Source organism: Pelodiscus sinensis, chromosome Z, assembly GCF_052426305.1.
Source record: "Pelodiscus sinensis isolate ZL-2025 chromosome Z, ASM5242630v1, whole genome shotgun sequence".
Taxonomy (NCBI): Eukaryota; Metazoa; Chordata; order Testudines; family Trionychidae; genus Pelodiscus; species Pelodiscus sinensis.
This window is the reverse complement of record NC_143085.1, coordinates 7646412-7934769: the sequence shown is the minus strand read 5'-3', so window position 1 is coordinate 7934769 and position 288358 is coordinate 7646412. Positions and strand designations below refer to the sequence as shown.

At 48.5% G+C, this 288358-nt stretch overlaps 2 protein-coding genes across 2 annotated transcripts in view; both read left to right on the top strand.

The window, feature by feature from the left end:
- Nucleotides 1–116754: 116754 nt before the first annotated feature.
- Nucleotides 116755–270885, top strand: SRRM4 (serine/arginine repetitive matrix 4). Its single transcript, XM_089775217.1, has 13 exons — nucleotides 116755–117366; nucleotides 213783–213929; nucleotides 229635–229721; nucleotides 232487–232558; nucleotides 236159–236185; nucleotides 239527–239577; nucleotides 244190–244294; nucleotides 245747–245909; nucleotides 258060–258397; nucleotides 262254–262475; nucleotides 262859–262969; nucleotides 267702–267839; nucleotides 267982–270885. The coding sequence occupies exons 1-13, from the start codon at nucleotides 117056–117058 to the stop codon at nucleotides 268250–268252; spliced, it is 2043 nt and encodes a 680-aa protein (XP_089631343.1). The 5' UTR covers nucleotides 116755–117055; the 3' UTR covers nucleotides 268253–270885.
- Nucleotides 270886–285884: 14999 nt separating this feature from the next.
- The window catches only part of HSPB8 (heat shock protein family B (small) member 8), a 14557-nt gene continuing 12083 nt past the window's right edge, over nucleotides 285885–288358 (top strand). The window contains exon 1 of the mRNA XM_006134168.5: nucleotides 285885–286807. Within this exon, the coding sequence (XP_006134230.2) occupies nucleotides 286420–286807 (388 nt within the window). The 5' untranslated portion in view covers nucleotides 285885–286419. The remainder of the gene's footprint in view (nucleotides 286808–288358) is intronic.

The window sequence follows — 288358 nt, the reverse complement described above, 5'->3', positions numbered from 1 at the left end:
GCATTTTTGCGCAAGAAAGTTTACAGTAGAAAGGCAGAACAGAGGGCTTTTTGTGGTGTAGGTAACCCTCTTTCTATGAGGAATAGCTCCTTTTTGCACAAGAGTTCTTGAGCAAAAAGGTGCGTGTGAATGGGAAACGGGTTTCTTGCACAAAAAGAGCCTATCAGAAAAAGCACAGGTGCTCAGATGGCCATTCTGTGAATGGCCATTGGAGCTTTCTTGCACAAGAGCATGCACGGCAGTGAGGACGCTCTCTTGCACAAAAGCACATGGCAGTGTGGATGTGGTCTTGCGCAAGAAGTTTTTGCAGAAGATCTTTTCTGCAAAATGCTTCTTGCGCAAAAAGCCTGCAGTGTAGACATAGCCTGAGGGAGCCATGTCTCCAGACACAGAGTCCCTCGCTCAAACCATTACAATGCATGGGGATTAGACTTCCTATAAAGGGATAAAGGCCCCTACACTTCTAAAGTGAGGCCTCTGAAAAAATGAGCCAGAGAGATGACCGGTTAAGAACTTCTTTCCAGATTTCTGGTACTTCTTGCTCCTGCATGGGACCAGAAATATCATGAGAAAACCCTTCTAGTGCTCAGCCTTGCTATTTTTGCTGGACACTGGAAATTTATAGGAGGTGAGAAAGGAAACCTTTCCTGAAGGTTGCAGAGTGACAATAGGGATCTCCTCCAGCAGCTTCTCTGGTACCACAGCTAAAGCAGCCTATATACTCTGGTGCAGGGTGTTTGTAATGTGAATGGTTGGGGACAGAACTGTAGGACTGACATAGTGACAGATCCTATTCTTCATCTTCCGCCTACTGTCACCTCACTAGGCAGCCTCAGTGATGCCACGCAGATAACCTTTGCATAACTGGGTCTCGGGCAACGCTGGGTGTTCGTGACTCCCTCCCAAATCTGGCTTCTCTATTGTGCAACACAGCCATCTGCTTTTCCATTGCTAAGAAGAACCTTTCTCTACAGAGGCAGCAGGAGAATTTTTGTGCTATATTTTTGGCGGGCAATTAAAAATTAAGTCAAACTTTTCTTTGACTTGTAGATTTTAAGAAAACATTGTGATCATCTAGTCTCACCATAAATAAATGCCAGAGAACCTCCCCCAGGCATTCCTGCATCAGGCCCCTAACTTCCAGCTGAGCTAGAATTTTTTTGGTGGGGGGGGGGGAGGAAGGGAAGATACTAAATCTTGATTTTTAAACTTGACAAGTGCTGGGTTCAGAGTTGGTTTGTCACTTCTTTCAATGCAACAAGGGAAGTCTCAGGGCTTCAGGATTTTGGTGCAGCAAATCCAGTGGTCGTCCTGACAAGTCCATTTCTCTCCATTAACTAACCAGTGTCACTTTAGAACTCGCCGTGTTCCCTAGGGATGAAATTCATCCGGTCGCAGAGGTTCAGTGCAAGGTGGAAGTCTCACTTAAATCCTGAATCTCCAGTGGGATTTAAGCAGTACATGGCCTTTTGCCAGATCTCTGCACAGGGGTGAATGTCATCCTTGAGTATAAGTATCAGAGGGGTAGCCATGTTAGTCTGTAGCCTCAAAAACAATGAGTCCTTAGTCTATAAGGGGCCACAGGGCTCCTTGTTGTTTTATCCTTGAATATAGTTTCTTGTTTCCAGCAATTGGTCACTTAGGAGCTTTTCAAGAGTTAACAGGGCTCTGTGCAGAATATTTGGTTTTGGAAGCTAGATAGCTAACACAAGACCTTTAATATAAACCCGGTGCTTATGACAAAATCCTCAGTGACTGGTTTTATGGGCCATTATGGGGAACTAACTACAGCATTTTAAATCACAGTCAAGATCAGTGAGTGACAGAGAGACATTTGTAGTGTCCTGTTGTAATCGTGTCCTTGCATCACACCTATCCATTATAGGAGTGTCTCAAGCACATTACAACAGACAACACTTCAACTAGAACCCTGAGGATCTCTTTGCTGAGCTGTCTAAGGTGAGCCAATGGGCTACAGGAGGCAGCCTTTGGCTCTTGGTGAGGACAGTTTGCCATGCCGATTGCAGATTTTTTTTTTTTAAATATAAGCAGATATGCCCCATTCAGCAATCATTTAGAAATTAAGTATAGCCAGATATTACTGGTTGCAGGCACCCTTATTTCTCCTAATACAACTTTCTCTTTTCTCTGCAGAGAGATTGGCTCCAGGAGGGGAAAGCTGTTAGCAGGCTTGGACACAATCTAGCACAAATAAAAGCACCATAAAATGCCCCTCTCTTTTGATGCTGGAGAAACGGAGTTGTAGATTTCCGAAGATTCTGTTGTGTGTGTGCATGGTGAGTGTATGTCTACACGCAGAGCTGGCCCAAGCTATGGGCTGACTGGGCTACCGCCTGAGTTGCCCCATTGTAGGGGGCACCATGTGGGGCTGCCGGATTGGGCAGGGGTGGCGCTGCGCATGCACCGCACTGCCGGGGGCGGTGCCGCGCTCTTGGGGCCTGGGGCTCATAAATGGCTCAGACCAGCCCTGTTTATACAGCAACATTATTTCAAAATAACTAGCTTTATTTCTAAATAACTCAGTCCGTGTAGACGCAGCAGGTAGTTATTCCAAAATAATGTCGAAATACTGTCAAGCTGGAGGACTTCTTACTCCGACTCCTGTACCCCTCATTGTTTGAGGAGTAAGGGAAGTCGGAGGAAGAGCGCTCTATTTCGAAATTAGTGCTGTGTAGACGCTCCCAATTTCAATTTCAAAATAAGCTATGCCATTGACTTAGCTCAGTTTGTGTATCTTATTCTGAGTTAAGCCCTGCTGTGTAGACACACCCTCTGATTCACTCCAGCAAACTCAGTCCCAGTAGAGCTGGCACCAAAAGCTGTTAATGTCATATTGGTGCTGGGAAGTAGCAGTGAAATGGATTTGTGCATCTCATATTGGTCCTACAGCATGTGTTTCTGCTGCATGGCCCCTCACATGTTATGCATACACATAAGCACAGCAACACAGGGATCTGAACCCCAGAACTCTGGATCTAAAGCCATGAGCCTCTCTGACTTGGCTAAAAGCGTAGTTTTTGAAAAGCCCATAAGTGACTAAGGATTTGTCTACACATCCAGCACTGCAGCTGTGCCACTGCATCATATCTGGTGAGCACACTTTCTGCCAATGAGAAAGCTTTCCTGTTGGCTTAGTAGCAGCTATTGCCTCTTGCAGAAGTGGTACAATTCTTTTTGAATCCCCTCTGGTGCTTTTGTCAGTAAGCTACAGAGCTTGGGGATGGTTTATTCATTATTTATATAAATTATGTGTGCATCTACATTGCAGGGTTTAACTTGAAATAAGCTACACAAACTGAGCTATGTCAATTGTGTAGCTTATGTCAAAATAACCTATTTCAAACTTGAGAGTGTCTACACAGCACTTATTTTGAAATGGAGCACACCTCCTCCGACTTCCTTTGCCCCTCGTACAATGACAGTTACATGAGTCGGAGTAAGAAGTCCTCCAACTTGACAGTATTTCGACATTATTTCGAAATAACTGCCTGCTGTGTAGATGCAGACTATGTTATTTCAGAATAGTGCTAGTTATTTTGAAATAATGTTGCAGTGTAGACGTACCGAATGTTGATATAAGCAGCAGTGTAAACATAGCCTAAATTTCATTCTCAGAAGGGGATGTAAATCTCATTGACACTTCCAGTGAGACTTCAGAACATCGGTCAGTTTGGGAAAATGTACCTAGGTTCCCCTAGTCTTGAAAATGTTACCCACAGGCTGTAGTGGAATGAAACCTTTGTGTGGCCTGGATATAGAGGGAACAGAGCAACACTGCTCTGTGTTACCTGTGTCAGCTGCTAGCCCTGTGTTCTGATAATGCTTTACTTTGTCACATTTAAATGACTCCTCTGCCAGGAGAATGGAGCCTCTTGGCATCCAGGTTCTATAAGTTATCACTGAAACTGGATATATCCTGGTTGGAATTGTCAGCAGGATGGTGGCTAAGGATAAAGAGGGCTGGAGAACTGAAGCATCCTTCTCCTGCTAAAGATGATCCCTTCGAGTTAGGGTTGAAGCATTATGAGTAAGGCAATGTAGAGAGCCTTCCTCGCCCAGGAAGTCACTGGGCTAAACAGGATTTCAGTCCGCAGGACTGTCAGTTATAGCAGCTTCCACACGGCTGAGTTCACAAAGATTGAAAAGGTGCCTGGAATCCCTGAGATAGCCATACACTGGGGTTCTCAGATGTGTGTTTTAAAGTTGTGTCAACTTAATACATATTTATGTTGCACCAGCACCTGCAGGTCACAGCCAAATGGGGATCCACTGGGACAGGTGTTGAATTAACATCTAGTAAATGGCAATCCATCCCGTCCCACCCGCCACCCCCCAAAAAAGTGTTTACAGTCTAAAACCAAGTTATACCAGGGAGATGAGACAAGCATCCGGGGCAGGATGGGGTGGAAGGGAAGACATTACAAGACATGGTCAATTCTTTATTAGATATTTTCCATGTATAAAAGGACAAGGCAATCTCTCCTGTGCCCACGGCTACTGTCCCATCCCTCCCCTTGTCAAGCTGTTTTTGGGTTGCAGTTTTCCTGCCAAAGGCATTACAGGAGAGGTGGATCTGAAGGAAGAGTAGGCAGTGGTTTATGGGTTCCCATTGGCAGCTTGTGGATTTAAACTGGGCGTGTTTCACGGGTAATAAACGGCCAAGAGCATGAAAAGGTTTGTGAGAGAAGTAGAGACACTGGAGATCAAGGAAGCAGATGACCTTCTGATAAAGTATAGCTAGAGGGTTGGGAGGGGCAAAACAGTGGAGGGCTTTAAAAACAATGCCTCAGCGTGGCAGTACTGCTAAACAAGTACCTCGCCCATAATTATTTGGACAAGTGAAAGCCACCAGGTTTTTTATGGCATATAGGGCATCTAACCAGCTGTGTACAGAATTGCTCCTCTGAAGCCCTGATAACAGAGGTGTGTTGATCAAAACAATGCCAAAGCCTCTTTGAAATTCAGCAGATGTTTGTCTGGAAGTTTCATGAAGTACATATGAGTCCTGACCTGCAATGTTCTGATCTGGAGCTGGTGCTAAACTTTCCCAGAAGTTAGGGTGGTTTGGCTAGGTTATGGGGTTTGAATAAGGCTCACTACAGAGGAGGAGTTGGGTCATAAGATCCTAGGGCTAGAAGAGATCTCAGGAGACCATCGAGTCCCCCCCAAGGCAGGACCAACCCCAACTCAATCATTCCAGCCAGGGCTTTGTCAAGCCAGGACTTAAACACCTCTAGGGATGGAGATTCCACCTCCTCCCTAGGGAACCCAGCCCAGTGCTTCACTCCCCTCCTAGGGAAATAGTTTTTCCTAATGTCCAACCTAGACCTCCCCCACTGTAACTCAAGACCATTGCTCCTTGTTCTGCCATCCATCACCCCTGAGAACAGCCTCTCTCCATCCTCTTTGGAACCTCCCTTCAGGTAGTTGAAGGCTGCTATCAAATCCCCCCTCACTCTTCTCTTCTGTAGACTAAATAAGCCCAATTCCCTCAGCTTCTCCTCATAAATCACCAGCACATGGGAGTTGGTATATATGTGCATCTGCTTCTGGGAATTGAAAGGGTTATTTTGTGTGTGTGTGTGTGTGTGTGTGTGTGTGTGTTGCTTTTTTTTTTTTTTTTTTTTTTTTTTTAATGAACCAGGCCAAATTGTGCCACCTCATTGGCTTAGTTACAAGAGTTTCACATGGCTGTATCAAACACTGCAGTTCCAATCAAATCAAATGTTCCTGATGCAGCACTTTCTGTACAAAGCTCTGAAAGACCTTTGTCAAAGGCATGAGAGATGAGGTTAAGGAAACAAGATGAAACTTTTGAAACGGGCTATTGGTTTCTGTTATACCGTGTGTTTTACAGTTTGCTCATCACTGTAGTACCTGTGAGCTAGGTTCTGCATGTTTCATTGGGTCCCCTACATGACATGCCCCAGGTCTGATATTTTTCAGAGATGCTGAGGACCCATATTCTGTTTTCACTGGAGTTGGAGGTACTCTGGTGCTATGAAAATCAAGTGTTTGAAGTTGGACACCCAAACTAGTGGCCACTTCTGAAAATGTTGGTTAGAGGGGCCTAATAAATGTCTCAGGAAGAAGTTTGGATTGAGATTTCAAAAGGAACCCAAGCAGGGCTGAGGACAGACTTAGCTTGGCCCTAGGCAATGTATGTGTGTGGTCTTGGCACTGGAATTCCTGGAAGGGGCAAGGCGAGGGCATAGCTTCCCCCAGTACTGCATGGGGTAGCAGCTGGGCGCCCTTTTAAATTGCCAGGCCCTGGGGAAACATCCCCCACAATTGGGCCCTGAATCCAAGGCTACATCTGCATGAGAAAGTGGCTCTGATTTTCTTGTAGACATAGATCTCCCTATCTCATAGAACTAGAAGGGACCCTGAGAGGCCATGGAGTCTAGTCCCCTGCCCTCACAGCAGGACCCAGCACCATCCCTGACAGATTTGCCCCAAGATCCCTAAACAGCTCCCTCAAGGATTGAACTCACAACCCTGGCTTTAACAGGCCAGCGCTCAAACCACTGAGCTATCCCTCCCCCGCTGTAAAGGACTGCCTCCATCAAAACTGGCCACCCAAGGCTTGAGCCTGGCATGGTGGCAGCCTAGGTTGCTCCCCCACCACACACACACACTCACTACACCAGTGGCAGGAGCCCGAGTGGTCCAGCAGCCTCTGCCCTGCCTTGCTGTGCCACCCTCCCCCAGCTCATTGTGCCCTGATTCTCCATTTCGCTGGTTTAACTGGCTCTGCTTTATGATAGCCCCTTTTGGTTAAAACAGGGCCACTTTCTCTTGTCGCCAAAGGAGATATTCACCCAAATCCCATTGCAAACTGGTGGAGCTTGGGATAGTGCTTTGGCTATCTTCAATGATGGGGGATAAGGGGGGGGGGTACATGCTGGAGCTTCATTCACTAAAAAAAACAAAGCAAGAGCACGTCACTGACATAGGGACACAGAAACTGTTCTGCATAAGCCTGTTTGCAGTCAGATACCTGCAGCTTGCCTGGATTAGCTGACTCGGTCCCCTGGGACTCCCCCTGGGCAGCTGTACAATTACAGTGAGATGTTTGGGGTGCAGGCTGGAGCCTAGTCTCGGGGACCTAGCCACGCTGCAATGTCATAACCCCGCAGCCCAAGTCAGCCGACGCAGCCCAGCCCAGAGTGTTTGATTGCAGTGTAGACATACCCCTAAGCTGGGGAGTCGACAGCCTCACTGGGCCCCTGGGTAAAATCCAGGAGGGGGCCTGGCTCCGTACTCCCAGGAGGGAAGGGCTTCCAGCAGAAGGGGACCATCGCACCCCCCCCCCCCCAGCTCTCAGCACCATCTGAAGTGCACAGCACCCTATACCCCCACAGCCAGCTCTTAGCACTGCCACAACTGCCACAGTAGCAGCAGCTGGGAGCCCCAGGTCCTTTTGAATTGCCAGTCCCCGGGGCAATTGCTCACTTGCCCTTCCTGTCACCACACCTGCCCCTAAGTATTTGTGCTTTCAGATGCTGATGACATCTGCAAATTGAACTGTCCACAACAATTCCTTTCCTTTTCTTTTAAACAAACTTGGAGCCCTTCAGCCAGGTGACTCCATATTGTCCTAGTACCACTTGACAGGAATTCTTTACCACGTAGAATCCATTATGAGTGTCCGTCACGTAGAATTTTGCCTTTCATTTTTATAAAGATATTCTTGGTGGGGGGAGGGGGGGTGTTCTTCTCTGCTTCAAAGCAAGTGGAATTTCTGCATTCTTCCAAACCAACAACAATCAAAGGGCTTCCCCACCGTGCAGCAAGCCCAAGCGGACTGATTTGCAGATCTCTGCTTTATTGCTATGCTACTGTGTGGAAAAAAACAGCACATCAATAAAGCAAGCTTTTGTGGTGTCTAAAGAGAAACACTGGGAGTTTAGGGAAGGACATCACAGCTTGTGGGGGGTGGGGTAGGAGGGAGAAAGCTAGGAGTATGAATAAATGAATCCGTGTTATCTACCAACTACAAGAGGCAGTAAAATGCTAGGGGATCTGTGGAATTTATTTACCAGTTTTTAATATCAAAGGCTAGTGCGGAAATGAAGGAGGCAGAGTGGGAGGGGAGATGCTGGGAGTTCCTCATTCAAATTCTCATCGGCCTCATTGCTCTGAGAAAACACGGGCAAACTCAGATCAGTCACTTTTTTTTATTTACCCTAAGCATAACATCCTCTCCTGGTAATATGCCTTTGGCTCCCACGTCTGCCTATGCACTTGGAAGGGGACTGGTTTGGCATAGTCATGCTCAGACATTTCTTAGAGGGATTGTGGCCCTGTTACCAACTGCTGACTGCAAACAGTTGGCCTTTGTGGACTAGAGCAAGCCTTGGTCAGCACTGCTGTCAGCAGACTTGGGACAGATCTATACTTACTGAGACATCAGTGCTGCAGCAATCAAGGCCTTAGGGTTGATTTACTGGGTCTAGAAAAGGCCCGCAAAATAGATCACCGATTGTTCTCTCATTGTCTTTGGTACTACAGTGAAACAAGAAGCATAAGGGGAGTCAATGAGAAAGTTTCTCCCATCTCCACCCCAACACACACACACACACACACACACACACACACACACACACAGTGGGAATCCTGTGGCAACTTCACCTAAGGTGGGTTGACTCTGGCTATGCTTCTCATGTAGCTGGAGCTGTGTACCTTAGGTCAATGTTGCCTCTTAGTGTCGACCTGTCTTGCGTTCCTCATCCTTGCGTTGACTTCATTGGAGTACACAAAACTACACTGGTTGTAAGATGTGTGCCTATAAGAATTCCTAATGGGAACAAATTCTTTCAATGTTTCTTTTAGAACAGGTTTTATCTGTTTCTGAAAGTCAGCCAGTCACAGTTGGTTCGTCCATAGGGCAAGGTGAGCAAGGTGGTTGCCTTGGGTCCCATGCTTTCAAGAACTTGCACTGCCTGGCACCTGCCCACCCGGCCACTCACTGGCTTCCCTAGCTGGGAGCTGCCTGGCTGAGTGGTGCAGCCACCACAGTGTGCTGCCTTAGGTTCCACAAACTCTTTAGCCAGGCCTGATTAACCGTTCTGGCTGACCCACCTTTGATTTCCCTCTCCCCGCTTTGGCAGCCTGTTACATAACAGTACTCAGCTTGCCGCTGATGTCCCGAAGTTTGTCTCTTTGATCTAAGTAGATCCAGAACTCATGCCCATCAAACTATCCCTCTGCTTCAGAGCACAGAAATAGAATACCTTTGTCCTGTAATGTGATCAAGAGGGTAGAATTTCTAGTCTGCTTCCATTGCAAGTTATTATTGTATGATGAAATGATACTTGACATATGAGCTTAATTGCAAGAAAAATGGCAAATTTTGTGCTCTGGAATTTCAATTAGTTTGTACCCTCCTCTTACCTCTGGGTAAACATGAATCATATAGGATGTCATTTGATACTGTATTTGATAATGTCATATGTGTGTGACACTGCATCTGTGTGCTAAGGGTTTATCTGTGTGTGGTAGCGTCTGCAGATGTCCGAGAATGCACACATATGTGTTCAGGGATATTTATGTCTCTGATTGCATATGATTATGGCCGTATGGGTCTGCAGCCTTATTGCATATATTTGTGTGTGGCATGCAGATGTGACAAATGGCTGGTGTGTTTGGACAGGTTTGTGCTTTTAGTAGCAGAGCTAGCTCATTCTAATTTCCTGGGGGTTTAGACTTGTTCCAGTTGGGAGTTCTCCCTTCCATGCTAGAGAGAATGAGACATCAAAGTTTGGATCTGGATCCAGAGACTTTCTCTACACTTCGTGTTTTAGTTAGGAGCCATCTATTAGAAGTTAACACTTGCCTGTATTATATGACCATGTGTGTGCTTGCTTGTGTGTATTCATAGATGCGCTGTGAGCATATGTACATATGGCCAATGTTAATGGGAGATGCCTGTATCTGTGGGAATGCAGATGAGCTGGTTTAAAATGAGAACCCCGGTAAACCCAAACTCAAAGTGAAAGTGAATCCAACCTTTTGGGAAGCTTGGAAAAAGTCAGACAGGATGGGAGAAGTGATGTGCATTGTGATGTTAGCAAAGGAGATGCCCACTCCTCCCAAAGCCGGAATGGAACACTGCCAGATACATACGTGGAGTCAGCCAAGCTCCGAACTAGCCAGTGAGGCAGCTTCAGAGGAGGATACACGCCATCAACCCAAGGGGATGTGCACCACCTCAGTAATTAATGCAGTGGCTGTAATTTGACCTAACACAGGTTGACTTAATTTTTTAATGTAGGTCAGTGGTTCTCAAACTTTTTGTCCCGTGGCCCACCTGGCTCAATGCAAACCTTTCCATGGGCCACCAGTTGCTAATGGAAACTTGTTGTTAGTTACATAATTACGCCTGAGCCATTTTGCTAGTGCTGCAGCTAGGAAGAATGAGTACATGTAAATTATTAAACAGACTAAACATTTAAACTTACTCATGTTAGTGTACCAAGCTTCATTTTAAATGAAATAAAATATTAATTTATGTCCAACACAAAAGGTTTCAATGTTTTCTTTATTTATGGCAGAGGTGGGGATCTTTTTTTGAGTCGGGGATCATTGACCCACAGAAAAATCAGTTGGGGAACCACACAAGTGAGAAGCAAAAAAAAATCTCCAAAACCTCCCAGCCCCCAACTGAGACACCTCACTCCTCTGATGCTCCAGCCCCATGGGGTGAGGTGAAGGGACAGAGAGGACTGAGGTTCAGGGTTTCCCATAGGCCAGATTCACTTTTCTGGGCTTCTGGAGCTAGTGGATTTTGTGGACCCCCTTAGGCTTTTGGATGGGGACAAATTGAGGGGTTCAGTGTGCAGGACAGGGCTGCCAGTGAGTAGGATGGGGTGGGGGTGCAGGATCTGGGTGGGAGGCGGGTGAGGGTGGGAGGTCTGGGTGGGAGGTAGGGTGCAGAAGCAGCCTGGGAGTAGGGTGTCTGGCTGGGAGGAGGGAGCAAGAGCAAGGGAGGGTGCAGTATGTGGCCAGGAGGGAGGATGCAGGAGCAACACTGGATGCAGGAACAGGGTGAGGAAGGTGTCTGGCCAGGGGGAAGGAGCAGGAGCAAGGGAGGGTGTAGAAGCAAGCCAGGGGTACAGGGTCTTCTTGGCAGGGGAGTTAGTGAGCAAGGGGGATTGGAGTGCGGGGGGGTCTGGGCATGCGGGGGGGATGCTTACCTGGTTTCATGACCCCATTGCTCCCATTGGCTGACCAATAGGAGCTGGGGGAAAGCCTCTGGACAGCTTGACACTGCGCTGCCATTCCCCCAGTGGGTTGGGGAATGGGGAGAGCTCAGCCCCTCCTCCCCCATGCAGTAGAGAGCCCACAGAAATTCCCTGACACAGTCTCGGGGCTGCACCCCTCTCTTTTACGGCAGATCCCAACGATTCATCTTTCGGGCTTGGGTTTCCCTGCATGTTTCAGTTCCATGTACTTTGGGGGCTTGTTATTGCTGCAGACGCAAAGGGGACAAGGACTTCCCAGGGCTGAAGGAGGCGCTTCCAAGACTGCGTATCAGGTGGGGACTCCGTCATCTCCCCATGAAGTGCTCTGTCCTCTTCAGGAGGGAGGCCCTTCACCTCTCCACGGGGTGCACATCACCCCTAGGGGACCCTCCTCTGCCTCCCCAAAGGTGTCTGCTTCTCCCCAGTTACTGACGTTGCTCGCCTGCTTCCCAAGTGCCTTTACACTGCGATGAAAAACACCACCAAAGAGCAGAGGGACAGTCCTCCTCAGTTTTCCTGTCTTCCCTGAGGCCTGCGCCCTGCTACTCCTGGGTGAAGGAGGGTGCCTGGACACAGGTAACATTAAAAGACCAGCGGCATGTTACCTGTGGATGCCTGGCATGCACAGCAGCAGGCTGCCTGCAAAGTCACTCATCAGGGGAGCAGTGAGTGATCGGGCACCACCACCCTCCTCATCCTCTTGCAGGGTAAGTGTGGCAGCAGAACTGCCCGGGGGGGTGCGGGGTGGGAGGCGATGTTTGAAGAAAGCCACGACCTTCCCTGTCAAGTCACTCTGCCTCTCTCTGTGAACTGCTCCGGCAGGGAAGGTCGGGGCTTTCTTCACTCCACCCCCTCCCACACTGTCCAAACTGGAAGCCGGACCTGGTGCTCTGACCTCCCGGCTGTGTGGTGACTGTGAGGTTGCAGTGACAGTGTGCGATCCCTGCTGCGTGGGAGGCGGCTGAGCTTGAGCCGTGGACCACCTGGGAGGCGGCCACGGATCACTAGTGGTCCATGGACTGCACTTTGAGAATCCCTGGTGTAGACATTAACTAGTCTAAAAAAACTAGTCTAAAAAACAACCAAAAGTGTTATGTCTTGGCCAACAGGCATGGCCCAGGGAGACCAGACAAAAGACTTCCTTTATTCTCCCTCCATGGAGATGAATCATGCAACTGAATTCTTCCCATCAGCTGAGCTTGCAGCTTAGAGCTGAAAGGGTGGTGGGGAGAATAAAACCTGGTATCAACATGAAACTGGATTCCATTGCTGTCTGGTCTCAGGGAGGTGTGGGGGCAAGGTTTCTAGGCATAAACAAGGGATCCCCAGCTACTTAGGCTAAATTAGCCCTAATGAACATACAGAGCTTGCTGATTATAAACACTTTTATTACCTATACACAAATGAGTTTCAAGCTTATAGTCACTTGCTTTAACCTTGTCAATAACTTTTTTGTTTTCTTTTGCTATTAATAAATCAGTAGATTGTCTATACACATTGTCTTTGGTGTGAGATCTAAGGTGCAATTGACCTGGAGAAAGTGACCAGCCCTTTGGGATTAGGAGTAACCTGAATATTGGTGTGATGCTGCGTGTAAGAGACCATCTAGAGGGTGACCATATTTCATGGAATCATAGAATCATAGAATACTAGGACTGGAAGGGACCTTGAGAGGTCACCAAGTCCAGTCCCCTGCCCTCATGGCAGGACCAAATACTGTCTAGACCATCCCTGATAGACTTTTATCTAACCTACTCTTAAATATCTCCACAGATGGGGATTCCACAACCTCCCTGGGCAATTTATTCCAGTGTTTCACCACCCTGACAGTTAGAAACTTTTTCCTAATGTCCAACCTAAACCTCCCTTGTTGCAGTTTAAGCCCATTGCTCCTTTTCCTGTCCTCAGAGGCCAAGATGAACACGTTTTCTCCCTCCTCCTTATGACACCCTTTTAGATACTTGAAAACGGCTATCATGTCCCCCCTCAATCTTCTCTTTTCCAAACCAAACAAGCCCAATTTTCCTGTGGTGAATACGGGACACATGGTAAAATGACCTGAATTCATGTGAATTCAATGGCAATCAGTCGGAATGACACAGTAGCTTCCCACAACATGCTATAAAAATTCCAGTGACAGAAGAGGGACATAGGGCGGGGAGTTACAGAAGGGAGGGGGAAGCTCGGGTGTAGATGTAGGATGACGTCTATCCTGGGGATAGGGGACAAGCCAGCTCCATTTGGCAAGCCCAGGGTGAGAGTGCCACCTCCGCCCTCTGATTCACTCAACAAGCCAGCCAGCCTGTCTCTGTTGCAGTGGGGGAGAGGCGCAACGAAAAATAATAACTCTGCGTCAAGGGGCTCAAAAAGTTTGAAAACAGCTTAGGATGCCAAGAGGGAGTAGCCAGGGGGCTGTGTGCCAAGAGACCTCCCCTGTGATCCCTGTTCCCTGAGGGGGTAACACCAGGGACTGAGCCTGCAGCTCCTGCCTTTAGACTCACAGGGGGTTCAGCATCAGCACCCATTTACCCCCCCCCCCCCGCAAGGACTTGTGGATCCCCATTGAGAACCCTTGGTCCGGCTATCACATGGGGATGGCAGACACACCCGTCCACCTCCCACAGGGCTGCTGTTCTTACCTGTCATTGCCTCTTCCTGCCTCGCTCCCCAGCTCGAAACCAACAGGGGCTCTCACTGACTGACCACTGCCTGCCCTCACTCACCTGCCAGCCGCAAATAAGATGCACTTGGGGTCGCGCTGACTTCTGACAGACCAGTTGGAGAGTTGAAAATATGGGACAATTTGTCCTGTTTTTTTTAAAGGCAGGACTCCTGCAAAAGGGCTTAAATACAGGACTGTCCCTTTAAAAAGGAAACTGATGGTCATGTGAACTATCGATCACAAGTCCGTTTACCTGGCTGGCAAGATAGCTCTGGGTACCCAAGAGGGCTGTCTATGATTCTCCATGTTAAGGCTGCTAGAGCACTCGAAGAGTTTACACTTTATGGCTGTTGGTGAGATCACTCACAGCCAGTTTGGGGTTTGTGTCCTGCTGCTTCCTAGCAGCGTGCCCTGAGGATGGTTCTCTCCTTCTTTCTTAAGCTCCTGCAGGACAGCTTGGCTTTCATGTCTGGCAATCAGGAAGTGTATGAGATGCCAAGAACGACCTAAGCTGACGCGAATTTAGCATAGTTACTTGGGGGCCAGCACAAGGGAGGCTTATAGGGACACAGGAACTGCTGCACCAGGCGAGACCAATGTATTTTGCACGGAGTTCCCTAATGAAATGTTTCAAAGGAAGGAGTGTGATTAAGAGCCCTCGCCCACTGGGCAATTTTGGGCATGAACATACCCCTGAAGGAAGTTTCTTAACAGTAGGTATTTAGTGGCTGGTTTAATCTGGAAGCATGAGGGTTGCGTGTACATTTTTATATATGGCCTTTTTAACTTCACTGAGAACCCCATTTTCCTCTGTCACAAGAAAAGGTAAATGGGAGCATTTGACTAAATTTCCATACCATTCATTATTTTATATACTTCTGTCATCTCCCCTCTAAACTGTCTCCTCCCTAAACTAATTTTCTAAATCTTTCCTAGAAGGAGAGCTTTTCTATTCCTCTAATTATTTTGGATGTCTTCTATCTGCCTTTCTCTCTCCTCTGTATCTTTATTGAGATGGGGGAGCCAGAACTGAATACATTATTCAAGGTGTGGGTGTACCGTCCCTTTATATAATGGCATTATCATATTTTCAATACTATTCTCTATTCTTTTCTCAATGCAGCCTAAAAGATTTGCCGGGATTTTTTTTATTTTTTTTTAACTGATGCTCTGCATTGAGCCCAGGCTTTTGCAGAGCTGTCCAGGGTGACTCCTAGGTCTCGTTCCCTGGTGGTTACTGTTATTGTAGAAACCAGCAATGTATTCAGATCATTAAAATTATTCCTTCCAAAGCACACAAACTCACGCTTATTGCCTGGCACATTCAATTTCATCTGCCTTTGTGTTGCTTATTTGCTGGCTTTGTTAGACTCGCCTTGGCTTCCTTATGTCTCCTCTAGCCTTGACAAACCTACATTATTGTGAAGTCTTCAAATTTTGCCATTTCACCCTTCAGCCTTCCCCAAGAATCTCCTCATGAACACCGTTCCTAGTAGGGGGCTATGGGACCCGTCAACATTAACCCCTTCTTTCCATGCTGAAACTTGAATGATTCGTTGTATCACTTTGATTTTCAGTCATGCATCTTACTCCCTTTGTCTTTATCCCAGCCTGCCTTGTGGTCCTCTGTGTTGGCTTTGTGAGTCCACTAGCTTATCAGAAATCTCACTGCAGAGTTTTGGTTCTTGCTCCAAAATTCAGGGGTTTTCCCTCTAAAAATCTGTCAATGTCCTCATACTGCTGGCAGCATGCTGAGGTGCTGTCATGGGGGCATTTTTAAACACAGCTCTGTCCCAGCACTGCTGGTACTTGTAGCCAATGATTTGAGTTTATTGTTTATTTATTGTGTGATGTTATAATTAAGTAACATGTTATGTTCTATATCCTTTTTGGGCACACAGAAAAATCACTTGGGGCCATACACAAATAAGAAAAAAAAAAGAGACATACCTCAACTATTCTCACTTAACTTGGGGTGCTGGGGCTCTGCCTTGAGGGAACACTGAAGGAAGGCACTTTTCTTCCTGAGGGAGGGAGCCAGATCTGTCCAGTGGGCCATAGGTTCTCCCTGTTCTATATAATCGTTCCCCACCCGTGTTCTATATAATCATTGTATGCTAAATAGAGTTAAGTTGTATAGACGTATAAGACTGATCATTATAGAGTGAATAATTCTGTATTGGTTCTATAAGCAGGGTTGAAATGCAAGGCCTGTAGGCCTGTAAGATTTTAGCTTAGCTAGTTTAAGCCTTGGAAATAAGAAATGCTTACATAAGTAAGTGACAGTAGAATAACATGGTACCCTCAGATCATGGAAAAAGATGTACCAATGGGAGCTACTGTGGAAAAATTAACAGTCAATGTAATTTTTTTGCTTACAAGATACTTTTTCTAACACACGCAGAGTGCAGAAATGCTAATGAGGTACAGAAAGAATTACATTATAGAAGAGGATGCTCAGGGTGGGAAATTTGAGCCCCTTATAGGAAGTGCCAGCAGGAAGCATCCCTCCATGAGAGACCCACCAGATTCTAAGACTATTGGTAAGGATGTGAATGTAACTATATTTTAACTTGTGCATAGGTCTTTATAGAATATCTATACACTGGAGAAATCAAAATTTATAAAATAGACTAGAGCTTGTGAATGTGTGTGCAATCACTGCCCTTGGACTTTGCTAGGGTTGCCAATGCTGAGTGAAGTTATACTGGGAGATTTTTTTCCCCCCCAACATGTCATTTTCTTACAATCTCCAGGTTTGCTCTCTATAATCACTGAGAGATTGATGCCAATTCCAGGAAACTCCGGGCCAATCCTGGCAGGCTGGAACCCAAAGCACAGAGGTGAGTTCACTCTGTTGAGCTTGAAAATTGTAGTGACCATAGCCGAACCCTCCACGGCGTAATACTGCATTGCAGAATTCACCTTACATAAAACAAAAGGCGACATGCTGGAAGTGGCATGCAACTTGGACAGAATGATGAACAGGCCTATGTGCAGTGATGGGTGACATCTGGTTGGGAAATAGATATGTGATGAGAACAGGACACAGTCGTGACAGGTGGTGGGGTCCTGGGGGAAAGAATGGCAGGACTGGCAGCTTTCAGCCGCTTTGTCTGAGGTGCCAGCCACGGTACCGATAGCTGGAGTCTGCTGCTTCTAGGGGCTCGTGCATCAGGACTGTACCAGCCACTTCATATTACTACCACCGCTATAGAAGCATGTCAGGCTCTTGTGTGCGAGCAGGAGTTGAGTTAATGGGACCACTAGTGGTCTTCCTCTTACTTCACTAGTGGAAACAGGCCTGTTGCCATGATGGTGCTTTCACCCTCGTCCTTGAGACTACTTCCTTAGCTCAATAGCTGTTTGAGAGGGACTTTATCCAAAGGCATTTTGGAAATCCCTGTAAACTCTGTCTCCTAGTCTGTATAATTCTAGGGGTATGTCTACACTACAAAGTTAATTCGAACTAACAGACGTTAGTTCAAATTAACTTTGATAGGTGCTACACAGGCAAACCACTAGTTAGAACTTAATTCGAACTAGTGGAGTGCTTAATTCGAACTAGGTAAACCTCATTCTACGAGGACTAAGCCTAGTTCGAATTAACTAGTTCGAATTAAGGGCTGTGTAGCCACTTAATTCGAACTAGTGGGAGGCTAGCCCTCCCCAGCTTGCCCTGGTGGCCACTCTGGGCACCACCAGGGAAACTCGTCTGCCCCCCTCCCAGCCCCGGAGCCCTTAAAGGGGCACAGGCTGGTTACGATGCCCGTGCCAGGTGCAAGCCTGCCTGCACCCAGCCAGCAGACCCTGCACCTGGCACGGCATGAACCAGCCACCCACTGCCACCCAGCCCTCCACCTCTTCCTGGGACCAGGCTGGTGGCTCCCGGGAGCCTGCCCAGGTCTGCAAGAGGCAGGCGCCCGCCTGGTCTAGTGTGGAGATCGTGGACCTCATCCACGACTTCTGAACTAGGCACAGGAAAGTGGCTGTCTAGGGCAGAATAGCTGCCAGCCTGGCCACCCAGGAGCAGGTTTGCATGAAAATCAAGGTGGTCCAGTGAGACCCCCGACCCTGAGCCCTGAGCTTAGAATGGCCATACTGGGTCAGACCAAAGGTCCATCTAGCCCAGTAGCCTGTCTGCCGACAGCAGCCAACACTAGGTGCCCTGGAGGGGATGGACCGAAGACAATGACGAAGCCATTTGTCTCGTGCCATCCCTCTCCAGCCTTCCACAAACAGAGGCCAGGGATACCATTTCTACCCCCTGGCTAATACCACTCCATGGACCCAACCTCCATGACTTTATCTCACTTCTCTTTAAACTCTGTTTTAGTTCTAACCTTCACAGCCTCCTGCAGCAAGGAGTTCCACAGGTTGACTATTTGCTTTGTGAAGAAGAACTTTCTGTTATTAGTTTGAAGCCTGCTGTCCATTCATGTCATTTGGTGTCCTCTAGTCCTTCTATTATGGGAAGTAATGAAGAACTTTTCTTTATGCACCCTCTCCACACCACTTTTATAGACCTCTATCCTATACCCCCTCAGTCTCCTCTTTTCTAAGCTGAGAAGTCCCAGTCTCTTAAGCCTGTCTTCATATGGAACCTGTTCCAAACCCCTCATCATTTTAGTTGCCCTCCCCTCTTCCACCCGCTCTCTTCCCCTCTCCCACCTCCTTTTCCCAGTCTCCCCGAGTTTTGTTCAATAAAGAGAGTTTCTATTTTTGAACACACGTGTCCTTTATTTTGTACATCAGGAAGGGGGGCTAGGGAAGGGTAAGTGGAAGGAGGTGAGGGAGGAATGGGGTACGAGCCCCCGATGGGGAGGACTGGGGTGGCTCTGTGGGCTCCTCGGGGTGGAAGCTCTCCTGCAGCTCCCTGATTGACCTCCCTCCCTGGATGGCAGCCTGTGGCAAGTGCAGCCGGGCTGATGGCCGAGTGCTGTGATGTGCTGAGTGAGGGCACTCAGGGCACTCCAAGCCAGGACTGCTTTTGCTGTCCCTCATCAAGTTAGACAAGCAAGCGGGGAACCCTGAGAACTGTCTGTCCGGGGTGGGGGTCGGGTCCATTTAAGCACAGCCCTTGCCTAGCCTGAGACAGCAATTCCACGCTCTAAGTCATAATCTGATGCCCTGCCGGCACTGCTTCCGGCCATCCTTAAGCCCGGTTCAGGGTCCACTCAATGTGGACATGCTAGTTCGAATTAGCAAAACGCTAATTCAATCTAGTTTTTAGGTCTAGATGCGCTAGTTCGAATTAGCTTAGTTCGAATTAACTAATTCAAATTAAGTTAGTTCGAATTAGTGCTGTAGTGTAGACATACCCTAGTAGACTAGAGAGGCACCGGATTTCTGGTATGGAAGCTGACCTGGCTCTCTCCTATCAGCTCAGTGTCTTAAACCCGTTACAATGTGTTTGTGTGTGTGTGTGTGTGTGCGCGCATGCACTTCATGCACTAGTATCAGGGAGCTTTTCCCTAGCAGTACCCATGGGAGCAGCTCCACCCTTCACTGAACTGCTAGTGCTGCAACGTGAGGGTATAAAGGGCAGAGTAACCCTGCCCTCCTTCATTTCCATTATGCTCTCTGGTCAGAGTATTATTGTTTCTTGGGGACTATTTATCTAGACTGGGGTGGGCAATAATTTGGTGGGGGCCATGCCAAGATTTTGGAAAGTGGCCAAGGGTGGCACTTTTCTGTGGAGGGTCTGCAGGGTCTAGGTTGGAGGCTGGGTGCAGAAGGGCGCACAGGGTAGGGACTGGGATGTAGGAGACAGTGTGAGGTCTGAGAGGGAGTCTGGGTGAAGGAGGGAGTTGTGACTTGAGTGAGGGCAGGGATTGGGATGTAGGGTTGGGAGAGTGTTTAGGTGGAGGAGAGGATTCTGGCCTGGGGAAGGTATAGGAGGGATACAGGATCTGGGAGGGAGTTGTGACCAGAGGCAGGGGGTGCAGAGGGTTTGGATGTTGACCTGGGGGAAGGAGTTGAGATGCAGGAGGGGCAGGGATGCCAGAGACAGGCTGTGGCTGGGAGGCACTTACCTAAGTGTCTCCCGACCAGCAGCCCTGCAGCACTCCCAAGGCAGGCTGGGATTCCTGCCTGCTGCAGTCTCAGATGCTTAAAACTGAAAGCTGCTCCCTCCATGTGGCTCTCAGATCCGGGATGGGGAGACGCTTGTGCTGTCCCTGTTCCTTAGGCCAATGTCTCAGCTCCTATGGCTGGTTGTTTCTGACCAATAGGAGCTGACAGATTAGCTGAGGTCAGTTCCTATTGGCTGGTTGTTTCCAGCCAATAGGAGCTGAGAAGTGGGCTGGGAGCAGGGAGCTCACATGGACCAGCCCCGTGCTTAAAACAGCAATTACTGTGTACCTGAGGGTCTGCGGCCCTGATCCAGTGGCTTGACGGGCTGGATCCAGCCTGTGAGAGAGATCTTGCACCGCCCTGATCTAGAGGCTCTGGCTTTTATCACTCAATGCTTAAGGATTTCTGATTTGGCTTGTCTCATTTTAAATTTTGTGTGGCGCTAACTAATTATATTTAGAGTTCGTCTTTTAGCAGGGGCTTCAGACTGTGGCCAGTACTGGGAGGCCCTAGGCCCAGGGCCTTCGGTTTCAAGCCTTGAAAAAGTCTGAGTCCACTGGTGACCCTCATTCATGCTGTCTAAGTTCCCTGCTTGAGGGTCATGTCAGGGACAGCTGCACCACCTTCACGGCTTCAACAGCAGGCAGGAATCACAGGGTGGAGCGCCCTCATAGAGGCAGCCCTGACAATAGTGCTGGAATCTCTTTGGTCAGCGAAGGGAAGCTCCACAGCCCCACCAGAAGAGCAGAGCAAGAGCAAGAGCTGATCCCCATCACTGGGACTTTGAGGCTCATGGTTCTGAAGAGTCCTAGCCTCGGAAGCATGCAAAAAAAAATCGGTATCCAGGATTCCCGCACAGAAGGGCAGTCTGGTGCCGATGCCAGGGCCACACTGCCCAGCAACCACAGCCTGCTCATGCTCTGATCTCGTTGCTGCTTCCCTGGGCTCTTTCCTACCTTTCTGTCCTATTGTCTGGGCCGCCTCTGCTCCCCAAGGCTACTTCCCCTTTCAGAGTCCACAGTGCAGGGTTCACGCTATGCCTGACCTTCCTCCTTGTACTGAGCCGCCTCCCTGCCCCTCTAGGGAGAGACAGCTCAGCTCCTTCTTGCAGCCCTCCTACTACCACCAAATGCCTCTTTCTCTTTATACGCCTGTCCCGGCTCTGCCGCCAGCCATTTGACCTTGCTGGTCCCTGGCTGCCCTTCAGCTGCAGTTAATAGGCTGACTTGGGGTTTGGGCCTTGTGTGTTGAGGGCTCCCCATCATGTGCTCCAACATGCGATGAGAGAAAACTCAGCGTGCACCTCTCGTGCGACGAATGTATGCAACATGTCTCGGCCAACAGTTATGAAAGCTAATTAACTCCCTCTGCTCATCTCCTGAACCAGTTTCCAGGCACTGACATGGATGCACTGGGTCACTACAAGGCCTTCATGAAAGATGGGGACGATGTGAGTTGTCAACCAGTTTCATACAGACAAGTATCGTTTGTTTGAGTCCCAGTCACGCTGGATGTAAAATCTGGCCCAATGAGTCTGGTGACGAGATGATGAGGCCTTTTTTTGTGGCTCAGCCTGTTCTAGAGCGGGGATGGCAGTTAATGGAAAATTGGCATGGCTCTGAGTGTGACCTGTGCACAACTTCCAATCTTTCACATAACCCCTCAAACCTAGCTCCGGAGCCCAGCAGCTTTCTCATTAAACATGCCTCTGTTAGCATGAAACTGGTGTCATTTAAACTTACGTGCTTGAAAAGTTGCTCTGATTGAACGCGAATGGGACGCTTTTTGTGCTGTGAGGCTGTCCTCTTGCAGGTGTATGTGACTTCCACCTCCTTGCAAATACAAGTGCTCTAGAGAGGGGTTCAGAAGTGAATTCTTCTCCAACCTCTTGCCGTGAGTGGTGGAGCTGGGAAGAGAACCCAGGAGTCCTGGCATCTGGTCTATTGCTCAGTCTACTCTCTCAGAATTCCCAGAAAAACTTTGCCTCTTCTGCTCTTCTGATTTTTTTCGGAAGAGCAGACGTGCTTTTTTGGCATCTCTGTAAACTTCGTTTTATGAAGAAGAAAGTATGATCCGAAAAAGGGTTTTATTCCCAACATTTGGACCAGTGTAGATGGGCCAAACATTGGAAAAGCCTCTTCCAAAAAAAGAAATGGAAAAGGCTACACAATTTGCAGTTCGCAATTTGCGTAGCTTTTTCTGTAAGAACAGCGTAATGTAGACATAGCCTGAAAGGTTTTTCCTAGGCAGGGAAAGAAGGTACAACCCATCAGTTTGCTCTCTCTGTCCCCTCCACAGGCAGCAGAAATCAATTTCTTTGCTTTTTAAGGAGGGGTGCTTAACAGGCAATCAACAGTGCCACAAAAGACTTTCTAAGACAGTGTGTGAGGATTGGCACAATTGTCCTATTAGGGCGAGAGCACGTCTGGCTCTTTCACGAGGTGGTATTGACAGGCAGCCGGGACGTTTTGCTGAGCTGGATTGTGAGAGATTGTGCAGCTGGAGTTGTTTCCAACAGACAAAGAAGAGGGCACAAAGGTCCCGTTATAAAAGTGGAGTGAGGGAGAAGCTTATTGCTGCTATATTTGTGTGTGAGCGGCAACTGAATAGAGGAGCAGAGCTGAATGCAGAGAGACTGACAAGACCAGGGTTTTCAGCAGGGTTGCCAGGGGCAGGGTGATGCCCTTGCAAGCGGAACTGTTATTTACACCCTGGGGAGGGGGGGCACAGTCTGCCAGGATCACAGCCCTGCCTTCCCAAGAGGAGGAAGCAATGTCTCTGAGTTCAGACCATCCAGGCTGCTGTTGTGTTTTGAAGCACGTCATGTCATGAGTACAGCTGGCTGGACGTGTTTTTCCCTTCCCGTGAGACGACTTTAAGATTTCAGAAATGTTCCCATTCCTCCACAGGGTGAAAGCAAGGCCTTTCGAAACCTCTCATGAAAAATGAGAGAGACACCACCCGTGGCTAGCCAAACAGTCCCGTGGCTAAAGCTCTCATCTTGTCTGCAGTTGATGCAGATTCAGGTCCCTGCTTGGAAGCAGGTAGAGCAGCGTCTATGAACCTGGGTTTTCTATCTCCCAGGAGAGGCCATAATCACCAGGCTAATGGACCACAGCAGGAGGGACTAAAAGGAGGTGTCTTTCTCTGGCTCTGAGCATAAATCCCCTCTGGAATTTGCAATGCTTTTCGATGGAAATTTTTATTGAATCTGGTACCTTCTGTGAGACGGTTGGGTTTTGGCAGATTGGCATTTTCCGATGAGAACATGATTGATTGGAAAGCAGGGGTTCCAAGGCAGAATCTCCAGTTAGGATCTTGGAATATTGACCTGATCCTGAGTCAGTAACATGTTATGTACAATTAGTGTTTTCTTGTAAATTTGCCTCCACAAAAAGAAAAAACAGCACCCTGACCAGCTCCAGCCATGAGTGCTATAATGTCCTCTTTCCAGATCCACAGCCTGGCATCTTCTGTCTGGTGGCAGGCATTGCACTAGGCAGCAACCTATCACCAGACCAAACCCTAGACATGACATGGCTCTCTCTCCTAGGCAGCTTACCTCCACGCTGGACAGATCCACTTGGTCAGTCTTTGCCTAGCTTGTCTTGTCCACAAAGTCTCCTTGAGCTGTTGTTGCAGTCGCTCGGTAATTCTCTAATGAGGCTGAATAGGCGTGGAGAAGAGACTGCCACTTGCACCTGACCTCTGCTGACCCCTTGACTTCTGGCTGCCACTGGAGTTCTCAGGCTGCGGCAGAAAGCAATAGCTTTGTTTTGTCATGTTGGCATTTTGTACCTGGGGATCTGTGCAAGGCAGTGATACTGGAGATGGGGGAGAGAGGGCATTGGAAGGATTTGTAGACCCTGGGAAATGAGACGAGTGCACTTAATGACCTTCAGAGGGACAAAAAGAATACTCTCTCCGGCTGTCCACTAGCGCGTAAAGGTGGCAGTGGGGAGGTTGCAAGTTTCAGACTCTTGCACGCGTTTTTAGTCCCATCGGTCTCCAGATCTTATTCCGTTATAATTTAGCTTGGTTTAATGGGCACTTAAATTGGCCACAAATGAGAAAGCGCTGCAGCTGCAAGTGTGTGCAAACATATATAAAATTACAGCATTTCACATTTCATTAGTGCCTCTTAATGGGCAGTGTCTACTCCTGAAACGTTCTTTTTGTTCTATGGGGGCCAGAAGCAGTTGTGCTAACAATTAATACTGCAAAGTGTTTAGTAGAATCCTGGCTGCTTCTTTTCTGGACCGTGGTGTGGCGGCTGAAGGAGGGGAATAAATGAGTCCTGCTTCCGCTATTCCGGCTGATTCAAATGCTGGCTGCTGCCACCAGTAAGAGCATGGGAAGAACAAGCTTAAGGCTGGATGGCACAGAGCAAGCAAGAAAGTGTGTGTTTTGGCAACTGGCCTTGCTGCAACATTAGCCGATAGGTGACTAGGCTTTTTCTGTCTCAGAGATTTTAAAAAGGCCCCTCTGTACAGCGAGGCTGTGATGTTGCCACAGTGGAGCATTGCTGGGAGCTCTTACACACAGATTCATGGGGTGTTTAGGTACCCATGGGAGTTAGAGCCTTTTGAATGAGTGTCTGTATTAATGGGGGGCAGGAAATCTCTCAGTCTAAGGACAGTGTTAACCCCTGAGACCAGGCATAGACCTGGTAGCTGTGGTGTTTGGTGTAAGCTACAGTGTCTAGCAGGATGCTGCTGGTCCATCCGCCCAGAAGGAATGATCAATAACCTGTTATGTCTCCCCTCCTCCTCTGAGGTGAGAGTGACCAAATCAACAGATTTGGGAGATTAACTCCCCCCCCCCCAAAAAAAGCAAGAGGGAGAGAAAACAGGAAGGCTACATCTATACTGCAGCTTTTTGTCAGCAAAGACAATGCAAATGAAGCGCTCGTTATCATTTGTCACGCTGTCATTTTGCAAAATGACGCTAGTTATTTCGAAATACTATTGCAATGTAGAGGTACCCTCAGAGATGCCCACTGGCCTGAGATGAGGTCTGCACGGGACGGAAGTGATGGACCCTTGCTTCAATTGTTTGCAAGCTGGTATGATCTGATATGTTTAGAGGAACAGAATGCCATGCACCAGGCTCGGCCCCTCTGAAACCAGAGCAGAAATTTCAGGGACCAATTTGGCCCAGCTCCTGCGTGCTGAGCAGCTGGTCCTTGTGTAACAAAGGCCTGACTCGTGGGATTTCAGTAGACATTATTTATTGTCCCCAGTCACATGACCTGGCTCAAGGTTCTGAAAGCCATTCCCACGTGCGTGTGCGTGTGTGCGTGCGCGTGCACGCGTATGTGTACTTCTCATGGCTACTGTTATCCATGTAGGCATTCAAGTGCTGATCCAAGCCTCTAAGGCAGGAGTTTCCAGGCAGGCACTTTGCACACTGGGTGTATACTGGGCACTGATCTCTTTTGGAAATCTGTCCTGAGATGTTGGGTACTGAGCAGTTTTGGCACCTTGATAAAGGCCAGGTTTGCAAAATGGAAGTTGAGTTGAGCTCTTCAGAAAGTGGAATTTCTATCTGATGGGACATTCCAATAGTGGGATAGTTTGTTTCCATCCTAAAAGAGGACCAAAAAACCCAAAAGAGTCAACATACTGAATTTTCACGAAATGGGAAAGTTCAGAGGAACTTTGGTCATTTCCAAGTCTAGCATGACAGATTTTTTGAAGAAAATGTGCTATTTCAGAATGTCAACTTCACGATTAAATATTTTGAGTCCCAGTGATGATTTGAATTGACTTTTGAAGTTGGGGTCATTTTTTAATTGGACTGGAAACTTTGTCAAAATCAACATTTTTTTCCTGTGAAGAAAAAAAAGATTTTAACAGTTTGGTCAAAATGTCAACTGGCTATAGAAAGTGGAGCTCTCTTTGGAAAAGTGGGTCCTGATTCTGAATGTTGAGCACCTGAAAAATCTGGCTCTAACAAGGTCTTGTGAATCCTGAGCACAAAGGCCAAAGACTGAGGTGAAAACAAAGCATTCTCATAGTCTTTACATTGCAAAGATGCTTCCTCCAAAGGAAAAGGATTTCTGCACACAGAACATGGACCAAGGAGTGAAAATTCCAGCAGAAATGGACCTGATTAATGTGGTCCTGTGAGAATCAATGAAATAATAATGAAAACTAGTTAAAGGTAAGAGTATCTTAAACTGACTGGTGGCAATAGTGGAGTGACTGTGGTAGGTCTGTGGTCTTTGGCCAAGGCTACATTAAAAAACTATTTCGAAATTACTAAATTTGACTTAAGAACTCACAATTTAATGCATTCAAACTAGTATATCCTCATTACAGGGAATCATCTAAATTAGTCTAATGCAGGCAGGCTCCATTAATGTGGACAGAATACCTCAGTCTCAGAACCCCCCCCAGAAACATTCTGGGGAGCTGCAGGAGGTTTTCCAGAGGCCAGCTAGTTCAAATTAGTAGCACCAGAGTTTCCACGCTATCGTTATTTCAGAATCAGCATTATTCCTCATGAAAAGCAGGAGTACAGAGTTCGAAATAACGGGCTTGGTAGTGTGGACGTACCGCTTACTAATTTGAACTTGGAGTTATTTTGGAATAAGGTCCTCGTGTAGACCAGGGCTTATTTGCATTATGTCTGTGTTCCATGTAGTTCTTCTCCATTGCAAACCGGATGCGTAAGTGTAAATGAGCAGAAATCAGCTTTTTGTTTGTGTCGCAACTGGAATGGATGCCACTCTTCACCAAGGGAGGTTGTGATGGGAATTCTCTGTCTTTCTCCCCCTCTTTCCAGGCCTTCTGTTCCCAGATACGCTGAGTCCCCCTCCCCCGACCACTGCTAACCCGTCTGATGGCAACAGGAATTCCTTGAGTGCTGAACTTCTTCCTGTGTTTCCTCTCTCTCAAGTACTTTATCTTGACACCTCTCAACTTGTAATGCATTTACCCTCACAGCTTCTCTGTGCCTCCCATAGATGTTAAGTGACTTGCCCAAGGTCAGGAAGAGTAGGAAGAGGAGGAATTTGATCATTCTTCTTCTCTCAGTCATATCTTCAATTTAATACTGTATGTCTCCACGCACCATCCTGGGGTGCCTAAGCTGTGTTGCTTTGGTTATCCTGAGGAATGCATGAATTTTTTAAAAACTGGAGATCATTTTTCTCCCCTTGAATTCAAACAACCAAAGTTGTAGACCAGGGTGCAACTTTGTGAATGAATTATCCATAGCAAGCAAAATGGCACACAAGGCCCTGATGTTTGCAATCCTTATTTATACAAGGAGTTCCCCTGGTTTCAAGTTCTACTCACTGAGAGTAAGAAGAGTAGCTATTGCACTTTACAATTAGTCTGAGTTTTCGCTCCAAAGCCACTGGGTTTTGTGACCTGCTGCACTGGGATTCTCAGCCATTGCTAAAATCTTGCTTTGGTGCACCGTGGAGTTGGCTCTGCCTCGAGACCTTGGTGCAGGATACAGAAGAGAGTTGTCATATTGTTGTGCAGTTTCCAAGAGATGCTATTGATTTGCTATCAGAAGCTATCCTACGATACAGTATTATTGTGCCTGTATTACTTATACCTCCGATAAATTCCACAGGCAATTCCACAGGAACCTTTTTCCATACTGACTGCTGAGGAGTGTCAGCTGCACACTAGTTAAAATTGGTCATGTGATTCCCAGAAGTGGCTGCATTTCAACTGGAGGTGCAATTCCTCTCTGCCACTCTACCAATCCTTTATACGGAAAGAATGGACTCATAGTAAGGCACTGTATGGGTTATCCCGAAGCTGGGTTTTCTTCCTATTTCAGTCACAATCTATGTGTGCCCCATGCAGAAGGGGTGGAGGTGATAGAATTGCCAGGCCCGTTGGCAAGATGGGGGGGAGGGGCAGCGCTGCACTCCTGGAAGAGGCGGAGCCTCAGGTGGAAGAGGCGGGACTGGGAGCAGCCAGCTCTCAGTGTCCCTCTGTGCAGTGCTCCAGCGGTGACTTAAAGGGCCCAAGGCTCTGTCCACTGCTGCTGCCGTGGTAGCAGTGGTGGTGGCTGGGAGGCCCAGGCCCTTCTGAGCAACTTCCCCCTTAGCTCTCCCTGTTGGCAGGCTTGGTCCCACAGTCCAATCCTGGAATGGGTCTGTGCCTCAGTTTCCCCAGCTGTAAAATGGGGAGACTGAGTCCTTTGAGCACAGGAGTGGCCTGTGTTAAGAGCTGATCCAAAAAGCTGCACTGTATAATAACCAGAAATGTTACTGGCCCTACCAGACCTGAGCTCTGTGGTTTATTTGTGGGTGCCCATCTGCTGATAAATTAATCTGTTAACAAGCTGCGCACAAGGAGCACTTTCCCATTCGTAGAGCAATTCTATGACAGTCATAGGGGACAACTGGGTGTCATTTTTTAAAGGGGGAATCCATGCCTGATGTAGATCTAGGTACCAGCCTTATCTAAGCACTCCTCCACCCCCTTGATACAAGGTGTCTTGGAAGTGTACTGAGACCATGGCCAGAGTACACTGAGCTCCTGCTGGTGTAGGGCTAAGGCTGATCTAATCATGCTGGGGTTAGAACCAGGGAAAATCAGCGCCAGGGTGAGGAAACTGCAGAACGTTGCCCTGAAGCTCCTGCCAGCAGCCAGTCCTTATTAGCAGCTACTATGGAGTGAGCCCACAGAGCCTGTCTCCCCTGAGTTTAATATGTGAAAGTGTTTGTGGGTGCACCTGATAGCTCTGATGAAGAACAGGTCCCCAGTGGAAAGCCAAGCACAATGAGTTCCTCCATTCTGAGCTGATTGAGGTCATGCTGCTTGCTGGTGCACTCGGAAGTGGGTTCTTCTTCTTCTCTACGTTGGTTTCCTGCCTTGCTGCGCCAGGCTTCCCTTTTTGGAATGCTCGGGGTGAGTTCTCATGAGATACGGAGCCCCGGGGAGGGGGGGGGGAGAGGGGCATGTGCTGCCCCAGTGCAGTTCTCCTGCCTGCAAACCTCTTCAGAGCACCTCAGGCCTGACCTGTCTGAACTCTTTCTAGCCATGCACGCACCTCCAATGCAGCTTCATGGTTGTGCTGTAGTCCCGGTGTGTCAGACCTCTTCTCTTGACCTCCCTTTCGCCCATCGGACATCACCCTGCTTTCCAAATACCAGACCTCCTATGTCTCTGTTTTTGCCTTGGTGAGTCACAAATGTCTACTGTTACTCCAGTTCTGAGCTTCTGCTGAGCGCAGCCCTGTCCTTGCCAGGCTGGATTTGATGCTTGGCTGTCACGGCTGTCAGATGTGGGCACTCCTCTGGCCCTTGTCACTGCAGTGCTGTGCGCCCCTGGCTGAGACTCTGGAACTCGCTCCATTTGTGACTTTCATTTAATGCACTTTGCCATCTAGGCTGGCAGCACACTGCGGTGTTGCCCCTAGAGCACATGTGCAGAAACATCCACGTCCCTGCTGGCTTGGCATTCAGGGAGATGAACAACAGTTGATTTTGAGTGTCACATGGTGCAATGAGCCTTGAAGAACAGGATCTTGAAAATCTCTCATCTGTTCTGCTCATGGAAAGATGAAAGGAAACCCATTCACTCTGTCCTCCCTCCTCCCCTCCCCAGGGAAATATGGCTTAATTAACGAACCCTCCCTAGCCCTCTCAAAGTGGGCATACCAGAAGTTCCCTGTGCCAATCTATAGAGGAACCTGATTTCCCGCTTCCATCCCCAAATGTGTGTGTATGCTTGCTGGATAAATGAAAGATGAATTTGAAATGGGCTGCACTGTCCTTCCTCTGGCAGGAAGAGCTCTCCCTCTTTAGATCTCTCTAGCCTCCAGAAACCAAGGGACAAATCTGCAAGAGAAGAATGCATGTTGGTGACAATGCTGAGTCTGTGATCACGCTCGACTCTTCCAATCCTACGCAGGCACAGATCTCTGGAAGAACATTCTCTTCCTCCTGAACTGACCCCTGGAGGACGAGTCCTCTTCCCCTCCCCAGCGAGCCAACGGGTTTATTTGGAGTGGGAGCAGTGCCTGCCCTGCCGTGAAACAGTCAGGGCTGCCTGGTTGCTGGCAGGAGTCCGTCATTACAAAGCAGGTTAAAAGCATGCAACACCAGGACTGTAGATAAGTGAGGGAGCCCAAGCTTTGTCAGAACACAGCAATGCCTCCAGTGCAAATCATGAAGCTTTTTATAAAGAAAGTGCTTTTGCAGCAGATGCCTATTTAATGCTTAAAGCGACTCTGTTGAGAGCCTTTATTTTACAGTAGTTTTCTTCCTCTCTATTATACATAATGGGCTTTTAGAACCTGCCACTTCTTTCCCTTCACTTATTCCTCAGCCGCTTAGCCAGCATGGATTCCTTTTGGCTGCTGCTTGTGGTTGAGTCTTGCTGGCTTTCATCTCCCTGCTATCTGAAGCCTTACTGGAGGTTCACCAAAAGGAACGTGAGCAAGGGAAGGCATGTAGGAACAACAGATGGAATGGCTTGAAGGATCAATTCACCCTGGGACAGATTCTGTGGTGGTGCTGTCTGGATCCGGGAGTAAAGTCTACATCATATTGCATCCTTTAAATTCTGGGCTTGCACGGCTACTGGCACTAGTGAGAGCAGTCTCAGGGCCTATTTTAGTTAGGGCAACACTCCCCACACTTCCTCATATCCCTGACACTTCCTGAACTCAGCTGGACCCACCTTTGAGACATTTCTTCTGTGAGGGGTTATTCCCAGAGGTCAGCCCTGCCAAGAGTGGAGATAGAATTGGCAGCTCTATGCACCAAAGCTTACAAAATTTCCTCTGCTTTGATTGCTCCATAATGAGCAGACATTGTAAAGAACTGAAGCCTGAGCTGAGCTGGACTGATTGAGTTGTATGTGTGAGATAAGGGGGAACTGTATCCATTAAGGTATGTAGGTGAGAAAAGGTTAAACGATTTTCATTAACCAGCCCAGATTTTTCACATGGATTCACTTCAAATCCACTACTTGTGCCAAAGAAAGCAGAGTTGAGGCTTCTTCTGGGTTTGCAAGTTTTATTAAACAAGCGAAGCAAATAAAAAGTTACAGAAAGAAAAACAGATTCACAATGGGTGAAGAGAACAGCATGTGTGGAATTTATCGACCTTAGTGATCAAAGTCAGTGAATGCAATGCCTGGTAATGAAGGCACTATAATCTCACTTCATGCTATTCTAGGAAGACCATTTCCAGATCCATAATAAAGACACTTTTAAAGGTTAGCTGAGTTTACAGCAACCATTCACTCTGAGCACCATTGTCCATTATCAACATTTTTTCTAAAAGTAGAAATCCATAACTTCAGAAACAATTATTTTGTTGTGTCAAACAATTTTCCCATGCATTAACATGCGAGTGCATGAAAATGTCTGATTCCATTGAAATCAGCAGGAGTCGTCTCATGACTTCAATGAACATTGGATTCAGCTCTGAATGAATTTAAAACAAGTTTAGAAATGCACCTATTAAGTATAACAGGCACTTTGTTAATTATCTTTTATTCTGTCTCTTTGCTCTTATGTATTAACCAAAATCAGAGCTTGGCAAACTCTCTCTAGCACTAAAATCCTGTAGGCAAATTGATATTTTTCTCTCAGTTGATTTGGTACCATCTCAGCTCATGAGCAGTGAAGTGTTTAACTCTTTCTTCTGTGCTTCTTGCTACAGGGTTCTTACATTTCACCCTGTACACAGGTGCCAGTTCTCCGTTTAAGCAAGACACTAAGTTAAAAGCATGCTTAATATAGATAGGGTTTGGGGTTGTTTTTTTTTTGCACATTGTGTGAGATGAACTTTGAAATCTGAACACATTGATTTTTGTAAAGTGTTTCTCAGTGGCTACTGTGCTGTGAAACTCCCTGCACACCTGTAAACATACAGCTCAATAGCTACAGTGCTTTCCCCGCAGATATGCTTTCTGTAGCAGCCCACCAGCATAAAGAGGTCAGAAGTATGCCACAAAGACAAGAGGAAAACTCCCTCCACAGAGAGGCAGAGTAGAGCTGTGACAAGAGATCTGAGCTGATCCCCTCTCCTGCCCCATTTTAGGGCATGGGAGGGAGGTGTCAAAGGTTGTGGGGAGGGAGGCTATAGGGCGGAGCATTATGGAGAATTCACATAGGGTTGCCAGGTGTCTGGTTTTGACCCCCCCTCCCTCTCCAGCCAGCCCTGCTCCCCCGGACCCCCTCCCAGCCAGCCTCACTCCCCGTCAGCTAGTTCCTCACCGGATAGCCCTACTCCCCGCAATCCCTGCCTGGCCACCCCTAGCTGGGTTCTCCCCCTCTCCCCAACCTCCCACCGGCCAGCCCCGCTCCCCTGGCCAATTCCGCTCTCCCCAACCCCCTCCCAGCCAGCCCTGTTTCCCACTGGCCGGTGCCCTCCCCCACCCTGCAATCTCCCCTGGCCAGCCTCGCTTCCCCCAACCTCCTCCTAGCCAACCCCACTCCCCTCCCGGACAGTCCCTCATCCTCCATCTCAGATCAAGTGTGTCCAGTATTTTTTTGAATCCATCTGGTAACCCTAGACTCACAGGCAGCTCTAGATGCCACTGGTTAGCACGGTCTTTTTCTGCTAATCAACAAGTCACTGGAGCAGCCAGAATCCTGAGAGCACCTCAGCCTCCTTCCCTCCTCCCCCCTTGTACATTGCCTCCTGCAGACACTCCACAGAATTTCAACCTTTAGGAGAAATGGCTGTTGAACTAGCTCACTCCTTAAAATGCCACCAGACTATTCCTAGCCAACCGTGTCTTTAGCTAGGTGAGCAAGGGCTCAGCGGCCTTATATGGCTGCCAAAGAATCTCTGTTGCTTTAAAGCCTCCAGTACAAAGAGCAGCAAACAGACTGTCCCTTGAAAGGAGATCCCCCCAGGAGAATAGCACGGCAGCATGGCTAAGCCCAAGTGTTCAAAAATCAAGAGGTTATTTGAATGCCAGTTGAGTTTGCATTTGCCTTCTGGGTAGGGAGCTGTTTGGGTCACGTTTTAAAGCTTCTCTCTCAGCATCTAGTAACCTAATGAAAGCTGGGATTCTCACATAGTTGTGAGACTTCAGGAGCCATGACTTTAAGAACAACCCCTGCCCCCGAAATATCATGAGACTGGGCAACACTCAAGCCAATGACCAGTGTTCCTGGATCTCTCACTGTAACCAGAGACACTTCTGTCCACGGCCAGGGAGGGACTGAGATGAGCGGCCTTTACTTTATTAGCCACTAATTGCTTTTAACACATCTGATTTGCCATACTGATGTGATTAGAGGCTGCTAGTTGCTGGCTAGAGGAAGCATTGAATGCAGGGGGAAGCTGAGGCCCAATCCCTTTCATAACTGTGCTAACCACCTTAGGTATGGTGACCATATTTTCGGAACCAAAATTAGGGACTTACCCCCTGACCTCCATTAGCCATGCCTCTGGAGGTAACACTCTCGGGGTCAAGATGGACACATGACCAGAAGTAAAAGGTGTCATGTGACCCTCTTTAAGAACTTTTCCCACCTTCTTCCTACCAATAGGGATGGGTTTAGCCCCCACCGAACCCCCCTCATGCAACTATCCTGCAATTGCATTAACCCAATTTGTGTCATATTAATGCAGGAGAGCTAATTTTGGTGCTAATTTTACTGCAGTCCCTGCACCAGCTTTCACTCCCGTTAGGAGGAGCACAGCATGGGGGGCGGGGAGCCCCCACTCCCTAGATCCAGCTTGCAGAGCATGGCTGTACGAGCTGGTCCGTGCATTGACACTGCCCCAGAAGAGCGGGAAGGGGAGGGAGGAGAAAGGGCTGTGCAGAGAGTGCACTGGCAGAGCCCGAACGTTCCCTGCTCTGCAGCGCTCCAGCCGAGCTCTGTGCGATCCCTGCCAGGACTCCGGTGGCAGCTCCCAGGAGCGGCTCACTGGCTCTGACCAGTGCTCCTTCCCATCCGGCAGCAGCGGCGGCCGCCTGTGGATGGAGGAGGCCAGGCTGGAGGCGCACGGTGGAGGCAGTCCCACAGCGGGAGGGAACAGCCACAGAGGGGAACGGACGGGGGACTATGCCGGACAGTGACGCGTGCTGCAGGGGAGCCTGGCACTCAGAACACTGGGTGCCCGCGCAAAGCACCAAGGGAGCCGCTTATGTGCTTGGTGGAGGCGGGGCTTTGCTGCTGCGCCGCGCTAGCACTGAGTGTCTGCGAGGGTGTCCCAGAGAGGGGGGGAAATGGTTGTGCTGTTTGTAGCTGGATCCCAATGGGTTTTCTGGGACATTTGCCACCTTGATTGGGACTCTGGGACTAAACCCTTAAATCTGGGACTGTCCTGGAAAAAAAGGGATGTATGGTCACCATAACCTTAGGGCAACTTTGTGTGCTATAGACCATGTTTCAGTGCAGAAGCTTTTACAGCCTCTGTAGTCCAGATCCTCTACTAGTGTAAACAGCAGGCAGTACACTGATTTTAAACCAGTTGAGGACTGGGCCTGGTGGGTGTGTTTGTTCTTCCCCTGGAAAGCTTTCCCTTCCCTTTCCCTTTCCTGCATCCACCTCCCACCCGCTCCTCCAGCTACGTTTGACCTTTAATAAGTACCATTTTTGTAAAAGAAATGGTTGTGAGTTATTGCCGAGTGGCCCCTGGGCACTAGCTACCTACCAAGCCTGTGCTCCACAGGAGCTTGTAAGGGAAAATTACATTTTGATCTACATTCCCCCTTCTCCACGCTCGGTTTCAGAGCTTTAGAGACAAAAGGCAGAAAAGAATGTATTCTCTCTCTCCCCTTCTACCATGCACTGTTTTATCCCTCCCACTTTTCCAAGGATGAGAATCGGTGCTCTCACTTATCTGTTGTTATACCCTTTCATGTCCCTGTTCCTAAACACCAGGGGTACGTCTACACTACATGCCTCTGTCGGCAGAGGCATGTAGATTTGTTTGTTCAGCAAAGGTAAATGAAGCCGCGATTTAAATGATCGCGGCTTCATTTACATTTACATGGCTGCCGCGCTGAGCCGACAAACAGCTGATCAGCTGTTTGTCGGCTCGCGCGCTAGTCTGGACGTTCCCCCTGTCGACATCAAAGCCCTTTGTCGGCAGCCCCGGTAAACCTCATTCCACGAGGAATAACGGGACTGCCGACAAAGGGCTTTGATGTCGACAGGGGGAATGTCCAGACTAGCGGCGAGCCGACAAACAGCTGATCAGCTGTTTGTCGGCTCAGCGCGGCAGCCATGTAAATGTAAATGAAGCCGCGATCATTTAAATCGCGGCTTCATTTGCCTTTGCTGATCTGTCTAATCTACATGCCTCTGCCGACAGAGGCATGTAGTCTAGACACAGCCCACGGGAGGGCAGCTTTCACAGATGAGGACTGAGAAAGCCCTTTTGTTCTGGCAGAATGGAAAAAGCCATTGGCTGGATCTGATCTAGCATTAACTCTGCTTTCTTTGTGGGGAAAGATGGAGTGGCACGAAGAGTGAACAGGACACCAGGTGGGGATGCATGTGCTTGTGTTTGCACCCTCCTGGGCATCTGGCATTGGCCACTGTCAGCAGACAGGATACTGGGTTAGATAGACTGTTGGTCTGACCCAATCTGGCCGTTCTTATGTTCTTACCACCCTGATTAGAGCATGCGGGTACTTCCCACTGCTCCACTCCCACACCCATGTCAGTGGGAGGATGCCTGCCACTCACAATGCCCGAGTGTCTTTGTCAGACTTGCTGCACAGCTGGCATCTGGGTCAATGCAGGGCCACTGCAGAGAGCTCAAAGAGAAATGGTGATGCTGGGCACAAAATGTGCTGCTGTTCTAAAGCCGCGGGGAGCAGAATTTTTTCACACATGCAATTATTGCTAATGTTTCCCTACAGAAACCTGTTTGCCCTGCATGCCCCTGCCACCTCCCTTACTCTCAAGATGGAGCAAATCAGCTATTACTGCCATGGGGAACCACCAGAAAGGAGTCAGCCTCTCTCTGCGGCATTCCAAAGCCTGTTGACGCGAGAAGCCCCCTCCCCTGACAGTGATGCATTTGATTTCCAGGGCTTCTGTCTTCCCTGTTGTGTTTTAGCCATCTCAGCAGAGCCCCCATTGCTGACATAGGGGATTACATTATGACTATTTGTTAGGTTTCTCTGCTGTTAGTCAGAGTGGCCTTCATTTAAGACACTTAATGATTAACTAACGAGCTGTAGTCTTCATGAGAGAGCAGTGTGTGTGTGTCCCCTAACAGTCTGCATGCACTGGGCACACCATAGCACGCAGCAGGGGCCTTACAGAATTAAAGGTATAATACACAGAAAAGAGCGTCTCAGTTGCTTTGCTGCATGCACCCACATAGGATGTGCTTCGAGTGCATCAGGAGTTCTAATGATCTTGCCATGGACTGCTGCCTTCTGCCCATTAAGTCCTTTTCTTCTTATTTTTTCATAACAGGCGTTGTCCTTTCCCTCCCCTCTCCTCAGCTGGGCAATACTGAATATGAGTGACAGCAGGAATGGCTTCAAATGAATGTGGCTCTTCCTTCACACCTGGTGTAGCAATGTGCCTCCTCTCCTCTCCTCGCCTCTCCAGACTTACCAGGCCAGATCCAGACCACAACTCTTCTGGACAGCCACTCTTGGAATGTGTGCCGCATGTCTGGTTTTCGCAGCTAGATCGGGGTGGGCAAAATCAGGGCCCATATCCGGCCCACCCAGCTGATTAGCAGAGGTGCAGACTTACAGCTGGCAGTGTGTGTTCCACTGCCCTCCCTCATCCTGCTCTGTCCTCCTTCCCAGCTGTTCCCAGGATTCTCCTGCTAGCTGTGCAGAGTGCAGGGGAGATGTGGAGGGGAGAGCTGAAGTCAGGGTGTCCCCCAGACCCTGTACTCCATCTCTGCAGAGTAGAGGGTTAGGAGAGGCAGACACACAGCGGAGCTGCTGCAGTCTGAAGCATGGATGGTAAGTGACTCGGGGAGTTTCTAAGATATCAGTGCTTGTGCGCTCTCTCTCTCTCTCTCTCTCTTCCCATGTCCCCCTGCCATACTCCATCTCTGCAGAGCAGGGAACGGGGAGACAACAGAGCAGGACAGCTTTCCCTGTCTTGAAGAGACAGAGCGAGGTTTCTTTCAGAAACTCAATGCTAGCCAGCACACACTTTCTGTCTCACTGTCACACACACCCCATCTGTGCCACACACTCACACTGCTACACACACTCTCCCAGCCTTTGTGCCACACATGCTCACTCTATGTCACACAAGTCTGTCTCTCACACACAGAGGCTGTGTCTAGACTGGCCAGTTTTTCCGGAAAATCAGCCGCTTTTCCGGAAAAACTTGCCAGCTGTCTACACTGGCCCCTTGAATTTCCGCAAAAGCACTGACTTCCTACTGTAAGAAATCAGTGCTTCTTGCGGAAATACTATGCTGCTCCCTTCAGGCAAAAGTTCCTTTTGTGCAAAACTTTTGCGCAAAAGGGTCAGTGTAGACAGCTCAGATTTGTTTTGTGCAAAAGCGCGTCTAGATTGGCCACGTATGCTTTTCTGCAAAAAGTGCTTTTGCAGAAAAGTGTCCATGCCAATCTAGATGCTGTTTTCTGCAAATGCTTTTAACGGAAAGCTTTTCCATTAAAAGCATTTCCGGAAAATCATGCCAGTCTAGACGTAGCCAGAGTGTCTTTTTCACTCTCTCTCTCTGTAGCCCATAGCCCCATCCCTTCTGCCCAAGGCCCCGCCCCCTTCCTGAGGAAGGAGCCTGAAACCAGCTCATGACCAGGTACCAAAGTTCATTAAGTGGACCCCTCCATGAAAATTATTGTCCACCCCAGGCTAGCTGTTCCCCTGGGTGTCAGTTCTAGTCCTTAGCAAGGCTATTAAGTCTCGGCCTTTAACCCCAGAAAATTGATGGATGGGGGTACCCTTGCTTGTGATATATACACCTAGACTTACAAGAGTCTCTGCAGCCTTCAAGGTAGACTGCACTTCTGCACTTGAGACTTGTCACTTATTTATTGCCCAGCTTGCTGTGGGGTTGGGGAGGGGAGGACACTCACTGCCTCTGCCTTTCCCAGGTGTTTGCACATCCCTGAGGCCACCTGTTTAAGACATTGAACTATTTTGCTGCATGAAGCAATCTCTCATCACCACCCACAAACCATCCACCAGAACTGGCAGCTCTTCATTTATTCCCCTTTTTCTTCAGCAGCCGGCACCTCTTATCCTTTCCCCAGTGTCTTCCTTACTGCAGTATAGGAGGCTGCTTTCTGCCTGCTAGAGTTTTATCCGCAGCAATTCTATTGCACCCTTCGGGAAAGGATCTCAAAGCACCACACGATCAAAAGCTCACTGAACTGATCCTCACAGCAACTCCTGTTTGATAGCCAGAAGTTTGAGCTATGTTTTCCAAGAGTTGTGTTTTCCAGGAGTCACACAGACTTTCCGGGGTGTGTGGAGGGGTACTGCACATTTTGATTCGGTCCCGTTGTGGAACGCTTCATGAACTGGTAAACAAATGCTCAGAGAAAATGACCTAAACTCAGTGGAGGAGGATTATTCAAATTGACCAGATGTCATAAATGAGCTACTTAAATGTGGGCCAGATACTCCTCACACTTAATCCAGTGTAAAGCAGGATCAGCTCCATTGAGATTGGAACATTTATATCATCCTGGGCAATTTCAGCTTAGATAGTAAACTCTTCAAGGCAGGGACTGTCTTTTACTATGTGGCTACGTCTACACTGGCATGATTTTCCGGAAATGCTTTTAACGGAAAAGTTAGATGAAACTCAGGTCTGAGCCAGGCTGGCAGTTCTTATCTTCCTAAGTGCTGCTATGATAGAGACCAGATGGCTAAGGTCTGGGCCCAGTTCCTGCTCTGCTACAGACTTCTGGTGTGACCTTGGGTGAGTCACTTAACTTCTCTGCTCCCGTTCCTCATCCAAGAGTCATGGGGAGAATCTGAGCACTCCACAGCCTGGACTGTTTATCCTGTGGCTATGGAGGGCCTTTTCAGTACATGTCTTGGTTAGTGATATGGCTAATGCAAGGAACAGCAGTGAGCTGAGAACCAAGTCTAGGATGGTTGAAAACAAGCTACCGGTCCAAGACCTACCTCTCATTCTCTCTCCCCTCCTTTAGTGGCAGCAAGATGGTCTGAGAACTTACTCTCACTGGCCAGAAGGGGTCACCAGAGAGTCACCAACTCTCCTTCCCCCACTAGTGGAAGTCTCAATGTCAGGGCAGCTTGGTCTGTTCTGCACCAGATACTTCTCTCTTGTCATCCATGATAAAGCTCGTGTTGGCTTGCTTGGGAGCAGGATCTGACGCTGCATCTGCAGTGCTCCAAGGTGCAAGGAGAAGGCTCAGGAAGAGCACACAGGCTGGTTCAGGAGAACCTGCCCGTCGTCAGGTGCTGAAATAGAACAAGAGGGGTAGGTCCTGCAGAGATGACAGATGAAGCCTTCACTCACACTGTCTGACTGTGTTAGAAACTGTTCATCTGGGACAGCGGTAGAGAAATCCCGCCCCAGAGTTTCACTACAGCCAGGAACGGAGTTTGGGCTTGACTGAGGACCAATAACCAAGGCACAACTTGATCTCTTCGGGTATGTCTACACTACCCTCCTATTTCGAAATAGGAGGGTAATGTAGGCATACCGCAATTGCAAATGAAGCCCGGGATTTGAATTTCCCGGGCTTCATTTGCATAAGCGGGGAGCCGCCATTTTTAAATCCCCGCTGGTTCGAACCCCGTGCAGCGCGGCTACACGCTGCACGAACTAGGTAGTTCGAACTAGGCTTCCTAGTTCGAACTACAGTTACTCCTCGTTACTAGGCTTCCTAGTTCGTGCCGCGTGTAGCCACGTGGCACGGGGTTCGAACGAGCGGGGATTTAAAAATGGCGGCTCCCCGCTTATGCAAATGAAGCCCGGGAAATTCAAATCCCGGGCTTCATTTGCAAGTGCGGTATGCCTACATTACCCTCCTAGTTCGAACTAGTGGGGTAGTGTAGACATACCCTTCTTTCTCTGTGATAGATGAGGCCACTGCCCCATGGTCCTGCAAATCTTGCCTCCAGGATGGCAACTGTTGTAATACCTACAGCTTGATGGAAACCTCAGGCAAGTCTCTGCCCCATTTCTGCCTCAGTTTCCCCATCTATAAAGTGGGAGAGGAGGGAGTAAGACAGTGAAGCATGTCGTCCCTACTGAGGAAAATCACCGGAGAAGTGCTCTTGGTGATGGGACTATTGGCTACGGACAGACAGGTAAAGCAGATGAATATTTCTCTGACTAGAAAAGGAGCACAATGTAAATTATGGCTGTGCCCCTCCACCACAGGCAGCAGCTCTTTGGGGTGCTGCTTTGTGAGTTTGGATGGAATCGGAAGCATGTGGGGCCTATTGGGTTACAGGCTGTTTTGGGGGGCTGTTTCTAAGCTGTCTAAGGAAGTTAGTATTAAAGGGATATCCTGACACTGGAAGTTAGGACACTGCAAACACCAACAGATTCTCCCAGTGAAAGGGGCGTCTCTGGAAATCCCAGCCTTTCTTGCTGAGCTGAGGCACCAGTTCCTCTTTCTTTCAGCCAAGGCCAGAGGGGTGGGTGAGGCCTGGCCAGAGCATGGTGGTTCTCTTCCTGTCCCTCTCTGGTCTCTGCCTTTTAAGGGGTGAGATGGTGGATTCTTTGTGCGTGGCTCAAGAAAAATGAAGACCTGGCAGCAGAGGAAAAGTGCACACTCTGTTCCCTTGCCCCAACTCCTGATTGACTAACCCCTGTCTGAAGGGTGCACAGGTCAGGGACAGGCCTGCAAGCATCGTCATCTGTGTCTTCCTGCAGGGTCTGGATGAGCTGTTGTGCTTTCCAGCAGCAAAGGCATGAGGCTGGGAGTCAGCAAAGGAGGGATCTAATCCCAGCTGCACACTGTGTGACCTTGGGCAGGTCCAGGGTGCTGCTTCTCGCCTCAGTTTCCCTGTCTGGAAATGGAGGGTGACAGTGCAGCTCACCTGCCCTCTTGCAAGTTTTCCAGGGGACCAGGCGATGTAAGTGCTAACTGCTAACATTTTTTAATGTTCCCAGTGAAATCAGACACTCTTGCTACACTGGTCATGATGGGTCCCCTGGTGCTTCTCAGCAGCGCGGGCATGTAAGTGCTGTTGTCCTGCTCATATTCCAGCCTGGGTAACTCCACTCTGCCAGATTAAAATGATCTCCCCAGTCAGACGTGGACATGGTGTTTGTGTTGTAGGCAGTGACAGTGTGTGGTGGCATGGAGGTGCCTGCACTTCGTTAGGCAGGGAAGTTTTGCAAAGCTCTCTGGAGTCCCAAGGGGCAGACGATGCTACAGAAACTAAGGGAGCATGATCACGGAGAGCAAAGAGCATTGGCTTGGAGGCATCAGCTCAGGAGAGTGAGTGGACTAAAGCTGTCACAACAGACAGGTCAGGGGGTTGGGGTTGGGGCTTGAGCCACTCTGCGCTGTTCACCTCTGTGATCTCAGGGCTGCTTCTGTCCCTGCTGCAGGGTAGAACAGCTCCAGGGGCTACCCCCGCCATGTGCCCCAGCAGACTGAACTGTCCCTGTCCAGTGCACAGCTGGCCACACCAAGTCCCTGCCTGCTCCGGAGGCCCTTGAGCCAGGGCAGGCCTGTATGCAGGAATTTCTGGGGAGGGCGGGTTATAAATGTGGACTGCAAGGGTGTGAATGCACCCATTATAGCCCCCCCGCCAAGTAAGCGGGGAAATCACCCCCAGCCTTTCCCACTGGCTAGCCAGTGGTGCTGCTCTTGCCTTCCCCTGGATGGCCAGGGCATGCTTAGTTCAGAGACCATGGGGAGGTACTTTTGCACTCTTCATGATCCTCCTGCATACGGGCCTGCAGGGGATAACTTGTACATGGGTGGGGCGACTCTATCAGTTCTGAGGCAGTGCAAAGGAAAGCCCAGCCTCGAGGTGAATTTCCCTCTCCTGGGTGTTTAAATCTCCTCCTCCCAACACCCCTTGGAAAGAACTCTGGACTTCATGGCTGGCATCATCCCACATCCCCTTGCCAGCCTCCAGAAGCAGTTGGAGCAGATTCTGCACCATGCACACAGCTCCTCAGTGCCTCTAGCAGGCCCTGCATGAACCTACTCAGAAGCAGAATGAGGCCTTCTTGGAAAATCTGCCTGTTTGGCTCTGGGTCTGCGGGTGGCTTGGCTCATCCACAAAGCCTCCAAGGTGACAAGCTGCTCTTCCCTCTGCCAGGCTGGCAGTCAGGCAGGTGGGATGTCAGGACTGATTAGGCCATGTGGTGCTGACAGAGATCAACATGCCGCTCCCCTCTGCACCTGGGAGCAGCAGCACTGCCACATGCCTGATCTCATCAGCATCTTCCTCTCCCCAGGGCCATCTTTCTGCCGGCTATGGAAGAGCTGCGAGAGCACCGTCCCTGGAGCACCTCAGAGAGCGACTCTGTGCCCAGACATTGCTGCACGCCTTCCTGCCGGGAGTGGGGCTGGGCCACACCCCGCATTCTGCCCCGCCTGATTCTGGGAGAAGCAGCTCCTGGCTGCAAGAAAAGCACAATAACCTTTGCAAACTCTCCTGCCAACGGGCTACGGTGGGGGGCCATGTACTCCAAACAGTGCAGCCCTCTGGCTATTGTGGCAGCTCGGGGCCACTTTTGGGCTGTGTGTGTGTCCGTGTGTGTGTGTGTGTGTGTGTGTGTGTGTGTGTGTGTGTGTGTAAGTTTGACTCAGACACATCCCTGCCCTGTATTCATTTGTCTGAACTGGTATCAAGGCTATAAGCCAGATATCCAGGGGATGGCTGTGGAGGGACTGTTGCCCTCTAAGGGTATGTCTACACTACAGTGTTATTTGGAAATAATTAATTAAAAATAGCTTATTTTGAAATAATGCGTCTACACACAAAATGCATTTTGAAATAGCGCGTCCACACTGTGTGGATGCTGAATTGCATTTAAGGCCGGACAGATGCAGGTCTGGCAGGGCATCAGGTCAGGAGTCACTTTGTGTGGCTGCTGCCTGAGGCTATCTGAGGCCTGTGCTTAAAGGGATCCCCCAGGACAGCCGGTTCTCAGCTTACCCTGCTTGCTTGCCAACCTCGCCGAGGGACAGCAAAGCATTTTGTCTTTCGTGCTCTGCTTGCCCTCACTCAGGACACCACAGCACTCTGCAACATGGAGCCAGACCTGCTCCTGGGCACTCTGGAGCTTCTCATGGACACGTTGCTGTGAGCCTGGCTGCACTTGCTGCAGGCTGCCATCCGAGAGATCCATTGGGGGGCTGTCAGTACCCAGGAGACCCTGCGGGAGAGCTTCCACCCTGAGGAGCACTAAGAGCCTCCCTGGTCTGGCCCACTGGGGGCTTGTGCCTCATTCCTCCCTCACATCCTTCCACTTGCCCCTCCCTAACCCCCCTTCCCGCTGTACAATAAAAGACACGTATGTTCATTACAACAAAGCCTCTTTATTGAACAAAACTGGGGTGGGGGGTGGGAAATGAAACTGAGGTGAGACTGTAGAAAGAAGGTGGAAGAGGGAAGGAGAGAGGGTGGGAGAGGGGAGGGGGAAACCTGGGAGGAGGGAGCTATCAGGGGGAGGCAAGGGGAGGAAGTGGGAGGAGAAGCTCAGGGCTCAGGGTTGGGGGTCTTGCCGGCCCAACTGTCTCCCAGAACCATGAGTGTGGGGGCCTTGGCATCCCTGGGAGTGTGGGGAGGAAGAAGCGGGAGGGGGAGAAGGAGTGGTAGGAGGAGCAGTAGCTGGGAAGGCAGCAAGCCGTGCCCCAGGGTTGATGACCACCTGGGGGGCACAGACCATACTGCCCCCCAGGATGAAGTCCACGGAATCAAAATAGGGGCAAGGGTCTGGGTCTTCCCCTGGTTGGGAGCTGCCCCCTGTGGCCCTGGCATAGGCCGACAGCCGCTCCTTTATTTTCATGAGAACCTGCTCCTGGGTTTGCATGTGGCCTTTGGTGGCCAGGCTGGCAGCCTCTATTTAGTGCAGAGATCATGGATAGTGGAGGCATCCCCCCAAACTTGAATTAGGTCCCTGATCTCCGCACTGGACCAGGCAGGCGCCTGTCTTTTCTGTCTTGTCTTTTCCAGCCCCTGGCAGGCTCCTGGGAGCTGGCAGACTGGTCCTGGGGAGCAGTAGAGGGCTGGCTGGCAGTGGCTGCCTGGCTCATGCTGGGGCCACTGGGTCGGGGCAGTGACAGGTGGCTCTGGGCTGGCAGGCTTGGAGCTAGCACAGGCATTGTGGCCAGAGTCTACCCCTTTAAGGGCTCTGGAGAGGGAGGGAGGAAAAGGAGTTTTTTTGGTTGTGCCCAGAGTGGACACCAGGGCCCTGGGAAGGGCTGGAGGCCCCCTAATAGCAGTTTTGAAATTGGCGCTATTCCTCATGGAATGAGGTTTACCAATTTCAAAATAAGCCCTCCGCTATTTCGATTTAATTTTGAAATAGCGGTTTGGCTGTGTAGACGCTGGTAAAGTTATTTCGAAATAACTTTGCTGTGTAGACATACCCTAACAGACAAACAGCAGATTCCAGGTGGAACTTATATATTGCATGACTTCCTATTGGGGATAGATGATGTGTAGTTTCATTCGGGGGTGACCTCTCTTGGGGGTGGAGCTTATACGAGGAGCTAGCCACTTGCTGTGGGCTGGCAGGGGGTGGATGCAGATAAAAGGGCGTGTTCTTTCACCCAGAAAAAAGTTAAACTCCACACCTGAAAATAAGTGCCCAAGCCTTTTTTTCTTGGCATCTGCTCAAATGTGCCACTTTTTACAAAGGACACCCACGTAGCTAAGGCTAGGGGGTAAAGCAAAAGGATCCTCTATCAGGTTCCAAGAATAAGAGCAAATTCAGGTTAGATTCACAGCAGCTGTTGACTGCTGTAGTTCCATTCACTTCAGCTCACACCAGCTGAGGGTCTGGCCTAACCTGGCTCCCCAGGGGTGAAAGTAACATATATTTCTTACAAGTGCTGCCCTCTTGTCAGCTCTTTGAATAGCTCCCTGCTGGCTTTCGCTGCAGCTCAGCCAGCTCTTGCAGGAGCTGCGCATCAGAGTGCACCCGCTTACTGTCACCTCCTGCTGCTCCCAAAGACCCAAAAATGGCAGAAAGCCCTGTTCCCTGTTAGCAGCATCCTGCGAGACGAAGAGACCTTAGGCCGTGTGTCCCAGTGCTGAGATCGTGTGTGAATCGGGGCGCCTTTAGAGAGAACTGGAGAAGCTTCGTTTGAGGAGGATGTAGTGCTGTCATTGCTAATTAATAGGTTTGCATGGACATCTCTATCGCTGCTCTGAGCATGTCCTGAAACATGCGGCGTACCTCGCAGCCTCCACTCTGATTGGTATGCTCAGTGCGTTGGCAGTGCCTTTGCCGTTCCCCGGTGAAGCCTGTGGGTGAAAAGCATTAGCACAGCCTTCACCTGACAGCAACTCCTGGCTGGAAATAGCGTGAGGGGATGTAAGAGAATCAAAGCGAGAGCCTCCAAATGGGCTCCCTTTGAAATAATGTCCCTGCCAATCAAGGAAAAGTTGGTGGTAGGCTCTCAGGGATTTTGATATGAGTGAGAAGAGTCACCTGCCAAGCAAAACTGCAATAATAGCACAGCCGGGGGCTTTGGTGCTTCCAGCTGTGGAGTAGTAAAAATGAAATGCTCCTAGGCCAAGTGGTGTCTGGCAATATTTTCCCAGCCTGTTGGGGCTCTGTGCTTTGACCTTCCATATCTAGTTCCTTTAAGCACCTCTCTACAGTTGTGTCTCTGCAATGCCAACAGGCAGTTCTGACTCAGGCTGGGGTTGTCTCACAGGCAGGAGCCTCAGTTGGTACTCGAGTGGGAGAACTGCCAGGAAAGCTCAGGTGAAGAAGGGCTGATATTGCTTTCTTCTTCTGACTCTGTGCTGGAGAATTCCTTTGGGGGCCATTATTCATGGTGGGCCAAGATCGTCAGATAATGTCAATTGGTCTAGATCTATTGATTTTTGTGGAGTTACACCCATTTCCCTGGCTCAGGGTCTGGCTCCATAGCTCTTAAATTAACTGTAAAACTGAGGTCTTGAAGAGTTGTTGCCATTAAAAATCCCATGCAGGAGCAGGGAATATTGCACCTGGACATGCACCATTGATTATGCCTTTGTTTGGCCTGTATACCGCCCCTCTAGATGTCTAAGGATACTTCTGGCAGCTATGGCAATTTCCTGTCACTTCCTGGACAAACCTTACTTAAATTTACTCCAGTTTCTTAGCAGTTCATTGTATTAAAAAAGGCAAACATTTATGTGTCCTTGTGGGATTGTTTGTAACATCTCAAGTGGGAAGTGTGGAGGAGAGCCCTGAGCAGTATCTCCTCTTGGGAGTTTTCTGAACTTCTAAAGCCATGGTGTCTAACATACTAGCCACATGTGGCTATTTGTCTGGTTGAGTGTGGCTAGTTGGCTTGGTTGGATACCATGGTTCTAAAGACTAGTTGAAATCGTGAGCTGGCCCAGAATCCACTTACAGTTCAGTGGGTTTCCCAGAAAATGTCAAAGGGCCAATGTGCCCATTCCAGTTATGCCTTGTGGCACTTTATCTGGAGAAGGTGCCTTTTGTCTGCTGAGCGCCAGTTAAATGAGGACAAGATCAGAGGCTGAAACTGCATGAAGGAGGGATTCTCGGGTCCCTGGGGCATTAGTTCTGAGCCAAGGTGGGTAGAAACTTATAACCACAGAAATACTCTTTGAGAAGGTGTGAAGGACTGACTTCTACCAGAGTCCTTGTTGGAGCTGAGGTGATCTTTTGTAAGATTATTAGCATGGACGTGGGCTCATTTAGAGTATATCTACACTACACAGTTAATTTGAACTAACAGCCGTTAGTTCAAATTAACTTTAATAGGGGCTATACATGCAAACCGCTAGTTTGAATTTAAATCGAACTAGCGGAGCGCTTAATTCGAACTAGTGGAATGCTTAATTCGAACTAGGTAAACCTCATTCTACGAGGACTAACGCCTAGTTCGAATTAAGCAGTTCAAATTATGGGCTGTGTAGCCACTTAATTCGAACTAGTGGGAGGCTAGCCCTCCCCAGCTTTCCCTGGTGGCCACTCTGGGCCAAACCAGCGAAACTCTTCTGCCCCCCTCCCATCTCGCAGCCCTTAAAGGGTCACGGTCTGGCTATAGTGCTTCTGCCAGTTGCAAGCCTGCCAGCACCCCGCCAGCAGACCCTGCACCTGGCACGGCATGAGCCAGTCACCCATTGCCACCCAGCCCTCCGCCTCTTCCCGGGACCAAGCTGGCAGCTCCCAGGAGCCTGCCCGGGGCCGCAAGAGGCAGGCGCCCGCCTGGTCTAGTGCGGAGATCGTGGACCTCATTGAGGTTTGGGGGGAGGCCTCCAACATCCCCAATCTCTGCACTAGCCACAGGAACGCAGCCTTCTACAGCTGCATGGCTGCCAGCCTGGCCACCAGGGGCCACATGAAGACCCGGGAGCAGGTCTGCTGCAATATCAAGGCCCTGCAGCAGGCCTACTCCAGGGCCTCCCAGCCAGGGGCCAACCCGGAGGCCTGCCCTCATTAGGAGGCCTTGGACCGCATCCTGGGGGCTCAAGCAATCAATGCCCCGGGTGGTGATTGACCCTGGGGCAGAGGGACCCATCCCTGACACAGAGGAGGAGGAGGAGGATGCCGAGAGCCAGGAGCCCGCAGGGAGCCTGCCCAGGATCTAGGACCCCCGAGGCATCCCACAGAGCACATTGCCTGTGTCATCTGAGGCTGGGAAAGACTCTACATGTGAGTGCCATCATGCTCCCCTTATGGGTAGAGGGGGAGTGGGGGAAGAGGGATCCCAGGGACCGTGCGCCTGGGCCTTGCCCACCATGGAGCAGCAGCTGGGTGTCATGCAGGGGCCCTGGCCTGTTCCCCAGACGCCGACCTCGCCTTGCAGAGGGGGGCTGGATTTCACCCACTGTGTCCCCAGGGAGAACTGACCACTGCTCTTGTTTTACCACAGCCGCAGCATCTGGGACTGCAGGGCGCACCACTCCGCCTGTAACAGCCACCTGCACCCGGGCCAGCAGGCGCACCTGCAACCTGGAGGACTACCAGCAGCGGCACCTGCGGCTACTGGAGCACCAGCTCCGTACCTAGGACCACTGGGTCCTGGAGGATCTGCGGCTGCAGCAGCAGAGCTTGGAGGCACTGGAGGAGCAGGGCTGTGCCCTCAGAGGCCACTTCCAGACCTTGGTCGACAGGTTCCTGCCTCCTCCTGCTCCAGCCCCTGCGGCCGCCCCAGCTCTCGCTCCTCCTCCCACTCCTACTCTCCCTCCCTCTTCCTCCACACACCCCATCCCTCCTTCCCCACCCTCCACAGCCACTCCCCCCTGCTGCCCCTGCATCCACAGTGCTGCAAGATGGGAGAGCCAGCAGGAACTCCAACCCTGAGCTTTCCCTTCCCTTCCTCCGTTTCCTTCCCCTTCCAGCTCCCTCCTCCCAGGTTTCTCCATCCCCTCTCCTACCCTTATTCCTCCCTCCCCCACCCCAGTTATGTACAATAAAGAGACATTTTTGTTGGCGAAACAGGTGTGTTTATTTTACATTAGGAAGGGGGGTTAAGGAGGGGAAACAGGAAGAAGGGGAGGGTGCAAGAAGACCCCAGTGGGGCATGCAGGGACAGTTCAGTCCTCCTCCACCTGGAAGCTCTCCTGCAGGGCTTCCTGGATCTGGACAGCCCCCCGCTGGGCCTCCCGGAGGGCGACAGTTTGGGGCTGCATGTACTGGCCAGCCATGTGGTCAGCTTCAGCCATCCAGGCTGGCAGGAAAGCCTCCCCCTTCCGCTCACATAAATTGTGCAGCACACAACATGTTGCCACCATGGGAGGGATATTGTGCTCGGCGAGGTCGAGGTGGGTGAGGAGGCATCTAAATAGGGCTTTCAATCATCCGAAGGCTCCCTCGACCACAATGAGCCTGGCATTGGAGGCCTGCCAGGAGGGGTTGAGGTTCCCCATGTACAGCTTCATCAGCCAGGGCTGTAGGGGGTAGGCCACGTCCCCCACCAGGCACATGGGCCTGCCCACGTCCTTGACCCTGATGTGGCGGTCGGGGAAGAAGGTCCCGGGCTGCAGCCTCTGGCACATGGAGAAGTTCCAGAACACCCTGGTGTTGTGTGCCTTGCCGGACCAGCCCACATTAATGTCCGTGAACTGGCCCCAGTGGTCATACACGGCCTGCGTGTAGTATGGCCTGGACAGACCGAACTGTCTGGTGCGGGTCACTTTCGCCTCCTTCTCCCCCGCCCATTTTCCCTGGGGCGGCCCATCCCCTCCTTGCAGCCCCCCTCCTTCCCAGCCCAGTGGCCAGTGGGTGCCGTACCTGCATGAGCACTGCTCCGACGGTGGATCTCCCCACGCTGAACTGTTTCCCGATAGATCGGTAGCTGTCCGGCGTGGAGAGCTTCCACAGGGCGATGGCCACACGCTTCTGGAGGGGAAAGACGGGCCTCATGTGAGTGTCCCATCACCGCAGAGCAGGGGCAAGCCACTCGCAGAGCTCCAGGAAGGTGTCCTTCTTCATCCTGAAGTTCTTGATCCACTGTTGGTCTCCCCAGCGCTCCAGGATGATGCGGTCCCACCAGTCGTTGCTGGTGTCCAGACACCAGATGCGGCAGGGCATGTTGGCATCCGGGCACTGCTGCCATTCCTCCACGACCCCCAGGGAGGCCAGGGGGAGAGGCAGGGGGCTAACGTGCACCAGATGGTGCAAGGCAGCCTCCAGCCATTCCTGGCAGGCTTGCATCAGCAAGTCCAAAAACTGGAGCAGCATGCCCAGGGCGAGCTCTGGCTCTATGGTGCCAGTTGCAGCGACGTCCCCAATTGGAACCACCAACACAGGCAGGCAGAGAGAAAAAAGCTTTGCTGTCCCTCGGCGAGGTTGGCAAGCAAACAAAAAAGCTGAGAACCGGCTGTCCAGGGGGGTCCCTTTAAGCACGAGCCTCAGATAGCCTCAGACAGCAGCCACACAAAGCAACTACTGACCTGATGCCCTGCCGGAATCGGTTTCAGCTGCCCTTAAATGTGACCCAGCGTCCAATCAGTGTGGACACGCTAGTTGGAATTAGCAAAACGCTAATTTGAATTAGTCTTTGGGTCTAGATGCGCTAGTTCGAATTAGCTTAGTTCGAATTAACTAATTCGAATTAAGTTAGTTCGAATTAGTGCTGTAGTGTAGACATACCTTAGAGAGGAATAACACTTTCACTTGAAGAATAAACGTGCTTGCTTAGGAAAAGCTGTGTGGTACCTTTGTGTCTGTGAGCAATAAGGCTGTGGATAGCCTCTGGGGAGAATGCAAAGCAGGGCTGCTCAGCCAGTCTGGCTGCTGGAGAATTCACCGTTCAAGCAGTCAGCTAAACAGCCTGGAAAAACCTTGGGCAGGAGGGGAGGAAATGTGACTCCGAACCAAGAGGGGTAACGGCAAGAGCCAGAAGCGGCACTTGCTAGACCATGGACAGAGAAACCAGTTGCCCTGCTCTGTGACAACACTGCAGAGACGGGATCCATTGATGTGTAGCGCAGCATGGAGCATACTGTGAGACTTGTGCACTGTGTATTCTTGTAGGCGATGTCTACACTACGAGTTTTCTCTGCAAGATCGGTATACCTCCTTTCTTGGGGCATAAGGATCTTGTAGAAAAAGGGGTGTTTGTGCAAAATGAAAATGTCCACCCTGCTTGTTTTTGGCGCAAAAACCCCTAGCACAAAAACAGATCAGCAGAAAATATGCAAATGAGATTGTGACTCATGCAAATGAGTCCCCCCTTAGCATATTTTATGCTGCAAAAACTCATAGTGTGGACATAGCCTGGGAGGCTGCTCAAATGTAACCCAGGACAGAATTTAGCCTTCTGTGTGAAGGGGTCATTCCAATTATGAGCACAGTGAGGCTGCACCAGTGTAGGAGACAGATACCTTTAAATATCAGAGAGTGACACTATAAAATGGCTTTGGGCAGACAGAGCAGTGTAACCAATCAAAGCCTCAAAAGAAGGTGTTTGGAGGCAGGCTGGGATCATCTAGCAGCAATCCGGTTAAACCCCCATGTTCTCATATCCAGAGAACACACAAATATTATCAGACGGAATGACCTTAACTGTAGCTTCAGAGAAGGTTGAAACAAGAGTGAGGCAAAGTAAATTCTCCCTGAAGTCACTGGGGCTGCAAGGGGTGTTACCAGCATAGAATCCAGCACAGAACTTGTATCATTCCTCTGGCCCCGCACTTTTCTTTTTCAGGAAACTCATTAATTTCTCCCCTATTTATGCAATGAGTTCTGCCTGTGTGATTAATCTAAATGCGTGTAATTGCTGCATTAGTGTGTTCACAAATCCAGGAGCATGTAAAGTATGAGCAAATGCCCAGAAACAGAAGTAGATGCAAAGCACCTAAAGCACTCCATGGAGTGATGGAGTTTTAAAGTTCAGGACCTTGGATAAAACCTTTTTTTGACAAAATTCCAAAAGTGATTATTAAAATATTCAGTGATAAATTGGCTCTAAGAATAAACTATTGAGAAAGCAAGAGGCTTCTGATTAGCTTTCTCGCTAACAGAACAGAAAGCCACTTGAATTATTAGTTGTACATTGAGGGCGGGGGGGATTCATCTTGCAATTGTGCGGCTTGCACAGTATAATACAGTGTTTCTTAAACTTTTTAAGATTGAGGAACACCAAACAATAATTTTTTCTATGAGGAGCACCAAGGATTTTTTTTTGAGAAAAAAATTAAGAGGTCAGGGAAAAATTATTGAGCAAAAAAAAAAAGAAAAAAAGAAAAAATAGAGTCAAGGGGAAAGTTATTGAGGGAAAAAAGATCACCTGCCCCTTTAAGGGAGGCCATTTTGAACTCTTGTTCACCGCAGCACAACTGCGACTGCCTTACATAGGAACATAAGAACGGCTGTACTGGGTCAGACCAAAGGTCCATTCAGCCCAATAGCCTGTCTGCCAACAGTGGCCAGCACTATATAGCCTTTTATAGACCTAATCTCCATGAAATTATCTAGCTTCTCTTTAAACTCTGTTATAGTCCTAGCCTTCACAGCCTCCTCTGGCAAGGAGTTCCACAGGTTGACTACACACTGTGTGAAGAAGAACTTTCTTTTATTAGTCCTAAACCTGCTTCCCATTAATTTCATTTGGGCTGTGTCTACATTGGCACCCTTTTCCAGAAAAGGGATGCTAATGAGACAAGTCAGAATTGCAAATGCCACGGGGGATTTAAATATCCCCTGCGGCATTTGCATGAACATGGCTGCCACTTTTTTCTGGCTCGGGGCTTTGCCGGAGAAAAGCGCCAATCTAGACGGGATCTTTTGGAAAATAAAGCCTTTTCCAGAAGATCCCTTATTCCTCTTAAAATCAGGAATAAGGGATGTTCCGGAAAAGGCTTTATTTTCCGAAAGATCCCGTCTAGACTGGCGCTTTTCTTCACCAAAGCCCCGAGCCGGAAAAAAGCGGCAGCCATGTTCATGCAAATGCCGCGGGGGATATTTAAATCCCCCGCGGCATTTGCAATTCTGACTTGTCTCATTAGCATCCCTTTTCCAGAAAAAGGTGCCAATGTAGACACACCCTTGGTGTCCTCTAGTTCTTCTATTATGGGAACTAATAAATAATTTTTCTTTATTCACCCTCTCCATACCACTCATGATTGTATATACCTCTATCATATCCCCCCTCAGTCTCCTCTTTTCTAAACTGAAAAGTCCCAGTCGCTTTAACCTCTCTTCATATGGGACCCGTTCCAAACCCCTAATCATTTTAGTTGCCCTTTTCTGAACCCTTTCCAAGGCCAAAATATCTTTTTCGAGGTGAGGAGACCACATCTGTACACAGTATTCAAGATGTGGGCGTACCATAGTTTTATACAGGGGCAGGAAGATATTCTGGGTCTTATTTTGTATCCCTTTCTTAATAATTCCTAGCATCCTATTTGCCTTTTTGACCGCCGCTGCACACCGTGTAGAATTTTTCAGAAATCTATCCACGATAACTCCTGATTTGTTGTAGCCAAATTAGCTCCCATCATACTGTATGTATAGTTGGGGTTATTTTTCCTGATGTGCATTACTTTACACTTATCCACATTAAATTTCAGTTGCCATTTTGTTGCCTTGCAGCACACTAGTGTCCCATGGAACACAGTTTAAGAAACCCTGGTGCAAATGGCTTAACCTTGCAAAGTGCCCCCACCTCTTCCATATGGAGACTGATCCCTTTGCAGTGTTGTCCTAAGCATCCCAAAGGTCCTGGAATGGGATTTCATAAGTGTAGGGGAAAGGCACAATATCCCTGAGTCCCAGGAGTAGAAGTTTCCAAAGGGAGGAAGGACAGAGCCAGCTCTTTTATGCAATATGGCTTTCATTTGCATTTAGTCATTTTCAAAGGTTTTGCTCCAAAATTAATGAACAGCAAGAGGAGTAAGAGTTTCTGCAAAGAACGCTTCGAGCCAGCGAATGCCAGCAACAAAGATAGATGGTGGGGAGGAGGCTAAAAGTAGAAGATAACTTGAATGAAATTCATTTTCACACACAAGGCTGGTGCAAAAGTCTCCTCCCACTTCTTGTCCTGCAATGGGACTGGAAGGGAAGCAGCGTGATGCATCTTATACTCCTAAAAATAATGAGACTTTCTACCAGTCTCTTGCAGTGAAGCAATAACATGGTCTGCTGCACAGCTGGCATTCTGGGTCCTGTTGTGTGACCTGGGCAAGTCCTGCTTCTCCGTGTTGCCATTTCCCCTGCTGCTTAGGCTATGTCTAGACTGCAGGCTTCTTTTGGAAGAAGCTTTTTCATAAGAGATCTTCCGAAAAAACTTCTTCCGAGAAAGCACGTCCACACTTCAAAAGTGCATCGAAAAAGTGATCTGCTTTTTTGAAAGAGGGCATCCAGACTGAATGGAAACACTCTCCCATGTAAACTGTGATTGCTATGGATGGAGTGGCCACCAGGACACCTGTGCTTTTTCCTCTTTCCTCTTCTTTCGAAAGAACTCCCTTTTCCCTGTCCACACGTGCCTTTTTTCAAAAGAGCTCTTTTGCAAAAAGGCTTCTTCTGCATAGAATGAGGATTACCAATACTGGAAAAACCCCTTTGTTCTTTCGATGTTCTTGCGGAAGGAAGCAATTGCAGTGTGGACGTTCCTCAAGTTTTGTCGGAAAAACAGTCATTTTTCCAATAAAACTCTGTAGTGTAGACATACCCTTTGTCTGTCTTGCAGGTTGGGTTATATGGTGTTTGGGGCAGGGGTGGTGCACAATGGGACACTATTCATGGTTAGGACTGCTACAAATAATACAAATAACAGGGACAAAAAGGTGAGAGGTAGAGGAAAGGTCTTATATCTTGTGTTCAGTACATTGACATAGATTCCTATTAGGAAAATACAGGGCGCAGAATGGACCAATGTATGTCTCTAATCATGAATGGATCCAGACTGTCTCCCTGTTGCTGAAGCTTGTCTACCCCTGGAAAACTTCATGCTTCCATGGGCTATTGGCTCTCGAGGACCTGATCCAATACACACTGAAATACTTCCATTGGCTTCCTGCTGCTAGGTGGTATAAGGTGCAGCCAACAAGATTACCCTGATTGGATCTACCTTGTCATCTCCAGCCTGATTCTGGCTTGCATATTTATACCTGCCTCTGGAAATTTCCACTACATGCATTTGACGAAGTGGGTCTTTGCCCACGAAACCTTATGCTTCAACACTTCAGTTAGTCTATTAGGTGCCACAGGACTCCTCGTCGCTTTTCTTTTAACTGGGTCTTATTCTATGCCATTCAGAGCACCTCCTGCAAGATGCAAAGGGCACTAAAGTGCGAAGGGTATGTCTACACTACAGTGCTATTTCAAATTGGCTTATTTCAAATTAGTTAATTAGAATTAGTTAATTCGAAATAAGCTCATTCGAAACAACGCAGCTATACACAAAAACTAATTTGGAATAGCATTTTTCTAATTCGAAATAGCGCATCCACATTGAGTGAACCCTGAATCGAGGGTAAGGCCGTCCGGAACCAGTGCTGGCAGGGCATCAGGGTCAGATTTAGTGTGTAGAATGAGGTTTACCAAATTTGAAATAAGCGCTCCGCTATTTCGAATTTATTTCGAACTAGCGGTTTGGCTGTGTAGACGCTATTAAAGTTAATTCGAACTAATGGCTGTTATTTTGAATTAACTTTGTAGTGTAGACATACCCTTAGAGCCTGGACCCAGCTCCTTAGAGAGAGGTTCATCACCACCACGACAAAGGTGTGCAGCTGGCAGGGCCAGCCCAAGCCCTTTTGGTGCGCTGGGCCCAGGTGCATGGTGCATGCGTGGACACACGGCTCACGTGCGGGCCCGCCTGTGGGGCACAGGCCTACACTCTCCCCCACGGTGCATGGGCCCACCCCCAGGGCGCACGGTGCATGCGTGGGTCGGCCACAGCTGCTGGTGTGCAGCCCAGGGCCCGCCCCCGGAGTGCACGGTGCATGCACTGCCCAGCTCAGCCAGCACTACTGGCACGTGCGCCGGGCCGTTCAGGGCCCTACAGCCATGGGCGAAAGGGTGCTGCTGGCCGGCGCCACAGGGCCGGTGCTGCGGGAGCTGGGTGCACAGAGCCTGATGGCAGCTGTAAGTGATGCCACGTGCCCCTTACAGCTGCCATCAGGCGCCCCCCATCGGTTGGTGCCCCAGGCAGCTGCCCGGCTCACCCATGCCTCTGTCCAGCCCTGGCAGCCAGCCAGGCCGTGTTTTGACACAGCAAACAAAAGTCTTGTCTGTTCTCCTGCCGAGTGATTGCAAGCACAGAGCGTCCTTGATTGAAGCATTGTGAACATGGAGGCTTTTATGCAGAACACAGAATAGCATGAGTGCTGGGAGCAGTGATCTGCTGACAGCAGGGGGAAGGCATGTAGATTTCCACCTCTGTAATAAAACATCCATCAATCATCCCAGCCACCCCCAGCCACTGAACTAATAGCGGCAACGTCTGATTACACTTCCTTCAGCGCTCACGTCAAGTCACTGATGTTTGTGACACTGAAATCCCTGGCTAATAAAATTAAAAAAGATGGGAGGTGAGCAAGAGGAGAGGGAGAGGAGGGAACAGAGTGGTTGCATAGATGCCGGTGTTGGCTTGCTGGGTTTTATTTATTTTCTTTGTATCTTTCTTGCGGATGCTTCTTAAAATGTCATGTGTTGCAGAGAGGTGAGGCTGTGCCTGTGTTGTTCTACAATAGCTGTGGTTTACACACACTAATCTACTCCCTGAGAATGCTCGGCAGCCAATCAAAACATCTCCTCAGTGCAAGGAAGGTGAAACAATTTCCTTGAAGCACTAGTTAGGGGGTTGGGTTTTTTTCTTTTTTATATCTTCTAATGTACATTCTTCCCCCTTAATGAATTTATTGTTCCCACTAGACACTGAAATTTAGTTTTATTATGCTGGGGAAGGGCATCTTGGAAGAGAATGTTCCTGCCCCAGAATGCCCTTGTGGCCCAGATAGCCAAAAGGAGCAACAAGATACACACTGGGCTCGTCTACACTGGCCCCTTTTCCGAAAGGGGCATGTTAATTTCACAGATCGTAATAGGGAAATCCGCGGGGGATTTAAATATCCCCCGCGGCATTTAAATAAAGATGTCTTCCGCTTTTTTCCGGCTTTTAGAAAAGCCGGAAAAGAGCGTCTACACTGGCCCCGATCCTCCGGAAAAAAAGCCCTTTGAAGTAGGAATAAGATCCTCCAGAAAAGGGCTTTTTTTCCGGAGGATCGGGGCCAGTGTAGATGCTCTTTTCCGGCTTTTCTAAAAGCCGGAAAAAAGCGGCGGACATCTTTATTTAAATGCCGCGGGGGATATTTAAATCCCCCGCGGATTTCCCTATTACGACCTGTGAAATTAACATGCCCCTTTTGGAAAAGGGGCCGGTGTAGACGTAGCCACTGAGAGGGAAATAACTTGACAGAGGCCACCCATCAAGACAGTGGCAGATCTAGGAAAAGAACCCAGACTCTTGTGCTAGGAGCTAGGGCCCCAGTCACTAGAACACACATCAGGGCCCCAGTCACTAGAACACACATCCTCTTGCCAAACAGACTAGGGATGTTAAATATCGATTAATTGAATAATCGATTAACCTCATGAATTCTTATCAGTTACTCGACTATTCTATAGTCCCTGGGGGTGGGGAGCCGGCAGCCAGTGTGCTCCAGCCCCAGTCCTGAGGAGGCCCCTCCCACTCCACACTGCTGCCTCTGGCACAGAGGCAGCAGTGTGGGATGCCAGGCAGTAGTTGGACTGCAAGAGGAGCCAGTTTAAAAACCAGCTCCCCTCATGGACCACCAGCTGCCTGTCACCTCACACTGCTGCCTCTGATACAGAGGCAGCAGCACGGGGTGGCAGCAGCCCCTGTCCAGGATGGGTCTGAACTGCCGGACCTGGTGCAAGCCACAACTGAGCTGGGCTGCCTGCCCGCCTGGCTCCTAACACACTTTAAATGAAGAGCTGCAGCAGGGTTAGCTCCCAGATCACAAGCAAGGGCTGAGCCGGGCTTCTGGCCAGCCTGCTAAAACATTTATTGGCGGGGGCAGGAGGGATGTGCGTAGTCTATAGCATTATCCTCTTATCAGTTAACCAGTTAATTGACTACACGATTACATCTGTAAAAAAGACTGCTTCGGTCAGCAGCAGATTTGGGGCAGGGCGAGTGGGGTGGCTGCCCCAGGCCCCGCGCTTGCAGAAGCCCCACACATGCGCCGTGTCAAAGGGGTGAGCCCCGCGAAATTGTGCTGCCCGGGGCCCCGCGGCACTCGCATCCGCCCCTGGCTTCAGAGCAGGAGACAGGCACAGCAGGGGAAATGGGGCAGTTGCCATCCAAGTCATGCCTCATCCCTCCATGGAGGACCCACCTCCTTGCAAGAGTAATTAATCTATTCATATTCCATTTAATCCTTGGCCTTTCTGCTGAGAATACTGATAAGGTGACTAATTAGAGGGGAAGTTTGCACTGGAACTTTTGTCCACTAGTGTCTGGACTGTGACCTGGCAACTAATATCACTTCAACCAGTGTTTTTCAAACTTTCTTTCATTTACAGATCCCTAAACAATTTCAAACAGAGGTGTGGCTGGACCCCCTTAGAAATGTCAGGCATCTTTTGTGGACCACAAGCTGTAAACCAGTGTTCCTCAACCAGTGGTATAAGTACTCTTAGGGGTACTTGAGAGAAATCTGGGGGAGGCGGGACCATCAACACAACTGAAATTTGGAGAAAACTGAATTTTTGTTTTAAGTTTTACAGCCCTTTATTATTTTTGTACTTTTTGCCCCCCAAAATGTCATTGCCCGCTAGGCTATGACTAAGTTGTTTAAACAAATGTGTTGCAATGGTAGAAAAAAAATGTGTGTCTGAAAACTGTAGGTTCTGGAGGTAGTTACAATTTTTTCTAAAGGGGTACTTTATAAAAAAAAGGTCGAGAAACATCGCTGTAAACCACTGACTAATACCACCTGTCGTTATTTTCAGCCTGGTAGCATTGGTACCGAATCAGTTGGCCCTAATGGTCCTTGAAGCCCCAGGGTTGAGTAGAAAACAGATTTGAACTTATTGAAACCTCCATCCCTGGTTTCAATAGTCTTACAGCCATAGTGAGAAGTGGCCCTGCCTTTGTATTCTGGTAGCTCATGAAGGCTCCAGCCAAGATGAGGGCCAAGTTGTGCTAGCTCTGTATACACAGGGGACAGAAGGCAGACCCTGTCCTGAAGTGTTGACAGTGGAAACAGAAAGAGAAAAAGAATCATTCAAGGTCACGTAGCAGCTCAGTGTTAGAGCCTGCTCTCCTGACACATACTCAGTCTCAGCAGGATCATAGCTTGTTTTGCTCCTCTGGGAATTGAGGACTCTAGTGACTGCCCATGCTCGAGGCAGGAAAATTGCACCCATTTCTTCTAAGACCCCAGACCTTAGGGTTAGACCATCCGTCCTCTCCAGATATTGAAGTAAAATTCAGCTGAGCCCTAAGGTGGCTGGGTGTGCAGATTATTTGGTTCGGAGCCACCTCCAAGATGAACTTTTCAGAATTTCCTTTCTCCCCAGCCCAGATTTTCAGCCTCAAGGTTATTTCAGCAAAAGTTTGTCGGCTTATCCAAAGCTTTGGCGGGGTTTCTGTCTCTGATTCAGAAGGGCATGTAGCTGCTGTGACCCATCCATTGATAAAACAAGAAACTTAATAAAACGTTGCGGAGGGAAACGTGTGTAACGGTGCTTTGCATGTGTTAGGACTGAAATCTCGTTAGAGGCTCTTTCCATTTAGAAAATATCAATAGGTTTCCTAGCTGCTCTCTGATCTTCTTTTAGTTGTGTTAAAATGCATTTTTTGAAAGGGCAGAGAGGGAAGGTGGGGGGGAGGATGCAGCAGCAGATTCCAGAACATTAGCCACTTAATTCCGAATATTTTTGTGCTATTTGTTTTTCTATGTTGTATCCTAACTGCAAATCATTTTTAATAGTAACTTGAAAAAAAACTTGCAGCAAATCTTAGCTGACATTTTTATCATCTCCCCTAACATCTCCAGTCGCAGCTCTTCCTCCACTGCATTCTGCAAATCACACAGAGGAAGACAGGGCTAGGGCAAAAAGTATTTTCACTCTGTTAATCAGGAGAGGGAGGAGAATCAAGCCGTTAAATCCTAGAACCTGGAGACATGGATTCTGTCTCTGGTTGTATCCAGAACTCACTGTGTCACCTTGGGTGATCCATATCACCTTTCTGTGCCTCAGTTTCCCCAGGATGTAAAACCAGGATGATGCTAATTCCCCACCTAGCTGGGTGCAGCGAGGCTAAAGTCTTTAATGTCTGTGGGGTGCTCAGATGCTGCCATGGAGAATGGCCAGAGCAAAGCCCAGCACCAAAAAAGAGCAATACATCAGCTCTGTAGTACAGAAAATGTGAAATCCTTGTGTGTCTTGCCATGAGACAGACAGCGATGGCAGGCCTTTGGGGACAGCAGGGGTGCACACAGACATTGACTGTCTCCTCCTCTTTTCCTCCACAGCTGGACCCTCCACCCAAGAGGGGAGCACCACACCTGCCCCTCCACTATCCCAGATCTGTGGCACCTGCAGGCACTGGCGTGTCTACACGGACCTGCTAAGGGATCATGTAGCGGCCCTGCAGGACCTCAACAGGACCCTCCAGCAGAGGACAGAGGCAGAGGGCGAGTGGCGCACCAGGCTGCTGGACGAGCTGGTCCAGCAATTTACTGTCATCTGTGCGACAATGCGGGAGGTCCTCGCCTTGCTTGCCCCTGTCACAGGCACCATCGCCCTTGCACGTCAGGCTTCTGATCCCCCTGCTCCTCCAGCCCCCCTTCTCCTCCAGCCCCTCCAGCCCCCTTTTCCCCCCCAGCCCGCCCTGCTCCCAAGCCCTCACAGGCCCAACAGTGGTGCGTGGATTGCGATGAGTGTCCCATCGAGGGCTCCTCCGCAGTTCAGGAAGCCAAGGGCGGCAAACCCGGCAATGATGTTGTCCAGGTTCCTGAGACGGATGAGCCTCTTCAGCAGCTCCGCATTGAGGGCCCTCACCACCTGCAGCACGAGACAAATAGACAAACAGAAACCAGGGAGTTAGACAAGTTACCTAAGTGCTTGGGAGGAGAACCGTCCCCCCCAACACATCCCTCCCCTTGTCCTCCTCCCCCGTATCAGCACAGGGGTGGCCAAGGAACAGCCTCCAAGTGCCACTCCATCCCCCACTCCCTCTTGCCCTTGCCTGGCAGCCCCCTTTCTCAACCCCCCACTCAGCAGGGCCTGTCCCCCAAAAGTGACTTACCTCCATCAAGACGGCCCCGACGGTAGACCTCCCCACGCCAAACTGGTGTCCCATGGAGCACTAGCTGTCAGGGGTGTCCCGCTTCCACAGGGCAATTGCAACCATCTTCTGCAGGAGGATGGTGGGCCTCAGGTGGGTGTCCCAGTGTTCCAGAGCAGGGGCGAGCCGGGCACACAGCTCCAGGAATGTGACCTTCCACATCCGGAAGTTGCAGAGCCAGTGGTCATCGTCCCAGAGCTGCATGACGAGCCGGTCCCACCGGTCCAAACTCATCTCGTGCCTCCAAATCTGCCTGTCCCCAAAAAAGTTTGGGGGCAAGGGCAGAGCTCCTGCATCCCAGAGGAGGGTCTCCTCGGTGTGGTCCAGGTCCATATGGGGCAGGAGATTCATGACAGAGTCATGCAGATGCAGCAGAAGCTGCAGTATGGCAGCCTGGAGCCATCCCCTGCCCAGGGGCAGCTCAGGCTCCATGGCCAAAACACGGTGAAAAGCAGAAAAAACCCTGCACATAAACTTCTGTGGTGTCTGAGGAAGCAGGGAGACCAGAGCAAGCACTGCAGCAGCTTTGCTTTCCCTGTAAGAGGTAGACAAGCCAGAAGCAGGAGCAGAGCAATGGCTGTCCAGGGGGATCCCTTTAAGCACACGTCTCTGCAAAGGGCATGCAGCAGCACCTGGAAATAAAAACTGCCCCCATTCCCTGCCAGAAGCACTTCCAGGTGTCTTTTTTTTTCTTTTCGAAAGAGCATCCGGAAGTCTGGATGCTCTTTTCCGAAAAAGCGGATCGATTTTTCAATCCGCGTAATGCAATCTAGACGCTCTTTTTTGACAGAGGCTTTTTTGAAAGATCCTTTTGATAAAGCCTGTCGAAAAAGGTGTGCAGTCTAGATTTGCCTCGTGGTTCTGTGTTCCCGGGGACTCCTGCGTGGGGAAGAACCACTTGAAAGGGGAACAGGGAGGTTCTATTTAGTTTCCTGGAGCACAAGCAAGAACGTGGGCACAAACCAGAGTCCTATTTACTTTAGAGAAAGACACCTGGACAGACTGAACCTGGTCCAGCTGACTTTCATAGATGACTGGCCGTGACATGCAAATACATGCTGTAAACTCTCCGTTTTTGGGGAGGAAAACTTCTTAAAGAGACAAGGTAGCAGTGTCAGTCTGTTTCACCCAAAACAGCAAGGAATCCAATGGCATGTTAAAGATTAACAAATATACTAGGGCATACGTTTTCACGGGCTGCTGATTTCCTTTCAAGGGAGTGTTTTTCAACCTAAGCACAGTACAAGACCAGCACTTGGCTGGGGGGCCATGAGGCACAACCGGCAGAGGATTTCTGAAGCAGCTGGAAAATCATGTCTTTTTTTTGGAAGACCCGAGCTGCACAGATCTCAGGACAAGAGGCATATGGCACCAGCCTTCCCCTCTTTAGGGGATCATGGGATTTTCCCTGCCAGATCACACCATCCTGTCAAGTACCCTGTTTTGCAAGGTCCCATTTGGAAGTTGTTATGAAAAAGCAGCCTCACATTCTGGGCTGTAGCTCTCCATCGGGCTGCAAACCTGGGTATTCACATGGCATGTGTGAGCTATTCCATTGCATTAAAGAAATGCTCCTGGCAGGAGGGTGATGTGCCCTTCATTTAGGGTGCCTTTGCCCCTGCGGTTAGCCTGCGGCAAGGCTCAGTGTATGGGAAACAGATTTTTTTCTTTACCCTGAGAAATGCTAAGCATCGCAGCTTTCCTCCTTTGACAGGACCAGTTTTCTCAACCCACAGGCACTCCATGCAGCCGACCAATGGCTGACCTCAGGGCATGACTAGCAAGAAATGCACCTGTCCCCTGGCAGTGGGGAGCAGGTTCTACTAGATCGTCTCTCTCTGCTGGACAGTAGGCAGGACTGTATCCCTTTAACATTCTTACCACCACCTAACACCAGGACAGGATGCTGAGCTCCGAGTCTGAGCCGAGGAATCCATCGCAAGACTCCTGCCCCCCTCCCTGGCAGGTGAAGGTTCTCAGTGGCCATTTACAGCTGGGTGGTTTGGTGATGGATTAATTCTCTGCTGCAGTCTGTGTGTTCTCTCCCCCATTGCTGGTTTTTTTCCCCCTTTCTGTCCGGGAGAGCCACTTTCTGTGGCTGCCTCCCTTGGGCTGTTAAGCGGGGAGGGTCGGTGAGCCCGTGGGCCCCTTGCTAATGACTTCAGATGGAAGGTTGCGCTTGACCAGCGAAGCTGCAGTTCATTTGATAACGGCAGCTGCCTCCCTACTCTGACCTGCGACCTGCCATCCTCCCTCCTGGAGCCTCCGCCTGACAGCGGAGAGAAAAGGGGCCTGTGAGAGGAGGAACCAAGGACAGGCAGCAGGCAGCAGGCAGCAGGCAGAAATGGGGAAGGGGCAGGCTGGGATCCAGCGCCTTTTCATATGGTCAGTTCTGTAGAGCTGGGCCTTGATCACTGGGAGAGGATGATCCTTGATGAACACTCTCAATTGGTCTCTGTAATGTTGTCTAATTTGGCCTAACAGTCTTTGTTCTGGGGACATGAGAGAGGAGACTGCAGCACAGGACCCATGGGAATCCTGGTTTGCAGTGCTGTTGGAGCCATGTCAGTCCCAGGATATCAGAGAGACGATGTGGGTCAGGTAACGTTATCTAGATTGGACCAACTTCTGTCGGAAAGAGAAAAACTTTTGAACTACACCGAGCCCCTCTCCAGGGCTGGGAAGGTACCTGGGTGTCACAGCTGCACACCAGGCAGAACAGGTTGTTTAGGATACGTAGCTGACACACATTTCAAGGGATCATTCAAGGTGAAGTGGCCTGTAACACCTTTTCTGTCATCATGAAGGAAGGGAAGGGGGTGGAGGGTTGTTAGTAGGTGTTACCCCTAACTAGTGTTTGACTGGTCTGGCTAGGTGGTTGATTTTTTAATGGATTTGCCAGGTGCCAGAAAAATAATTTACTCTGCTGTTTTGGGTTTTTTTTTCACATGGGTCTAAAGATTTGTGTCGTTATCACAAGATGTTGGGGTATCTAATGTGGACAGTTTCTGTGTCCAGCCAAAAATCTGCAGTGTTCCTGCTTCCACGGATGAAGTGAAAACAGATCAAAAGGGTTGAACAGACAGCAGCTGGCTGCCCCACCCCACCGTGTGCTCAAGTGCCCCTGCATGTGTGTGTGTGTGAGACGGTTTGAGTCCCACCGGTGGGAAGTAGGATCTTCCAATCTGTGTTCTCTCTCTAGATCAGGGGGTCGCAAACTTCATTGTGCTGTGACCCCCTTCTGACAACAAAAGTTACTACATGACCCCAGGAGAGGGTGCCAAATCCTGAGCGGCCTCCTTGGATGTGGGAGCCAAAGTCTAAAGGCTTCAGCCTTGGGCAAGAGGCTGGTAACCTGATCCCTGCCACCCAGGGCCTCGGCTTTGGCCTCAGCAAGCCCAAGCCAGCCCTAGCAAGCCCATTAACTCAGGGCCACAATCCACTTTGGGGTCCCGACCCACAGTTTGAGAACTGCTGCTCTACGTGCTGTGGGAGCCCGTGGAAGGGCCTGGGTATGCAGAGTTGCCTTAGGGTTGGGAGTTGGGGCTGTGGAGGGCTTGCCGTGTGTGTGTGTGTGTGTGTGTGTGTGTGTGGACACACATGCCAGTTTTTTGGATTTCAAAGGCATTCGCCCTGAGGTATTCTGAAATAGCTACCCCACGTCTTCACAAGCCACCCACTATTTCAAAATATTTTTAGAAATAATGGGTTTGCTATTTCAGCATCCTGGTAACCTTCATTCCACGAGGGCTCAAAATAGCACTTTATTTCGAAATTTGGCGCTGTGTAGATAGCGCCAAATTTCAAAATAGCCTATTTCAAAATAAACTTGAAATAAGCTACACAATTTGCATAGCACAAATTGTGTAGCTCGTTTCAAGTTTACAGTGCAGTGTAGACATAGACACAGTCACTGATGCAAACACACGTATGTGCTGGGCTTTCACAAGCAAACACGTGGTAGTACAAGTTTTGGCACTGAATTTCCTTCCACTTCTGGTTTTTTCTAGCTGTCTCTTTCAAAACTGCCTTCTTAGGCTTTGTATGCAGTGTGGTAGCCACGTGGGTCCCAGCATATTAGAAAGAAAGGGATACTTCACTTGGAGCGATCCCTGCTAAGCTTTCTGTTCCATTTTGTATTTAGGTGATACACTCTTAGGGTATGTCTACACTACAAAGTTAGTTCGAACTAACGGACGTTAGTTCGAACTAACTTTAATAGGTGCTACACTAGCGCTCCGCTAGTTCGAATTTGAATCGAACTAGCGGAGCGCTTAGTTCGAACTAGGTAAACCTCATTTTACGAGGACTAACGCCTAGTTCGAACTAGCTAGTTCGAACTAAGGGCTGTGTAGCCCTTTAGTTCGAACTAGTGGGAGGCTAGCCCTCCCCAGGTTTCCCTGGTGGCCACTCTGGCCAACACCAGGGAAACTCTATGCCCCCCTCCCGGCCCCGGACCCCTTAAAGGGGCACGGGCTGGCTACGGTGCCCGTGCCAGGTGCAAGCCTGCCAGCACCCAGCTAGCAGACCCTGCACCTGGCACGGCACAGAGCCACCCACCCGATGCCCCCCAGCCCACCCCCTCTTGCCGGGACCAGGCTGGCGGCTCCCGGGAGCTTGCCCTGGACCGCAAGAAGCGGGCACCTGCCTGGGCTAGTGCGGACATCGTGGACCTCGTCCACGATCTCCGCACTAGCCACAGGAAAGTGGCCGTCTAGGGCAGGAGAGCTGCCAGCCTGGCCACCCAGGACCAGGTGTGCATGAAAATCAAGGGGGTCCACTGAGACCCCCGACACTGAGCCCTGAGCTTACAATGGCCGTCCTGGGTCAGACCAAAGGTCCATCTAGCCCAGTAGCCTGTCTGCCAACAGCGGCCAACCCTAGGGACCCTGGAGGGGATGGACCGAAGACAATGACCAAGCCATTTGTCTCGTGCCATCCCTCTCCAGCCTTCCACAAACTTTGGGCAGGGACACCACTCCTACCCTCTGGCTAATAGGACTCCATGGACCCAACCTCCATGACTTGATCTCACTTCCCTTTAAACTCTGTTCTAGTTGTAGCCTTCACAGCCTCCTGCAGCAAGGAGTTCCACAGGTTAACTATTTGCTTTGTCAACAACAACAACTTTCTCTTACTAGTTTCAAGCCTGCTACCCATTCCTTTCCTTTGGTGTCCTCTAGTCCTTCTTTATGGGAACTCAGGAAGAACTTTTCTGAATGCACCCTCTCCACCCAACCCCTTCTTTTAGAGACCTCTATCCTGTCCCCTCTGCGTCTCCTCTTTTCTAAGCTGAACAGTCCCAGTCTCTGTAGCCTTTCTTCATCTGGGACCTGTTCCCAACCCCTGATCATGTTAGTTGCCCTCCCCTTTCCCAGCCTCTCTCTTCCCCTCTCCCACCTCCTTTTCACAGTCTCCCCCAGTTTTTTTCAATAAAGACAGAGTCAATGTTGGAAGAAACGTTATCTTTATTTTGTACATCAATAAGAAGGGGGGCTAGGGAAGGGTAAGTGGAAGGAGGTGAGGGAGGAATGGGGTACGAGCCCCCGATGGGGAGGACTGGGCTGGCTCTGCGGGCTTCTGGGGGTGGAAGCTCTCCTGCAGCCCCCCAATTACTCCCTCTCCCCAGATGGCAGCCTGCGGCAAGTGCAGCCGGGCTGATGGCCGAGTGGTGTGATGTGCCCAGTGTGGGCACTCAGGGCACTCCAAGCCAGAACTTCTTTGCAAGCGGGGCACCCCTTAGAACTGTGTGTCCGGGGTGGGGGTCGGGACCCTTTAAGCGCAGCCCTTGGCTAGCCTGAGACAGCATCTCCATGCTCTAAGTCCTCCTTTTATGCCCTGCCGGCACTGCTTCCGGCCATCCTTAAGCCCGGTTCAGGGTCCACTTAATGTGGACTTGCTAGTTCGAACTAGCAAAACGCTAGTTCGAACTAGTTTTTAGTTCTAGACGCGTTAGTTCGAACTAGCTTAGTTCGAATTAACTAATTCGAACTAAGTTAGTTCGAACTAGCGCTGTAGTGTAGACGTACCCTTAGTGCCTTTCCCACAGCTGAGGAAGAGCTTGTAGGGCTTGAAAGCGTCTCTCTCATCACCAGAGGCTGGGCTAATCTAATATATAAAGGAGAATGTTTGTAAGTTTGTGCTCTAATAACTTGGGCACTATAAGAGCTACTGCAACCAAACTTTGCATGGGATAACCTTTCCTCCAGGAGAAGGTTTTAAGGTCCTGTGGGAGGGAAGAGATGAGAGATGGTCACCTCTCCCCAGGGAGCTTGGCAGTGCACGGAGCTTGGCAGTGCGGGAAGAAGCGGCTTCCCCACCATTGCTGGTAGCATATGGAGGCTCCACTTCAATACTGCGATTGGCTCGGGGTCCGGCAGCTGACCAGTGGGCGGGCAGGTTGCTGCTGGGGCTCGCTCTAGGCGGAGGAGGCAGGGCTCATGTTACTGCTCAGCTGCCACTTTGAAAAAATGTCCAGAAGGAGACGCATCGGGGACCCGGAGGTCAGAGTGGGGGGGAGGAGGGAATGAATCGGGGGGGGGTGGTCTGAGGGGATGAACCATTGGGGGCGAGTGGGGGTAGGGCAGGATTGGGGGGGCTGGATCATTGGGGAGTGGGCTGCTCCAGGGGGGCTGGACCATTGGAAGCAAGTGGGAGGAGGGAAGGATGAGCATGGGGGGAGGGCAGGATGGGGAGGCTGGATCGTTGAGGTAAGTGGGGGGAGGGCAGGATTGTGGAGGGGTGGGGCTGGACCATTGGGGGCGAGTGGGGGGAGGGAAGGATTGTACGGTGGGCTGGACCATTGGGGGCGAGTGGGGGGAAGGAAGGATTGTAGGGGGATAAAAGAAGTGGGGCTGGACAATTCCGCAGGGAGTGAGTGAGAAATGAAGCCCATGGTGGGGGGGGGGGAGGTCTCCTTTGAGGGGCACTGGCCCAAGGGGCAGCACTGGATGATGCTGGGTGGGTGAGAAATTAATCCAAGGGGGGGGGGGGATCCCTCAAATCTGGGCACTGGTCCTGGGTTTGATACTGGATGGTCCTGGAGGAGTGGGGGGTGGTGAGAGATGCAGTCCATGGGAGGGGTAGCTGGTCCAGGGGGTGGTACACAAGGAGGGGCTATAGAGGTGTCAGCAGGCTCAGGCAGTTGACTCATAGTTTCATCAAAAAAGATGGGAGAAGAGTTTGAGGTGTCGCCTTGAAATCTCTCAGGGTATGTCTACACTACAGCACTAATTCGAACTAACTTATTTCAAATTAGTTAATTCGAACTATGCTAATTTGAACTAGTGCATCTAGACCTAAAAACTAGTTCGAATTAGCATTTTGCTAATTGAGTGGACCCTGAACAGAGGTTAAGGATGGCTGGAAGCAGTGCCGGCAGGGCATCAGAGGAGGACTTAAAGCGTGGAGCTGCTGTCTCAGGCTAGCCGAGGGCTGTGCTTAAAGGGACCCGACCCCCACCCCGGACAGACAGTTCTCAGGGTTCCCCGCCCGCTTGTCTAACTCGATGAGGGACAGCAAAGCAGTCCTGTCTTGGAGTGCCCTGAATGCCCACACTGGGCACATCACAGCACTCGGCCATCAGCCTGGCTGCACTTGCCGCAGGCTGCCATTCGCGGGGGGTCAATCAGGGGACTGCAGGAGAGCTTCCACCCCGAGGAGCCCGCAGAGCCACCCCAGTCCTCCCCATTGGGGGCTCGTACCCCATTCCTCCCTCACCTCCTTCCACTTACCCCTCCCCAGCCCCCCTTCCTGATGTACAAAATAAAGGACACGTGTGTTCAAAAATAGAAACTCTCTTTATTGAACAAAACTTGGGGAGACTGGGAAAAGGAGGTGGGAGAGGGGAAGATAGAGGGTGGGAGAGGGGAGGGCAACTAAAATGATCAGGGGTTTGGAACAGGTCTCATATGAAGAGAGGCTAAAGAGACTGGGACTTTTCAGTTTAGAAAAGAGGAGACTGAGGGGGGATATGATAGAGGTCTATAAAAGCATGACTGGTATGGAGAGCGCAAATAAAGAAAAGTTCTTCATTAGTTCCCATAATAGAAGGAATAGAGGACACTAAATGAAATGAATGGACAGCAGGCTTCAAACTAATAACAGAAAGTTGTTCTTCACAAAGCAAATAGTCAACCTGTGGAACTCCTTGCTGCAGGAGGCTGTGAAGGCTAGAACTAGAACAGAGTTTAAAGAGAAGTTAGATAAATTTATGGAGGTTGGGTCTATGGAGTGCTATTAGCCAGGGGGTAGAAATGGTGTCCCTGGCCTCTGTTCGTGGAAGGCTGGAGATGGATGGCACTAGACAAATGGCTTGGTCATTGTCTTCGGTCCATCCCATCCAGGGTACCTAGTGTGGGCTGCTGTCGGCAGACAGGCTACTGGGCTAGATGGACCTTTGGTCTGACCCAGTACGGCCGTTCTTATGTTTTTATGTTCTAAGCTCAGGGCTCAGGATCGGGGGTCTCACTGGACCTCCTTGATTTTCATGCAAACCTGCTCATGGGTGGCCAGGCTGGCAGCTATCCTGCCCTAGACGGCCACTTTCCTGTGCCTAGTGCAGAGGTTGTGGATGTTGGAGGCTTCCCCCCAAACCTGGATGAGGTCCACGATCTCCGCACTAGACCAGGTGGGCGCCTGCCTCTTGCGGCCCCAGGCAGGCCTGAGTGCTGACAGCCTGGTCCCGGGAAGAGGCGGAGGGCTGGGTGGCAGTGGTTGGCTGGCTCGAGCCATGCCAGGTGCAGGGTGTGCTGGCTGGGTGTTGGCAGGCTTGCACCTGGCACGGGCACCATAGACAGACCGTGCCCCTTTAAGGGCTCCGGGGCTGGGAGGGGGGCAAATGAATTTCCCTGGTGGTGCCCAGAGTGGCCACCAGGGAAAGCTGGGGAGGGCTAGCCTCCCACTAGTTCGAATTAAGTGGCTACACAGCCCTTAATTCGAACTGCTTAATTCGAACTAGGCGTTAGTCCTCGTAGAATGAGGTTTACCTAGTTCGAATTAAGCGCTCCGCTAGTTCGAATTAAGTTCCAACTAGCTGTTTCTATGTGTAGCGCTTATTAAAGTTAATTTGAACTAACGGCTATTAGTTCAAATTAACTTTGTAGTGTAGACATACCCTGTGATTCACTAGGGCCAGCCCCAGGGATTGAGGCATCCCTATACTCAGCTCTTGGATGAGAATCTGCAGACCCAGCATGCCTATCTTCTACTTCCCTACCAAAAAAACCATGAGCTTCTACAAGAATAATTAGCAAAAATACCATCTGATAGGAAGCAAAACATTGCACTATTGAAGAGGGGCCTCCATACGCTTCCAGCAGTGGTGGGGAAACAAGCCATGGTGATTTGGGGGCTCTCCATTCCACTGCGCTTTTAATGGCTCCTAGACTCATGACATGGGAAGAAAACAGATTCATAGTTTCTATTGTGACTTTTGTATCTCAGTTTGCCAACTCAAATAGCTCTGATTCTCAACATTGAGGACCAGCTTCTTCTTTTCTAAATTTTGTTCCTCCCGTTTCCCGGGCAACACTGGGTAAGTCCAGCTAGTAAAAGATAATGCCTCACCCACTTTGCCTCTCTACAGACTTTGACAGAGAAAGATGGCAGCAGCTGTGGTTTGGCAAATGGTTTGACAGCTGCTTTGGCTTCTGTGCTCAGGTGTGGGAAAGAGGGGGAAGACTAATCTTAACATCTGCATACTTAGGTGGATCATCTCAAATGCTACTTGAGCAAGATGTAGACATTAGAGATAGGAAGGAAATATCAGGCCCTGTTCTCCTCTGCTAGCATAGACAGATCTTTCTGGAAAGGTAGAATCCATTTTTTCAGGATGATACAGTTAATTGAAATTCAATTGTAATTAAATTAAAAGGCAGCCTTTTTATTAAATCAGAATTGTGCAAAATGGTGGGTGCTTCTTTAAATCTGTTTTTCATTTTTTAGTTTCATAAAAACATCTTTTCATTCTTCGCTTTTCCTTTTTTCCTCCCAGTTCAGTGTCAAGCTGGGAAAAAGTAGTAGGAAAGAAGAAGAGCAAGAAAAGGACAGGGAGGAAAGAAGGAAATCCTGAAACCTCCACCAAGAGAAAGACATTTCTAAACCAAAATATTCTGATTGAAAATTCTCATGACGTTTTTCAAAATGTGTTCCTGTTTGAAACATGCAGAACAAAAGTGGCTTCCACACTTCCATGAATTTTTTTGCTTCCATTTTTCATCCATCTCCACACATTCTGCTGCCTTTTGGCAGAACTTCTCAAGCCATTTCAAAGGCTGGGCTGACTGTCTCTTGGACAACTCTGCTCATTTGTAGTATGTGGCCATCTCCCATTCAGATTTGGTTGCACTGAAACAGTTGGTCATGCTGAGGTCTTGTATGCCTGCTGTTTTGACTATTTCAGTTGTCTCTTACTATGGCCTTACTACTTCCCTGCTCACAGGATTTTAGAAAGTAACCATACTAACACCAAAACCAGGAAATAGCAACTGGCTTCCAGTCCAGTATAAAATGGAACCATGTTTAATATGTCTAGTGGGCTTTCTCCAATCAATCTACCTGCCCTCATAGTCACCTCCTCCCCTACTTGCTTGACTATTTAGACAAAGTCCTATCAATGGAGCAATGAAATACCTCCTAAAATATGAGTAGTCCTGTGGCACCTTAAAGACTAACAAAATATATAGGATCATTAGCTTTGGTGGGTTTTACCTTTTTTTCTTACCCACAAAAGCTCATGAACCTCTTTTTGTTAGTCTCTAAGGCCGTGTCCAGACTCAGGGGTTCTTTCGAAAAAAGTAGCCTTTTTTCGAAAGAACTTCCCCTGTGTCCAGACTCAAGCCGGGTTCTTTCGAAATTATTTCGAAAGAACGCGGCTTTTCTTTCGATGGCGGTAAACCTCAATTTACGAGGAAGAACGCCTTCTTTCGAAAGTTCCTCTTTCGAAAGAAGGCGTTCTTCAATGTAAAGAGGCCGTCTTCGAAAGAGAGCATCCAGACTCGCTGGGTGCTCTCTTTCGAAAAAGCGGATTTCTCTTTCGAAAGATCCGCCTGCAGTCTAGACGCGATCTTTCGAAAGAGGCTCTTTCGAAAGATGCTTTCGAAAGAGCCTCTTTCGAAGGAAGCCTGCAGTCTAGACATAGCCTAAGGTGCCACAGGACTATTCATTTTTTAAATTACAGACCAACACAGCTATTGCTCTGATACTCCTAAAATATGGGATATCAACAGCCTTGGACAGAGAGAAAGAATTTTCATGCCAACCATGGACCAAGTGGTTGGCTTGGATCATTCACACCCAAAGCTAAACTTCTCACACACACATATGCACAGAGTAGTAAAAAGGACAACTGATTCAAGGGGACCCGCAAAAGTAAAAAATGTATCCTGACAAGGCGTGGATATGGACGGCTAATAGAGAGTTGCCTTGGTGTTTAGAAATGCTGTGGCCTGCAGTTCCAGAAGTGCTTAGATGCTTTAAAACAGAGGTAATAATGATTCCCTACCTGTGTAGAGCATTGCAGAATAATTAGATGAAAGGTGCCATGTTATATAAATGCACAGAGTGGTGGAATTATGAAGGCAAATGATCTAATATGCTGCAGGGCAGTGTTTGTTTCTCAACCTTTTTTTATAAAGTACCCGTTTTTCAAAACAAAAAAAAGTACCCCCGCTTTAAAAAAAATTATAAGTACCCTCAGTACCTACAATTTTCAGACACACTTTTTTTTTCCTAACATTGCAACCCATTTGTTTAAACAACTTAATCGTAGCCGGGTGGGCATTGACATTTTTGGGTGTAAAAAGTACAAAAATAATAAAGCGCTGTAAAACTTAAAACAAAAATTCAGTTTTCTCCAAGTTTCAGTTATGTTGACGTACCCCCCAGACTTCTCCTGAATACCCCTAAGGGTACTCGTACCACTGGTTGAGATACTTTGCACCAGGGTATTATGGGAAATTGGCAATAATAGTCAATAAACCCACCAACTCAGTGAAGGCTTTGTCTAATTTTGTGGAGTACATCCGAGTCTCTCTCTACCCCGCTGCCAGCTTTGCCAAGATGCACAAGGGCTCGGAATTCTTAGGATCAGAGTCACATATGTCTCTTAATTCACTTCTCAGGAAAGCTGGCAACTTTCCTTCAGTTATTCATTGATTCATTAGGTCAATGGCAGTGTTCTGGGGATGGCAAGATGGCATGTGCAGGGGCTGGTGGAACTAGCTCTGACACCCACACGTTAGTGTTGGCACTGGCTCGGGAGGATACTTTCAAGGCAAGGAGCTTTCTGTTAACTTACTAAGTCAATGTATTTGGCTGATTTGCAGCACTCTCTCAATGTATGATCTCAGCAGGGGAGACACCTCCGTTTGAGGTGATACGGAAATTTGTACACTCAGGAGCCAGTAAAAGGCATAAGTTAAAGATGGGAGGGGGGTATATTAACTTCCACCCTCTTGATGGCTGTTTCCTGCTAGATTTTTCTTTTCTTGCCTCTGAGAATATGAATGATACCAGCTCAGATTTCCTTCAACTCCTTGAGCCAGCATCTGATGCAATAAGAACATAAGAACGGCCACACTGGGTCAGGCCAAAGGTCCATCTAGCCCAGTATTCTGTCTGCCGACAGTGGCCAATGCCAGATGCTCCAGAGGGAGTGGACAGAACATGTAATCATCACAGGATCCCTCTCCTGTCACTCATTTCCAGACAAACAGAGGCTAGGGACACCATTCCTACCCATCCTGGCTAATGGCAATTGATGGACCTAACCTCCATGAATCTATCTAGCTCTTTTTTGAACTCTGTTAAAGTCCTAGTCTTCACAATATCCTCTGGCAAGGAGTTCCACAGGTTGACTGTGAGTTGAGTGAAGAAAAACTCCCGTTTGTTTTAAACCTGCTACCTATTAATTTCATGTGGTGACCCTTAGTTCTTATATTATGGGAACAAGTAAATAGCTTTTCCTTATTCACTTTTTCCACACCAGTCATGATTTTATAGACCTCTCTATAGACCTTTTTCAGTCTCCTCCTTTCTAAGCTGAAAAGTCCAAGTCTTTTCAATTGTTTTTTATAGGAGATCCGTTCTAAACCCCTCATCATTTTGTTGCCCTTTTCTGAACTTTTTCCCGTGCCAATATATCTTTTTCTGAGATGAGGTGATCACATCTGTACACAGTATTCAAGATGTGGGCAAACCATCAATGTATATAGTGGCAGTAAGATATCTTTGTCTTATTCTCTAACCCCTTTTAAATGATTCCTAATGTTCTGTTTTCTTTTTTGACTGCCGCTGCCACTGAGTGGATGTTTTCAGAGAAGTATTCACAATGACTCCAAGATCTCTCTTTTGAGTGGTTGTAGTTAAATTAGTCCCCATCGTATTACAGTATATGTATAATTGGGATTTTTTCCCCCCAATGTGCATTACTTTGCATTTATCAACATTAAATTTCATTTGCCATTTTGTTTCCCAATCACTTACTTTGGTAAAATCTTTTTGAAGCTCTTCACAGTCTGCTTTGGTTTTAACTATCTTTAACCGTTTAGTATCATCTGCAAATTTTGCCATCTCACTGTTTACCCCTTTCTCCAGATCATTTATAAATTGGTTAAACAGGGTTGGTTTCAATGCAGACCCATGGGGGACACCACTAGTTACTTCTCTCTACTCTGAAAACTTTATTCCTACCCTTTGTTTCCTGTCTTTTAACCAGTTATCAGTCCTCGAAAGGACCTTCCCTCTTGTCGCATGACAAGTTACTTTACTTAAGAGCCTTTGGTGAGGGACCTCATCAAAGGCTTTCTGAAATCGAAGGACACTATATCCACCGGATCCCCCTTGTCCACATGTTTGTTGATCCCCTCAAAGAACTCTAGTAGATTAGTGAGGGTGTGTCTAGACTACAGAGTTTTGTCTACAAAAGTGAACTTTTCTCGACAAAACCATACCTGTGTTTACACTACTGCCGAGTTCTGTTGACATAACATCGACAGAACTCAGCAGTTTTGTCAACGGTGGTAAACCTAATTCTACAAGGAGTAACGCCTTTGTCGACAGAGTTCTGTCAACAGAAGGCGTTATTGCATCTACACTGTCCTTTGTGTCTACACTCTCATGTCGACAAAGCGGCTTGCTTTGTTGACAGAACTGGATGCAGTCTAGACGCTCTTTGTCGACAGATACCGTCGACAAAGCCTCTGTTGACAAAAGCCTGTAGTCTAGACATACCCTAAGGCATGATTTCCCTTTACAGAAACCATGCTGACTTTCCCCCATCAAATTATGTTCATCTATGTGTCTGACAATTTTATTCTTTACTATAGTTTCAACTAATTTGCCCGGTACTAACATTAGAGTCTGTACTAACATTAACGGTCTGTAATTGCAAGATCACCTCTAGGGCCCTTTTTAAATATTGGCGTCACGTTAGCTATTTTCCATTCATGCTGGAGTCAATAGGACTTGCAGCAGCTGAGGATTTGCCCTGTTGGCCAAATTCAGCAGCAATGTGGAATACAGCAGTGGCATATATTGAGGTGGAGATGAGTAAGTTTTGTTAATTCTAAGGGAAATCAAGCTGCTGTAACATGCACATTGAAAATGTTGAAAGAAGCTGTTGCTCTAGCAGTACCATCTCCTTGTTCAGCCTCTCCTAGTCTCTGACCTGCCTCCAAATATGCCTTAGTTTCAGATTTGGCTTGGAACCCAAAGGAAATGAATTGGTTTCAACATAGTCCAGAGGGAATATTTTCTACCCATGCAGTTTGTTCTGACTAGGAGGAGAATCTAAGGTACAAATAGTGTAACACTGAAGTCTAGCATGCTAATGGTGCTGCGCATTGGCAGAGCTGGAAAAGGGCAAGGATAGGAGAGAAATAGCAGGAGGTGCTGCAGGTTGGTACTAAACTCTATTGGCATCATTTGGGAGAAAGGTGCCTTAGCAGAGTCCTATGGAGAAGACTTACAAAGGACATGCTCACATTCTTCTATCCCTTTCAAGTGCAGTGTATAAAAATAGTCACATGACCTCTCTGAATAAATAAATAATGCGTGGACCTCAACATATTGAAAAGTTCAGTTCACCTGAATGTTCAGAAGCTCATGGGAAGCTGGGCTATAAAATCTGTCATCTGTTTTGTTTGTGAGAGTTTTATTCCATCTTGCTTCCTGCAGGGTCACATCAACACATGAACAGCCTTTCTTCCCTGGCTCTTGGCATTTTTACGGCCAGCTCCAGCCTGCCCTAGGAAGTGGCGAATCAACGAGCAAATGAAGGGTTTTAAAAGGTTATCCCAGCTATTTTCACACTCCACAAGCTTCAGCCTGAGTTTCCTTGGAAGGAAGAAAGGACTGAAATTCAGTCCAGCTCTCATTTTGACCAAATTGCTCATCCCAAGAAAAATCTTGCAGCTGGGTTTGGCTGTTGTTGGTCCCCCCAACTTTTTAGAGCTTGTGTTTGACACTTAGTTGATATTCCACAGCTCATCTATGTGTTGGACAGGTGTATTGAACCTGTGACCTTAGGGACTAAAGCTATGAGCCTCTACTGCAACAGCTAAAAGCCACTTAGTTTGTAGAGAAGGCTTCACTCTGACTTTGTATGGGCTTGGTGCCTCTGAGTTACACATGCTTCTCAAAGGTGGTTGTGTCAGTGCCCCCTTTCTACAAGTGGGGAAACTGAGTCACAATGAGACAGGCCAAACATTTCGCAAGTGGCCACTAAAGTTGAGTGCCCTTCACTGGCAGAGGCCAAGATTCACAAGTGATTTGGAGTGTCCAACTGGAAACACCTTTAAAAGCTGATTTTCAGAGGGAAAAATACCTAGCGAGTTTCCAAAAAACAGGCACTTTAAAGGCATCTCAAATTACTACTCATTTTAGAAAATCTTGGCTCAAGAGCAGGGCTGGGGAACCTATGGCCCATGGGCCAGATCCGGCCCGCAGCTTTGCCTTGATTTGGGGCTCCCCACTCCCCACAGCTGCTGTGAGCTGGCAGAGCTCTGCAGCAAGACTTGCTGCTTGGACCCATCTCTCTCTCTCTCTCTCTCTCATTAGTGTAGCTCAGAGCATTGCACATGCTGCCTTGCTCCTGCTATGCCTTGAGCACAGGATAAACCAGGGAATGTTACATTAGCAGCTCATGCAGTCAGCAGGCAAGGGCTGCCCCTTTCAGTTGCCAGAGCATGGGCAAGGCAGGCTGTGCAGGATGCATGTTGTGGGTTCGCATGATGGATGCAGAGAAAGACAGATGAGGGTTCTAACCCAGCTCGGATAATTCATGGAAATCATTTTCAGGCAATGACCAATATCTGGACTTGCAAGCATGGTGGGCCAGCGAAGGAGGAAGCTCAGGCATCTGGATTGGACACTTGTCTCAATCAAGTGTGTGTCCCATTCCTGCTTATGTGTGTCATTCCAAGCCCCCTCAACACACAATCCTTTCCAGTCACCCAGGAATAGTCACTGCCCCCTTTCTTCTTTGAAACACTGCTTCCGAAGGCTGCAGAGATTAGTCTGATCAGAGGAGGAGTGGATGTTCATTTACCAGCGTGGGGTTATAAGGAAAAAGGTTTGAGTGTAATGCGATTAGTCATCTGACTGCTCTGACATGTGGAATAGTGCGAGGTGCAAACTTCTTCACAGATCTTAACCTTGTATGTCTCTATGTTGCCTGACTTCTGACTCGGGCTGACAGCCAGTGTGGAGAGTGTGTAGAATAAAGGGGCCCAGGCACAGTCCTGGATGAAGGGGTAGGTACTTTGGGTGCTGGTGGACATATGGGCACATGCTCTCAGCTTCCATTTAAGAATATTGTGGCTCTGCTCCTCACACTTGCAAAGGAAGCCTTGCAAACAAAACTTGAGGCTGTGTCTAGACTACAAAGTTCTATCGGGAAAACATACGCAAATTGCAAACTGCAATTTGCGTATCTTTTTCCGCTTTTCTTCTGAAAGAGGCTTTCCCGACAATATGCCCATCTACACGGGGCCACATGTTGGGGAAAAAATCCTCTTTTGGAAGATCCCTTCTTCCTTGTAGAACAAGGTTTACGGGGGTGCCAAAAAACACATCTGCTTTTCCGGAAAAGCAGACGCATTCCTTGAACACGGAAGAGCTTTTCTGCAGTCTAGCCATATCCTGAGTGTAACAACTGTAGTGATGTCTGCCAGCATCTGCCAAGAGCCTACCACAATAGCTTAGTAAACCTTTCCTCTCGATGGGGCATTACTTCAGAAATGTGCTGTGCTGTGAGGTTCTGCCAGCAGCATCGCAGCCAAAAACAGTCGGAGAGGGGTTCTTGCTGCTGGCACCCCAACGTGGCTGCGCTAGGTTAGAGTAAACAGAGCTTCCTCCTGACACAGCCCTCCTCTGGGAGAGTGACAGCTGAGTCCCCCTGCAGCTGTGGTGGACCTCAGCCTGACGATGCAGCATTCTTTCTGCCCATCATGTAAGATTAGCCAGGCCAGGTGCTCTGTGCTGGAAACTCAGTTGGGAAAAGAAGAGCTGACTTGGAGCCTACCTTTGGGGGCATTTCTCCTTCCACTTTTTATGCAGACTGGCTTTCCTGTTGCCGTTCAGTGCGGTCCGTGCATGTCGATGCTTTGCCTCTGGGCTCCACTTCAATTAGCCTGAAAGATACACTCATCTCCATATCTCTAACCTTCCTGATCCCACAAGATCCAGTTTGGAATAGGCTTACTGGGGTTTGCTCTGATTTTCCCCTTCATCCTCCATCGCCATGGATACATGAAGCAATCGGTTACTTCCCCAGTATTATAGATACTAGCCCAGCCATTCTGTGTCTGCTTTTACTGGTTGCAGAGGGGTAGCCGTGTTAGTCTGTAACTGGCAAAACTTAAAAAACAATTAATAGTCTTGCAGCACCTTAGAGACTAACCAAAAAAAAAATGTACATGGTATTGTCTTTTACTGGTGTCATTCCACTGATTTCTCCTGCATCTGCCTAGCTTACCCCAGTGAGAGAAGACCCAGGCATGCCCATACAATTGGACCCACAAACCATTCTAGGGTCTGTGGTAGAAGAGATGGAGATGCAGGTAAAGCCCAGAGGAGCCTGCCCTGCGTGGACACTTTCCAGCTGCTTTCTCTGTGTTTATTCCTTATCTGGGTGCTCCAGCGCGTGTGGTTTCGGAGTGAAAAATCGATGGCTATTGTAATGGCTCTGATGACCTCCCCTCCTTGGTAATAACACCTATTGATTTGGCTTCTCAGACTTCTATGCAGTCACCCCTCATAACCCAAGAGCCCTTAACTGCTTAGGAAGGAAGAGGGCCAGATAACCGAGAGGGGGAGTGAGTCCAAGATGACATGGGATGGTCCCAGTGGAGCAACACCTCGCCACATGCAGTATGGACCTTTCTGGCCCTAGTACACTTTCTGGACCTATTACACTTTCTGGATCTATACACTTCCATGTTTAGAAGGCTGAGAACAGTACAGGCTTAAGGCCAAGAAGCAGATCAAAGTTCCTCCTAGCGGACTGAGCTCAACGCTCCACTGGAGGTTTCCTTTGCTTTAAAAGCTGGAGCTGACACAACGGGGCCTTCAGGATGATTCTCCTGCTTTGAAGTGTTCTAGTTGGAGATGGGCCTGAACTGGAAGATCCAACCCCCCTTCCCGCCCCACTAAAAATCTGACCCAGATCTGAGCTTTACAGCAGAGGTTCATGAAAACAGGAAGGACAGGGCAAACATTTCTCCCGTGCCCATGAGTGGGGCACAGTTTGGAGAACTTTCCTTCATTGGTCAGATCCTCTGCTGCAGTCCGAACCCTTCTCCCCGTTTTGGAGGGGAACAAGTCAGTATCAGTATAAACTCTGCAGAGGGGACTCCTGCCCCAACCATGTGCCCCTCTCTGGTTTCCCTTAGGATCTTGATACCTGGAGTATAATGTAGAGCAGTCTCTAGGCTGTTTCAACTGATGCTAAGGGCTGACACATTTACAGACTTGCACCCATCAGCATAGGGATGGATTGAACTCTGTGGCTTTCCAGAGTCTGCCCTGTCTATCTCCCCACTATCCAAAAACATAACGAGTCCCATCCAAACAGACTGTCTCCTACAGAGATACATACACTGTGTCTAGACCACATCCCTCTGTCGGCAGAGGGATGTAACTGAAGAACTGCGAAAGTGCAAACGAAGCGGGGATTTAAATATTCTATGCTTCATTTGCATAATCACATAATGGCGCTCTTTCAAAAAAATGCCATTTCGAAAGTAAAAACCACAGTCTAGATGTGTTTCTTTCAAAAACGGGGCACTTTTTCAAAAAATCCTGTAAATCTCATTTTTTACAGGTTTACAGGATGTTTTGAAAAAGTGCCCCGTTTTCGAAAGAACCGCATCTAGACTGTGGTTTTACTTTAGAAATGGTGCTTTTTCAAAAGAGCGCCATTACATAATTATGAAAATGAAGTGCGGGATATTTATATCCCCGCTTCATTTGCACCTTCTCAATGCTTCATTTACGGCACAAGGATGTAGTCTAGATGTGCCCAGAGTGCTTATCACTAAAGTTCGGATCCTTAGAGGTGCTTGGGCTCCTAGTTTCTGTTGGTTTAAAGGATCTGGGCCTTTGTGGTTTTTGTATGTATGTTTCAGCACACTTTACAAAGGAGGGTATCCTGTCATTTCATAGAAAGAGAAACCCAAGCACAGCGATGTTAAGGGACATGCCCAACATCACATGCCGAATCAGTGTCAAAGCCACACTAAACCCATAGTCTCCTCACAGCCATTTCTGCATCCCTGCATTAGTATCTCAGCTCTAAATGTCACACACGCAGTCCATCTCACAACCTGTAGTGCTCTCTTCATCCAATGGTTTCTCTAGGAGCCAGCTGGGCAGCAGTTAGCCTAAAGCCAGAGGCATTCTGGGACAGTGAGCTGTAGAAGGCCTCATTACATTCAACCTTACGGAGCAAGTACGCATTGAGCACAGAAAAGGATGGAAGGGAAAGCATTGCAGGATGCTGACTGGATGTGAACTTCAGGTCTGATCCAGCCTTGCAAGACAGTCAAGAACATGTTCCAACACAGGTAAAAAAATAAACTCTCCAGCCTTTATCATGAAGGTGAAGAGAAAAGCCAAAGGATATTTTACTCACCTGCCTCTGTAGACTGGCTGCTTGAACTGGGCAAATAGGTGGGGAGGGTTTTGCTGGCTGGCCTAGCTCCTCAAGCACTGTTGTTGTCTTCATTCATTGCATGCAGTGCTGTGTTCTGGGTTACTGATGGGGTAAAACTCCCATTTAACTCCAAGACTGTGTCTACATCGGTGCGATCTTGTGCAAAAGCATTTGCTTTTGTGAAAAAACTTGCTGCCTGTCTACACTGGCCGCGTGTTCTTGCGCAAGTAAACTGACATTCTACTGTATGAAATCGGGGCTTCTTGCGCCAGAACTCTGACGCTCCCGCTCAGGAATAAGCCCTTTTGCGCATCTGTTGTTGTGCAAGAAGCCAGTGTAGACAGGCAACATGAATTTCTTGCGCAAGAAAGCCCGATGGTTAAAATGGCCATCAGAGCTTTCTTGAGCAAGAGAGGATCTACACTGGCAAGGATGCTCTTTAGCAAAAGCACATCTCTTGCGCAAAGGCACATGCCAGTGTAGATGCTCTCTTCTGGAAGAGGTTTTGCACAAGAACTCTTCTGCAAAAGCATTCTTGCGCAAGATCATGCCAGTGAAGATATAGCCCATGGGAGTTCTATGGGAAGGAGGGGACTGTTCAGTAAGTAAATTCAGACCTGTCATTGCTGGAGTTCTGTGTTTAGATTTCCTGGGATCCCAGCAGAGGAAGGTAGTTTTGTGGCTAAGACACTGGGTCAGGACTAAGGAGACATGGGATCTGCTCCTGCCTCCTCATGTGACCTTGACTCCCAAAGCTATTTGGGCGCCTAACTTCCCCCAAAATCAATGGGACTGAGGTGCCTGCAGATGTTGGAGAATCTGAGTTTCACTCTTTGCCTCGTTTTTCCCACTGCATCACGGAGCCAATTCTGCTGCCTTTGGGACTGCCTCTGACTATGGGTCTGCGCTGGAACCGCACAAGGGCCCCCCGATCTCAGCTGGGGATTCTAGAAGCTCCCAAGTACTGCAAATGATTTTGGGTGCATCTCACCTTGTTCTCACTGGACAGCATGCTCTGTGCATAAGAGAGGGTGAGGGGTGTTGCAGGTCAAGATACAGATACATTGTTAGACGCATGCAGGTAACATTTGTTATCTATCTCCTTGTTCACACTAATAAACACCTTGACCTCTCCATTAATCTCGTTATCTCCTAAGGACATGTTGCTCTGTCCTCTTACATGTCAGCTTTCCCACAGAAGCACAATCTGATGTGCCTTGTTGTTTTTATTTTTTTCATTGTATATTACTGCTAATGTGAAACTCATCCTGGCACAAAGCTTGCACTTGAAAGCAGAGTGAAGAGGAAAGTGCCTGCAGTTTAGTACTCGTGAGGCAGCAGATATGCAGCCCCACATTGATTTCTGGATAGCTTAATGCATCCCAGCCCTTTGGTCCTGTTATTAGGGCTGCATTCAATGCTGTGAGAGGTTTTTGAATCTGCCTGTTGAAAGAGCTGAGCCATTTGTATCTTTGCACTTAGCGGTTTGTACTGATTTGAACAATTTTACCATCCTTTGTGTCCGCTGCATCATGGCTGTCAATTTGCCTGCTTGAAAGCCTGTTTGTAAAATGGACCAGGAGAAACATTTCAGACCTGGACTCCTGAACAGAAGCTGGACTGGGGCCAGGATGGGAGAAATTCTTCTTCCTCTATAAACTGAGACATGCACTGGAAGCTGAAATCTGATCTTTTTTTGCTGACATTTTGCCATCCGAGTGAAAATCCAAATCCTTGGTGATATTGGAAGTGGAAGGATTCGAAGTGGGAGAGTAAAGGCTACCTCCCTCCTCCTTAAGGGATGGATTTCTCTTGGCACTTTCCAGTTAGCATTAACACTGCTTTGTGCAGCCTGATGTTGGGTCCCAACTCAGAGGCAGCTTCTGAGACTTGCCTGATGGGCAAGTAAGTCCTGGCTAGTTTAGAGTCCAAGGCAATAGTGATAATCTAGCCAGCCCTCCTTTGTTACACAGGTCATCAAAGTGCCCCCAAACAATCCCTTTTGATCAGCAGCATATTAGGGATGTAATAGTATTACATGTATTCCCCCTCCCTGCTCCCAACTTGGCAGTACATTTTTTACTAGGCCAGCCAGCAGCCCGGCTCAGTTCTGGCTTGTGCTAGGTCCAGGACCTACCCCCATTGCAGCTCTGCATTTAAGGTGTATTAGGTTGGGCAGGCAGTCAGGCTCAGCTTGTGCTGTGTCCGAGAGCTGAGATCCCTTCCCCCTGGACAGAGGCTGCTGCCACCCCACGCCTCTCTATCAGAGGCAGCAGTGCAGGGCGACAGTCAGTCAGTCAGCAAGGGGAGCCAGTTTTTAAACTGGCTCCCCTTGTGGATCAGCTCCTGCTGGGCACCCCACGATGCTGCCTTTGATAGAGATGCAGTAGCACAGAGTCTACTCCTGGGACTGGGGCTGTAGTGCACTGGCTTCTGGCCCCACCCCTGGAAACTATAGAATTGTTGAGTAACCGATAGGAATTCGTGAGGTTAATCAACTAGTCAATTATCCGATATTTAACAACCCTACAGCATATATTTTACAAACACATCCAGTCTTGATTTTAAAATCCTCGGTGATGGATACGCCACCATGACCCTTGGCAAATTGTTCCCATTGTTAGTTACCCTCCCTCTTAAAAATGTCATCATATAGATGATTCGAACATCTCTCTCAGACTGGCTTCTCCCTAGCAGAATGCTCAGGGGGCAAGGATTCAAAGAGGATTCCCTCTGCATGGGAGACTGTGACTTTAACCCAACATCTCAGATCACTCGGCCAGCATGACTCACACTTTGGTCTCACTCTTCCGGGATTAGAACCTAAGCTCTCCATGAAACCATCCAAATGGCCAGATGGGCTCAAACCAATGATCCATCTAGCCCAGTATCCCATCTGCTGAGAGAGGCCAGGGACAGGTGCTTCAAAGGGAATGAATAAGACAGGGCAATTATTGACTGATTCCTCCCCTCTTGACGAGTCCCAGCATCTAGTAGTCAGAGCATGGGGTTGTATCCCTGACCATCTTGGCCAATACTATTGCTGGTGCTAACCTCCACGAATTTATCTAGCTCTTTTTTAGAAAAAACTCAGTTACACTTTTGGACACCCCAACATCTCCTGGCAAAGAATTCCCCAGATTGACCGTGTGTTGTATGAAGAGCATTTGCTTACATTTGTTTTAAACGTGATGCCTGTCAATTTCTCGGGGTGATCCCTGGTTCTTATCTTATGTTAAAGGATAGTAACACTTTCTCCACATCATTCATAAGTTTATGGCCCCTTCTTATGTCCTGGGTTAGTTGTCCCTTACCCAACCTGAATACTTCCAGTCTTTTTAATCTCTTTCCATATGGAAGCTTTTCCATACTCCTGTTCATTTTTATTGCCCTTCTCTGTTCCTTTTCCAATTCTAACAGGTTTTTTTTGAGAGAGAGATGATCAGAACAGCATGCAGCATTCAAGGTGTGGGCATGCCATTGGTATATATAATGGCATTGTGGTATTTTCTGCCTTGTTATTACCTTTCCCAATGGTTCCTAACATTTGCTTTTCTGACTGCCGCTGCTCTTTGAGCGGGAGTTTTCAGAGAACCATCCGCAACGGCCCCATGCACTAGAGGCTGCTCATTTACCAGCACAAAGAGAGCCATGCCCCACAGCCAAGTAACTAATGTGCCACAGCTAGCACCATAGCTAACCTGGGGGTTAACATCAGGCCTGGGTATCAGGTTCACCTTGGTCTTATTTGCTTAGTAGCTGAGGGGTTTTATTGATCTGTGTTTGTTTACACTAGTGTCCTAACCAGTAAATGAACAGCTGCTTCTGCTGGGTGCCTCACTCCTGCACAGTCCCAACCCTTGGGGGCTGAACTGCATGTCACTGGGGGGCATGTTCCTGGCGCTGTCTCTCTGCAGAGGCAGAGTTCACCCTCACTCTGTTGGCTCAGGATTGCTGGGTGGACACCTGCATGCTGGGAATTGGGCTGAGAGAGGGCTTCTTTGTCCTGGTCAATGTCAGTCTCTGGCTTCCCACACCCCCTTTGTTGTGTTGAGCTGGGGGGAAAGGGGTGTGTGGGGGGGGGTCCCTCTTTTGCCATTGTAGTAGTCTGAAAGCAGATTTGAACTCTCCATGGTGCTGAAACTGATGTTTTGCTGCTTGCTTTCTCTCCCAGCTATCATTAAGCAGGCTGGTATGTGGCATGCTCCCTCTTGGGCCCAAAGATGCTGCCAGTCCAATGTGGAGAACTGCAATTAACACTCCGGATTGTCTTTAGCTTAGAAAGGCAGGCAATGAGCAGCCTGCATCTTGCTCCAGGGGTAGCCAGAAGATGCTTATCCTTCATGTGGAGCAGGATCTCACTCCTCGCGTAGGTGGTGAAAATGCGCATTACTGTATTTTTGTATCAACCCATTAATTCTCATTACTGTGCTGGCTAAACATGTTCACACTAATACATGGCTTCAGAGTTTGCAGTGATTTTGCTTTAAAGAGCAAATCCATTTAAGCTGTGATATACGAGGGCCATTGGCTGTTCTCCCCCTCCCCCATCTTTCCCTGGCAGCCCTTCTTACCTCTTTTTACACAGATCCAAACATCAGGCTAACATGGTTACAGTAAGCAAATTAGTGCATAATTTGCTAACTCTTTGATTTAATTTTTAATTGTCCATTAAATCAGACACGGAGATGTTTACATTTTAATGCTGAATGTCAGGAAGGTAAATCACCTTCCAAATGAAGGTTAACCAAGCAAGCTGGAGTCCTGGCTGGTACCTGGACCCCATCCATCCACCAGCACTCAAGCATGATGGGTGAAGGAACTAGCATACAGCAGAAAGATGTGCCCTTTGAATGCATCACACTGGCGGCTTCGCACTTCAGGACCCACTGAATAACTTTGTGGAGCCCTAGACTGATTTGGCATTAAGCAAAATGAACACGGAGCAGGACTGTGATTTCCTCTTGCCGTCTGCTGCTACTTTCCTTACCATTGCACTGAAGCATTTATTTGTTAGGTAGAGTGACCTATGTGCAGTGGCAAGAGGCCAGTAGCTACTTTGGAGTGTACAAATTGAGTCTAAGAGCCTGCAGAAATCCATTCCAAAGGTTGGTATTTATGGCTGCAATTTTCAAAGACATCTAGGGCATCTGGACATCCATTAGAAATTTAATTGCAGTTGGGCATCCACATCCCTCTGGCAGCTTGAAACTCTTCCCTGCATGGTCCTTGCAATATTTCTGTTTGTAGGAGGCTGTTCCGAGGGAGGTGAATGCTGTATGGGCTCTGTGCTGGCCTTTGTCCAGGGTTTATCTGCCCCATACCCTTGGCACAGGTCACATTTGCACACACTGTCAGGGTGCTGTGTGAATACATCGGCTATCTTCTAATGCATACATGCAGGGTTCAGCTGCTTTCTAATGCATACATGCAGGGTTCAGAGTACAACTGATGCATGCAGTGTGGTCCAGTGGGTAGAACATGAGAATGCACCTTCAGCATAGATAGGCATGCAGGGATTGGGTGTGCTCTCCTTTTCTGGGTATAGACTAACATGGAGGAGCCTTTGGTAATGTGTGAACACTCCTTGTTTGGAAGCTCTTTCCCTTCATTACCATTATGGTCTCTGCAGACTGCCCAGAGAGGGTGCATGGCCCTCAGAGACCCAGGGATAATTGTGCCTGGCTCTCCCAGGCTTCATTTTGGGGTCCCCCAGCAACTTACAGTGGCAGGCTGGCTGCACCACCCTGGAACATGAGGTAGCAGCACCCCCACCCTCTTTGCATCCAGCCAGCCTCTCCCTGCTACTGTGAAGGGTGAGGGTGGGGAGAGCTGATTTTCACCCTCCCTCTAGCCCCTTTTCTGACGCTGCACTCCATAGGAGGGAAGAGGGACTCTGCTCCGCACTAGAACACAGAGCAGCTTCTGTTGAGACATGCAAGAGAACGGGAAATTCCCTTAGACTTTCTCCCAGTGCTCGTAGCCTGCATACCCACGTGGCTGCTGGCCCATGCTAGATCCTAGAAGTCAAAACCTGTTTCCTATGGCTGAGGGCACCTAGGAGCTTGCAGCAATGTCTTCTCAGGCTGGCAGCAGAACCAAGTCCTGTCAATGCAGCCCTGCTGAGAAGGAGCCTAGCAAAGCAAACAGAGCCACAGATCCCTCATCAGTGCCCCTTTAATTAGAGTAATTAGTGCCAAAGCTCCCCACACAACACAGGGGAAGACACGATCCTTGGACCAAGCAGCCATTCCAGCATTTTGCCAGATCAAACCCGGCAGGGCTGGCTGCCTAGCAGGGCTAGTTTTAAACATGGCTGGGACTGAGCCTTGAGCCAGGTAGTAACTACTCCAGGCTTGCAACCCCAGCATGGGTCGTGCCTGGAGTACTTACTACCTGGTGGCATGGAAAGGACTTCTCCCCCAGGTGTCTCCATAACTCTTTCCCTGTGAGAGGTCTGCATTGTGCCAGAAGAGCACTCCACAGGGAGACTCTCTATATATCTGGGCCCACCGGAAACATTTCCCAAGTCTCCAGGAGTCCTTTATAAAGGTGGAGATTCCCCCTCCCAGGATTGGCCTAATAAGAGCACACCTCTGGCCCTTCCCAAAGCTCAGCCTCTCTCGTGCGGGCAGGAAATATGAAAAATAATCCTCATTTTATGGGTGGGGACATTCCCGCAGCCAGCCTACAAGACGGAGGCAGAGCAGACACTAGACTCTCATACTGCCTCTCTTCCTCTCTCACTTCCATTAGTTAAGATTCTCTTGCTCTCCCACCAAGGAACTCCAGCAACACTAGCTGCTATTGTCCATGCTGTTAATTCAAAGGGCTCTGACTAGAGTTCTTGAAAAGCTCTCACAGCTCTAGTGTTGCCTAGGTGACATGGAAAATTCCTCCCCTTCTCCCCCCCCCCCCCGTATTCATGATGGAGAAGACAGCTTCTCTGGAAGGGAGCATCCGTGCTCCAAGACATACTCCTAGGAAGTGTCTGAGCTATATTCGTTTTGGTGTGCTCACCTCCCTAGCCACAAGATTCCCCCGCATTACTGTGCATGCATGCCTCAGTTTCCCTGGGCACTGCACCAATACCTAGACAGTGATGGGAATTTCAGATCATAGCCTTCCCCACATACATAATGGCTGATGCTTTCTGTACGTGAGCCTGGGAGGGGTGCATGATGAGGTGGCACCTTTTGCCCTGGGGAACCAGGATAAAGGCTGGAGGCGGAGCTGGGCTGCTGAGCAGGAGTGAGTCTTGCTGACTTGGGGTACAGGGGGAGGAGCAAGGCCATTGGTTCTGAGTCTCCTTTCTCCAAGAGAGATTGTACTGGCTGCTTCTGGTTTCTGTGCTGAGAAGTCTGTTCTGTCTGTGTCCCTGTTGACTAATAAACCCTCTCTTCTGCCTATTGGCTGAGGGTCGCATCTGACTGTAAACGAGGGTGCAGGGCTTGGTGACTTCCCACCCCTCGGTAATACACTCCACGTCACAATTGGTTGTACATTAGTTGTGCTGTCTATGTGTAGTACATGCAGGTTTGCATAAGCCAGTGGTCACCAACCAGTAGATCAGGATCTACTGGTAGATCTTGGAGCCTCTGACTGGTTTGGCCAGGAGGCTATCAAACGCCGGCACTTCAGCTGCCTCTCCTCCCACTGCTGTGCTTCTCCAGACCTTTGCTTTGGAGCTGTTTCCTTCCTCCTTCCTCCCCCTGCTTGCTGGACAGGGAAGGGAGAAGAAGGGGGCTGATGTCAAGGTGCCCCCTCTCCCACTTTGTATCCTATCTCCACAGAGCAGAGGGGGCACAATAGGACTTGGGAGGGAGTGTGCTGACTGCTTTTGAGAGTGGTGCCGGTCAAGCGTAGGGGTGAACCTGCCTTATCCCCACTGTACCACACCAGGAGCCACCTGTGGTAAGCTACATAAAAGACATGGTATACAAAAATGAATCTTATCACTCATTGGTGATGGTGTTATAGTTTTTGTATGTGCTGGAAACTTTTTCAGAAAGCAGCTTCTTTAGGCATGAGAGGCTGGAGGACAGAACTGCGATAAATGGCTACCCTGATGGATGTAACGGCTGCTTATTCGTAATGACTGCTGAAGAATAATGTTCTTTCTCTGAATAATGGTTTAATAGCACACTGAAGGCACGTCTAGACTACATTTTACTCTCAAAAGAAAATATGCAAATTTGGCAGGAATTTGCATATCTTCTTCCAATCGCTTTTTCGAAAGAGTTTTTTTCTAAAACGCAAGCAGTCTAAACACGGTTCTTTCAAAAAAAACCAACCCCTTTTTCAAAAGAACCTTCTTCCTCAAAAATGAAAGATTACAGGTTCTTTCCAAAAAAAGGGGGGGGGGATTTCTGAAAGAACCGTGTCTAGACTGCTTGCTTTTTTGAAGAAAAACTCTTTTGAAAAAGGGATCGGAAGAAGATATGCAAATTCCTGCCAAATTTGCATATCTTCTTTCAAAAGTAAAATGTAGTCTAAACGTGCTAAGCGTAGCTACTGGCCTATTCATGCTAGTGTAGAAGGTGCAATTGTCTTTGGTGGCATAAATTTCCCTCTATTCAGTCTTTTATTAAATTCAGATCTCTTCTGTTGGAGTTGACAAACACATCTTTGCCTTAGTTTATGGCTTTGTTTTCAGATAAGAGGGAAAGCTGGAATCCTGGCCATTAAAGAGCACCAGTATTGGGTGCAAGAGGTGGTTTGGTATTTAACTTTCTGCTCCTGTGTGATTACTCTTGAAATTTCTGCTCCTGAACACACTGATTTCCACATCCAAGAGTGACTCTGCTTTACAGTTTATCAGTGACTATCTAGAAGTTACATGTTTTGTTAGTCTATAAAGTGCTACCAGACCATTTGTTGCTTTTTAAGTTTATCCAGTTCAGACTAACTCGGCTACGCCCTGAAGCTGCAAGAAGTTAAGTGTACATGTGTGGTAGACAATTCAGCTGGTGTTGTAAATAGAGAGGAATGAGAGAATTGTGAGTTCTCCTTTCTTTTGACTGAATAAATGAACCTTTTGGAATAAATGAACTAAAGACTGTGTTACAGTATAATGCACGATGGTTCCATTCCGCCCCAGAGGCAGCTACATTTCAGACCAGGCTCAACTTGGCCATCTCTTTCCCTGCTGAGAGAGTTCCTGTATTCCTTAAGCAGTGCCACTGATTTCAAGGGCAGAAGGAGTGGTTCTATTTGAGCCTAGTTTGCACACCATTTTGGGATCCCTTGTGCTAAGAAAGGTTGTAGAAAAGTAAGAGATTTCCCACTAATAATATAGCTTTCCCATTTTAATGCTTTTGCAGGCTGCTTATTTATAAAACAATTTATTATAGGCAAGTGCTTATATACCCAGGAAATTGTATTCCTAGGAGCCTCTTGATAATTGGGCCAATTGCTTAATTGGCACATTTATGTCTCCATTGAGGTAAACCACTAAAGAGGTTTCCCATTGTACTTTGCTAAGCCTCACGGCTGCCTACACACCACCAGTGCTGCTAACTTAATAGTCCAAATGTTTATTATTCCTTTTATTTTGTCGTTTATCTCATTGTGTTTAGAGCAGTTCCAAGCCTGCTAGTGCCACAAACACAAAAGCAAGGCATGAAAGCAATATGCATCATAGCACGAACAGTGTGGAACTCTGAGTTCTTGTATTTCCAGCTGTTGTGCATCCGCCTTGCCTCCTGCAACAAAGGGCAAACTTAATAAACCTGCCCGTCAGTGATTCTTTGCTCCAGTGTTTGTGCCCTCAGAAAGGGCACATTATCAAGGAACAGGTGCAATATCTGTGCTGGTTCTCCAGGAACAGAGTAACCATTCATAGAAATGGAGTAAATCTGCCCAGTAAAAGAAGAGATGCTGATATATGCAGTGTTCAGGGATTACATCAGGGTGGCCTTTTGGTAAAGGCTCGGCACTGGGACTTGGAGAAGCTGTGTTCAGTTCTTAACCCAGTGATAGTCTCCTTGTATAATCTTGGGCAAGCCCATTTAACTACTTTGTGGTAGTTTTGTATGTGCTACAGTTGGATCCTGACTTCCCTCAGAGCCAAGCCCTTTAGAGAATTGGCCACTTACTTAGGTGCCTTTCTGGGAGCTGGGCTCTTTTGAAAATTAGGATACAGTTGTGAGTGCTGAGCTCTTGAAAATGTGGCCCCTGTAGTCTTTTAAAATGTGAAAACCCCACATCCCAATATTTGAAAGGCTGGGTGCCATGCTGGTGTAAGAGGACTTTTAGAAATCTACCCAATATCAAGCAGCTGTACAGGAAGAAGGAAGGCAGCTGCCAGTAAAGAGAAGGTGCTTTTATTTGGGGACAAATACCTTTGCAGCCAGCAGAGATGGAAGAAGAAACACAGACTGCAAAAAAAGGTACCTCTGTTACTGGCAGTAATGGGACCTTGTTGTACAAGGGATTGTATGGCTGAAGAGAGGAAGTGTTTATGCCATCCCCATTTTATGGGTAAGCAGCAGAGTCCCAGAGTGACAATATGACACAGGAAGGAAACAACTCAGATTTTGGTGTTTTACCACCAGATCTTTTGTCCTTTGTGAAACTGGAGCTTCCTAAAAAACTAGTGTTAGTCAAGTGCTTACATAACTGACCTGATTTATTTTTTTGGGTCAGTTTCATGCATCTAGGCAAAATATGCTACTAGCTAATGGGCTATGCCTCATGCAGTCTCTCTGAAGGGAACAAAGGAGCCATGGAGGGTTCTGTTTGTTTGGTCTCTGTTTGTTTTTCTCTTTAAGAGGTAGAGTCAGACAGAATAGCCAGCCTTCCCCTTCCAGCAGCCCTCTTTTGAATCGGCTGGAGTGTGCTCATTGTGCTTGTTTCTTTCAAAGTCACTGGTGCATGCTGTGTTGTGACTGAGGCTTTGCTTGTATCTGCCTACCAAATGGAAAACAAACACACTGGAATAATAATAATAATAAAAAAAAACCCTGAAATGCCTGCACACATCATAACTGAGGAGTAATCAATATTCTGTAAACAGATGTGACAGAGACAAAAAAATATTTGGAATAGAAAGCCGGAGTGAGAGAGTGCTGGCATGCTAGGCCTGGCTCCCGGTTCCTCCAGGCACATTCAGTAGCTGGAAGAGTCACTCAAAGTTGGAAGCTTTCATTTGTGATTGGGGAGGAGGAAGGAGACACAGAGGGTCAGACTTCTTCCCCGAGCACTGCTTGACTAAAGGAGTTCAGACCAGGAATAAACTACATGCTAAGAACAATGACTGTTTCCTTTTCCCATACATTGCTGCTGTATTTACTCTCTGGCTGTGTCTACACTGGCCGCCTATCACGAAATAGGCATGCTAATGTAGCACTTGGGAAGAGGCAAATCCGAGGGGGATTTAAATATCCCCCGTGGCATTTGCATTTTCATGGCCGCCGCTTTTTTCCGGCTTGGAGATAAGCCGGAGAAAAGCGTCCAGACTGGTGTGATCCTCCGGAATAAAGCCTTATTCCGGAGGATCTCTTATTCCTACTTGCAAGTAGGGCTTTATTCCGGAGGATCGCGCCAGTCTGGACGCTTTTCTCCGGCTTATCTCCAAGGCGGAAAAAAGCAGCGGCCATGAAAATGCAAATGCCGCGGGGGATATTTAAATCCCCCGCGGATTTGCCTCTTCCCAAGTGCTACATTAGCATTCCTATTTTGTGATAGGGGCCAATGTAGACATAGCCTCTAAGTGGAGGCCTGAGCTGCAGAAATAAGCACTAAGCTGCCCTGAATGGTGCTGAGGCCACATTGATGGGAATCGTGTGCCAGTACGTGAGCGACGATTGATTGAAGAGACTGAAGCAGTGGGCTGATGAGCCCATTCCCCACAGGACTTTGACTTCTATCCATTTATCAACTGCAGGGTATTGTGGAGTGGAGTGATGAGTAACCTTCTGCACTTGCTTAGGGCCTTTCATCCATGCTGCCAAAGAGGTATCAGGACTATTTTACAGGGAGGGAAAACTGAGGTACAAAGCTGTGACTTACCCAAAGTTGCATGATGAGACGGTCACAAAGCTGAGATGAGAGCAGAGTCCTAACATGCCAAGCATTGTATGGGAGCAGAAGGGACCTTTTGTTTCTCTTTCCCTCTCTCTTGCTAATTCCTTACTGTGGAATTGGCGTCCACTACTGGAACTTTGATTTGTAAGCTGTTTGGTTTCTTGGCCTTTATCGTTTTGGGGCAGAGTCAATGGACTTTGGAGGGGAAAGAAGGAAAAGCTGTAGGAACTGTGACTACTATAAAACTGGAGCTAGAGAGTGGTCCAGCTGGCTTCTATTGATTATCAGTCTTTAGGAAAGCCTGTGGGGTGTGGGGGAGGAGCCTGGGACCCTATGCTAGTAGGAGGAGAGACCGAGGAAGATGTGGAAAACAGCAGTAGTCTGACAAAGAGTTGGGGGAGGCATCCCTTTGGAAGGAAGGTCCTGAATTTGGGCACAAAGGCTGGTGAAATAAAAACCAATGACTCTCTTGAGAACTGCTAGCTGTCTAGCTGCCTTCATCCCCACCACTTTTGCGGTGAGCAGGTACAGGCAGTCCCCGGGTTACGTACAAGATAGGGACTGTAGGTTTGTTCTTAAATTGAATCTGTATGTAAGTCGGAACTGGCGTCCAGATTCAGACACTGCTGAATCTGGACGCCAGTTCTGACTTACATACAGAATCAACTTAAGAACCCCAGGCGTCCCCAAGTCAGCTGCTGCTGAAACTGATCAGCGGCTGATTCCAGGAAGCCTGGGGCAGAGCAACTCTGCCTGGGGCTTCCTGTAGTCAGTGCTGGTCAGTTTCAGCAGAAGCTGACTTGGGGACGCCTGGGGCAGAGCAGCTGGGGTGCTGCTGGGTTGCTCCAGTAGCGCCGCTCCTCGGTGCTACTGGACCAACCCAGCAGCACCCAATCTGCTCTGCCCCAGGCATCCTGATTCAGCCGCTGCTGAAACTGACCAGCAGCGGCTGAATCAGGACCTGGGGCAGAGCAGCTGGGGTGCTGCCGGGTTGGTCCAGTAGTGCCCAGAGCGGCGCTGCAGGACCAATCGGCAGTGCCCCAGCTGCTCTGTCCTAGAGTTCAAAACAAAAGCCTGGTCTGCTGGGGGGGGTGGAGCACACTAGCTGCGCCCCCCCCCCCCCCAGCAGACCAGGGACACCGGGAGCAGAGCCGCAGCGGCAGCAGGGTGCCGCGCCTCTGAGGCTTTGCTCTGGCAAAGTCTCAGAGGCGCGGGACCCCCCCATGGCTGCGGCTTCAGTCCGGGTGCCTGTGGTCTGCTGGGGACCGTCCCCAGCAGACCACAGGCACCCAGACTGAAGCGGCAGCAGCGGCGGTTCCCTGCGCTTCTGAGGCTTTGCTCTGGCAAAGCCTCAGAAGCGCGGGAACCCGCCTGGTGCCCCTGGTCTGCTGGAGATGGTCTCCAGCAGACCAGGGGCACCGGAGCAGCTTACGAACGGGGCTTTCTCGCCCCGACCTCCGGGGCGAGAAAGCCCCGTTCGTAAGTCCGGATCCGACATAAGTCGGATCCGCGTAAGTCGGGGACTGCCTGTACTGGATCTACTGAGCATCTACTAATATAGCTGCTCAGATAACCTGACAAGTGTGGCAGTGCAGAGATTGAACAGAATGCCGCCCCATTTGTCAAAGTTAATGATAACTCTGAAACCTAATGACTACAATGCCAACATTAACTCTTCCATTTTAGCAGAAAGCTTCAGTGACTGCCTTTATTCCACAATGCCAAACTTATTCTCATGCCTCTCCAGGTGCTAGAATCCCGAATTAGCCCTGGACAGCATTGGCTGGCTAGCTGTGTCATGAAGTTCTGCTTTCCTGGAAACGTCAAGTGTTGACCATGGCTGGAAGCAGGATACCAGCCTTCAAGGCCCAGTGGTCTGAGCGGGTCTAGCAAATCTGGTATCTGAAGCTGAACAGAGCAGGCCTGTTGATGAGGGGAGGGGGAAGAATAGAGCAATTGCGTCTGGGCCAGCGATTCAAGCAGCAGCAGCCAGAGCCTTTGGCCTTTTAAATTGCGGCTGAAGCCCCATGCTGGGTGCTCCATGCGGATTTGAGAGACAGGTGGAGGGGGGGAGGTGCTGTGGTCCAAACCGTGCTAAGGGCTGGATGCCCCCCCTTCTATGTCCCCCCTCAACACTGAAGGGCTGCCCCTTCTGTGGTGCCCAACCGTGGTGGCTGTCGGCTCCCTCTGGTGCAGTGATATGTTGGCAGTGCCAGGCACTGGGAAGCGGAACCCTGGAATTCGGGAGTGACCCTGGCTTTGCTGACCCTCAGAGCACTGAAAAGGTGCAGTCTGGGGCTGACGCCCCGATGCATGGCTGAATCTAGTAACCCCAAGTAAACCCGGGGGTGGCAGTGACCCCAGACCAAGAAGTGTCTCTCCCTCTCATTTGTTGAGGGGTCTCAATGGGGCTGCTAAGCTCCTGCATTTGGACCTGCCCTTTATTTTGCTCACAGGGACCTGATTCTCGGAAGCACTGAGCAACCAGGAAGTCTGATTCCTGCGGGAGTTAGTCTCTTTATAAAGCAGGTTCGGATAGGCAGCCCTTTGGGGGTACATGAGCTCTCATCAGGGGGAATAATCTGATAATGGCAGACAATGTGTTAAGACTCTGACATCGACTCCTGGGTACATTATGCCCCTCTCTCAGATGAGTGGTATGTGGTAGACTATGTTGGCTAGAAAGGAGAACTCTGCCTAAAAGAGTTTGAAACCCATTGATCTAGAGAGGAACGTGATCCCCTCTGACCAGCTGGCTGGGCCTGCCTCTGCACAGGATGCTGCAGCGTGGCTTTTTACAATAAAATCCCCAGCTCCCTCCGCACCCGTCAGCCACAAAACAAAGCGGAAGCAAATGCTTCCCTAAATCAATATGTCGTGTGCCAGGATCTCGTTATGTGGCTGTGCACCACTGCCCTCTGTTGGATCAATTCCCTCCACCAGCCAGGCAGGAAGGGGCCATGCCCACAGCTCGGGGAGCAGAGCGGGGTCTGTGTGTGGCTGAGCTGGACAAACTAAGTCCAAGTGCTGGGAGGGTTGTTGGCAGATGGACCTGATGTGGCCACAGGAATGAGCCCAGCCCACGCCAGGAGGGACGGTTTTAATGCCAGGGCCGGAAGGTAATTGTGGGTTGGAAAGGTGAATGCAGTTTTGTTTGCAGGACTTAGAGCCGTTTGCAAGTGGCGGCTGTCCACTGACATATTGGGAACTAATTCCCCCGACTGCCTCCTCAAAGCTACCATGACACTGGCACTAACATCCTGCTGACATGCGCGGCAAGACAGCCAAGGATTGGCTGGGCCACCGCAAGTGCATGAGAAGCTATGCCCTGAAGCATGGTAGTAGGGGCAGATGCGGGAGGCCGCTCCCCGGGCTGCGAATACACAGTACTTCTGACTCTCAGGGCCTGTGTGCTTCAATCAGAGCTGTGGCTGCAGCCGGCATTGGCACATCGGTGCTAGGTTAGAGTGAGCTGGCTTCTGTAGCAAGGACTGCCTGGGCTAGCTGCCCAACCTCAAGCCAGCCAGGAGGGGTGCATGTTTAGATCCTGATGCATTGGCCAGCCTATTCTGCAGTCCCTGCTGCTGCAGCTTTGCTGCTAGAGGGACCTGAGGCCGCTAGATTAAAGCTAATTCCGGTGTGTCTAGATGTGCTGCAGTCACACCTAGGCTGGGCATGCTTATGCTTCTAGGGAGCTCCCATTTCCCATCACCTCGGGCTGTGTTTTTTTAAAAAAGCCCCTGGTGCCTCGGGCTCATCTGAGGCCAGGGCATGCCAATTGTGCCCCCTCCCCCCCCCCATCTAATCTCCACCAGCTGATTACTCCTGTTACACACTTGAACTCTGCTGCTGGCTGTAGCAATGTCACTGATTCAACAGCCCCAGAAAATGCTGTAGATAAGGAGTGACACTTCGATGACCTCTTGGGATTAGAGCGTTTAGAGATTGCCAGGGGCTACGGAAAAAGAAATGAAACTGTCTCTCTGAACCTCCGAGCAGGTGAACACACAAGGCGGGTGGGTGGTGAGCTGCATTCCCAGTTACCGAAGTGGGGCAAGGGGGGATGATGCTTCTGCCCTTCCAGCCCACCTGTCTGCTAAATTCTGGGAAACAAGCCACGGCTCTGGCAGGGAACTGTGCCTAGGCTGGGGGCAAGAGCAAAGATCCAAATTCTGTCTCCAGTCAGGGCATAGAGGAGGCTTTGTGCTCGTGGGAGGAGATAATAAAACATAGCAGCCCCCTTTGGTCTCCCCAGGTTGTTCCAATGGCGAGAAAGAGCTGGAAGGATGTTGGCAAAGCCCTGTCCATCACCCCTCCCTCTCAGCCTAAACAAGAGAAGGCCACAGCCACTCTCAATGCAGCCAGTCCTGCGTACACCTAGCAGGACAGAGCGGTGGGAGCCCCAGAAGGCGGGAAGATGGGCTCAGGGGCTTGATCAGTGCACCAGGTGGCAACCCCAAGGAGATTTCTGTGGTCCAACCTGCCACACTCAGGTTTTCTTAACCTGTCTCATTTTTGTTGCTCTCCCCTAGACTCTCTCCAGTTTGTCCATATCTTTCCCAAAGTGCGGTACCCAGAATTGGACAAAGAGCCCAGCCACCCCACACAGGTTGCCAGAGGCAATGGTAATGGGGCAAAGTGCACTGACCCCATAGTCCCAAACAAGACCTATGAAAACAACAAATACATAGACAGAGCAGCCTTGGGGAAGCAGACCGAGGTGAGCCCTGATTTCATGGGGACATCTGGGATTCATAACAAGCAGGTTATCACTTCAGCAAGCAGAAGAGCAACGCAACAGCAAGAACTGGGCAGTGAGTCAGAGAATATCAAGGGAGACTGCGGGTGAATGTTTGAGAACCCAGCTCTGCTGCTGAGTTAAGCCAGCATTTCCCGAATTCTGGGCTGTGGCCCGGTAAAATACCAAGCCTCAGCATGGCTGTCGGAAGGGGAGCAGAGCGGGGTGGGCTAGGAGGAGAGGGGGAGGAACCAGCCGCCTGGAAGCAGGGCTGGGAGCAGCGGGGCTGTCCCTGTGGAGATCTGGGCAGGCGGGCGGGAGGCCAAAGCAGGACTGGGAGCAGCGGGGCTGTCCCACGGAAATGCAGGCGGCAAAAGCAGGATTGGGGGAGTGGGGCTGTCCCATGGAGATCCGAGCATGTGGGCGGTCAGGTGGCGGAAGCAGGGTTGGGGGCAGCGGGGCTGTCCGGCGGCGGAGATCAGAGAGGGCAAGTGGAAGAACCAGGGCTGCACGGGGGGAAGGGGAGCTGGCCAGGGGAGATCAGGAGGAGGAGGACGGGAGAATCAGCTGCCAGAAGCAGGGCTGGACGGTGGCAGCGGGGCTGGGGGGGTCATCGGGGGAGCGGGGGAGATTGGTGGGTGGCGGGGGGAACAGGCCGCTGGAAGCAGGGCTGGACGGGGGCAGCAGGGCTGGACTGGGGAGATCAGGAAGAGAAAGGGGGGAGCGGGACTGACCTGGGTATATGCAGACCCAGCAGACCCTGGCAGACGAGTGAGTCTGGCCAGGGATTCCATTTTGCCCCCTCCCCCCACATACCCTCCCAGGAGTAGTTGAGAACTGCCTGGCACATAGATGCACTCAGACAGCATGAGCACATCTACCGGCCAGGCAGCTAAGGACTAATACACCTAATTATAATAAAATGTACCTAATTAGAAAATTTTATATGTCTGGTAATTTCTCAATTTCTTTCCCAGACAAAACCTTCAAATACCAGACTGTCCAGTACAAAACCGGACACCTGGCAACCCTACCCCTCCTTGCACCCTCCCTCTTAGCCAGATACCCTACCCCCAATCTGCTCCAACTCCCGCCTCCTGGACCGCCCATGTGGTGCCGGGTCCCCCAAGCCCTGGCCCAGGCTGGGTGGAGGATGCAGCCGAGTGAAACACTGAAAATTTATTCATTTTTCATTCTTTTTTTTATATGCATTCATATTTTTGGGCTGCAAAAGACAGTACTGAAAAAAAAACGGGTTCCAACTAAAGTGAAAAGTTTGGGAAACCCTGGTCTAGCCAGCTTTCTATCCATCCTACAATCCATTTATCCAATCCATATTCCCTTAACTTGCTGGCAAGAATATTGTGGGTGACTGTATCAAAAGCTTTGCTAAGGCTGGCACTGGGGGCTTTGGGAGGACCAGAAACAACTTATTTGAATATTCATCATTTGCTTATTGAATATGCAAATATGCAAATGAATGTTACCAGTCCTCCAAAAGATCGTGAATGGATTTACTGGTCCCCGTGTCAAAAAGTTTGGGAACTCCTGAGTTAAGCAAAGAGAGAGCACTAGGGCTGGCCAGGTAGTACTGTCCCCTAGGCTGTCTGCAGTGCCTCATGGGGCGTAGCCAGCTCTCCTCAGGCTGTGTTTGTAGTGTGCCGAGTGCTCCCTATCTGGTGCTGGACAGGGTTGATTGCTACTGGTGTCGCGGGGGGCGGATGGCATGCAGCACCTTGCAGAATCGGGCCCTCAGGGAATCCCATTGTAGCATTTGGTGTGTCTGGGCCATGACAGTCTGTTTGCCCCCCGCCCCACTTATGAGTCACAGACATTGGTACGACCTACGCTTTGTTCACACATATGTTCACTAACAGCACCGTTGGATACCAAACCCAAGAGTCCGGGAGATCCCAAGAATGGCTTCCTTTCACAGCAGCTCTGCTTCCCTGGTAGCACCTGCTGTCTCTCTTGCTATGCTCATCCACTGCCCATTTCTTGCTGTTGGATTGCTCTTCTGCTAGCTGAATCCCCAGGGTAGAATTGCCAGGCTCCTGAGCAAAGTTAGGGGACCCATCAGCAGGTCTGGAAATCCCTGTGGTTGGTGGTTTTTAAGAGCAGGCTGGGCTAGGAATTCTTGGCCCTGCTGGTGCAGGGGCTGGGCTTACCCTCAAGGGCCCTTCCAGTCTTATGTGTCTGTGCTTCAGCTGGGGAACGGAGGCAGGGAGAGATTAAGTGACTTGCCCATGATCATTCAGGGACACTGCAGCAGAAAAGGAACCGGCGTCTCAGTCCAGCACCTGACTTTCTTACCTGTCTATCCCCTCCACTGTTTCCCACAAGCAGTGATGCCTAGCCTGTAGGAGTAGCCATAAATGTAACTCTCTAATTCTTCCCCATGTGCAAAAATCCATGCAAGCCAAGAAGCAATACTCCATCTAGCCCAACAGAGAGGCTCCTCATGAAGAGCATGAGATGTTGAGCAGCATGCAAAATCATGCTGGGGATAAAGAGAACAGAGTCCGTTTACAATCAGGTCCGTCTCTTACATCTCTGGTTCCTCTGACCTGAAATCAGCTCATTAAAGCGCCTGGGAACCCTTAGTGATGGAAGGTGTTATGCAAATGTGAGCCATTACTATTGATGGTTGTTGGTAATTGGCCTCCACACATTCCCAGCCATTGTTTAGGCTACAGCTGTCCTGGGTGCCATAGCGGTATCACTGCTGTTTATGAGGCTAAATGCTCTCAGAAAGCCCAGGATCGGTGGGGGTTGTAACAATCTTACCCCCTGTGACAGCTCATGCTTAAAACAAGCTGAATAAATCTGCTAGTCCGGACAGTACAAATCTAATTTAGGAGAGCACAACAGATGGAGAAGCAGTGTGTGTCTAAGTAATGGGATGAGGTAAAGGAGATTCTGGCTTCTCACACTTTCCTTTCTTCCTAACAGCTGGGTTTTAGTGGTTGTATCTCTCTTGTAGCTGAAGCTGGCTTTTGAGCAAAAACAAGTCTCTAAGGCTCTTTTGGCCTCTCGTCTTCCTTATAAACTGGTGGAGAAAAGGGTTTCACCCCTAAGTGGGAGATTCATGGGGTATTTGGCTACCATCCAAGCAGTGCTACTGACTAGGAAGCAGAAATCCTGCCTTAAGGTAAAGTCCAGGTGAGAAATATAAATGGTCTGTACACAATTTAGGCAAAATAGCAGCCAGGGCTCTACCTTGGCTCACAAAATCTAGGCCTGAATACTCATGGGAACTGGCATGATCTGGTGTGATCTCTTGAGCCATGGTGGGCATGTCTAAACAGCCTCATGGAGACAAGGTGGGTGAGGTAATATCTTTTGTTGGTGGGAGAGACACACATTCAAGCCATACAAAGCTCTTCCAGTTTCACCAGCAAAAGCTGGTGCAGTGAAAGATATGACCTCACCCATTTGTCTCTCAAATGCCCTGGGACTGACCCAGCTACAACCACAGTGCATACTGTGGCAGGGACGGAGTTAATAGCAGCTCTACTGTAGGTGTTCTTCTGATTGCCAGAGTTGCTGCAAGTCCTAGCTATAAGAGGAATGTGGCTGGATTAATCTGAAAACCATGTCCTTCCCATGCAGAGTAATTGAGTCGAGAATTGATCTTTGCAACTCTTGGGCTGAATCCTGCAAGTTGGACTGTGGCCAAGCTCCTGATAAAATCCATGGCTTCAAATAGATCAATAGCCTGTTAATTTCCATGCAAGCTGAGAATGATGGGCATCCCACAGGAGAATATTTTGTGGTATTTCAGGAGCTCTGTGGAAAACAGCGGGATTTCCCCCTATCCGGCTCTCTGGAGCCCTCCACTCCTTGCTTACTAGCTGCTACTAGTTTTAGGCACCACAGTACTGGTAATTGGGAGAGACTCCAGCAAACATGGCTCTCTCTGAGCTACCGTGAGAAGGGTGGACATGTGATAAACACTAAAATCTCCAGGGGTGACCACCTGTCTTCCACTGTTGGGAGAACCCTCCTGAATAGCCCCAAATCCTATGCAAAACAGGATTTGGCAGACCTTCAACCATTGATCCAACGCAAGGAAATAGCAGCTTTGAGCAGCAGCCAAGAGACCTCAAGACGGTAATCAAATCCCTAACCGTTTCCAGAGGTGCCCCCTGGAGTCCCAGATTGGGATGTGATTTCCATCCAAATGCTGGCTGCTTCCTGTCGCCTGCCACTAAGGATATAAGTAGGTGACCCCCTCTCCAGCTCACCCTGTGTGACACTGAAAACTCTCCCAGGTCTCGCAAGGGAAACAGGTCTGGCTCTCAGGACGCCTGCTCTGTTTTGTGAGCACTGAATTGGACTGATCATTTTATTGGGGGATGTTTTGCAAACCAAGGCAAGTCAGCTATGCTCTGTAGGTTCTCGCTTTCTCTCTCTCGCATGGTCTCTGGGATTGAGCGAGTGGCAGGAATGAGGCAGAGTTCAAAGTCGAGGGAACAGTGACTCCTCAAGAGACAAGAAGCAGTAACCCATGATGAGGCCTTCAAAACTGGCTCCAGGTGCAAATACAAGGCATGGTGAAGTCTTGTGATGCTCTGGCACATGCATGGTGATTCTCTGGCAGCAGGTTACATCCAAATTAACCATGTAAGTCCCCCCAGAGCATCCAAAAGCTAGGGAAGTATCATTACCTCTCCGCCACTAACATCCAGATGGAGAAAGCCATAGAATGAGTTGGCCTTGTCTGAGGTCACTGCTGATTGACGGCTGAGCCAAGAATGGAAATTCTGAGCTTTGAAGCTTATGCTTTACCCACCTACCCATCCATTCTCACATCATTATCCCTATGGCACAGATGGGGAAACTGAGGCATGTGGTTTCTCACAGAAGCCAGGCAACTCCAGAAGCAGACACACAGAGAGGCATGCCCATGAGGCCGGCCTACTGCTCCAGAAAGGGTCAAAGCTACTATGCAGCCCTCCTGGTTCACTTTTCTTGGCCCACGCAGCCAGGGCTGCCAATAGGGATGCAAGCAAATGGGGCAACTGTCCCAGGGCCTGACAATTCAAAAGAAACTGGGGCTCCCAGCTGCTGCTGCTACTGCAACAGTGGTGGTGGGTGGCGCCTTGGGCCCTTTAAATCACAGCCATGTGTGCCTGGTAGCCTCCCCCAGACACACTCCGGACAGCATTGAGAGCTATCTGGGGGAGGCTACCCCAGCACCAACCCTTCCACATAAATCCCTGCTTCTTTCGGGGGTTACAGCGGAGGAGAAGCTGTATATGAGTCAGCAGGGTACCCTTGTAGCCATGAAGGCTAATGGCATATTAGGGTGCATTAGGAGGAGCATTGCCAGCAGATCTAGCGAAGTGATTATTCCCCTTTATTCAGCACTGGTGAGGCACATCTGCATCAGGAGATGCTTTAGAAAGAGTCCAGGGGAGGGTGACCAAAATGATTAGGGGGCTGGAGTACATCACCTATGAGAAGAGACTGAGGGTATGTCTACACTACCCTCCTAGTTCGAACTAGCGAGGTAATGTATGCATACCGCACTTGCAAATGAAGCCTGGGATTTGAATTTCCCGGGCTTCATTTGCATAAGCCGGGCGCCGCCATTTTTAAATCCCGGTTAGTTCGAGCCCCGTGCCGCGCGGCTACATGCGGCACGGAGTAGCTAGTTCGGATTAGGCTTCTAGTTCGAACTAGCGGGGTAGTGTAGACATACCCTGAGGGATTTGGATTTGTTTTGTCTGCAGAAGAGAAGAGTGAGGGGGGATTTTTATAGCAGCCTTTAACTATTTGAAGGGGGGGTTCCAAAGAGAATGGAGAAAGCTGTTCTCAGTGGTGATGGATGGCAGAACAAGGAGCAATGGTCTCAAGTTGCAGTGCGGGAGGTGTAGGTTGGATATTAGGAAAAACTATTTCCCTAGGAGGCTGGTGAAGCACTGGGATGGGTTCCCTAGGGAGCGGGTGGAATCTCCATCCCTAGAGGTTTTTAAGTCCCAGCTTGACAAAGCCCTGGCTGGGATGATTGAGTTGGGCTTGGTCCTGCTTTGGCCATAGGGTTGGACTCGATGGTCTCCGGAGGTCTCTTCTAGCCCTAGGATTCTATGACCCAGTAGTGAGCCTTATTCAAACCCCATAACCTAGCCAAACCACCCTAACTTCTGGGAAAGTTTAGCACCAGCTCCGGATCAGAACATTGCAGGTCAGGACTCATATGTACTTCAGAATGAAATTTTGTCCAAACTTCATGAAACTTCCAGACAAACATCCGCTGAATTTCAAAGAGGCTTTGGCACGGTTTTAGTTGGGATTGGTCCTGCCTTGGGCAAAGGGTTGGACTCGATGACTCCTGAGGTCTCTGCCAGCCCTATAATACTAAGATTCTGGGAACACAGAGTCCCCCCCCGTGCTTTGGCGAGGGGCCAGGTGAATCTGTTGGTCCCACTGTGCTTAGCCCCATGATGAGTGGAATTGGTACCAACAGCAGAAGAGCTGTGGGACTTCTGGGCCCTGCTCCTTTCTCTTTAACTAATACCCAAGGTAACCCAGTGAAAGAGAAGTGAACCTCCGTGCCTCAGTTTCCCCACCTGTAACACAGAGGTAATGATACTTCTCTTCCTCATGGGAGAGTTGTAAGCCTTAATGAACAAAGTGCCTGGAGGTCCTGTTATAAATGGGCAGACTCTTGCTTTTGTGTTTCTAACCATGCGAGATGGTAAAATTCTCCCTATCAAATTACTCCGCAGCTGCCAGCATCAATTCCCCGGGGGATGTGGGATTGAACAGATGCAGGTCTGGGGGAAGCAGAGGTTTGAGGAAAGTGTGGCAGGATGCCATCCGGTTCAAAGCGCAACCTTCAGATGTGGAACAGCTGGTGGGTCTTGCTAATGCTCACTGCTACACAGGGCAAGGATGATGTGTAGGCAGCATCTCAGGAACATGGAGGCACCATGTGAGCCAAGAGCCTGTGAGCACAGGGTCAGCTCCCCAGCCCCACACTGGGAGGAAAGGGAAGAACTATTCCCTGGATGGGGTGTGCAGGAGCGTGGTGCAGAGCCTGCTAATTGCTGCTGAGAGCTCCTCTGTTTTCTGACTATGCTACTTCCCTGTTCTGCGAACTCCTATAAATGCTGCAGGGCCCATCCACAGGAACAGGTCACAGTGTAGCAATCCCTGCCTTTTGCCCCATGTTTGCTCCACAGCAAGGAGTCCAAGGGTCACATCGGCTTTTGCAAGTGCAGAGGTGAGTTGCAGAGGCAAGCAGATGGCAAAGAGCCCAGGCCCACAGTGCTGGTTTCGGTTTCTGAGTACCTGCTATCAGGAGGGATGGGCATGGGGTCAGAAAGACATGAACCCATTGACGTGGAAATCAAGACAATCATTGGCCTTCACTTCTAGCAGACTTGTTCTCCATCCCTCCTACTCCCCTCCCAGTCACAGATCCAGGTTTTGCACAGCAAGAAGTGACGATGGACTTGCTCAATCAGCGCATGAAGGAAGGGAGCTGAAGTGGAAGGCAGGGCAGGGCAGGCCAAGGATGGGCTGCTTCTTTACCAACCATAGGTAAATTTTATGGAGCTGTTGGTAAACAGCCTACAAAGCCCAGTTAATTAGGGAGTGAGCCACAGGCAGGTTCCCAAAACTAGCAGTGGGGCTGCTGAATGGCTTCCATAAGGAGGGCTGAATTAAAGGTGGGACATTAACTTTCCTCCCAACCTCTGAGGCACTCAATGTGCTGAAAATCTCCCCTTGTACAGTGTCACTTCCTAGGCAGAGCCTGCACCCAGCTAGCTGTGAGTGGGGATGGTGTATTTCTGTCTCTGGACAGCCCACTGGAGCCTGAAAGCCACGTCTTACACATGCTCCCTTCTGATACGGAGAAGAGATGTTCTCTGGCTCCCAGAGAAGAGCCGCCTCAAGGCCACCTTTCAGTGACTCTGCCTGTGATGGTGATGGCTTGCAACTCAAGTGCCTGTCCCAGGCACGCCTGTCCCCCATTAAGCCACATCAGTGCACACTTGCTCATTCAATAACCTATTGGCCAGTCTCCCTTTGCCACTATCCCTTTAAATTAGGCACCACCCAAGCATCTGCAGCCCTAACATGGCCATTTTGCTAGTGGCAATTGCCTGCTGCATTTCTCTCCCAACTGGCTGGGCGTCACTTAACCCCTCCTGCTCTTCTGAGGAGATGGGCACTTCCTCACACAGACTGACTTCTCCTCTGGCTGGTCTGGGCAGGCAGCCAGCTAAACAGGCTGTGTGAATCAGGGGTGTAGCTATGGGTGGGACTGAGTGGGCCCTGTCTATCCACTTAGCACCCAGGCCCAACCAAAACCAGGCCAGAGCCCCCTGAGTCCACAGGCTGTGACTCCAGACCCTGCGTGGGTGTCTGTCAGCCTGGCCACATTGCTCTCCTGCCAGCACCACATGTGGCTGCTCCAGTCTTTTGCCCCAAGTGCTTGCCCCATGGGAAGGGGGCAGGAGGGGTACTTTATGGTGGAAGCTGTGGGCAGGGCTAACACGGGGGTTGGGAACAGGAGCTGCAGCACACAGCGTACAAGCAGGAGAATGATGCGGCAGGCTGTCTGCTGAGTAGTAAGAAAGGGATAAGGGGTGGCAGGTCCCCCATTCCTCCTGCTTCCTCTTTCCAGGGACCTTGATCCTTTCTGTGCACCCCCTTCCCTTCTTGTGCATCTCCCTGGGGCACCAGATCACTCCTACACCCCTCCCCTTTTTGCTCCTCCCCGAGCATGGGATCCCTCCTGCCCCCTTCCCCATGGCACTAGATCCCTCCTGCACACCTCATCTTTCCTGCCCCACCTAGGGCCCTCCATCCTTCTCTTCCAGCCCCCCATTTTTGCCCACACACCTGAAAGGTCCCCGCACCTCCGCCGCTTTTCCTGTCCTAGTTACTCTACTGCTGTGGATGCTGCTCAGGGGAAATACGGTGCCACTGCACAGCAAGGTTGTCGAAGTGGGTCTGATTCAGCAGAAGGCTCCTGCCCTGATGAGCCTTGGGGTTGGTTGGTTTGGTGCAGATCCCACGCTTGGTGCTGTACCAGAAACAGGATACAGACAAACTTTCTGTTCAAGCTTCATAACCGGAAACCAGCCTGAGAACATCAAGGGGGTGCTGAGCGACAGAGAAGGGCATTGCCTGGGGTGTAGTTTTCTTCCCTGTGCCATGTCTAGGAGGGGTTATAGTGCTGGGCTTGGCCTGGTAGGTTTTATCATGCTGAGGGGGCTGTGTGGGAAGGGACGTGGAAGGGAGCTGGTCTCATTGCCAGATCAGGGAGGCTATATAGCAGTGGTTCCCAAACTTTTGGGCATTTCATTTTTGAGGAAACCCTCATGTCCGCCCCCCGCATAACAGAAAAACTTGTGGAGCAAAAAAAAAGAACTGACTGAGGCCAAAAAACAAATAGCAGAGAAACTTAGGAACTTAAGGGGGAGATTGACTGGGGGGGGGGGGGGGGGTTGAGTCACCTCGTGCCCCCCCTGGAATTTCTTCACCACCCCCCCCCCCCCAGTTTGGAACCCATGCTGTATAGCCTATAGGGGATGCCTGTGGTATAAGGGCAGGGCAAAGTTGACTAGGGCCTTTCAGCTAAAGAGAACCTGGGGGGAGGGGGAATGGCAGAGATTCCACAGGGAAGGTGTTAAAGCTGGAGCCTGTGTTAAGGTTGCCATGGCGCTGGGCTGTGTGGGAGGGCTTCCTCACTGGGGGAGGTCCTGTCAGCCAAGCAGGGTGTGGAGGGGGAGGGAGGAGAGCAGCTGGGAGGCAGTTCCGATGCACAGCGGTGCCACAGAGACAATGCTGGCCTCTGGCACAGAAGTGCCTGGGTTTTAAGGTGCAACCATCCACCTCCCAGCTGGGAACTCTGTGGGGGAGATTCCTGCACCTTGTGTAATTATTTTCCTCTCTCCTTTTCTGCTGATCAGACTCTTGCAAGATACTCTTCTGTGCTGTCACTTACTCAGTATCTCCTTCTTTGTGCTTAGGCTCCAAACCCATAGATAGAAAATACCTTCCCTTCTCAAGAGCAGGGCAGAACTGTCCAGTACCTAGACCCCTGGCTTGGGGTCATGAGGCCTGAGTTCTTTTCCTGGTTCTGTCACAGACTTCTTCTATTTGACAAGGCCAGTGAATGTTTCCCCATCTGTAAAATAAGGATAATGCTAGCCCATCTCTGTAAGGGTATGTCTACACTACCCCGCTAGTTCGAACTAGCGGGATAATGTAGGCATACCGCACTTGCAAATGAAGCCTGGGATTTGAATTTCCCGGGCTTCATTTGCATAAGCGGGGCGCCGCCATTTTTAAAACCCCGCTCGTTCGAACCCCGTGCAGCGCGGCTACACGGGGCACGAACTACCGTTACTCCTCATTCCACGAGGAGTAACGGTAGTTTGAACTAGGAAGCCTAGTTCGAACTACCTAGTTCATGCCCCGTGTAGCCACGCTGCACGGGGTTCGAACGAGCGGGGTTTTAAAAATGGCGGCTCCCCGCTTATGCAAATGAAGCCCGGGAAATTCAAATCCCGGGCTTCATTTGCAAGTGCGGTATGCCTACATTGCCCTCCTAGTTCGAACTAGGAGGGTAGTGTAGACATACCCTATGACATTTCTAGAATAGGAATGAAAAGGCCTATAAAAGAGCTAAATATCCTGTAAAAGTGCAGGATTTTTTCTTTAAACCATGCTTTTACTGCATTTTCCAATAGTACAATCTTCTTTCTCATTTTTCCTACTCTATGTTTTTGAAACACCTAAACAAAGAGGATTGTTTAAACACAAACACTGTTTTAATTTGCAGTATATTTGGAGATCACATTTCAACTACATTTATGGGAATTAAGAAGCATTTTTGTCATTTAAAAAATGACCCCCTTTGATTCCTGTGCAAATTTGTTAAAGCAATGATCAGTGCTGGCAAATTCAGGATAGCTAATCAAACTGGTAGGTTATGAGAATAAAAATGTTATTAAAGTTAATGTTAAAAGTTTGCATAATGCACAAGCTAAGAAAATAGTGTCTGTATATCTGGATAGAGGGCTTAGATTATCCACAAGTACAAAATTTGTGTTAAAAATCAAAGAAACATAGAACATAAGCTACACTTCCCCAAATATAGGGGAACAATTTTATTACTATAGATGACTTATTAGAATCTGAATACAGGCAGTCCCCGGGTTACGTACAAGATAGGGACTGTAGGTTTGTTCTTAAGTTGAATTTGTATGTAAGTCGGAACTGGTACGTATTGTAGGGGAAACTCTAGCCAAACATTTCTCCAGAGCTCAGTTTTATTCTCCCACACCTCACTTCCCTCAGTCCTTTATTCTCAAGCTGAGGTGTCTGCTGAGAAAAGCCGCTCTGCATCTCCCTGGTCTGCTGGGAGGGGTGCTAGCTTCGCGTCTCCCTGGTCTGCTGGGGGGAAGTAGCTAGTGCGGGGTTGTCTCACCCCGTTTGTAAGTAGGGATCCAATGTAAGTCGGATCCATGTAACCCGGGGACTGCCTGTACTCAGCTACATTACTTATAGAAAGTTGTACAGAGTAGGCACTGGAAAGCAAATATATCAATGAGTGAAAATTATCCCTCAGTGATTGAAAATTTGGGGTCTGTTAGAAAATACAATCCATCAGGAGAATATCAGAGTTAATACTAAATGCCCAACATTGCCCAACTGGGGCAAAACATCCATCATGTTTATTTCCAGACTCTCTATCCAAGGGGAGAGCACTAATTTTAGACATGAGGCCACTTCAGAAGTGTGTGAAGTGGTTCTGGGCTGCTCCAGAAGGGGCAGGGCCTCAGGATGAAGGATCAGGACCAGGACACTTCCGTGTTTCCCTACCCTCAGACCCTGACTGGCCTGGAGGTGGAAGGGGGAGGAACGTGTGAAGTTTTGGCCCCTGGCACCCCCCATTTCTGAACAGCTTGTGGTTCCCTCTAGGCTCCCGTGTCCCTGCTGTGGGAGGAGACTTTATGCGATCCCCCCACCCTCAGGTCAGTCAGAGCCTGGGGTCAAGGGAAGTACGGGAAGTCTTTCGCTCCTTGCACCCACCCTGCAAGACTGTGTTTCACTTAGAGTCGACCACCAGCTAAATACCTCTTTCTTCAGTCCTAGACATTCTACGTACCGTGCACTGAGAACTCCTCAGCTGTTCTCTTGAGGTTGACACCCCTTTCTTAAGTTGTTTGGTATGAGGCACAGGGTGGGTGAGGTAGTATCATGCAGCTCTGTGGTGCTCAAAAGCTTGTCTTGACTCACCTACTTTGTCTCTCTCAGCCTCTCCTTCAGTGTACTCAGTGACTAATTCAAATGGCAATTAGATCGCAGACCCTGGCGGGTTTGGACCGGGCGCCTCCCTCATCTTTTAGAGGGGCTTAAAAGACTGTGTATTTTCCATTTGATTTCCACCCTCTTCTTCCTCCCTCCCCCCCCCCCCCACGTACCCCTCCTTTTGAGTGGAGTGATAATTAATACAGCTACTTTTGGTTTAACAGTAATTAACTGAAGCTCCCCTGAGACTGGTGTGCACCAGCTTTGGTTCTAAGAGCAATGGACTTGGAGAGCCATCAGCTAGTTTTATCCTGGAGGCCAGCAGGGGGAGCACCCACCATTGTTTTATGGACCTCAGCAGCAGGAGATAATCAGTACGCTGTGGCCTCAAATGTAAAAAAGGCAGCCGGTGTTTCTGCATGTTCTGAGTTATAAACAGTGACCTTTCCTTACTGTTTTAGGGACAATAAAAAGATAAATCACAGCTTTAGAGCAGATCAGAAATAATCTGGAAAAAAGGCTAAGCAGTGAGATCTACACAGCAACATTATTTTGAAATAACTAGCGTTATCACGAAATAACTTAGTCCGCAACTACGCAGCTGGCAATTATTTCGACATGATGTTGAAATACTGTCAAGCTGGAGGACTTCTTACTCTGTCTTCTATAACTCGCATTGTACGAGGAATAAGGGAAGTAGGAGGAAGAGTGCTCTATTTTGAAATGAGTGATGTGTAGACGTTCCCTATTTTGAAATAAGCTACACCATTGACATGGCTCAATTTGTGTATCTTATTTCAAGTTAAGCTCTGATGTCTAGATGTACACACTTTTTTGCTATCTCAGAGTACATAATGCAAAATTATTTAAATCCAAAGCCAACTGCAATGAGTTAAAAAAAAATTCACTAAACTGGGTGACTGGCCAATAAAATGGCAGATGAAATTCAATGCTGATAAATGCAAAGTAATGTACATGAGGGAAAAATAATCCCAACTACACATAGAAAATGACAGGCTCTAAATTAGCCGTTACCACTCAAGAAAGATATCTTGGAACCATTACGGATAGCTCTCCAAAAACATCTGCTCAGTGTGCAGTGGCAATCGTAAAAACCTAACAATGTTAGGATCATTAGGAAAGGGATAGATAAGACAGAAAATATCATGATGACACTATATAAATTCATGGCATACCCCACACCTCAAATACTGTGTATAGTTCTGGTGACTCCATCTCAAAAAAGATATATTAGACCTGGGAAAACTTTGGAAAAGAGCAACAAAAAATTATTAGCAATCAGGATCAGCTTCCTTTGAATAGAGACTGAAAACACCAGGACTATTCAACTTAGAACAAAAGATGATTAATTGGGGAATGTGATAGAGTCTATACAATCATGAAAGGTGTGGTAAAAGATAATAGGAAAGTATTATTTCTGCTTTAGCATAACACAATAACCATTGGTCACCAATGAAATTGAGTCAGCAGGTTTAAGAGAGAAGGAAGCACTTCTCTATACAACATGTGGTCAACCTGTGGAACTCCTTGCCAAGGGACAAGGAGCAGGCCAAAAGTATAACTAGATTCCAAAAGACTTAAGTGAGTTGATGAAGGAGAGGATCATCAATAGCTATTAGCCAAGATGGCTAGGGATGCATCCAGTGCTTAATTTGCAAAGAAAGAAGTGCTGGGGCTCAAGTAATTTTTTATAATTGTTATAATTAAGATGGTAAACCCAGAGGTGCTGGGGGCTATGAACTGCCAAACATGCAGGTACTGGGAATGTTTGGTGTCCCGTAGGGTATGTCTAGACTACATGCCTCTGCCAACAGAGGCATGTAAAATAGGCTACCCGATATAGTCAATGAAGCTGGGATTTAAATATCCCCGGCTTCATTAAAATAAAAATGGCCGCCACACTGTGCCAGCTCAGCTGATCATCGGCACAGCGCGTGAGTCAAGACACGGATCGGTCAACAAGGGAAGCCTTTGTCGACCACTCCCTTATGCCTCGTGAAACAAGGTTTACAGGAGCGGTCAACAAAGGCTTCCCTTGTTGACTGATCCACGTCTTGACTTGCGCGTTGTGCCAACAATCAGCTGAGCCAGCACAGCATGGCGGCCATTTTTATTTTAATGAAGCCAGTGATACTTAAATCCCAGCTTCATTGACTATATCAGGTAGCCTATTTTACATGTCTCTGTCGGCAGAGGCATGTAGTCTAGACAAACCCTTAGAATCTGGACAAAAATCCCTGAGTAACTGGCCTGTTCTGGTTGTTCTCTCTGAAGCATCTGTCATCAGCCTGTCAGAAGACACAATACTGGGCAAGATGGAGCATTGGCCTGAGCCAATGTGGCCTGAACTTAGGTTAAGCAGTGATTTTTTTAAAATGCCCTATAGATTCCAAGAGTGGTAACTCTGTGCTAGAGCATGTGGACCAGGGGCTGGAATGAAATATTAACAAAAGGGAAATGGCACAGACTTGTCAGTGTCCAAGATGAATTGAGTGCTAAAAGCAATCAGCTTTGGGGGTTGTGGAGATTCTTAGAGGAAATTTGTGGTGTTATTAGCAGCTGATAAGTAGAGATGAATGGAACCCCTACAGTTATACAAACCTGATCCTGTAGCACAAGACCACCACTGTAGACTGAGAGCACAAGATAACCCAGCTGGAACTGTGGCATGATGCACAGCAACTTTCTTCAGGAGCTGCCATGGAATGCTCTTGGTGGGGGCTGAGGACATTTTTAATGGACTTTTAAAGTTACATGAGCGATGCAAAGTAGCGTGTATTCCCTCCCCCTCCCCCACAAAGAGAGAGACTGAAACATCCTGTGATGAAAAGGTAACAGCTATGCTGCACCCAAAAGAGAGGAGCATGACAGGATGTGTGCATGTTCTTTGTCTTATAGACCCTGTCGAAGTGAACCCTTTCCTGTGATGATCCCTATATAGAATTGGAAAACCAGGCTGCAGAATTCCCTAGCATGGATCTCATCAACTCTACATGATGGCTTAGAAATCCTGGAGAAATGTCAGTCTTCTCAGTTATATTTTTAGAGTAATATCTATATAGGAACCTATTTAATGTTTATAAAAAACCCTATTGGATTCCTTCAGATTACAGTTAATACTGGAAGATCCGTCTTTGTAACAATGTATGGCTGCAGAACACATACTCTGTAATTGTCAGTCAGTCATGTACATGCATTCAGGTTCATGCCTCTTGGCTTCAGAAATGCAGATTTCCACCCAGAGAACTAAACAAGAACAGTTTAAGTAGGTCACCCAATAAAGATGATCTTTATATGCAGACAGGTGTGAGTCTTCTCCAGTAGAGGGCACAGAGTGGTTGTATACTCACAAGCCCTGTGTCAGAAAACAAAGGAGCCCAGTTACAGCGTGTTTTCTTGAAATGACTCATTTTTTTTACTAATTGTCATAATCATAACCATTCTAGTGTGTTTCTCTGCCCTGACGCAGGAGGTCTCTCCATCCATAACACTCATAACATCCTGAAATATCATCTTTTAAGGCAATCGGGCAGTGCCTAGATGTTCCTGGGTGGATCCAGGACCCTGTTGTGCTAGATGCTACCCATGCACTTTATTGACACTCCCTTCCCCAGATGCTTTACAACCAGTGTTCTTTCTGCTGCATCATGTAAGGGGTTAAAAATGGGCCTGCTCTCACCAGACCCCACAGCTCCTGGTCACATACCTCTCCACAGCTTGCCTAATTCTTAAACCTGTCTTCATTCCTTCAGCAAGTTTTTACTCTCCCCTCTCCCTTACCCAGGCCAAATTCAATGTTTTGTTTTTTTCAGGCTAGTGTAAGCTGCTGGCTTGAAGGGTGAACTGTTCTTTAGTGCCTGATGCCCAAGAACTTGCTTTTGCCACCAGCTCCTTGGGAAGCTCTTTTAGCTCTTCAGAAACAGAGCTTTCTGCTTTTAGCATTAAAGGGCGGAGTCCTATTCCCTGCCTTCAACCACTAATGTAATTGAGGAGCAGATCTCAAAGAGCTTTACAAAGGTTAGTATCATTTTTATGTGTATCTTCCAGGTGAGGAAACAGCCCAGAGAGTTAACCACTTGCCCAAGGTCACCCCACAGACCAGAGTCAGAGCTAGGAATAGAACCCAGGGGTCCAGAGTTCTGTTCTCTAGTCTAGACCACAGTGCCTCCCAATGACAAAAGGGTCATTGCACAAGGCTTTGTGAAGTGCTGCATCAGATCTTTAAAATCTAGATCTGTGATATCTATAGCACTCTCTTCATCTCCTGGTGTTCTGCTTCTCCAAAAAAAGTGATCTGGTTTCTCTAGTGTGATTTTGGTTTTTTATAAATGCATACTGCTTATTGTTCCTGGTTCTATTATCTGCTACTTGCTTACATAAATGTTTTGTGCAAGATTCCAAGGTACAATATATATAGTCTCATTCATTCAAGGTCAGCTGCTTTTACTTGTACTTCAAAGTATCAGGCACAAGGAGTAATTTTTCTAAAGATTTTTTTTCATTCTATTCAGTACAAAGAGGCACACAATTCAGCATGTCCAACTGGCATCAAAGAGCTGCCCCCAACTTGTATCATTGCATGTGGCATTGATCTAGATAATGAGACTGTGTAGAGACAGGAATGCATTCTACATCTGATTCCTAGGGTGCCACCTGTCCATATATGATGGCATACTGGTTAGAGCCCAAGGGGAGCTGTATCCCCTATGGAGTCAGAACAAAGTGTCACACCAGGGGTGCAGAAATAATGTGCATACTGAGGGTGCAAAGAGCCACTGAACCCAAACTGCAAACCTTGTGTATGTTGGAAAACACTTCAAGGTTGGAGTGCCAGTGTACACTGGGTTCCAGCACCTATGTATCTCATTGAATGACTTTCACTCATGACTTTCTCTGGTCTCTGGCTGTTTCCCAAACCTGGTTCCATTGGTATTCAGAGACTTTGGTTTCTCTTTAGGGTAGCCAGATAATGCAGGGCAAGTGAATTCTAGGATATCTGATTATAGGCAACAAACATAGGAGGAAGACTCTACAATCATGTCTGCACTGATCTACTTCTGGTGCCACTCCATTGTTGGTTGCAATAATGGAAGTGCCATTGTTTGTAAGCAGCCTTTGCTATTTTTGCCTCCATGATGTCTGGATTATTCTGGCTCCAAATCTATCCAATAGGGACTGGTAAATCAAGCTGATGATGTTCTAAAAGCTCAGTGATCCACTTGTACACTGGAACTTTTCCCTGCCAGTCTCTCAGCTAGTGTAAACTGGTGTGGCTCCACTGACCTTTAATGGAGAGGAGAGCTTTCCTTGTAGCCACATACAATGCAAACCTACAGCCTTGCCACAAACTGAGGCCCTGTACTGCTGTCATGGACTATCAGGTAGGAAACTCCTCTTTAAGATCAGAAGGCGAGGGGCTCCTGCAGACCTGGATAGAGCACTACTGTCAGGTCACTCTTCCTCAAGGAGTGCACTGACTATCCAGCATGATGTTTACAGCAACCCTTTCCTAAGGGTTGTTCAGTAGCAGTTTGCAGGTGAAGAAAACCTGATGGGACAGGTCTCTGGGATTTCTTGTTTTCCAGGTAGATTCTACAGTCTGAACCCTTCTTTCTCAGCCACTCCCCTGAGAGCTGGGACCTGCCCACTGCCAAGCCTACTCTCTGCATCAGCCAGATAGGGTCACTTGATGACCTCACAGGGCTGTCGCTGCTTTCAAGGGCAGATGGCTCTGCTTGCCCCATGGGACTGATTGGCTCTGAGGCTTTATTCTGTTCATGTAGAACTGCAGCTGCTGGGCAGCAGCCAAGATGTGCTCCACTAGAGCAAAAGCAAGTCCCCCGCCCTGAAGAGTTTACAGTCTGTGGGGTGGAGAGCATGGTTAAAGGGCAGAGGAGAGAGAGGAGCAGGCCTTGTGAGCTGGATTCATAGTGTGCAGAAGTTGTTTGAATAGCTGGATGGGGCTGGTGGTGTCGCATAGGTGTTGGCACAAAGGCTGGGATATCAGCACAACCCCCATGGGGAGCATCAGGCTGGAGGTGCTGGAAGAAGGGAAGCAAAGATGTGGACAGAAGCATGAGTGGGCCAAGAGAGGTCTGGCAGGTATTTAGATGGCAGGTGGGGAGGTTCAGAAGGAGAATTCACATGACCAGTATGGGCATTCTGAATTGGAGGAGGAGGAGGAAGTTGGAATAATTAAGATGACAGGAATTCACACCACACACGAACTGTGGCCCTGAGTTCAAGAGGGTCACACACTCTCCCCAGGAGAAAAGCAGAGCTGACCACCAAGGGCTCCCCGGGAAGGTTTGGGCAAGGATAATCCCCTCCTCCTGGCTGCTAGCTAATGCAGCAGCTGTCGGCCCCTCCAGAGACCAGCAAGATTTCTGCCCCATCCCTTGTTATGCCCGGAGCCATCTACCCATTTTCTGCCTGAACTCCCCGCTGGAACCAGCCTCTCCATTTCTGAGCAGCTCTTCTTTCCCACCCAAATCCCCGCCTCTACCGCCCCCTGCCTTGGGCTTCTCGGACAGCCGGGGGCTGGACTTTCTTGGCCTGCCGGGCAGCCTCGTGGGGCCCAGAGCGGGGTGCTTGGCACTGTCGGCTGGGCGGACGTCAGGGCAGTGTCCTGAGGGCTGGGGGCAATGTCAGGCAGAGCAGGTGGCGAAGCCTTCTCCTGCCAGGTCTCCTGGCCGGCCCTGCAAGCGGGGCGCAGTGTGGGGAAGGGCTGCACACCGCCTCTAGCCCGGGCCGCGCTCGCATGAGTTCCCCTCCGAGGCGCCGTGTCCCTGGGGCTGGCGAACGCGTGTGAGGCTTGGCAGCTGCCCGGGGCTGTGGGGGTAGGGGCTTTGATCTCGCCCCGGGCGCGGCGAAGCCAGCGCTGGGCCACGGTGGCAGCCGGCACACGCGGCCTCCTCCCCGCGCCCTGCCGCCTTTTGTGATGCAGATGCAGCCGGGGAAGGCGGGGGGGATGGCCAGCCCCTCTTCCAACGTCACGTTGTGAATGAGACAAAACAGGAGCCTGGCTCGGGCTCGCAGACACACTCCTCTCCCGCTCCCTCCCCCTTGCGCGCCGGCGCCGCCGGGCTCCGAGGCGCCCCGAGCGAGCGCAGGGCGGCTGGAGGCCGGGCGGGGGTTTCAGCACCGCGGAGAGCTCCCCGCGGCGGGCGGGCCGGCCCCGGGCATGGCCAGCGTGCAGCAGGGCGAGAAGCAGCTCTTCGAGAAGTTCTGGCGAGGCACCTTCAAAGCCGTGGCCACGCCGAGACCCGAGAGCATCATCGTGGCCAGCATCACCGCCCGCAAGCCGCCGCCGAGGTAAGGGCTCCGCCGCGCCCTGCGCCTGAGCCGCTAGGACGCAGGTCACCGCTCTGTAGGAAACTTTTCCTAGACTCCGCGCGCGGGTGCCCGCGAGCGCTCGGGTTCCCTAGCCGGGCTCCAAGGGCAGCCAGGCATGGAAACTAAGCCAGCATCTCCCTCCTGCTGCGGGGTCCGCAGGGGCCTGTTTCTAGGTCACGGTCCGCCTGCAGGGGAGTTGGTTAGCGGCCGCAGGGAGTCCTATAGTTGGAAGGGGCTAGTCACAGCCGTGGCTTGAAAGAAAGGTCCCGGGAGAAATAACATCCAGGCGCTGAACTGAGGGCAGAAAGGAGAGGGAACCAGGAAAGACGGACCAGGTACAATGTAGTAGCACTCACTGACAGGGTCAAAGTCTGATCATTTCAAGATTAACTCTGAACAAAGCCCTGCCCTGATATTTCCTGGCTATGTATAGCGGCCACTGGGTGGATTTGAACTTGGGATCTTTGGAGCTTAGTGTAGGAATCTCTACAAAGCCTGCACATCCTTAGCCCTTCCAGAACTGCTCCAAGCTCCCGCAAAGAGCCTAGCAGCTTTGATTTCCAAGGAGAAACACTGCTGGGTGAATGCTGCAGAACTGGTGATGTACCCAGTAATCTCCTTTTGGGCACACCTTTCTTCTCAGGGCAAGTACACAAGCAAGCACAACTGTTCAGGGAAATGTGCACAGAATGCCAACGCATCACACACGTTCCTTGCAAATCCATATTCCCGTGGGGAATAGCCTAGAGCCCTTACCTTGTGCTTTTAGGAGGCATCCCATAAGTAAACTTCAGTAATAACATGTGACCCAGCTGACCAGTACCCTAGTACCACCAGCAAATATTCAGAGTAGTGGTCCCCGTGAAGCAGGAATATGTTTGCATAGCCTATTTGTTGGGGGAGAGGGAGAAACCTCTACATTTCTTGTGTCCCAGTGGTTCTCAATCTTTCCAGATAACTGAACCCCTTTCTGGGAGTCTGGTTTTCCTCTGCTCCCCCCAAGTTTCCCCTCACTTAAAAAGTACCGGCGTATGAAATCAGACATAAGATTACAACAGTGTCATGGCACACTGTTCCTGAAAACTTGCTTTTCTTTTTTATACCATGTAATTGTAAAATAAATCAACTGAAATTATTGTGCTTACATTTCTGTGTATAGAGCAGTATAAACAAGTCATTACCTGAATTTTAGCTTCTAATGACTTCACTGATGATTTTCTGTAGCCTGTTCTAAAACTAGCCAACTATCTAGATGAGTTGATGTATCCCCTGGAAGATCTCTACATAGCTCCCTGGATGCATGGTCCCTCAGTTGAAAACCACTTGTGTACACCATTCCTTGCAAACCAGGTGACTTAGCTCTAATTTTGAGTTTATGCTAAAATGTCCCTGTAAATGTTGTAATCAATAACTTAGTGAATTGTAGCAGGGAGGTGGGGGGGGTTGTTTGTTTGTTTGTTTTTGTATGGAGGTGGGGTTGTTTGTTTTGGGTTTTTTTAGAATGACTACTAATGAGAATAGGCAGGTGCATCCTAGAAATACCCAAATCTGTGAAGCTAGCATTGTTAAGACTTGCTACATCCTGGGGCTAAATCTTAAGGTGGCAGGGCTCAATATCTTACTATCTGCCTCTGATACCATAGAGAACATCTGAGAGATGATACTTGAAACATCTGATGATGATATTGTATTTAGTAATTATGGAACACACTGGTCTATAACTGTCTAAGAACCATTAGCGAGACCAATATTTTACTTGACATCTATGTTTGTTCCTCTTTATTCTTGGCAAGAGTTGAAGTGTCTAGGAAGGTTAAAACAGAGAAATGATGGCTCTTTACTTAGTCTTTTGTGCTTTTGAATTGATATTAGCATTCAAACAAATAATTGGTGTAGGTATCTATCCGTAAGTCCTCAGAGGATTTCTCATAAAAATCAATCAAAATACAGGGCCACCAGGATAAAAAGACTGAATAAAATAACTTTTAAGAACCATGAAAAGTGAAAATGTTTCTTTGCTTTGAACTAGGAGCATAGTATAGTGTGTTAAGGTCAGGGTTTCTCATTTTCTTGGGTTGCTGCCATTAATTTCATCCTTTGATGACTGAGGAATACTGCGAGTTGCGTTCAGTTCTTAACAGAAGAAAATGATTGGATTGTATACTATCCTGGAATTTTACAGCAGCTTACCCCAGAACCTCTCTCTTCATTGTTGTGCCTACAGCTATTCAGTCTGTCCTATAAGCAATTTTAAAACCTTTGGCATAGAGTTAGGTTTTCTTTTTTTTAACCTCTTCCCACCTTGACAATCTAGAAGTCAGATCCTCAATTAATACAGATCATTGCAATTCAACTGAAGTTAACAGATCTGTGCTGGCTTACATCTGCTAAAGATTTGGCTTTAGATATTTAAAAAGGAGTTTCATGTCCCTGCTATTTCAGTTCTTTTTAGCATGCAGAGGACCCTTTCTTTCTTTCTTTCTTTCTTTCTTTCTTTCTTTCTTTCTTTCTTTCTTTCTTTCTTTCTTTCTTTCTTTCTTTCTTTCTTTCTTTCTTTCTTTCTTTCTTTCTTTCTTTCTTTCTTTCTTTCTTTCTTTCTTTCTTTCTTTCTTTCTTTCTTTCTTTCTTGAACTCCATACCCACTCTAGAGAATAATTGTGCTTTAGAACCAGCACTGGCAACTTTGCTCCAGAACCAGTACCCCAACAATCCATAGAACATTCTCTTAGAACCCTCAGAATTCCCACTGATCCAATCTGCATTGCTATCATTTTAACTCTAGAAACTAGAACCCATAGAATGATGGCCTACTGAGCTTGCCCATCTCTGACCTTACTGCCAAGTCAGTGCAAAGGCAGGTAAATATTTTTTTTTCTTGTAAATTCAGAAGAGCACCTAGGAAGAATCCAGTTGAGGCTTAGCTCTGCTCCCCATTCACAGCAATGAACTGGTTCACTGTGAATAGGTGGACTCTGAAATGGGAGTCTAAATATAGACAATTTCATGTGTTAAGTGGTAATGCAGCATTATTGCAGCTGGGCTCCTATAAAAAGCTATCTTGTTGGTTACATTCACAAAGAATCAGTCACTTTACATTTTCCAATAGAGCCCCTGAAAAAAGATGAGATAGGACCTGATTCAATACTGCCCTGTAGCTTATGTAATCATATGCTCTTATGCCAAGTGGGGGCAAGTTGCTACCCCATCTAAATGGCAATGTTTTGCACAGGCATAGATGCTGGTGCAGAGCAGCAAAGGATCAGATCCAGGTTCTAGTCTTGTGTGCCAGCAACTATCCTCTTTCCGGAGTTTTGCTAATATGCTGAAACCCAAACCATGGGACTGGACTTGCATGCCTTTCCATGTTTAATACTGGCTCCTGTCTTAGGTGCCCATTGATAGGCTAGCAGGGTACAAGGGTATCCAGCAGTACGTCCCCAGAAAGAATTCTAGTGCCGACAGCCCGGCTACGGCTACACTACTCGCTTTGCCGATGTTTTCCTGTAGCAGTGCATGCTGGCCTCCGTGAAGAAGGAAGAGCATATTGCCCTATCTGCACCTGTCATGGAGGGATGAGGGAGTGATGAAGGATCCATTGCCATTACCCTCCCCAACTTCTGTCTGACAAGTAGTCCTCAAGGAGGATGCAGGCAGGATCTCCCCAGGGATTCTGGCCAGCTTATGGAGGATGTGACTTCACACTCATACTTCCCTGGTGCACCCAAGCTACCTGGGATCTATTAGGATTTGAACAGTGCCAGTCAGTGTAGGAGGAGAGCTGCCAGCTGCACAGATCAGTCATTGATTTGTTGCCATGAGGGCTGCTCCCCGATTTACAAAACATTTTTCTCTCCAGCACACCCTGAGGGATGCCTCTGGGGCACAGCAGATAAACTCAAGCACCTTGCATAGACGCTGCCGACTGTCCCACACACAACATTTACAGGCAAAAAATAAATGTCAGTGTAGTAACATAGCAATAGATTTTTCCATGTACACTTGGCTGATTTCTTGCAGCTCCCATGGCCTCCAAGTGGTAGTCTAGGAGTGGTATTCTGGAAGAATCAGGCATGAATAGTCCAGAAGGGTTTGTATAAAGTGTTTGTTCCTCATTCAGATGCTTGTGCAGTGTTGTAAGGAGATCCCAGTGATTATGCCAGTTGTTAGGTGCTAAGAAAACAAGCATGCAGATACCTATTTTCCTCCTAAATTTCAAAGACTTAGATTACTAGGTGGTAGCTATCAGTAAATTACAAACACAGATATTGGTGGTAAAATGCATCCAGTGGCTTTAGGACACAAGAATGGCCACACTGGGTCAGACCAAAGGTCCATCTATCTCAGTATCTTATCTTCCAGCAGTGGTCACTGCAAGACACCCCAGAGGGAGTGAATAAAAACAGGTAATTATTAAGTGATCCCTCTCCTGTCATCCATTTCTAGCCCCTCAAACAGAGGCTAGGGACACCATTCCTACCTATTCTGGCTAATAAGTGTTGATGGACCTAACCTCCATGAATTTATCTAGTTCTTTTTTTAGCCCTTTTAAAGTCCTGGTCTTCACAATATCCTCTCACAAGGAGTTCCACAGGTTGACAGTGCACTGCCCAAATAAAAACTTCCTTTTTTTTAAACCTGCTACCTATTAATTTTATTTGGTGACCCCTAGTTCTTATGTTATGGGAACAAGTAAAAAACTTTTCCTTATATACTTTCTCCACATCTGTCATGATTTTATAGACCTCTATATATGCCTCCTTAGTCTCCTCTTTTCTAAGCTGAAAAGTCCCAGTCTTTTAAATCTCTCTTCATATGGCACCCGTTCCAAACCCCTAATCATTTTTGTTGCCCTTTTCTGAACCTTTTCCAATGCCAATATATCTTTTCTGAGATGAGATGAACACATCTGTACACAGTATTCAAGATATGTGCATACCATGGATTTATATAGAGGCAATAAGATATTCTCTGTCTTATTCTCCATCCCTTTCTCTTCCTTGTGTTGTGGGTTCTGAGCATTTAGCTTTTCTGCCACTTGAAAAGGAAGAAGACAAAGTAGTTTAAATGTATCTGGCAGAATTATGATATCTAAGAAGCAAGTTACAACCCTTCTATAGCTAGAACATGTGAATGGTTTTCTGCCCATTTGGTTCAACCAAGAAGAGTGACTTAATATCAAAATAGCTGTTAGTAACTCAAAGGATGTGTGTTCTTCTGACAGCCTGTGGCTACCACTGTAGGGCCATCACACATGTTGTGTAAGGAATGGCTCTGCCCCATGAAGGAATTGGTGCAATTGTGTTAGACATGGTTTATTCATATCCCCTTCAAACATGGAGTCAATGGAAAGAAATGGACACTCTAGAGCACTTTGCATCCAAATATCTTAAAAAGCTGAGACGAATCCTTGAAGCATATTATTAGCCCTGTTTTCCAGAAGGGGAAACTGAGGCAGAGAGCTAACTTGCCTCTTCCAACATATCACAGCACATCCATGAAAGAGCTGGGTTAGAAACCAAGATTAACTTTGTAGCACCTCTGAGTAGGATTAGTATTTAAATGGCCCCAAATTTATAGGGAGATTCAGTTTTCTCACAAGGTGAAATGACTATCCGAAGGTCAGACAATGAGTCAGTTGCAAAGAGGAGGAGAGTTCTTAATTGTCCTGGCCCCCAGTTTTGTGCTTCAGGCACTAGATGGTGCTTCCTTTCTCATGTCAAAATTGTCAGAAACAATCAGAACACTTACTAATGTCCCTGTATTGTTTGAAATGTTTTAATCAAATAGTCATGCAAGTAGATTGTATTTCTTCGGACCCACCTACCCAGTATGTTGTATGATGGGAAGCCTCACCCAAAAACACAGTTAATAATTCAAGGGAGTAACTAGTGTGTGTCTCTTTTGAGGTGTTGCCCTTTTACTTCTGTAAATAATGGGATATTAGCAGAGGTAGAAAACCAACAGTCTCTTCTGTCACATGCAAGACCAAAGCGAATGACAATCCACTTTGAGCTTTGGCTAAGTATAGATCATGCTGGGGTAGGATTACTTTCTGATGCTAACGCTATGGGGCAGGAGGGCTGATCTTGCAAGAGGTCAGGCACCCTCCATTCCCTCCACAATCATTGTGGTTCATGTGGCAACTCCCAGGATCAGCCCCTAAAATGCTAGGTATGGGGCCAGATATAACTTTATCTGCTGGAAATCAGCATGCCGTGGTGGAAGCCAAAGGAGCTTCTACCCATTTGCAACAGCTGCTCAATGCTGTTGGTTTTCCAGAGTCTGCCACAGCGTTTCTCTGGGGCAGATTCTGCTCACAGCCACACCCGTGTGAATCCACTGGGCTTGATTCGCAGCTGTTCCTTCAGCTTTACAGGAAAGCGAATCCACTAAAATCAGCAAAGTTCCATTAGTAGAAAAGAGGATGATCCCCGAGATGAGTCATACCACTGGCTTCAGTAGTTGTTCTGGATCTACACCGGTCCAACCGAGCACAGAATTTGGCCCACAATATCTAACTGGTAGCACAAACTCCCCCAGAGAATCAAACAGTTCAAGTTAAGTGCAGTGATAATTTAATTCATGAGCAGGATGTCCTGCTCTCTAATATTATGTCGTTTGCACTACACCAAATCTGCATTCTCTCAGCCCTTCTGCTTCAGGAATGGGGGAAGGGAGGGAAAAGCTATTTCTATTCCCCTCGTGGGGAAAAAGCACCTCCCCCTAGGTCAGGATGCTAGCCGGTCTGCTGCTCTTTGAGCAGCCTCCCCAAACTGTCCTGCACTTGCCGCCTGTGATGTATATCTACATTAATGCAGACGTTCAACGGGAAGTGTCAGAAGACCAGCTGCAGGAGCATGTTTTGTTATGGACAAGCGTGAAATTTACAATCTCTCTGATTGTGATCAATCAGATTAGGAAATTGAAAAAGACACTGCTTATTCTTCCACATAGGAACAGCAAATCTAGTTTCCACAGAAAGCGTTCAGAGCATCTTCTGTCTTCATGCATGAGAGAAACCACAACCCCCCCACCATGCACCACGCTAGATTGCTTACACGTAGCTACCAGAGCTGTCTATAAATGCTGCACTCTTTCTTGTGAATTGCGCTGAAAGATACTTGCATTTTAGATATGTCACAATCGCAGATGAAATAAAACTCAGAATTAAGATGTCATAGAAACAAAGCAAGCCCAAGGAGCAGGAACAATACCAGGCTTCCAGAATGGCGATTAAGTAATTCATATTGACGAGGGACTATTCAAAACAAATATTCAGAAACTATGGACAAAACGTTTCCTGGGTGCTTGATTTGCAAAAGCTTTATGTCTAGTTTGACGGCTATGCGGAGAAACACAGGATGTGATCATTTTCAGGCTTCATTAAAAGTTAGCAAATGCAAGTGTTCTTTCATTTTACAAGACAATAAACACTCCAGTGGGAGGGTGGGAACCATCTGTGCTTAGGTGTAGAAGGCTTTTAATGTAACAGGAAAAGTGTTCTGATCAACTCCACTTTTGTGGCTCTCTTGCAAAAAGGGAAGTGTGCAAGGGGCCATAATTAGGCATGCTTAGAAAATACTATCTCCTAGTCATCTCTTTGCTGACCCCCCAGAACTGGGTCTCTGCTTAGCTGCTTTCTTCCTGAGCGGGAATATCTCCATGTAAAGGCAGAGCTGTGCTCCTTTTGTTTTCCCACATCATGTGCTGCAGAAGAGCAATACCCTGCACAGGCAATATGATACTCCCTGTGGCCTGTCCATCTGCACAGAAATGCCCTGCCGCAGGTGTTAGGTTCGTATTGTACCCGGTAACGTATTTCAGCTGCTTCCATCCAACCAAACCACCCTCCACGTCTCTAGCTGCAGCTCAGGCTCTATTCACTCGGTGCTGCGTTGTGCCCCACACAGAACCAAATCTTGCCTTCACTCATCCTCCATCAGAGGTGGCCTTCTGGTTAAGGTGCTGGACTAGGATTCTGTTCTCTGCTCTGCCCCAGGCTATGTGTGACTTTGGGCAGGGTAACTTAATCTCTCTGTGCCTTAGTTCCCCAGTTGTCAAATGGAGAAAGCGTATGTTTCTCTCCACCCCTTCTACTGTCTGTTTAGATAGTAAACTCTTCAGGGGGCAGGGACAGTCTCTTACTGTGTCAGTGCAATCCATAGCACTGGGGATGCTCAGTTGCAGCTGAAGCCTCTAGTTGCTACCAGGATATAAATAAGGAATGTAGACTCTTGCGTTCGGGTTAGTCAGAAAGTTGCAGGATGTAAATGAGGGCAGAATTTGGTACTCAGAACTATTCAAGAAGGAGAGACGATCACAGGTCTCTAGTTGCAGAATGTTGTTCTCATAAGCATTTCATGCTGGTTCTTTCTGAGTGTGAGCAAAACGTCCTATATCTAGGGCCTGTGTGCTGTGAGCCCCGGGCCTCTCTAATGTAGTAGATGGTCCAAGAGACCATACATCTAAAATGTTGGCCAGTGTTAGGCAGACTTCCTGTGAACTCTGCCTGGCTGATCAACAGCATCCGCTATGCCCCAGTGCTCTACAGCAAGAAAGAAGTGGAAGGGTTGTCGCTATGTTACTGTCGCGCTGCGATGCTGACAGGGTGAGCCTGGGGTTAATGTGCTTCCGAACTTATTCATTAGCTCTGTCCATGTCAGCTAGATGTGTCTGCTCTCCATCCTAGAAGGAAAGTTGCTCTAAGGTTTCGGATATTTCCTTCTAGAAACATCTCTGCAGCCAGATCTCTGTTTTATGGGGTGGGTTTTTTTTTTTCCAAATGTTTCCTCTCTGTTTTGACAAACCACATTGAACTAGCCTTTCCCTCACCAAGAGCTATGGCCAGTTGAAGGAAGCCTCATTAGCCTTATCTTGGAGAGAAGGCAGAAACTGAGCCAGTAGCAGAGAGGAGAGTATCAGAGCCCAGCTGGCTAAAATTAAAAAATTAACCTGCCTGGATTTCTATTTAGCCCCCCACTTAACAGCTGTTCCTCTCACCATTTTGCAGAACTTAACCCTGTAGTTGATTTCTTAGGCTTTTCAGTGACAGATACAATTGAACCCTGTAGTATCACACAGATCAGAAACTCTTGTCTAACTTCTGAATTGATTGGGAGAAATTCTGTCCCCCTGGCCAGTGTCAGGCCACTGTGTGCCAATAGAATGGAATGAAGAAGGTGGACTATATGTGGCTGCTCTGCGTGGTAGCTTGCCTAGTTAGAGCAAACTGATGCCTGTAACATAAACCAGCTTCTAGCAGCTGTGAAAGCTACAGGAACTAGCCCTCAAACAGCGTGGCGTAGGAGAGCTCGGCCAGAGCCAGTCCAACAACTAGCTGAAACACAATATGCTCTTTCAACTTAGCCAGAGCAGTTTGAGGTGCTGCCTTGGCTTCAGTGAGAAATATGTCAGGAGCCAGGGAGGTAGCCAGCCAGCGAGGGCACCAGCCTGCGATGCAGGGATAGATCTGCCCCAGCGAGAATCCTAAGCAAGACCCGCACACTTTTCTTCCCAGCCCGAGCCCAGCTGTGGAGGCAGCTCACAGAAACAGTAACTCTGTGCACGCTCCAGCGCAAGCTGCCATTTCGGTGTGCTACAGCGACAGCACGAGCCCCCGGCGTGCCTGTCCATGCAGGGAGGCTCATGCAAGACCCAGGTTCAAATCCCTGTTTTGAGCCAGGCTGAGCAGGGCCTTGACTCTGGGCATCTCAGAGGCCAGGCCTGTGCCCTGGCCACCAAGCTATAAGCAGACTGTATTTCTCTAGCGTCAAATTAAAACACCGTTCAAAACCTTGAGAGTTGCCCTGAAACAGAATTGCCCTCCCTTAGGCAGCTCTAGTCCCTACCTGGCCCCTCCCAGTAAGCATGCCCCCTCTGCCTGTTCTCTGGCAACATGGGCCACAAAAGCAGCACAATGCCAAGCCTGTCCTATACCAACGCCAAGCCGGCTGACCCCCAATATCAAGCCCTTAGGGTCTGGAATCCACTCAAGCAGTGAGGGGTGGGGATCCTGCTCTCTAGTAAAGCTTCTGCATCAGTTGGGAACAAAAGGAATTCACCCCCATCCCTCACTCACTGCCACTGCTGGGGAGCGGGGTGGGAGTTCAGAGACCTCTATGAAGTTACATAACATAAGAACATAAGAACGGCCGTACTGGGTCAGACCAAAGGTCCATCTAGCCCAGTATCCTGTCTGCCGACAGTGGCCAGCACCAGGTGCCCCAGAGAGGGTGGACCGAAGACAATGATCAAGCGATTTGTCTCCTGCCATCTCTCTCCAGCCTCTGACAAACAGAGGCCAAGGACACCATTTTATCCCCTGGCTAATAGCCTTTTATAGACCTAACCTCCATGAAATTATCTAGCTTCTCTTTAAACTCTATTATAGTCCTAGCTTTCACAGCCTCCTCTGGCAAGGAGTTCCACAGGTTGACTACATGCTGTGTGAAGAAGAACTTTCTTTTTTTAGTTTTAAACCTGCTACCCATTAATTTCATTTGCTGTCCTCTAGTTCTTCTATTTAGGGAACTAATAAATAACTTTTCTTTATCGGCTCTCTCCACACCACTCATGATTTTATAGACCTCTATCATATCCCCCCTCAGTCTCCTCTTTTCTAAACTGAAAGTGGAATAGTTTGACCATCAGTGAGGGTCACTTGCTCTTCATGTGTTAAGCAGGCTGGAGCCAGCCCTGCTGAGCAGTGAATGACTCTGGGATGCAGGGAGTTCTTCCTTAAAGCAATGGATTATTGATCAGCCTGGAGTGTTAAAGAACAAATAAGACAATCCAGAAAAGGGACTTTTCCAATTAACCTTCCCTGGAACGTGACAGAGCTCTGTACGGTGCCGAGACCTGCATAGCAAGGGAGAGCCAATCCATGGACACGCCACTTGCAAGTGCACCTGGTGTGGAAATCTTAGCGCACGTCTACGCCACAGCCAGAGGCATGTCGGCCGCATGTGTCAACGTGCCTGAGTGAGTTTTGACTTGGCCAGTTCGAATAACAGCCACCGTGAAGTCGTGGCAGCGTGGATTGGCTAACCTGGGTATGGATGTGAGTGGCGAGCTGGGCTGCTCAGTTTCACTGCAATCAGGATCTGTGCTAGCTAACGCAAAGCTAGCTAGGAGGTGTGCACATGCGCTGCAGTCATGCCTGTGGCTACCCTGTGCCGACACAGCCTGAGACACGAAGGACAGGGGGGGCTGGGGCTTACTGGCCTTTGTGGTATGCTTACTTGTATTGTTTAAAAATGCAAGGAAACATGCTGCCTTGTTCAGCTGCCTTCCCAATGGAAAGGGAACGCTGTCCCCCATATAAGATTTCAGGGGAGGGAAATGCTCATCCCTTGAATTGTGCCCCTCCCTGGATACCCTGGGCTCCTAAATGGCCATGAGCTTTGATCTTTTCCTTGTCTCCCCCATGCTAGCAGAGGTGGACTCAGGCGCAGAGCTGGGGGAGAGACACATTCTCAAGGGGAAGCAAAGACAGGTCTACCTCAGCTCTCTCTCAGATGACCCCACGGCTGAGCGTGAGGGAGGTCCTCACCATGCACACCCTTGTGGTGGAAGGCAAGGATTCCTCTCTGGTGGCTAATGAACCAGAGGTTGTCCTTTGTCCCTCCCCTTCTGGCTACACTGCTTGGAGGAGGGGGGACTCCTGCATCAAGGAGAGCTTTCCTAAGTATGGAGGGAGTTCCCAACCCCACCCCAAATGGGGCTCACTGGGCATACAGTAGGTTCTTTGTGTGATCGGGGGGTAAGGATAGATGATCAGGAATGGGGAGATCTATGCACAGGGGTTCCCTTCCACTTGCAGATCTCAGGGAAACATTGCCCTGCCATGGTTGGTTTTTGTTAAAATGGAATCATGCTGGTGGGTGGGAAATGGGGCTAGCTGTCAAGCAGTGAAGAGTCATGACCAGTAACATGGTCCAAGCTACCTGCAGACCCTGCATCTCTAGGACGATGTCTTGTCCCTTGGAACGAATCAGGAGGGAAGAGATGCCTTTTTGCAAAAACCGGGGGACCAGTGAGCTCCACAATTTGGTATTTTTTAGGCCAGACAGGACCTCTATATCACCTAGCCCAGAGAAGGACAACAAAACAGCAACAGTTCACCAAGGTTAGCTCCGGATGGGCCCCCACCACTATATTTACCTGTGCCTCTGCGAGTCTAGGCAATTGCTGCTCCCATTGGATGCAGATTGCTGTTCCCAGCCAATGGGAGTGGTGAGAAGTGGCGTGGACAGGGACACTGCTTCCCACAGCTCCCATTGGCCGAGAATGGTGGTCATCAGCCAATGAGAGCTGCAATTGCCTGTCCCTGCAGAGGTGCAGGTAAATATAGCAGCAGTAGCCCACCAGGGGATAACCGTGGGGAACCAGAACTGGCCGGTGGGCCGCTATTTGCCAATCCCTGATCCAGCTTGTCCAGTGTGGCACAGCTGCTGTGATTTGAGTTGCTTCTCTTAACAGTGCCACTCAGCTGGTCCGAGCAATTTGTGCTGCATTGGAAACTTAATCCCTTCTGCCCCAGTTGTCTGGATTGGGCAATGATTATTTAACTGGTAGAGTTTATTCATTTTACATGTGTGGCATACGCGCGCGCGCACACTCACACACACATGCACACTCACTCACAAAAGTGAAAGGCAGCCACATGTGGAAAGGATAATCTCCCAAAGACATACAGTGATGTGGAAAACAGAGCAGCAAAAGCCATGACGCCATGTGCAGGAACCTGTGCCTGTTCACATAACTGCAGCCATGAAATTCCTGTGGGATGCATGGTCGAAGCAGGCCTAGTGTTTCACTGATGTAGCCCAGAGGGTTAGCACAGGTATTGCTGAGAGAAGAAGCTGGAAGCAGTCGGGTTGTTTGGGTGTATCTGCAGACCTGGTTTGCTTGCTGATGGAAAGACTTGATTCTGAGCCTAGACTGAGTAGGAGGAACTGGCTATGAGACGTGTCTTTCACTTAGAAGCTGAGCCAATTTGATCCGGAACAAGCAAAGCACAATAAACACAGGACTCCATCGAAGCAAGTTTTGACAGGATTAGTGCCACAGTCAGATTTGCTCCTTGGTACCATGATTAGGGGTGGTGCATCACCAGTGGGTGCCCACCTGCATCTCCAGTTGAAGTGAAGTGAAGCTGTGTTGTGCTTCTGTGTTGACCGCAACAATACAGGACTTGGTTCTGTGATTCTAACTCTGCTTCAGCTGCTCTAATTCTACAGTGCCTGGCGTGGGGGGGGACAACCTCGGCTGGAGTTCCCAGGTGCTCTGTGGCAATACAGATAAATGATCATTCCGGAGAGCTGGCACTTGCCCTGTGGCAAAGTGCTGCTTGGATGATCAATGGGAAACAGGCTGGAGCTGTCCAGAGTTGGGTGCTTTCCTCATTGCCACATCCTGCCTGATGAGAAGCTAAAAGAACTTCCCAACATCTATTCCCTTCCAGGTAGGCTGCAACCAGCTAACCAGCAACCATCAGTAAATAGACAGTGCTTATTGAAGCCACATAAATTACACAGTGTCTGCCCTCAAGCTCTAATTTAGTAGCACTCAGCAGCATCGAGTTAATTTCCTGTATAAAAAGTTAAGCTTTTTTTTTTTTTTTGCTTTGCACAGAGATGAAAAAAAAAGTTTATTTAATGTTTGGAAATATATTTTGCAATTACAGCTGGATTATTCATATGTCGCGCTCTCCTGCTTGTAATTGTGTTTTGATTTTGTTCTTTTAAATGAACAATAGCAAACGGAGAACCCTCTTGGGTGTCCCTGGGTAATGGAATTACATTACTGTCACCACTTGCCTTTAAAACTACAAAAGGTATGAAAGTTCTTATTTTCTGTGCCAGTTCCGATCCCATTATTGGCTGCTAAGGCTGAGATGGATTCGCCCTCTGCTTTGCCCTCCCTATTTTGGTCATGTTAAGCGATTTTAACTTTCTTTTTAAGCCAGGCTGGTCTGGCTTTGCTTATCTTGTTGATAGGTTATCTAATATCCATGAAATGTTAAATGGCCCGATGAACTAATTAAGTATTAACCTGTCTGCATTACGGCTCAGTCATGAAAGCAGTTTATTCCCAAGCAGAGATATTGATAAGAGATTTATTGAATATCTATCAATCTGAGAGTGTCATTTTATTACATCTCCCCATGTGCAATGGGTAAAACAGGCACCACCTACTAGTAGCTTGAGGCTTTGCCACCTGTGGCACATTCTGCCCACGGAGCTGCTGGGCTTTCATGCTCACCGAATGTTGTATTCCAGCACAGTCTGTATAAGTACCAAGGGACTGCCTTGGGAAAAAGCAAAGCAGAAACGAAGAGACTCCCATTTCTTGTTATTTCAGCCCTAGTAAAGGGATGCCATTTTCCCTTGGATTAGAAGCATCTTTCTGGAGAAGATGGGGTTGCACATGGAGCTTTTTATGTACACCCGGGTGAAAATCACCCCTGGGAACAGGACCTGTGCAAGGTTGATGTAGCACTTAGATCCAGCCTCAGGGGCTGACGAGCCTAGAGCGGGTCTTCTCAGCCCCCAGAGCTTTAAAGGCATTGGATTCAGTGCTGTGAACCTGCCATTCCCCGACATCTAGATTACCTTTTCCCTCCCTCCTGCCTGGTCTGTAGAATCGGATGCTAAAGATGGGGGAGCCTGGCCATTAGGATGTGGTACAGTCCTTGTTTTTCCATGGTTGCTCCCTGAGTGGAGCTGAGAAAAGAATCCATCACCCGCCAACAGCCTGGATGAATAGCATTGATATTAGTGCTCTTCACTCTAGCCATAGGGCCAAGTTCCCTTTCACTGGTTTGTCCCCAGATGTACCTGCTAAGTGTGAGAATCCAGCCCCCAATCCCTGCTTCCCTGGAGTCCATGAAACATCCTCACTGTCTTTATAGGCTGTGGCAGGCCAGGGTTCCATTTTCTAAAAGCTGATCCTCTTGGCTGATGATTGTCCACCCCCATTTGCCATCTCCCATGCGATACCTGGCTTTTGCGGAAAAGCATCCGTGCCAATCTAGACACTCTGTTCCGAAAATGCTTTTAACGGAAAACCTTTAACTGGAAAATCATGCCAATCTAGATGCAGCCACACTGTGTTTGTAAATTTAGGAGAACCCTTCGCAGTGCTTTTCTCTTTTAACTCCACTCTGTCTTGAGAGCCTATTGTTCCTATTATTAATCTGTTGTGTGTTTGGTAGCGAGGTTGATTGCTCCTGCAATTTGAGTCTTGTGGTACCCTGCATTTTAGTACCCTCCTCAGATTCTGGAGTCCAGGGATTACCAAAGAATCGTGGCTCTAGACATTTTTTCAAGCAATAGAGCTTCTAGTCTTCAAGGTTGCGGAGAAAAGTTTGAAAATTCAAACCAGGGAATCCTGAAACCAGACACTGGAAGGCAAATGAAATCAGCATAAAATGTATGTTAATTCCATGGCTTTTGGAGGGGCCCTACCTTGCAATTTTTGAACATAAGGGGTGGGGAATACGTTGGTGGAGTCTAAAAGCCCCGGCTGAGATTAGGGCACCCATGAACCAGTGTGTGTGCCAATCATGAGATTGGCCTTAAAAAATCAAGATTTTTTTAAAATTGGGGTATTTTCCTTGCCTCCTGGTTTCTAAATTCTTGTGTCACATGTTCAAGCTTTGTTCTGCCGCTAGAAACTCGAAGCTAAAATTCTTACGTAATCACCTGGCTCCATGGTCTAGAGCATTAAGAACAATGCCAAATATTATGAGTTGGCCACTCTGATCATGGCAGAGCTGCACTCCTGCTCTTGTTGATTTCTGTAGGTGTGGGAGTGACACGTTCTAGCCATCACGCCTGCACAACAAATAATGCGTCCAGTAAGTGCTAAACCTCAGCAAATGCATTCATAACAATCCATTGCTGTATTATTACCATCCAGGGAGAGCCTGATTCTGGGGCACTCCTGTTGGATGGACAGAACATGCAGAGCCCAGAGCACCAGGACTGTCTGGGCAGCAAAATGGTCTAACCGTGGGCGTGCAGCTAAGCCCATGTAACTAGGAAAGCCTGTTTTCCAGACTGCCCAAAGCAGCCGAGACCCTGCAGCAGGTCCTGGCCTTATGAAATATACATGAAATCCTTAGCTGAAACTGTTGAGAAACTGCGACTAGTAAATCTACCACTAATAGGTTTTTATATAAAAGGCAGGTAAGATCTGTGCAGTTGCAGCCTGGGTTCCTGTACCTGGGAGGAAGGGAAGAATAGGAAAGGGAGGAAAGATACAAGGTGGCCAGTACCACTTAGGAGACAGCAAGATAAATGCATCCCAGCTAGAACTCCATTGACTTCTTTGGCATTGTCCCGGAGATAAATTTGGCCCATTAAGATCGCTCTTAGGAGACGGTCTTAGTGTATTTCATCAGCTTGGCGAGCCGTGGCAGAAGTAAGAACATGACTTATCAAGCCTGTCTCGCTTTGTCCATTTCCCCAGCTGCACGAGAGCAGAGTGGGCGTGTCCTACTTCCCCAGGTGAAAAGGAAGTGGTCTGATGTTGGGGCGCATCCCTTCCATTAGTGAGCCGGTGTTTGCAGCTCTGCCGTCCCCAGCCCCAGCTTTCCAGCTGCCTCAGGAAGCAGTCGCACATACCGAATATGTCTTGGAGTTGGGAGCCCAGGCTGAGCTGATGAATTGGCCGTGAACTCAAAAGCAGAGATACACGGAAGGACATGCGAACCTAAGAACGGCCACACTGGGTCAGACCAAAGGTCCATCTAGCCCAGTGTCCTGTCTGCCGACAGTGGCCAATGACAGGTGCCCCAGAAGGAGAAAACATAACAGGGAATCAAATGATTCTTCCCTGGTCACCCATTCCCAGTTTCTGGCAAACAGAGGCTAGGGACACAATCCCTGCCCATCCTGGCTAACAGCCATTAGTAGTGCTCAGCCCTGCTTGTTCTGCCCCTTGGCTTTTCTTCCTCTTTAACCCACTTCCTTTGGCATCACCCAAACAGTCTTCCCCAGAGGAGGCTGTTACTCAGAGTACTCAACACCCCACAGCCCTGGCAGATCCAGAGGGGAAACCTGTGCTTCTATAATAAAGCTACCTGGGAAGGGCTCACAAGAGTCCTCTCCCAAAACAGGGCCTTGCCGCAGCATGGTGGGAGCCACAGCCCTGATGAATAACTGAACGTAAATGAACCCCACTGTGGCATTCAGACGGGGATGTGTTGGCAGGAGGGTGCAAGGAGCATTGCTGATGGTGAAACAGAACAGGTTCATATTCCTGTTTCCGGCCTCCTCCCAGTGTGGATGCAATACTACCCTTAGCCCCGCTGTCTGCAGGGGTTTTTGAAACAAGCGTGGGGCTTTCAAATCTTCAGGAAAGAAACTCTCCATTTGCCCATCCCTATGCGCTTTGGCAACAGTGCTCAGAGGTATCTTCCTGGATTCGGGGTCTCGCGGGGTAGCTCAGCCTAGCACATTGCTCGATGACAGGGCAGAGTCCAGTGACTGCAGGGGCAGGAGTGCTGAGAAGTTTTGTATTGGGGCTGAGGAAAGGGGGAAGCCGTGTAGGTGGCCCATTGTTCTTATTTCAAGCCGGGAGTGAAGGGTGCAGTGCCCCTAGCATCTATGCAAAGACATGACCTGAGGGGCGCTGCAAGAACCTTTCATCCCTGGGCGTGTTTCAGTCTTTGAATGAGGAATGGACTTAGAGGGGGCTTGTGCCAGGCATTGTGCTGCGTAAGATTTCCACGCACTGTTGTCTCCGGAGCCAGCAGCCACTTTGCCATTCCAAGCCTGGGACATCACGCAGCATTATCCTGCTGCTGTTCTGAACCTGCACAGGGTCGTCAGCACAGTCTGCCCATCCACTGGGATTGCCTTGGCTAGTGCTTTGTGATTGAGCTACCTATTGTGTGAAGCAGTGTGGTCTAGTGGGTAGAGCGGTGAGCAAGGATTCATAAGACCTGGGTTCCCCTCGCAGCTCTGTCATTGACCTTGGATGACTCGTGCCCCTTTTCCCTTCCTCAGTTTCTCCTCTCTCCCTTTAGCTGTCTAATCTGTTTGATGTGTAAGCTCTAGGGGACATGCTTACAATGGTTGCACAGGGCCTAGCAGAGCGGAAGCCAGCTCTCAGCTGCAGCCCCTAGGCACTACTGTAAGATATATAATAGTAATCAAGTCTGAACTCTATTGGGGACAGGGCTGAGATCAAAGAAGCTATTTTCAGTTTTCTAAACAAGCTTTGGACCAAGTGTCTTGAGTGTATTAAATCCATGCTGCTGTTTGTCCCCTGACAGTGTGAGTCGCATTCAATAGCCCAGTACTCTCCTGCTTTAGTTGAATGTTTCCTGGGCAACTTATTGCATTTTCTTGTGTGTCACCCTTATTGGCATGTTTAACCTTTATTTTTTCCTTACAAGTCACTGCAGAGCCATGCTAATGTAACTCAAAGATTAATTATCAATCTTAAAAACCTACCCTTGACAGCCCTCTGAGAGCTGGGATGGGTGTTGCACCCCTGCTAGCTGGCTGTTTGAAACTAGTCTGGATTTGTTTTGCCTGTTGCATTTTTCACTACAGTAGATTTAATTAGCAGCTGGTAAGCCGAGCGGTGAATGTGGGGGAAGTGAATGGAGCCAGCCCCCCCATCCCTTTTTACATCAGTGCTAAGTCTGGCCTCATGTGCTGGAAGAGATGGATTTGAATATGAGCTGAATTTAAAAAAAAAAGGATCTTTGCGGTGAGTCCTGGGGAAAGGCTGTCACTTGGAAAACACACTGCATGCACCTGTATTGTCGTCTGTAATACTACACCAACAGTGTGCACTCCTGCTTTAGATGCTGCACAGCCATGTAGTGGGGCAACTTGAATGGCTAAGCCAGGCAAAGGAGGGAATAGTGTCCTCGTTTCATGGGTGGGGAACAGTGGATTGCCCTTTCTGTTAGCGGGCATCAGCAGGGGCCACGTGATCAGTAGTCTGCTTAGATCTCGCCCTTTTTAAAATGCAGCTACACTGAAGCATGCTAAGCAGCAGCGCCTGTGCACCAGCCGGGTCCACACTGCCAGCAGTGAGCTTGCTGCAGTCCGACTCTCTGTCCAGAATCATTCTGAGGCACAGAGATGAAGCAACTAGTCCAACATCCAGCAGGGAGCACGGGAAAGCTGGGCACGGAACATGGGTCTGTGGCTTGCATTTTCCTATCTTAACCCAATGCCCAACCTTGCTCCCATGTCACCAGAATGCATCTTCGATGGGTCCAGTAGTGCTCTCTGGGTTTCATTTGTAGTTTGGAATTGGAAAGTGACTGACTCTGGAGCAAGCGTGGCTGGAAAGCAAGGACCTCACTTGTAGCTGGCTCAGCCCATCACAGTTTAGAGAAACACCACTGGTGGGCTTGTGTGTCCATCGGGCCTAAATTATGTGCAGCTCCCCCAAACAGGCTGTAAGTGGATTTTTCTAGTGACACTCACTTGACAGACGTTCTGCGCAAGTCCCTGGCTGTTCCTGTCTCACTAGCACAGACAGTGAAACAAAACACACTAACAGAAACCACAACTTTGAGGCAGCCCCTCGGTAAATGAGCCATCACCGGAAAAACCTAGAAATGGGGGAGGGAACCAATCCCCTGAACCTCCCTCTTCCCTCTTCAATAGCCGGGATGGCAGATGGCCTTTTAAGTGGGTCACACCAGGCAAGCTTTGGGATTTGCATTTTAACCCTTAATCCTCTGGTGGCGAGTGTGCGTGGGGGTGGATTTGATTGCTTTACCCCTGAGCAGGAACAGATTAAAAGTGGTTTGGGCTGCTTGATTTGCAATCGCTTGAGATCTCGGGAATGTGTGTCAGCCCTGGCTCAGGGCTGCTGCTCTGCACAGAAGGGAGAGGAACCAAATTGCTTGTCTGTTGCAAAACAACTTGTAGGGAAAGAGGGGATCAGGATGAGAACCCTCCCCCCCGCTCCCCAAAACTCCAGTGTGTGTGAGCAGGTTCGATGATGGTACATGCAGCAGAATTGGGGGAGGAGATTAACCTCCACCACATCGTAAAAATCCGAAGGGAGTGAAAACTTGCTCCTTCCCCTCTTGCTCTCCCCTAAGCCTCCTCTGCCACCCCCATGCCTCCTGGCAATGCAGACTCTTCCTGACTCTGTCTAGCCACCAAGCTTTGCCCTTAGTAGGAGTCCCATCTGCAATGCTGGTCTGCCTCAACTGGTTTGAGCCAACCAGTGAGGGAACCCAAGAACAGGGTCTATGTGTGAGCCAGGAGGGTCTCCGCACACTGTTTCCATGCAGCTTTCTGTTCCAGCCCAGGGAGTGTGCTGGTCCCTGGAGAAGCACAGTGTGCACCAAGCATTCATGGAAAAGGATAGCTTCCTGGCAGGGATGGCTGTTGAGTGTAGCCTGGCCATCCCTACGCCAGCAGCTAAGCTAGCCTGTGGCAGGGCTGGTGGGTGCATTGTTCCAATGCAGGTCTGTGTCTAGCGACATGCCACCCTGTGTACCGTGGCTTAGGGTGTGGATGTGGTTATGTGGGCCTCACGTGGGCCCTGTTGGAATCCAGATGTCTTGATGCTTCACGTGCTCCCCAGAGAACTATGTCATTACAAAAGTAGCCCCCCATTTTAAAATTTTAAAGCTGGTTTACACGAGGGATGAGGCTGGCCCTGAGAGCTATGCTCAGACACATCTCCAGCCAGTCTTCAGCCACCAGCACTCATAGCACCAGCACACAAACTGTGAGCATATGGCAACATGGCATGTGATGGTGTGAGTGCCAGGTGGGTAGGTGTTTCTATACTAGCTCCCTGCTAGCTAAGTAGAGCCTGGAGAGGAGTGTAAAGGTGGCAGCATGGGGTGGCTAAATGGGGTGCTCCCTCATGCCACCTCCCTGTTTCTCAGATTACAAACTCTATTGTTTTCAAAATGGTCATATTATAGCCTAAAATGTCTTTTCTCTTGCCCGCAAATCAGATGCTTTGAGCTGCTAGCCTCAGATATCCCCAAAACCGTTCAATTATGCTGTAAAACTTCTACCGTGCGTACGTGGTGTGATTAACATCAGACATTAGCAGAATCCCGGCTCCCCTGGGAAGTGATAGTGCAGATTTTTCCCTTCCTTCCCGTCCTGCTTGCCTTCATGCTGCCCTGGCCAGGTTACCACACCTTAGTGGTCAACCTCTTGCCTTTTGGCCTCTCTAGCCCAACACAGGGAGATGTTTGCAGAGGCAGCTCCCAGAACACTGCCCTATGGCCATGGCCTGTGCTCAGGACTGCGTGGAAGGAGGGGGAATGACCCTGGAACTAAGGGAGCCCCGGGGGGGCCTATCGTGCATGAGCAAAAGCAGTCACCCACATGCACAGCCTGGGCCAGAACAGCAGAGCTCTTCTACCTGCTCTGGCTGCTCAGCTGCTGCTCAGCTGCCAGAGTTTGGCCTGCATATGGGTGGTTCCTTGGCCTTTGATGCTAATTGCTACAGAGCTTCCTTTTAATCCCTCCTCTTGCTGGCTCTCTCTTGTTCCCCCGGCATCTGCTCAGTGAGGGGAGGAGGCCGGGCTTGCTCCACCATCCGCCCGGCTGCCATCTGGTTCTTCCCAGCCTCCTCCTGATTCCAATGAGCAGAATCTGTAATGAGTCTGTGGCCTCAGCTGAAACAGGAGGGAGGCAGAAAAAGCCCCTTCTTGTAGATGCAATTAATAGCAATGCTTTTGTCTGCTCCCTGCCCCCCAGCTCCAGCTGTACGGAGGGGTGGGGAAAACTGGCTAATAGGAGTGGAGTTCTAATTACCAGCCCCCAAGAACACTACAAACAGTCGCGGAGGGAGATGTGGTGAGACAGGAGCACAGAGGGGTTTGGGAAGAGGATTAAGGATCCACGAGAAAGCCAGAGCAGAGGGCACGCTGAGAGCAGAGCTGGGGAATAAAACACTGGGGCTATGGGGTAGGGAAACAGAGCTTCCTCTGCTCCCCCTCCCCTGCTCTGCTGTCCTTTTCTGATTTCTCTGCCTCCCCTCCCCCATGCCCATCTGCCTCTCTACTGGATCCTCTAGCCAGGTGCCCTGAGTGGCATGTGCTTGGAGTAATAAAACTGCTTCTGTCCATGCATTGTCCCTTTGGGCACATGCACAGCTCCTCTGTAGGCATCTGGCCCTTTGGGTGACGCAAGTCCCGCAGAGGCAGCGTGAATCCCTTTGTTGTGTCAGGGTGGTGGGCAGTGGAACAGCTTCAGGATCTGATACCACCTGGGTGGATCAGTCCCAGATCCATTCAGCTACTGCAGGCAGACTTCTGAAAGTCCCCCTCCTTCCCTGGGCAAATAATTCAGCAGCAGCTTAACTGGCAGGAGTCAATTGCCCTGGTACCTGAGAGCTACCCCAAAAGAGCACAGCGAATATGGAGGGGGGAAGGGTAGCAGCTGGCCTGATTGAAATCAGCTGGGAGCCTGCTGCTAGACAGGGATTGGCCATGCAAGGGAATATTTAGAGCAGAAATAAGCTAAGGATTTTAGATGAGACTTTCAGAAGTGCCCTTAGAAGGACAGGTTCCCTTGCTTTCCGTGTGAGAGACACCAGAGACACCTTTGAAACAAATCTCACCTTGGCCTCCTTGCCCATGACAGATCACAATGGCTTTGCCTTTATTTGCTGTTCAAAATAACACAATTCATTTCAATGTAGATATTTGTAAGTTGCATGACTAGTTCTCTGGGTATGTCTCTTCCATAACTGGCTGAGGGCAAGAGTGACTCGTGGATGAATGAATAGAAGAAGGAATTTGAACACTGTGCAAATATTTAAATGGGGCATGTGAGGTTTGGGTCCCATGAACAGGTGGAATTCAGTCACATGTATAGCAGAAAGCAAATGTGTGTGGCCAAAACACATTAAAGTTCAACTGATCGCTGCAAATGACCACTTGCTCCATGTGGGGAAAGGTAGATGGAGGGGGTGGTAATGGCCATGTCGCAGAGGATTGAAAGGCATCATGCGGTGGTCCTTGAGAGGGAAGGTAGAAGAGAGAGAGCTCAGAGATGTGTGCGTGGGTAGTGGATGAATGCAGATAGCGAGGCACTAAAAGGATGTGTTGTGGGCATGCTATTTTTCTGCTTAGAAAACTGCCTGCTGCTAACACACGTTCTCCTCCAGTGGCGTTAGCAGGTTGGGAGCTGTAGTGTAGCCACACGGTTACCATTTCATGAAGCGTTACTCAAGACCAAGTGAATCAAGATGGATCTAAAATGCCTGCTATGGCTACTTGCCCATCTACATGAGGTTCCTCCTTGCAGCCCGGAGTTGAACCCATGTTAGCAAAGGCAGAGCTCTGAACTGGCTCTGTAGCCAATGGGGTCAAGCTAGACAGCCCCACTCTTTGCTAGGACATGTTCTGGCCTAGCTCCCTGGCCAAAACTAGAGCCCTGCTTTTCTCTTAGGGCATTCTGGTGTCATTCTCGCACATAAGCTGGCCAGAGTGCTGACACCGCGCTTGGTCATGACTTCCCAGGGTGTGGCTTGGTTTCAGTGGAGTTACATCAAGGATAAATTTGGCCCCAGGATGCCCTGCTGGAACATGGTCACAGAAGTCACTCTGGGCTGCGGACACCGTTAGATGTTCTTTCCCTGCTGCTGACTCTACTTCCTGCTGATGCTTATCTTGTGTGTTTCTTTTGGAGCTCAAGAGCTGCACATAGACTTGGATGTTTCATTAGGGATATCTTCACAAGCTGCAGCAGTGGTGGGGGGGTGGGGAGTCCTCAGTGTCAGTGAGAGTCCCTGCCCCACAATCGTTGGGTTAGTTTTAGGTGGGTTTCTTTTGTATTCCAGTAGAATCCCCCAGTGTCTGGTTTACGTTCAGGGATGGAGAGGCTTATGGAAACCTGAAAAAGGTCACGGAAATGTGACCAGTTGAGGGGTCAACAGAGAGGCTGGTAATGCAGTGATTAATGACCAGAGTGGCAAAGTGGCAGCATATTTGGAAGAAATTGAAAACAGGCCCCTCACAATGGAGTCCATTTAAAAAGCTACAAAAGCCGCTCGGTTGCCTGGCCTGTTAATTAGTAAATGTTCCTGTTTTAATAAGGTCTCTTTACATGACTCATTCATTTTCAGCTCAAATAAAGTAAATAACGGCATCGCCTCTAGTGAAATATGGCACTCAGGGAAAGTATTTCCTCCACAGCTGCTAGATAAAGGAGGATTTTCCACTTGCCTGTATAAATCTGTTGGTTTCAGATTTACACTGAAGAGAGGAGATCAGACCTGAAACTTACCAGGTAGGAAGTGGAGTTAGATGCCTGCATGAAGAGTTTATCTACCTCTACCCTCAGCCTAAAATATTAGGGGGCCAGACTCACAGATGGTATAAACTGTGGAAGGCCCATGACTGTTATTGGAGCTGCACTCGTTTCTATCCATGTTGCAAAATGAAAACTACATTTCTTTTGCAGCCTGATCCATTGAGGGATGGAAACTCCCAGGGAAGCAATGATAGCTGATGGGACTCTGTGTCCTGTAGGAACTGGGTCTTTCTAACCAATCTGTGATGCCCATAGTGCTCTCTGAACAAGGAACAGAGGGGGGCAGGCAGAGAAAGTTTCAAGATCTAAAATGCAAGACCAGATTTCATACACACCCCCCATGCCCTAAAGTCTTGGGAATTTTGGATTGCCCCAGTATAGGAGCCATTTGTAAAACACTGATTTTTGCAAACACTGTAGGCTCAGTTCCTACAGGAAGTTCTTCTTCACACAGGCTATGTCTAGACTGGCAGGATTTTCCGCAAATGCTTTTAACTGAAAAGTTTTTCCGTTAAAAGCATTTGTGGAAAAAAGCATCTAGATTGGCACGGACGCTTTTCCACACAAGCACTTTTTGCAGAAAAGCGTCTATGCCAATCTAGACGCAGTTTTGCGCAAGAAAGCCCCGATCGCCATTTTCGCCATCGGGGCTTTTTTTGTACAAAACAATACCACATTTTCTACACTGGCCTTCTTGCACAAAAGCATTTAACTTGCCAGTCTAGATGCAGCCACAGTGCATAGTCAATCTGTGGAACTCCTTGCCTGAGGAGGCTGTGAAGTCTAGGGGTGTGTCTAAACTACATGGCTGCATCGATGGAGCCATGTAGATTAGGCTGATCGGCAAAGGGAAATGAAGCCATGATTTAAATAATCGCGGCTTCATTTAAATTTACATGGCTGCCGCGCTGAGCCGACAAACAGCTGATCAGCTGTTTGTCGGCTCAGCGCGCTAGTCTGGACGCTCCCGCGCCGACCTGAAAGCCCTTTATTGACCTCCCCGTTATGCCTCGTAGGATGAGGTTTATCGGGGAGGTCGATAAAAGGCTTTCATGTCTACAGGGGAGCGTCCAGACTAGCGCGCTGAGCCGACAAACAGCTAGTCAGCTATTTGTCGGCTCAGCGCGGCAGCCATGTAAATTTAAATGAAGCCGCGATTATTTAAATCATGGCTTCATTTCCCTTTGCCGATCAGCCTAATCTACATGGCTCCATCGACGCAGCCATGTAGTCTAGACGTACCCTTGGACTATAACAGGGTTTAAAAGAGAACTAGATAAATTCATGGAGGTTAAGTCCATAAATGACTATGAGCCAGTATGGGTAAGGAATGGTGTCCCCAGCCTCTGTTTGTCAGAGGGTGGAGATGGATGGCAGGGGAGAGATCGCTTGATCATTACCTGTTCGATTCACTCCCTCTGGGGTACCTGATATTGGCCACTGTCTGCACACAAGACAATGGGCTGGATGGACCTTTGGTCTGACCCAGTATGGCCCTTCTTATGTTCTTATGATTTGGAATTCAAATTTCTCAAAGAACTGGGGGCGTGTTTGGATTTGGGAAACTGATTCTGGTCTGAGCAAAAATGCATGATGTATTCATCTGCATCAAGATTTTATGACAACCTTCATCTGGAGTTGGGAGTTTAAACAGACATGACACACTTGGCTTTGGGCTGAAAATGCCTTGAGGACTCTGGAATCCAGCTGGTATCAAACATCCGTGGGCTGATTTGTAGCTGTGCCTTGAAATGTTGCAGAATCTGTGTTGTGCCCATGCGAAACCAAATTGCTCGATGGTTTGAGCCATTCTGAATTTAGAGCCAAATCTGAAACTCAGGAGCTGTACTTCCCATGCGGATCAGAGCCAAAGGCAATATTGGCACAAGCCTCGGCCAAGCAAAACAGATGAGTTTCACTTTCTTTGTCCACAAATACTTAACTTTGAGAGCAGGCTATGGCTATGACAGTGACAGGAGTATTTACTACCCCTGGGCACAGAGAGAATATCAATACGACACCACATCATTTGGTAACATGCAACAGCCCATCTGGCAGCCACTGCAAATGAACCCAGGATGGACAGGCAGATGGACCCACCAAATCTGTGAACATGTCACCTTTATTGATGGGGATGAACTGGATCCACACAGTCAAAACACCTGAACTCTCAGATTTGACTCAAAGACCAAACCCAGCCCTAAACTGAATCCAGTTTCTCTTTATAGTGGATTACACTAGCCCCTCAAATCTACCTCCTCCCTCCCCTATTTACTTTGGAGGGTTGGTAGAGGTTGTGAATGTCCACCATGCCTACTCCGCTCTTATGTTGAGGTGAAGGCTTGTGAGCGTAGGTAGGAAGAGCAGATAAGTAGCTGATGCAGGGGGGCTGGTACTGAGTAGTGAGCAGTGGGGAGAACCATGGTTTTTACATTTTTCTTCAAAAGGGGAATGTGGAATAAATGAGGTGGAAAGAAGCAAAGAAAAATCCACTGGCTGGATAGAAAATTAGTGTCAAAGGCAGGAAGGAAACAGCCTCCGCAGTTTATATACATATTTGATTTCACCCTTGAATAAAGCTGTTTTCACAGGAGCGGCAGACACATCTGGGGTTTCCTCCGAAACCCGTGGTTCATCGACCCAGCCCTAGGCCCCAGTCAGGCTCTGGATTTCAAAAGCCCCAAATGGGGGGAGGGACGGTGTTGGGGGAGGGAGAGGCGGATAAAGCCTATTCTAAGGAGAAACGCCCTGTGCAGACCTGACTTTTGGATCCCGATTGGAATCCGAGCCGTATTCAGGGCTGGTACATTGGCTCCTCTGCACAGAGCGAGCCTGAAGCAGCCAGCCAGGACATGGCTGAGTGTGGCAGGGTGGTTGTCTGCCTGTCCCCACATCCATGAACTCGGAAACAGCATCCTGCTAGACGAGGGCTAGAGGCCACCGGCCCAAGAGAAGGGACGTACTGCAGCTCTGTCACCTCTCGGAGGAAGGGCTGGCTGCTTTGCACAGCCCAATGGAGGAAGGGAGTTGGGCCACAGCTGGTTCCCCGACCATCCCCCTACCTGTCCCCGCCCGCCCCGTTGCAGATGAAAGGAAGCCATCAGCAGGCCTGGCTTTATCCCATCTTCGCACAAGAGCAGGCTGATTGACAGGGTGCCTGTCCCTGCTCACCAGCCCCGGAACATCTGTCACTCGAATCGCTCCCAGGCTCTTAAAGGGGCCCCTACACCCAGCTGCTGCTCCTCTCTGCTCCCTAATCCTGGACTCTGCTTTTTTATCCCCAGTGAGTTAAATGGCAACTCAGTGGGTTCTCTTTAAAGGGATCAGGGAGGCTGCAGAGAACGTCTTGTCACAGCTGTTCTCCTGCCCTGCAGAGCCGCTCTTGCCATGGCCACTTGCCCACCCCTCCTGTTGTCTCTTATGCTTCCTGGCTGGATGGTGAGTTCTTCACGCCAGGGCTCTTCCTTACTCGGTGCTTGTGCCCCTGTCCAAAAGGAGCTTGTGCCTGCCTCGGCCCCCTTTGTCTTTGGGAGCCTATAGGTGCACCCGCCAGTACTTATACCCTGCTTTCACTGCAGCCTTCCTTCCCTTCTGGCGTGTTTCACCACCTCTCCCCAGAGCCACGGAGCGGCCGTGGAGGGGAGATCTCATGCCTGGACATGAGCAGACTCCTCCCAGGTGGTGCTAGCTCTCGCTGGGCTCCATTCAGTTTCACGCCTTGCTAGCTGGAGGGTTTTTCTCTGTCTGTATTTCCCCTGTCCTGGGCGACACATGGTCTCTTCTCGGCGGGAGGCAGAATGGCTGGAGCACAGAGGTGCTGCCTCCCAGGGCAGGGAGCTTAGAGCTGTTTTTAATGGCTGTGCTTTGGTTCTCCCTCTGTACAATAGGAAAGACAAGGGTCCATTCCTCAATGCTTGAGGTGCTCTGACACTACAGCCCACTGGCGGCTTGAGGGACTAAGCCCCTCTCCTGCCTTACCATCTCCTCTTGCGTGATCTGCTTTAAAATTCCCTGCTTGGCCAGCGTGTTCCCAGCCGAACAGTCCCTCCTGCATTTGGAGGCCCACCCAGCAGTCCAGCATAGCTTTTCCACAGACCAGGGTGGTGAGGGTGCTGGGGGATAGAGACCACCACCCTGAAGGAGGATTGATGCAGCCAGAGATCCCTGGGGTAAGGTCAGCCCAACAACTCAGCCCCCCGTGGGCAGGCTGGCTCCTGTTTGGCTCATACCAGAGCTCTCTGCCCCCTGAGCCAAAAGGCCTGGAGCTCTCACGAGCCATGCACAGCGCTAAAGAGAGATGTTGGAGATGGCAAGAGGATTCACTTCTCTACAGTGTCTGAACGAGTGACGCCCTATGTCAAATCCCATTTAATTGGTTAACCGGTTAACCGTAGGCTGTGTCTACACTGGCGCGATCTTACACCAAAGCGGCTGCTCTTGCACAAAAACTTGCTGCCTGTCTACACTGGCTGTGTGTTCTTGCACAAGTAAGCTGATGTTCTACTGTATAAAATCAGAGCTTCTTGCACAAGAACTATGATGCTTCCGCTCAGGAATAAGTCCTTTCGTGCAACCGTTCTTGCACAAGAGGCCAGTGTAGACAGGCAACATGAATTTGTTGCGCAAGAAATCCCTATGGTTAAAATGGCCATTAGAGCTTTCTTGTGCAAGAGAGCATCTACACTGGCATGGATGCTCTTGCGCAAAAGCACCTCTCTTGTGCAAAAGCACATGCCAGTCTATACGCTCTCTTCTGGAAGAGTTCTTGCGCAAGAAGCTGCCAGTGTAGAAATAGCCGTAATGTTTAACCAGTTAAAGGGGAGGCACACAGGGTGCAGTGTTAGGATTGGGCAGGGAGAGGGCAAATCTGGGTATGGAGCATGGAGCGTCCCATAAGTCCAACAGCCATCATGTATGAAGCATAGCAGCTATTCCAGAAGCTGTGCTGGTCGGGGGAGGATCAATCCTTCCACCTATACCCACTGGGCTCCTCCGCCCCCCCGCCCCCCCCAGAACCCAGCTCAGTTGCAGTTACTGTGCTCTAGGGTTGGGTTTTGGCTGTGAGATTGTTTTCCTCCATCGGCCACCAGGCTGGTGTTACATCTAGACTGCAGGCTTCTGTCAGAAAAGATCTTCCAAAAAAACTTCTTCCAAAAGAAAGCGTCCACACTGCCAAAGCACATTGAAGAAGCAATTTGCTTTTTCGAAAGATAGTGTACACACTGAATGGACACTATCTCGCGTTAAAGCTGTGATTGCTACAGATGGAGTGGCCACCAGGGCACCTGTGCTTTTTCCTCTTTCCTCTTCTTCCGATAGAACTCCTTCTTCCCCGTCCACATGTCTTTTTGTGAAAGCTCTTTCAGAAAAAGGCTTCTTCCTCATAGAAAGAGGATTACCAATGCCGGAAAACCCCTCTGTTCTTTCGATTTTTTTCTTTAAATTGCAGTGTGGACATAATTGAAGTTTTTTTGGAAAAACTCTGTAGCGTAGACATAGCCTGGGCTATAATGACCTCTGTTCAGGTGAATTCCTGCCCTGGGATGCACCCTGTCAGGAAGGGCAGAGCCCCCGTGCTCCCAGAGAGGCAGGCGCTGCATGCCAGCAACGGCCTGGGTTAATGGAAGGAGGCCTGTCGATGGAATTTGCAGATGGGTTTGTTTCGCTGTGGCAGCAGAGTGTTGTGCTGTGCCTGGTCTCTCATGCCAGTGGGCTCTAGTGTCTTTCCTCTCCCCTCCTCCGCTGTTGGCAGGGGCCCATGCATCCTCTCCCCCGCCCCATGTGCTTGCCCACGGCGGCATGAATGACAGCCAGGCTCCACAGCGAGCAGGAACTGCCAGGGTCCATCACGGTGTTTGAAAAGCCTCCCCCGTCAGTGCCTGTCTACTTCGCAGGGCCAGTGCCAGGGAGATCTGAGCGTGCCGACTGCTCCCTGTTGCTGCTTGCGGGGGGGGGGGTGAGCCCCGTAGGTTTGTCTGCTGCAGTCTGTGTCCTGAGGATAGCTCTGGCTTTCCATGTCATTCATCCCCTCCCCTCAGAAGCGGGGCATTATCTGTTCCTTTGGAGCTCGCTGTCTCATCACCCAGGGAGAGGAATGATGTGCCAGGCTGGGTGGCTGCAGCCAGCATAAATCAGGGCATAGAAACCCAGAAATATGTTGGGGTGCATTCAAAGGGTGCATCAATGGGCCCCCGGTAAGGACCTGGGTAGTTACATGAACATGCAGTCTTGGCTTGGCCACCATGGTGGGACATGCTGAGTTGGGGCAAGCTGTTTGTTTCCTCTCACACCTGTGCAGGGAGAACTTTATCGGTTAGGAAAGAAGAAATAAACCAACTTTAACTGTCTAATGTGCTGCCTATAGTGCAGGCATGCATCCTTGGCTAGCGGTTACCTACAGTTTTGAGAAGGAGCTTAGCTAGCTACAAAGGCAGCTAATTCTTGCCCCTTACACACTGTCTTCCTTGAGGCATGTGTGGGGCAAAGGCCCGAGGTGCTCAGTCTCTGCAGACTCTCTGGGATGGGAAAGCTGGACCTGGAAGGTTGCCAGGACCTTGCCCTCTGTATACTTGCAGTGCACCCCATAAATCTCTGGTCGCTGACAACTTATCTCCCTGTCTGGCCTGATCCTGAAGTTAAACTCCCTCTGACGGCCACTTATGTGCCTCTTCCCCATCCCCCAGCTCCCTCCCTTTCTCTTCTGCTGCCCCTGCGACTGGTACATTTCTTTATTAATTTTTCTTAAAATATAAACCTCTGGAAGGTTTGCATTTTTAAAAAAAATTAACTGAAATTAAGCACAGACATGACATCGTTTCAGGCATGGCTGTCCTTTGCTTTGCTTTTCTTTCCTCTTTTTGGGCTGCTGAAGCTCTTAATCATTTCAAAGCTGGAATGTGCCATTAAATGAAGCTCCCGTTTTTCCTTGTAAGTCTCAAATAGCAACAGGCCCCCCAAACAGTAACAGTAACACCCACAGTCATGGCCCTATTGTGTTCAGAGCAAAGATGGCCTAGTGGTTAGAGGTTCTAGCCTCACGCCACCAAGAGATGGTGATTCAACTCCCCTGCTCTGCTGTAAGTAGTCTGTGTGATTGAGCAAGTCACTGAATTTGTGTGATTGTCGGGAGCTAGGGGCGTGATTTGCACTCAGGTAGGAGTGCTTGTGCAAGTGCATGAAAAGTAGTAGTGTAACTGCAGTCGTATGGGCTGTGGTGAGCAGCACCATGAGCCGACTGCTCTAAGTACAAACCTGCCCCAGGGTATGTACTCGGGGCAGCTCGTCCATACAGTGACGCAAGTATTTGTAGCTCGACAAGCACTAATGCAAGTGTGCCTGTTAGCTGGACTCACAGACCTAGATCCAACTGCGGACAGAGCTTGAAGGCACGTCTCTATTCGTGGTGGCATGTAAAGGAATAATGCTGCATGCCCACTAGCAGGCTATCTGTAGCAATGTAATCGGTGAGACATGGCTCAGGCCAGTAGGATGCCCCACACACCAGAACAGCAGCCCTCCCTCCATGAGGGCAGGAAAAGCTCTATTCCCCCCAAGGCTGCAAAGAAAAGGGGTGTGGCACAAATGAGACTATTCTGTGAGGAACTGAAAGCACAAGACATGCTGGAAAAGGATAATTTACTAGTTAAAATACAAGCCCAATGGGCATAGGCAAATGAGTCTCTTGAAATAGATGATATTCAGGGAGGAAACTGGATGCAAATCTGGTAAAAGGTTGGGTGTTTCTTTTATCTAGGTAAGATATGAGGTAATAAAGGGGATTTTGGGGGAAAAAGTGAAGAACAGCCGTATTATTTTAAAAGAAAAGTTTTCTCAAACGAGCAGCTATCCTAATGGAAGGAATACAACTATATAGCACTCCTTGAAAAAGCAGCTTTCATTGAGGCAAATGATGAGCAGAGAAGTCATTTATCCTGAGACGGAACAGGAAGCAATATAGAAACCAAGCAGGCAAAGAGAAAGAAACAAAAGCATTTAATAGACAGGCTGTCTGAAAGCACCACTACAAACCCTTCCCGATCTTCACTCATCCTGGGGTGCCAAGTATCATATTAGGCAAGGTCTTTCAGAGGAGATCTTACAAACAGAAACCTGGGCTGCTCTTCCTAAACAGCTAGGCTATGTCTACACTACAGGGGTTTTGCACAAAACCAGCTGTTTTTGTGCAAAAACCCACAGAGCGTCCACACCTCAAGCACGTTTTGCGCAAGAAAATCTACAGTCAATCGACAGAACAGAGGGGGTTTTGCGGGATAGGTATTCCTCTTTCTGCGAGGAACAACTCCTCTTTGCACAAGAGCTCTTGCAAAAGAGGCTATCACAAAAAGCCCAAGTGCTCTGATGGCCGTTCTATGAATGACCATCGGAGCTTTCTTGCTCAAGAGCGTCCATGCAGTGTGGATGGACATTGCTTTTGCGATGCGCTTTGAGGTGTGGATGCGCTTTTGCACAAGAACCCTGCAGTGTAGACAAAGCTCTAGGGTAAGTGAGGGGAGCACTGGATTTAGAGTCAAGGGGAGCTGGCTCTCTTCGGGTACTCTTCCTGGCTACCTTGAGAATGAGCGTTCTAAGCTGCAGATTGGCAATGTAAGGAACCCTTTCCTGAGACTACCAGATTCATTGACAGCACCGTGTCTAGTGCAGACAAAGCCACACTTTATGCCTTTCAATTATTTATTATTTTATTTATTTTAAAATAGATTTACCCATCTCTCTATGTAAAATATTCAAGGTAGCTTCCCACATTTTATAACACAATATGTAAAAAGTAGAATAATAGAACAGAATAAAAGACACCCAAGAGGGGGGCATAAAACTTACTAACCTTTAAATGGGGAGAATACAGTGCCCGCCTTTGGAGATCTGCAGATGAAGGCTTCTGCATAAGTATGCAGCATGCTGAAGACCTCATGGCATTTTTGGTCAAAGGAATAGGGGCTTGTTTTATTCTTCAAGACCAAATCCACCCTCTCCAGCTCCCACGTTGGGCACTCACTCCTTGTCTGTTTCGAAAACCCTTTGACCTCCTGAAAGCTGCTGTGTGGAGAATATAGTCTAGTCACTTTCAATGCTTTCTAGAAAGGAAATCTGCATAACTGACAGAAAACAGGACTGTGTAGCACTTTAAAGACTAACACGATGGTTTAATAGGTGATGAGCTTTCGTGGGCCAGACCCACTTCCTCAGATCAAATAGTGGAAGAAAATTGTCACAACCATATATACCTAAGGATACAATTTAAAAAAATGAACAAATATGAAATCATTTGTCCTATTTTCTTCCACTATTTGATCTGAGGAAGTGGGTCTGGTCCATGAAAGCTCATCACCTATTAAACCATCTTGTTAATCTTTAAAGTGCTGCGTAGTCCTGGTTTTTGTTTCAACTGCACCAGACTAACACGGCTACATTTCTACCACTGTATAAGTGACAGGCCTTCTATGAGTGTCTATGTGCCTGCTTCCAGACACCATACATCTTTTTCTATAGCTACCCAGAAAATATGGACACTACTGAAAAAAAAAAACTATGTAAAGAATAAGAAGGAAAACAAATGAGAACAAAACTTCCCCCAAAGAGCCAACCCAAAAAGAGAGAGAAGAGACTTTACATTGCTTTAGATGCAGTATCCTGGACTATTGGTGGGTCTTTCAGATGCCCATTAACATGAACTCAAATCATCAATATGCTCCAGGAAGTCTGTGTCTCCGGGGGTGGGGAGGAGTGGGGAGCACTCTAGTGGCTAGAGATGGGATTAGTCTGTTCAGAAATAACCGTTCTCTGCGCCTGCTGAGCAAATAGGGCTGCAGTGCTGTGCTGAGAGGCTGGTTCTGAGTTTGAATCGCCATGATTCCCAAGCCTGATATGATCGATCGCTCTAACATCAGGGTCTGCATAATCAGGGCTCACTGCAAGTGTCCTGTCAAGTCTGGAGCTAGGGAGGTTGAACTGACCTATGATTTGATGACCTGTTGTTTTCAGTGAATTATCTAGACATGTAGCCCTTCCCCTTTGGATCTAAAGTGCCCCTTGCCTAATGTGCCTAACAGGGCATGCGGCTTGGATGAACAGCTGGGAAGGATCATCCTGTCTGTGTCGAATTTGACTACCCGAGTGAAGATGGAAGTCAAATACGACACAGAACAAACCAGACAGGACCTTGTTTGCTTGCCTGTCGGTTTTGCCTCTGCAAAGCCTGCTTACACTGACCCATAGTGACAGAGCCAGCTGAGGACACAGTGTTGCAACACTGCAGCATGCCATGCGTATCCGGACTGTCCGGTGCTTGAATCCCAGGCGGATTTCCTTAGCCGACACCATTCCCCAGTCGTAGCTCTAGAGTTTTCAGGAGCATCTCCCCACGTGAGTCTCCCAGGCTCATGAGATCCTGGGATGAACTGTCCTCTAGATCAGTGTTTCTCAACCAGGGGTAAGAGTACACTTAGGGGTACTTGAGAGAAGTCTGGGGGGTATGCCAACACAACTGAAATTTGGAGAAAACTGACTTTTTTTTTAAGTCTTACCTGTTAAGCTAAGTATTATTATTATTATTATTATTATTGTACTTTTTACACCAAAAAATGCCATTGCCCACCCGGCTACGATAATTTGTTCAAGCAAATGCGTTGCAAGGGTAGAAAAATATGTTGTGCGTCTGACAACTGTAGGTACTGGGGGTACTTATAATTTTTAAGGGGTATTTCATAAAAAAAAGGTTGAGAAACACTGCTCTAGATGAACAGTGGAGTACAAATTCTGGGTCTGAGCTTTCAGCAGCAGGACTCAGTGAGAGTGAATATCGCCCCTTCTTTCTATCCAGGAGTAATAATCACGGCAGCCCTGCCTAGAGACTTGGGCCAAGGATTTTGTTTTGCCGGCGTAGCTATATCTAGAGGAGTACAGAAAAAAATGACCCCCAGGAGGGGCATCAATGTGACAGCACAAGCCCTAGCACAGGTGGCTAAGCAAAAAAAAAAAAAACTTTTGTCACTTGAGCTTATTTCATGTAGGAAACAGGTATAAACTCTGCCGGCCAAAGAACACTTTTGTTGGTATAAACTCCAGTAGGAGGATTTGCTGGTTCAGCTCTGCCAGCAAAACCTTTCCTAGTGCAGACAAGACCTTCACCTTCTCTTTGCTATTCTAAATCTCCTAACCCTTGTTGTTTCCTCCTGAACCCACCTGACCATGTTGCATTTACATGAATGGCTGCTGTGGTGAGCAGGACAAAGTAGAAGTGGATCCAGCAGGTATCAATTGTGGATCTAGTCATCTCCCAGCTCTTGATAAGTCCAGGACTGAAGTCTGAATCTTCAAGAAGGATTGAACTAAAGATGTTAAGGACTAGTCGACTCTCTGAAAAGCAAAGGCTTTTTGGATAGTTGAGTCAAGTAGTTGCTTCCCCCCCTTGCTGCCTCTATCAGATAGAGGCAGTAAAGTGGGGCAAAGAGGGGGTATTTCAAAGTGGCAGCACTGTACGGAGCCTGGATACAGGCTCTGTGCAGCGTTGCTGCTTTGAAATGCCGTTTCAAAGGAACAGCGCCGCACAGCTGAGCCCGAGCTCAGTGTGGTGCTGCCCCTTTGAAATGCTGCTACGACATTTCAAAGCAGCAGTGCCGCATGGAGCTGACCCCAGGCTTGCGAGCATTTCAAAGGAGGAAGGCAGAAGTGCCTGCCGACTACTTGAGTAGTCGATGGAAATTCCATCTACTATTCGACTATTAAATTAATAGATATTTAACATAGTTCGAACTCGCCCTGTGGCCTGGCAAACTCTTGGCAGGACCCCAGGAGGTGCATGGCTGCAGGACCAAGCAATTGTCCACTTTAGAATGGGCCACCTTTTGACTGCACAAGTAGGAGACATTGGAGAGCTTCAGTAGCTTCAAGCCTGAGGGCTGCTCCACCGTTTGTAGTATGGATCCGTTCTGCCAGGCACTGTAATAACCCAGTGAAATCCAGAGAGCTTAGCATGTAAATGGACAAGACAGGTGGGAAGAGAAACAAAGGGCAGTGACTTTACCCAAGATTATCCAGCAGTGCCCAGAGTAGAACTTAGTCTTTCAACTCCCCCATCAGCATCCTGTTCGGCAGACCAAGCTGCCTCTCCCAAGTCCCCATTGAATATGTCTCCCCTGTTGTCAAAGTTAGCCACTGGACTAGACAGAGCAGTGCTGGAGATGCTGATGTATTCACTGGGAAGCCTGGCTGGCAGAGGAGTACACACGATTTCAAGGCTGTCTCATCTCTGTTGTGCTGTGTTCTCTCATTAATCACCCTCTACAAGCGACCCAGATACCTCGTGCCAACAGCAAATGTGAAATCTTTGTCGTTGGCCACGTCTCTGCTACTATCCATCATCTCCCATCCTCGGGGACGCAGGCAGGGATGTCTTCATTTTCCTGCATGGCAAAGGTAACCCTCTCCACGCTTGGGAGTTGCAGCCAGAAAGATGTCAGGACTGATCATGTCTGAGGCTAGTGGTGATGCTCAGTGAGCACAGAGCCGAGGCGGCGATAGGCATGTTTCCTCCACATGGCTCCCCAACGAGCGAGCGGGACCCCTACTCAGCTATACAACTGCATCCCACACAGGACCTGTCACATCCCTGTTATCTCCAGCCCAAGGCTGTTCTGACAGTGCTAATAGTACGTCACCCAACTAGTGTTTCTGCACCTCTGCCTTTCATTCCCTCCCAGTGCCCCAGCTGGGGCTTAGCTTGAGCAAATGTTACTGGTGGTTGGGAGTTAGACTAAATCCCATAGCCATTGAATTGGTGGCACCCCAGAATTGGTGGGTCTAGGAATTGGAGACAGATTCCCCCTTTCTAGAGGCTGGACCACTATCACAGTTTTGGAACTGACCGGACTCCACTTCTAAGAAGTGTAGAAGTCTCTGCTAGTTTCAAGGACTAGGACCCCCTGGTACAAATCCAGAACACAAAGGTGGCCCTGGCCCTAGGGAGCTTCCAGCCTTGGCTAACACATAACAACTGCTGTCTGTGCCACCAGGAACTCGATGACATGCGTTAGCTGGTGCTCAGCTGGTGCCTGGGATTCTAACTCAGTGCTCACAGCACTGTCACACAACGTTGTGTGCGAGACCCACAAAAGCCTAATGGCTATCCAGACAGAGCCCTGACTTTCCCCCCACCCCCACTCTGTAGCCTGCCTCCCGTGCTGGACTGCCAAGCTGCAATTCTGATAGAATGGCACCAGTGTGGCCTTGTCACCAAATGAACAGAAAGGTACCTGCTGGGAACCACTTCTGCTGTCCGCTGATGGAGGGCACAGTCCTCAGCTGCTTCTGACTTGGGAGTGTTTCTGTCTGCAGCAGAAATAACCAGATACTAGAGAGAGTGGGTGAGGTAGCCCCCGCCCTTGTGTAAAAAGATCCCACAAGAGCTAAGACTTTGGCCATGCGTGCAGCCCAGGACAATATATACAAGGCATCTGTTCTAGAGTATTTTCTCCAGTTCTTACGCTGAAGAGCAAGTCCCTTCTGTGATGTCCCCTGTGGATTCAGTGGTGTGGAAGGGAGCCCATGTAGATGTGGGCTGCCCTAAAAGGATCCTGGTGCATGTTTTTGGTGTAGGTGTGTGGTTCTGTCCTGGTCATGAACAATAAACCTTGCGCCCAACTGAGCTGGTGGACATAGGCCGTTAGCCCACAGGCCTGGCCTATGTGGGGCTGTTAATTCACATGGGAAGGAAAGCTCATCCTCGCCAAACTGGCGATGAGAGACACTGTTAGTGGCAGAGTTTGGTGCATGGCTCCGTGGGTTTGCAGAGGGCTGCATGGTGCAAGTTGCTAGGTGAGATGCTAGTTAAGGGCCCACGAGGCTAGCTGAGAGCTCTTCGTGGCTCTGACTGGTTCTCTGAGCATGCAACAGCAACACCTCAGTTTGCAGGGACACAGAGAGAGTCGTTTGCGCTCTGCCATTCCCATCAGGAATGTAAAACCTCATCTCAAGTTTCAGAGGTTCCATTTGCAGTCACCCAAAATCTTGCTTTGACCTTCCTCAAAATATCCCGCCACCATGGGCCACATCAAGGATTAAGGATTAAGGGGGGACATGATAGCAGTTTTCAAATATCTAAAAGGGTGTCACAAGGAGGAAGGAGAAAATTTGTTCCTCTTGGTTACTGAGGACAGGACAAGGAGTAATGGGCTTAAAGTGCAGCAGGGGAGGTTTAGATTGGACATTAGGAAAAAATTCCTAACTGTCAGGGTGGTCAAATATTGGAATAAATTGCCAAGGGAGGTGGTGGAATCTCCCTCTCTGGAGATATTTAAGAACAGGTTAGATAGACAACTGTCAGGGATGGTGTAGATGGAGCGTGGTCCTGCCTTGAGGGCGGGGGGCTGGACTCGATGACCTCTCGAGGTCCCTTCCAGTCCTATGATTCTATGATTCAAAGCCCTCCATAGGAAGGGTTCACATTACCTTGGGGGATTGCCTCACCCTGCATGAGCATGACCACCCGGGAGAGCTACCTTCCACTGGAAGAACAGACCAGTCGCCAAAGAGTCAGATGCCTGAGCAGACCCAGAACTCTCCCAGCCTGTGGGCTGGGAACCTGGAACTCGCTTGAGATGAAAGCAGCCATGAAGCTCAGAGCACAGCACATGGTCTTTCATATCCAGCACTCGGAGACCAGTCAGACCTATACCAGCATCAGCATTGCTTTTAACTGCCTCTGTGTGCAGCAATGTTGCAAAATGTTCCATCTTGTCTGGCTAAGCCAGGCTCTCCTGAGTGAGATGGAAAAGGGGGAGAGACAGAGGGGAAAGTAAGGTAGGGAAAGAAAAAGACACACTGGGGCAAAGGGTGGAGGAAGTCTCACATCCAAGGTGGGGCTGGGGGTTTAGCCAGAGTGGGTGGAGGTGGCACCCCTGCTCTCTCTTTCTGGCCCCATCTGTTCTGCCCATCTCTCAGGACTGGGATATAGGTGGCCCCAGGACATTGTGTGTGGGGAGGGGGGAGGGTTGCAGCCATGACAATGAACCTCACCACATTTTCTCCCAGAATCTTTCTTTTGGGGGGGCCTCAAAGGGAGTGGTGGGTGGAACAACCTCTCTCCTCATTACTGTGTCCACTAATTAGGTCTAATTTCTGATGCGTTTGTTTTGGATTATTGATTTCCTGCCCCACATTTCTCTCCTTTACCAGGCACAATTTTTATACAACCTTAGAGCTGTATCCGGAGGCCTTTTTGCCTGGAAAAATGTATTCATTTTGTCCCTTTTAATTTTTTTTTTGCACCTTCTCCAATTAGCACCAATTATTATAGGCTATTGTGATGTCTCACACATTCGCCCTCACATTTCACAGATGAGCTCACAATTAGGGTCAATTGAAGGCCTGGCTGTTACAGCATCTCCCAGCACCCCAGACAGGGCTGGTTAAGACTCTCTCGCTATCTCTCCTATCCTGCCCCTCATGTGGAGCAGGTGCACATATGGCAAACAGGCAAGGCTGAGGCTAGCTGAGCAACCACAGGGTATGTCTACACTTAAAAAAAATTAAAAACCTGCCTGTCTAATAGCAGTGCAGACATACCTAGAAAGGCTCTTCTGAGTGGCAGGGAGTAGTTCTTCACCCAGGCCCCTGAGGGACTCCCCAATCGACAGCTCAGGCTGGCTGCTGGGGAAAAGAGTTGGGGGCTAATTGCTTAGCTGATGACACACATTTAATATTTCATGGATAATTCATGGCTCTTCATTAACAAAAATAGGAACAAAATAATTATAGCCCCAATCTTGTTTCATGGTGGGGAGGCAAAAGAGGAGGAAAAAAAAACCTGACCAGAATAAATTTTTATGCTGGCATGAATTATTAACATGAAGCAAAGCAAGAGCGAACAGGGTTTTAAATGCTGTAATGTGTGTATGGGGAGAGCAAGTTGATTCAGAGCTAAAGGGAGCATCCCTTAGAGCTTTGGCATGACTGAGTCTTGCGTCAACTCCTTGGAGTGTTTGTGTTCAAAACAAGTGGCACACGATCCCAGAGGAACAGTGTACAGTAAATGAGAACAAGCATCTGAAGGAAAAGGCTGAGCTGAGCTGTGACATAAAGGGGCACTTTCACCGTGGACTTGACTTTCAAAAGTTTGACCACAGGGAGATTCCCTCTGTCAACATATTTCTGTATTGATTTCTCCAATTATGGAAGATTATGTGGGTTGGAAAGAGAGATGGTTCTCAATGACTAGATATAAAACTCCCACAAAGCTTAAAGATTTGGTTTGGGCCATTTTAGAGAGGCGGGCTGGGATACATGTAGCTTGTGGCTACAATCCATGGGCGGAGGGAGGGGTGTGCATACATGCTACACCTTTTCACTTTTAATCATTCTTCCTGTCCACAGAGATGACAGTCATTTTGTTCTCTGAATTCCTGCAGCATGGAACACAGGAGGTGCATACACTGTGCACTCTCTCTCTCTTTCTATTTCTCTCATGGAGACTTTGTGTGTGTGTCCTTTCCTGTTGCTGGTTTTCTTTAATTTAAAGTGAAGGTTGATGACTGCTCTCTCTGTGTGGTGAAAAGCAAGTCAGGTTTTGAAATTTCTTGATCGCAACATGAGCCTCACCAGAAGGCTTTTCTTACGCAGGGTTCTGAGTCAGACTCTCATGCAATACAAATAATCACGTGAACAAGTGGGTGCGTTATGAATTTTTTCCTCCTTGATATCCAACTCCATCTTTTAAAATACCGATCCCAGAAGCCCGATCTCTCAGAACACGGATATGCCAAGATTCTACACAAGGAAATCAAACACTTATTCAATATCAGATATAAGGGGGGAACAGCTCAGCAGTGAAGGGACAAACTGCATAGCCTCATGGGAGCATGGGTAATTCAAGCAGGAATGAATATAGCCATTTCTCATTGACTTAATGCCATATTCATTTCAGGAAACTCCCACAAAGCAGTAGGCAATGTGAAGAGGTGAGTTGTTAGAAATGGTTATGTAACCATCATGGACATAAAGGTAAGCATTCCCATGCCTGTGCACAGCTGTTGGGCAACAAAATGGCAAATGATTTTTAATGCTGATAAATGCAAAGTAATGCACATTGAAAAAATTAATCCCAACTCTACATACAAAATGATGGGGACTAATTTAGTTATAACCACTCAGGAGAGAGATCTTTGAGTCACTGTGGATAGTTCTCTGAAAACATCCACTCAGTGTGCAGCGGCAGACAAAAAGGCAAATAGAATGCTAGGACTCATTAAAAAAGAGATAGGGTATGTCTACACTACCCCGCTAGTTCGAACTAGGAGGGTAATGTAGGCATACCACACTTGCAAATGAAGCCCGGGATTTGAATTTCCCGGGCTTCATTTGCATAAGCGGGGAGCCGCCATTTTTAAAACCCCGCTCGTTCGAACTCCGTGCAGCGCGGCTACACGCGGCACGAACTAGGTAGTTCGAACTAGGCTTCCTAGTTCGAACTACCGTTACTCCTTGTGGAATGCCTACATTTGCAAGTGCGGTATGCCTACATTACCCTCCTAGTTCGAACTAGGAGGGTAGTGTAGACATACCCATAGAGAACAAGACAAAGAATATCTTATTACCTCTACATAAAACCATGGTACGCCCACATCTTGAATACTGTGTACAGATGTGGTCACCTCATTTCAAAAAAGATATACTGGCATTGGAAAAGATTCAAAAAAGGGCAACAGAAATTATTAGGGGCTTGGAACACGTGCCATATGAAGAGAGATTAAAAATATTTGGACTTTTTAGCTTAGAAAAGAGGAGACTAAGGGGGGACATGATAGAATCTATAAAATCATGACTGGTGTGGAAAAAGTGAATAAGGACAAGTTATCTACTTGTTCTCATAAGAACTAGGGGTCACCAAATGAAATTAATAGGTAGCAGGTTTAAAACAAACATAAGGAAGTTTTTCTTCACATAGCCCACAGTCAATCTGTGGAGCTCCTTGCCAGAGGATGTTATGAAGACCAGGACTTTAAAAGGGCTTAAAAAAGAACTAGATAAATTCATGGAGGTTAGGTCCATCAATACTTAACAGTCAAGATGGGTAGGAATGGTGTCCCTAGCCTGTTTGGCAGGGTCTGAAAATGAATGACAGGAGAGGGATCACGTGATGATTATGTGTTCTGTCCACTCCCTCTGGACCATTTGGCATTGGCCACTGTTGGAAGACAGAATCCTGGGCTACATGGATCTTTGATCTGACCCAGCACGGCCATTCTTATGTCCTTATGTAAAGCTGGTTACTGCTCTCTAGGGTCCTGGGTTGTGTGTGTCCTAAATAATTGAGTTTCTATGCATTTGCATTTACATTTTTCACAGGCTTTTTGTAAATGCTTTAGGGAGCCAGCTATGGGACTGAAATAACAAGGGCTCTGATCTTCTCCTTGTCATTCAGTCCCTTGGTGGGGTAAACACCGCGAGTGAGCCCAGATCTCAAGTCTTACTGTTGGGAAAGGAATCCATACAATTGGATTTGTTGCAAAGTTGAATACACAGCCCTAGTGATTGCACACGCAGCTCAACATGGATGCATGTTTTTTCCCCCTCATCCACTGAACCCTCCTTTGCAGTCAGCTTTCACAGGCTCTCTGGCCTGTGAAACTCAGCACTCTGGCCTGGTCCAGCAAAACACAGCTTCGAGCCCCGTAGGCATATCACAGTCACCTTTGTGCTTTCCCATTGTTATGACTATGATTTGTGCACTAAAATATATAAGGTAGAAATAAACAGTGATATCATCTAGAGCTCTAACACTATCCTAGTGACCAGAACTTCACTAGCAAGGCCTTTTAATGGGGCTAGATGCTGTCCATTGACCTGTGTTTGGTGTCCTTTATTCCCAAGATAATCAAAGAGGCCTCTCTCCTCTCTCTCACTTCATGCCGATAAGGCTTTTGCACGATCCTTCGTAGTGCTGGCTTTATTATCCATCTTCAGCTCTGCCTCCAGGCAATTTGAGGTGGCTTAAACTCTGCCTCCTACCCATTAGCTTTTGCTACATGGATTGCTAGAAGCAGTTTGGCTTCCACAAACCGGCCCCCATGCAATCAATACATCTGTTCGCAAGGGGGAAACTAGAAGTGGAAAGAACAGGGTCACTAAATTACAGGAAGGTAGCTGGGGCGGGGGAGCCATCGAGGTCTCCTAACACCCAGAGATGGTGTCACTATATCAGATGCCTCAAGATGATAACGAATGAAGAGAAATTGGCTTTGGAAAGTCCATGCCTGTGCTGTAATAGTGCTGGCTTTTGGAGCTAGGGATTGGGGCAGCAGTGCTTCCAATCAAGTTTCCAGGCATGATTTTGTTGCTTTTACATCCCTGGATGTTTAATCCCCAATTTTGGCAGGAAGGGAGAGGGTGACAGTCATGGTACCATATGGCTGCAGGAGAGAACTGCACTTCACTAGTAGGAAGAGTTGGTGTTAGGTGTGTCAGACAGACTCTCTGTGCAAATCATTACTGTATGGATGTTGCTGTGGCTTGGTGGGTCACAACTGAGAATACCAAATTCAGGACAAACTTCTGAGAAATAGGGCAGACCCGCACCTCCCAAAAAGCTGGTGGATATTCTCTCCTAAGACTCACCAAACCAGCAAGAAAAGGAAACCCCTATTTCATCACACTGGCTAACAACAGGTCAGAAAAGCAGTCTCCTTAGGCTCCTGGTCTTTGCATCACTGACAAAAACACTGAACTTAACAATGAGTGGTTAGTTAAAACCAGTTTCATCAAACAAAAGGGGGTTCTTCTGATCCCAAAGGACCAGCCGCACACCTAGGTCAATGCATAACTCAAATCTCAAATGTTACCCAATAAATCAGGCTGTTGCCAACCCATTAGGATCCAATAGCTGAAGGTTTATATATATATATATATATATATATATATATATATATATATATATATATATATATATATATATATATATAAGCAAGGAGAGAGTTAAAATAGGTTAAAGGAATCAAACACATACCACAAATGCAAAGTCATTGGCTCAGCCTTATAGCTGTGATGCAAGAAACTGCTGGCGTGTGAAGTCTCTGGTTGCTTCCAGATCATGAGAAAATCCTCAATCCCTTGGTTAGAATGCTCCAATTACCACAGGGAGTGGGCAATAATTTTTGATGGGGGGAGGGGCTGTGCCAAGAATTTGGTAAGTGGCCCAGGGCCACACTCTTCCATTATTTTAATGGAGGAGGTATAGGATCTGGGATGGAGGTTGAGTGCAGAAAGGTGCTTGGGGGTAAGGGACTGGAGTACAGGAGGGGGTATGAGGTTTGGGTGAAGGAGGAGGTTGGGACTTGGGGGAAGGGTGTAGGGGGATGCAGAGTCTTGGAGGTAACTGTGACCAATGGCAGAGGTGAAGGAGGGGTGCAGAGGATTTGGGTTATGATCTGGGGGCAGGGAGTTGGGGTGTGGGAAAGGAGGCTGCCAGGAGCAAGCTCTGACTGGAAGGCACTTAACCTAAGCAGCTTCCGGCCTAAAGCCCAGTAGGACTCTCAGAGGGTATGTCTACACTACCCTCCTATTTCGAACTAGGAGGGTAATGTATGCATACCGCACTTGCTAATGAAGCCCGAGATTTGAATTTCCCAGGCTTCATTTGCATAAGCGGGGAGCCGCCATTTTTAAATCCTGGCTAGTTCGAACCCCGTGCCACGTGGCTACACGCGGCACGAACCAGGTAGTTCGAACTAGGCTTCCTAGTCCGAACTACTGTTACTCCTCATTCCACGAGGAGTAATGGTAGTTCGAACTAGGAAGCCTAGTTCGAACTACCTAGTTCATGCCGCATGTAGCCACGTGGCACGGGGTTCGAACTAGCTGGGATTTAAAAATGGTGGCGCCCGACTTATGCAAATGAAGTCTGGGAAATTCAAATCCCGGGCTTCATTTGCAAGTGCGGTATGCCTACATTACCCTTCTAGTTCGAAATAGGAGGGTAGTGTAGACATACCCAGACAGGCTCCCTGCCTGCCATGCCCCCACCCACTGTTTAAAGTGGCTGGCTGCTGGGTCCCTATTCATCTCTGCATAGTGTGTGGGTGCACTGACTATGCTGCAAGCATGGCCCAGGCAAGTCCACAAAGTAGCCTCTGTCTATCAGTGGGAGCAGGGACCAAATTCCCCATGGACAGGGGCTGCTCTGGCATCCCATGGAGCAGCCCCTGTCCGCAGGGGGTCTGAGCTCTCCACAGCTTCCCCTCTGTTCACGGGGAGCTTGGACCTCCCACAGACAGGGGCTGCTGTCACCCCACACTGCTGCCTCTGTAGCAGAGGCAGCAGTACGGGGTGGCAGGAGGAGCCTGTCTGCACAGAAAGCTGGTTTTCAAAGCAGCTTCTGCTCGCAGACCATCTCCCACCTGCCATCCCACATGGAGTGATGGGGGCTCCCCAGGAGTGGGGCTGGGAGTGCACTGACTCGAATAGTCATGTAACTGCTAAATTTTGTGTAGCTACACTATTCAATTGAATGCTAGTTCATATCCATAGTGGAAAGGCACCTTCCATTGTAAGTTAAGTGTTCTTTGATGGGCCATTCAGCTTTCATAGTTCCTTCACAATGTGCCAACTAAACACCTTGATGTTTCCACAGGAGCCAACATTTGAAATACAGGGTGCACTATAATATTTATAACTTCACACACAAAACTGAAACAAGGCTGCAAATAGTGTAATCACGTTCAGCAAATGTTTACTTCACACACTTTTCCAATATTTGTCACATTTATATAATAGTGATAGCAACAAAATGATCTATTCGATTGTATTTTAATCAGATAACATCATAAGTAAATAAAATATTATCCAGCAAAAGAGAGAGATTTGCACATGTACTGTATGGGTCAAACGGAGCAAACATGCAGCAATATTCCCCCTACTCCTCCCCACCCGGCCCCCTCTGTGCATATGTAACTTGGCCCAATATCTGTCCATCTCCCACAGCAGTATGGGATGCCCAGCAGAGGGAAAGAAGAAGAATGTGTAAAATATATGGCTCATTACGAGTCAAGATAGCTAAGGTGGCAGTTCTAGTTGGAGGGAGGGTTTGTATCAATAGGGCTGGTCAAATTTTCCACTGAACCTTTTTTAGGTTCAAAATCCAGTTTTCCACTAAGCACAGGTTTTCACAAAGTGTCTGCTTTCTTCCAATTCTTGATTTTTTTTTCTATTAAAAAACCAAATAAACTTTTTTTTCACTCTCTGACACGTCAGAAATGTTTCTGGGAGGAAAAATACCACTTTCTGGCTAGTTCTACAATCTAGACCTTTATTATATAGATGTAAACTTGGACTCTGTCTTCCCATTAGCTATGTGTATATGCTTGATATGTGCAATCTTGTGTGTGCACACAGAGCTATGGGATAACAGAGTCCAAGATGTACAAAACGGCTGTATTCTGCCCTTGTTGGAGGATGGATTCTGTGATCTTCGCCGCTGACCATTGTGATGCTAGAAACTGTTCTCCAAATGAAGCTTACCGTGCGCTGGAGGTAGGCCTCCGACGTAAGTTAGAAACCAAAACCCGGCAACGCACAAACCCAGACTCCAGCCCCTACCCGTCTCGCTGCAACCAAGAGACAATTGGCTTTACTCTTCCCGCCAGCTGTCTGCCTTGTCAAGGAGCGGGCCAGCCCAGAGTGACAAGCTCCATCGACTCAGGCTGTTATCTGAGCCGCCACAGCCAGCAGCCCCGTCCTGGTGCTTTTGTCTGTCCATCAGCAGCATGTTTACTGAGTTAATGAAGTACTATGGTGTGAGGGAGACGGAGAAAAAAGGCAGCCTGATAAACCATCCTGGGGGGAAGAAAGAAGCAGCAGTATCTGGATCTGCATGGCAGGCTGGTGCAGGAGAGATGGAGGTGGGAACAAAGGAAGCTGACATTGTGTTCTAGAGATACCAGAGATCTGGGAGTTGGCCCCGAGGGGGAAATATGAAGCACTGGGACTGTGCAGTTTGGGCTGGAGAAACCTGCTCTGACAGACAATGTAAATTTACTAGTAAATAAAGGCTCACAACATTCAAACAATACCTGCCACTTTCACTTGTGTTCAAGACCCATGAGTGGCCCAGCAAGGGCCAGCAACTTTAGGCCAAATGCTACTCCTGTCAGCCCTCCTCTGGGTAGGCCTGCACATGCGTAAGGGAAGCCCTTATCTCATGCTCATCTTTCAAACACCAGAGGGCATCCTCGGTCCCACGTCTTAGGTGCAAGGGGCTACATTGCAGCGAGAGGTTTAGGGCTCATTAAGGGAGCTGCAGGATACCCACCTACCCAATGTCCTGCTGTAAAGGGAGCCCCTCGCTTCCTGCCAGTTGACTCCCCTCTCCTCCCATTAAACATGGAAAGAAAGACATGTTTTTGATGGGCTGGATCTGGAGAGCTGGGAAGCCCTGGCAGCTCCTGATGGCTTTTACTTCCTAGTCTCCACTCAGGAGCCTGGCTGGGTCCCTAACCACTCCTGCAAAGATGAAAGACACAGAGATAATATATGGGTGCAAGCAAGGTGTGGGGAAGAGTGGAATATCAGCTGCATGCTGCCTTCTGGCACTCCCCTTGCATGCCTTGTCTTAGTCCCCACTATTAGCCACCAAACACTAATCAAGGCCTGAGATCTGTTCATAGCCAGGGCTCCCAGTGCCTGGCTTTGTTACTCCACCTCTTGACTTTCAGGGGTACGTCTAGACTACAGGCTTTTGTCGACGGAGGCTTTGTCGACAGATACTGTCGACAAAGCTTCTGTTGACAAAGAGCATCTAGACTACATCCAGTTCTGTCGACAAAGCAAGTTGCTTTGTCGACATGAGAGTGTAGACGCAAAGGACAGTGTAGATGCAATAACGCCATCTGACGGCAGAACTCTGTCGACAAAAGGCGTTATTCCTCGCAGAATGAGGTTACCACCCTTGACAAAACTGTCAAGTTCTGTTGACGTTATGTCGACAGAACTCACCGGTAGTGTAGACGCAGGTTTAGTTTTGTTGACAAAAGTCTACTTTGATCGACAAAACCCTATAGTCTAGACACACCCTTACTGTCAGAGTGTGTTAATTAATGATCACCCCTAATTGGTAGGGTCTTGTTGGGCAGGACTCCCGCAGGGTGGGTCACTGCAGGAGGAGGTGAGACAAGAGCTCTGTGAAAATGCACCCAACGACTTCCTTCTAGGCGCACCATGGCCTGGCTTTATTAGCCTGGGAATTCTGGGTTCAAATTTAGGTGTAACCAGCGCGTGGTGATGCAGGTTGTAGCTGCTCGCTTGCTTGCTTGCCTGGGGACACTGGATGATTCACCTTGAAGTCCCTTTTTGTGTGGAAATCATTGCTAAGGAGGTGCTGGTGAGCACAGACAGATTGTCGTGTAGTCAGTGGGAGTGGAAATGATAAAATACTGGAACCGTTTGGAAACAAGGGGCTGGATTCATTTCTGGGTTTGTTACTTCCCACTGGTTCAAGCCTTTGGCTCAGATCCCCTACCCTTCTACATAGATATCACAGCTTGTTAGATAACTATGGGGCAAGGGATAGTAGAAGCTGGAGATGAAAGAGGCTGAGAGATTCTTCAGGTGCACTCCATTCCTCAAACCCTCTGCCAGTGCTGAGTTTAATCCCCTGTGGAAGGCACCCTCAATAATTGCAATAATTCAGCACCCTCACTGGTCAGCACCACACTTGTGGCTGCATGATTTGCACATGGTAGCTAAGGATTCTGGGAGCCAGCTGGCATGTGGGTTCCTGTGAAGTGCAGCAACAGGTGATACCTTGGCTTCAGATAAGCAAGTGGCATTCCCATTGCACTCAAGGGGCCAGATTCTGAGACATGGCTGCCCCTGTCTGTGACCGTGCTCCCCAGCCCTGGGCCCTTCCAAAGGGTTCTGTGTTGCACCGCAAAGGAAAGTTGCTTGCCCCAGAAGTCACTCCAGGAGTAAAAACTGGGGAAGGGAAGGTTAATTGTGCTGAGTGGTTCTCGGAACAAAGAGCTTAGCCGCCCACTCTCCTGGACTGTGTAATAGGGCTGAAAGCATGTTCCTTCCCTGACTGATACAAACTGAGAGGAGGATCCTAAAGACTCAGCCCCTTGGGGGGCTTCTGCTGTGAAAACAGGCCCTCATCCTGCTGCTGGAACTGGGTCTCTGACATGTGCACCTGTGGAAACCTGGGCTACACATCTGTTTCTGCTAGGATTTCAGAGCTGAATGCTGAGACAGCCATGAAGGGGTTGATTTCTCAGGCTGGCTGCACCCACAGCCACTGCCTGAGCTTTCATGGTAAGTCTGCAAACCAGAGCTGACAAGCGGCCAATTACTGGGAGCTGTCTCTGCTTCTGAGGGAAGAAGTGAGGCGCGGAACCCAGGACCCCCGTGTGCTAAGAATGCTCCCAGGAGGCAATCGAAGCAAAGGTCAGCCGAATGCTGTGCTCCCACCGTTCACAGCAGGCAGACACTGGGGCCAGGACATGGCACGGCCAGCGGCTGTCTTCACTAGTTGAGTATTGATTTGACCCAAACGTTCCCCAACTGCCATTATTCCTTTCAATTATGTTACACTTTCCACAAGCCCTCTGCAGAGCAGGCAAGGGGTGTCTAATGAGAGACAAAGCAGGCAGTAACCTCTTCCCCTGTGACTCGATGCATCAAAGCAATACTGGAGGCCAGGTGCTCCCTGAGCTATGTTGTGCTGGATGCTCATGTGTTAACAGACAGATACAAGCCAGCCAGGTTGTACCTGGGGGTTTGGCCCCTCCTGGACTGCCCACCACCTTCATGTGGGTGGATAGATTCCTGAATGCCTAGGTAAAAGTTCAGTTCCACTAAAGGGGCTTACAGGACTTCCTGCTTTTTTTATATTGCCAACGGCATCAACAAATGTTTTGAGTGAAACTAGTGAGAGATGCCGGGGAGACTGAAATTCTCTCTCCAAACAGCAATGTCTCTATGTCTATCTCTTCCCTTCACCCCCACCCTCCTCATCCCAATGTCTCAGCCCTGGCTCAAAGAGGAGCATGGCAAAGCTCCGATTCATTGCAGAATGTGCATTGTGCAGTGGGGTGATACCACAAGACTTTCTCTGCGGGGGAGAGGAGTAGTGACGGATGCTGGGGAGCAGATGGGTCCAGCCATCCTGCTGGCATTTCTTGTTCTTGTGTGACATTGCCTCAGTGGGGTGGGTCACCAGGGGCTGGGAGATGCAGACGAACGTCCTCTGCAGCATTGGGCAGCTGCAAAGGAGGGAGGAGAGAGATTTGTGCCACTCCTCTCCCCTGAGGATTCCTCTAGAATAGGGCCACGTTAACATGTGGATGAGCTTTACAGAAGGGTGCCTGAAGGGTGAAGTGGTGCTATGGCCCTGCCCTTTTGAGACCTCACTGGCCACTTGTGGAGCTCCCCACAGGACAGAGTTCAAGGGAGTCTTGCACTTATTATGATACACTGCCACTACCAGGCAAAGAACCGACAGTCACAGAGATCATCCAGTTAACTGAGTCTGCCTCTGAACAGGCTGAAGGGAAATGTCTTCCTTCTTAGCCCACGTCTCCACTTACCAGAAGATCGACACTCTGGTGATCAATCTTTTCAGGTTTGATTTAGCAGGTCTAGTAAAGACTCACTAAATTGAACACCAAGGGCTGTCGCGAGGAGCAAGGGAAGTCCACAGGAGCATTTCTCCCATCAACCTCCCACTGTGGAGACAGCGCCAAGCTTGGCTTAAGGTACATCCACTCAAGCTATGTTATTTATGTAGCTGGAATTGCATACCTTAAGCCAGGGGTCTGCAACATTTCAGAAGTGGTATGCCGAGATTTAACTTATTCACTTCTATTTACCGTTGATACTTTTAAAAGTCAATAATAGTCCTACTTACAGCAGCTTCATTAATAAATAAATTAATATGCAGATCTTATGTCATTAACACATATGTAAGCTTTTGTTTGAAATGTAATCATGCAAATGTCCTCCTAGCATACCCCCCCCCCCCCCATGCAGCCTGCTTTCCTCCCCCACTCCAACCCAATCAGACAGAAAGAACTGCAATCTGGATTGCAACAAATGAGTCAGACACCCCAAATAAACTGTCCCCTGCTTCCGCCTCACTGCACTGATGCCAGCACCCATACACTCCTCTGTCCCCCATCTATACCTGTGCAGTCTGCTCCCACTCCCTCCCCCCCCCCCCCCAGCCCAGGTAAGGGCTGGAGTAAAATCCTGCTTCTCAAGCTAGCAGGCACCAGCAGTCTGTTTTGTCCTAACTCCCAGCTAACGCATAAACAAATTATCCACACTTCCCCCACCTCATAGCAGAAACTACTTCCCTGCCTCCACCTCACCCCAATGCCAACACATACACACACATCCTCTTTTCCCCACCTACCCCATGCAGTCAGCCCCAGGAGGCTTGAGAGTATGGAGTTTCTGCCTCTCTCTCTCGTGTGCAAGTGATTCTCTAAACGCCCCTCCCCTCTGACCTCTCCCAGTTACCCACTCACCCCACTTTTTCACTCCTTATCTTGCTTTTTATTACCTGCTCTGGGAGCCGCTCAGTTTCAATTCCAAAGCAGCTCCATTTAGCTGCTTGGTCAGCAGACAATGCCCACCCGCCCCCACGCCCATCAGCTGAGCTCCCTGCCTGCATGGGAGTTTTGAACTTCTGAGCAGAGCTCATAAAACTGCTGCACAGGAGAAGGAACAGGACTGAGCTCCTGTCCTGCGTGCCACTGAAAACTGGCTCATGCGTAGGTTGCTGACCCCTGCCTTAAGGCCATGTATTCTGCCTTAAGTCGATCTTCCCCCTGCAGTGTAGATATGGCCTGAGTAATTCCCCATTTTGCCTATTATTCCACTGCCTCAGTGCCACACTCAGGTGGACTATCACAGCCTGAGTTTTCTCTTCTGCTCTTCAGAAACATAGGGAGGAGCAGTGAGCGGAGGAATGGAGGGGGGAGGGTCTATCTCATCTAGCCCTTGGAGCACGGAATCCAGGTGGATTTTCCTCTCCAGGGCCTGAGCCTGGTGACTGGCAAGAGGGCAGGGCATGGGACCAAAATCCCCCCTGCAGCATGGGAGCTGCACCAGCTGGTACCCCTCCCATCAGTTGTCTCCTCCAGTCAAAATTGGGTCTGTGGGCACTTGCAGCTAGAGGGGTGGCAGTGCACTGCAGGAATATGCATCGATACTGAGAGCAGGTGGGCCAAGATGGAGGTCCCTTAGGAGCTTGTAGGATCCTTGTGCTACCCTGAAGAAAGATGCACACATAGATCTTGGATGGCTATAGATCCCAAAGCCATCCTTTCTAATTTCCTACCACTTTCACTCATTTAGGAATTGATCCAAGGGTAGGATCTAGTATAATCTCCTAGTCAATAGGCAGTGTAAGCCATGTGACAGATCCATGTATTCTCCTCTACAGACAAATGAGTGACTTTGTTTTATGGGCAGGGCAAGGCTGAATCAGAGGCACCCTGTTTTTCCAAAAGTGCCTGAAAAGCTGCTCTGCTTTTTTTTCTCCTTCCCTTTGTCTCTGGGGCCTATTGTCCCTTTAACGATGATGTACTTAGCGGACTTTAGTGCCTTATGTCGCATTGTTTCTGACAAACTAATGGGCAGCGTGCTTTGTGCGCTGAGATTGTACAGAGCAGTAATCCTTGCACTCCATCTCCAGCTGCAATTACTGAAGCCAAGTCGATGCCGTTGATGGTAATAGGATGGTAACAGTGTCTGAATTTGTATTTAATGCCAATTCCAAGGGCCTATAATTTTCATCAGCACTGCATGACTTTTTATAGAACAGAAAAATGTGAGAGTGGTTAATGAGCTGTAATTCTGAAGAGTTTCTGCCTTGATTGGGACTAATTATTTTTATAAAGAAAATAATTAACAATCTGAACAACCTATAGAATAAAAAGCATGTGGCATTAATTAAACCATGCGGTATCTTTAATGCACCTTTATCTTCGTTTCCCCAGAGCACCAGAAATATATGTCTGCATTAATCTGCAGCAAGCATGGCTCGGAGCTAATTTACACCCTATTCAATGCTGTTGGCTTTAGCTGATCCGCCAGGGAGGGGTTTACCTTTGGCCCTGGGCAAAGACACATTTACCCAGAGCAAGAGCCTAGATTCAAATACTTGAAGTTGGGTTCAGGACTCAATTTCCCTTCCAATGGAGTTTGCAGCTGCCCTGGTGCATTGCCAGGTAGGGATGTTAAAATGTGGCTGACTAGTTGAGTAGTCGATGGAATTTCCCCCGGGGAGGGGGGCTCTTGTACATTTCAAAGGGGGAAGAGAAACTCTGCCTACAGCCCGGGGCGGCCAGCAGGAAATCCCACTGACTCCAGGCTGCATGCGAGTGTCTGCTTTGAAACATACGCAGTCCTCAGCGGGGGCTCTTGTGCATTTCAAAGCCATGGAGCCCGGGGTCAGCGGGGGACTCAGAGTCCCCCATTGACCCTGGACTCCATGCTGTGCTGTACACCACGTGGAGCCCCAGGTCAGTGGATCAGCTGTACAGCGGCACTACCACTTTAAAACACCAAAGGGCCATGGAGCCTGGGGTCAGCTGGGGAATCCCCAGCTGATCCTGGTTCCCTGCAGTATTTCCCAAGAAACTGAGCTCCACGGCCCTTCGGCGTTTTAAAAGGTCAGCGCCACTGTGCAGCTGATCTGTGGATCAGCTGGGTGGCAGTGGTGGCTGCCCCTTTGAAATGCTGCCTTGGGGTTTCAAAGTGGTAGTGCTGCACCTCTGATCCCTTGCTCAGCTGCGCAACACTGCTGCTTTTAAGTACCCCTTCCCCTCCTTTCCCCCCACTTCCTCTATCTCATAGGGGCAGCAAGGGGATGAATCAACTAGTTGACTAGTCGACAAACTATCCGATAAGCAAATGCTTAACCGATAGTCAACTAGTCTTTAACATCCCTACTAATAAGTGGAATGAAAAACTTTGATCTAAACACACATGCACTTTGGGAAAGCTGCCTTCGTGGGAGAGACTTAAATTTCAGCTATTGAGTTTGTCCAAGAGAAGAGTAAGAGGTGACTTAACTGGAGTATAAATACCTAAAGAGAAGATAGTAGAGGAAAAAAGGCATAACAAGATCCAGTGGCTGGAAACTAAGGTGAATGACTAGACTAGAGCTGCCCGTCCATACCAGTGAGAGGACTGAGCAAATGGAACAATGCACTTTGGGACATGACGGGTTCTTCAGCATCTGAAGTCTTTAAATGCAGATCAGATGTCTTTATAAAGGATCTGTTCTAGTTCAATCCCGCATTACTGGACGTGACTCCAGGAATGACTAAGGTGAAATTCTCTGGCTTCCATTATTCAGAAAGTCCGAACAGATCACCAGAATGGTCCCTGCAGGTCTGAAAACCTGAATCTGTCTAAATTTGGATCTGATTGGAGTGAGTAGCTGGCCAGCAGGAGGTGAGAGTTCTTTTCCTGGCTCTGCCACTTGCTGTGTGACCCATCCATTTTGTAAAAGAGATATAGCTACTTTGCATGGGCTGAAACCGAAGAAGTGTTCATAAAGCTGAAAGGCACTCAATAAACCCACATAACCCTTGTCATCTGTGTCACATTTTGTGCATTAAGAACTTATATGTATAGACACTTGTAGATATAGAATCTAGATAATTTGTTAACAGGACTAATTTTTCTATTTTCCTGGGGGTGATTCTAGGAATTAATGAAGGTGTTTGCATATTCCTGGGTTTTGTTTATGAATAATTCTGGATTATCCAAATGTGACCAGCTGCAATACTGTGCAGTTCTTGATCGCCTTGCAGCTCGGGGTATCAAAGCATTTTGCAAAATTAGCCAAGCCTCGTAGCATCCCTGTGAGCTGTGAAATTACTATTACACCCAATTAAAGATGAAGTGAAATGACTTTCCCATGCAGAGGGACCCACACATTCTGATGCCCCGTCTCCTGCGCTAGGCTTTCCCACAGGTGGAGTGAGCAGAAAAAGCATGCCCTGGTTTTGCTGACTTGACACCTCATTGCTGGCAGATATGACAAGAAGATCCATGCAGTGTTCACGAAGCAAGAACAAATGGGAACAGCTAAGGCAGGGAAACGTTCCCTTTAAGTCCCAGCAATAGGCTTTGCTCTTTGTGCTTCCTGTCCCCTGCATGGAACATCCAAATGGAGATTATTGGTCAGGCACTCTGGTTATGCAGCGGCTCAGCAGGAATTAGCAGGGTGCTCTCAAATCTATGGCTGCTTGGCTTATGTAAAAGCAGTGATTTGTAAGAGCTGGCATCCTAGGGGCAGGCAGTTCAGCAAGCCAGCCTCCTTTCACAGCCTTAGCAACCCTCGGCTTCCCACAAGAGTGACTTCTTTGGCGTGGGATTTATTGGGGAAACCAGAGGAGTCCTCCCACTCTCTTCCCTGGCTCTGCACACTCACACTGACATTCCAGGGAGGTTCCTGCTGGCTATGTATAAGATATAAAGGCGCTTTTGCCTTATCATTTGCAAACCACGGACCCAATCCAGCCAGGTGTCAAACACCAACTGTAAGGGATCAAGCACCCACAAGTCTATCTGCAGTCCTTTGGGGGCTAAGGGCACTTAGCCCCTCAGAAGAAGGGACCAACATTTTGGAGGACTGGACTCAGTCATGGCACACACTGCCGACCTCAAGGTCATAGTTTGTATCCTTCTCCTCTCAGGCCAGGAAAATGGCTATTTTAGGAGTGTGGCCTGGCCAGAAGGAGAACGCCTCCCTCTGAAGGTCACAGGTGTAACACCCATGGAGCTATGCCAGTGACGGATTTGGCCAGGTATGTGCTGTAAGTTAAGGAAAATTGTGACACAAGCTTCTGCTCTCTGCTAGTACACGGAGCCCAGATGGGTTAGCAAAGGCAGGAGCTGGGTGTCCATCTAGTCCTTGGTTCTGTTCACCAATTGCCCGTGCACGTGTTAGAGTTTGGATTAATCCACTTGCCCATGTCATGCAGCTGGAATAACTGCTGCTTTGACCAGGAAAAAGAATTGGGTCGGGGACCTCCTGAGCCAGAAGCATGAGTCTCTTTCACAGGGGTGGGCAGAATACAGCCCCCAGGCTAAATCCAGTCTGCCTAACCACCAGATCCAGCCCATGGATGCAGTTGAGCCTCAGGACAACTCCCTTTCTGCCCCCCACACACCACCGGGAAAAGCACCCATTGTAGGGCCTCTCTCCTGCACCACAGATTATTACAATCTCCCTTCTGTACCCAACCTCCAAGTGCAGCCCTTGACCACTTACCAAATTCTTGGAGTGACTCCCCATCAAAAATTATTGCCCAACCCCGGAACTGAAGCATCAGCTTTGCTAATACGCTTGTAGACTGTGTGGCCAGAGCCCGGAGTGGGATGTGTAACACAGGCAGGTTTCTGCATGCAGACTTCCCCGTAAACATTCCATCCAGTCACCTGCTGCCTGAAGGGTCATCTGGAATTATTTAAGCTTAATACCAATGTGGACACAAGAACAAATGGATATAAGCTGGCTAGTAGGAAGTTTAGATTTGAGATTAGATGAAGGTTTCTAACCATTAGAGGAGTGAGGTTCTGGAACGGCCTTCCAAGGGAAGTAGTGGGGGCAAAAGATCTATCTGGTTTCAAGATTAAACTAGATGGGTTTATGAAGGAGATGGTTTGATGAGATAACATGATCTTGGTAACTAATTGACCATTCATTATCAGTGGGAAATAGGTCAATGGAGGGATGATAGGAGTTACTATAGAGAACTTTCTGGGTGTCTGGCTGATGAGTCTTGCCCACATGCTCAGGGTTTAGCTGATCACCATATTTGGGGTCGGGAAGGAATTTTCCTCCAGGGTAGATTGGCAGAGGCCCTGGAAGTTTTTCGCCTTCCTCTGTAGCATGGGGTACAGATCACATCTGGAGGATTCTCTGCATCTTGGGGTCTTCAAAGTCTGAGGGTATGTCTACACTACCACCCTAGTTCGAACTAGGGTGGTAATGTAGGCAACCAGAGTTGCAAATGAAGCCCGGGATTTGAATTTCCCGGGCTTCATTTGCATCTCGCCGGGCGCCGCCATTTTTAAATGTCCGTTAGTGCGGACCCCGTGCCGCGCGGCTACACGCGGCACAGACTAGGTAGTTCGGATTAGGCTTCCTATTCCGAACTACCGTTTCATGAGGAGTAATGGTAGTTCAGAATAGGAAGCCTAGTCTGAACTACCTAGTCCGTGCCGCGTGTAGCCGTGCGGCACGGAGTCCGCACTAGCGGACATTTAAAAATGGCGGCGCCCAGCGAGATGCAAATGAAGCCCAGGAAATTCAAATCCCGGGCTTCATTTGCAACTCCAGTTGTCTACATTACCACCCTAGTTCGAAGTAGGGTGGTAGTGTAGACATACCCTGAGATATAGGTGAGAGGATTATTCTAGGAGGGATGGGTGAGATTCTGTGGCCCGCACTGTGCAGGGGGTCAGACTAGATGATCATAATGGTCCCTTCTGACCTTAAAGTCTATGAGTCTATGAATCTATGTCACCCATCATTGTTTCCGCTCCTGGATGGTCTAAAGCAATGAAACTCAGGCTGAGGCTTGCGAGCTACAACTGGCTCTTTAATGAGTCTTATGTGGCTTTTCGGAAACACTGTGGATTAATTATTAACCAATCAGGAAGCTTTTACTATGTTATTAACCAATGGTGGTTGATACAGTAGTAACATTTGGCCAGTATTCCACTGTGAGAATAATATAAAAACTAAGTGTTTCCCCGTCATGCTGTTCAAATATGAATCTATAGCATGACTATAAATGAAACAAGGAATTCACATGACTGCGATTCTTTTGGGTAATGCTGATCTCACTGATTTGGCTCTTGAATCACGACGGTCAGAGAATCTCTGGTCTAATCCTTCTCAGCTACATACACTTCTCCCATCTGGTTCATTTGGCGATTTCTGAACATTGAAGCCCCAGGACCTGAATCCACTCCCAGCAATGATCTGTGGGTGCATGCAGAGAGCCACCGAAACGGGAGGCCACCACAATCAAAGTGACATTCCACGTCCTGTGTGTTCAGACAAGAGGTGCTGTTTGTCTCGCTGTCGCCCAACGCCCCTGGTCCAGTGGACTAATTGCTTTCCTCTGCGATCCCTCAGGGTATGTCTACACTACCACCCTAGTTCTAAATGACTGGAGGAGAGTGTCTGACCAGTGGCATATAGGAGATCAAACTAGATCCGTAGCTTTCCAATGTATTAAACCAACAAAGAAGTGGAACAGCTATGAACATCTGTTTGGTGTTGCCATTGCAGGGGGCTTCTTCCCTCTTTCCAGGAGAATTCTGCCCCTTAATTTCAACCCACTCTCATTAAGTGCTGGACACACTTCCCATTTTCCAGAAACATCTGCTTTGCACATAGCTATTTCAGCAGATGATGTCAGATGCCTCATTTAGCAGTTCTGCCACCATGTAACCCTGGTAACGTTTTCTTCTTCTTTAAACATAGCGGCGGGTGTCAGTTTTGCTTACTGTGCTGAAGAAAGAAGAAGAAACAGCAATGAAATGTGTGTGTGTGTGTGTGTGTGTGTGTGTGTGTGTGTGTGTGTGTGTGTGTGTGTGTATAGAGAGAACATGCATGCACATCTATAGGTCTTCTAGATGCACATAAGAGCTAGACAAGTGGAAAGTTAGTTACTGCTCCTGATTGGCTAAAATCTGTGCACACCCCATTTTTGCTACTCTTTCTCCCATGCCCTGTTTCATTTGTGTGTCTCCTCCACCTTTAATGGCTTTTAGACTTGCCAGGGACTGTCACCTATGATGGGTTTCCCCAGCAGCTGGCCCCATCGAACTCAGCCCCTGGTCAACCTCTCTGCACTAGCTCAGTACAAATGTTGCTATTCAGAATTCTGGTGTGACATTGGAGCACCCCACCTTGTTCCAGTCCCTCAACACAGGAAGGGCCAACTTTCATTCATGGCATTGACTACATTGGCTTCCGTACAGTGTCTGAAGTTGGCCATGGTGTATGCAGATAATACACACATGTGTGCATGCACGCATCTGCTCGCTTGCGCCTACACTATGTGGGCTGCATTATGTCAGCTCAGGTGCATGCCATGCCTCCATGAGCCCATGCACATGGTTCTGAGGAGCTTGATGGAGTGGCAGAAGGCCAGGCTGAGCTGTGTGCCATGGAGAGTGTGAGTCTGAATGGTGCCATGGCGGACCTGTGCTGGGGGAAGTAGAAGCGACAGCTTTTTCATGGCACACCAAAGGCCCCTACCCAGTATGCTCCCTCCAGGGCCTGAGATGGTGAGGGTACACACACACACCCTTGAGCTTCCCTGGCTCGCGAGGCAGAGATGGTGGCCATGTTGATAGAGGTGTGTGTGAAGCCATGAGATGCAGGGTGCAGCCGGATGGACAGATTCCGGAGTCCAGTCTGTTTGTGGAGCAACAGCAACCTCCCTGTCTTGCCCGCTGGCTTGGTCTCAGCTCTGTTCTGTCCAGGCTTTAGCTACATTCTCCCTGCTTCATACCCCTCCCCCGCAGAAGGAGCATAATGAGCCCCAGCGTGCTTTCTGCCAGTGCCACCTGCTCAGTGCAATGTGGGGGGCTCATTGGAGCCAAAGGACTGAATTACTCATGGGCAAGAGCCTCTCCCGGAGCGGTGGGGAGGGGCACAGATCACAGATTTGTGCAGGCTTGCTTCCCCTCCCAAATATCTCCAGCCCTCGGCCCGCCAGTGAAGTGTCTGTCACAGGAGCAAGCCTGCACAAATCTTTGATCTGTGCACCTCCCCGACGCTCTGGGAGTCTTCCAGAGGAGTATGAAGCAGGGAAGAATGCCTTGAAGCTTTAGCTCATGAGTCTTGTTGGAGCACACAAGTTCATTGCGAGAGGCAGTGGGGATGTCTCGGTACTTCTGGGTCTCACGCTGACCTGACCCCACGGCAGGGTTGCATCGTGACATGAATAAGGGCAGCAGTTGATCTCTTTGTAGTTATTTGGAAAGCAGATTGCACATCCCGCCATCACCGGCTGGCCACATATCATTATGAGTGGGCAGTGGATTACAAACCCCAGGAATTTTTCCTCCAGAAAGGTAGGCCTCCAGCCAGTGAGCTACAGAAACTGTTGTGCTCAACACAAGGCATCAGCCCATGCATGAGCAGTGCAGGGCTATGGCCAACGCTCACCCATCAGGCCCAGGACAAACGACTGGTGTGATGAGTTTGCAGTCCTCTGCCCAGGCATCTGTGGCACCCTGTGCCTCACCTCATAACCCTGTCCATGGCCTCCTTCCGGTCTGTTCAGCACTGCTGGTCCCTATCCAGTGGGCATTACAGGGATCTTAGCTTTTCCAAAAGGCACCATCGCTCTGTGAAGTGGAATTAGAAGTGGAACCTTACTACAGAATCAACCTAGCCACAGAACTTTGCAGCTTCAGGTGAAAGATATGGACAATGATGCCCCCGCACAGCCATAGCTCGCTCCTTCCCTGCCTTGCCTTTCAAGGACAAACCTGGCAAATCCATCACAGCATGCGGGTTCCCACCTCCACCGCCCTCTGCCTGTCCATCCATTTCCTGCTCTCGTCATGCAATGGGCACATGACACCGCTCCCTTCCCGGCATTTGTAACAGGGCTGGGGACGGAGAAGAGGCAGAGTCCTTGAAGGTTGAAGGTTTGAATAATAGAAGGAAGAGCAGCAGCTCTGCTGTCAGCCCCCAGACAGAAAACCCTTCAAGATGGGCTCAAAAATAGATATGTATTCCGCATATTAATGAACTCCTTGCAGCAGGGACAGGCTGTCCTTGAGACAGATGAGAGTCTGCATGCATGCGGGTAACTTCCACCAGAGTCCATGCTCCTTGATGAGACGGCCCCTGTCACTATTCAGCACCAAGGTCAGCGCTAGCTGATTAAACAGCTCACAGTAAGGCCTAACACTGGAATTAACTATGGGGGTAGGAGTGGATTAAGTTAAGATTAAGCTACAACTTATTTTCTCACTTCCCTTTGCAGCTGCTCAGAACTTTCTCAGCCCCTTTGAGGCTGAATTTTTACTTAGCCAGCAGTGGCTATTTCAGGAAAGTTGGAGCAAAATTGGATCAGGTGTTTCTGAGTTTGTTCAAGCACGGGGGAAAAACAATACGTATTTCCCCATACACTCCAATCAAAGATGTCACACTTGGTTAGGTCCAAAGGGACTGAAGCCAAACCCTTTCCTTGTTTGTATATGTCCTTTAGACTTGTTGGATCTTTTCATAGTGATGAACACTGAAATCACCCAGTTTCATACCTGCACAGTGGAATTTTGCATGAAGGTTTTTCAAGGTGGGAGAACAGCAGCTGCAGAGCCATTGAGATAGCATCTTGTGCCTTGTCCTTATATAGAATGACCCTAGCTCTCACAATGGCAACTGAACCCAGTACCCTTCAGGTACACTTTAAACCAGGGGTGGCCAACCTAAAACTGAGAAGGAGCCAGAATTTACTAATGCACATTGCCAAAGAGCAACAGTTATGTCACCAGCCTTGCTCATCTCCCCACCATTGCTCTCAGCACATCCCGCCCACTGGCAGCCCCACCGGTCAGCGCCTCCTTCTCCTTCTCCTCCGGCCCACTAGGATCAGCTCTTTCTCAGTGGGAGACATGGGAGGGGGGAAGCATGGGTGTAACAGGCTCAGTGGAGAGGGTAGGAAGTGGCAGGAGCCTAGGGGGAGAAAGGGTGGAGGGGGACAGCGCTTAGGGCAGAGCTGGGGGTGGAACAGTGAGCACCCTCTGGCACAGTGGAAAGTTGGCACCTGTAGCTCCAGCCCTGGATTTGGTACCTATGCAAGGAGCTACATATTAACTTCTGAAGAGCCGCATGTGGAGCCAAAGGTTGGCCACCCCTGCTTTAAACTAAACCCTGGCCCTGCAACTGGATGCATATGAGTAGCCATCTGGCAAACAAAACTTCTGCCCAGGGAAAGTGACTTGAGTCCACCCCCAGATAGTCTCCCTCAATGGTTCACTTGTCTCCCATCAATAGTCGCTAGTCCTGTTTGCCCCTGATGCAGCTCTGTGTTAGAAATAGTTATCTAAATCAGTGTTGTGGCTGTATGGAGGCACGGAATGCACCTCCAGTGTGAATAAACTGGTGCGGGTTGTCTTCATGCTGCAACACCCTACTGCTCCAGACAAGGCAGATGTTCCTCGTCTTTTTACCTTCTGGCACTCCACACTCCTGGGTCATCTAATTTATCAGGGCTTGTGGCGGTCCTGATCTGTCTCAGGGAATTTACAAGGCCCATTAGCAAAGCCGTTGCGGTCCATATGCCTCAATAGATCTGGATTTTATTTTTCTTTCTCTCTCCTTAATGTTTTTCCCAGGGAAATTAAATGCAAAACTAGAGTTAATGACTAGTTCAGCCTTACTTACCAAGTACTCCGAGAACCTGAAAGGCCAGATGTTAAGGTTTTATCTATAAATTGAACTTGGCAGCATTGCACATGCCTGTTTTTCTGGTGAAATGGAAAACTTGATTATTGTTTATTGTTCTACTTGGCTGGACCCTCTGCACCCAGGAAATCCCAAAAAAGTCAGAAGACTGCTCAGGTGAGTCTAGTTGCAGGGTCGGAGTCTATATTAATGTGTCCCTTCTGTGCTCAGGGCTGAGTGGCTATTGCAAGAGCTTACTTAATTTGGGTAATGTCCTAACTTCTGAGTCCTTGATATCTCTCTTTTAGTGCAATTTGTATGGGGTGGTCATTTCTATGTAAATGTCAGAGTAAGATAATTTGCTTTGGGATCAGGTCCATTGATAGGATCAGGTCTACCATCTTGCATTGGAGCAACCCCACCTTTTAAGCACTGCCCAGGATCTTCCAGGAGGAGTCGGGACAGGCGGGTGCAGCTGTGCAGAGAGCAGCTGCTAATCTGCTTGAATGGCTGTCTGACGCTCTCTTGTTAGGCAGAGCACTGATGTGAAGCTACAAGCTTGGAGCTGAGTCAAAGCATGTTGGCATTTTTAAAGAGGGATGTAAACATCAGGGCTGTGAGTCTTGTTTCGTCCTAATTTTCCAATCATAATTTAAAAAATAAAATAAATAAACTTTAAGAGGAGAGCAGAGGGGTAGGGATGTTGGGAGAATCAAACCAATTTTAAAACCCAAAATGGGTATTCTGCCTAAGGCCTCATTTGTTGTATCATTGCTGGCTCCAAAGCGCTCCATTACTGATTCATTTTTAAAGTTATCTCTGTGTTCCCATGGGGTGCATGTTGGTAACTGTGTGCTTACAACCCTCTATTTGATTAAAATTTAATGAGCTATGTTATTGACAACAAAACTATTTATTTCAGCGTGGTTCCCGCTGCCAAAAGAAGTGGTTTTGAACAAAAGGGTGAAATTGACATATTAATGAGTGCCATTAATAATTTACAGCTGTGGAAACAGGTGATGGCCCTACTGTGTCCTGTGACATGTCCCTGTGATCTCAGCCAATGCACTCGGTGATGCTTTCCTTAGTGTTTAAAAAAAAATTAAAGGGTGAAGTTAGTGCTCGTGGAAGGTACTAGGGTGACACATCCTGTGGACTGAAATCCTTGGTGGACCCTCAGCACAGACAAAGCACCAACAGCTGGGCCAAGAGCTAATGCTCAGTCAGGTTATTGCAAGTCCTTTTCTGGCTGGCAGTGGGGCTTAAGGTTTCTCCCTTGTGCGCACAGGGCTGCTCATCGATACGAAGGACAAGGCACAGGTGGCAAGTGGTGTTTTGGGCCCAGCCATTGTGAGCTGGGTGTGATGTTGTTACCTCTGAGCACAGAGAAGGAGGGGGATTGTGATGGAGGTGAGCAGATGGTCTCTGCCTGGGAATGGGTAAGTCAGGGGTGCTCTGCTCTGGCATTTGAGCAGCATGTTGGGGCTAAATTTGATTTCTCCCTAGTGTAAATGCCATTGACGTCAGTGGAGTCACTCCTGAGTTACAGAAGCAGGAGATGCAAATCTGGCCCATGGGTCTCCTTGCTCCCCTCTCCTGCAGACTGACATACATTCCCTGCAGTGGGCAGCCTGAGAGCATCCCCAGCTGCAGGAGCCTTTGGCCTCTGTCGCTGCTGGGATGTGGGAAGTCGGGATGTCAATGGTTAACCAGTTAACCGGTAAGCTTCACCCTTACTGCTTAACCAGCAGTCCAGCTGAACTGAAGCAGCTCCCTGCCCACCTTTTGTGCAGTGTGGTAGGCCTGTCCAGCTGGAGCAGCTCCCCATCTGCAGTCAGGTGTGGCTGGCCTGGGATGGCCTGAGCCGCCCCCAGCTGTGGCGGACCTGTCCTAACTGGAGCAGCAGACCCTGCCCATGGGGGAAGGTTGTTCCAGCCCAGTTGGGCTAGAGTATCCCCCTCTCCCCCGCGTCCCCATTTAAATGGTGAACCAATTAAACGTAACACTGAACCGGTTAACTGATTAAACAGGATTTCACATCCCAAGTGGGAAGGGGCTGTTTTTAAGGATGGGTGGAAATGGGGAGAAGAGGTGGGCTGTCAGGTGTGGGGAAGGGTAGGTGAAGGTGGAGCAGTGAGTAGAGTATGCCCCTCCAATAGGGCCAGGCCCAAGAACCAGGTTGGCTGGCCTCTCCTCCACCCCCCACACGCCACCATCCCTTTTTTATATTCAAGGATTCCTGGCTAAAACCTGGCTCTGTCCAGAGAGGAAGCCAGCTAACTCTGCACATCCCTTACCTGGAGCCTTCCCCTTTGCATCCAAGCAGGGAGCTGGGAGAAGTGAGAGAGTGGGCAGAAGGAACAAGCAGAGTCCAGAATCAAGTGGTCCTGCATTCCATTCTGGTTCCGCCACGCCCCTACCTTGGGGAAGTCACTTGGGGAAGTACCCCTCAGCCAGTGGGGCATGAGAAAAATTATCCTGAGCTAGGAAGGGAGGAGGTTAACATTTGATGGAGTAAATGTGACATCTGTGGTCAGCTCATTCACTCCTAGCCCTCTCTGCCCAATGTGGGAGTAGTAACTCTGTTCATCTGGACTTGAAATGAAACTGACTCATTTCTCATTGACCTCTGAACAGCTGTTAATGGATATTAGACCCTACTGACTGCTGCTGGATTAAAACCTGTGACTTAGCAGGGAAAGGCTCTCTATCCCATTTCCACTCCCCTGAGCTAGCCAGCCACCTAAGCACGCAGTGGTACTGATTACAGCTGATTGACTAGAAGGAGCTGAGCGCTCTGGGAAACGGTTTCATTGATTGCCGTTCTGTGCCTGGCAGGTTGACACTCTGTTCCTGCCGAAACTTGCTGTGCCCCCAAAAAGCCAGACAAGCCTGACTTTTGCTTAACAATTGCAGGGAATGGCTCTTGTATTTGCACAGTGCTCCAGCCATAGCCAAGCCGTGGGAAAGCACTGAAAGTGTGGGAGCATGACAATGGTTCTGACGGCTCCCTAAGGGAGCAAAGAGGATTGATGCAAATATTTGTCATTAAGCCTTTTCATCAACTAGCAGTGCCCACTGGTGTCTCGGGTATACCCGAGAGTCAGAGGCCTCATTTCTCTCTGCCAATAGGCTTTGCCAGTGGAATTTCATTTTGTACCAGCACTTCACCTCAGAACAGAATGACAGGAGACTGGAGAAAATGTAGCCTTCATATTGAGCCAGGGAGCAAGGAATAGGGGCAGAACTGACCCATACTCTGTTCAGTTCAACCTCCCCAGTGGTGGCTGCTGCCCTCCTGATCCTTGCCTGGTGGCTCTGACAAACTGAGTCATTTAATCGGATTCAGAAAAGGAAAAAGTTGGCTGGAAAAATGAAGTGACCTTTTCCCGTTGCTGAGAGGTATTCGCTGTGATGCTGTATCCCAAGGGAAGGCTTGGAGGTTCATTGCTTTGGACACCTGCTACGCTGCTCAGAGCCCTGGGAAAGAAAGTAGGGCATTATCCTGAAATGGTCTGATAAGTCTTTTCTGGCTCTGACTTCTATCATCTCCGCCCATGCTTGTGGTAGAGGCACATAGAGGCTTCTGCCCCCAATAAAGAGTGGTAAAACAGTTAACACCAGTGGTGTTTGAGTTGCCATCATTAGGTTTCAGCATTAACGCCTCATTAAATTGGAAGGGGTTCCCCTTCCTTGGAGTTACTATTTCAGACCACCCCAGGAGCACTGCAGGTGAAAAATTGTGACTGAGTCCCAATCTGGTCCATGTGTCTTCCATTATTTCTTGGTGGCACCCTTGCAGATGCCATAACTTGCTTCCCCATCTGTGTGAGCTCAGCTGAGGCTTTTGGGGAGTATCTGAGGCTCCAGCCATTTGACAGCAACTGTGATCTTTTGGTTGTGACCTGCAACATAGGTAGCCCATGCAGCTGAATCTGGGGGTACCTTTGGACTTTGCATAAAATCACGCCGGACAGACCATATCCTCCCAATGTGTGAAAACATCCCTTTTTCAAGAGCTCCCCGCTATCACTTTTCACAGCATGGGGCCCAAAATAATCCACCTCCTCCTGAGTTTGTTGCTAATGCAAAATCTCCTCGTCTGGCTTCTCTTTCCATGGCTTTTGAAAGTTTCGATGCGTATCTCTCTCCCTGCTGCAAGCCATCGGTGCAATAATCCCTGTAAGGGTCTGTTTAGTTTCCACAGTTCCACTATCGCTGCTGAACACAAGGAGCTGCTGCTAAAGCTTTGGCAACCCAGGCATCAGAAACAACTGATGGATTTCAAAAGCAGCGAGATAAAAGGTACTTGTTAAAGTTAATTGATCCTAAAAGGAAGAGGCAGCTTGGATGTGAAGGGGGTATAATATTTTCTGGATTGGGAGCTGAATGTAATGTCAGAATAAAAATCCTGGATCTGTGATTAAGCACGAAATCAGGAGACGTGCATAATTTTCACATGCAGGCATGGGGAGTAGCAGCACCAGGGGGGCGGGATGTCTCTGAGCTGACTTTACCTACTCATTCTGAGCGGCTGATTAAAATCAGCTCACAAGAAGTATCTGTCATGTCTCCTGAGTTTCAGCCTGGTTGCTGTAAATGTTGGGTTTGAGGCAAGTCCTTTGAAGTGTCGGGAAGCCTCCACCGTTTTCTGCTCGCCTGGATCCCCTGAAATGCACCTCAAGGTGCTACAAAGGTCCAAGGACACCTGTTGCTTTGTCTGCCGCTCATCTTCTTTGCCACATGCTGTCAACTTCCCACCTCTGCTCTTGCTGGTCCTGGCCCACTTCTTGCTGCTGCCAAGCTCTTAGCCATCTCACCCTCCTCCCCTTCAACCTGTCCTCGATCCACTTCATGCCACTGCCAGTGGCCAAGCCACCTGTGCAGAATTTAGAGCCCAGTCCCTCTTTGCCTGCTTGAAAAACTAGCATGAAACAGGCAACTTTCCACACATGGCTCAGATCCTGGGGGCCGTGTGCTTCACAGAACATCCCACTGGTTGCCTGCCCTCCAACTCCCTACCTGGGAGCTTTTACCATTGAGCCAGCTGAGAAATATGGGGCAGGACTCCTTTCAGAGCTGAAGGAGTCATTATGTGACAGGGCATGTTTTCCACCCCAGCCAGCAATAGGGCATATCAGGCTGTGACTCAAATCAACAAGAGCTTGTAAGAATCAAAGACAGCACTCATATCCCCTAGGAACAACCAATGCAAATAGAAGTTCAGGAACCATACAATAACCAATCCAATGGGACCCACACAAACTCACTGACCTTCTAATTCAGGGTACTCCCTTGCTGCCTTTGCTGCACCTCTGTAGTAGCCGCGGGGCAAATTCCCTGGGTCACAGCATTGATTTTTGACAAGAATGTGCCAGTTTCTAGGTATTTAAAAACAAAGTGAGAAGGAGAGGAAAATCCATTGTTTTTCAGATGAGAAACAGAACAAGCTAATGGATAAAATGTTATTCTCAAATCTTAATGAGGGTGTTTTGTGCACCAGAGAATTGAACAAGATAATGTACAAAACGAAGGCGTTCCACAGTGTCACTTTAACTATCTCTAAAGTCATTTTGATAGATGGCAATTTTGTAATGGGGCTCTAAGGACAAGAGAGAATTTATTGCATAAATATCAGGGGCCAGATTCGTAAATAGAGACTCATAAGCTTTGGGCTGGATCTTCTATTGCGCTGTGCAATCATCATTGGAGCTCTGACAATGGACACCAGCTGACATCTGTCCCTACATCTGCATGCAAATTGTTACACTACCACTTGCATGAGCAACATCCATGCCAATCCACAGCAGGTAGGCACAACAGCCGTGCCTGTGAATTTTTCAAGGGAAAGTTTGTTTGAAAATTTGTTGCTCCTTCCTCAAGGTCTCCTGCTGGCAAACACGACATTTTTTTTTCCAGGCTGCAAGGTGGCTTAATGGTCTCTACTGTAGTCAACAGATACAGCCCCTATCCTGCCCCTCTCCCAGTGGGGTGGGAAGCTCAGGCATGGATCCTGAACACTAATATGTTTTACTCCAAATACGCTTCTTTATTTGGTCCTGCTGAGAAGCATGCCTTACCCTGCCAGCCTCCACCATTCTGTACTGAGCAAACCAAGACCTGTTTTCTCAACATCCCTATCAGTCAATAGCTCTCCATCAGCTGCCCTGTCCTCAGGCACCTCCCAGCCTGTGCATGAGCCCTGCTCCAAGAAGGAATGTGGGATGGATGAGAAATGATTTTACCTCTGGCCAACAGGATGTAGTAAAATCACCCACGATAAAGTGATTGATGCCTCGCTCGGGGATCCGAATTCTCTGATGTAATTACACTATGTGCTTCATGTGATAAGCAGATTAATCAGTCCATTACGCCAGGGCTGCTTTATCCATAGACAGAGGTAATTGAACAGAGCAGTTGGACATCGGCAAGTCTCTCCTGTGGCACATACTCCCACTGCGGACAAGCACAGGGACAAAGTACTGTTGTTGCTGCTTGGAATGGGGGAGGGAGAGCAAAGCTTTTTTTCGGCTTAGCGGAGCAGCACTGTGGAACAGAGAACTCTGATTTGTCACAAACACATTGAGCAACATTGTTTAGTCCAGCGTGGATTAGCTTACTGGACACTTTGCTTGCTGGACAGCTTTCTGGGCACTTGCTGGACACCTTTGCCACCTAAGAGGTTAATCTGTGCTTTAGGGCAGGGCTACTCAACACGTGGCCCTGGCTGCCCTGGCACCACCCCTTCCGTTGTCGGAAAAACCCCTCCAGTCTTTCAGCTTTCTGTCGAAAGAACGCAATAGCAGTGTGGACGTAAGTATTGTTTTTCTGAGAAAACGTCCATTTTTCTGGAAAAACTCTGCAGTGTAGACATACTCTGGGCTCTTCAACCCACAGGGTTTTCTTTAGCGATTGTGTGATTGAATAGAAGCCTCCTTGGGCTAATCTCTGTTCTGTTACATTGGCAGAAAGCCCAAGAACACCCTTGAAGCCAGTGTATGTATTCCAGATTTACACCAGTGGATGAGAGCAGGCATTAGCCGCGTTACTGTGGCTAGAGGGAGTCCCTGAAATGAACGCCAAATAAAGTGAAAACCTGCAATCCAGTCACAAAGGAGCAGCAAACCTAATGCTCATCAGCACTGGCTGCTGTGGATACAGGCGTCCTCTGTGCACCCGCAGGATGGGTACAAATGGGGCAAGAACGGGGCCCGCTGCCCCCTAGTAATGCAGGTTGGCTCAGACCTGGGCACTAGAACCTGAGCTGAGACCCATCAACTTGCTACATGTAGCTCACTAAACAGCTACTTAATAGCATGGACTTTCAGATCCTGTTACCATGAGTTGGGTTTTAAATTAAAAACTAACAAAAAAAGAAAAAGAAAAAGAAAATCCAGTGTCACCCCATCCTGCCTCCCTATCTTGGCATTGAGACACTTGTTGCTATTCAAAATGATAGCGTCAGGGACAGCTGTGAGACTCCAGCTATTTAAAGCCCCCGACATGTCATTCCACTGGGGAACGCCCACACTCTCCATTGCCTCCCAATTCAAGCGACATTTTCCTGACACTATCCGCTCCCAGCACTTGGCAGGGATGGAGAATTCTGGGTGGTAACTCAGGGGGCTCAAGTCCATTTAGAAGGGAAAAGAGGAGGAGCTTGGAGTGATGCTGTTTGCTAGAGCACAACTGAGGATCTGTGGGGCATCTAGCACCTTTCTGTGATCTTCAGGACCTCTGAAGGTGCATTATTAAACCCAACTCATTTATAATGCTGTTCATCAGTTGCTCTCAAAGGGCCTTACCAAGCAGGCCAATATCATCAACCCCCATTGTACAGATGGGAAAATTGAGGTACAGTGACTTTGCCAGCACCAACAATAGACTCCAGGTCACCTGATCCCAGCGCAGTGCTCTATTCACTAAGCAACCCTGCCTCTCTTTCTGAGGGTATGTCTACACTACCCTGCTAGTTCGAACTAGCGGGGTAATGTAGTCATCCGCAATTGCAAATCAAGCCCGGGATTTTAATTTCCCGGGCTTCATTTGCATGAAGCCGGCCGGCGCCATTTTTAAATGCCGGCTAGTTCGAACCCCGTGCTGCGCGGCTACACGCGGCACGGAGTAGCTAGTTCGGATTAGGCTTCCTAATCCGAACTAGCTGTACTCCTCATTCCATGAGGAGTTCGGATTCCACGAGGAGTACAGCTAATTTGGATTAGAAGCCTAATCCGAACTAGCTACTTCGTGCTGCGTGTAGCCGCGCGGCACGGGGTTCAAACTAGCCGGCATTTAAAAATGGCGCCAGCCGGCTTCATGCAAATGAAGTCTGGGAAATTCAAATCCCGGGCTTGATTTGCAATTGCGGATGACTACATTACCCCCGCTAGTTCGAACTGAGTGTTTTCCAATTCCAGTCAATAAAGGCAACAAAAATGATTAGGGATGTGGAACAGCTTCTGTATGAGAAGAGATTAATAAGGCTGGGACTTTTCAGCTTAGAAGAGAGATAACTAAGGAGGGGTTATGGGAGAGGTCTATTAAAATCATGATTGGCGTAGAGAAAGTAGATCAGGAAGTGCTATTTACTCCTTCCCATAACACAAGAACTAGGGTCACCAAATAAAATTAATAGGCAGCAGGTTTAAAACAGACAAAAAGAAGTATTTCTTCACTTAACAGGCAATCAATCTGTGGAACTCCTTGCCACAGGATGTGGTGAAGGCCAGGACTTTAACAGGTTTCAAAAAGGAGCTAGATAAATTCATGGAGGTTCGGTCCATCAATGGCCATTAGACAGGATGGGTAGGAATGGTGTCTCTAGCTTCTGTTTGCCAGAGGCTGGGAATGGGTGACAGGGCATGGATCACCAAGTGATTCCCTGTTCCGTTCATTTCCTTGGGGGCATTGGCCACTGTCAGAAGAGAGGATGTCCCCAGGGATGGATCATGAATCAGTGTGGCTGTTCTTATAAACATTGAGCCTGGCCTCTACTTCAGCAGGGTTGTTCATTAGAGTCTTTTTTCCTTCTCTCTCGTCTCCTGCTCCTGTCATCTGAGCCCTCCTGTCTGGTAGCTACTGCATGTGGCTCGTATTGCCAATGCACAGCTAGGCAGCACTAGTCAGGCCGCTGTCAGCAGTTTGTCCCCATAGTTAGACCTGCCTGGTCCACATTCTTCCCACCTCTGTGTCCTGCTCCTGTTTGGAGCCCAAGATGTCGTCCTTCGTAAGACATACATAAGGTAATAACTGAGATCAGCAAATTGGCCTTTTTTGACCAAAGCCTGTGTCACTGGGAAATTCCCAGCTGTCTCTATTTGCGACAGACCGGACAACTTGTTGGCTCCAGCCAGAGGCCCCAAATGGTTGGGGACTCAGCCATCACTGGTGGAGTAGTGAGACGGTCCACGGGGGAGGGCACCGATTCAGCCATTTACACTGGCAGTGGCCATGCCACAAACAGAAGATTACCTGGAATGAGAGACAAGCATAACTGGGACCCTGATTAGGATGAAAAGATGGTCAGCTAGAGTCTTGATTCACCGTGTAGCATTTTAGAACCTGCTGCTCTGCTCCACAAGAACTATCAATCCTCATGCCTCACCAAATGAACTGCTCAGACCACCAGCTGGTGTCTGGGAGAAATTACTCCCCAGTGTGTCAAATTGCACCATCTTCCTCAGAAGCATCTGGTACTGACCACCACGGAGGTTGGGATACTGTTCTGTTCCAGCTGGGAAGCTCCTGTGATCTGATTTAATCGTGCATAACGAATCAACCCCTGGAAAAAAAAAAGTGCCAGGCTGCTTTTAGCCCTGATGATGGCAAGGGAAGTCATTCAATGTGCCTGCAGCACAAACAGCAAAAGGAGCAGTTAGCACAATCTGACTTGAAGGAGTAAGGCAGGGTAGCTGGGAGGGCTTCAGGAGAAAGGGGGGAAGGTGGAAAGCCAGTGCCAGCAAGACTGGATGAAAAATGTATCACATGGTGAAACTTATTTTTTCTTCCGTTTAAAATGCCTAAAGAAAATGGTGAGCTCATCTGCAGCTGGCACTTCCACTGCTGCAAAGAAAGTTGTGAAGAGAAGATGAAAACTGAACCAGCTTGGAATCTGTGTAATCAGGGAAAATATCTCAGTGATTTGCTCTCATAATTTTCAATAACAGACTACTGGCTTCATGCCATGCTAATACAAACTCTTTGAAGAAGGTGGGGGAAGGAACCTAACTTGGAGTTTTTGTGTGTATTCCTCTTTGAGTGGTGCAAAGAGCTTAGAGACTTTCTCATCTCCTAATTTTAAACAGGTATTTTTAGTGCATGTGTCAAATAGATTTGCGTAAACACATCTGCTGGAGGTTTTGCTTTGCAATATCTTTACAACCTTTATTTTCCCTCCTTCTCCTGGGACAAAGGAATATTTCAACCATTTTTCTTTTTCAATCAGCTCAGAAGAGAGAGAGAGAGAGAGAATAAATGGGGAATTTTGCTACCCAAGGCTTTTCTGCCCAAAGTAGCATTTTGGAAACACTGCTGGTATTTCCTACAGCTATGTTTGCAGAATTTCAACAGCTTCACATAACCAGGAGAGCTGTACAGCAAAGAGAACAGCTGTTAAGCCACAGTCGGTCCCAGTTCTTCGCATCAGTGTCATGCTAGTGTCAAAACCATGCCCACTTATTGAAGGCTTTTCTGGTGTATAAGAGAATTGAGTGTGGGCAAATTCTCACCATCACAGAATTTGCCGTATGCACAGCCAGGTGTGCGGTGGTCCTTGAATAACTGCACCGCACAAGTGCAAACCACAGGCCAACAGCAGAACAGCTGGCAGGGTTCCGGGACCAAGCATGGTATTGGCGTTTCACTCCTTTTGCATGTCCGTTGTTATTTCTACTGTGGTTCGCTACAGGAAAGTACAAGACTAAGGTACCCATTCCAAGGAACTTCTGGTCAAATGGCCAAATTCTGTTCTTGCTCTCCTGAGTTTCATGGTGGTAGAGACATGAGGCGGCTCAGGCACAGGATGGATCTTTTGCCTCCCCCCAGCTCTCTGGTGCCACTGCCTGGGAGAAGGCTGATTCGGCTACTTGTGTGCAGCACCTCAGAAGTAAGCCTGGGCCAAAAGTCTAATGGTGGGCCTTGCAAAGGTTGTGTAGCTTTTTGCTGGGGTTCCAATCCACCCACCATGACAGCCCCTGGGAATCCCCACGCGGATTGCAACAGGAGTTGGAAAAGGCCTGTGTTGTTCTGTCTTGCGGCAGAGACTAACTCTGACGGTGAACGCATTACAAAAGAGCGTCGCAGGAACAGAGGGAAGGGCATGCGTTGGGATAGACGGAGAGCAGAATGGGTGTCAACAAGCAGCCTTTGCTACTTCAAGCAGGGAAGAGAAGGGACTTTGGGAGTGCAAGGGGGAATGGGTACTCGTGCGTAGGCAGCAGAGCATGCATTTCAACCCTGGACCATGCCCACAGAAAGAAAACACTCTCTGGGTATGTCTACACTGCCACCCTTGTTCGAACTAGGGTGGCTAATGTAGGCATTCGAAGTTGCAAATGAAGCCCGGGATTTTTAAATCCCCCTTAGTGCGGACTCCGTGCCCGCAGCTACACACGGCACGGAGTAGGTAGTTCAAATTAGACTCTTTAATTCGAACTACCGGTACACCTCGTTCCACTCCCTTCCATCATTCACCATTCCCTTCCATCACCTGCCGTCAGCTGAGGGTGGCCTCCTTAGGCTTTTGTAGCAAGCCTCCCAGCCCAGTGGCTGGCAGAACTCCCACCAGTGCTCAACAAATGGCTGCACACCCAGAGGCTTGAAGTTGTGGCTCAAGATGGAGCTTGTGCTCTGAAGCGTTGGGACAGGGGTGGGTTATGGAGCCTGAGCACCAGCCAGCATGACGGCTTCAATGCCCTATGTAGACAACCATTCCAAGAGCGCACCCTGTAGCCAGAGGCTGCTGATCCAGACTGGCTCCAAAAGGTTCTGCAGACGTAGCCTTACTCTCCCCCGCTGCTTCCCGGCATACAGAATGCACAACGCTACTCAAGAAAGGCACAAGGTGCCGGGTGGTAAAAAAACCCACCCCAAAAGGTTTGTTTTCTAGAGTTGGTAAAACCTACATGTACTTGGGGAAGGGGGACTGTGAGAAGCTAAATGGAACTCATTTATCACATGGATTTTATCTTTCTTTGTTTGTCCCTTTGCAAAAAAAAGTTCCATTTAAATCATTGCGGCCACTATTTATTTTATATTGCAGGGATGGTGGGGGCAGCCATGGGGTAAGCTGCCCCGAGGACAGGAATAAGAAAAGAAAAGCCGAACCTGCACAAAGCAGCCTAGAGAGAACAATCAATGGGGGGGGGGGGGAGGAGAGGAGAGGCGGGGGGAGGTTCCTGTTCTGAGTAATTTATATTTCGGGCAGCTGGACGCTGATTGCAACTCTAGCTATTTTCTCCAGCATTTATGTGTTTGCAATAACCTAATTCCAATGGCTGAAAAGGAAAGCAGATTGGACATTTAATCACATTGTGTCCATAAGCTTTTTGCACTTATCTCTGCCCAATAAACACATCATCCAGGGGGAAATGATAAGCGACAGTGTTAGGCAAGAGTTTCTTTGGTGTCATTCTTCCTAGGGAAGGGAGGAGGGAGAATCAAGCACTTGAAAGCCTTGGCTATTATAGCAGATCATTTCTGCACATGAAACAGACAAGGTCCCCTAGTCAATTACTAGTCAAGTAGGGTAATATGCATCTCATTATGGGCTTTAGCTCCAGATATACATACACATATATAAAATGAAATGCACAGAAGTTACTGTGGAGTGGGTTTTTTTTGAGCGAGTGATTAGGTGCTGTAATTAACTAAGCATTGTGCCTGATTTCTAATCTTTCTCTCTATTTAAATTTAATTGATTTTTTCCCCTTGATTTAATCAACTAGCATTCATCTCCCACTTTTATCAGGGAAAACACAGCTCTTTTTATAGGACCAGAGGGCAGTTGGAAGGCTGAGATTTCCTTGTCTTATCCTCTAGGGCGCTGGGTGTCTTGCCCAGATCTTTCCTCATGTCCTTTAGCAGGCAGCTGGGGAGGGGACCATGCAATAGATTTTATTGCTGGAGGGAGGCTTCCATCATCATTTTATACCCAGTGAAATACTCCAAATTAATAATCAGCTTCTTGTAAATGCTTTAACCTTTTTAGTATTCTGCGTTCTGATTGACTGCAGCTCACCACACCTCTTCACTGCAGACCATGCAGCCAATCAAACCATTTGCAGCCGAAAAGGGCAAAGTAGTAAAGTTCCTTTATTATCTCTCCAGAACTCCCTATGTAGTGCTTTAAAATGCTGCGTCTATGTCGGGGACTGGAAAATGTACCTGCCATCACTTACCCAGTTACAGCCTCCACACACTGTTCACGAGGGCCCGTCTTACTAAGTAGCAGGTCTAAAACCAACAAAAGTAAGTATTTCTTTGCCCAACGTGCAGGCAAGATAAGGAGCTCTTGGCCAGAGGATGCAGTGAAGGCCAAGATGATAAAAGAGCTTTAACAAGAGCTAGAGAAGTTTATGGAGGACAGGGACGGATGCAAAATCATGGTCTGAAGTATCTCTAGCCTTTGTTTGTCAGAAGCTGGGAATGGGTGACGGGGGTGGATCACTTGACGATTCCCTGTTCTGTTCATTCCCACTGGGAGCACCTGGCATTGGCCACTGCGAGAAGACAAGACACTGGGCTGGGTGGGTCTTTGGTCTGACCCAATGTGGCCATTCTTATGTTCTCTTGGGACCGGCCCTGATTCAGTGGTGCACTGCCCTGCCATTCAAAACTGCTCTGTGTCAGTGTAGGACCTGGCATTCACTTAGCAGGACACCATGTCCTGGAGCTGTGTTGGTCATGGAGTGTGCTCTGCCTTGCACCTCTCTTTGCCTCACTGTCTGACTCAGAACGCCTGGCTGTGAGTCCTGAAAATGAAAAGCAAAGAGTCAAGCTGATCTTGGGAATGGCAGATGTAGATTGAAAACTGAGCCATGTTCTTGGCTACCCCAAAGTAAACCCAGGACAGCTCCCTTATCCTAAACCCAGCCTCCTCCATACTGCACCCAAAAACAACTCCAGGCCAGGTCGGCAGAACCTGATGGAGGCACAACTGAATACTTAGACTAGGGATGTCAAATATTAAATGGTTAAATGGCCATCTGACAAGTACTGGTCTGACCCTTAATGTATTGCACATAACATTTAAACAAACTGCCTAGGATAACGTTGCAACGTTGGAACACCTAATATGTGTATTATAAATTCCACAGCAATATCCAGGGGCTCTGGAGCTTGCAGCTTTCCCACAGCTTCGGGCACCGCTGGATCAACCCATATCCAGTGAGGCGGGCACTGCTGGGGGCAGCCTGGCACTTGCCCTTTTCTTCCCCTGGCTCTGCTTCTCTTGCAACTGGCTGCAGGGCTGGGTCTCCCCAGAACTACTGAATGTACCCGAACACTTGGATCTGCCCTGGCGCTGCTGCTCTCCTGGCCCCGATCTGCCAAACAAGCTGCATTAGCCAGCACCTAATAAATGGGAGAGTGAGGGGCAGTATGACAGCCAGCCATCTGTGTGCACGCAATCCCCTAGCCCACTGTATTCCAGACATCTTCTAAGAGAGACAACAGGGTGGGTACCCCTCCAGCCAGCCATTGTGAAATTAATAACTAAGCAGTTAACTAATATAATGTTAATAGTTTAACTGACATTTGCATCCCTAACTCAGACATGCCTCAGATCTATGCATCCACCAGTACTAGGGTGTGGAGCAGGGGTCACCAACCAGTCCATCAGAATCTACTGGTAGATCTTGAAACCTCTGACAGGTGATCCAGACAGCTTTGGCCACAAGGCTATCAAGGGCCGGCACTTCATCTGCCCCTCTCAGAACAGCCGTGCTGCTCCTGCCCTCTGCCTTGGAGGTGCCCCTCACCCCAGGAGCCTCCTGCTTGCTGTGCAAGGCACAGGAAGAAGAGGAGGTGGTGCTGATGTCAGGGTGTCCCTTCCTCCAGCCTGTACCCCATCTCCCAAGAACACAGGGGGTATGTCTACACTACCCCGCTAGTTCGAACTAGCGGGGTAATGTATGCATACCGACTTGCTAATGAAGCCCGGGATTTGAATTTCCCGGGCTTCATTAGCATAAAGCCGGCGCCGCCATTTTTAAAAGCCGGCTAGTGTGAACCCCATGCCGCGCGGCTACACGCGGCATGGGGTTCGCACTAGCCGGCTTTTAAAAATGGCGGCGACGGCTTTATGCTAATGAAGCCCGGGAAATTCAAATCCCGGGCTTCATTAGCAAGTCGGTATGCATACATTACCCCGCTAGCTCGAACTAGCGGGGTAGTGTAGACATACCCAGGAGGAGTAGGGATGAAGAGAGTTTGCTGGCTGCTTTTGGGAGTGGTGCAGGGCTAGGTTAGGGGTGAACCTGCCTTAGCCCCACTGCACCACCTCCCAAAAGTCATCGGGCCCCAGTCCTGAACCCCTCCTGCACCCCAAACCCCTGCCCCCAGCTTGATTAAAGTGAGGATGAGGGATGGAGGAAGCAGGGGCGGGGCCTCAGAAAAGGGGTGGGAAGGGGGCGGGGCAAGGGTGGTTGGATTTGAGGTAGATCCTGGATTGCACTGAAATTCAAAGAGCGATCTCATGCTTAAGAAGGCTGGAGACCCCGGTGTAGAGTATTTCCACTGCTAGCTGGCTCGGGCAGAGGCTTATACACCAATAAAGTCCTTTTTAAGATCTTGAATCCTACCTGACTCTCTGGCTGGCCATGTGCCCAGGGAAGGAAGCAATCCACCTTGGCCACTGCAGTACTCCATCATAAGCTGCATAGGAAGGAACTGCAGTAACCCTGGCAAATGTGGATGCTGAGTTGGTGGCCCGTATGCTTACCTGAGCAGAAAGGGGGATGAGGTGCTAGCAATCAAGCCCTATGTGATTCACCTGTTGCTGTCTCCTTGGCCCGGCTCTGGTCCAAATTGCCTCGGGAAAGCATCCTGAAAGCAAACATCATGCCAAAGCAAATTTTCCATTTGCCCCTGTCTCTTGCGTTCATGCTGGTGCTTGCAAGGCTGGTGGAGGGCAAAGCAGGACTTTGTTGAGGGGCAGGAGAAGCTGCCAAGCTTTGGAGTGGGTTGCTCTTGAGTTCTCATGCAGAGAAAAAAATCAGATGCCTCAGGAGCTGGAGGGTGAAAAGATCCGGGGGCTGAAAGGTCACCTGAAAGTCAATGTCACTCAGTGCCCAGGAGCAAAGCTACTGCAGTGAAAAGAGATGACGGATGAGATCTTGCAGCAGGAAACCACCCTTACTCCAGCGAGAGACCAGGGGAACTTGATTTAGACTGAGGCGTGCAAAGACCCAGCCCTCATTGGGGAGAAATGATTGCTGTTCCGCACACTCGCCCGTCCGTCAGCGAGACACATCAGCTGGAAGTGCCAATGTGCTGGGACTTCAAATACAGAGCAAGAGCTCCGGGGCGGTCTTTAATCCGGGGGAGAATATTACTGTGGTGCTCAGAAAAGACAGCTCGGAAAGTGCACAGGGCAGCCCCTGTTAATGTCTGCATTACCTGTGATCTATTGCAAGGCCCGGGAACGTGCCACACAGCTGCTGCTCTGAACAGAGCATCCTGGGAGACAGACGAGGGGATGGCTCACAAGTTACCAACAGTCCTCACTACACACCTCCGCCTCATGAAGCCACCAGCCATGGCTGCCGCTTCGGGCCTTGTTCTCATGCACGCAGAGGTTGCTCTACATCACTTTGTGTAAAGGAGCCTGAGAGTAGATGAAAAGAAGATTCCCCCGCTACCACCACCTTCCATTCCCAGTCGCACACACACACAGATCACACAGAAACTGAAAGGAGCCTATGAGGATCCAATTTTGCAACCTACCCCCCGCTGTGAGTCACACTCAATCCCACCAGTAGCACCCCTGGTGCTAGGGAGTGACTGGTCTAAGAGCTTTTCAAGGTAAGGATTGCAGAATCTGCCCCTACATTTTCAATAGCTGTAGCACCATCCACACTGCAAAACAAATGGACTGGACGGACAAGAGCTTGCAGATTTCAGAGGAGAGGCAGAAGCTGGCACATTCAGCCCAATATTTCCCAATGCAGGGCAGAAAGTGTTTAAGCACCTTGGAAGGACTGTAGGGAGAGAACTTGCCTCAAATTGCACAGTCGGGCTATGGCAGTGCTAGGAATGACTCCCACGTGTGTGTTCTAACCACTAGGCCATATGGCTGCACACTACAGCTCTCCTCCCGGGAAATCCATTCCTTCTGCTTTAATGCAGGTGGTATGAAATAACCTAGACATGAGACAAGTTGTGCTCCTCTCTCATTGTTGATCTGCACTGTGTTGCACACAACCCTAGACCAAGTGTGGACTCTAGGGGAGAGCAAAGCAAAGCGCAGAGCAGCAGCTACACTGACGCATCTTGTGCCTGAGAAAAAAAACAACTCCTCTACACTCCTGCCCTCCAGACCCAGCCTTGGGTTTTCTGCATACATACAGGCAGAAGGGGGGACCACTTCAGGCCAGGGGATGAGAGGTAGATAAATACTCAGCACAAACTAAGCTCAGATGGCCAGATTCAGTTCACTTGTCTCCCAAGCCAGAAGTGAATGTAGCAGTGGAAAGCTCCCAGATTTACACTGCAGATCCAACTTTCTAGGGTGGGCTCTGATACCAAACCTCTGCATCCTGTATCAGGCCTGACATAGGTGCTAAACCTCTGCAGCTCCCACGGGATGCAGCTGGATCTATAGGACTCATCCATTCTGGCAGCCGAGCCCTTAGCATTGCTGTCTTCAGAGCTGCAGCAAGGTTAACTAAAGCTGTGGTCTTAAACTGCCTTAGTTATAGCGACGAGGAGTCCTGTGGCACCTTATAGACTAACTGAAGTGTAGGAGCATAAGCTTTCGTGGGCAAAGACCCACTTGCATCTGACGAAGTGGGTCTTTGCCCACGAAAGCTTATGCTCCTACACTTCAGTTAGTCTATAAGGTGCCGCAGGACTCCTCGTCGCTTTTGCAGATACAGACTAACATGGCGACCCCTCTGATACTTGCCTTAGTTATGTCAAGGCAACCTCCTGTATGGACACATAGGCTTTTGTCCTGATTTGTAATGAAGCAGGGGTCTCACTGATTCATAGCTAAATGGGTGAGAGCAACTTTGCATATAAACAAGGCCCTAAGTGAAGGGTCAGTAGCAAACCACACAACCCCCCCTCTCCCCTTGCCCCCCCCCCCCCCCCCCGCACACACACACCTGGCTGAAGTTCAGTTCTAAGTGGGATCGCCTTGCCTGCTGCTAGCTGCTCTCTCTGCTGCTGTGTATTGCGGGAACAGCTGAGCCTAAATTAAGTGATGCAGTGTCAGGCTCCGTCTAGCCTCCGTGAGCCTGTGATTGATTTCCCCCTCCACTGGTGAATTGCAACGTCCGTCCCAGGGACGGTGCCATCAAGGATTGCACAGAGGAGCGTGGAAGTACCTGGCGCCGTCTGGCAGGCTTTCTCTCTCCATGGATGGAGCCCGTCTGTCTTTGCAGCACAGTTAAATGGACTGCAGTGATCCCGGAGGCTGCTGATACATCTCTCTCCAATAGCAGTTTCCATAGACTCTTACTCCCACCGAACGGAGCGGAGGAGGCCGCAGCGCGTCACGGCTGAAGGAATGGAGCTACTTAAACCAGGTCCCAGTTGCAAAAGCCCATCAGGGAGCCAGCGTGGGCAGAAGCAAGAGTGTGCAACAAGAGAGGCAGGCGGATGCCCTAATAAAGATTAAAATGCTTCAATAAAGCTGCAATCCCAGGGTAATGGGTCAGGCTTTTAGAAGGTAGCTATGCCCCGCAGTGGAGGAGAGATGGGAGGTGTTAATCTGGGTCAGAGCACCCGCCATTTCATGCACGGGCTGAAGCTCTCACTCTGGTATTTAGAAGCTGCTGCTTTGGGGGGACTTGTGAAGTCCCTGACACCCCAAGGGTACCGTCTGCTTCTCCTTCAAAGTGCAGCTTCTTGCTTGGCCTCCCAAGGAGAGAAGGCAGTGGAGGGACTGAAGTTACACCTGGGGCAGTTAACATAGGGGAACCTGTCAGGATGGACATGAGGAATAGGGCTCTAAAGGGGAGGAGGGGGGACCCATCCATGGGTGAATGCAGATGGGCTTCAGGCCACAGCCAGGTCATTAACCCAAAATTAAGAGCTTGAAGAACAGCACCTCCATTCAGTCAAGTAGCTATCTATGAACTGTTCCCATCTGCTCTAGCAATAGCTCTTCCCATAGGCCTCTATCAGTCGTGATCATTTCCCATATGTACTTCTTGCCTATTTGGCACGTGTCAGTCTAGCTCATTCATAGTGCACCCAGCACCATAGCAACTCACACTGCAAGAGCTGACTCGTCTTTTTGTTTTGACATATGCTTGATTAGCCTTTGCAGATCAGCCAGGTCATCCCTAAAGCTTGGGCTGGATTTTTGTTTCTAATGGCTGAAAAAAACATAAGGCATCTTGATTCAGCTGGTCTATTGCTATTCCTCCAGCATTAGCACTGAACAGCCTGGCTGAGTCTTTTGCTATGAGAATCCTGGTTGTGCAAAATATTTTAGCACCAGCTTCAAAATCCATGTTTTGTTCTGCCAAAGATATGCTCCTGTAGGAGAAACCATAGAACATTTCACATTCCCATGCCAAAACTTCATTAAAAATCACAGATCTGGGGCTGTGAAATGGTCAGTAGCGATATTAGAGATATTTTAAAATAGGAAATGGAATGAACCTTGGCTAGTATGCATCCCTGTTTTCCCGACCTGACTGGCTCCACCTACTGGCAGGCGGGAGAAATTGAAAATGGGGTTTAAAAATTCTGGGTTAGAAGGTGGAACACAGCTGGGCTAAAGTCGAATTAAGCTACGCAACTTCAGCTATGTCAATTGCGTAGCTGAAGTCGAAATAGCTTAACTCAGCTTTTGGCGCTGTCCACACAGCAGGAAGCGGAAGAGAGAACACTCTTCCTTTGGCTTCCCTTACTCCTCGTGAAATGAGGGTTACCATGAGTCAGAGTAAGAAGTCCTCCAGCTCGACATTATTTTGAAATACCGACATGCAATGTACTCATCGGAGACCCCAGGGATGGGTGTTCCATGCCCAGCAATCTGCCAACCTGCTGGATAACTCCGGGCACCTCTCTGCCTCCATTTGCCCTCCCACCTTTTGTCTGGCTTGTCTCTTACCTTGCAAGCTCCCCAGGGTCAGGGCTGGCCTCTTACTGGCACCTGGACAGCTGTGGCTGGGGCACTTCTGTAAGACAAAGAATAACAACTGCTGGGGCGGGGCAGGGGAGGGAGGAGAGGGACTGTTTTAAATCCAGTAGAGCCCGCTGTGGCTTTGAGTCCTGCCATTGAAGCACTAACCCTCTAACTGCATGGTACCTGCTGCTAGCATCCATGCTGCTAGCTAGGGGGGAGGGATAGCTCAGTGGTTTGAGCATTGGCCTGTTAAACCCAGGGTTGTGAGTTCAATCCTTGTGGAGGCCATTTAGGGATTTGGGGCAAAAATTCATCAGGGATGGTACTTGGTCCCCCTGTGAAGGCAGGGGACTGCACTCAATGATCTTTCAAGGTCCCTTCCAGTTCTAGGAGATAGGCAAAATCCAAATTGAACCCTGACTGCAGCACGTGACCATGGCCAATGTAACAAACAAAAGACCCTGCATTATGTGGCAAAGAGAGAAGCAAACCAGGCTGCCTTCTTGTTATGGACAATCCATGGTATTCCACCCACAGTGCTGGGAAGACCCCAGTACTCAACTGGCTGTACTTATTCCCCATTGTCCCTTGAAAGGTTGTCTGAGTATAGAAAGATCTCTGATGGTTGGCTGTGTGGTGTTTTCTCCTTGATTTTGTGTATGAGGAGAAGGGGAGAAGTCCTGTGCTACTCCTTTCCGGTAAGATTAAGCTTTCATGCTAAATTGCACCTGTTTTTACATTACAGAACTGAAAGACTAAAAGATCTAAAAAAAAAAAATCAATTGACATCTTCAGAGCTTAATCCAAAGGGATTACCAGTCAGTTTAGTGCTTTAGAGGCTATCCAGTATTCATCAGAAGAGAATGTTTGGTTGAAATTAAGACAGCCTTTGATGGGATTGGAGGATAATTATTTCCATCAATAATTACTCCCAAGCCGAGAGGAAATGTTACATAGCTTATTCCAGGATAGTAGTTCTTGGTCGCCTCGAGGCCAAGTAAGAATTAACCCCCGGGATCAAACAAAAAAAATCCTATTTGTCTAAACTGGAGCTTCACCTTAAGATTCCCGCTCCCCAAAACCCGAGAAAAGAAACTTCAGGCTCCTCACAAAACAGCAGCTGAGCTATGTATTGTCTTAAAGAGCCATGCCAGCTGGAGAGCGTTTTGTGCTGACAGTGCCCTAGAGAACAGCTCTTGCACAATGATGGGCTGCTAGACTACTATTCAACACCACCTAGTTTGCATAAGCCTCATGGACAAATGGACCCTGCCTGACACATGGGGGGGGGGGGGGACATGCAAAACCCACAGTGAGTTTTCCCCCCATGCATTGTTGGGTCACTAATCCAACCAGAGAAGGTTTCCACAGGTCACCAAATTATGGAAAAATGTTAATTGATCCTAATGATGGAGCCTCTAAAGACAGGCAGAATGTCATGAAGGGGGCTCAGACAAGGTCACAAGCTAATTATTTTGAGCAAATCTATCAATGATCCATGTGTCGTCTCTGTTAGTTAAAAAACAACATTGAAGCTGCGAAGAGGCCTAGAGCTCTGTTGCAAAGAGATGGATAACTCTGAGGGCCAGCAAGGACAATGATGGCCAGCAAGGACAAGGACGACATCCTGTATGATGCATGCCAGAGAATTTCACTCTGTTTTCCCTGTACTGAGCCCAGCAACTTGTCCAGCTAAATGCACCTTCCATAAAAGCACCCCGTTGGGATCTGATGACATCAAGATGTGGAAAAAACCACCACATCCCATGGCAGGCTGCTCCAGTGGTTCATCACCCTCACTGTTAAAAATGTTAACAGTGTATGCCTCCTTTCTTGGTTGCATTTCCCTGGCTGTAACTTCCAGCCTTTGGTTCTTAACCTGCCTTTCTCCATTAGGCTAAAGAGCCCTTTTAGCACCTGAGAATTTCTCTCTACATACCTGGATCAAGTCACCTCTTGATCTTTGTGACACACTAACCCTAATACTGCCTGTGCCATGCCCCATGGCCCATCCCCATGCATGGTATACGCACAATCCATCTTATGCATTCTAGCAGGGTTTCACACAGAGACCATTCCAGGAGAACACACGAGTTTCCTCTCTCGATTATTCTCCTTTGCAGTATCAGTGTCTCAGCTCTTTCAGGCTCCTCTGCTCCCAGAGGAGGAGGTCTGGAAACCTGGAGACAGGCCCTCTTACTTAGTCCTCGAGATCAGGATGAGACCTGATATGGGTCAGATTATCCCACATCTGCTACTGTTGTGTTCTTACACCTGTCTCTGGGGCACTGGTGCTGGCTAATGTCAGAGACAGGACCTTGGCCTAAATGTACTCTGTGTCTGCCCCTGTTTGGCAAGTCCTGTGTTCCCTGATATTAAATATTATCAATGTGCAGTATCCATCTCTGCCCTATATATTTTGCTTCCCTTTCCCTCTTATACTTGCAGGTTATGGTGCATCAACTCATAATAAGCTACGCAACTGAGCTACCTCAGTTGGGTAGCTTATTTCAAAATAGCTTATTTTGAAATAGGGATCATCTAAATAACAGTTGTTTTGAAATAGAGCTCTCTTATTCCAACTTCCCTTACTCTTCCTACAATGATGGTTACAGGAATCGGAGTAAGATGTCCTCCAGCTTAACAGTATTTCGACACTACTTCGAAATAACTGCCGGCTGTGTAGATGCAGACTAATTTATTTCAGAATAGCGCCAGTTATTTCGAAATAGTGTTGCAGTGCATATGTACCCTAAGAAAGATTGTCGGGCTGGCAGAAAGTTGGTGTTTAGTTTCCAGGTGAAATTGTTTAATTTTTTGTTTTCTTTAACTATTCCTGGATACCTGAAAAAATCATTGAAACAATATGAAAAATGCTGTTCCCAATCAACATTTCATTTGAGTCAAATAGTAGACTTTCAGGAAGGCAGCCGTCTATTAGACAGACAGACACATTTTCAGGACCTCCCTACAACACAGCCCTTCTTCCCATGACAGCAAGAGTTAATGCCTATTTGGCTGTGTCCTAAATTCTGCCTGACCCTATCACCACATCCCTTCCCTCCACCCCCACCGACTGCTTTTCCCTATTCTTTGTATCCTACTTGTTGGGTTTGTTGCTTTCAACTGTCCTTTTTGATCCTCTCCCCCATTGTGAAATGACACAGACTTGGCCAATGTGCGGCTCGTAGTTGTGCAATTCAATGGAAAGAACACCCGTGAATTCTAAAAGCTTCTAGCAAAGGCTGCCTTGGTTCTGGATATAATTCTTGGGATGCATTCCAATAGTGTATGGAGTAGCTGATATCAGCAACTGAATTGTATTACACTGCAATGCTTTTTACTTCCTTTGGGGTGGGTGTTCTCCCAAATGCCAGCAACTCCCCCCATGCCTGTGAAGAGAGTTCCTCATCAGTGCAGTACACATGGTGCAGGAATCAAGATACTTGCTAAATGCAGTTGACAGGGCAACTGTGACTCTGAAACGTACAGCTTGTGCAAATAAAGAGCTACTGATTGGCTTTTCATGCCTGGCATATCATGGGAGCAAGGAATGAGCCACCTCTCTGCCTTCTCCCAATCGGCCTCTTTCCACTCAAGACAGCAAGTAAGACAGCACAGGGGAGGGAGGGGATAGATTGTTAAAGGTATAGCAGCAGTACTGCTAACCCCAGGCACCCACAACTTGTGAATCGCATTCCCCCCCCTCCCCCCAAAACCATGAGACTGGTGTCAAAACCACTTTTTTAAAAAGGGGGCCTTTTTCTGTGGCCTTTGTTTGCTGAGCCTTTAGGGAACACCAAGGCCCTTTGCTCTGCAGCAACGAAGACGACAGCTTCAGCCTCTCTAGTCCGGCACGCTCTCATCCAGCAACATCTCTGGTCCAGCATGCTTTAGTTATCTAGATATCCACTTAGCTTGGGTGTGGCCAAGTTTCCCAAGGTCTCATCAAGTTTGCTTACAGGTGTTAGTCCTGGCTCTCAGTGTTCCGTGCTGTTATTTAGCTCTAATTTACACCTCTAGTGAGCTGTGGGAGTGTTGGTAATGCTGCTAGACAATATTGACCTCAAGTGATTAGGCAAATTCTCTGGTTCAGCATCGGTCAGACCCCAAGGGCACTGAACTAGAGAGATTCAACCTGTAGAAACTTGTCTTTAAATGTAAGCTGAGCTTCATGCCACAGCACATACCTCCAGAAGCTGAGGCTTTATGGAAACCATCACAAGACTCAAGTTGCAGGAGTTGGCAGCACTATCAGGTGCTGTCAAACCTCAAACCCTTCAGCTAGCTATGTGAGTGAAGGGCATGTAGAGCTGTGTCTGTGACATACTCCCCCTGCATCCATTCTTATGTTCCCTCTCTGTACAATATCCTGGCCTTTTTCCTAAAGAGGAATGCCCTTTCCGTCAGCCTGCCAGATGTGGAAGGAATTCTCATGTCACTGCAATGGGTGTTCGGGGTCAGGCCCCTGACCAGCGATGTGCTACGGGAGGCTGGTGTCTCTGAGAGGCACTCCACAATCCCATTGCCCAGCCCTGAGCCATAGCAGCCAGGCCACTGTGAAGCAAGAGGGCCAAAGAGCTCTGCTCTCAGCTGTCCCATCACATTGCAGAGCAGCATTTTCTCTTGTCAAGTCAGAGGGCCAGGAGGCAACAGGGTTGTGGATTCGCTTCAAGACAGAGTCAATTAGGGACGGTTGCTTTTATTAATTTCTCTAAGTCACTACTATTACAGGCTTAATACTGACAAATAATTGCACAGCTACTGCAAAGTAATACAACAATAAGAATAAGAAAGCAATGTATATAAGTGAGCAACAGGCACTCGGAAATGCTTATGCCTGTTTAGTCTGCAGGGAGTTCCATTCCGGTCACCTCACACCAGGCCACAATGGACGTGGCTCCAGCTGGCGGACCCAGTACAACCTCCAAGGTGAAGTCCCTGGTGGGAACTCACAGAGGGGCGGGACTCCCAGTGATCTTATACTTTAGTTGTTTGCTGAGTGTGGTCCAATGCCACTCTCAATGTTCCCACGTGTCTGAGAGCCGAGGTCATATTCTTTATCCCATACTCGGCTCTAGCAAGCAAGGGGAGTTGGAGCTGTTGAAGGCCGTCTGATAAAGAACACCTGGGCTACATCTATACTGGCAGCTTCTTGCACAAGAATGGTTTTGTGGAAGAGTTCTTGCACAAAAAGTCTTCCACGAGAGAGCATCTACACTGGCATGTGCTTTTACTCAAGAGATAGGCTTTTGCAATAAAGCATCTATGGCAGTGTGGACACTCTCTTGCACAAGAAAGCTCTGATGGCCATTCTAGCCATAGGGGTTTCTTGCACAAGACATTCATATTGCCTATCTACTCTGCCCTCTTGCACAAGAGCTCTTGCATAAGAGGGCTTATTACTTGTGGGCTGTGTCTAGACTGGCCACTTTTTCCGGAAAATCAGCCGCTTTTCCAGAAAAACTTGCCAGCTGTCTACACTGGCCGCTTGAATTTCCACAAAAGCACTGACGATCTCATGTAAGATTGTCAGTGTTTTTGTGGAAATACTATGCTGCTCCCATTCGGGCAAAAGTCTTTTTCTGAAAAACTTTTGCGCAAAAGGGCCAGTGTAGACAGCAGAGATTTGTTTTCCGCCAAAAAGCCCCGATCGCGAAAATGGCGATCGGGCTTTTTTGTGAAATAGCTTGTCTAGATTGGCCACGGACACTTTTCCGCAAAAAGTGCTTCTGTGGAAAAGCATCCTGCCAATCTAGATGCTCTTTTCCGAAAATGCTTTTAACGGAAAACTTTTCCGTTAAAAGCATTTCCGGAAAATCATGCCAGTCTAGATGTAGCCGTGGGGAGAGGAATAACTCTTCCAGAAGAAGCCCTGTTTTCCGACGCTGTACTGTAAATTTACTTGCTCAAGAACATGCGTGCAGTGTAGACACCCAGCCAGTTTTTGCGCAAGAACAGCTGTTCTTGCGCAAGACACTGCCAGTGTAGACATAGCCCTGGTGTTTTCACCAGCAGGAATACAAGTTTAACCCCTGCAGGCCTACATATGGCTTATATGTGACAGCCCTCCCTTGCCCCTGGCACGCTGCCCACTAGTTTTGCCACCCCCCCCAGTCAAGCCTCCTGTCAACTTCCCCAGTCCCATCCCCCAAGGCCCAGGTCAGGATGAAAAGTTTCTATGCTTGTTTCATTTATTTGAGTAACGCTACAGGTGACACCAATGAAATAGGGTTTATGGAGACCTTGTCCACTGTGGTTTATTGCTGTCTCTCTCTTCACTTTTGAAATAAACATCTTAGGGGCCTGCAAACATATTTCCTTTCCCAAGGAGTGCTGAGCTATGGGGGAGGGCAGGCATTCTTGTTCTCCCCTAGACTAAGCCCTGCTGCTTCTTTATGGCCCTTGGGCTGACCCAGCATCACTGCTCTCACTCCGTCATTCCCTGGCTCCTCGTTATTAGCACAGCACTGCAAGGGAGAGCATTTCCACAACGCAATGGCCGACAGTCTGGCTTACGCGGCAGCATGTCCCCAAGACTCCCAGAGGGCCAGGAGCCAGCTGGCATAGCCCAACGGGGGGCCAAGGTCAGGTGTGCCGACGTCCTGCAATGGGGCTCCAGTGCAGCCCTGTCTCCTTCAGATCCAGCAGGGGAAGGCAGCAGGGAATATTCCCATGGGTTCAGATGCCCCCAGACACAGGCTGAACAAGAGACTGGCCCTTTGCTCCCATTGAGGAACAGAATGCAGCATATTTGGATCATGAGGAGCTCAGCAACTTTGGCTCTCAAGTCTCCATGCTCCATTTGCTAGGGTTGAAATCAGCCACTGAGTTTTGTACAGTTTCCAGCCCAGTTTGTTCAGTGGCCAGGTTATCCTGAAACTCTGCCCAGCCTTGGTCACCCACCTGCCCCCATTTTGGGGTCTATAGCAAAATACAAAAACTCTTTAAGTTTCCCTTGGGCTCAGCTGCAGCAGAACTTATCACAAAGTCCTGTGTCAGTGTAGGTCTTACCTGGGCTGGGGTCTTTAAATACTTGGAAAATGACTGGTAGTTCTTTGGATTTGTGGTTAGAATGCCCCAGACTTCCTCTACCAGCTTGTAAAAACTTACCAGTCAGCTGCATTTTTGAACTGGGCACCCCAGCAATAAACTGTCTCCTTTGAGGGTGCTCTGCAGCTGGGCTAGATTTGAAAGGCTTCTGTTTTTGGCAGCTTGACTAAAGTACCTTCCTTTCAGCCATTCTTTGTGATTCTGCTCTATTCCTCCTGTGCATACATGCAAGCAGGTCATTAAACTGGTTTGAGTTCAGCTGCATTTCAGTGGGGTCTAAATAAATCTGTGAGCGTAAAGGCCAGTTGTGACTCTGGTTGGGAGCGCACAGCTATGGCAGTGGGGAGGAGCCGTCTGATCACAAAGCACCGTGGCTCAGGAGAGAGGTGGGGGTGGGAAGGGAAAGTCATGACCTACGCTCACTTGTGGTTATGTCAAACATAAATTGTAAATTCCAAGCTGCTGACAAGGCTCCATGAACTGTCTGACTGTGTCTTGTCTGAATCTGAAATGCAAAGATTTCATTAGCAATCCAAGACACACTGGAGCTATTTACATAGACGCAGCAGAATATTTGCTTTTTCCTTTGTTACCCACTTGACAGGAATGTGTCAAACCTTGTTCCCTTCTCTTGCCCTCCAGTGCCAAAGCAGCAGCCACATCTCTTGATTAAACAGACATTAGAGACACTGAATTGCCCAAGACAATTGGGCAAGCAATGAGCTTTGGGTTGTCTGATCACCCTGGATTGTTACCGGCATCCTGCTTCATGGGGCAGCTTCCTGCCCTGGCTTAGAAGACTGATTGTTCTCTGGATACCTGATGGCAAAGAACAGTGCATTGGTTTGCAGCCGGTTAACTTGCACAAAAACACACTATGGGCTGAATTTTTCCATGTGCAGCTTGGTTACATGCAGAATTTCCTTTTGCTTAATTACAAAATCTAATGTCCTGAAATACCTCCTCCTCCCAATTTCTAGTATGTAAATATCTCACCAGCTGATCATCATTCTCTGATTATTAATGTTCCTTTCACGGGAAGAGAGGGGCTGTCTTGAAAGCCCCACAGCTGAACTCTTCTCATTCCTATTGTGCAGGGATAGCATTGTACACTGCAAGCTGCCCTAAACTGCCTCATCTCCAGCTGGAGGTCTTCGCTTTGCTTCCATTGGCAGCTTGGTCTGTGGGCTGACAGTCTGCTGGACTGCTGATCATGTCTAACCACAATGGTGTGTGGCTTTTGGTAATACCTCCATTATTCATCTGCATATTACCCCATTGCCATCAGCCCTGCCCTCATTACATGAGTCGCTAGACAGACCCAGAAGGAGCGTGGGCTTGACAAAGCAGATGATTAATGTAAGAAAATGTCAACAGGTGCATAGTTACTGTCCTGTTGTGTGGAGTGACTCAGAACCACAGGTGCCTGTTAAAGGGCAGACTGTCAAAACCAGCATGGGCACCCTAAACAGTGTGTCCCATGATAAGATTTCACCAAGCCAGTAAAAAATGTGGAACTCCTAGATCATTGAAACAGTCTTACCATGGCATCCCAGCCAGTCCCCTAACACCATGTCTGCCCTACCACTTTTGTTGGTAAAACATGCATTGCACCTCATGGGGGTACAATCAGTACTCAAATAATATGTTATACGAGCATAAGTGGTAGAGCAGGAGAGCATCTCCTGATGTCATAGCAACTGCCCCTCCTTGGGGATGGGAAGAGTTCTCTCCTATTTGCATAGAGAAGCTACACGTGAGATCTTAGGGTACATCTATACAGCAGCATTATTTCAGAATAAATAACGAAGAGTGCATCTACACCACAAGCTTTTATTTCGGAATAATGTCAAGCTGGAGGACTTCTTACTCTCACCCATGGTAACTCTCCTTTCACAAGAGGGAAGTCCAAGGAAGAGCGTTCTCCCTTTGACCTCCTGCAATGCAGACAGCGCCAAAAGCCGAGTTAAGCTATTTTGACTTCAGCTACACAACTGATGTAGCTCAAGTTGCACAGCTTAATTCGACTTCAGCTGTGCTGTGTAGATGTGCCCTTACAGTGGTACAGCTGCTTTGGGTCAGCCATGCTGCTGTAAAGTGTAGACGTAGCCTGGAGAATCTAAACCCATCTTGCCCTCCAGAAAAACTGGGATTAATGACAAATAGACACTTATACCAAAAATCATTCCACACTCACGCTGCCTCCTGTCACAAGAGACTTTTTACTCCCAGATCAATCAGCGTACAACAAAGACAACACCAGTAGCTAATTTTGTAATCAATTATTTAAAGGTGTATTACCTAGGAAGAAGGAATAGGAGTTATTTTTCGGTTGTTACAGAAAGCGAACATACCCACCTGATGAGTTACCTTTTAACTCCCAAGAATGACAGAGCTGTAGTGATCTGTCAAGTCAAAGTGTCTTTCAGGACAGACCCAGTAAGCCACCCCTGGGAATCCCTGGCTTCTGTTTAGAATCTCTGGCCATTCAGAGTTCAAGCAGCCAAAAAGATGCAGCTTTTCTTGTTGAGGATTTGTATTCCTTTCCTCCAGTGGTCAAGATGATAGAACAAGTTATCATCTTCATGGGTTGGGAGTGCAGCAATCAACAAAGTCTTTTGTTCTCTGATGTTCCCCAGTGGTTCGTCTGCTGTCTTTATCGGCATTCTTTTATTGGGGAGGAGATAACACTTTCTGTGGCAAACTGATATTTCCCACTCCGGAATGCTTCTCTCCTGACTCCGCAGTGTTTACGGTTTCAGAGCAAATACTTAACACTTCAGTATCACTTTATCATGTGGGCTATAGATATTTTACGTGAGATTCATGCATGCACCATTGCATGGCATCTAAACACTAAATACATTATTGTAAGACTAATACCTATTTTTGAACAAAGCTAACACAGAGGTGACATAGTCTAGTCTCCAGTTTCAAGGAAGTTCACAAGTTATGAAGTCTGTCAATTCATAGCTAATGTCTGTGTGACCTTGGGGGGGCTAGACTTCACTGCCCTTCTCTAGTGTCTTAAAAGAAACCCAACTCCCATAGAAAATTGGGATGTAAAATCCTGGTTAATCAGTTAAACTTAAGGTTTAACCAGTTAACCGATTAGCCAGGATCCCACTGCCACATTTGCACCACCCATATGGGGCTGCTGCAGCCATGCCTCTCCCCCTGCACATGGGGGGCTGGCAGCAAGAGCTGCAGCCACACACATGGGGAGGGTCAGCCTCTGCTCCTGGCCCCCCGTGCACGAGGCTTTCAGCTGCTGCCGCCAGCTCCCTCCATGATATTTAAGTGTTTAGTGTTCTGCTCCCAGCCCCCCTGCTGCAGGCAGAGGAGGGGATGCTCCTGGGTATGGGTTAACCAGTACCCACTATGCATCACCTGGTTACTGGTTACCCATTCACATCCTTAATAGAAAAGTAGCTGGAGACCCAGAGTTCAGTCTCAAGGAATTTCAGGGTCATCCTCCTCACCTTCAGTCCCAAAAGGAACTAAAGAACTTAATTTAATTAAATAACTTCATAAAATCTTACACATAGTCTGATTTTACAACTATAACATAGCTATTTTATAATCCACAGTCATTACAATTACAATAAGCATAAGTAAAAAGAAATCCAAAAACTAAAATTTGAACCGTTCAGAACTCACAAAGCACAGTAAGGAGAAACGGAGAGCTCCCAAAACCTTATGTTTAGTTCACCAAAGTCTCAGTGAGTGTCTGTGAACACCAAATCTGCGCAACTTGCTGGGTCCAAAACATCTTTCCTCCACTTGCTTGTTGGACTTCTCGGTTGGAGTCCAGGCAGACTCTTCCTCTGCTGTGGATCACTGCTAGGCAGCCAGCTTACAGATTAATCAGTCACTCAGTTAAGTCACAAGTACATTCAATTGAAAGATAATCCAGTTACAAGAAAATACAAAAACGGAGACTAACAAAACAGAAATGACTCTTTTCCTGTTGCTACATGTAAAGAGGCGCGGAAGAATCGCACTAGCTGAGAAAGTAATTAGAACAGTTTGGCTAAAATCAAAACAGCTTTGCAGGCATACAATTCAGGCTCGTATGCAGGGGGTGTGTGAAAGCATGCCTCCATGGTCCCCCAAGTAAGCATGCTCTCTCAGCCTGGGGAAGGCAGGAACAGCTGATGCGCTCACTAGCCAGAGGGAAGGCTGGGGTTGATTTCCCTGCGTACTTGGGATTTCCCCCACCCTTCATCCCCATGGCCCAGCCAGCTTTCTGCACCGGGGCCGCCACCGCCAGGGCTGAGCTCAAGCCCCTTCAAACTGATAGGAAAGCTCAGAACTTCAAGGGGGCCTGGCCAGCCTCCCCTTTGCTGGGCAGCCGACCGCCTCCGTGGGCCCCTGGGCAAAGCGAGGGGAGAAGGCGTCAGCTCAGCATTCCCAGAAGAGGAACGGCTTTGGGTCAAAGATGTGGGGCCTTAGTGGAAGGGGCAGGGCCAGAAACAGCCAGCCCTTCATGCTGCCTGGAGCACGGTGTGCCCCCCTCTCCAGTCCTTAGAGCTGCCCAGAGTGAGCAGTGCAGCACTCTGGGCCCCTTTTGAATTGCTAGACCCTGGGGCAACTATCCTCTTTGTTTCCCCCTACCCTCATCGGCAGGCCTGCTCCCTTATATCCTGGCCTTCCCCCCCAGGAATAGCTGTCCAGGAGACAGCTCTGCACAACCAGAACTGACCCTTTCTGGAAAGTTAAAAGGAGGCTTTGGCCCGGAATGAGGAATTGACACTGACGGCGTATTAGCAAAATCAGTCCATCACCACGCTGGTGGTTGGACCTTGCCTTCCTTTCCTGCCCCCTCCTCACTGCTTGTCTCATTAGGGGAGTCTCTTTGGGTCTGTCAGGGACATGCCATCTGGTAGGAACGGAAGGGGTAGGATTAGGGTAACATTGCATGAGGGTGGTGCCGACCTCTGGAGTGAGAACATGGGTCGTGCAGTATGGCAGATTAGCCAGCACAGCTTGGAGCCAGGACCAATTGGAATAAGAGTACATACCCTGCCTGCGGGGATCTTGCACCATAGCGCTCAGGGCTTTGCTGGCTACAGCATTAGCAAGTGTGACTGTTTGGACCTCCTTTTCCTTTCCCCTGCCAGCTGTTTTCTCTCCTGCTTTACCTGTTAAATGAGCTGTCGCCAGGCTGCAGTCTCCCAGCCTGGGTCAGTAAATGCTAGTGGCAGCTCATGCATGAAAGCGGATGGAAACGTGTCTGTGTCGTGCTGGAGCCAGACTTCAGACAAGTGTTTTCTCCAGTCTTGTTTGAACGTTGAATGTTTTCTGTGACACACACGCGACTGGGAACAGAATTCTCTCTGCCTGAGCCCCGCGCTGCTTTAATTGGCAGTGATGGTGCCCTGAGAGCTGTGTGTAATCCCGAAGCTGTCTCCTACCGTTCCGAGTCTAGATGTTATTTCTCCCATCCGGAGCTGTAGGCAGCTGGGACAGAAGCTCCCTACGAGCAGGGTACAGAAGAGGAACTATTGAGACTGGTGGGGACAGACATCTCCAGCCTGGGAATGGGCTACCCAGTAGTTCCTACTGCCTCTCCTACAGCACTGTCTCTACAGCAGGTGCCCTGTATGGCCCTCCCTTCTCTGTTCCTTGTCCTATCCTCACCCCTCTCTGGCAGCAGACACACATGCTCCTGGCTCAGATGTCTCCATAAGGCCCATGGGTGGCTGGATAGTTGGGCCGGTGCCTTGGCAACTGGCCTGATGTTATGTGCCACCACAGTTGCTTCTTCCCTTCTGGGTCCTGTTCTCACTTCGGCGAGACACTGGGGATGGGGAGACGTGTAGATCCACCCAACCACCCAGCGTTTCGATTACAAGGACCCTAGCCCTCTCTACTGCCCACCCTGAGCACTGAGTGCATGTGAATATGTACAAAATACCAATCCACCTAGGCCCGTATCAGCCTTTTCCCTTCTTCTTTCAACTCACCCGCCCCATCTCGCTGACAGAGCTTGGAAGCAAAGGCCTCCCCTTCTATCCTGAAAGCCAGGAGATGACTCTGGGCTACTCTCTTAATCTCTCTGGGCCTCAGTTCCCCACCTGTTAAATGGGAAACTTCCTGCCTCTCGCCCACCCTCTACGTGACCATTCTGACCATAAGCTCTCTAGGGGAAGGGACTCTCTCTTGCTCTCTGTGTGAACGGTGCCTCGCAACAGAGAACCCGGCCTTGGGTGGGCTATATGGGCCCTACACCCAATAGTGGCTGTCATTCAGACACGGCGACCTCCCGGGGGAACAGCCCCTCACGGCTTTGTTTCTCTTCTCTGTGGCCCAGCAGTGAGACGCCGAGCTGCCTGTCGCGCCCAATAGAGGAGAGACACCTGGAAAAGCCCAGCGGAAATGCCGCTCAGGAGGCCGGTGACACCAATGGCTGTGTGAAAGGAAAGGAGAGCAGACCGCACACCCACCACCGATCCCGCAGGTAAGATCCCAACCGCGGTGGCCCTTCCTGGGAGCCGTGGGTAATCCAGTGGAGTGAGGAATGGAGGGGAGGAGTGTACGTAGCCATCTTCCAGACCTCCCACCTCCTCCGCAGGACCCCCACATGCCTGTGCTTGCTGGGAATCCCATTCTCCATGTAATAGCCCACCAGAGTCTGTGACAGTCGAGTTGCTCCATTAATTTATCCGGCAGTTTCCCCGGTAACCCGGCTTCCTGTTTCGCTCAGTTCCTCTAATACATAGGCTCCCCATCCCCTAGGAGAATCATCCTTCCCCTTGGGGCAGCAAGGTTTCTGCAAGGTCCCCTACACTCACTACGCTGCCCAGGCCTGCCGAACAGTGAGGGGCAAGAGGGCAGTTGCCCCAGCAGCTGGATATTCAAAAGGGCTTGGGAGTCCTAGTCACCACTCCTGAAGCAGGCCCTTTAAATCACCACCAGAGCAGCATGTGGTGTGCTCCAGGTGGCTCTGAGGGCTGCCTAGGGGTGGGGGAGGGGGAGGCACAGCACACTCCAGGCAACACTGAGGGCTGGTTACTCACAGCCCCACCCCTTCTGGCTGAGGCCATGCCCCCTCCGGGAGCATGGTCGGAGCTGCCTCCTTTCCCTGGGGCTCAGCAAGTTTATCGGCCCTTCCGAGACTGCTCCTCTGCCTCCTACCACCAGATGCTACAGCAGCCTTGGGCCCTTTCTTTCCAGTGGGCACTTGAGTAGGGTCGTTCTGGGGTCTCCAGGAATTAAAGATTAATCTTTAATTAACGATCGTGTCGTGTGATGAGTCCTCCAAGCAAGACTGGCAACCCTACAATCGTGCATCAAAGCAGTGAATGACTACCATTTCAAACTAGGCTTAGCAGAGGTTTGAAGGCAGACTAGCTGCTGGCATCCCAAGGGATAGGGTTGCTAACAGGTGAGGTTCACCGTAACCGAGATTCCCTTTGGCTCACGCCTAGATCGCAGACCAACACAAGGCTTGTTCAGGGAGAGGTTTATTATCATCCTCAATTCTTCTTTAATTGTGGTGACTTGAGAGGGGGAAAATGAATTAAGTTTATAAACAATGTGAACAGCCTTTCAGAGTCCTGCCTGTTAAATTATCACCGGGATTAAAGTCTATCTATTTGTTTAAAGCTACAAGAGACAGAGCGAGAGAGAGAGAGAGAGAGCATATTTCACATCTTCAGATTTCAAGCTAACCAGCACAATAATCAAAAGTGTATTTTTAATTAGACTTTGATGGCAATCGGAGGGAAACAATTTAAATCAAATGAACTCAGGGAGAAAGTTTCTATATCAAAAACAAAAGAAGTTATCTGCAGAAACCAGGAAAGGCTCTACAGTGTGGGGCTGAAGGGAGAAGGCTAGAGTTTCCCTGTGGGCCAGGGAGATGCTGGAACTCAAAAGTGCCTGGATAAGCTATCAGGAGGCAGTGGAAAGGGTTGAGAACTGAGATTTTCAGAGTGCTGAGCAAACACAATCATACTGAAGTAAATTAGGTCATGAATATACATGGAAAGTCATAGAAGCAGATGGGGTGAGTGTTTTATGATTAAAACATCGGACAGGAGTCTCAGGCTATGTCTATACTACAGAGATTTTCCGGGATACCTCTGGTATTCTGGAAAAACTCCGCCACCTGCAGGGAATGCATCTGCTCTTCTGCTTTTTTTGCAGAGGAAGAAGTGCTCTTCCAAAAGAGGAGGCTTTTTCAAAATTTGGCCCAGTGTAGCTTTGGTGCCACATTAAGAAAGGCCAGAGCAGGTTGGAGCTGAGGTTCAGTTAGCCCAGCATCCTGTCTCCCGCAACAGCCAGCGCTTGATATTTCAGAGGAAACACTTAGAGACCACTACACAGGCCCACCGATGGGGGATAAAGGAGGCACCTGCCCCAGGGCTGGGCAATTCTAAAGGACCCAGGGCTCCTGGCCACCACCTTTGCAGCAGCGGTAGCGCCCAGAGTCCTGGTCCATTGAAATTGCCGCTGGAGCGCCGCATGGCGTGCTCTGAGCAGTTCTGAGGCCTGGGCAGGGGGAGCGGGTGTGGCACATTCTGGATAGCGCTGAGGGTTGGCTGCCCCATCTCTTCCGCATGAGGCCCTGCCCTTTCTGGGAGCACAGAGCTGACTTCCGTCACCTTGCCTAGGAATCTGGCAGGGTTACTGCTCCCCTGCCAAAACGATGTAATGGCCACAGAGGATGCTGTCTCCTCACCCCTGGCAGTTAGAGCCGTGAGAACAAGAGGGGCTTTCTCTACACGGAAAGGCCATTTGCAGGGAGGAGCTCTGAGGCTGAGTCTTTTGAAAATCCTCACCGGAGGAAAGCCATCAAGATGAAGCTTGATCCAGGAAGAGGGATGAAATTCTCAAACCTGGGTTGTGTAGGGTCAGATTAGCTGGCGCAATGGTCCCTGTTGGCCCCTATTGGCCTTCATGCCTATGAATCTACATTCAAGAACAGAAACAGGGAACAGACGGGGCCTCGATCCATCACCACTCTGCAGCTTTCTCTTTCAAAGAAGCCTGCCCTACCGGCAGGGTCAGCTGCTGTGTTGTGGGGCAGAGTGGTTGCAAGATGTTAGAATAGCCCTCTGTGCTGTCTCTGAACACCTTACTTTTGTTCTTTTTTGAGGAGGTGGGTGTTGTTTTTCCTTGATCTCAGATAAGTGGCTGACTCTGAAAGTGTTCGGGTTGCTTGTGGCAAGAGGAAAAATATAATGGGCAGGTGAAAGGAAAATGCTTATGGCAGAAAAATTAGGGAAGAAAACCAATCTGAGCATTATTTTCCTAGCATTAGGACAATATGACACAGTCAAGAATTAGCTTGTGAGGATGACAAAAAGTCCCCCTGCAGTTGGTCTGAGATAGATGTCTGATTTGGAAGAAAGACAGCGATCCTCCTCCAAATGATATTTCTTTTACCTTAACACAGATTAAAGGCCCATCAAGCCTGTTGCCAAGAAGGCAGTGTACCACGACTCCTAATGCATCTACCGCTGGATCTTTGAATTACTGGAGAGACTAGAGAGGAAATATTTAAATGCTAATTGGAGGATGCAATGAGATTCCATCCCCCTTTCTGTTCTGCGACAGAGGGACACGATGCTTGTTATCTTGCAAAAAAGCTTGTCTCTTCGCCTCTAAAAAGCAGCCTGCTGACCCAGAACTGGGCTGGAAAAAACAATGGATGCGAGTGAATGGGACTGATTCTGCTCCTCTTTGTACCAGTGTAAATCAGAAATCCATCCACCAATCCCAGTGTCCAAAGACTAGATTGGAAAAGGGGGAAAGGTGATAGGAAGGGAAAGATAGTCCTAGAATGAGGGAGAAAGCTGATACATCTCAGACGGACTTAGGAACAGGAAACGGAATTTGATCTCTCATGAGGACTTGTGGTGTGTGCTGTTTCTCTTTTGATGCAACAGTGAGTGAAGGGCACATAAGGCAGGCTACCAAATCACATTCTCAGAGGCTCTCTCCAAATGCTCTTTGGAGGATAAGTGGCCCCTTTAAGGAGGTGGGTGCCGCGCACCTGTGACTGAAAGAGAAGGCCACAGGGCCTTATAAAAGGGGAGATAGACAGCAGATTGGGAAAGCTGGTTGCCTAGTGACCTTTCTTAGCCAAGGAGGTGAGGGTGCTCTTAGAACATGGCCCAAGGACTGAATGTGCCCCCCGGCGTGTCTGACTTTGGTCCTACAGGTTTCCCTTCCCCCCCAGCATTGCTGGCACTCCAGCCCTCCCCCCACACCTTCTCCCACAGAGCTTGAGCACCCAACGTTTATAGGCTGGGCCCCAGAGTCTCTGGTGTGTGAGGGGAATGTGAGGAGTGTCTTTCTCCTTCTCAGCTAGGGACCACTTACGAGAGGTTGTTTTTTGGTTTTTTGGTTTGTTCTGCTTCTGACTCGTGTGCAGCTCCCAACTGATTTTTCTGTGGGTCAGTGGCCCCCGATCCTAAAAAGATCCCCACCCTGTCCTAGAGGAAGCCTTGCAGAGGCTGCAGAAAGCAGAAGACCCTTCTTAACCCCAGGCTAAGTCTAGATTGCATCCCTCTGTCGACAGAGAGATGTAGACTAGGCATATCGAAATTGCTAATGAAGCAGGGATTTAAATATCCCGCGCCTCATTAGCCTAAACATGGCCGCCACTTTTTTTCGAAATGGAGTTTTTTCAGAAAAAAACAGCAGTCTAGATGTGGATCTATTGAAAATAAAGCTTTTTTCAACAGATCCTGTATTCCTCAAAAAATGAGGTTTACAGGATCTGTCGAAAAAGGCTTTATTTTTGACAGATCCGCATCTAGACTGCCTTTTCTTTTTTTTGAAAAAACTCCATTTCGAAAAAATTGGCGGCCATGTTTATGCTAATGAGGCACGGGATAGTTAAATCCCTGCTTCATTAGCAATTTCGATATGCCTAGTCTACATCTCTCTGTCGACAGAGGGATGCAATCTACACACACCCCCAGAGAGGTGCTGAAGAAAGGCTAGAAATAGGGCCAGCATGAGACATGTGCAGTCAATTCCCCCAGACACGGCCCTGCTCTTTATTTGGCCTCCGTGCCAAGCTCTATTTGCATATACTGGAGATTTAGACCATTTATTTTATTGCATATTAAAACAGTAACGATTGAAAGTTCAAATTGTATTAAAAATACCCATGTTACAGACGTCTGTTTTGTGGAAGTAAAATGTTCCTTATGATCTATACGCCCGTTTTAAACAAAGCACCATAATAATGTCCGTGTTGCGCGCTCTGCAGTGTAAGATATAGAGCGATGCTCGTGCGTCATGCCCAGTGGGCTAATGGCCGCGGTGACAATTCTGTGTGTGTTAATGACACTAATGTGGTGGAAGGCGGTTTTAGTTAAAGTTCTATGGTGAATTTGACTCCAAGTATTTGAAATAGGCCCCCCCAACTAATCACAGTAGCTGCTTGTGAAAGAGGGCAGCATAGAGTATGAGCTTGCGCGTAGTGGGGCTGGACTTTATTTGGAGACTGTGAGGATTTGGAGCAGATTCTGTTATTGGACCGGCCCCTGGGAAAGGAAGGTCTGAGCCACAAGGGAGCCTGTGTGGAGTTTGAGGAGCTCTGAGAGAAGGGGAATCTGAAACAGGCCTCCACAGAGCCATGGTTTGCCAGCAAGGGGCGCTAAAAGGCAGACATGCCCAGTCTTCTTCCTCTCAGGACAAAATTGCTGGCCCACATCAACACACCACACAACCCTGGGTCTCACCATGTGGGTTGTGTTATCCGTTTGGGCTGCTGGCTCTTCAGGGCATGGGTGCTTTTCCCCTGTCTTTTTGTTCTTAACAAACAAGTGCCATTCTCTCAAGGGTGGTAGTAAGCCGAATGCCCCAAGCATGGGCCTGGACTACAATATGACTCTGGCCATTAGGAGTTATCTAATACCCCAGGGAATTTGTCACAGGGCTGAGGTGCTGAATTTCTTTGCTATGGATGTGGCAACCTTCATTGGCTGTTCTAACTTGTGATGTGCCTCTGTGTGTGGTTCCATATTTGCCACCCATCACCACCAAGGTGGCTGCATTGCACGGAAAGGTGAAGTCATCCTATGATTTGCCTGGTGGTTAGCAACTACCTGGTAGTTAGTGTGGTATCAGAACACTGTGAAAATGACATAAAGCAAGAGTAAATTGTAAGGATTATATTGTCTATATTCCATCACAATGTGATGTTAGCCTGAACTGGGCTTGCTAGTTTTTCACTAGTCTTAGGCCTAGACACATTTACACCTGATGAGTGGTACCTTAGGAGGCAAGTAGGACCACCAAAATAAACAGGACTATCATTGTTATTATTTAATCTCTCAATGCCTGGAGCTCTATGAAACATCAGAAACATATGGTGAGAAATAGACCTAAACCTTAAGAATTTATCATCTAAACAGAAAAGAAAAGATGGGTAAGAGAAGGGGCTTTAATCCCATTTTAAAGATGGGGAACTGAGGCTCAGAGAATTTAAGTCCAGATCTTGAAAGATAGTAAGGTAGCTTGAGAATTAGACACCTAAGAACATAAAAACGGCCATGCTGGATCAAACCAAAGGTCCAGTGAACCCAATATGTCTTCTTACAGTGGCCAGTGCCATGCACTTCAGAGAGAATGAACAAACAGGTAATCATCGGATAATCCATCGCCTATCACCTCTTCCCAGCTTCTGGCAAAGAGAGGCTAAGGATACTTCAGGGCATAGTTTTGCATTGCTTCCCATTCTGGTTAATAGCCATTGCTGGATCTATCCTCCATGAACTTACCTCGCTCTTTTTGGACACTGAGGGTATGTCTACACTACAGCACTAATTCGAACTAACTTAATTCGAATTAGTTAATTCGAACTAAGCTAATTCGAACTAGTGCATCTAGACTAAAAACTAGTTCGAATTAGCGTTTTGCTAATTCGAACTAGCATGTCCACATTGAGTGGACTCTGAACCGAAGTTAAGGCTGGCCGGAACAGGTGCCGGCAGGGCATCAGGTTAGGACTTAGAGCGTGGAGCTGCTGCCTCAGGCTAGCCGAGGGCTGTGCTTAAAGGGTCCCGACCCCCACCCCGGACAGACAGTTCTCAGGGTTCCCCGCTTCCTCGTCTACTTTGATGAGGGACAGCAAAGCAGTCCTGGCTTGGAGTGCCCTGAGTAACCACACTCGGCACATCACAGCACTCGGCCATCAGACTGGCTGCACTTGCTGCAGGCTGCCATCCAGGGGGGTCAATTGGGGGGCTGTCAGGATCCAGGAGGCCCTGCAGGAGAGCTTCCACCCCGAGGAGCCCGCAGAGCTACCCCAGTCCTCCCCATCGGGGGCTTGTGCCCCATTCCTCCCTCACCACCTTCCACTTACCCCTCCCTAGCCCCCCTTCCTGATGTAAAAAATAAAGTACACGTGTGTTCAAAAATAGAAACTCTCTTTATTTAACAAAACTGGAGAGAGGGGGAGGATTAACCTCTGGGGAGACTGTGAAAAAGAGGTGGGAGAGGGGAAGAGAAAGGGTGGAAGAGGGGAGGGGAAAACCTGGGAGGAGGTTACTGGAAGGGGTAGCCAGGGGAAGAAGGAGGAGGGGAAGTATAAAACTATGGTACGCCATATCTTCAGTACTGTATACAGATGTGGTCTCCTCACCTCAAAAGAGATGTTTTGGCCTTGGAAAGGGTTCAGAAAAGGGCAACTACAATGATTAGGGGTTTGGAACAGGTCCCATATGAAGAGAGGCTAAAGAGACTGGGACTTTTCAGCTTAGAAAAGAGGAGACTGAGGGAGGATATGATAGAGGTCTATAAAATCATGAGTGGTGTGGAGAGGGTGCATAAAGAAAAGTTCTTCATTAGTTCCCATAATAGAAGGACTAGAGGACACCAAATGAAATGAATGGGTAGCAGGCTTCAAACTAATAAAAGAAAGTTCTTCTTCACAAAGCAAATAGTCAACCTGTGGAACTCCTTGCCACAGGAGGCTGTAAAGGCTAGAACTATAAGGGTATGTCTACACTACCACCCTAGTTCGAACTAGGGTGGTTAATGTAGGCAACCAGAGTTGCAAATGAAGCCCGGGATTTGAATTTCCCGGGCTTCATTTGCATGTTGCCAGGCGCTGCCATTGTTAAATGTCCGTTAGTGCGGACTCCGTGCCCGCGGCTACACATGGCACGAACTAGGTAGTTCGGATTAGGCTTCCTATTCCAAACTACCTGTACTCCTCGTGGAACAAGGTGTACAGGTAGTTCGGAATAGGAAGCCTAGTCCGAACTACCTAGTCCGTGCCGCGTGTAGCCGCGGAACACGGAGTCCGAACTAGCGGACATTTAAAAATGGCGGCACCCGGCAACATGCAAATGAAGCCCGGGAAATTCAAATCCCGGACTTCATTTGCATCTCCGGTTGACTACATTACCACCCTAGTTCGAACTAGGGTGGTAGTGTAGACATACCCTAACAGAATTTAAAGAGAAGTTAGATCAAGTCATGGAGGTTGGGTCCATGAAGTGCTATTAGCCAGGAGATAGGAACGGTGTCCCTGGCCTCTGTTTGTGGAAGACTGGAGATGGATGGCACAAGACAAATGGCTTGGTCATTGTCTTTGGTCCATCCCCTCTGGGGTAGCTGGTGTTGGCCGCTGTTGGCAGACAGGCTACTGGGCTAGATAGACCTTTGGTCTGACCCAGTACGGCCGTTCTTATGTTCTTATGTTCTAAGCTCAGGGCTCAGGGTCGGGGGTCTCACTGGAACACCTTGATTTTCATGAAAACCTGCTCCTGGGTTTGCACGTGGCCTTTGGTGGCCAGGCTGGCAGCTATCCTGCCCTAGACGGCCACTTTCCTGTGCCTAGTGTGGAGGTCGTAGACGTTGGAGGCCTCCCCCCAAACCTGGATGAGGTCCACGATCTCTGCGCTAGACCATGCAGGCGCCCGCCTCTTGCGGTCCCAGGCAGGCTCCAGGGAGCTACCAGCCTGGTCCCGGGAAGAGGCGGAGAGCTGGGTGGCAGCGGGTGGCTGGCTCATGCCATGCCAGGTGCAGGGTCTGCTGGCTGGGTGCTGGCAGGCTTGCAACTGGCACAAGCACCGTAGCCAGACCGTTCCCATTTAAGGGCTCCGGGGCCGGGAGGATGGCAGAAGAGTTTCCCTGGTTTGACCCAGAGTGACCACCAGGGAAAGCTGGGGAGGGCTAGCCTCTCACTAGTTCGAATTAAGTGGCTACACAGCCCTTAATTCGAACTAATTAATTCGAACTAGGCGTTACTCCTCGCAGAATGAGGTTTACCTAGTTCGCATTAAGCGCTCGAACTAGTGGTTTGTATGTGTAGCGCCTATGAAAGTTAATTCGAACTAATGGCTGTTAGTTCGAATTAACTTTGTAGTGTAGACATACCCTGTTAGTCTTGGCTTTCACAACATCCTCTGTCAAAGAGTCCTCCAGCTCTTTCCCACCCTCCACCCCCTGCTTGCTGCCTCTTATACAGAGGAAGCAAAGTGGGGGAGAAGTGAGTAGTCGAGTACTCTACTCGACTCCTCGCTTTCATCCCTAGTTTCAGCCAATTTGCCCAGTATTGAAGTTGGAGTTACCAGCCTGTAATTGCTGAGATCAGCTCAAGTGCCCTTTTAAAAAAAGTTGATGTCACATTAGCTATCCTTCAGTCATTTGGTATGGAAGTAATCGTTCATGTAATAACCCATGTGACCCTCCACACAGTTTGTGGCAATTACACATTTATTCGCTCCCACTTGGCACAGCCCAGAGAACCACCAGTATGGCTGGAGTGCCAAGTACCACCACATGATCCGTTGGTGTCTTTCATATTCTGCAGCTATTTCAGAGATGTGTGGTCCGTCATCAGTATAAATTTGGTCCCTAAAAGATAGTAGCATAACAGTTTCACTGCCCACTTAATGGCTAATGCCTCCTTCTCTATCATGGAATAATTTTGTTCCCAAGGAAACAGCTTGTGGCTTATGTATAAGATGGGATGGTCAGCTCTCTCTACTTCCTAGGCCAATACTGCACCCAACCCCACCTCTGAGGCGTCTGTTTGCAATATAAACGTTCTTGAGAAATCTGAATCAGTATCGGGGCCCTCTGCAGGCGGTCCGTTGGGTTCTGAAAGGCCAGCGTCCCTTGCTCGGCCCATACTACCTTCTGAGTTTGCCCCTTTCATGTCATTTCCGTTAAAGGAGCTATGATTGTTGCAAAGTGCAGCACAAAATGGCGGTAATAGCCTGCCAGCCCTAGAAATTGTCGCACTTGCTTTTTTGTAGAAAGGGGGGGATAGTTCCTGATGGCCCCTACTTTATTGACCAAGGGCCTTAGTCTTCCCCTCCCGACCATGTATCCCAGGTAGGACACTTCCCTCTTACCGAATTTACATTTGCTAGGGTTCGCTGTAAGCCTGGCTTCCCCTAGTGACTGCAGGACCGCCTCTACCTGTTGCAGGTGTTCAGGCCAGGTCTGGCTGAAGATTATAATGTCATTGATGTATGCTGCTGTGTATTGTTGGTATTTATTCAGCGCTCGGTCCATTAGTCTCTGGAACGTCACCGCCACCCCCTGCAACCTGAAGGGCATAGTTATGAACTGATACAGTCCGAACGGCATAGAGAAGGCTGTTTTTTCTCTCGCTGCGGGGGACAGTGGAATTTGCCAGTATCCTTTCGACAAATCTAGGGTGATCACATACTGGGACCATCCTACCCGTTCTAGGAGCTCATCCACGTGTGGCATGGGGTACACGTCGAATCGGGATATTGAATTCTCTTTCCTGAAATCAATGCGGTCCCGTCGGTCTTAGGTACCAATACGGTAGAACTCCGCCAGCCACTATACAACTCTTCAATAACCCCCCATTGCTTCATTGCCTGGAGCTCCTCTTGGACTACCTCCCACATTTTTCGTGGCAAAGGCCGCACCAGGTCACATACCTTCTTACCAGGTTCTGTAGAAATCTCATGTTGTGTGAGTGTCGTTTTCCCCGGCTCTCCACTCCATGCTCCCCACTCTGGTTTGGAAGGCTGGGGATCTGTGAGGAGGCACACCCATGGGTTCCACCTTTTTAAGTGGTTAACGTGGCATACTTGTGTATCCCTCTGTTTCCCCAAGAGTTGTATCTCGTAGTCCTCCTCCCCGAGTGGGCCAGGGCTAGTACCTCCGTCTATATTGAATGGGCACCACTAACTGCCACATTCCTCCCTGTTCCCCCACCGCGTCCACCACCCGATATAGGCCGTCATTCCATACCTCAAAGTAGGGGCCAGCTGGCCAGGGTGCCTCTGGGTTCTCATTTTCTTGTGGATCCCGAGCTCTTTCCCAGGCCCGTTGTAGTGTGGAGTCCTCTCACTGCAGTTGAACAAAATCGCCCTCATTGACTTCCAAATTTCGAATCCTGTTGATTGGATCTATTCCTCTAGGTACCGGGTTGTCGCTGGAGTCCCCCACTGGCTCGCTTTCCTGCACTTCTCCTGGTGCTGCGAGGGTGGGACCAGCCTCTGGCGCCGTCTCGTGGTTCTTGGCCTGCTTGCCCCAGACCTCCAGGGTGGCTCCCAGTCCCGGCCAATTCCTTCCCAGCAGGACTGGGTACATCAGGGCTGGGGCCAGTGTGATCTTTCAGCATCGGGCAACACGCCCGTCATCCAGCCAGACCCATGCCGTGGGGTAGGCTCACTCCTCGCCATGTATGCAGCACATCCACATGGGTCTGCCCTTAGCCTCATCGCCCTTTTCTAAGTCTGCCTGGACAATGGTCTGCCCACAGCCAGTATCCACCATCGCGTCTACCGCTATTCCCCCTATTTTACGGGTATCATTATCTTCGTCCCTTCTCCTACCCTTGCTTTGGCTGAGTATACTAGCAGGTTCCCGAATGTGCAATCCAGCAGCGGGCAGTCCCGTCAGTAGTGTCCCTCCTGCTCACACTGGAAACACACGCCTCATAGCAGGGTTCCTCCCTTCGGGTTCCTTTCCCTCTCTTCCGGGGGTGGGGTCTTTCCTCCTCGCTCCCAGTTGGAGGTCCGGGCCACACAGGTGCTAGCTTCCTCTTATCCGTTCGGATTGGCCTCCCGCCCTGTACCTTCTCCAGTTCCCCCCTTGGTCCCTTTGGGCTCAAACCGCTCACCTTGGGCTGTAGAACTTTGGTTGCCTCCTTAGTTCCCTCTAGCAATTCCTCTGCTGCTAGATGGCCCTCCATTAACGTCACTGTTTCTGATAGCGTGGCAAGCTGGTGGTGCCAGGCCCATCTTTATCCTTCAGAAACGACTCCAACACTATCATTTTGGTGACCTGAGCCCCCAATCTTTGATTGGGCTCCAGCCATCGCCATCCCGCCTCTCGCAAACTCTGGGCCACCACCCCCGGGTCTTTCCCCAGCAGCGTACTTCTCCTGGAGGAAGTGCTGTCTGTAGGCCTCAGGGGTGACTCCCAGTTGATCGAGTATCACCTCCTTCACTTTATAGAAGTGAAGAGAGTCTCAGGCTACGGTACGCCAGCTGGGCTTGGCCTAATAAATAGGGCACAAGGAGTATGGCCCAATGCTCTTCCAGCCATTTGGCCACCAGAGCCACCTTCTCAAACGTTACTAAGAATGCCTCCGGGTCCCATTTTGGCCAGACGCATGGGTAGTTGGGATCCAGCCCCACCCTCCTCCTCACCTTCCCTTAAGAGGCAGGGGCCAGACCTTCCTCCGGCTGTCAACCGGCCAGACAGTTCGCAGAGCAGCTGCCTCTGTTGTCCTTGATATTGTGTGGCAAGCTGCTGTACCAGCTGCATTTGATGTTGCTGCTGTTGCCGCTGGCTTTCAGTGAGCCATTCCAGTAGCTTTTTCATCTCCATGATGAACCCTTAGACAGAGAAGATGTCCCCCCCCAAAACACCAAATCCTCCATTTTTTTTTCTTCTCAGACTCCCTCTTCTCCACCAAATGTGACCATTCGCATAATAACCCATGTGACCCTCCGCACAGTTTGTGGCAATTACATGTTTATTGGAGTCCACTTGGCACAGCCCGGGGAACCACCCTCTGATCTCTTTGCACTTCAGTGTGAAAAACAGCTGGCTCAGCTCCCCGGCTGTGGGAGGGGGACCTGGGCCTGCCCTCTCTCCAGGTCCCGACCCAGGGCCCTAAGGAAGGAGAATCCTTCCCGTCTCGGTTGGTGGGGTGTTATCCCTAAATGCACCAACCCTCGGGTGTCCACTTAGTCCTACCCTGGGTCACTTCCTCCCAGCCAGCCTCCTGCCGGCCCCGGCTCACCTGTCCACCCGACAGGTCTCTTCTCCCCCCGCTTTCCTTTCCCTCTCCCTCCTTTATCTTCAGCCCTTTACCAACTCCACCCTCCACGCCAGCGTTCCTCCCTCCTTCTGCGTGGCTTGCCGGAGCATCCACCAGCATGTGCACCCTTGCCTCCTCTCCCAGGGAGGGCGTGGTGATGCCCTCACCCCATCACCAGCCGCTGACATCATCCCGAGGTGTCAGCTCGGTTCCCGGCACATGTGCCGTGTTCGCGGCACCATGGCTTGCGCTCTGCATCCCCCGCCATGCCGCCATCTCCCCTTTCTGGACGGGAGTGCAGGGCAGCCCTGCCCCATCACAGTTACATATCACAATTAGTAGTTCTGCAATTTCATATCTGAGTTCCTTTAGGGTGTATCTAAATTACATGGCTCCGTCGATGGAGCCATGTAGATTAGACAGATTGGCAGAGGGAAATGAAGCTGAAATTTAAATAATCGCAGCTTCATTTAAATTTAAATGGTTGCCGCGCTGAGCCGACAAACAGCTGATCACTGACCTTAAAGCCTTTTATCGACCTCCCCGTTATGCCTCGTAGGATGAGGTTTACCGGGGAGGTCGATAAAGGGCTTTTATGTCCAGACTGCCCCGATCTGCCGACAAACAGCGAATCGGCAGAGCGTGGCAGCCATTTAAATTTAATTGAAGCCGCGATTAGTTAAATCGCGGCTTCATTTCCCTTTGCTGAACAAACAAATCTACATGGCTCCGTTGACGGAGCCATGTAGTCTAGACGTACCCTTAGAGTGCTTGCATAAGTACCATCTGGCCTTGGTGACTTATTTACTGTTTAATTTAAAAATTGGTTCCAAAACCTCCACTAATGACCCCTCAGTCTGGGACAGTTCCTCAGATGGGCTCAGGTTTGGAAATCTCCCTCATATTCTCAGCTGTGAAGACCAATGCAAGGAATTTATTTAGTGTCGCTACAATGGCCTTATCTTCCTTGAGTGCTCCATTAGCATCTCGATCATCCAATGGGCCCTGTTGGTTGTTTAACAGGCTTCCTGCTTCTGATGTTCTTCAACTATTTTTTGCTGTTACTTTTGGATTTTTTGTCTTGTGGTTCTTCAGATTCTTTTTTGCCCTGCCTAATTATTCTTCACTAAACCGACGTGCTTTTGAGATTCTGGACCTTATTCACTTGCCCATAGTCACTCAGGCAAAACCAGGAATTGAACATACATCTCCTGAGGGATGGGACTGTGCCATACCCAAAAAGTCATCCTTCTTGTCACAGACCAGGGTGCACTTCAGTCATGACTAAGGGTGGCAAATGCTAGTCCCATTGAAGTGGTGATATTCTGGCTCCAGGTTGCTATGTAACTAGGAGATTGCTGCTCTCCTGATGCTGGCCAGCATGTCAGAGTAATGTATTTATGATGGGACCTGTTTCCCCATGTTAAAATAAACTAGTGAACAGATAACTCAGGGTCTGAGAGGGAGGGTGCCAAAACATTAGCATACATTTAGTTTTGTAGGGCAATAAAAAAAGTATATTAAAAGAAAAAAACAATTGGTTTTTTATGGTAGTGTCATTTGGGTAATAATTCAAGCCTATATTAGACTGATTCTACCTTGGGCCCTGTGAAGTGCAGTGAAAGCCCTGAATATAAATCAGTGACAGCTGCATAACAGCTCTTCCTTCCCTCTCCTCTTAGCTTTGTCATCCTAAATATCTTCATGTGTCTGATGATTTCCATGTATTAAGACTATTAAAAATATTAGTGCTGTCTCTAGCTCCTGTTCCATTCTAGTCTAGTTTCTATATCTGAGGATTTCAAAGCACTTTCCAAATAGTAACTAAGTCTCACAACAGCCCTTTAATATGGGTGTTTTATCCCATTTTACAAATGGGAAAACTGAGGCACAAGTGTGCACAAGCCTGTGTTGTTAAACATAGCCACTAATTCTGGAAGCCTCCATTTTGTGGTTCCCAAACTACATACTCTCCAGTCTGACTTTCAGTAGTTGTAATCATCTGCAAGTCTACCTCATTTCTGGGGATGCTCAGCAAATGTGAAAATCACCCCCCTTGTGGTGTGGAATTTCCAGAAGGGCTCAGGGTTGGCTTAGCTGTGTGCCAATCATCACTGAGGGAATTTGAAAATGTGTTCGCATGTGATTGGACCAAAATGTCACCAGGGTTCAGTGACAGAGTCAGGAATCCTGAATCTTTATCACTTGCTTTACCCACTAGACAGCACTTCCTAAGAATGTTTGGTTTGATTATCGGAAAACTGCAAATTAACTGTCACATTTTAAACTAAGTGCTCTAAATGTGTTTAACTACAGGATTTGCATTAATTTAAACTCAATGAGATTATGTGCTGCATGTTCCAAAATTAAAAAAAAAATACTCAGGAACATATTTTTCTGCAGTTTAACAACTGTGTAAGAGAGATATATCTCATTATGCTACCCTAACACCTCAATAAATATGTTTTTTGTAATCAGTTGCTGTTTAACATACATTAACTCTCTTATTAAATTTCGAGAAATTCATCTAGTTGCCATAATTATTGTATGCGAATTAAATGCCAATTAATTATTTAAAATATATTTACTGAGGGTAAAAAAATGTATCAATCTGTTACAGAGCTGTTAACCTTGATAAATATTTTTAAATAATCAACTGGCATGTGAGTAACATACAGTAACTATCTCATTATACGTATATTAAATCCTGAGAGGAGACAGTTAATTTAAAGCATGACCAAATTGCTCATGACATGGTAATTAAACATTTACCCTGCATGATAGATCAGCCATGAAACCTAATCTTTCATGGTACAGCAGAAAGATTCTGAAACCATCCCTCAAATCAGAAAGATCTGGGAATTGGGAAAATGGATGAAAGTCACACTGATTGACACAGGTCAACTGATTGTCCTTTTTTTTCCTCTCAAGCCCCTCATGTGATGACAAGTACACACCACCACCCCCGTCCAAAGGGAAGAAAAAGAAAAAGAAATCCACACGTAAGAAGAGGAGGAGGTGAGTTCAGAAGGGGGAAACCCTCCACACGAGTAGCTGCTAAGATCCCAGGCAAAGGAAGACTATCTCACAGGCTAGGTGACAGTAGTGGGAGCATGTGATCCTATGGGGGAAACTAGGTTAGCTCCTAAGGAGGAAGAGAACTATTTAGCATAGTTCCAGGAGGAATAACTAGGAGTAAGGGGGTGAAATTAAGAGGAATGGAAAAGCTAATGTCAAGTTAAACTTCCTTACAGTGAAACCAGTTAGGCTATGAAAACAAAACAAAACAAGGGAACACCCATTTCATGGGACTTTTAAAACTAGACTGGGCCAGACACTAGGAAATAGATCAGAGGGCACAATTCTGAGCTAGGTACCCATTTAAGGCCGTAAGCCCAGACCTGCAAAAGTAAGACCCCCTAGCTTCCAGAAATTTCAAATTGTGCCCCTGTGTTTTTTGCGTAGCCAATCTCACATTATTTTCAGGGCAGCTTCATGGTACATGTTCTGTTCTGTTAAGGTTGTTCTACCATGCCCATCACCAGGGTGACTGAATAGCTTGATCTTATCGCAGTAGGACTTCAGCCAGCAACAACCGGACAGGGCTGCGCTGCCCGGACCTAAAGTTCAGGGATAAGGTGTGTGTGAAAAATCAGTGCCAGGAGATGGCAGTAATACAAAGCTGTCATTGCCTTGGCCTAAAATGGGAAATTCCACCCAGCATACTCAGCAGAGAAACACCTGCTGAAATAAATGCGATGTCTTCATTGATAGCAAACCAGGCAGAAATCCAGAGCTAGGGAAGATTGCTAGAGAGGAAGAGTCCCCCAATTAAAAAAAGGCCAGGGAGAGCTGTGAACAAATAAATCTGCCTTTCAGAATTTCCATTCTCTGTCTATAAATACAGCAAACCATGGCAGTGTGGTTCAGATGAAATGGCTATAAGATGGATGTTCAGCTGGTTGAAAGATCATACTCAAAGAGCGGTTACCAATTGTGCGCTGTCAAACTGGGAGGACATATCTTGTGGAGTCCCACAGGGATCAGTCCTGGGTTAATTGGGATTAATCAGCATTTCCATTAACAAGTTAGATAATGGAGTAGAGAGTATACTTATAAAAAGTGCAGATGACAACATGCAGGGTGGAGTTGCAAACACTTTAAGGGATAAAATGGTCTTGACAAATTAGAGAATTGGTCTGAAATCAGCAAGATAAAATTCAATAAAGATAAGTGCAAAGTATTACACTTGGGAAGGAAAAACCATGTGCCCAGTTACAAAATGGAGAATAACTGGATAGGTGGTGGCACTTCTAAAAAGGCTCTTGGGGGTTATAATGGTTCATAGATAGACTATGAGTCAACAACATGATGCAGTGCCAGACTGGGATAATGTCATTCTGGGCCATATTTACCAGTTTGTCTTATGTTAAGAAATGGGCGGTGACTGTCTCCTCATCTGTTCAGCACTGGTGAGGCCTCAGCTGCAGCACTGTGTCCAGTTCTGGGCACCACAATTTAGGAAAGAGAAGGGCAAATTGGAGAGTGTCCGGAGAAGAGAGACAAAAATGAGAAAAGGGTTAGAAAACCTGACCGATGAGGAAAGGGTTAAAAAAATGGGTGTATTTAGTCCTGAGAAAAGAAGACAGAGATGGGAACTGATACACCTGCAATATATTAAGGGCTGTTATAAAGAGGTGAGTGATGAATTGGTCTCCATGTCTGCCAATAGTAGGCAAGAAGTAATTGGTTTACTTGGCAGCAGGGCTGATGTACATTAACAATAGGAAAAACTTTCAGGAAAAGGCTTCCAAAGGAGGTAGTGGAAACCCTATCAATAAAGGTTTTTAAGACCAGGATGGACAAGCACCTGTCAGGGATGATCTAGATTTACTTGATGCAGCCTCAGAGTAAGGGACTGGTCTAGAGGGTCCCTTCCAGCCCCACATTTCTATGATTCAGTGAATATTGGGATGCAAGGCAAGTCAGTTCCTGGATCCCATACTGAATGCTGTATGAACTTCCCCCAGCTCTAAGGCACTTTCACCTTCTCTCCTAGCATCCCTGACGTCTATACCAGTGGCCCATCTCCCTACCATTGCATTTCCGGGCTCAGCAGCCAGTGTGTATGACCTTCTTCTCTGCAAGCCGCTGAGCCAGGGCTGGCAGTGTTAGAGATCAGACTTGCATGGGAGGCAAAGAGACCTAAAACTGGTGTGTGCATTTGGGAAGGGAGCTATGGAGATGGCGGAGGAAAGAGGATTATGTATGTGCTGCAGCCAGGGCTGTGACAGAGGGAGATTCCCTGAGTTCTTGGGCGAGGGGGGGAATGCAGAGATTGTGCAGCTAACACAGAATTTTTTAGGCTGTTCTCAGCACAGAGCTCCCAGTCAGCACCAAGCAGCGTGCCTACCCCACCACACAGCGCTGGAGCTCAAGTAGAAATGTCACCAGCATCTCTCTCGGGCCATGGCTTGGGGTGGGCACCCGAGTCCTTGCTAATAAAGCTCAACCCAACCTGCAGCTTCCCCTGTGATCCAGGCCTCTAGGCCTTCCCTGGCAATTGTGGCTAATTCAGGGATCACCAATGATAGGAACAACTCCAGCCGGGGAGGGAATGAGTCTTCACTTGTCCCCTAAGCAAGGACTTGAGTGAAAGTCTCCCGGGTGAAAGCCAAGTGTATTAAGCCCTTGTGTCCCAGATGCTTACCCCCCGCAAGACAGACTCCGCCAGCTCAGAGCGCCAGATGGCCAGTGAGTAACGTGTTGTTGCTGTTCTCCAGGTCCCTATCGTATAGCCCCTTGCCTGTGAAGAAGAAGAAGAAGAAAAGCTCAAAGAAACGAAAAAGAAACAGGTATTCCCCCTAACCTATCAGCCCCGCACATGCCCCTCCCATGCACTGAACACCAGGCCGTGGAACACAGCCGGGTGGTATTAGTTAGGAGGTGGCTTAGAGGTGAAGAGCATCTAGCTGCTCGACCCGGCTGCATGGGCCGCATTCCCCCCGTGCGAGGCCTGTGCGTTCTGAACGACTCCTGAACCCTGCGCTAAAGTGGGACTTCAGGGGTGCCTGGGAGTCCCTGAGATGGGTCCCTGATTGTCTCAGGGAGCTCTCCCTGAGACCTTTATCGCCTCACCTGCTGTCAGGAAGCGATCATCCGCAGGGGCCCAGCAGGAAGCCCTTTGAAAGGGTTGTGCGTAGACTCTGCATGGGAGTGCAAGGCCGGAAAGCTGCCAGCTCCCAGTCCCTCCTCTTGCAGAGCTCACAGGAGTGGGCGTAATGGAAGTGTTTTCTCCGGAGGCTCTGGTGTTAACGTGATGGAGGCACTGAATTGCACGCCAAACGATGGCGTGTGTCTGTCCGCGGACTCCCACAGACTGCGCCGCCTCAGGTTTCTGTCACTGCCATTGGCTCTTCAGTTTGTTCTCCCTTTTTAAATGGAAACTTACAATTCAGGAGAATTCTGGGATCAAGCAGCTACAGCACGGCCTATACATGCCAGCACAGCCTGACTACTCATACAGGGTTCCTCCAACTGTTCGCAAACAGTCCCTCAGCCTGACTGTTCACGTAGGATCCCTTGGCCCAACTGTTTATGTAGAGTCCCTCGGCCCGACTGTTTACGTAGGGTCCTTAGGCTCGACTGTTCACGTAGGGTCCTTCAGCCTGACTGTTTACGTAGGATCCCTCGGCCCGACTGTTCATGTAGGGTCCCTCAGCCTGACTGTTCACGTAGGGTCCTTAGGCTCGACTGTTCATGTAGGGTTCATGTAGGGTCCCTCGGCCCGACTGTTCACGTAGGGTCCCTCGGCCTGACTGTTCATGTAGGGTCCCTCGGTCCGACTGTTCATGTAGGGTCCCTCGGCCTACTGTTCACGTAGGGTCCCTCGGCCCGACTGTTCACGTAGGGTCCCTCGGCCCGACTGTTCATGTAGGGTCCCTCGGCCTACTGTTCACGTAGGGTCCCTCGCCCCGACTGTTCACGTATGGTCCCTCGGCCTGACTGTTCATGTAGGGTCCCTCGGTCCGACTGTTCATGTAGGGTCCCTCGGCCTACTGTTCACGTAGGGTCCCTCGGCCCGACTGTTCACGTAGGGTCCCTCGGCCCGACTGTTCACGTAGGGTCCCTCGGCCTGACTGTTCATGTAGGGTCCCTCGGCCCGACTGTTCATGTAGGGTCCCTTGGCCTACTGTTCACGTAGGGTCCCTCGGCCCGACTGTTCACGTAGGGTCCCTCGGCCTGACTGTTCATGTAGGGTCACCCCATACAACACAAGCAGGTGCAAATGCTCATGAGCAATGTTCTGATGTCCTGGGGGCGAGGACTCTAGAAATAGCATGGAAAGGTAGGACCAAATTCATAGGCAGGGTTAATAGGGATCCTTCTGAGCCTAAACCATTGAGGTTCCTCTGTGACACTAGCCGTGTCTGTCACCCCTTGTCCATCCTGCTTTATTACTAGCTCAATGAACCTCAAAAGAACCAGTCGCAGATTCACACAGAAATCCCATATGCCAAACTCCACTCTCCCTCACTCAGCCAGAACATTTCAAACATCTCAGGTGCACATCTGGATCTGAACTTCCCCGCTTACACATCTCTCTCCAACAGGCCAACAGCAGAAGGTTCCCCCCAGGTCTGAATGCCTTCCAAACTGGAGGCCTGCTCAGGGCTGGACCCACCTCCAGATGTGCAGGCTTGGGCCATAGATGCTGGAACTAGGGGTGCCAGGCACCCCTGGGCTTGTAGCGGTTTCCGTCATAGACAGAGTGTACAGCTTGGTACAGTGGCTGTCAGCACCTCCACTGTATAAATTGTTCCAGCCCCCCTGGATCAAGACCCTCTCCAATGTAAAGAACATGATTAAAATTTTAAATATCAAACATTCCAGTTTCTTCTTCCAAGCATTAAATCAATATTTGCTTAGAACAACGGGTGCCATCTTCCTCAGAAAGTTCATGTATTTATAATTTATTGAACCAACAAGCCAGGACAGTCTTACAAAAGGTGCAAAGGAAAGGTGAAAACATAGCCTGAAACTCAAAGAGAGAGTGAGGCAGAATGTAGCAAAGAGGGAAAAATCTAACACACTTCACTCCAAAGGGGCAAGTCATATTCCTCCCTAGATTGTACCCAGCTTCTGCAATGATGGGCCCATTTGATTCTCTGCTGCTGTGCACCTGGTGTAGCCATGTACGCCTGTGCAGAGTGAGGGCAATGCATCCCCAGTTCAGAAGAGCAGGTTTTAGCACCCACTTAGCACAGTGTTACAGGCCTTTTCAGAGGTTCAAAGATGCCTTTGGCCATTTCCAGCTTTTGAAGCTCCTTGCTATAATAATAATAATTAATAATAAAATGACAATGCATGAAAACAAAATAAGGCACCAAAAAAAGAAGAGTGAGACATAATTTGAATATTTTTTATTTAACAAATGGTTTTCTAGATTTTTTTCTGTGCAAATGCACAAATTATTCAGGAAAACCTAGCTTTCATGCAGTGTTATTAAGCATGGCGAGCCCATCCACATGTCCCATAGTTGAATGGTGATAGTTCTTTGCCTACTTCAGCACGTTATCAAATTCCAACAATTAGTGTCTAACTTTGAGGCCCTCCCCTTTGAGCTTGAGGCCCAGGCCAAATGGTGTTCTCGCACACAGGGTCAGATTGTCACGTGTTGAGCACCCCACAAATGGGGGCCAGATTTTCAAAGCACTTATAAGGCTACGTCTACACTGCAGCAATTTTTTGGAAGAAGAAATGCAAATCTCGCGCTCATTTGCAAATCTTGTGCTCTCATTTGCATAGTCTCTTCCGATCCTTTTTGCAGAAGAGGTTTTTGCAATAAAAAGACCTGTGTAGATGGGGCCATTTGTTGGGGTGGAAGAACCCATTTTGCGCAAGATCCCTTAGACCCCCCAAAAATGTGGTTTACAGTGCCCGCTGCAACACTTACTGGCATGGCCAAGAGCTCTGCTCTGTTCCTGGTGGGCTAAATTGTCTTGGGAAGGCTGGCCTATCGAGTATGATTTGAAGCCTGGGGAGATAGAGCCACACTAGCATATGGAGAATAGTGTGTAGAAGATAGCTGCAGCAGCATGAGCAGTAGGAGGGACTAGCTGCTGGAATATATGGCTGGCATCTCAGATCGGTACACAGGACAGCAGCTATTTCCTCCCACCACTCCTGTCTCCACAGCTAGTTGGTCAGTCAGAGCTAGTGCAAGTGTGTCTCTACCAGCTCGTGACGTAGACATACCAAGAAGTGGCTGAATGGCAGTGGAGGTCTACTGGAAGGTCCTTGCTGGGTGGATTTTTCTCTTAGCCATTTTGACACCCTTCTCCTGTTTCAGTGAGGGAGCAAGTCTGAGATGTGTCTGTCCCTGAACAAATGCAGCAGTGTGCATTGATTCCACCATGACATATAGATTCAATTTACCTCTTTGCTTCTTGCAGGTTATCTTCAAAGAAGAGAAGACACAGGTAAGGGCTCTGAAAACTTTGCCACCAACCTCAGCAACATGGGTTACTGCTGCCTGCATGGGATGATGGGGAAACACCACCAGACTCTAGGGAAGTGCAGATTTGGTAGCCCTGGTGCAGGAAGGTATATGTTTCACCCAGCAAAGCTTATTAAATGCCCTAGGCTCCCCTCTCCATTCCCAGAGCATCTGAAGTGAACACTACATTGGGCTGTCTCAGTCTCTCCCACTGGAATGGAATGCAACAATATGGCTGTGTCTAGACTACTTCAACCAACATGAAACACAAGCACCACTCAAGTCAAGCAACACGTAGGATACGTCTAGACTACACCTCTCTGTCGACAGAGAGATGTACATAAGGCATATCAAATTTGCTAATAAAGCGGGGATTTAAATATCCCGCACTTTATTAGCATAAACATGACCACTGCTTTTTTTCAAAACGGAGCTTTTTCGAAAAAGAAACGGCAGTCTAGACGTGGATCTTTTGAAAAATAAACCCTTTTTCGAACAGGATCTTTTGAAAAAGGGTTTATTTTTCTAAAGATTTGCGTCTAGACTTCCGAGGAGTTTTTTTCCGAAAATGCTCCATTTAAAAAAAAAGCGGCGGCCATGTTTATGCTAATGAAGCATGGGGTATTTAAATCCCCGCTTCATTAGCAATTTCAATGTGCCTAATCTATATCTCTCTGTCGACAGAGAGGTGTGGTCTAGATGTACCCTATGTGTTGCGTGACTCAAGTGGTGCTTGGGTTTCATGTTGGTCCCTCTACACACAGAGGAATTCTGCCCTGATGAAGCTTCTAATGGCATATACAAGCACTAAAGCCGGGCCCTGGAGTGCACATTTACATCTAGGTTAATCCCTATTTGGAGAGGTGAACATTTAAAGGACAAGTACTTGGACTGAGAGGGACCAGTACAGGAGTCACACATTCACTGAGTTATTTTTGTCTTCCTGTGCGCAAGGGCATTGGGAAGATATTCTGCAGTGGTGTCATGCTGTGCCATTACAGCAAAGGGCCTGACAGCTTTCCCTTTATGAATCCTGGCTTTGAGGCATTCCTCTAGCTCTTGGGTTTTAATTTGCCGCTTGGGGACTGCAGCACTGTCAAAACCAGACATCATTTGCAACCTTGTTAGCTGTGGAGGTCCAGTGTCAGTGAGCGGAAGTCACCCTCCCTCCTACTTTTGCTGCTGGTTTAAAGTTCTTACTCCGAATTGCTCAATGAGCTTAAAGGCTGAATGGGAACTCCATCCAGACTTAGCAGCTCAACGGACAAATGAGCAAACTAGGATCCGAGGTCAGTTTCCTACTCTGCTGGGGTTTGATCCTGGCTGTAATTAAAGGTTCCAGAATATGGAATATGGCTTTTAATGAAAAACGTGTTCCCAAGACAGCTCTGTGGGTGTGGGTGTATGTGTGTGTGTGTAATTGGGGAGAGGTTGGGGAGGGGTGTGTGTGTGTGTAATTGGGGAGAGGTTGGGGAGAGGGGTGTGTGTGTGTGTGTGTGCGTGTGTGTGTGTGTGTAATTGGGGAGAGTTTGGGGAAAGGTGCAGCTTCAGAAAGCTGAGCTCAGGAAAGTATGAAGCCTCTTTCTAGAGCAGGGCTGGGCAAAATATGGCCTGTGGGCTGCATCCGGCTTGCCAAGCCCCTGGATCTGGCCCACAGACACAGCGGGGAGCCCCAGGCAGGTTCCCTGCTTGCCTCACCCCACCCGCATGCCCCTGAGAAAAGCAGCTGCTGGGCCATTTCTCGTGCACAAATGTGAGCCTGCGGAGGGGAGGGGAGGCTTCTTGAGCTATCCCCACTCCTGAACAATCCCATTGGCCAGTTTCTGGCCAATGGGAGCTGCCTGTTGGAATTACAGGCAACATACAAAGCACCACTCCCCTCTTCTCTTCAGGCTCGTAGTTATTCACACGTGCACCTACCCCCTGCAGCCTGGGCAGAGGTAGTGCAGGCAGGGAGGCTGCCCCAGAAACATGCTGGGAGTTGTCTGGGAGTCACCCAGGTGAGTCTCCTGGCCAGACTCTGCCTCTGGCACCCCAGCCCCCCCTTCCTCCCAACCCTCTGCCCCCCCCTCCCCCCTTACTACACATAACCCCAGCCCTCTTCCCCCTCCTCCACCCATATCCTCCCCCAGAATCTGCACCCCAATCCCCTGCCCCAGGTCCCAACCCCCTTCTGCCCCAGGTATGAACCCAAACCTTTGCACCCCCTTCTCTACTCCAATCCCCAGCCCTACATCACAACCCCTTCTTGCCCCAGATCACATCCCAAACCCCTGCACCCCAGTCCTTTGCCCTAGGTCACATCCCAAACCCCTGCACCCCAGTCTCCTGCCCTAGGTCACATCCCAAACCCCTGCACCCCAGTCCCTTGCCCTAGGTCACATCCCAAACCCCTGCACCCCAGTCCCTTGCCCTAGGACACATCCCAAACCCCTGCACCCCAGTCCCTTGCCCTAGGTCACATCCCCAGCCCCTGTACCGTAGCTCACAACCCTTTCCTGTCCTAGGTCACATTCCAAACCCATGCAACCAGTCCAGTGCCGGAGGTTACAACTGTCTCTTTCACCCAAACCCCACACTACCTCCTGCAGCCCAATCCCTTACCCTGAGTTCCCTTCTGCACCCAACCTCCATCCCAGACCCTGCAAATCCTCCATGGAAGAGTGCGGCCCTCGGCCACTTTCCAAAATCTTGGAGTGTTCCCCCCATCAAAAATTATTGCCCACTCCTGTTCTAGAGGCAGATCTATAGTGGCTTGACCTGAATTCTGACACTGCATTTCTCTTCTGGAGTAATGTACTAGCAAATCTAGACTGTCACCAGAACCCATCTTCTGGATAGCTTGTGCAGGAAGCTTATTGTGCTCTTCCTCATTGAAGCGTTTGGCTCCATGTACCTGAGTCTCCACTGCTTTATGGAGTCAGATTTACACTGGTGTAACTTTGCCATTCCCTGTACATGTATATTAAATATATATTTCTGGCCCCTTATAAGGCTGGTAGGATGGCCGATCCCTTTGTTTGGAGTTCATAATACAATATGTGTTTTCCCTGAAATACAATGGTGCAGATCACTCTAGTGCGATAAGTAAGCCCAAGATCATTGATGGGAATGGAGTTGTGTCCATTTGTGTCAGGGGTAAACAAAGCATTCTGGTGATTTCTGAGATTCTGTGTCCTGTTAAAATGTCTCAGAAAAGCAGCTGTGTTAGCCTGTATCTGCAACAAGGAATCCTGTGGCACCTTAGAGATTAACAGATTTAGTTTGATTGCTTTGGCTGATTAGAACTGAAATCTTCCAATTAATTAGCTATTTCTTATTTAGTTCCTCAAGCCCAAAAAGTAAAAGAAAGGAAGAAAGAAAACACAAAAAACAGTAAGTAGAGATGTAATGAACTGTCTTTGCTGAACTGTCCCTTTAAGAGTCACAATGTGAGGAAGGTTTTGGTACTAGAAAACTTTTCTTTGGCATTGTATGGAATTAGCAGCCAAGGGCTATTCACCACTCAAATCCTCCTGTTACATTTTAAAATGACACGCTTATTTTTCAGCTAAAACAAGGGATACTTTTATCCTGCCCCCACAGGATTTGATTTGAGCTGGTTAGTGCTTTCCAAATTTGGACATTCCAAATTTTGAAACTAAAAAAACTTGAAGTATTGGGGAGAAAAAGAGAGGGGAAATATCCAGAAAAAAATTGTAAAATGTTTGTCCCTTTTCTCTGACCAGCTCTACTTGAAGTATAAAGACCAAAACATCAAGCGTGGCTGTTTCAAAGGACAAAGACTGCTAAGTGGCAGATGCAAATCATAGAATCCTAAAACTGGAAGGGACCTCGAGAGGTCAACAAGCCCAGTCCCCTGCCCTCATGGCAGGACCAAGCACTGTCTAGATCATCCCTGACTGGTGTCTGTCTAACCTGGCTTTTAAATATCTCCACAGATGGAGATTCTGCAACCTCCCTAGGCAATGTATTCAAGTGTTTAAGTACTCTCATGATTAGGAAGTTTTTCCTAATGTCCAACCTAAACCTCCGTTGCTGCAGTTTAAGCCCATTGTTCCTTGTCCTGTCATCAGAGGCCAAGGAGAACAATTTTTCTCCCTCCTCCTTATGACACCCTTTTAGATACCTGAAAACTGCTATCGTGTCCCCTCTCAGTCTTCTCTTTTCTAAACTAAACAAGCTCAATTCTTTCAGCCTTCCCTCACAGCTCATGTTCTCTAGACCTTTCATCATTTGTGTTGCTCTTCTCTGGACCTTCTCCAATTTCTCCACATCTTTCTTGAAATGTGGTGCTCAGAACTGGACACAATACTCCAACTGAGGCCTAACCAGCGCAGAGTAGAGCGGAAGAATGACTTCTTGCGTCTTGCTCACAACACTCCTGTTAATGCAGCCCAGAATCATTATACATAGTGCATATTCGGTCTTGCTAGGTGCTCATGGAAAATGGAAGATACAGCATCTCTGAGAGATGGCCACTAGTGCCAAGAGACTTGGCACATGGAAAGCCCAATGACCAAATCTGCTCCATGCTGGAGCAGGGTGCTCTGAATCCAGCCCTGGCAAAATATATGCATTCACATGTTTGTGGGGTAATTATGGACACAAGGACCACATGTAAAGGGTGGCATGGGCGAACAAGTGTCCATTTGTACACAGAGTATCCACATTCAGCAGGCACAGTTTCCTGTGTAAAATGTACTTGTACAATATGCACCCCCAGATTGGGACCCTTCATTGAACCTGTGGCCCCAGATGGGGTGAAAAGCAAGGGAGCAAAGAGACAATTTGTTAATGCACCTGGAATACTGCCTGGATCTATAAGGACATCGTAACTCCTGATAAGGGTTTTGTGTGGTCTTGCAATAAGGGACAGAGTCAGGAAGGGAGGCTGAAATGAAATGTGACCAGCACTGCAGAACACAGACCAAAAATGACCCCTGACCTTGAGACATATTAGGATCGCTGAGGGTGAGGAGAATGATCCATGATATTTAATCTGGGTCGCAGTCAGGATGCTGGTCCCCTTTTCTCTCTCTCTCTGTGTGGTTTCAAGACAGCAGCAGTCCCCATGGCAGATGCTGATCTCTTGTACTAGGTTTTGAACTAGACGTTTAGAGTCTTGCAAGAGCACAGTTGGTTGTTCTCTCTTTGGGACACTTCAGAGCTTCATTATTTGTGGTGTGTGACTGGTCACCTACAGTAAATGGTACCATTTCTGCACCATGATGGGATGTCAAAAGTTTTAAATGCAAGATTAATGAGGATAGTAATTAGGAATGTGAACAACTGGTCAGCTATCTAATAAACAAAAGCTTATCAGAGAGTCGACACACTAGTCAACTAGTCGCTTCTCCCCCCCTTGCTGCCTCTATCAGGAAGAGGCAGCAAGCGGGGGGATGGGTGAGAGAGAAAGGGGTACTTCAAAGCAGCAGCACCACATGGAGCCCAGAGTGAGCTGTGGACTCCTCCGCTGACACCGGGCTCCATGTGGTGCTGTCACTTTGAAATGCCACATGGAACACGGTGCCAGTGGGGGACAGCTTGAGTCCCCCGCTGGCCTCGTGCTCCCCTCAGCACTTTCACTTTTGAAGTGTAGCAACAGCCCTGGGGCTGTTGCTACACTTCAAAGGCAGAGGTGCCCTTATTGACTAATCAAATAGTCGATGCAAATTGCATCAACTATTCGATTAGCCGATTAATCTAAATGTAACATCTCTAATAGTAAATAGTAAAGAACTAGTATTTTTGTTTTCATATGAAGCCTTCAACACAGATCTTTGTACAAGGGGTAGATATTCCCTACTGCCAACTCTAAGTATTCAAAAGTCAAGAACCAAGACCTCCCAAATCATGAGAGGGTTAAAATGGTGAAAATTTGTTTTAAAGATAATAATAAATGTGGTGTCAAGTATCAGAGGGGTAGCCGTGTTAGTCTGAATCTGCAAAAGCGACGAGGAGTCCTGTGGCACCTTATAGACTAACTGAAGTGTAGGAGCATAAGCTTTCGTGGGCAAAGACCCACTTCGTCAGATGCATGTGGGGTTCTTCCTATTTGCCTTTTGATGTTTTTTAGGTTGCAATGGGTCTACATTTCAAAGCTTTGCTCTGCCATTATGGAGGCTAGAAAGGTTTCTAAAGGACAGTTTCTCACCAAATTTCATGCTTCCAGGAGCTGAAGCGCTAAGAAAAACACCAAATTTTGTGAGAGTTGTGATAAAATCACATGAATTGGCAACACTCTCCAAACATTCCTGTGAGCAAAAAACCAATGCTGTCTCATTGGCCACGACCAGCACAGAGCAAATAAGAAGCTATAAAAACGGCTGACCTAAGCAGCGAATGGGAATTTCAAGTAAATGAACCAGTTTTTAAAATGTTTAATCTGCTCTGGGCGGAATATTCTTTTGTATCAGTGAAGATGCAGATCTGAAGCAACATGGCCTGTTGATTTTATTCTATGTTGATTTATTTCACCGTAATCGTGTGACATGTGGCAGCAATCCAGAACTTCTAAATAAAGCAAAGCCTGTGACCCAGTAACAAAGGCACAACCCTCTTACCAACAATCCCCTCCAACAAATGACTCTTCCATTATCTGGCACCTGCCCCTTCCTGGCTAAGAATCCAGACAGTACAGGGAGCTAAAATGTCACCACTGACCAGCCACTGAAAGCAGCAAGTGCTGATGCTGATAGCTAGCCACCAAAAGTCCCCGGCAATGCTTGCATCAGAGTGCAGTGTTAGACCGACAACAAGAGTCTTACAATCAATTGTACCTGCTATAATGGAGTGAATGGGGAGTGGAACAGGTCTCTGGATGCTAGGGAATCATGCATCCCTGTGCACCTGTCCCTTTAAAACTGCGGGGTCACCAGGCACATGAGTAGGAGCTAGTATATGAGCTAAGGCTTCCTGCCTGTCACCTACACTCAGGGAAAATCCACTGTGAGGAGTCTTTGTAGTAGCCAAGAAAGGGCAAAGATGAGCCTTCTCTTTCCAGCTGGAGGAAGTAGGGAAGGTGTCTGTTACCCTGTATTTTGTGTTATTTTGAGCCTCTCTTCCATCTTCTGTTTATTAATAACCCTCCCCCCGCATTGAAAGGACTGTGGGACTAACCTTGAGAGTTTCATTTAGAGAGACCTGGCTGAGAGGACTTCCTACGAGCGGACCAAGGGTACATCTACACTGCACGCTTATTTCAAAATAAGCTATTCTAAGAGAAATACGCTGAAATAGCTTATTTCAAAATAGCATGTCTACACTACAGGGAAGCCTCAACATTAGTCCAAGGCAGGCTTCCCTAATGTTGATGCATTACTTTGATTTAGAGTCCCAGGAGGCACTGGGGAGTGCCCTGTGGGAGGAGCTATTTCAAAATAGCAGCAGTGGAGTGTCCACACTACAGCTATTTCAAAATAGCTATTTCGGACGAACCTTGTGGAATGAGGTTTACAGAAGTCGGAATAAGCCGTCCTTTATTTCAAATTTATTTCAAAATAACAGAATTGCTGTGTAGACACTCGCATTGTTATTTCGGAATAATGGCTGTCATTCTGAAATAACGCTGCTGTGTAGACACACCCCAAGAGGCCCCAAAATAAGATGATTCCAGAATGGTTTGTTACAGTTGCCTGAAGGATGTTGGCGGGTCAGATGTGCTCATCCAGTCTGACAGATGCATGAAATCATAGACCTTAAGGCAAGAAGGGACCGTGACCTCGTTCTTGTCCAACCTGCATGGCCCAAGCTGTAGAACTTCACCCAGTGATTCCTGCACCCAGCGCTGGCGCTAAGCTACAGCCTAGCTGATGGAAAGACATCGGTCTGTACACTCCACACTATGGACGATTGCCCTCACTTCTTAGAAATATTTACACCTTATTTCCATTTTGTCTCTTGCCGACTTCAGCTTCCATCCACTGGATCTTGGGACGCCTTTGTCTACTAGATTAATGAACAGTTTTCTTTCCACTCTCAAAAGCTCTCGTAGCCGGCCGCGAAAATCCCACCGCCATCGCCATCGCCACCGCCACCACCATTCCCGCTCGGAGAGCTCCGATTCCCTCTCCTCTAGCTGCCAAAGCAGGTAATGTTGCCATTTGCTGAGCTGGTCTTCCTTTTGCCTCGCTTCAGAGCTCTGTCAGAGACACAGTTGAAATGAGCTTAGCGGGCTCAGTGTAAACCACCATTACACACCAAGATGCTCCTTTTCCCTCTAGTGGTAGCTGGGTCACACAGAGCAGGGATTTTCCAACTCTAGGGCATGGCTTGTAAAGGCAAGCTGTTAGCTGGCCATGAGATACTTTGTTTCCCTGCACCTCCAAAGGCACGGCTGTTCACAGCTCCCATTGGCTGCAGATCAGTGATCCCAGCCAATGGGAGCTGCAGGAAGCAGTGTCCTGGTCCATACTACTTCCTGCAGCTCCTATTGGCCAGTAACGCCGATCTGTGGCCAATGGGAGCTGTGAGCACCCAGATTGGCAGAGGCGTCATTAAACAACGCATGTTGTGGCTATTTATCAGCTTGCCCTTAACAAGCTGTGACCCGGAGTTTGAAAACCTCTGACATAGGGTATATCTACACTCGCAGCCTATTTCGGAATAGGGCTGCAAATGTAGGCATTCGGAATTGCAAATCAAGCCCGGGATTTAAATATCCCGTGCTTGATTTGCATCTTCCCGGCCGGGCGCCTTTTTTTTTTTTTTTTTTTAATTTACAAGTCTGGAATAACTGCCCGCGTCTACATGCAGCAGTGAAACGGGCATTCGAAATAAAGCCCTATTTCGAACTACCTGTTAAACCTCATTGCAGGAGGAATAATAGGTAGTTTGAAATAGGGATTTATTTCGAACGCCCGTTTTACTAACGCATGTAGACGCGGGCAGTTATTCCGGGCTTGTAAATTTCAAATAATGGCACCCGGACGGGAAGATGCAAATCAAGCACGGGATATTTAAATCCCAGGCTTGATTTGCAATTCCGAATGCCTATATTTGCAGCCCTATTCCAAAATAGGCTGCAAGTGTAGACATACCCACAGAGAGTGGATGAGCCTGTTACCAGCTTGGATTGTAGTGGAGGTCTCAAGCCGTTGAGGCTCATGCTTTTAAATCTAGGGTGCCGGATTTAATTCCTGCTGCTGGTGGCCCCCTCCTATGGAATCATCTTAACATCTTCCTCATTTCCCAAGGTGGCAATGTCCTGTTGGCACATATCCAAGACCTATGCACAACCCAGGGAGCACATAGTGCGCACATCCCTCTTCCCTCCTGCTAGGACTTTGCATGCACCATGTGCTTAAGGTCACATCGGCAGGTGCAGAGTGGCGCACTCTTTAAAAGATGTCTCTTGACCAATACCGGACAAATCCATATCCAGTTTTGTCCCAGACCCGGGCAAGGGCAGAGAACATAGAAAGAAGACTGTCCAGTTTATAGCCAGGTGAAAGCCTTCCTTAGGCAGAAGACGGGACATTGGGGACAAATCAATAATACTACTCATTCATCATGGTTTGATTTTATGTTTCTCTTTCTTTAGGCGTAGAGCCAGGTCTCGGGAGGAAGGCCATAAAGCAAGACGTAAACGCTCCCAGCATGGTTCAAAGAGCATAGAAAAGAGAAACATTTCTGCGGGGGGCCAGGCCAGCCATGCTCCAAGCCAAACCCTTCCAATCTACAGCTTTCTCTCGGCTAAGGAAGTTGTAAGTATTCTGCTTCCTTGCACAGACTAGCCAGAGAAACTCGGGGGGGAAAAATCCAGTATGAAATTTTTATAACTCAATTACAGTTACGTTAGACAAAGTTGGTTTAAACCTATATTATTTATTGATGATGCTGTTCTCCAATGTATTAAAAGTCATTCCTTTCCCTCAGTGCTTACACATGGGGAGGGGGTGGGGTAGGATGGGAGGACATTTCCTATGCCTTTAGCCTATGAATAATGAATAGGGGACATTTAACAAAAACGCAGCCTTCAGCAATGGTATTTTACAAGAAAGTGTTTGTTATGCAGGCATGTTCAGCTGGATGTGAACTTGTATTTGCTGGTCATTGTATCCAATGTGTTTCTAGTCCTTTGGGGCAGCAAGAGAATCAAACGTATATGAAAGAAACGTTTACCTTTAATGAGTTGGGGATTTTTGGCAGGGGATGTTTGTTGACTCTCAGTGTCTTGTAAGAGCATCACTCTTATTTGCTGACCAACCAAAGGGCCAAATTCTGAGCTTGTAGGTAGCTCCTCTTGAGAGGCATTGGGGTGCGGGGAGGGCAACAAAAGGTAGAATCAGGCCAGATGTCTTGGAGTATCTTTTCATACTTAGGGTATCTTTTCATATCCATAGAGTGGAATAATATAATCTGCATCCTAGAACATGTCTTCATGGTGGGGCAGGAGGGAATATATGAGGATCTGATTTTGCACCGTGCAGCAGTCCACATTGTGCAAAACAGATGTAAAGGTTGTAGGCCTGAGTCTCTCACTACTACAACAATTGGAATAACATGACTGGACTCAATAGACACATACTCCCACGGAGAGAGAAATACGCCATGGAATGGATTTCTACTCCATATGGCTAAATGCAGTGCCTTGCATGGTGTCATTCATCTGATGAAATGGGTCTTTGCCCATGGAAGCTTATGCTTTCAATACATCTGTTAGTCTATAAGGTGCCACAGGACTCCTTGTCGCTTTTGCAGATCCAGACTAACACGGCTACCCCTCTGATACTTGATGCCATGGAATGATTAGCTATGAAGCTTTTATAGGCATGAAATTTGAGATGGCTGCATTACTGGAGAGTGGTGAAACCATGAATAAGTTAATAACTCATATCAAAAGATGACTGGTCAAATAGTTACATTGCATCAAAGGATCCTGTTTTCTATATAAACCACTTACTTTACAGACAAATTCTTTAAAAAATCATTTAGAATTTAAAAACGCCAAGCTCTCTCATGAGACCAACTGCCAATAAAGATAATAACTAAAACATTTTAGAAACCTCTAAAGACAATCTAATATTGAGCATAGTTCAGGCATTCTGCCCTCTATTTGCATAGGCATCAATGACCACACAAGCCAGATAAAAAGCAGTGTTTATAGAGATAGCTGCAGGCTATGGGTAAGAAATATAAGTCATAGGGACTTACTCTTTATAGTCTTTATACTTTAGCCTACTAACATGAGCAAATATTCTTATAACAAAAATGTATCCGTATATTTAATATACAATTTGTCAATGTTCTCATTTGTCCCAAAGAAAAATGCACAATCGTGGGCCATTATTTAGGAAAGCACGTAAGCACCTGCTTAAGTACTGTCCTGAACATGAATAAGGACCTGAAATACCATGTAAAGAATAACTGACAATGGAAAAATAAAAAATATTAACTCCATGCACTAGGAATGACTGGACACATCTAATTTATGGTTTCACTCAGATGTGGAGCAAGCAGTCAAGTCTATAGCTAGGGGTGGTGGAATATTTTCTTCCATCAAATTAAATTTTGCATAAAAATATACCTGATTTCTGCAGAAAATGTGGACTGTTTGTTGAAAAACTGGACATTTGAAAACCTAAGCTGAAAACTGAGAAATGTTGATACAGGAATGCTACCAGGATGCCTCATGGGAGTTGTAGTTCCATTGTACTCTGCGGGCTGGATTCCCTAGCTAGACTATATCTCCCAGGATACACCATGGCAGCTCAGCAAGAGGAGAGATTGTGGTGCATCATAGGAGCTGTAATCAGAACAGGAAACTGGGTCTTTAGTTGAGAATGCAAGCATGAGTTCAGTTCACTGCAGGAGCATTCTTGAATCTAAGTATTCTGGTTTTGGCCAATTTTTTCCTGAGGTTTCTCCCTCTCTCTCCTGCCCTCATCTTTCCCTCTTTCTCCCCCACCCTTCACAAAATTAAAAAAAAAAAGCTAACTATTTTTGTGAGGAGGAAAAAAATGTTTTTCATTTTCACTGATATTTTCCACAAAGAATTTACTTACCAGCTACATCTGTAAATCACGAGAAAAAACATATTGTGCTTCTCTCTCTTTCTTTTTTACTTATATACATGGGAATGCACACACACGGCAGAGTAAGACAACCAATAATTTCATGCTTCTTTGCTTTTCTGTAATACATTTTCTAGCCACTTCCTCTGTTTTCTCTCTGCTGAGCAATTAATAACAAGCAGCCACAATGGAACCCTGCTCAGAACAGGATTACACAGCTATCCCTCAGTGCACTGAGAAACTGAGGGTAATATGCTGTATCTATTTTTAAACATATGAATAACAACCCCCTAACCTGCTGGAGTTGCTTTACTCCACACTGATATAGATACATTCCATGCTGCTGTGCTTTTTGGAAGTCTTAGCAGAACTGAACAATATAAATACCTGTAGGGTATGAATCTAATTGCTTTTGTTGTCTCTGATGAAGATGACTGCAGACTATATACAGATACTGCTCTCCAGCACCCTAACTTCTGCAGACATTCCTTTTATCAGCCGCTAGAACAGATCTAGTCTTGAGTCAAAGTTTTCACAAACCCACCAAGAGGTTTCCAAGTGACGCTAATTATTTCTGTGCTAACATGCCTGAAAAAAGACGGAGGAGGGGAAATGGCATGTACATGCTGGGAAGTTTCAGAAGCTTTGCAGAAGAGGCTGGGTTTGACCATATGTCATTCCAGCTCTTGTTTTGGATTTGAATATGGGTGGGGCTTCTTTTAACACCCAGCTGCACCCTCCTTCAGATTCCAGGGTAAAAGAAGTTAAAAAGAATATTAGGTCATTTACATACTTAAATATGCAAATTCCAATTTCATAGACTCATAGAACACTAGAACTTGAAGGGACCTTGAGAGGTCATCAAGTCCAGTCCCCTGCCCTCACAGCAGGACCCAGTACCATCTAGATCATCCCTGATAGATGTCTGTCTAACCTGCTCTTAAATATCTCCAGTGATGGGGATTCCACAACCTCCCTAGGCAATTTATTCCGGCGTTTCATCACCCTGACAGTTAGGAACTTTTTCCTAATGTCCCACCAAAACCTCCTTTGCTGCAGTTTTAAACCCATTACTTCTTGTCCTATCCTTAGAGGCCAAGGAGAACAATTTCCACAGACACACCCCTTCTAAGTGACACCCTTTTTGATGCCTGAAAACTGCTCTCATGTCCCTTCTCAGTCTGCTCTTTTCAAACTAAACAAGCCCAGTTCCTTCAGCCTTACTTCATAGCTCATGTTCTCTAAACCTTTACTCATTTCTGTTTTTTAATCCCAGCCTGTAACCTGGATGGTGCCACAATCCTGGCATTGTTGGGGTTTAATATCAGGATAGAACAGTCTGACTCACCTTGGGGGGAGGAGTACGGCCATTAGCTGGAGTCCAGTAATGGGCACCCTCCCTCTCCCCAGCTTTGTCAGTGCACCACCAACCCAGTCTGGATCACCCCAGCTGTGTCCTCTCTGAGCCTCCGCAGAGCATTTGCTACCAACCTCGTAGACTTTTGCAAGGCCACCAAAGCCTTCACATTGCACCAGGCTGAAAACTCCCACGCCAGTAGATGTCCGATATAGTCCAGGAGGGAGTGTAGACATCCAGCCACAAATTGAAAGTGCAGCGATAAACTGGCCTCATTGTAATATCCCTCTCTGCTTGCATATGCCAGATGTCTGGCATCATTTCAACAGACTCAACCTCGTCTTTCTTGTACCATAGGCCCAATCCTGTGCTCTCTGTGCAGGCAGAAATCTCATCAAAATCATGATGGAAACTTTCCCTGAGTTCTGCTTGAGTCTGGAGTAGCCAGGTGGGCCCCTTAGAGTTGTATCTAATTTCCAAGCACCAATGAATTTTGGCCATTCGCTTTAATGGGACTTACACTCAGAGGGCCAAATTCGCAGCTGGGGTAAAGCAGCAGCACTCCATTCAAGGTAATGGACAATTTACCCCAGCTAAGAGTCTGGCCCAGAAATTAGTAATAGAGTGTACCCCTGAAAGCTTGCTGAGCTTTCCCAAGTGATCCCTATCAGCAGGTAGCCCTTCCAATTCTAGAAGTTCATCCACATTGGTGCTTACCATACAACCTGCTGCTCTAATGACTAACACAGCTCAATGGGGCTGTTGACACACATTCTTCATTCCTTTCATTATTAGTGTGCCAAACAAAAGAAGACGACGATTAGGCACTTCCTAAAAAAGAAACAAATGGTTATTTGAAATCAGTTTTACAAAAGACATAGACCCGGGAAAGAAATCCTCTTGCTATAAGCCGTGTCTCGCAGAGCACCTCACGGCAAAACCTCATTCCTCATATAGCTGAGAAAATGTATAGCCAATAGGGATATTAAACATTGACTAACTGATTAATCGAATAGTCGATGCATTTTGCATTGACTAGTTGATTAGCCGATAGGGTACCTCTGCCTTTGAAGTGTAGCAACAACCACAGCGCTGTTGCTGCACTTCAAAGGCAAAAGCGCCACATGGAGCCTGGGATCAGCTGGGGACTCCTCTGTCCAATGCTGGGCTCTCCACGGCATTTCAAAGCAGCAGTGCCACATGGAGCTCGGGGTTGGCAAGGGAGTCCCCAGCCGATCCTGGGTTCCACATGGCGCTGCCACTTTGAAACACTGCATGCAAACCAGGGCCAGCGGGGATGTCCCACTGCAGCCTGGGGACATCCTAGCTGACTCCTGGCTGCACACAGCATTTCAAAGTGGCAGCACCATGTGGAGCCTAGGTTCTAGCCCCAGGCTCCAAGTGGTGCTGCCGCTTTGAAGTACCCCCTCCTGTTCAGACACACACACACACACACACACACACACATACACACTGGCTGCCTCTTTCTGATAAAGGCAGTGGGGGGGGGGAGGAAGCAACTAGTCGACTAGCCCATCGACTATCTGGTAAGGATTTGCTTATCAGATAGTCAACTAGTCAGCTAGTCCTTCACATCCCTAATAGCCTTCACTCTCCACGGGGCCATTTGAAGCACAGTCAATGAACTTGTTCACTTTAATTGGTATACTGCTAGTGATTGTATTTTTTGTAATGTATTAGACTGTGTGGTCTCCTGAGGTAGGAATTCAGTAGAAATTAAATGCTGAAGTGTAAGCGAGGGCCTCTTTATTCCCCCTCCCTTTTGTTTTGATTAAATAATGATTTGAAACAGAAAAACAATAAATAAGTGCACTGACTCCCAAGGGCAGCTATACATTCCCCCAGCAAAAGCTAAGGGAAACAAAGTCCCCTGAGGATATTTAATTACTTATTAGAAGTGAGGGGCAGGGGGAGAGAAATCCTAATGTTTATACTGCAAATTAAGGCCATAAAAGAACAGGCATTTTAAAACATGCACACATACACCATCACTCCCAAAAGCACCATTAGAATTCACTTGACTCTGGACAGTATTTCAGCTATGGTGTTTGGTTACAGTTCATAGGGCTGATCCTTCAGAAGCACCAAAAAGGAACAGGAGGGAGTATAGGAGTGATGGATGGTGAATTTCATCCCAGAGCAGAGAGCAGCAAAAGGCCTGTTCATCACACATACCCCTTATTAATCCTATTTTGAGGGCCGAAGTGATGCAGTTTCCTGTCCTTTGGTGTAGGGTTGAATTTTATGCCAGCTGTCTAAGAAACATTGAAGTCCTTTCAGTTAGGAACTTCGTGGTGGTCATAAATGCTGGGGCAGGAGGGAATAGGCAGATGTTCTCCTCTCCCTGACTACCTGCTGTTACACCAGGCTAGGCCCTCTGACCTTCATATGTGAAATACACAGCACTGGGCACGTCTCTCCTGGAATTGCCTCTTGCCTCAGTTTTGCCGGCATGGGCACAAGGTTAATGCCATGGATGGCTGAGTTGGGTAAAGCATGCAAGTCTCAGGCACGTATGAAGTGTCAACAGCATCTCAAGCAGAAGAGATCATATGGCCAAACCCTGAGGTTTTTAAGGCACAATTTCCCATCTAATGAAAACTGAGCAAGGATCATGGGATTTGTCTCACTGAGGGATGGGTATCAGGCATGCACTAATTTTGTCATCACTTTTGGAAATGTTGCTGGACTTTTGAATAGGGCAGGGAAGAGGAATTGGACAGGGAGAAAGGAAAGAGTAAAGAGGAGAAAATCTGGATTTCACATCTCTTCTCAAAGTGGCCATAGTAGTGGACGTGGTATACCTAGATTTTATTAAGGCATTTGATATGGTCTCCTATGATCTTCTTATCAATAAACTAGGCAAATACAACCTAGATGGGGCTATATAAGGTGAGTGTATAATCGTTCTTAGAGAGTAGTTATTAATGGTTTACAATCCTGCTGGAAATAACAAATGGGGTTCCACAGGGGTCTGTTTTGGGACCGGTTCTGTTCAATATCTTCATCAATGATTTAGATACTAGCATAGAGAGTAGGCTTATTAAGTTTGCAGATGATACCAAGCTGGGAGGGGTTGCAATTGTTTTGGAGGATAGGTTCATAATTCACAATGATGTGGACAAACTGGAGAAATGGCGTGAGGCAAACAGGATGAAATTTAATAAGGACTCCACTTAGTTTCACACATAGGGTACTTCTAAACTATATCCCTTTTTCGATAAAGGGATGTAAATTAGATGTATCAAAATTGTAAATGAAGCCGGGATTTGACTTTCCTGCACTTCATTTATATAATGGCGGCCACAGCTTTTTTTTCAAAAAGCTGCTTTTTGGGAAAAATGTGGTCAAGATGACGGATCTTTCAACAGAAATGCCCCATTTCAAAAGATCCTGTAACCCTCAAAAAATGGGGATGACCGGATCTTTGAAAACGGGGCATTTCTGTCTAAAGATCCCCGTCTTGACCGCGGGGTTTTTTTTTGGTTTTTTTGTTTTTTCGAAAAGCAGCTTTTTGAAAAAAAGCTGCGGCTGCCATTAAGTAAATGAAGCACGGGAAATTCAAATCCCAGCTCCATTTACAATTTTGATACGTCTAATTTACATCTCTTTATCAAAAAAGGGATGTAGTTTAGATGTACCCATGCAGAATGGAAAGTAACTGTCTTGGGAAGAGTATTGCAGAAAGATGTAGGGGTCATAGTGGACCACAAGCTAAATATGAGTCAATAGTGTGACGCTGTTGCAAAAAGAGCAAACATGAATCTGGGGATGCATTAACAGGTATGTTGTGAGCAAGACACGAGAAGTCATTCTTCTGCTAGACTCTGTGCTGGTTAGGCCTCACTTGGAGTATAGTGTCTAGTTCTGGGCACCGCATTTCAAGAAAGATGTGGAGAAATTGGAGAAGGTCCAGAGAAGAGCAACAAAAATGATTAATGGTCTAGAGAACATGAGCTGTGAGGGAAGACTGAAAGAATTGGGTTTGTTTAGTTTGGAAAGGAGAAGACTGAGAGGGGACCTGAGAGTGGTTTTTAGGCATCTAAAAGGGTGTCACAAGGAGGAGGGAGACAAATTGTTCTCCTTGGCCTCTGAGGATAGGACAAGGAGCAATGGGCTTAAACTGCAGCAAGGGAGGTTTAGGTTGGACATTAGGAAAAACTTCCTAACTGTCAGGGTGGTTAAACACTGGAATAAGTTGCCTAGGGAGGTTGTGGAATCTCCATCTTTTGAGGTAGGAAATGGCACAGAAGGAAAATCTTTGTGTTTTTTGCCAGCAATGAACACAGTGGAACCCCAGTTCTTAGAGGTTGTCAGGCTCTTTCCAATGAGGCTGATGCCAATTCACGGGGGACTGGACAGAACTCTACTGAAAATCCCAACCTACATTAATAGGGACAGTAAATAATGATCATGTTTGGGGACCAAGAGCTAAGTTATTTTAATACACAAGATTTGGGGGCAAATAGGTTCATTTTCTAACACATGAATTGCTTGTGTATACTGGGCTCGACTGCTCCCACTGGAGTCAGGGGTGAAATCTCCTATATAGCATCTGGGTTAGTTACTAAGTTTGGGAAAATCCTCGAACGGAAGATGGGCACATTTATTTTCTGAGAAATTTCTGTTCTGTGCAAAATATTTTCTATGTTACAACCAGCTCTGCTCAAAAGGTATGTGTGGGTCCAATAAAAGGCATCCACATTAACTCCCTGGTTTGGGGATCAAAGCATGGAACCCAGTACAAAGAGCGAGATGCAGTAGCCAAAGCATTGCACTGTGACGTGAGAGATTTGGCTTCTGTCCCCAGTTTCTGCCAGTCATTTCTCTGCTCTGTGGCTCAGCATTCCATTCTGTTGAATGGGGTTGGTGATTCCTCCCTTAGAAGTATAGTGAGAGCTATCATTCCTTAATACCTATAATCTGCGTGGAGATTTTCCACCTTCAAGGCACTACCAGAGTATGTCTATACTACAGAGTTTTGTTGGAAAAACAGCCATTTTCCAACAAAACTTGAGGAACGTCCACACTGCAATTGCGTTCTTCCGCAAGAAAATCAAAAGAACAGAGGGGTTTTCTGACATTGGTAATCCTCATTCTATGAGGAAGAAGCCTTTTCCCAAAAGAGCTCTTTTGCAAATGGGAGTGTATGGACAGGGAAGAGGGAGTTATTTTGGAAGACAAGGAAAGAAGAAAAAGCACAGGTGCCCTGGTGGCCATTCTGTCCATAGCAATCCCAATTTACATGCGAGAAAGCATCCATTCAGTCTGGACGCTCTCTTTCGAAAAAGCAGATGGCTTTTTCGATGCACTTTTGCAGTGTGGACGCTCTTTCAGAAGAGGTTTTTGCAGAAGATCTCTTCTGAAAAAAGCTTCTTCCGAAAGAAGTCTGTAGTCTAAACATAGCCCCAGAGAGCAAAGAGCTCATGGCAAGGCTTGGGTCATTAGGCCTGTGCCATGTTTTGATAGATTTTCCTTTGCAGTAACTCCACTTTTGCTTTAGTAATTTTTGCCTGTGATTGTGGAGATGTTGATTCAAGGCTACATCTACACTGGCACATTCTCACGCAAAAACTCTTTTGCAGAAGAGTTCTTCTGCAAAAACTCTTCCAGAAGAGGGCATTTACACTGGAATGTGCTTTTGTGCAAGAGATGTGCTTTTGCGCAAGAGCATCCATGCCAGTGTAAACGCTCTCGTGTGCAAGAAAGCTCTGATGACCATTTTAACCATCGGGCTTTCTAGCGCAAGAAATTCATGTTGCCTGTCTACACTGGCCTCTTGTGCAAGAACAGTTGCGCAAAAGGGCTTATTCCTGAGCGGGAGTGTCAGAATTCTCACGCAAGAAGCCCTGATTTTATACAGTAGAACGTCAGTTTACTTGCACAAGAACACACGGCCAGTGTAGACAGGCAGCAAGTTTTTGCGCAAGAGCAGCCACTTTTGCGTGAGATCATGCCAGTGTAGATACAGCCGTATACAATTATACTAAAAGAACTACCCCCTGTAATGGGACCCAAATGACACGAACCTTCTGAGACAGCCCCATCTCACTGGCCACGGAACGTGTTATGGGAAACTTGATGTGAAGTATGATTTCTGGCAGAGCCCGTTTGTTCTGACCCCAACAGGGAGCCACAGGACCTGCAGCCAAAGTTAGTTTTGGAGCGCTGTGATGTGTCTTTGCAAGCTCCCTTGCAGGAGCATTTCCTGCCCTGGTTGCATTAGTGTTCTCCAGTATTAAGCTTGCATAGCTCCCCTCTGCACAATGCACGTCTATAGCCAAATAGAGGTGCTTGCTATAAAACCTGAGCACCAGATCCTCAGATGGCATGAACCAGCACAGCTCTGGAGTGCATTGATTGACACCTGTTGAAGAGATGGCCCTGGAGCCGTAATTTGTAATGAAGCAATATACACTGAAGATGTTTAATCTGAGCATTTTAAGGGCCCTGATCTTGCAGCCTAATTGAATTCAGTGGGTTTCTGCCAGGAGAAGGGCTACTCACCTGAGTCACCATTATTTATTAGGTTATTTATTAAATTAGATCCCACTAAAGACCCTCTGAGATCCTCTGATAAGCAACAGCATGTTTATTACACTGTCTTCAAACCACACCCGCCACCAAACCGACAGCTTATTGGGAGCAAGGCCCAGCTCCTACAGAAGCTAAAGGCAAGACTTCCACTGAATTCAGTGGGCTTTGGATCAAGTCCTTAAAGAGATGTCAGGGTTCCAGCTGACAGCCATAGAATTTTGGCCCTGACCCTGCACACAGACTCCTGCACTTGAATGCTGGAGTCCACAAAATTCCCACTGATGTTTCTGGACTCTGCCCAGGTGTACAGCTCTGACTGCATGCAGTCCTGTTAAAATCAGTGGAGCTGCTTGTGGCCTTTGGCTTTATCCAAACAGATCAGAGGGTACGTCTAGACTACCGCGTTTTGTCGACGGAAGTTTTGTCGACAGATACTGTCGACAAAACTTCCGTCGACAAAGAGCATCCAGACACATTGAGTTCTGTTGACAAAGCAAGCTGCTTTGTCGACAGAACTCCGTAGTCTGGATGCAATGTTACAGGCAATAACACCTTCTGTCGACAGAGTTCCGTCGACAGAAGGTGTTATGCCTCGTAAAATGAGGTTTACCAGCGTCGACAAAACTGCTGAGTTCTGTCGACATTATGTCGACAGAACTCAGCGGTAGTGTAGACGCAGGTATAGTTTTGTCGACAAAAGTCCACTTTTGTCGACAAAACTAGGTAGTCTAGACACACCCAGACTGTGGGAGCAAAGTTTGTTTTCCCCAACTTTTCTCTATCTAACACACTGTGAGAAAAATATTTTTCTTCCTTTATTTTTAATTTCTCTCAATTTTATTTTATTTTTTGAACTTCAGTGTATCTGTGGGCCAGCACGAAACCAATGGGGGTTTAACACAGTGGCTTTTCATCCCAAATAACCAACATAAGAGGAATTTACTAAACAACATAATAAAAAACAAAACAAAAAAGAAGTCTTGACATTTAAATAGAAAAGAGTCAAACAATTGACGGTGAGGATTTGAAGAGAGGGTTTATGTTTTTTCTTGTAATTTGAGACTCTAATGATGGACTTATGTTGCCCGCTCTTCCCTTTTTCTTACACCTTACCTACTAAAGGAGGAATTCTTGATTGGTAAGTGGATGCTATCCGCAAGACACTAGGGAATTTATTAGAGGTCACTCAAGAGCATTAGCTATATCTTCTACAGGGGGAAAAACGCACACAAAGAAATATCTGTAGTCCTTTTATTTCCAGGGGGATTTTAGTTTTTATTTTTTTTTATTTTTGTTCCCACCCTCCCACACACACTTTTTTTCTTTATTGAGTTTCAAAGCGCTAAACTTATTTATTTGCCAATTTTTCCTTTGAACATAAATACCTTTTTTATGACATTTGAGTCTCCTTATTAAGGAAACTGAAACAAAAAGTTGATAATTTAGAATTGTGTTCCATTTTTGTTTTATTTCCAATGAGTATATAGTTTTTTATATAAATATTCCTGTTTCTTTTCCCTACCCCACCTTTCAGGTTAAATGAGGGCTGTTAGTTTTATTTTTTATATTTTTCCTGTTTTATTTTTTTGTATTTATTTATTCTTTTGTTTCCCCTTTTTTTTAAAAAAGAAAAAAAAGCTTTTGTTCAACATGGATCGCATGCTAATACTCTTTGCATGATGTCTAAATCTTCCAGTTATCATGTTAGGGGGAAAAGAAGTTTCTTCTTTCTGTGGATTTTTTTCAGGGATATGTACTTTTGTTTTTTTGGCTTCTCTTTTTTCTTTGTTTCTTTCTTTCCTTTTGTTACAGTGCATCATGATGGTAAAATTTCTTGGGTTAGTTAAAAAAAAAAGTCAGACAATATAATAGCAAACAAATCCAAAAAAGGTTCAAACAATGCCAAATGGCTTTTTTGCTTTCAGATCTCTCAGTCGGGGTCATCCGCTGACCTCTTTACCAAAACAGACAGCCCGCTTGGCAACCTAGCCAGTCGGAATGGAGAGTCACACGAATTTGACTCAGGAAACGATACTTGCTCCCCTCCTTCCACTCAGAAAAGCTCATCTAGGCCTAAGGACAACCAGGAGAAAAGAAGCCTAGCCCACAATGGCTTTGGCCGTGCCCTCTCACCAGGGAAGCCCAAACCGGCTAACAGCGATAACAGCTCTGATTCAGGAAATTCCTTCACCAGTTGTTTTTCCCGGAGCAAGGGAACAACTTTGGAAAATCCCTCTCCAGAAGCCCAGGGACAGGATCAAAGGTCAGTGATTGCCAATAGTCAGTGTTTATTGTGTCCACCCCGGAATGACTCAGTATCTTCTGTTGCAGGGGTCAAGCCAATAGGAATGAATTTCTGTTCCTTATCTACATGTTTTGTTGGTCTATAAAGTGCTACTAGACTTTTTGTGCCTTCAGTTAATCCTGCACAGACTAACTTGGCTACCCCCGGAAGCTTCTGTTCCTTATGCAGTTAACCCCAATTCAGGTGCAGCAAATCTGGCGACTTGACTCCAATAATGGCTTCAGAGAAAAGTGAAAAGTAACCAATAATGCACTTGGGCAATGGTGCCGTGTGTGTGAAATTCCTTCCTGATCTCTGTGGCACTTAGTTTGTGCCATGAAGGATGAGATTTGATTGTGTTAAACTTTAATCTGTTAAATCTTCTCCTCATTCCTTAACCTCTGCATGCAGCAGCCTCCACACACACACACACACACGCCACCTTCCCAAGGCCATTCAGAAGAGGTTCCATTTGGCTCAAAACACAGGCATGAGTCAAAGACCTAGATCCAGACATCCAGCCATTGGGCCATTTGCAGTCTTGATGTGGCTTGATCTCCTCTCTCACTGATTTGTCGTGGACTTGTAGAAAAAGAGCAGGAAAGTACATGGGGCAAACTTCTGAAGGCTGGAGGGAGTGTCTAAATGCCAAGGCCGGAGGGAATGTCTAAATGCCAAGGCCAGAGGGAATGGCTAAACGCCAAGGCTGGAGGAAATGTCTAAATGCCAAGGCTGGAGGGAACAGCTAAACACCAAGGCCAGAGGGAATGGCTAAACACCAAGGCCGGAGGGAATGGCTAAACACCAAGGCTGGAGGGAATGGCTAAACACCAAGGCTGGAGGGAATGTCTAAATGCCAAGGCTGGAGGGAACAGCTAAACACCAAGGCCAGAGGGAATGGCTAAACACCAAGGCTGGAGGGAATGGCTAAATGCCAAGGCTGGAGGGAATGTCTAAATGCCAAGGCCAGAGGGAATGGCTAAACACCAAGGCTGGAGGGAATGTCTAAATGCCAAGGCTGGAGGGAATGTCTAAATGCCAAGGCTGGAGGGAACAGCTAAACACCAAGGCCGGAGGGAATGGCTAAACACCAAGGCTGGAGGGAATGTCTAAATGCCAAGGCTGGAGGGAATGGCTAAACACCAAGGCTGGAGGGAATGTCTAAATGCCAAGGCTGGAGGGAATGGCTAAACACCAAGGCTGGAGGGAATGTCTAAATGCCAAGGCTGGAGGGAATGGCTAAACACCAAGGCCGGAGGGAATGGCTAAACGCTAAGGCCAGAGGGAATGGCTAAACACCAAGGCCGGAGGGAATGTCTAAATGCCAAGGCCAGAGGGAATGGCTAAATGCCAAGGCTGGAGGGAATGGCTAAACGCCAAGGCCGGAGGGAATGGCTAAACACCAAGGACAGAGGGAATGTCTAAATGCCAAGACCGGAGGGAATGTCTAAATGCCAAGGATGGAGGGAATGTCTAAATGCCAAGGCCTGAGGGAAAGGCTAAACACCAAGGCCAGAGGGAATGGATAAATGCCAAGGCCAGAGGGAATGGCTAAACACCAAGGCCAGAGGGAATGGATAAATGCCAAGGCCGGAGGGAATGGCTAAACGCCAAGGCCAGAGGGAATAGCTAAAGACCTGATTCACTTGGCCAAGTGCTGAGTATCCCAGCTTAGCTACATGAGGCCTCAGACGTGCATGCAGCGGAGCAGCAGTGGCTCTCGACCAGGCGAACCATGGGGAGGTAGCCAGCTAGAAGCTGTGCTCACTATACTTCCACAAGCCCTATGGAAAGATGGGCAGCAGAATCAGTTATTCCCCTGTGCCCTGCAGGTTCTGCCCCTGTCCAGCAACTTCCCCTTGGTTCCTCATGCGCATTCCTTTGAGCATATTCTCTGGTGTGCAGACTTAGTGTCACCTACAGTGCCTGGAAGCTGCCATGGCTGGAGCCGGGAAGGAGAGACAGTGCCCATGATGGAGAATGCATCCCAGCCTCTTGCCACACACACATGCCCTACTTCTCTCTCCAGCCTGGCTGACCTCCGTGAGGTACACAGCCAAAGGGTCATGGAGGTTTACAGGCAACCACAGGGAGGGTTTGGTGGCTGGCACTTCCATTTCATGTGCCCAGCTGCCTCGCTTGCGCAATGCTCTGTTTGTGTGAACAACTTCGAGGGTCTGATGAAGAGAGCTAGAGCTTTGTGCTCCGACCTGGGTACAGCAGGGCTAGCGCCAGTGGAGTTACACCAGCAAAAAAACAGCCACGTTCATAGTAGAAAGGTCAGGTCTCAAGTGTTTCACCTTAAAGACAGTATTCTGCTCTCAACTATAGGGGTGCGGCTCCTGTTGACAGGGGTGGGACTTGCATCCATTTAGCTGACAGCAGAATTTAGAGTCACATCCTGTGCTCACATCAGTGTGTGGCCAGAATCAAGGCTGCCCCTCCAGATTTACCCAGGTGCAGCCTGACACTGAAATCTGGTGTTGTGTTAGAGCAGTGGTGAGCAACCTGCGAGCCACATGCAGCCCACTGGGGCTCCACCCACAGCCCCCCAGCTGCTCTCGCCCCAACGTGCCTCTTGTGTACTGGAGCACAGGAGCCCCAAACTTCCTACGCCTTCCCCTCCCAGCCAGCACTTTTGAAGGAGGCACGAATTGCTTGATTTGTGCTCTACCCCATCCCTCCCAGAGCGGGAATGCCAGGAATCAGCTGTTTGTAGCATTCCAACTGGAGGGGAGGAGGGGGGGAGAGAAGTGAAGACAGGGCAGGAATCAGGTGCTTCACAGACTCCAAAAGTTCTGGGAGGGAGGGGAAATAACAGGATGGGTGGAAGAGGTGCATAGGGATGGGGAGACAGACCAGGGGGGTGTAGGGGGAACCCCAATGGGTTGTGGGCTGCTGCAGCCCACTGAGGTGAAGGAGGGCCATTCATGGCTGCCCATCCCTGTCTGAGGGCCTGATTCCACTCCGGTTTAATAAACCCAGTCACTGTTGAACCCAATGGATTTCATAGGAGGCCGGAACAAGAGGTGAAAGTAAGCTGGTACGGGCTGGTATGACGTATGGATAAGTGGCTGAAGCTCTGCAAGTAAGCGGGTCTGGTCTGGCGTGCTACACTGCCATGCTACTGATAGCCAGTAGAGTGTCCTGGAAAGACATTGTACTGCCCTCAGCCCCTCCATAGCGCTGCCTCTCAGGAGAACAGGGCTTGCATGGGGGCTGTCTCCTCCCGCTCTTGTACCTCCCCCAGGCCCAATGACCAGGGAGTGGAGGGAAGAGGGCAGTTGCTCTGGGGCCCAGCAATTCAAAGAGGCCTGGGGTTCCCAGCTGCCAGTGCTGCTACTGTAGCTGCACCCAAAGCCCCGGGCCCTTTCAATCACTACTGGAGCGCTGTGCTGCAACATCCATGCGGCGCTAAGAGCAGAATGGTTACGTGGGGTGGGGTGCTCACGTGGGGTGGTCATGGGCTGAAGCACCCACTGGCCACCACGCTTCCCCTTCTGCCTCCTCCCTCTGTGCCTCTTGCCCACAGCTGGGCCCACTGATCAAACCCTTCCCTGACCTCACAATGCTTTCTGAGCACCATGAACAGCTGATTGGCGCTGTTTGGGCAGTTCAGGGAGGGACGGGCTGGAGCAAGGATGGGTTACACTCAAGAGCTTGGGAGAAGGGGTGGAATGGGGCAGGGGTTGGGGCAGGGTGAGACAGAGTAGGGAGAGGCAAAGCACGTTCCACCTGCAGGGGAAATTGGTGTCTCTGGTCAGTAGTACATGCTGAGGCAGGGCTCTCTAGCCACCATCAACAACTTTACCAGGTGGGAAAATGTCCCTTGCAGAGGTTTCCGGTCCCCGTGTCGTGACGGCGTGGCGGCGAAGAAGCAGAGCCCCCTGCATGTGCCTGGCCGCAGCTCCCTGCTGAGACCGGGCTCCCGCAGCGAGTCGTACACCAGCCCAGGGAGGTCCTCCCGGGGCTCCAGTCGCTCCGCCCGCTCCCGCTCATCGCATCACAAGGCCACGCCCAGGTACTCCCGAAGCAGATCCTGCTCCTCGGGAAAAAGGTGAGGCCGAGTTGAGTGGCTGTCGATGTTGTCTGTAGCTGTCCCATTTGCAACAGTGCTTGGGAGTCCGGGCAACAGGCCAAAGAGCCTTGAAAATGCAGCGAGAGTTAGGCTGAGCTGACTCAGAATTCTGGCAGTACCGATGAGATTTGCCTCTGAAAGGATGGGCCAGCAGAGAGATCCCAGTTGGTGCATGGCGAGCTACGGGGCTCGTTTATTTACAAGGTGAAGACGCATTTATCAGAGGCTGGGCCGACAACATTAAACTTGGGACCTTGTTCCCCTTTGAACCCAGATTTTGAAAAGGAGCCTCGTGCACCTTTAACCCTCCCACCACAGCTGTGGTTTGACCCCCCCTTTTTATGGTGCTTATCTCTTCTCAGGTCCTATTCCCGTTCCCCCAGCTACTCATCCAAGTCCTGCAAAAGAAGCCCTGGAAGCAGGACCTCACGACCGCGTCGGAGCCCCAGTTATTCCCGCTACAGCCCTAGCAGGTACTTGTCTGTCCCTAGTGTGGCACAGCATCCTTGCAGCATGTCAGTTCGAGTTTATGAATAATACATGGGTGACCTCTTCGCAAGCTTCTCTGCTGCACTTCATTGGCATGAAGTTGCATGTGAGAGCACCCAATACACTGGGGATCTGGCTATCGCACATATTGGAAGCCCTTGAATGCAGACAAGGAGTGAGGCATGTCCAGGTCTCTGAAGTCTGTGCATTCCCACTCTCATTGTTTATGGCCTATCTCCATACATGTTGCCAGTTGGTTCTGCTGATGCTGATTCTTGAGAGAAGAGGCATTGAGCAAGGAGATGAGCTGAAGGGGGCAAGACTCAGGCTCACCTGGATATGGGGATTTCTACAACCGAGCCCTTCCCTCCTAGACTGCCCTCCATTCCTCAGTGCACCTGGATTCCGGCCGTGGAAAGGTCCCATTAAGCAGTTGTAGAGCGGAGTGATGCGGCATGACCTGCTTTTTCAGGCCTTTGAAGAAAGTTAAGCCTGCAAAATGTATGTTGAATTTGATGGGTGAGGCCTGCTGAAATGTGCCGCCTTCACTTTGACCCCTTTTGGAAGCAGAGCACTCGTTGGTCTGGTGTTGCAGCTCACTCCAGGCCCAAAGGGCCGGATGAATTTGAAAATGCCAGTCCACAGGCCTCTTGGAGGGCTTGGGCCATTGTCAGGGAAGTATTTTCTTGGTGCAGAAAAACATACAATCGCCAATTGAGCAGCAGTTAGCAGCTGGGATTTTGAAGGCTCATTGAAATGCCCTGTGCACAGGGAGCTTACATTGGCTGACTTGGTAAAGCGCGCTGTGCAGAGAACAAGCTAGCAGCAGTGCCAACAGCCTTGCTCAGCTCCACAGTACGGTTCTTTTTGGCCCAGAACATTATGTGTGCTCTGTAGGAATCAATGGTGGTTTCCTTACCAAAATGCCTTTTGCCACTTAGGTCCTTTGCTCACTTCTACTATGCGTTCCCACATTTCAAGCTGTATGAGCATAGGCTGGCTGAAATCTAGGGGGGAAGGCGCTCGTCCTGGCCATATGGAAAGTTGCACATTGCAGAAAGGTTGAGGGACTTCCTGGCCAAAATACCTTAGCAGAGAGCCCTGGCAACAGCTCAGCATTGGTCTTAAGGGCTTATGCACAACCCAGGCCAGGAATACAGAAACAGGTTTGTAGGACAAAGGTGATCATCCAGATTCTGCACTAGGGGTCAGTTACCACAGGGAAGTGCTGAACCAGGATGTAAAATGTTCCCAAGTGCTTTCTATCCTGCAGGGTCTCAGAGAGCCTCACTCTTTTTATATACGCAATGTCTACACTGCATGTTATTTTCGGAAAAAGGTATGCAAATTGCAAACCGCCATTTGCGTATCTTTTTTCAATTCTTTTTTTTTTTTTGAAGAGGCTGTTCCAACATGTGGCCTGTTTACACTTGGCCAAATGTGGGGGAAACCTCCTCTTTCAGAAGAGCCCTTATTCCTTATAAAATGAGGAATACAGGGCTTCCGAAAGAGCGCGCCTGCTTTTTCGGAAACTGATCTGAAAAAGTGACACATTCCCTGGATGCGGCAGAGTTTTTCCAGGATGCTCCGGTATTCCAGAAACTCTGTAGTGTAGACATAGCCATAGATGTGAATTGTACCACTGAAATGCAGCCACCTCTTGGGTGGAAGCTGTCTGCTAAAGCACTGCAATGGGAGTGGTAGAAATTAGAGGAAGGACGCTAGGGCAAACCCTTTCTCTCACAGTGAGTGCCAGACAATCTCTATCCTCCATGCAGAGCAGACAGTTAAATCAGCTCTCAAAGTCATGTAGCAAATTATATGGAATTCCGGCTGGATTAATCTATGGGGTTATTTTTTCAGGGCTTCTGAATGTTATCGGAACAAAATTCTCAACTTCACTGTATGTGGGTTTATAGCCCAAGGTGTATTTTGTGTTTCTGGATAGAATGTGATTTCTCCTTCCATCCACAGTCACCAGTCTCTGTCAGGCTGAACGATCTTCGTTTTGTAACAAGAAAAGGACAGGGCAGGAAAGAGCAAATGTCAGGTGTCCATTAAAGAGCGCACAGGGGACATCCTTACCTATAGGCAAAATACACAATTGTGTACGACACCAGAAAATGTGCGGTCTTCATGTCCACCCACCCACCTCTTCCTATCCCTGGTCTGTGGTTCTGCTTCCTCCTGAGAGGATCTAGTTAACTTAAACTGAAATAGTCTGCCAGAGCTATTAGCAGAACACTGAACCTGTGAAAGAGCCATTGAAATGGTAATGAAGCCATTAAACAGGCATTTGCCAACCCCAGGTACTGTCAGTTTCTGAAAGTACTGTGTTAATTTACAGGACCTTAGTTTAAAATTTGCTTTAAAAATGTTTCATTAAGGTAGAGAGTTGCTGAAGACTATAAAATCACACCGCTAAAAAATTCCCCTCCCTTGGCTGCCATCAGCACTGCATAGGGCCCCATCAATCCTCAGGATGACCTTGACTGTGTAGTAGGGATGGGCCTTTTTCTCCAGAAAGCAAGTTATACCCACATCCCAGAGTTAATCCAGTTGTGCCAAGCGAAACTCAGTCAGGGCTGCCCAGCTGCCTCATCAAAAGACGTTGGACAACCAAGCCCTACACAGGATCAAACTGGGCGCAGGGTTGATACACTCGGGGCTTGTATCACTTCTGTATGGAGCCTGGAGCCAGCTTGGCCCCGATCCTGATCACATTCCTCCCCCTTCCTTTGCTATGTTAAGGCCAGTTATTTTCAATGCTGACAAAAGCATTGCAAATCTGCAGGCAAATGGCAAACAAAGCAGATTAAACCTACCTAGAAACCAAGGCAGCTTTGTCCTGTTCGTGTGCACGATAGCTCTTAACCAGTGGGTGTAATATACTTCCTAAATATCCGGATGCTTGTGCTTGGAATACATATGAAGCAAAATGCACTTGGAACTTAGGTACAGTCTAGTCTGTTATATGTTTCCAAACTAGGGATGTGAAGGACTAGTTGACAGGATAGTCAACAAAGGTACATCTATACTAGGACCTGCTTCGAACAAGGGAGGCTAATGAGGATGACCAAAATTGCAAATGAAGCGCGGGATTTAAATATTCCACACTTCATTAGCATGTTCCCGGGCGGTCGCCATTTTGGAAATTGTTTAGCCCAGAATAACTGCCCGTGTCTACACGCGGCAGTGAAACGGGAGTTCGAAGTAAAGCCCTAACTCGAATTAGCTATTAAACCTCATTCCAGGAGGAATAACAGCTAATTTGAGTTAGGGTTTTACTTCGAATTCCTGTTTCACTGCTGCGTGTAGACGCGGGCAGTTACTCCGGGCTAGTCAATTTCCAAAATGGCGACCGCCCGGGAACGTGCTAACGAAACACGGAATATTTAAATCCTGCACTTCATTTGCAATTTCAGTTGCCCTCATTAGCCTCCCTAGTTCGAACTAGTCGCTCCTCCCCACCCCTAGTCGCTCCTCCCCACCCCCTGCTGCCTCTATCAGAAAGAAGGGGGTAGAGATGGGGATACTTAAAAGCAGCAGCACCACATGGAGCCTGAGGCCGGACCCTGGGCTCCACGTGGCGCTGCTGCTTTGAAACACCACAGGCAGCCTGGGGCCTCTGGGATGTCCCCAAGCTGCACACAGCGTTTCAAAGTGGCAGCGCTGCATGGAGCCCAGGATCAGCTGGGAACTCCGCTGCTGAACCCAGGCTCCATGCAGCGCTGCCACTTTGAAACGCTGTGGGGACCCTGACGCTGGGCTCCCCACGGCATTGCAAAGTGGCAACACTGCATGAAACCTGGGGTCAGCGGGGGAGTCCCCAGCTGATCCTGGGCTCCACTTTCTCCTGTGAAGTGTAGTAACCGCCTTAGGGCAGTTGCTACTCTTCAAAGGCGGAGGCGCCCCATCGACTTATCAAATAGTGGACGCAACATGCATTGACTATTCAATTAGTCAATTACTCACAATTTAACATCCCTATTCCAAACCTTTGCTAGCAGGTTCTAATATTCACAGCAATTAGGAGCCCATCATAACCATTTTGCATATTTGAAAAGCCACTGTGGTTTTTTGGCCTAACTCAGCCGGGCAGCGTGGTGCAAAGAGGCCCAAAAATAAACGAGAATCAGGGTTCCCTATTTCACTCGTCACTTTGCACATAGGGAAAGCGATATGTTAAACTGGATCAATCCCGTTTCTTCCCGATCCTCACGGCGCAGCAGGCGGGATATCAGGGAGGTTTGGGGAGACTTTCCCAGCACACGCCAGCAACACTACTGTGAGAACTGCTGCATGAAGTCGGCACAGCTGAGGCTCTGTGGGGCAGACGTGCCCCACAGAAATAGTGCACACCGGTTGCAGATGGCCACGCCATGCAGTGCTGCATCCAGACTGGCCAACTCTGGGAATGGCGTGCACACCCAGCCAGCTGGGGGGTGCTGTTAAAAGCACCCTCACTCACCCCCCAGCTAAGTAGTGGCATAAACAGGCGGGATAGATGTCTCCTGCCTCTGTTGCACCAGTCACGCCATGGAGTGAAGGCTGGCGGGGTTAGTTTTGCAGCTCGAATGAGAAGAAAGAGGGCTGTGCTGTGGAGGTGTTGGTTCTAGCCCCCGCTCTTCCTCCCCTTGCCAGCAAAAGCATAACCGTGCTGCTGACGGTGCAGAGTAAATCAGGCAGTGATCTTTTCTAACCTGGCCATTCCAGGGAGCGAGCGAGAGAGCGCAAGTATGGCTCCAGCGAGAAGGAGTCCCAGCGGGACCGGCGGCGGCGCAGGTCCTACTCGCCCATGAGGAAACGCAGGAGAGATTCTCCTAGCCACCTGGAAGCGCGTCGCATCACGAGGTAAGGGAGTGACCCGGGGCCTCCCCGACCCCCCAGCGGGGGAAGGGCACGGGCTCTGTGGAGAGCTCTCATAGTATCCCTTCCTCCCCACCTCAGGGTCCCATTACGCCGCTAGTGAGAGACTCTCTCTTTGTCTCCGCAGTGCCCGGAAACGCCCCATCCCTTACTATAGGCCCAGTCCGTCCTCCTCCAGCAGCGCCAGCAGCTATTCCTCCTGGCACAGCAGCGTGAGCCGCTCTCCCAGCCGCAGTCGCAGCTACTCCAGCTACAGGAGCAGTCGGAGCAGAAGTTGGAGCAGCAGCAGTGACAGCAGCCGGAGCCGGAGCCGGAGCCGGAGCCGGAGTTCAGGCCCCAGGAGCAGCAGGAGCAAGAGTGACGACTCAGCTGACAGCTATGACAGCACGCGGCGCTAGGGCGTCCCCTTCTCCCTGTCACGCGCATGGGTGGCGTCTCTTTCGATTCCTATCTCCTCCAACCTCCCTGGGGGTATATTCCTATTTAATGTTTGTATTGTGGCAGCCACCAGTGCCCTGGAGCAGTGCTGGCTGCCCTGGGGAACACGTGGGCATGTCACAGGAATGGGCAGAGAGGAGAGGGGCAGAGAGGGAGGTGTGACACCTTGCAGCAGCTGGGTTGATTATGAACCAGCTTCCCCACCCCTCCCTTGCCTGTCTCTAAGGAAGCATTTCCCAGCTGCTAACCCACAGAGTGAGCAAATCCTTGCTTTTTCCCTGGCCCGCAGACAGCAAGCACCAACTGTGTGGTGGGAGGAGGAATAATGGAAAGCCTCTTCAAGGCTTTTGGGACAGGCAGAGAAAGACTGGGTCTGGCCCTGCCTCTCCTGAGGCCAATGTCAAAGCTCCCAGTGTGGTGCCCTCCAAGCATTACTGCAGGGTCTCTGCCCTACAAAGGGAAACCCAGAGTCCTCTGCAGTATTGATTCACCTTCACTGGAGGTGGCATGCGCACTGTGCCCTTTCCCCGGTGAAGTATAGTCAGTCACTGTCCACAGGTCAGCCTATTCCAGCTTGGAATGCATAGAAATAATTTCCACTGAGTAACAGAATGTTTGGGAGTGGCCACTCCTTCCCCCCCGTCCCTGTTGCTAGGTCACGAGTTTGTTTCTCTTCCCCTCCCCTCACCCCAGCAATATGACCTGTGATGGATGCTGCCAGCAAGATTTTAAGCAGAATTGGGAATGAGGGTTCGGTGCAAGGAGAAAAGTCTTGCCAGTACGCTTAAGAATTTTCAGGCTGTGCCTCTCCTCTGAGCTTTCAGCCCCAGAGCACTGCAGGGCCACCTCTTGGAAGGTTTCTGCTGGTGGCTGCTCCGTAGGGGAATGCTATACCGTGCCAGGATACTGCAGTGTAAATTCCAGGTCTTTCTTGGTACCGGCTCACATGGACATGGAAAATTCCAGTGCATTGGTATGTAGCCCCCAGGAGCTCCAATCATGGACCCCAGTGCACCAAGTGCTAAATAAAAAAGAGGAAGGTCCCTGCCCCAAAGAGCTTACAATTTGTGACAGCAACACCTCCAGCCTTCCCTACTTACCCCGCGGCCAGCTTCAGTGTAAGGCAATGCCTGGTCCAGAGCTGTTCAAAGTGCAGAAGCCTCGTTACAGAGATTTGTTGTATGTGGGCAGGGAGGAGGAGAATACCTTTCCCCCCACCCCCACCCTGCAACGGAGACCATCTCCATGTTTAATGAAAGAAGGAGCCCATATACTGTAGCAACTGGGCAAGTTACAGCCATGCTCCCTGCTGCAGCTACTTAGCACCCAATGGCCAACCAGATCAGGGCTCCATTGTGCCAGGGACTGTACCGTCATACAGGAAACAACAGTCCCTGCCCCCATGATCTTGCAGACTAAGACATAACAGGAGGATGAGCCAAACAAGCAGGCTGGCGCAGGGAGTGCGGGGGGAGGGGAGGGAGGATGAATAAGATGTGCACACTTAATGGCAGTAAGTGTCTCAGCTGGTTGGTTAGTCTGAGGAGCTGTCCTAGGTGAGCAGCCAGTGGCTGATAAGCTACTTATCTACAGACCACCAACCCCGCTGACTAACAGCCCTCTTCCCCGCGGGTGTTGGAGCCACTGCTATAGTGCAAGACGGGGTGGTTTTTGGGGTGGAATAGGAGAGTCCTGGCTGGATAGCCTCTCTTTGCAAAGCAGAGTGCAGGGTTGAGAAAAGGGTGAGCAACTGGGAACAAAATAACCAATCAATCCCCAACTGTCTTCCAGGGGACAGCTGAGAATAATGACTACCCGGCCCTGCCCATGGATTCCTTACTCTTAGCACCAGATCCATTTGCTGGAAATTCTTCCTGCCTTTGCTGCTGGAAGATTCACAGTGACATATGGTAGAGCTTGCTGGCATCCCGCCTCCCCCTTCTTGCCCCCATACACACACATCTCATACATTGTACTCAGTGACACTAGACCTCTAGGAATTGTTCCTTCTGCAAAATCACGGGTGCAAGAATGAGCAGACTATGCACTTTTCCCCCTCACCCAAATGCAAGGCAACAGAATATTTTTTAGATTCAGCTCTAAGGAATTTGGTTTCAGTTTCAAGCAGAAGGCTTAAATTTCAGGGCTTGCTGTGGAAACACTTCCAAATTAACCTGTCACTGCCCTTTGCAACATAGCAGGAGGCAATGCGGCCCCATCTTACACCTCCCCCCATCCTCTCTGTAGATCTCTGATGCAGCTGCTGCATGGAACACTTTGCTTTCTGGTGTATTCTAACAACTACTCTGGTGGAGAGGAGGCATGAGGAGGAAGACACAGGATCTAGGAAGGGGGGATGTACCCATCCATCGTCCTTTTCCTGACAAGCTGCTGACACTTATCTGGGAGGGCAGTGGTCGTCCTTCCAGCCTGTGTGCCAGGCCTGCCTTTGTTTACTCTTTGCAATGATTGCCAGCCCAGCTGGCTGTGCTGTTACGGTGATTTGCTGCCTAACAAAGGCCTCTCCCAGGTGCAGGCTCAATTGGCATTGGAGAGTTTTCTTTTCTTACAACAGCTGAGTGCTCAGAGCAGATCACTTGAAATTAAGTCATTTGTTTCTCCCTTCCTTCCCTCTGCCTTGCACTACGATTACCCCATTTAGTCCTAATGACACAAGGACCAAAGTGTTCCGAGGGGGCCAAGAAGAAAGTTGATCTGCCCTCACTGAGGAGGAGAGGGAAGGCTGGACTTGTAGAGCCACCTGCACCCCGGAATCATGGAGACTTAAAGTGAACAGGCAAAGGCATGACCTGAAGGGAAGTGTTTATGTGCAGTAAATATAGAAAGATCTGACTCCACAGCTTAGTGCCCCTCCCAACAGCACTGTCTCTCAGAAGGCCCATTCACACAATGGAGGCCCTCGCTTCCCACCCATCTCAGGACTATGGTATTGCACTGCTGCCACATAGCAAAGGTTGTTTTATTAGCTTTGCTGCTGCCCCCATATGCCAGAACCCTGCTTAGTGGAGGTTCAACTCCGTGTGTTCCATGGGTTGATGTGTCATTGCTAGGGAAAAGGGTCCAAATGATTTCCGCTTTCCAACCTCTCTATAAAAGAGAAATCTGGGATTGCTGCTAGGGCTGCACCTACAAACTTTACAAAGTCATGACTGGTATAAATACCTCCTACTCTCTCTGTGTAAGTGTTTACGGGGTGTCATCATAACATGCAGGGGACAGCCACTGCATATCTCCTTTTCTAGATGTTACACAGTCTCTCTGTCTTTGGTGGTTTACAGCAAGAGCTGTTTCAGGATCTTTACTCCCCATGCCCAAACGCTAGCCAAGTCTCTTATTTTACATCTCTGTTTTCCCAGTAGAATGCAGTCACAGTTGTGGGAGGCCTAGAACATTTGATCAAGGCCTAATTGCACTTCTGTTGAAAGAATAAGCCCTGTATATGTTGAGTGTCCATACACATCAGCTGTAATTAAGCACTTGACCAGGCAGTTCAAAGGAGATGCAGGAAAGGGGCTTTGTAAAACTTGTGTAAATAGTATAACATTGTGTTGACTTGATGACTATTCCTTAATGACTATTACCTACGAACAAAGCTTCATGCACTGTCCTCAGTCCATGTTGATGGGAGTAGCATACATGGGTCAAGGATAAAGAGATGGCTCCCAGGATCATGCTGCACCTACACTGTCCTTTGTGTAGGCCTGCTGATCCACTGAAAAAGGATTGCCTCTGATCATACTATCCCATGGCAGCTAAAACTCCTTAGGTTTCCCAAATAGACTTGTATTGGAGTAAGCCTGTTACATTATTTATTATTCTTGTGATTATTAGTCTATTTTTAACTCTATGTCAGACTGGTCACCATTAACAGTATTTATTTATTATATTTTGGGAATGATAAGTTATTTTTGGATTTGTTTGTTTGTGTCCATGTATCCATGTCCCCTTCCAAGCACGAAGGCTCACAAGGATGGGCTCAGAACTTGATGGTCATTTTGCGTCAAGGGAAGATCTTGACGTATCTGACCTTAGCACATGTTAAAGTTGATGGTAAAGCAACACGGAATAAAGTCCACTTTATTGTGATGGAGGGATGGGGGTGAAAGGTCAACTGGCATCCGAAGGACATTCTGCATAGTCTTTGTACATTGAAAATTAGGAGTCATTACAACATTTTTGTCCACCCTTCTCTATGCTGGAGTCCAGTGAGTGACAATGGCGAAATGAATGGTGATGGGTTCTATTTATGCTTCAAAAGCCTGTGATCTCACAGAGGGTACAACAAGAATTCTTCCACTTCCTCTCTGGTTAAATGGGACAGGGGAGGGAAATTTGAAATCCTGCAAAAGGAAATCACAGAACAGCCCAGTGCTAGTCTCATAAATGCCAGTTGGCTGAAAAGTATATTTCCCTGCTCTCCTTGAGTCAAAGCACAAAATGTAACTTGGCTTCTCAGAAGAAGAAGAAACTCTGGTTCCTCTGTGGTTGCTATCTACAGGATGTTTGTATGTTTTTTGTTACCAAGAGATGATGTAGCCATTGTAGACAAAGGAAGTAATGGTATAAAAGAACCAGCAGTCCTGAAGATGTTTCAAAAACCTAACCACCATTGAAAAAGTCCAGCCAAGCTCTGGACTAGGTTGTTTTTTTCACTCATTAGAGGAGCTCTTTTAATTTAAGTTAATTTCCAGGGCAGACCGAAAGGCAGCCCTGCTTCTTGGTTGACATTTGGGATTTCTGCCAGTTTGCGAAACCCCCTCCAGCTTTTCTGTCTTTTGTGCCTTTTACCAGCTGCTTTTTTTTTAAACAGTGTTTTGCCTGTTTGTTGCTTTTGAAGAGTTTTTGCACACTGACCTCTCTGATTTCTGCCAATGTTCTGCAAAAAGCATCCTTCGTTTACTGGAAATGCAACTCAATCATATATGAATCATGGCTTATTTGAGGCGAGCCAGCTGTTCTCGAGGGTAAGGGATTCTTTAGGACATTTCAAACTCTCTGGATAGTTCTAAAGGGTTTATAAAATAGCTAGACTTCCTTCCCTCTCTCTTGTTCCCATACCCCAATGGAGCTTTTAAAGCTCCTACATTCTAGAACCCAGGGACCTCACGAGGTTCTCACTTGTAAAATGCATAGTGTTCTAAATCGTGTCCCTCTGGGTTGTGTTATTCCTAACTGCTCCTTGTGCTCTTAATAGCCCTCCCCTTCTCTGCAAAATCAGAATCCTTGTGATCTTTCTGACCTGGCTTTCCACATCCAATTTACACCTTTCTGCAGAATTCAGTTCTTTGGCTTCTGTGCTAAAGAGCAAGGAATTGGACATTGTTAAAGCTCATTACGTTCTTGCTGCTTTCACTGAGCTACACAGGTCAGATCTTTTGCTTTATTCCAGTTGTTATGGTTTAAATGTATTTTATTTTAAAGTCGTACCAAACTATTGTCTGCAAACAGCCAATCCATATTATTTTGCTATGCATTGTACATATACTGAAAAGGCTAAGAGAACTTAGCCGTTATTTAATATTTATTTCTTCTATTTATTGAGCATTATTTAAAGATGATATTTGGGTCCTGCCATTGGAGGCCTCACAATCAGGGAGCCTGTCAGGTTATTTGGCCATGGCCATTGTGGGTACGGGCATTGTCAGAGAAGTAACTGCTGAAACTGCAGAATGCAATAAGCTCTGTTGAGATGGAGACTTCCGCCAGACAAACTGGGATCAGCTTGCACCAGGATGACTAATTCACAGAGAAGCCTCATTTAGATGGAAACTAATAGAGCAGTGGAAAATTCATGACCCAATTTCTGTTAAAGTCACAGCTCCTTTGAAAAAGGTATCTTTGGTAACAAGAAGCAGTTGTTTAGCTTATAATTTAAGTCACTAATGGGGATTACACTTGCTCTTCTCTCCCCCCTCTCCCCACTTGTTTTATTAGAGCTTCTTAGATCACTCAGTAGCCCCTGCATCTATCTGGGCAACTTATACTGCCAACGTCATGGGAGCATCTGAGCCCCTCCCAAGCAGTCATGGCTTTTATCCTGGGAAGGTGGGAAGTAGTTTCACTGTTTTACAGTTTTACAGATAGGAATCAGAGCACAGGGTTGGTTAAGTGACTTCCTCAAGGCCACACAGGGATTTAGTTGAACCCTTTTGTCCTTCTGTCTAATAGGCAGCAAGTTTAAAACAAACAAAAGGAAGTTTTTCTTCACTCAGTGCAACTGTGGAACTCCTTGCCAGAGGATGTTGCGAAGACTAGGACTTTAACAGGGTTCAAAAAAGAGCTAGATAGATTCATGGAGGTTAGGTCCATCAATGGCTATTAGGCAGGATGGGTAGGAATGGTGTCCCCAGCCTCAATTTGTCTGGAAATGGATGACAGGGGAGGGATCACGTTATGATTCCCTGTTTGTGTTCCCTCCCTCTAGGAGTCTAGGGCATCTGTACTGGCCACGGTCAGCAGACAGGATACTGGGCTAGATGGATCTTTGGTCTGACCCAGTACGGCCGTTCTTATGTCCCGAGTTCCAACCCTAGTAGATCACCCTTCCTCTTATCATTCCCTGATTGGACTCTTTTCCACATGCTCCACATAGGAGCTGCTAAGTTTCCATATGGGGAGGATGATATGGGAATCCTTTGAAGCCTTGACTGCACTGGGAGATATGGAGGGGTTAGCAAGTGGTGCAGCTGTGCTCCTGCAAATCTCTAGTTGAGTCCATGTTGCATCAATGTAAATCATGACCTGCCTCAGTGCAGCTTAGCCGGATGTGAAACCATGTGATATGCTAATCGGTGTGGCCAGCTCCTTGGTGGATGTAAACCGGTATAGCACCATTGAAATCAATAGCTGCCTTCCACTAACTTCAAGGTGAACTATTTGGCACTTTAGGGCCAAGATTTTCAAAAACTGGTGTCTAAAGTTAGATTCTTTTGTGCCAGATTTTAAAGTTATTTAGGTTTCTAAAGTCCCGTGGAAATGAGGCCACTTAAATACCTTTAACAATCTAGCCCTTGTAGCATATTTAGTTATCCAAGTAAATGTCTTGATTGACATAGGCACTGATCATTGTTCCCATTGACTTCACTCAATGATGTCAGGTGTTTGGTCTTTCTGAAAATCAGGACACTTACTTAGGATATGAAAAATGTGGATTCAGGTGCCTAACTTGAGGCATTCATGGAGGGATATTTTGACCCTAGTCCTTACTGTCCAGTAGGTTTTTCCAGGAAATCAATAGGTCATATGACTTTTGTTGTGACATAGAAATTTTCATGTGACAGAGACAGACCGGTTATTGCCAAAAGTACTGGAGCTTCTCATATTACCGTAAGCCATTCAACTTAAAAATAAAACCTGTGCATAGCTTCCTGACTAAGGACTGGTGCCTTTCCTCCGGCAGCCCTAATCATTGATGAAGATCTCCCACTCTCTGATTTCTGGGACACCAAGTCCAGCTTGAGTCAATAGAAGGTCCACTGATTATGACCTGAAAGATATCTGGTGAGCAGTCCCCCAAATCTAACAGGCTTGATGTTCTCAGGGCCCCAATGGCAGGCCCAGTGTCTAATACATTAACCAAAAATGTGTAGAACAAAGAAGGGAGAAGAACCATTCTGGGAATAGTGTGTCTCCATCACTGTTGACTGTTGGCCGACCAGTAACAAATTATACAGAAGCATTTGATCATTTTATGTCATTGTAAAACTACCTTTGATCTCCGCTGAAAAGCATACTGTGTTCTTTAGTCTTCCTGAGGTATTTAATTTGTTAACCAAGTTCAAAGAAAAAACAAAGGTTCAAATAAAGGTTCTGACAGTATTAGTTCTTGTTATGAACTCGTTTTCTGTGTTCCTTTCACATGCACCGGAGGAGGATTTTTATTAGAGTAAGAGATCTAGGACTGGATCATCTTCTGTGGTAGCAAATGGGATGTTTCCATTGGCTTCATTTGGCATTGGCCTTGCCCTGCAACTTATAGCCAAGTATTTTGCAAGCTTCCCCTTCACAGCTTTAGCCATGCCCCTCATTGCTCCTCCTGCCCCAACACAGCCCTGCCAACGCTACTCCTGACCAGCAGTGCACCTACTATTCCTTTTTTTTTTTTTTTTTTTTTTTCAGGTTGAAAAAGCTCAGTTTATGAACAAACCCCCTCCACAGTTCTCAGTGGTTTCCTCTTCTCCCCCTCAGCGGGGTGCAGCAGCAGCAGCGGGCAGGCGGCAGTGGAAGGCCTCCGGGTGGTAGGTGCTGGTGGGGTGGTCCTCCTCCTCTGGAGCAGTGGTGGAGGGGAGAGGGAGGGCAGCTGGTAGGCCCCCCCTCTCCCCCCAGGCAGCAACAGCAGCAGGTGGTGGTAGAGGTGGTGATGGTGGTGGTGGTGGTGGTGGGGTGCAGCGACGTCCGGGGAGCAGGCCTCAGCAGACGGACAGGCAGGCAGGGAGGCAGCTGGGTGGGGAGGGCTCCGGCTGGTGCAGGAGCAGGAACCAGGAACCAGCGGGGTGGGGGGAGAAGGAAGAGAGCAGCCCCTACACCCCGCTTCCTCTCCTCCTTACTATGCCTTTAGGGTGCATCTACACTGCACCCTTTCCTCAAAATAAGCTACACAATTTGTGCTATGCAAATTGCATCACTTATTTCGAAAAGCGGTGTAGCAAGGGTGTTATGCGCCCAGGTGCAAAGGCAAAATTTGCCCCCCCCCCCAATCATTTGTTACAGGAGCATTTTGCACTCACTAATTTCACTCTTGCTCCCTCCTCCCTCCCAGTTCTTCTACCACCACCTCCAGCAGTGCGCTCCCGGTGCCTGTCACTCTCACAGTGACACTTCACAGCCTACCCATGGGGGGGGGGGGGGAGACAGACGGGAGCAGAGGAGTATCAGTGTCTAGATCCCATCCCCAGAGTCTCCTCTGCAATTTTTCTTCCCTGGTGCAGGCCAAGCCCCTCCTGCCATTGGCTCCCAGCATGTGCCAGCTCCATGTACTCCATTGGCTGAGCCACCACGCAACCAGCACAAGGAGAGCTGGAGGCAGAGGGTGGGGTGGGGAGGCAGGCAGGGGGGACCCCAGCGTGTGGCTCAGCACCGTCTGCAACCGGAGAAGGCTGGCTGCACGCGAGCGGTGTGTGCGCACGAGAGCCAGGGTGTAAGTGGGAGGAGGAGGAGGAGAGCGCATGCAGCAGAACTCACCAGGGCTGTTCTGCCCTGGCTTGCACTTCCCGCTTCCCACCCCCCTCCCACTCCTCTTTGGTCTGCAGCGCGTGGTGCAATGAGCCACCTGCAGGCAGCCGCTGCTGAGTGAGTGGAAGGTGGCAGAGACTCCAGCAGCTGGAGCAAACTCAACAACATAATTTTTGGCAGCTAAATTTGTGCGCCCTTTCCCCGCCCCCCCGCAGCGGCATGGCACCTGGGGGCAACTTCCCCCCACCCCGTCATTGATTTTGAGGTAATTTCAAAATAGCTTATTTCAAAATATGGCACTGTCCGCACAGCGCCAAATTTCAAAATAAAGTGCTATTCCAACAAGTCCCTAAATCCTCGTGAAATTAGGGTTGCAGGGACACTGGAATAGTGCCCCCATTATTTCAAAATCTACTTCGAAATAACGGGCTGCTTTAAAGATGCAGAATAGCTATTTTGGGATACTTCTGGTATCTCAAAATAGCTCCGCAGTGTAGACGTAGCCTTAGTGACACCATGGAGCATTGCGTTTACACTGCTGCTCCGGCCTGCAACACTCCTGCTCTCAGCACTGCCCATAGGCTTTACTGATGCCGACATGCAATGACACTAACACTCCGCCCCATGCAGCTCTGCCAAAGGGACTGGAGTCCATTCTTGCCTTCTGGGTTGTGCAAAAACAACTGCTTTCAGTAGAATGACGCCATTGGATTCTCTGCTGCCTACTGTCCCCTATCCCAAATCCATCCACACACTTTAGTGGTGGCTGGGAGAGAGATGCCAATGCCCTATGCAGTACTTGAGCCTGGAAGGCACCTTTCCAAAGAAAAAGCTCTTCTAAATAATCTGCAGTTCTTGGCAGCCCTTCATGCTCCCAGGACCTGTGGTGTTTGGGGGAATTACAGGGGGGAAATATCCCACCACAATGGAATACACAGGCTACTTCCGTTAGCAAACATTGGAGTGACATGTCTAATTGCTGTGCAGCACAAGGAGCCTCTCAGCCTGTTACAGAAAAAAAAATCTATTTGTGGTGTGGACAATCATGAGCCCTGTAGCTTGAAGAAAGAAAAAAAAAGCAACTTGTTGGTCATAGCTCTATACAAGGCATCTATATAGGCCTTGGTCCAGAACTGAAGCCTTAGAATCCCACATGTCCTATAGGCAAGGAACATCAGCCGGTTAGTGGAATCAGTTCTCCAAGTCAGGAAGCTGCTGCAGGACAAAGGTAAATCGCAAGGCTTCAGGACTGTCTAAGAGCCATACTTGGCAGATCAATGAGGGAGTTGTGTCACTCCTGTTCATGACTTTCCTAATTGGCCCGGCTTATTTTCTCTCCTCCCCCAGGCAATGCTTGCAGCCCTCAGCCCTCCAAGACTGGCAAGATATGGAACCGCCCGCTTGTAGGAGAGCCCTGATTTTCCTGTCCCTAGCCTCCAGAGCACTGTGAGGAGGCAGAGTCCCCATGCGGGGGCCTTGTGCCAATGCTTTTTGCTATGTTGCAATGTGACAGAGATGCACTGGTGCCAGAATGCAACCTAGGCAGTGCAAACTCCCCAGGCAGATATGGCTCACAGCGTTGTAGGATCAGTGGTTTCTGCTGCAAGTCAGTCCCATTGGGTGGCCAGCCATGGCATAAGCGTCAAGTTGAGGCTGCCCAGGTATAAGACTTTCAGGCTGCTGTTTAATACAAGACACTCGTCCTCTCCCTAAGAGATGAAAGAGCTGCAGCTGCAATGGACTCATCTCCTGCCAGCCCTGGGACTGAAAGCCTATGACAAGGAAGCAAACTTAGATAGCTTGCACTGCACTGAATGGGCTAGTGGCTAGAGCTACAGTCTGGGTGCTGTTCCCTGCACAGGACTTGATCCAAACAGGGGCACTTAAATTAGGGCCCGTAAGTAAGTGACTTGACTCCTGTGACAGCTGAGAGAACTCAGCACTCATAGAAGGGGCTCAGCACATGGGCCTCACATGTCCGGGCCGTCAGCTATATTTCTGCTACCCAATAGGCTAAGGCTGGAGCTGAGAACTCTCCTTTCCAAAAGTGACTTGCAAGGGCTGTTTTTTCCCCCCTGCTGCTTGTGGACACTGCGATTTCTGCCTCAAAGCTTCGACTGGCCTGGGAAGTGCTTTTTATTTATTAGTGCATGCCTGATATTTGTGCCTGGCCATCTGCTCATGGCTTCATGGCATCGCCCTGCCATCTGCAGCCAGCCACTACCGCCTTATTCACTAGTGCGGTACCCAGCTGGCAGAGTCTTTACCCGCCACTGACTTAAATGCCTCATCAACTATTGTCTTGGCAAAAGCTGGGTGCAGCAACACTGAATGTATGGCTCAGTGACCCGCTCCACCCTTTCTGCTTTCCCTCTCTTCCAAATAGTTAGCGGCACACAAGGAGCAGGCAGAAATTAGTAACACAAGCCAGGCAGGACTGAAACCAACACTGGAACAGACTGGGTTAGCAGCCCCTCCCAGATGGATGTTAATAAGCATGGGTTGCTTTGGGAACTGGGGTATTTCCCTGAATACACGCCAGAGCATCTGAGCAATGGTTAAGGGCATGAGGCCTCTGCTTGCCTTCTCCCTCTGTGCACTGTGTCACCAGGTCAGGGGTGGGTAAGACGAGGCAGCAGAATTTTGCAAGACTGCCCCTCCACCCTTATCATGAGAGACAAGCTGGACTGAATCCCAGAATCTCTAGAGAGGAAGAAGCTTGGGTTCCCCACCCTCCTAGCGGCAGGTGGCAGAGCACCCTGCTTCATCCTGGCACCAGAGGCAGGGGAGAGAGTGGAGCAGAGACATAAACAGGTGCTGCTTTTCCAGTGACGATGCTGCAGGATTATGGCGCAAGCAACTGGAGCCTCCAGGAATGCACAGGCAAAACGGGCCCTGGGAGAGGGGCTCGGGGCAGCTGAGGGTAGGGCGTCATCAGAGCAGAGAGTCAGAGAAAGCAGAACCTAGTCCCTTAGTACAGGACCCTTGAGCTGGAACCTGGTGAGCTAGGGGGTGTCACCTGGATCCCTGCTGGATGCCAGATGTGGATATAAAAGCCCCTCTAAGGCAAGAGTCGGACTGTAGCCCCGGCACAAGGCATGTGGCCTTTCTGGCGGTTGGACTCCTGGTTACCCTGGACGTAGCGGGTGGGGGCTATCTGCACACTGGCCAGAAAGTTGGCTCTTCAGAGCAGCCACCAAGAGAAGCCAGAACTGACATTTCACACCTGACCAGGAGGAGGGAGAAAAATTGTTCTCCTTGGCCTCTGAGGATAGGACAAGAAGTAATGGGCTTACGCTGCAGCAAGGGAGGTGTAAGTGGAACATTAAGAAAAACTTCCTCACTGTCAGGGTGGTCAAACACTGGAATAAATTGCCCAGGGAGGTTGTGGAATCTCCATCTCTGGAGATATTTAAGAGCAGACTGGATAGACTCTATTGGGGATGGGCTAGACAATACAGGGTCCTGCCGTGGGGGCAGGGGACTGGATTTGATGACCTCTCGAGGTCCCTTCCCGTTCTAGTGTTCTATGATTCTATGAAAGAAGGCTGGTTTCCAGACTGTATGCCAGAGATCCTACAGTCCCACCCCTGCATGATTCCAAGACTTAGTTATGCTATAAATCAGAGCATCCTGCGGAGAGGGAGGAAACGTATTGACTAGCACATGCAATAAGTGCTCCAAGTGCCAATGGATTGCGGAAACAAGGTGGGAGAAGTAATAGCTTCCATTAGACCGATGTCTGCTGCTGAGAAAGTCATGCTTTCGATTGTGCCTCTCTCTCTTATTTCCTGGGACTGACATGGCTCCCATTGCATACAGGGGACCTGCGCTCACTTCCCCATTAGTAGCACATTAGTTCATTGTGATTAATGGTTTTACGGTGCACACCCAAGGAGTTAATGACTACCCTGCTGTATATTAAGATGGTTTTGGTATAATTACTTCTGGCCAGTGGAGGGAGAACTTGTATGTGTTGGAAAGAAGGAGCACAGTGCACAGATGAGCTATGAAAAGTTAGCTATGCCACTAACTGCTGCAGGGCCTCTGACAGTGGATGCTGGCTCCAGCTATAGGACGAGCACCTCCGACCTGGCTGAGTTTCTCCTGGAGCAGAGAAGAGCCAAGGTGATTTTTCAAAGCCTGAAGTTGATTTGTGCCCAGCCCATCCAACAGGAGCATTTGCCCCCCAATGCCTAGTGGTGAGGACACCGTCATCCAAATGCCTGCCCTTCCGAAACAGCACCACTTTCCCTTCGCCACTGTCATTGCTGCCAGTTAACTGTCACCCAGATCCCTCTCGCAAGGTGACATCCCAATTCCTGATTCGATAGGTGTTTAAACCAAGGCCTAACTTCAGTGACTGGGTCCGAAGGGAACTCCTTGCATGTCTGCAGAGTGCTCCTGTGCTTGAAAGATATGTAACAATAGTCATTAGTGTTAAAAGATTGGGAGGGGTGTGGGATGGAAACCAGGACCTAACCATTGCTTGGCAAGGGGCCTGAGTCTGACACCCTTCCTCCCTTAAACAGCCCCTTCCTGCCTCGGCAATTCCACTGGTTGCCACGGGACACCTCAAGGCCTAGGAGGCTTTTCTTGTCCCTGGGTCTCTGTTGTGACAGAGGGGGTTGCTGTGTTGCTCATGAGCAGAGTTGTTGACTCGAGTCCCACGACTTGAACTTGATTCCGATTTAAGTCATCTAGGTGACTCGACTTGAGACTTGACTCGGGCTCATTGTTTGTGACTTGACACTCGACTTGAGACTTGCTAATTTTGTTAAATCGACTTGGTGAAAAAACTGTCCGAAAATGCCGATATTGATGGCTTGTACAAAAGTGACTTGACATTTTTTAAATTAAGACTTGAGACTCGACTTGGGACTTGACTCGAAAGTGACGTTAGGGGCTCGAGACTCAACTTGAGACTTGAACTGTAGTGACTTGAGACTCGACTTGGACTTGACAACAATGACTTGAAGACAACACTGCTCATGAGTGGCTAAAGAGACGGCTGTGCACCTGGCAGGTCTTGTCACTTGAAGTGCCTAAGGCCAAGGAAAGGATTGCAGTCTGCGTCTGCTCTTTACAACTCAGCCACTGTGGTCCCCGGCAGGTAACCTCACCCGGGGAATCCCATTGCTCACCATGGCTTCCCAAAGTGCGCTGTCAAGTACAGACCAGGCCTGGCTGACAGCGTCAATGTCACGATAGTTTAAGCTGCACTTCTGTGCATTAGCTCCCTATGGCCTTGGGTCCCTAGGTGGAAGGGAGGCGACACTTTTGAATGATGGGAGAGGCCCCCAACAGGCAAGGGGCTGAGGACAGAGGCAGTGGTGTATTCCTCTTGGAAACAAAGCGGTTGAACCACAACAGGCAGTCAGGCCTTGTGACTTCATTCTGCTGCAGGATCTAGCTTGTGCCCAGTGCCCTCTCAAAACTCCTCTGGAAACGCTCTATCGGCTGATTTCAGTGCAAAGAACTTAATTCTTGCTCTAGAGGCGATCGAGTGACAAGGCCAGAAGCTGCACTATGCTGAGCTGGCACCACCGGGAAGTGTCTGCCTAGGTTGCCAGATATCCGGTATTCACCCAAACAGTCTGGTATTTTCACCTCCTGTTCATTAAAAAAATTCAGAAAATACTGGACACCTAAAATGTCCGGTATTTTTGTGGGGGTTTTTCCCTGCCAGGAGGCGAAAATACTGGACACCTGGCAACCCTACAACACACTCAGCAACTGGTCCCAGTCCCCTGACCTCTTGCCAGGCCCCCTCAGAAACTCCCCCGCTTACCTGGTTCTGCAGGGGCTTGTCTTATGGCTGGAACAGAAAAACAAAATGGCCACTGGCAAAAAAAAGCCTCTTCTTAAAGGGGCCATGCTGATTTTTAATTTTTAATGTTTAATTTTTTTTTTTTGCTCAACAAGTTTGGCCTCCCCCTTCTTTTTTCTCAACAGAATTTTTTTTCCATTGGGTTTTGTGTGTGTGTGTGTTCGGTATTTTTGGTTAAACCATCTGGCAACCCTATGTCTTCCTGGCTCCTAGCCCCCTGCTCCTTCCACACTTTCACACCTTCACAAGTCCCGCACCCTGGGATTAGTCTGAGGCTGAGGTAACGTTTGGAGGGAGGCCTCAGAGCCGAACCATCACCACCTCGCCACTGTCAGGTACGGCTGCTAATCAGTGAGTCGGGGCAGAGGATGAGGGAGGGAAGAGGTATAGTAATGGGCTGAAATGAAGCAGAACACTGAGGCAAGGATATCAGGCTAGGTGGCTGTCACGCACTGAATAGCCTCTGGAATGGTCTTCCCGGGAAGCAGCCTGTTCTAAATTAGAGGATGTAGGGCAGGTGGAGGTACAGCATTGGCAGGGGAGTGCACTGGGTAACCTAATAGGCCTTGTTTAGCCTCAATTCTTCAGGAAGGAGCGCTCTGCCATTTTGTAACTACAGGCTAATTCTGGGTGAGCTGGGCATTCCTCTAGAGGCCTGGGAGACGCACCATCTCTGGAGGACTGCAAGGCAGCGCTGCTCTGGCGTGGAGCCTGCCAAGGCACCAGTGAAGTCATTCTGTCTTATTGTGAGCCAGTGATCTCACCTGGTTCCGCACAAGCACGTAGACGTCCTCTGCCCCCACTGCCCAACAGCGGCGATCCCAGGGCCACGATAAAGCCCAGTGGTCCATTTCTGAAAGGAAGGGCCTTAAAAGCCAGCCCTTGGTATCTCCATGGGGACAACGGGCTTTTCGGGACGCATGAGGGGTGGGGGGGGATGGCACTAGGGAAATAAAATTCAGCTGCCAAAGGGCAAGGAGGGGTAGGGAATGATTTCCCTACCTCTCCCATTGCCTCTGTGGGGCTATCCCCGCCCCAGAGGGCAGCACTGCACAGTGTGTTGTTTTGACTCAGCGCGCGCGCGCGCACACACACACACACACACACACACACACACACACACACACACACACAGCGCTACTGACAGCCCCAGCTGGAGCTTTGGCAAGATCTGTGAAGGTCAAAGGCAGCCCAGGCCTGTTTCAACAAATGCGATGGGTCCAAGCCCTGGACGCCACCAAGAGAGTTTCTGTGCACTTCAAAGGGAGCTGGGTGAGGCCCAGAGAAAAGCCTGGCCAGCCTTCAAAGCAGCGAGAAAGAGGAGGAGCGAGCGACGTGGGCTGGTCATTATTCCCTACGCCCCGTGGGGATGGAGGCGTGCGTCTGCTTGGCTTGGCCTGCTGCATACTGAAATTATAGACCCGTAGCGACTGGCACGAGCGTCAGAGCTGCAGCGGGGGATGCGAAAAGCACCTCCCCCCAGGTCTGTCAATGTTCAGCAGCTGGGGTGAGCGTGACCCCAAGCCCCCCGACACCTGCTGCGCTGCCTGGGAGAGCAGTGTCTACGGCAGCCCCGTGCTGGCACTGGGAACCTCCCTGCACGTGGCCAGGCAGTGCAGGGGGGCAGCGGAGCCTGGCCCAGCCCTGAGTGGGTTTAGACAGCACCCAGCCATCCACCGTGCTCCACGAGCCTGGGTGCAAAACCTCCCCACAGCACTGATGTGGGATGCAGTTTCCCCTCCTGCTCTGGCATTGCCTGCTGCAGCCCTGTGGGGAGGCTGGGGGCCACAAGGAGAGGGGAAATGCTGGTCTGCCCCACAGCTTCTTGCTTTGGGAACGTCAACGGGAAAGACCAGCCACCCTGGTCAAACCCTCCCCAGCCAGTGGTGCTCCATATGGTGGGCAACCTGCCCCCCCCACACACACACACACTTGCCTGCTGCTTAGGGTGCCATGGGCAAAGCAGGGTCCAATCTAGCTCACAACTGGGAACTGGCCTTCTAAGCCTGACAGCAGTAAGTCCTAGGTGTCACTGCCAGGGCCGAGTCAGCCTGCTGCTCTGGCGCACCAGGACCGTCTGTAAAACCCCACTCCATCCTCGTGCAGAACCACAGATCATCATGCAACCCCGTAGAGGCACAGAGCACACGGGAATGACTCACGCTCCCTGCCTGGCTCACTCCGGCCCTGCTCCCGGTGTCCTTACAGTGTTGGGCGCACCACGGCTCTGCTAAAATTTAGGGCCAGTGGGTATTTTAACATGGTGACAGGAGAGAGCTGTAGCCTGCCCTGAAGCTATTAGCAACATGTTGGCTGCAGTGTAGCAGCCTCAGGCTAAGGAGGCAGGCAGGGAGGGAGCAGAGCAGAGGGAGTGGCAGGTGAGGAAAGCTACCTAAACTTGGCTGCCCCACGTAAGTGTTCCCGGCCCAGTGGGAGAGGTCAGCTGTCGCAACAGATTCTCCAAGGGTGTTTCATCTTCTCCAAAATACCCAGCTGACACGGCCAGAATTGCAAAGCACAACCTCCCCCTCCCACTCTCCCCAAGCTCCATATAAATAGAAGGCTCCCAGCTGGCTGGAATGTTAGAGAAGTTTCTGGACTTGGAGAACACACATTTATTTAAGCTCCTGCCAGGGATCTGAAGATAAAGAAGCAGGAAGAAAGAAGAAACAAGGCTCTCGAGTTTGGAAGTTTCTCATTCCCACAAAGAGATTTTCATCTGGGTTTTTTTCCCCCCTCTCCTCCTCTTTCTCTTGTGTGGGATTTAAAACAAACAGGAAACTTTGTTCTCTCCTCTCACTGCTTTCTGCATTTTTAAATCTTTGAATGATTCAGCTCTAATTTTTTTTTTTAAATTTTGTTGTTTTGGAGGGCAGGAGGATTCTGGTATAAACTGCCTGTCAGAATCAAGGCACAGCAGTTCCTCTCTCCTTGGTTTGGGGGAGTGGACAAATCTTTCTTGGGAAATTCTTCCACTGAAGCTTGGCACTCAGGAACAGAAAAGCAAACACAGACATTTCCTGGGGCAGCTGGTGCACCAGAAGCTGGATAAGGTCGGAAGAATTTTATCCTCTCTTGCTGTTGCATTTACCATAGAATAAAATCATGGCTGATGGCCAGATGCCCTTTTCCTGCCATTACCCCACCAGGCACCGAAGTGTCCGAGACCGCTTCAGAGAGCCCGGCTTGTCCTCTCGACTCCTGGATGATGACTTTGGCATGTGCCCTTTCTCTGGGGACCTGACTGCAGACTTGCTGGACTGGGCTCGCCCGCGACTGACCAGTACATGGCCTGGTCCACTGCGGTCAGGAATGGCCCGAGCCTCCCCTGGCATGTCCCCTCCTGGGTACAGCTCCAGGTTCGGCAGTTACCCTGAAGATCGGAGTCCTGCTCCCTTCTCTGGGGAGCCCTGGAAGGTGTGTGTCAACGTGCAGAGCTTTAAACCTGAGGAGCTGACGGTGAAAACCAAGGATGGCTTTGTGGAAGTGTCAGGTGAGCGAGGGGCCAGTGGAAAAGGAAGGGAAGCGCAGAAAAGAGGAACACAGGGGAATGGAAATAAAACTAGGTCCTTAAAAATGGAGTTGTTGCTAGTGGGAGACAGCATTCAGGGCCTAGAGCAGGGCCACTCAACACGCAGCCTGTTTGTTTGCACTCCACAGTGCTGTTTGGTTTTACACGGGGCTCAAAATGCAGCCAGTGGAGTCAATAGAATGGTCTTCTGTTGATACTCGTTTTAGGAGTTAAATTCCTGGTGCTGTCATGAGGGTGGAAATCAGGTAATTATTGCATTTTATTAATATCAGCAGAACTGACTTAAATGGGGCCTGTGTGTTGTGTAGTCTTGCCCTAATCTTTGAATTTGTGCCCGTCAGTGTGAAAGAACTTAAAAAACAACAAATAGTCTGGTAGCACTTTAAAGACTAACGAAACACGTAGATGTTTTGTTAGTCTATAAAGTGCTACCAGACCATTTGTTGTTTTTTAAGTTTATCCTGTGCAGACTCGGCTCCCCCCCCCCCCAAAAGTGTGAAAGAAGCTATTTGCATATATTTGAGTATATATTTGTATATATATGCAACTACACTTAAGTTTTGGGCGTGAGTATCACTGTGTCAGTAGGCCCAAGCCTGCTTGCTGTGAGGGTTTGCAGGGTTGGGCTCCTTGCTCATTCTTTTAATTACGGATCATTTCAGAGTTTATGCTACCCTGGGGTGCAGGAGGGGAGGCTAAGTGGGCGGGGAATTCCTTTAAAGGGACAAAGTCTAATTACAGTCCTCGGGCATTCACCAGTCAGGAATGCCCCTCCTCTACAGTCCCCAAACAGTTGCAAGTCTTAAAGGGGCAGGACAACTAGACCAAAAGAAAAGCAGGAGGCTGGGGGGCTGGGAAAGAGATGAGTGCAAAGAGTTAAGTGGAGGTTTTAAAATAAGGCAGGATTAACAACCCAGGAGAAAAAGCACATACATTGTGCAATGGAGTCAGGGAAGGGTGATGGAAACCCAACATAAAATTGGAAAACAAAGGGAGAGGTTAACAGAGTAGAAACAACAAAAGAAATAACCTGGGGGGAGGGGGAACCCTTTCTTTACGTTGTGTCTAATCATTAATTCATTTAGCAGCCCCAGCAATAACACTGATGACAGAGCCAATTCGCTGGTGCCGAATGAAGAGGCCATAAGCTCGTCCATAAAAATTCTATTGTGATTTCCCCTGCAATTAATGCAGCATTAAAAATAACGTGTTACCAGGAAAACAAAGTGGGCAGAGGGGGAAAAAAATCCCTGATGAGATTCTCTTTCCACAGCCCTGCTAAGCAAGCGCCAGGGGGAAGGAAGCGACTTATCCAGTAGGCACAGTGCCTAGGGCCCACGATACTTTTAGGGGCCTATGAAAATGTTTTAATGTCTTTTAAAATCAGAAGGAAAAAAATGAACTTTTAGGGTCGAAGAAAATGTTTTAGTTTTTTTCTCACATCAGAAAAAATTGAAACTTTTAGGGCCCACGAAAATCTATTAAATTTTGCCTCAAACAGAAAAAAAATGT

Coding starts and splice junctions, on each gene's coding strand:
- SRRM4 (XM_089775217.1), top strand. CDS start 117,056: ATGAGACAAAACAGGAGCCTGGCTCGGGCTCGCAGACACACTCCTCTC. Junction 258,398..262,253: donor GCCCAGGGACAGGATCAAAG/GTCAGTGATTGC, acceptor TGTCCCTTGCAG/AGGTTTCCGGTCCCCGTGTC. Junction 262,970..267,701: donor TCCCGCTACAGCCCTAGCAG/GTACTTGTCTGT, acceptor TGGCCATTCCAG/GGAGCGAGCGAGAGAGCGCA.